The sequence below is a fragment of the Cryptomeria japonica genome, chromosome 2 (assembly GCF_030272615.1).
Source record: "Cryptomeria japonica chromosome 2, Sugi_1.0, whole genome shotgun sequence".
Lineage (NCBI taxonomy): Eukaryota > Viridiplantae > Streptophyta > Pinopsida > Cupressales > Cupressaceae > Cryptomeria > Cryptomeria japonica.
In genome coordinates, this window is record NC_081406.1 from 656053429 (window position 1) to 656341786 (window position 288358).

Consider the following 288358-nt stretch of genomic DNA (forward strand, 5'->3'; position numbering starts at 1 on the left):
TATTGCAGTCCCACAAAGAAGCATTTGCATGGGACTACATAGATATGAAAGGTTTACATCCTAAGTTATGCACACATCGACTCTACGTCAGAGAAGATTGTAAACCAGTAAGGCAACCTCAAAGAAGAATCAACCCTGCATTAAGGGAAATAGTTAAGCAAGAATTATAAAAGTTACTCAATGCAGGATTTATATATCCTATTTCTGACAGTGAATGGATATCACCTTTACTTATTGTTCCTAAGAAACATGGAAAGTGGAGAGTTTCTGTAGATTGTAGGGAGCTTAATGCTGCAAGCAATAAGGATCACTTCCCTCTTCCTTTTATTGACCAATTATTAGACTCTTTAGCAAGAAAGGAATATTATTCCTTTTTAGATGGTTTCAGTGGATACAACCAGATAAGAATAGCCCTTGAGGACCAAGACAAGACAACTTTCACATGCCCATGGGTAACCTATTGTTGGCATTATAGTAAGAAAGATTGTTTGCATTTCAATATCAGGAGATTGTTGATATTCAGTAAGGATATTGAGAAGGTTGTTGAAGATTATTGATATAACTGAAGAAGGATGATAACTATCTTTATAACATTATTTTGTCATTGATGTCAAGAGATTGATTATCTGATTCAGTATGATGTTGCCATATCTTGAGAAGATTGATTAGAAGAGAATTAAGACATCGGTAAATGACACAGAAAGAATGTGATGAATAAAGGGAGAAATAAGTTATTCAATGGGCAACTATTACCGAGTTAGACAATGATGAGATCATGATGTTTAGATATTCTACATATGTTGTTGATTGTAAGGTTTATACTATACTATGGCACCGAGCAAAGAACCTAGTCGATAAACCCTAAGGAACCTAGTTGGTAAACCCTAAGGTTATCGATATCGGTTAATGAAGGCGGAATGTCTACCGAGTAAAGTTTAGTATTTACCGGGTTGCAACCGAGTTATGACAGTGCGCATGGGATGGATAAAAGCATTATTTAATGAAGGACAATGATTAGCTAGAGATGTATAAATGATTGGTATGTCATGCATGAAGTTTGTTAAGGATCTATGGCAAAGCAAAATCGGCAGGAAGATCTACAGCATAGATTGAACCGCAATAACCTTGTGCAAGTTCCAAGAAAGGACTGCAAGTCCCGAGGCAAGGTAAAACGTTTTCGATTTCAGATCGAAAGGATACATTGAACCTAGTCATGTTTGAAGATCTGATGGCTAAACTTGATCATGGGAAATGTGATCAAAGAGATTTAGCGGTTAGCAATTGTTTATAAATAAGGAATTGTTGATAAACAACATATGCAGGCAAGTGTATGCACAAGGATGCTACATAGTGATTACTGAGCACAGAATCTTGAAGACCTATTTGAATAACAGAGTAGAGAGCCCAGCAGAGGGACAAGATAAGTCCTATGACTTGATTGTTTTGAGCAAATAAGAATCTGCTTCAGCATTTTAGATGTGAAGTTGCAAATAGATTTTTATTACTATTATTTTGTAAGTGATAGAAAATCTCTTAACCGAGTGGACTTAACAGTCTTATATGTAAACCCTCTAGCAAGGTAACATTCTAAAAATGAGTGTTTGAAATCCTTTGACAAGGTCACTTCTAACAAAGTGAAGATCCTAACAGATCTGAGGGAAATCCCTTAACCGGGTCACATCTAGCAATGTGTTTGTAATCTTTAACAGGATTTGCTTTTAACCAAGCATACTCTAGAAGAGTATATTTCTTAGTGGGTCCGAAATCTCACAGTGGTTTTTCCCTATTTGGGTTTCCACATTAAATCTGGTGTTATGAGTGTTATGATGATTATGTGTTTATGAGTTTGCATGTTTAGCAGTTTTGGTTATACTGTTGAAGTATACTTTACCAAGGTTGAATTTGTTGTTTTTATGGAAGATTAAGTTTGTATGATTCACTCCCCCCCCTCTCATCTTGTTAGCTATTGGCATCTATACTTACATTAAGTATCAGAACTATCAATTGGTATCAGAGCTTTGGACTCTAGAAGAAAAGTTTAAAGGTACTTGAGGCAAAGATCCGAAGATGTATAAAAGGGATGCACCGAAGTTGAACAAGTCAAGTTTCTCCACATGGCATAAAAGGATGAAGCTGCATTTATCAGGAATTGGAGAATATGTAACATATTATCTGGAGAATGATTACATTGCACCGAGCACCAACCCTATGACCTTGGAAGAGATAAAGGCAAAGCAAGAACATATTCAAGCTATGATTGAAATTACATAAGCACTGACCAACTCAAAGTTTAATGATCTAGAAGGCTGCAATGATGCAAAAGCAATGTGGACTAAGCTCATATCTGTGTATGGAGGTGATGAACATGTTCAAAGAGAAAAAGTAGATAGTCTAAGAGGATAACTTGAATCCATGAGGATGAATGAAGGTGAGAACATAACCCAATACAGTACAAGACTAAAGGAGATTGTCAATCAAATTAAAGGAGCAGGTGGAACTATTGAAGAAAAGAATATAACAAGTAAGTTGTTGAGAACCCTTCTACCAGCTTATGCTATTTGAGTCTCTGCAATCAATGAATTGAGGTTTGTACCTAACATGTCAGTTTCTTTAGATGCTACTATTAGCAAGCTACATGCATTTGAGTTAAGTAATTTTGATAACAGTGGGTCTTCGGTAAATAAAGTTGAATCTGCATTCAGTTCTTTTCATATTAGTGAATCTGATGATAGAATGAGTAAGTACTCTGAAGGAGATCACAGTGGAGCAAGTGAAAGATTTCGTAAGAACATGGAAGAAGTGCACAAACTGTATGAGGAAATCAAGAAGTGAGAAGAATTTGAAGCATTGTTAGCCAGAAGGTTACTGAGAGGAAAAGGTAAGTATAAAGGGAAGCTACCTTTAAAATGTTTCAATTGTGATAAGATAGGACATATGGCTTCTAACTACCCTGACAAAGAATCTAGTGAAAAGAGAGAATACCGAGATAACAGGCAGAAAGATAACCAATACAGAGGACACCGAGACTTCAGAAGGAGAGATAGAAAGACATGTCTAATAGCTGATGAGGAATCCAACGATGACAAATCTGATGAAACTGATACTGAGGAAGTTGTTTATGTGGCTATTAAAGATGGATCTGATGAAGAAAGGTATGAAGAAAAAGCCCTAATATCTCACATAAATAATAATGATTCTTGGATCATAGATAGTGGATGCTCACATCATATGATAGGTGATAAACACAAGTTTGTTAAATTAGAAGACTATGATGGAGGCTATGTAAGATTTGGTAATGATGCACCATGTCCGGTGAAAGGTAAAGGATCTATAACACTTCTTGACAATGCTAAATGTGATGATTTATACTGGGTTGAAGGATTGAAATACAATTTGTTGAGTGTAGCACAGTTAAACAATACAAGATATCGAATAGAATTTTAGAAAGGAATTGTCAAAGTTCATGACAAGCATGGAAAGTTAGCTCCTACCAGGACACAAACAAAAGGTAATACATTTCATCTTGACTCAACTAGGAACAAGTGTCTTTATGCAAAGATAGATGATACCTGGTTATGGCATAAAAGGTTTTGTCATGTAAATTTTGATAATCTGATCAAAATAAGTAAGAAGCACCGAGTAAGAGGTCTACCGAGTCTTGAAAAACCTGAGAATGCTATGTGCCAAGGATGCTAGATGGGTAAGATGACAAGATCAAGCTTTACAAGTAAGTCCTACACTTCAAAAGGAATTTTAGATCTAGTTCATACTGATCTTTGTGGTCCTATGAAAGTTCAAAGTTATTATGGTGATAAATATTTCATATTATTTGTCGATGATTACTCAAGGATGATGTCAGTCATGTTTTTAAAAGAAAAATCAGAAGCTTTTCAAATGTTTAAATGGTACAAGGAAAGAGTTGAAAATGAAACAGGAAGACAACTGAAATGTCTTAGATCTGATAGAGGAGGAGAATTCACTTTTGATGAATTTAACTTATACTGCAATGATCATGGTATAAAGAGGCAAGTATCTACACCGAGAACACCTCAGCAAAATGGGATAGCCGAGAGAAAAAATAGATCAATTGTGGATTGTGCCAGAACCCTGATGATAGAAAAGAGGGTACCTCAAACATTTGGGAGAGAAGCAATCAGCACTGCAGTTTACACCCTAAACCGAGTTCAATTGAAGAAAGGAATGATGAAGACACCTTATGAGATCTGGTATGACAAGAAACCTAATGTAAGTTACTTTAAAATCTTTGGAAGTAGATGCTATGTTCACAAAGATGACAGAAATGGAAAGTTTGATCAGAAAAGTGAAGAAGGAATATTTCTTAGTTATTCTTCTAGAAGTAAAGCATTTAAATGTCTGATCAAATCATCTAACAAAATAGTAGAAAGTGCAAATGTGAAAATTGATGAATTTGTAGAAAGAAATGATGAAGGAAATTCCAAAGAACCAGAAGATTATGAAGAATTTGTTTATGTTCAACCGAGAAGTCCTACCGAGAAAGTTGCTGAAGAAAATGAAGATAATGTCCAGTTACTGAGTGATGAAGAAGATCATACAGAACCTACCAAGCCTATATTAGCCAAGTATGTCAGAAGACATCATGCATCAAGTCAAATTATAGGAGATAAGGATGATCCAGTGATGACAAGGAACAAACTGAAATAGAACACATGTTTGATACCTGAATTTGAACTGAGAATAGTGAAAGAGGCATTTAACAGTGAAGATTGGGTAAATGCTATGACAGAAGAGATTGCTCAAATCAAGAAGAATGACACATGGACACTGATCCCAAGACCGAAGGACAAAAATGTAATCGGTACTAAGTGGATTTTCATAAACAAGCTAAATGAGAAAGGTGAAGTCATTCTCAACAAAGCAAGACTAGTTTGCAAAGGTTATGCTCAAGAAGAAGGAATAGATTATGGTGAGACTTGTGCACCTGTGGCTAGACTTGAGGGAGTAAGAACATTGTTGGCATATGCTGCTTTCAAAAATTTCAAGGTATATCAAATGGATGTTAAATCTGCATTTTTGAATGGTATACTAGAAGAAGAAGTTTACATTGAACAACCTGAAGGATTTGTTGAAGACAAGAGTAAAGATCAGGTATGCAAACTGAATAAAGCTTTATATGGTCTGAAACAAGCACCTAGAGCATGGTATGAAAGATTGCACTCTTACTTAATCAAGATTGGTTTTATAAGGACAAGTGAAAACAACAATATGTACATGAAGAAAGATGAGGACAATGGAATACTGATCTCAACCATATTTGTTGATGATATCATATTTTGTGGTAATGACTCCTTATGCAAGAATTTTGGAAATGAAATGTGCAAAGAATTTGAGATGTCACTAATCGGAGAGATAAAGTATTTGATAGGTTTACAGATACTGCAAATGAAAGATGATATTTTCATTACTCAATCCAAGTACATAAAGAAAATCTTGAAGAAATTTGGAATGGAGGATTCTAAACTAGTAAGTACTCCTATGACTACTAACTGTAAATTATCAAAGAATGATGAATCTGCATCTGTTGATGAGACACTTTACCGATCTATGATTGGAAAATTGCAATATGTTGTGCATAGTAGACTGGATATAGCACATGCAGTAGGTATTGTAGCAAGATTCTCTGCAAATCCCAAGGAGACACATATGACAGCAATCAAGAGAATTTTTAGATACCTGAGAGACATTGAAGATACTTAGTATATGAAAAGAGAAATGATTTTGATTTAAAAGTTTATACTGATGTTGATTGGGCAGGCAACATTGATGACAGGAAAAGCACAAGTGGTGGAGCTTTCTTTTTAGGAGAAAGACTAGTGAGTTGGCTTAGCAAGAAACAAGGATGTATCTCACAGTCAACAGCAGAAGCAGAATATGTTGCTGCAACATTGAACTATACCAATATAGCATGGATCAAACAACTGTTGGAAGGTATAAATGAGAAAGTTACTGAGCCAATAACTATATTTTGTGATAATACTAGTGCCATTAACATTTCAAAGAATTCAGTGATGCACTCTAAAACAAAGCATATATCTATAAAGTATCACTATCTCAGAGAAGAAGTTCAAGAGAAGAAAGTTGTGCTGGAATATATCAGTTCAAAGGAGCAATTAGTAGATATCTTCACAAAACCATTGCCAAGCGACACTTTTGAGTATCTCAAAAGCAAGTTAGGGTTCCTACCCCTATCTTCTACTCACTGACCAAGTTTGGTGAAAGCATCAATTCGATTAATCTACATAATATTATGTGTGGATTGATGCTGATTTACGCACTTTAGGAGGTCACTTAAAGTTGTGCACAAAAGAGTGAATAGAGAAAAGTTACTCTGACCGAGACTGAGATGATATACAAAAGGCAAATCACTTCACAGAGGAAGAAATCATGATTTAGTTCTTTTACTTTTTGGCATTGTTGTCCAAGGGGGAGAAGACTATAAATGGTATGGTTGAAAGGCTAAAATGGTTGACTGAATGGTAAGCCCTGAATGATGGAAATAATAGAAGACTAATGACAGGGGGAGAAGTTTGCAAATAGAGAAGACTAAATGCAAGTCAACAACTCAGAACCCTAATGAAAAGGAAGAAGACTTCAAAAGATTTTAACAGCTCAAGGATAACAGGAGAAGTCTAACAGCAATCTGAATCCGAATCAATTTGAATATTTTGTTGGTAGTACCATTTAATTGTTGGTTTTTCCATCAATGCCAAAGGGGGAGATTGTTGGCATTACAGTAAGAAATATTGTTTGCATTTCAATATCAGGAGATTATTGATATTCAGTAAGGATATTGAGAAGGTTGTTGAAGATTATTGATATAACTGAAGAAGGATGATAACTATCTTTATAACATTATTTTGTCATTGATGTTAAGAGATTGATTATCTGATTCAGTATGATGTTGCCATATCTTGAGAAGATTGATTAGAAGAGAATTAAGATGTCGGTAAATGACACAGAAAGAATGTGATGAATAAAGGGAGAAATAAGTTATTCAATGGGCAACTATTACCGAGTTAGACAATGATGAGATCATGATGTTTAGATATTCTACATATGTTGTTGATTGTAAGGTTTATACTATACTATGTCACCGAGCAAAGAACCTAGTCAGTAAACCCTAAGGTTATTGATATCGGTTAATGAAGGCGGAATGTCTATCGAGTAAAGTTTAGTATTTATCGGGTTGCAATCGAGTTATGACAGTGCACATGGGATGGATAAAAGCATTATTTAATGAAGGAAAATGATTAGCTGGAGATGTATAAATGATTGGTATGTCATGCATGAAGTTTGTTAAGGATCTATGGCAAAGCAAAATCGGCAGGAAGATCTACAATGCAGATTGAACCGCAATAACCTTGTGCAAGTTCCAAGAAAGGACTGCAAGTCTCGAGGCAATGTAAAACATTTTCAGATTGAAAGGATACATTGAACCTGGTCATGTTTGAAGATCTAATGGCTAATATTGATCATGGGAAATGTGATCAAGGAGATTTAGCTGTTAGCAATTGTTTATAAATAAGGAATTGTTGATAAACAATGTATGTGGGCAAGTGTATGCACAAGGATGCTCCATAGTGATTACCGAGCACAAAAGCTTGAAGACCTGTTTGAATAACAGAGTAGAGAGCCCAGCAGAGGGACAAGATAAGTCCTATGACTTGATTGTTTTGAGAAAATAAGAATCTGCTTCAACATTTTAGATGTGAAGTTGCAGATAAATTTTTATTATTGTTATTTTGTAACCAAGTGGACTTAACAGTCATATATGTAAACTGTCTAGCAAGGTAACATTCTAAATGAGCGTTTGAAATCCTTTGACAAGGTCACTTCTAACAAAGTGAAGATCCTAATAGATCTGAGGGAAATCCCTTAACCGGGTCACATCTAGCAATGTGTTTGTAATCTTTAACAGAACTTGCTTTTAACCAAGCATACTCTAGAAGAGTATATTTCTTAGTGGGTCCAAAACCCCATAGTGGTTTTTCCCTATTTGGGTTTCCACGTTAAATCTGGTGTTATGAGTGTTATGATGATTATGTGTTTATGAGTTTGCATGTTTAGCAGTTTTGGTTATATTGCTGAAGTATATGTTACCGAGGTTGAATCTGTTGTTTTTATGGAAGATTAAGTTTGTATGATTCACCCCCCCCCCCTCTCATCTTGTTAGCTATTGGCATCTGTACTTACATTAAGTATCAAAACTATCACCTATGCCTACTCAGTTCTTCCATTTGGTTTATGTAACGCCCCAACAACTTTCCAAAGGGCAGTTATCAACATGTTCTCATATATTTCTCAGAACTGCATGGAGATATACATGGATGACTTCACTACCTATGGTGGTACTTTTGAATAAGCATTGAGTAATTTAGAAAAGACTCTATAGAGGTGTGAGGATCATAATTTATCTTTAAATAGTGAGAAGTGTTTTATGATGATGTAGGAAGGTGTTGTTCTTGGCCACTATCTTTCTCATAAAGGAGTTCAAGTAGATCCAACAAAGATTGAAGTTATCTCTAATTTACCTGTACCAACAAAATAGAAGGATGTTAGGAGTTTCTTAGGCCATGCAGGTTATTACAGAAGGTTCATCAAAGATTTCAGTAAAATTGCAGCACCCTTGTATACACTCCTCACTAAAGATGCAACATTCCAGTGGACAAACTCATGCAGCAAAGTATTCTCTGAGTTGAAGGAAGCATTAACTCATGCATCGGTGCTTCAAAGTCCTAAATGGGAACTTTCATTCCATATACATACATTCCATATACATACTGATGCATTTGATTATGCAATTGGAGTTGTTCTAGGACAAAAAGAGACATCAGTAGAACATGTAATCTATTTTGTCAGCAAAAACTTGCAAGGTGTTGAACTTAACTACACTGTAACACAGAAATAAATGTTGGCAGTTATCTATGCCCTCCATGAATTCAAACATTATGTAACTGGATATAAGGTCTATGTCCACATTGACCATGCAACAATCATATATCTTATGAATAAACCATCAGTATTAGGAAGGTTGGCCACATGGATTCTTCTACTGCAAGAATTTGATATCACAATCATTGACAAACTAGGAAGGGCAAATGTAGCTACAAATTTTCTTTCACGCTTAACAACAAATCCAAAATCACCCATTTTGGATGATTCTTTTCCAGATGAGCATCTATTCTCTATTATTGTCCAAACACCATGGTATGCTGATATGGCCAACTATTTAGTTGCTCAAAAGGTTCCCTCTCATTTTTCTCCAAAAGAAAAGAAGTTACTAGTTGAGAAAAGTTTCAAATTCACCTGGATAGCAGGATGTTTATTTTATATAGGGCCAGATCAAGTGATTCAAAGATGTGTGCGAGAAGATGAGACTCATGATATACTACATGCATGCCATGATAAACCATGTGGAGGACATTTTACAGCCAAGAAAACAACTATCAAAATACTTAACACGGGATATTATTGGCCAACCCTTCATAAAGATGCTTCCTAGTATACAAGGAAATGTGATAGATGCCAGAGGATGGGATGACCAACTAGATCAGATGAAATGCCCTTACATCCTCAAGTGGTGGTCACACCAATTGACAAGTGAGGTCTTGATTTTGTGGGACCAATTGATCCACCTTCTAATGGTAAGTCTTATATTTTGGTTTGTACTGATTATGTCACCAAATGGGTAGAAGCTAAGGCAATGACACATGCCAAAGATAACAAGGTTGTTGAATTTATATATGAAGAAATCTTCATAAGATATGGAGTTCCTAGAGAAATTGTCACAGACCAAGGAGCACAGTTCACCTCTCAACTTGCTACGACATTAGTAAATGAATACAATGTCAAGCATAGGAAATCTACCCCATACCATCCTCACGCCAATGGACAAGCAGAAATAACAAACAGGGAAATTGAGAATATCTTAACCAAGACTGTTAATCTTCATAGGAAAGATTGGGCAACTAGGTTACCTGAAGTAGTTTGGGCCTATAGGACATCATGGAAAACAACAACAGGGTTTACTCCTTTTGAGATACTCTATGGTAAGAAAGCTATGATGCCAATAGAATTTGAGCTCAAAACTTTAAGAACAACAATTGAATTGGGTATGGACATTTCTGAATCACAACAGAACATTCAGAGAGAACAATACTGTGATGAGGAGAACATGGATGGGTTGAATAATTTAGCAGAAGCAGTGGAGAAGGTAATGGAACAAGAGGAAGGAACATAATTTACAACAGTTGTCTCCATGATAGCACAAAAGGAAGTTCCTACAGTGGGAGGACATAAAATTGAAGAACGGAGGAAAGGTAAAAGGATTCTTCCAATAATTAGACACAGACCCACTCCTTTTTCATGGATGTCAGTTGTGATGCTCTACAAAAAGGATTATAAAATATGTGGTATGGAACACACACAAGAACATAAGAAACAAATGTTAGTATTAACAACCAAAGATTAATCTAAATAGGCATATCAAGAGAGACACTAAAAGCAAAATAGAACATTTGACAAAGAAAACAAATGCAACAAGGCATCTCCAAATGTCTTCCACCATGCTTGTAGCTCCTCCTCCCTTGTTCCTCTCCTCTCCAAGTTTCCAAATGAGTGTAGCTCTTAGCAACTTTTTGCACTATGGATGTCTTATGGAGTTTCAAGATTGAAATGCTTTTAAACTTATGCTATGCAAGTGTAAAGATAAGCTAAATATGAGATGCTATGAAATGAACTAAGATTTATTTTAGTCCAAAATGACAATATATTAGTGATTTTATGCTAAAATGCTCTCTAAAATTGACTATAGATTAAATGCATACAAGTTTTTAGGATCTAGATTATGAAGAAATGGGCTCTATTTATAGGAAAAATGGAGCAATGGATGGTTGAGATTGAGTAATTTCAACAAGGGTCAGGATTGAACGATATTCAATCCATGTGAGGACTTTCAACCCAATCTCAGGATGACAAGTTTCAATATGAGATAGGTTGAGAGGAGAGGGAAGAAACATTAAATGCTTGACATGACCTGAGAGTTAACTTGGGAGTTAAGGTTAAGGTTGGGTTGAGTGAATAAATTCATTATCCAAAGAATCATGCTTTTATCCAATGGATAAACTCTTGTGCAAAGGTTAAAGGGATAACCATGGTCAAAGCAATAAATGCTTGAGGAGACACATGGGTTACATGAGGGTTGAGTTAGGGGTTAACCATAAATGGTCATGTAAGAGCCATTAGTGGTTTGGAAGAGTTTAGAGGTTAGCTTGTTGAACACATAAAGCATTAAATGCTTTTCAAAGACTTTGAAGTCTTTGAGAAGTGACTCCAAGTTGCTTAGGAATGTGACAATATTTAGGGGATGGATTAGGCTAATTAGGAAGGGGTTAGAAGAATCTAGAAGGGGGTTTAGGAGTGCAAGTGGATTTGGTGGGTGAGGGAAAATAGGATTTTAATTAAAATAAAATTAATTTATTTCAACTTGCATTTGTAGGAAAATGCAAGCGGGCGGGGGGGGGGAGTGAATGATTTAAATAAATGTTTTATTTAATTTAGGAAAGAGGATTAAATTAAATAAATAGGATTTATTCATTTAATTGATTGTGAATTTGGTTTAATAAATAAATTAAAATAAATTGAATAATTTATTTAATTAATAGGAGAATGTTTGAAGATGAATTAATTAAATATTAATTTAATTAATTGATGGCTAGTGGGTTTTTTAATCAAATAAATAACAAGTATTCATTTAATTAAACTGGACAGATTTATGTGACTACAAGTTGCATTCGATTTATACCTAGATATGATGGATAAACAGGCAAAGTCAAAAGATGAGAAGTGACAGCTGTAGAAGGAAATTGAAAAGAGAGATACAGAGATTGCTACTCTTAAGGGGAAAATAGACACCGTGGTGAATCTAATACCCAGTATTCTTGAGTGTAGACCACCGCGTAGGGTCTATTCTTTGTACCTAAAGGAACGTTTTCTCACTTTTAAAATTTCCAGTGTTCTTTCAAATAGGGATCATTCTTTGGAAACTGCTCAAGAGTTTTATCAGGTTTATCAGAATTCTCCTGTTGTAATTAAAAAATTTCTTTGTGAATTTTACTTACACAACTATGCAGTACCTGATGATATGGAATGGAATCCTTTATTATATATCAGTGACATACATTTGAGGGCATTAATGTCTTGGATTCAGAATGAGCATACCAGGGGTGAAGAGGCTAAAACTTATCAAGAAGAAGAACTTAAGATTCCCTTGCCCATAAGACTAGAAAGTAATAATCCAAGGCGATTGTATTATGATTGGCGGAAAATTTTGTATCATCTTGATTTTAAGCCCAAAATATTAGCCTTAAGGGGAGAAGCATATCAAGAGTTTGAATCAATTAGGGCCTTTGAGGCACAATCAACCTTAGGACATGTGGCAAGAAGATGGCTCAGTCTTACAGAAGAACTACAAATGGCAGAGCCACACTCTTTGCAAAACTATTATGCATCTTTCAAAAGAACTTCATGGTACCTCCAGTTGGGACGAACAAGAATGAATAATTGGCTTCCTTTACTTTTCCATCCACCTATCCTTTTGTGGCCAATACCAGATTATAATAGGTATGCCAATTCATTTGATGAGACAACAGAAAAGACTAGGTGGGACAGGCTTGAAAAGTACAAAGGATTTTATAGGAATATCGCTACAGGGGGCTCAGGACAGACTTAGGTTATTAATTACAGAGCTCAGGCAAAGGGAAGAAATGCAACAACTTCATCTTCTGGAGGACCAACAAGACTTTGAGTTGGGAGGAAATGATGAGCCAAAAATAATGGCTCTATTTTGTCTATGTGCATGTGTCTTTTTTGGGGATATTAGGAGTCTATTTATGTTTTTGAGTTTAGAACCCTTTGTTAAAGTGATATAATTTTATATGTTCTAGTAATATGTTCATATGGCATAAACTTATCTGATATATGTTCCTTTTTTATGCAATATGATAGATAAATGTGTTATGAGGAATATCCATGGCAATAACGGATGTAGATTTTAAATGTTATTCTAATAGGAATAATTAGGCCTATATTTGTGCGCATTAACAACTTCATGTGGGATTGAAGAAGGATGTTAAACCGGTCCAAGATGCTCAGCAATAAAGATGATGGAAACGTTGGCAAAGGAAGGGACAACAAGGATCATTGTTGAAGAAGTCAGCTGGCGGTTGGAAGTGGTTCATTATGACTTGCTAAAGACTGAGTGGTTCCCTCTGTTGAAGGAGTAGATTTAGGATTGAAATGATGCTAGATTCTCTCTGTTGTTCTAATGGGCTTTGACTGGTTCTTAGCATCTATCATCTCACCTTTTTCTTTCTCCTTGTTCAATAAATGCATCCTCCTTAAGATGTGGGAGTGGTATGCTAGTTAGTTAGATTTTATGCTTTAAATAAACCTCCCACCTTCTCTTGTGGGTGGAGAGGAAAAGATAGTTTCAGTTATAGTAATACAGTTCTGAATTAAGAAGAAATAGGCTCTTAGCAAATTGCTATGTTGTCAAGTATTTTGGAATCAATAAAGTTGGTGTTTTAAGCTTCAATCGTTTGGTTCAGATATTTGGATGCTTGCTAAGGGGGGCCCACTTAGTGAGTACTCTGTTTTCTTTTATCAGTTATTTTATGTTCTATATTTAGTATTATTCTGATCACAGACAACTCGTACAGCCACTGGAACATTTCCTGTGACTGTTCCTATAGCCACTATGAACCGGGTAGAATCCTGTTTGTTGATCATGGATAATTTTAGTTTTCCTTAGTTGATTCCTAGAAGGTAGTTAGTTTTCTTTACAAGTATTTTAGTTATTTATTTCCAGCATAATAATTCCAACAATAGGAAAAGTGGTTGTTTAGTCTTTCTCATGCATATACCTTGCAGACCCATTTCAAGTACACGCCTCGAGTTGACAATTAAGTGAACCTTCATGGTAGAAGATAATTACTTGGCTAGATGTTTAATCCCCAAGGTATGATTTCAAGATACATTTCAATATGTTCTAGTATGCTTATGCTTTATTAAACTTCTCTTAGTAGGTTTCAATCTATATTTTATTGGTAGGAATTCTATAATTTAGTTTGTGTGAATAATTAAATATTATATGTCAAAAAGGAACAAACATGAAATGAGACCATATTTTGATTAGAAGTTTAATTATAGAATTAACTTGATTATCAGTAAATGTGTAAGATATATGTGGCTATGGTACCATTTAAGTTTATTAAATAAAATGCATATTGTATAATCTATTTAATCAATTGTAAGTTATGTGTTACTATGAATTGATTATTTATTAAAGTTCATCGCATAATTGCACATAAAACCAATTTAGGCATAATATAGAAGGTGAAATAAGAACATAAAACAATACATATTTTGATTAGAATTAATTAAACTAATTCTATAACTTTAATTATAGAGTTAAATTTACTATCACGACATGTGTAAGATATATGTGGCCATTGTACCATTTAAGTTTATTAAATAAAATGAATATTGTATAACCTATTTAATCAACTGTAAGTTATATGTTTTTGGTTAGATAAGCAGGGTTTTGAAAGGACCCTGAATCCTTTTACAACAAACAATTAAGCATTCAACTCAAAGGAACACAACAATGACCCAAATCAGGATGAATATAAACATGGGTGACCACAAGGCCCACAAGATTGACAAGGGTTTTCAAAAGGATCCTAGAACCTTCTTGGGTTTTCAAAGGACCCAAAACCTTCACAATAACATCTGGAGGACAACAACAAGATGGCAACCGAACCATCCAACAAAAGATCTTTGGGTAGTTGGAACACCCAACTACAAAGAATCTCCTCACCAACATAACTCCCCTCCACCTCCATAGGAGAGGAAACCACCTCTAGAGGAGCATTGGAGAAGAAAATCCACAGAAGGGTGAACCTTAAAAACCTCTTCTCTGCTTCTAAAGAGGGCCCAGAAATGGAACCCTTAGACATCCAACAACATCTAAACCAGCAACAATGCATCCCCTTAGAAGCCTAACTTCTCTCCACTTCAATAGGAGAGGAGCCCACAATAGATAAGGAGAAGATACCAGAACAAGCATCCCTAACTGAGCTCCATCCTACAACCAAGCAACCACCATTGAGAGAATACCACCAAGAGTAGCCACCATCCTCCTTCCTCGAGATGATCTATTGGAGTTGAGAAAATAAATGTAATGTAATAATCCTCCTTCTTCTTGTAATAGGTTTTTTGGCTTGCAGAGATCATTTGGGCTCTTGTGGTGTTGTATTTTCTCAACTCCAACATGGTATCAAAGCTTCAGATCTGCAACTATCTGTTCTTGTTTTGAGAATTTTTGCATTGGAAGCAGATCTAGGGTTTCAGGAAGTTTTTTTGTACTTAGGGATAGGCCTCTTTTCTGAGCAATTTAGGCCTAAACGGACCCCACCATTGTCCTCAAAAGGCCCAAAAACCCCTATAGTCATATTAAATTTGTCCATTTTTTACTCCTGAGCATCTGGTTCAATTTTTTCTCCAAAACCAGGTCGTACGACTTTGGCACGCAAATCAAGAATTTTTAAAATATATATATATATATATATATATATATATATATATATATATATATATATATATTTCCTTTTTACAGCATGCAAGCCATTTTTTGAAAAAATCTTCAAAAAAAAAACAAAAAATCAAATAGGGAAAAAGGAAAAAAAAATTATTGGCAAAAAGTTTTTTTTGGGGGGGGGCAACCCCACAGTACGCAGGGTACCGTGGGGCCCCCTGCCAAGCTACAGGACCCACCGTACTGCCACCACCAGCGCCCTTTCGACCCCCACCGACCCTTCAGCTCCCGTTGGCCCGGCCCCCGCCGGCACCGGCCTTCGGCTTCTCCTGCCTGTCTCCCCGCGACTCCCCGTTGTCCGCCTGCGGCCCCTGTCGTCACTGCAACCCTTGGCCCCCACCGTCGCTGCAGCCCCTAGCCCTTGCTGCCGCTACAACCCCCGGCCCTCACCACCGTTGCAACCCCCGGCCCCCCGCCACCACCTGACCCAGACCCTGCCGTCGCCGGAACCCGCCGCTCGGCCCACTGGCCTCCCTGGCTCCGCCGCCCGCCCACCGGAGCACCACCCCACCCCCAGGGCGCCACCAGACTACCTCTTCCTCTTGTTTTGAAGGGGTTTTTGGTTTTTTGGTCATATCTTGGGCATACGGAGTCATTTTTTTGAAAACGAATAGGCGTAGGAAAGATGGTTCTGAGACGCACCTCATGATGTTGGTAATGTTTTCCAATTTTGTTGTTTGACTGTGTTTTTTTCCAGTCAAAGTGGGGTCTCTTTTTTGCACTCCAGGGGATGTAGAATGAGCATCCGAACTCCATTTTTCAAAAAAAAATAAAATTTGGAAAGCGTGTGATGTGTAATTTCCAGCCATATGAGTTTTATTTCCAGATTATTCTCCATGCATATTTTATTCAATTTTTTGCTTTTCAGCACCCTGGTGGATATCTTGGTTGTTTCAGGTCCTAGGATCTCTTCTCTGAGTATGATGTCTCTATTTTGGTTCTCCTTTCTATTTCTAGTCTTCTTATCATTGTAGCATTGTATTTATGCAAATGCACTGAGATAAAGTGCCATCATGCATTGTTTACTTGGGATCTTGCACATCTTGTGCCTTATTGTACATGCACTACTTATAAAGTGCCATGAGGGGGTTGATGTTTGCCTTGTTTGCCAACTACCTTTGTCCAGTGAGTGTTCCTTCCATGACATTCACCTCATGATGTGTGTCAAGTGAGTGTTCCTTCCACGACACCGTGTACTTTTCTCAGCACCTTTGATGTTCCTGGTTCTTCGTCATGCAGATCTTCTTGGCCGTTTTTTTCAGTGTTCCTGTTCCTCTCCCTCTTCAGCATTATGGGGAGCTTTGTCCTGTTGGTTCTAATGCTTTTGTGGTTTGATTGATCAGCTCTTCAGGTTTTGGTGTTTTCATGTCATCTGTATCTTCGATTTCAGTTGTTTGCCTTGTTTGCCTTCTGATTCAAGTAGTGTCATTTGAGGGCACTCATACAGATTACAGTCTTCTCTACCTAGTCATGTTCTATTTCAGTGGAGGTTCTTCATATTAGCAGTTATTCTTCGACAGAGTTTGCAGGTTCTTCATGCTTCAATGGTGTTCTTTTCCATCTCTTTTTGGAGTAGAGTTTTGTTCCCACATGGTTTTCTCTATTTCTCCAGTTCATAGAGATTTCATTGTATTTGGGTACCTGATTAGGCCTTATTGTCGGGACCCATCTTTCCTGCTTTTAGTAACTGTTCTAGGTTTTAGCTTCTCCCTAAGTCTAGCTTAAGGGGGGGTGTTAGAGTATTCAGGTATTTACTTGATTAATTAAACAATATTTGTTTAATTATTTAAGTTCCCTTTATCTCTTTTACACTTAAGCTAACTTTAGGTGCATAATAATTAATTCTTTTATTAATTATTATGTACAAACCTAGGTTTTCCCTTTTAGGGCTTCTTGACCTATTAAAGGCTAAGTTCATTCTTTTCTTTGAAACAAGAAGAAGGTTTTTTACATTACACATTTTGTGAATATCGAGCTCTCTCTCTTTTTGAGCATATTTTCTGTGTATTTCTTTCTTCTGTGATTTGCTTCCTTGCTTCTCCTTGTAATAGGTATTTCAGCTTGCAGGGATCATTTGGGCTCCTCTGGTGTTGTATTTTCTCAACTCCAACATGATCCTCTCCTCTATTAGAGATGCTCCCACCTCAATAAGGAACAAGAAAAAGAACAATGAGAGTCAAAGACGTAATTCCCTCAACAAAGAACACAACAAAAACCCCATCTCCATAGGGGTAGGCTTCACTTCCATAGAAGTCGAACATGACATAGCCCAACTAAGAGTAGAAAACCCATTGACAAGCATAACACTCTCCAAATCGTACCTTAACCAAGAACAAAACATGGCCATAAAGGAACACCATCAAAGAGAAACTTCTAGAAGCATCTCAGCCTTCAACATCAAAGAAAACAAAAGGATCGGAGCCTTCATTGGCCTCCCCTGAAACCACACAACCCCCAAAAGTTCACAGGAAAGTCTTCCCACAAAGTGCCTAGGAAATAGAGTCCTGAGAGCCCTCACCCAAAAGAGGTGGTCATAAAATCCCTCCATAACAACATCAGAAGCCTCAAAGTGAAAGTAGGTGTAGCAGAACATACGCCATACCTACTTGCACAAAAAACACAACTCACTGCACATGGCCCAAGCAACCAACAAACCCCCATCACAGGTGGAGGACACCCCTTGCAAAACGAACACAAGAAGGAAGCCCAGAAAGGACTCGCAAAGGGGGAGACAAGGGCCCAACAGGCTGCAAATAGAGTGGAGTCTCCAAATGGTCAAATCCAAGGCATCAACAATAGGAAGAGTGCCACAACAAACCACCCAAAAGCTACACATATCAATAGCTCCATCTGAACCAGTAATCCTCACAACATCGAAACCCCAGGCTACACACAACCAACTGTCAACAACTGTCGCGACAAGGACGGATAGTCTCTGAGCAGAGAGAAAACACCATGCCCCTCCACCATGGGAGAAGCAAACAGGGAGCCAAGGGAGATCCTTACCCCCAGGATCATCGCCATCCCCATCCTCTCCCTTGTCGTCCCCTGCAAACTCAAAACTTGTAGAAACCCTAGCGGTTCCTCACCTTCTCCTACTCCTGTCGCTCGCCATGAGATATTAACACCTTAATGTATTGTAAGTTATATGTTACTCTGAATTGATTATTTATTAAATTTCATTAATAATTGCACTTAAAACCAATTTAAGCATATTATAGAAGGTGAAATAAGAACATAAAATAATCCATATTTTGATTAGAATTAATTAGAGTAATTCTATAACTTTAGCTATTATTGTGAATTAGAAATATATGGAAAGTTATTTAGGTTTATTAAATAATTTTGAATATTGAATAATTTATTAAAAGTCATTAAATAATTTTACCTAAAACTATTTTGTTTTTTTGCTCGATAATAAGTATTTTTTATTTAGAAAGGAAAGAAGTACATCCATGGTTTATCCAACTATCAACCAAAAAAGAACATTACCCAAAACCTCTTGCATCCAAAAAATTTCATCTACTAACTAAACCTTGAAACAACCCATCATCCACATGTACATACAGATTCATTTCATAGTAATAGATTTAAAAATGGGAAATTACAAATCTCATAAACTACTGGGCCATTCAAGTGCATAGTATTGTTTTTAAACAATTACAAGCCAAACCATTAATAGTTCGCAGTGAAATTCAAAAAGAAAGAGAAGAAGAAAATCATGGACCCTAGAGCTTCCTTCCTCTGCAATTACCGGGATCTCGCACAACCTCTTCTCATGTGAACGAAGCACTCCGCCTTCTACGATTCCAACTTCCCTCTTGGCCTCTCTAATTACATCATACAACTCCTTAATTTGCACCACCATTTTTAGAGCTTCCCAACCTCACTTGGCTTCCTCCCTCCGACAAGTTCTACCGCAGTCTTCCAGCCAACGAATGAAAGATAAGGGTTTTTTAAGTCTTTCATGCAGAACTACTTCCATTCCCTCACTGATATCAAAACCTACACCTAGAATTGCCCATTCTGTAATGGAGTCCATGTCAACCAGGAAGTCACTGTGCACAATTGATTCCATCACCTTTTTTACCACCTCCACTGGTTCACCAAGGTCTAACCCCCACGTCATGATCATTGAATACACGTCCATGTTCATGCGGTACCTATGTCTGAGGTTGCCAAAAACCTTCCCAAAAATTAACTGAACACTCTTAATCAAATGCTCATTCTGAAAGAGAAACATTCCACGAAGCCTCCTCTTTGTGACACATCCAAAAAATGGGCAGAGTTGTTTCTTGGATTTCAATGTGAAATTCGCTTCCATGGTTGCTTCAATTCTGTCATCTCCCCTCACTCTGCCAGCTCGCAATTACTGCAAGAAAAAGATTGCCAAATCTTTGGGCAGTGTGTGCAAGCAATGCTCATTTGAACTGAAATTCCTTTGCAATAAATGCCTTGTCCCTCTCCTATCACCGCCCTTTTTTCCCACCTTCTCCGGACAGAGCATTAACAAAGGTTGTCAGTGTCATGTGGCTCAAATGGTCACCAACGGTCACCTGATCTCAACTTCAATTTGCATGGTGTCAGATGAAAATAATACTTTGTTTCTCACTATTTTCACAATAATTCAAATAACTAAGATGGTCACTGAACATTTGTATCATCTCCACCCCACCATCTCATGACAAACTTGTCCAATTCACAAGCCACATTGGACAAAAGGTCTGCCACCCCATTTCCTGCTCTCCGAATGTGAGATATCTTGTAATCTTGAAAAGATCGAAGCCTCAAATAGATAATCATGATGAATTTTTTAATTCTCCAGCTTGGTGACGCTCCTTTCACAATTGCTTCCACCGCGATTTTTTAATCTCCTTCCAAGTGTACCTTTGAAGCTTGCATGTTGTTTGCCAAATCTAATGCCAACAACTTAGCTTGCACCTCTGCCTCATTATTCATGCCTTCTTGCAATCTCTGAGTTCCTTTGAAGAGCACTTTACCATTCTCATCGCGAGCTATGCACCCTATGCCTAATATACCCGGATCTCCCCTTGAAACTCCATCAAAATTAATCTTTATCCATCCTTTCTCTAGCATCATCCACTCTTCATTTGCATCCTTTCCATCCTTAGAAGAAAGATTAACCCTTCTTAATCCTTGAACAGGTCACCTAAAACTAATTTAGACATAATATAGAAGGTGAACTTTTTTTAATTTTTATCTAATGTATAAAAAGTAATCCAAAATTTGATTAGAATTAACTAAACTAATTCTAGAATTTTAGTGATTACTATGAATTAGAATTATATGGAAATTCATTTAAGTTCATTAAATAATTTTGCATACTGAATAATATATTAAAGTTCTTCAAATAATTGCACCTAAAATCAATTTAGGCATAATATAGAAGGTGAAATAAGAATATAAAATAATACAACATATAAAATAATCTACTAATTGCCTCTCCAAACCACACAAAATAATCCAACATAGGGAGTATCCACTATACAAAATTTTGTTTTAGATTGTGTCATGTACTCTATCTCTCCAACACCCTAGTGAGAGTGATAATATTGAAACTTGTGATAATATTGGAACTTATTAACCATATCCACCTTGAAGCTATAGATATGAAATATATATCATTTGAGTAATTATCTATGGGGTATGACATGACTCCACCAAAATTTATATATCTCATCATGATTAAAAATAACCCCATTGAAAACTCTTGTACTTTTTAGGCCTTATCTATGTTATATTTTCCTATGAATAGGTCATCTCCAAAACCATCTCTAAGGATGACTTGGTGCATGCATTCATATTTATAAAATAAGATATTGGGCATTAAAAAAGAATGAAAGAATATTAGGCACAAAACATATTGAAGACAAAAAATAAGATAGTAAGTATTTAATATCAAAGGTGAAATAAAATTGAAATAATATTGGGCACAAAACATATATTGAAAACAGATAATGTGTTAAAAAGAACAATATAAACGGTGAAATATGAAAGGAAGCTGTGGGAAAAACGCTTCCTAACACTAATCTAGTGGGGTGGATAGCACATTTTTTTTTTACAAATCCTAAATTGTTATAAAATAAGAAACACATATTAAAGGAGATATACAAAATGCAAATAGATTAAGAATAAACACAAGATATATCATGAGGAAAAATCTTTTCAGGAGAAAAATCCCACACTTCAAAAGTCACCCAATATATTATTTAGAAATCAACTATAGAATATAATATACTTGCAGAGAAAGCTTCTCACAGGAGTATCACTAACCAAAGATTCAGAGGTAACTCAATAGCTTTAAGACTCTTACACTCAACCTCCATCTTACACACCTAATATATAGGAGATACAATTCAGGAAACTGTCAAACGGTATTACAAAACCATGAGCTAAAACCACCCAAAAAGTGGTGTCCAACTTATCTTTGATCCAAGATGCCCTGTGATGTGTCAACACACACACCAACATGCGTAACTCACTTTTACAGCTCATTTATGCGTCCAACGCATTTATATTTCCTATTTCAGGAGACCCAACTTCTGGAGGCCATAACTTTTGAACCAAGTGCTTGAGTGATAAACTATTTGAAGTGTTGAAAAGCTTGGGTCGTGCTTTGTCAACAAATAATCTCTACACTAGTTATAGATACTTTTAGGTCATTTTAAAATATCTAAGGTCCTCAAAATTGACTCCAAAACTTTCATTTGCAACTTTCAAAAACATAAAATTTAATATCTTCAAATCTAGACATGTTCTTGCAACAAAAATTTATCGGCATGCTTATCTAGCTAATCTAAAGCTTTGGGGAATTTTTTTGTACTAATTCATACTCAAATGTAAAGTTACTATAAATAGTAACCTTATGTAAATGCAAGGTTGAGACACCATTTTCCTAACAAATTAGGAATGAAAATATATATTGTAGGCATTAATAATATTGATGCAATAACTGTAACATGATGAAATATATGAGTACATACAATTAGCTAATGGGTCAAATTTTAGTTCAAGACTATAAAATTAATCTAACATTTGTACTATGAAAACTTGTACTGAAAATCATGCTAGATCTAATTGTAGGATACCGGCAAAAAACTGAGAAAAATATAATTAAAGTAACTAAATTAACTATATATATATGATTTGTAACTCTAAATCCTACAGGGAATTTATAATAAATAAAGTTAGAAAATTAGATCTTAAAAATTTCTTACATTCAAGTGATGCTTACCATGGGGAAAATAATCTACAATTTTTTCACGATTAGCTATAATTAGGAGATTAATTAAGGTGACATTAGAGGATGGTTTAAGGGGAGATGCATGAGCCTTTACTCTAAGTCATTTGAAAAAAATGCTATAATTAGGAGATTATTTAAGGGGAGCTAAGAGGGTGGATTAAGGGGAGCTAAGAGGATGGCTTAAGGGGGTGTAAGAGGATGGTTTAAGGAGAGATCGATGTAATATGATGGCTTAAGTGGATATACATGAGCCTTGACTGAAATTATGTATCATGTGAGAAAATTAGTTCTATATTAGGAGATGGTTTAAGGGTAGGTGATATTATGGCTTAAGGGGAGCTAAGAAGATGACTTGATGGGATGTACAAGGATGGATTAAGGGGGTCTAAGAGGATGACTTAAAGGGATGCAATAAGATAGCCTAAGGGTAGATACATGAGCCCTAACTCAAAGTGTATGTCATGTGAGAAAATTAGTTCTATAATTAGCAAATGGTTTAAGGGTAGGTAAGAGGATAGATTAAGTGGGATAAGAGTGTGACTTGAGGGAACAAGCAATCACTTGTAAAATTTTAAGGGAATGAAATTTTTTTTTTAACTATATCTTAACCATCAATTAAATATATACTATATGCATACATGAAAAATTATTCTACTGTACCATTTGTGTTCTCTCTATTTTATAATGCATCTATAATTATGTCATGTTATTCTATATAAAGTCTCCATAACTCTTTATTAGTAGGTCTCCCTTGATATTTGACTAGTTTTATATTTGTTTCCATAACCAAATATGAGTAGTGTATAATTTTATTGTCTTTCTAGTAGAATTGGTATATAATGCTCTATACCATGCAATATTGGTTGAAGATTATATTAACCCATGATCTAGGCACATCATGAAAGCATAAGACAAATCAGCTATGAAAGAATAATGTTAATCTATTCAAGGATGAAAACTATATTGATTGAATGAGTAGATGTTACAAAGAGAACCCCCTTGGTTATATAGGCTCAGATGGACATAGGATTGCATAATTTATGACATGTGTCCTAATCATATGTTTTTAGACAATTAACATGATAATATTAAATGATGTTATCCTCAAATAAGGATGTCTTGTTTTTTTGACCTCTAGGATTAGCGTTTTTCAAAATCTTAACGTCATCCCTTTTATTTAGTTTCTAAAATTCTTTTCTATTATTTTTAATATGTGTGGCCATTTTAAAAACATCTCTTGAAGATTGTGGGTTCTTATCTTTGAGCTCATATCACATTATTGCATTGTATACATTACGATAAAAGACCATAAACATTGATTCATTTGACCTCGTATATGGAGGAATTTTATTGAAAAATCTAATAATTTTAGCATTGAAATTAGTTACTGACTCATTTGACTCTTTTACAATACCAGTAAATTCATTTATGACAAATAAAAGGTTAGTCTTGTCGCCATATTGTTATTTGAATATTATTTTAAATTCATCCTAGTAATTTATGCTTGCACCAAGTAGATTCTTATATCAATCCCTAGCTTCATTAGTTAGAGATTGCATGAATAATTTCATAATTACATCTTCATCCTCTACATCAAAATCATCCATAAAATTTAAATATGCTTTCAAAAGAGCTTCACCAAACAATGCATTATTTCCTAAAATTTTATTTATGTATCCCTAATATCATTTGATATTGGATTTGGATATCCAAGGATTCTAGTGAAATCCAACTATCAATATCTTTCTAGTTGTAGTGCTCTTTTGCCTAAAACATTTCCCATTGCTTAGTTACCTTGATATTTCCTTGAACATTATTTTGATACTAAACATTGTGCTGTGGATTTCCCTAAAAATTATGATTATCAATAGGGTTGACACCTCCCTATGGATTAAATACATTCCCAACACCCAATCCTACTTGCGGGATATGTTTATATTGATGACCTAAACATCCATTATTTAAGTTGTGTTGTTTTGTCAATGGGTTATACGAGAAATTCAAATGCACAATTGTGGTTACTATGGATATAGGGATATTGTAAGAGGTGTTGTGTGAAGAAGAAGTAGAGGTACCTTGATTAGAGGACATGAAAAGCATTAAGTTTTATTCTCATGTCACCTCTTATCCCTGTTGCGTCCAATAGATCTAATTCAACTTTAATATCTTTTACTCTTGTAGCAATTCTTCTTTAGTTTACACCTATATCCTCGATGATGAGGCCTCGTAAGAACTTTGAATTTTTTGCATTAGCTGATGGATTGGTTGAAGTATTTACCCATTACACATAAACTAGTTGTGAAAATAGGTTTGCATGCAATTTATTTTTATGAAAATCAAATTGAGACTTGTGTTTTTTTTTCTTGATTTTTGTAAACTTCTTGAACCTTAGCCTCCACATAGGTGAGAGGTTGTGTCTTATATCTACCTTTTGAAGATGGAGTCGCTCTAATATTTTTTATCATTTGAGGAAATAGGGTCATCATTTCCAAGAGGAGACTCTCCTACTCCCTTAGCTTTTCATTGTTGATTATTATCAAGACCAAGAGTCACATGCTTGTTTAAAGACCTCCCATCCATGTTAGGGTAATACTAATGCTAGCATAGACAACTTATGAGGCACTCAAATTTACCACCCAATGATTTGGAAATCAATTTGTTTTTATTTCAATAGATAATGTTTTCTAGATCAAAGTTCTTTTTTCAATAACTTCGATTTAGATTTTATTCTTCCTTACCAAAGTCACCAATATATTGATCTCTTCAATTGATGGCCTAATTATCTCTAAAAAGTAGTTATCTTTAATGTTCAATACTTTGAGATCAGTGGTCAACCAATAGGAGACAAAATATTGTGCACCTTTGCACTTTAGGTTATGCTAGACCTAGGGGGTAACCCTTATTTCAATACCAACAAGTTATGGACCTTATGTGTAGAGATATTGAATAAAGAAAAAAAGTGTTCACAAATTTCACTAATACTTGTATGATTATTACAATATTAGATAGATCTTTAGTAAGTATTCATTGAAGTAACTTGAGAACATTGATAAACTCAAATAGCTTAAAAAAAAAATTGAAACGATTTTGTATTTTATGGTTTTGAGTTTTAACTTTGGACCAAAAATAATCATTTCATGCAAGTGCCTCTTTCTCACATCCAAACTTCAAATTTAGAGGATTTCAAGTTATCACTACCTTACAATGACACATCCAAGATAGATTATTATCTGCGACTCTTCTTAACGATCCCTCAACACAACACATAATCCTTCATAACTTATTTTAAGCATGTTTAATCTATTACTTGCATAGAAGAAAAAAAAAAAGGTACACCATATAGAAAATGTATATGGATAAACTTAGAAACACTTGATTTATTTATTTAAAAGGGAAGTGCAAGCATTCAAGGAGACAATTGTTGAGGACACAATACAGTTCTTTTTATATTATTTCAATTTGAATTGAAAACATGTCATGTAGAGATTTCTAATTACATTAAAAATTTATTCTATAACTTATAATAGTTACTTCTCAATTGAATATGTCTAGTACCAAATTTAGGATTGGAACAAATCCTTTTACAATATTACTAGTTCCATATATAGAAAAGTAAAACATGTCGGCCTAGAAACCTAATGACAACTTTTTATTACATTTTTTACTTTTCATTTAATTAAATTACCTTGGGGACTTGTGATCATTACAATATAAGTTTCAATTAAAAATAACAGTAATGGATCACATGTTGTTGATGGAGATAACCAATCCGGGCACTTGAGTTGCTTGCTGGAGTGAAAAATGCAACACCGCTTTAAAACTACCAAAATTAAGTGATTCACTGATATGGATTCAAGTATCATAGATTGATGATCTATTGAAATGAAAATATTCCTAATCAGTATAATTTTATTCCCAAGACTCGTGCATCTTTGCATAAAGCCATTGAAAATCTAGAATCTTTGACACTTTTTTATTATGTGTTACAAATTGTGTATTCCAAATCATATGAGTTCAATTTATATCAAGAATATTTGAATTTGTCATTGCAGCTTGTTGGTTAACATATTTGTCCCCAATGATGATATGTGTATTTGACTCTTTAACCCTTTTCAAGGATCAAATCAGTAACCAATCAGTTGGGTAAACTATAAATAGTTTCCATCTAAATTGAGGTACAACTCCCTTTATGTTATTCAAGGAATGATTTTAACAAAAAATAAACCTACTAGCTTGCTTTTTACCAAAAAGTACTAAAGACAAACTACCATTCATACATAGCCATGATATGAATGTGATTTTTCATGAAATTAATATCAATAAACAAAGCACACAGACTTTGTCTAATTTTTGATAAAATTAATTAAAATGAGCTTATAAACCAACCAACTCCACTAGGATATATGATGAATTTCCAAAGCAATGAACAACTATCACACTGAAAGATAAATCCACACAGAAATTTACTTCCATCAACTCAAACATAGATTTAATCCTGCAATAAACATTCATTCATTCTATTCACAGATAAAAAGTCTTTCTCAAAACATCACATATCAAATTATAACTAAGTCTATAAGCCCCAAAAATTATTGGTCCTTTTCAAAGTCATTTTAAAACATATATATAGCCAACATAGGCTAATTGTTTTTGAAATGCAGGGTTACTTAACCTTGCCCTAAAGTAAAAATTAGTTTTTGCATAACTAAAACTATTCAAAAACATATTCAAAGAAATTAAAACGGAGGCCCAAATCTGCTAGCACGGTCAAGGCTGGTGTTGTGATGTGGAACTTCCAGGTTGGTTCTATGTTGCGGTGGTGACACGTTTCCACTCCAGGTGAGTTGTGAAGAAGTTTTGAATGATCGCAAAGTTAGGAAGCCCAACATGAGCAATATGTTACTTCCATACTTCCTTATCTCGCCTAACTTGCACCACCTTGTTCGCATGATTGTCCAGGTAATTAATGCAGAGGGTTAACATAGACTCTATTTTTGCCACCCTGGAGAAATCTTTTGTTGTCAATGTTTTTGCCTCCTTTACATGATCAATCTTATCTTTGAAAGACTGAATTATGGTATCCGTAGCCTCTATGGTTTTACCATCATCCCTTAAACATTTTAAATTAATACATTTTAAATCATTCATCATTGATAGAGTGAGTTTTGTTAATTCTTTCATCAGCTTCACTGATTCCTCATGTCCCTGTTTCACAATGGAATTCCTCCATTCTATGCTTTTCTTGTAGGCATATAACACATTATCATCTAAGCCAGGCATAGCCTTCTCTGCCAGAAATTTAATTACACCATACTTTTGAATTTCATTCATTCGAGCGATCACTGCCATCCATTTGGCTTTCTTCTTTTTTCCATGTGACCATTTCTATTTCCAACTCCTTTATTACCACCACGATATCTTCATATACTTTGCTCAGATCTCTGATGTATCCTGTACCAGCTTGAACCACTCCCTCTAACCAATCAAGAAAGACCTTAGTTACTATTTTTTGTCTTTGGATCTAACCCATCGTCTTTTGATTGATTGGGGATTTGGGGTCAAAAGATGTGGGCAACTGAGTTATTGGTCAAGGATTGGGATTATGAATTGCTTCAATGTATTCCACCATTAACTTCAATGTCTGTTTCAACTCTTGTTTATCTTTTTCATCCTTCCAAGTCCTAATGATTATCTTTTTTGTAGAGGCTTCCAAGTGATGTACATCTGTAGCTCTTGAGGCAGTCCCAAGGTTGATTTTCTCTACAGTAAAATCTTTCGTTGTGGGGTTTTCTACCTCTTCATCTGTCACTAGACGGGCTACCTTCACAATCCAATTTCTTGTGTCTGGATCAAAATCCATCCTTGAAGTAGTTTTCAACTTATTGGACTTGGGGGTTTTCCCTAAACATTTGCTTACCATATCTTCAATTGGTAGACATATTGGTACCATATTCCTTTTCTTGTTACTGAAAGAGGTTTCCAGCCATCTAGGGATATTAGTTGCATCACCCTTATCTGGGGGAGCCTGGTTGGGTGTCACATCTATTACCACCATAGTGCTTATAGGATCTGACACTTCTTCAAGTGGTTTCTCTGCATCAATGTTCTCCAGAACAGGTGTTTCTTGGTTTTGATCAGTCATTGTTTCTTCCTCTTGAAGTGCTTCTAAATCAACAATCACCTTATTGTCTAAACTTCTCCTGCTCTTACTCTTACTCCTGGATCGATTTGCGCGGACGGGTAGTTGTCTTACAGAGGATTTCTTTTCTTTCTTGGTGGTTGTACTTTCAATCTTAACTTTAACAACACCTTTCATGCAAATTGAATCCATGCTAACCCCGAAGAACACAACTAATTACCTCAAGTGTTGAATTCCCTTCTTGCCAATTTTAGCTTCTTAATGACAGAGCAATTTATTTGAAATCTATAAAAAGCTTAAAATCCATTTTCATAATTGTCATGCTTCAAATATCAAATCCACTCGTGTTGGGTTAATGTCGAAGTGACATAATTCTGACACTTGCATTAATTACAAGTCACTCCGCTCAAGGCGCTTACCATGTAATGATCACACTTCCTTTTATGGAAACTTTAAAAAAAAATTAAGTTCTCTAAATTCCTAGAATATTCCTCCTTTCCTTAACCATTTCCCTCCATTTATTACCCGCCTTTATATTTGCTTGCATGCTTGCATCATGGGTTTTGAACCTGCGAACATTTGAACCGAGATGAAAGGTTCAACGATTTGAGTTCACTCACTGCTAAGATTCCTCCTGCACACTTAAAACTTACTTTAACAAGGATTCAATAAATACACACATGATGAACTTTGAACCAATGAACTATTGAACTTACACATAGGTTTAAGCGGAAGGTTCAAAGGAACACTACAACATATAAGGCCAAAACAAGAGGGATTTATAACAAAACAACATCGGGATGACATTAATGTATTCTATTTTTGCTTGAAAAGAAAATTATGGAAAACTTAACATGTGCAAAATGAGGGGTAACACAACTTTAACTATGATTGTGTTATTTGTTCATTATCCTCTTCTAAGGGAAGGGTTAAATTCTTTGATCAAATAATTGTGTTTAGAGTGCATAATCTAGGTTTTTAAGTATAACTTTGTGATGATATAAGCGGAATTTTTAATGTAATAAATTAACATAGTAAAATATATTGATTAGGTTTAATTTGTTGAGGGAATTCTTTTATGGTTTCTCATTTGACTCCATGGCTCAAGAATAGGCACAAATATGTTGCAAGGCTTAATGCAATTTCAGAAACAACTCAATTAACAAATCTCTTTTACTTTTGTTGTTCTCTTTTGTTTTCATGTTTAAGTTATTTAAGTTTCTTATATATTCATGGTGTTTGAAGAGTATAGAGGTTGATTTTGAGGAAGTTATATCTATCATTCCTCTATGTATTTGAGATGGAGATACCCAAGTTATTTGTTCTTAGGGATATTCAAAGCAAATGGGATTATGCTTGAATCTGATGGAATGTAAAACACCCATTACCCATATGTCTGAGAACCATCCATATTTCATAGGTTTGTAGCTTGATATTTGGCAAAAGTTTTATCATATTTTCAGGTCTACAATTAAGAACACCCTCTTGAGTCCCGTGGAGCTCAAAGTGTAGAAAGCTTTCACAACCTTGTTTATTGAATTTTCTTGTATTTAGCCTATTGATACTGCAAGTTCCTTGTCCTAAACCCAGTGATTTAGGCATTGTGTTTCTCCCTAGGATTGAATGTTGCAAGAAAAATATACCAACATGTTCCTCTCCTCTCATTATGCCCATTTTCTCCTCTTATCAATAACCCCCTCAAAAGTGAGGCAATTCCTTGTCAAATCTTTCTCAAACATTATTTTGTGAAAAAATGTTGTCCTTCAGATGCTTAATCTAATATTATGTATGGAAAACTCAGTATCAAAGATCCTTGTACACTTAGGGCTTATTCTACAAGATTTTAAAATTAGGTAGATTCATTGCAACCCATCTTTATTGGTTGTAAAAAAAAAAGAAAGAAAAACCCAAGAGAAGTTGGTAAGAATGACCCCTTCTTTTGTCCTCTGAAATGTGCATTATCGAACTCATTGAGTTATTAGATAAGCTCAAGGTATGCAATTCTCCTTTGAAAAAATCTAGGCAAAATGTGGGGAATGACATGACACCCATAGACTTTGAAAGCAGTGGTGTAAGTGTATAAGAACCAATCATCCCAATTATGTGAAATCCCTAAGTCGGGATTCCTTTTTGCAAACCTCAAAAAATCCCTTATTTCCTTTTGTATCCTAACTTGATCCTTCCTAAATAGATTCAATAATCTTTTGACAAATTTCTCTTCATTCACCACAAAATTCACACTCTCATAGTTTTGGTCCCAAATATATGTCAAGTCCATTGAATAGGGAGAAGAACATTGTTGTCATCCACTTCTCTAACTTGAAATTTTTATGCCATGAACCCCTTCCTACATACAAGAACATGTGGCATAGCAGAGAGTACCTCTTGAATTCAAACTTCTTATCATTGGTCATAATGGGCACCATTTTCTTATGCATATTTTTTGCAAGGGAAGAGGCATAGTCAAATTCACTATTCAACGTAATGAACATTTGATTTCATATATGTGAGATGACTTAACATCCTGAATTCTGCATCCTCACCCATCACTTCACATAAAATGTGATAAGTCTTGATGAAATAGTCTTAAAATGTCTCAAGACTAAAGGGTTTCATTTCATTGTATAAAATTATGATAGGCCTTTTGGATGACCCCTTCACCCTATGTCTTGGGATTGACACAGATCTACACACAATTTTGTGTGTTTGATACTTCTCTTTAAAGGTCCCAAAATTAATGACCTTACCAATTGCTAGATTTAGACCAAAGGCTTTGAAATGAACTCCTTTGAGAAAGAAACTATCTAAACACCATTCCCTACTAACACTTTTATTGATTCCATTTTATACCTTTTAGCAAAAACCTGACAAATATAGCATCCTCGAAAATATTTGGCACCATAAGTTTTCCCAAATCCAAAACCTATGCATTGTGAAGAGGAAAATGAATTCGCTTCTTCGTACACCAGTGTTAAAATAAAGACCAAACAATGACTCATGTGTGGGCATCTCTTCACCCTTTGAAATCTCCAATCAACTTGTATGTCAAGCCTCATAGACCACACACATTTACAAGTCTCTTTGATGTTTCAGGGAATTGAATTAAGAGGCCTTCATCAATCCCTCTCTTCAAAGTGTATGGTTAACTAGTTGATTGGATCATTCGGTGCAACTACAAAGACTTAGTGATTCTCCTACTAGTAGGGTTTTATAATTCTTGAAGCAATGAAAATTAATAATATAAATAGCATGAAAAACACCTAAACTAAGCACAAAACATTAAAACCATATACCTTCAAGCTCCATAGATTGAGTAGGAAATGGAGGCACCCATGCTCCATTTGATTTGCTCTTGATGGATTGTTGTTGTTAGGAGGAATGTGATTTCTCACACCAACAACATGATGTTAGGATGAAGAAAGATTAGATATAATAAATGACAACATAATGATAAGATAGATGTAGAATCGTACAACATACTAATAGCCCATGAAGAGATGATTAAAATGAGAGAAGAGGTCTCAATTTATAGATTTTTCATGAGTAAAATCAAGGGCCAAGATTCAATGGCAAATGGATGGTTAGAATTTAGTAGGAGTGTGGTCCCAAATTTGGAGGCTTAGCCTAATGACAAGTGTCACAATGAGAAGTGAGGTGCCTTGGGTAAGTGTGCTCACACATGTGTGAGCACATATGGGAAAACTCATGAAAGGGACATGTCTATGACATGTAAGAGATATGGTGGCTTGGAAAGTGACATGCCTATGACATATGTAAGAGGTAGGGTGGCTATGAGGTGACCTTGCATGCTCACACATGTGTGAACAAGAGGATGGTAGGGACACTTGTCACATGATGACAAGTTTAGATCTTGATCCATGTAGATGGATTTAAGGGCTAGGATTGAGTGGGAAAGGATTGAGGGTGATGTGGAATTAAATAATAGGGAAAATGATAATAAGGGTTAATTAGCCTGAATCAATTAATTAAATAAATTGATTTAGTAGGAGGATTTGGTTAGGCATAAATAAATGTAAATTTATTTAATTAATAGTGAACGATAAAGGTAAAGGCTAAAGTCAATTAATAAATTTATTTAATTAAATGCGAGGGATAAAGGTTTAAGATTAATTAAATAAATGATAAATATTTATTTAACTGGCTAGAATAAGATACGGTCAAGTGTGGTCAGGTATGCACAAATTTAGGTGTCTACAATTCTCTTCTGTTCTACTTATTTTTCTCACAAATTCAGGCTAAAATGAAACCTCGTAGATATTGAATTCACGAAATTTGAACATATTTAAGCACATAATGACCACTTACTTACTAATCACAACAGACTCTAGTTATGTCGAAAACTTCATAGAGAGCTGAAATCATTAAGAAATTTGAATGCAATTGAAAGTAGTAGTTATGGCAATTAAAATGAAATATTTATTCCTCCAATGGCCAAGTATTAAACTAGTAATGACCACTTACTTACTAATCACAACAAACTCTAGTTATGTCGAAAACTTCATAGAGAGTTGAAATCATTAAGAAATTTTGAATGCAATTGAAAGTAGTAGTTATGGCAATTAAAATGAAATATTTATTCCACTCCAATGGACAAGAATTAAACTAGTAACAATCATTTTACCATTACTTCTTGTGTGCTCGAACATAGCAATTGCAACTATTCATTGTAAAATTCAAATGTCGATCCTTGATTTTGGTTAATCATGACAAGATCAATGATCCAGATTGATCCAATCAAATTTGATAAATCTCTTTTAGGCTTTGAAATATTTTGACCAATCATAGCTTGCTATCAAGTATCACACTTTACATCATAGCACTTAATCAAATCCACATTTCAACATTTTGTGCTCCTGTACTAGAAATTGGGTACCACTGTTCTGACATTGCAGGGCTGCACTAAGCTCTTCCTTTTCTTGAACAAACACAATGGGACTAGGACATGCGACATAACACCATATGGAGAACTAAGTTCATGTAATCATGAATTTAAAACTAGGACTCTTAGTCTTCCATTGTTGGCTTCTAGTGTGGATGTAATATCTAATGTGGATTTTAAGTTGTGAAGCTTGGTATTCCATTGTTGTAGTATGGATTTCTAAATTAATATTTAATGTTAAAAAGGAGGTAAGTATTGGTCTCATTAGTGCTCATAAGGAGCTTAGTAGTGGTCTCATTAGTGCTCACATAGATTTAAGTAGGTGTACTCAAGAGCTCTCAATTTGATGTTTGAATGTGAGAGTTGAATATATACAAAATCAATTCACTCTTGTTAAAATACAATGACCTTGGTATGATTACAATCTCAAACTCTATACATACTTAGAATCTTCTATAGGGCAATATTTAGTGGCTTAGTGTTGATCCTAAGTACCATAGAATTGATCTTTGAAACAAAGATTTGATGTGATGGAGAATATACTTATGCAATCCAATTCATCATAAAATTTGATATTTGAATATGTGCAAGGCTATTTAAAAATACCTAATGGGAAGTTGCTAGATTGTAATGTTCATATTTTCCTTGGTCAACCATTTGAAAAACCAACCTTATGGCTTTGGGAGAATGTTGGAAGACATCATAGAAAAACATTCAAATGAACTAACTTTGCAAAAATATTGATTTTTGTTGGATTTTGCCAAGATCAAGAAGTCATTGAAATGTACATGAAAGAGACATAATATGGGACAAGAATAAACTGTATTCTCATTAATAGAAAATGATCAATGAATGTTGTTGTTACATACAATGTAGATGAGCCTGCTTATATAGGCAAGGCTAGGGATATGTATGAGCACACAAACATGACATGTGGCTCAATAAGAAACAAGGGTAGGTAGGAAATAGGTGTGGGTAGGTAGGAGAAATAATACAATATTCCACATGAGGTGGATCACCCACCGAAGGTGGAATTATCACTCCACAATAAGTGGATATGATAGTGTAATAACAAGATCAACACCATAAGAGGTGGAATTTCTCCTACACACACTATCCCAATGTGGCACAAACACCCAAGTGTCTCATATCCAAACTACTATGAAATGCATTATCCTAAGTAAACTTAAGTAAGTGTAATAATATCCATGATGAATAATTATTTACACCAACACCCCCCCTTAAGTGCAACTTAGGGGAATGCACTTAAGTCTACAATGCAACTAAGCAATGCAAGATGGGTCCCGGCTACGAGGCCATGTTAGGTACCCATGCACAAATGCAAATGCATGCAAACCAATGTAATGAAATCTCTCACAAAGTGGGGAAAGAGAGAAAAACCCAATGGGAAAAAACCCTCCCCCAAAAAGAGAGATGAAAGCTATACAAGAGAACTCTCAAAGAAGAATGTGAGGAACAAAACCCCATGTGAGGAAAAGGTCCCCCCCATACGAGAGAAGAAGAGAAGTCAAACTGTGATCATCCCTCAATGAAGAATCTGCACCAATGATAGAAGCTCGATGTATGAAGAAACTGCTCCACGAACGTCGAACAACATTCCTCCCCTTAGGAAGAAACAAAACCAAAGGTGTATCCATGAAGTCTCCCCAATCATGAAGGGAAGATGTATGAAGAAAACTCATGATGAAAGGAATCTCTGAAAACTGCTCAAGTGTCCCCATGTCGATGCTAAAAGATACCCCTTCCAAAGATGGTAAACTGTGCCATACTGCTGAAAAAGGAACTTCAACATCTAGTGAAGATGGATGTAGAACAATGTCCAAAGACTCATGTGTCTCCTCAAAGAATAAAGAGACCTCCTCCAACTGCTGTACATAAGTATCCACAATCATGTCAACCTCGAAAGAATGATCATGTAGAGAATGAACAAGAGGGTCAGAGTGTGCCCTCGCAACAATCGAAGAAGGATCATCTTCATCAAAGAGAAGATGTATGTCATCAATGATGTCTCCCAAATCTGCAATGTAGGATTCCACAAACAAACCTGCAATATCTGTCATGTAATCATCCCATGAATCTGAAGCTGGAAGACAATGTATATCCTGCTGCACTGAATCACATGAAGGCAAAACTGTCGCACTATCTGCATCATCAGGTGCAATAGGTGATGTGATATCAATATGAGGAGATGAAATACAAGACTCAAGAACGGGGTTACATGTGAGAATCCCCAAATTCAAGTGTCCAAAGTTCTCCTCAAAATCTGAATCATCACAATAAGTGTGATCAACATGTGTAGAATCATCAAATGTGAAATCATCATCATCAACAAAATCTGAAAAGGAGTATAACCGAGATGCATGATCAACCACCCCAGTTGCAATGATTGCTCTAGTCTCCATGTCTCTAATAAAAACTGAGTCAGGTGTGAACTCCACAACTTTCTTAGTTGCGCCATGTGTGATTTGATAGATAGAAAGGAGATTGTTTGTCAAGTGGGGTACACACAACACATCATTGAAGGAGTTATCCCCAATGTCAATAGATCCTTTCCCAATCACATCCATGTATGTATGATTGCCCATCAAAATCTGAGGCATGGTGCAAGGCTCAAATGTAGAGAACATAGATTGTGAAGATGCCATATGATGAGAAGCCCCTGAATCTAGAAGCCATCTCTCTGAAGTATGATTTGTTGTAGCACATAGAGCTTGTCCTTTTCTTGTTCCAAAAGAGTGAGTCTTTCCACTTGTAGAAGCCATGAATGCTTGCCCTTTTCCTTTTGAATGTGAGGAAGTGGAAGTTGATGAATCATCCTTCTTGTAGACTTTAGGCAAATCAATGTTATGCTTTTTGATGATATGTGTGAGCTCATCAATCTTCTTAGTATGGCAACGATGTTCCTCATGACCAATCTTTTTACAATAAGCACAAGTAGGTCTCTCTCTCTTTGGTGAATTATCTTTCTTGGAAGAAGATGAATCTCCTTGTTGTGGAGAAGATGATGCTTTATCCTTAGGCTTTGATTGCCATTTCTTCTTGTTTGAGTTGTCCTTTCCTTGATTTCCTTTGTTTCCTTGATTTGCCACTAATGCTTGAGACTTAGAAGAAGTCTTAAGAATGCCCATGCTTATCAACTTAGTTTGTTCCATCATCAATATTTCATTGAAAGCATCAAATGTAGGCATTTTGTAGCTTGAACCCATTGTCATCCTATGAGTTTGGAAACTAGAAACAAATGCTGCATATTCTTGTGGAAGCTTCCCTATCAAGTTGAATATCAATTGAGTATCCTTCTTATCAATGCCACAATCTTTGAGTTGTGCCCTCAACTCATTTGCCTTAGTGACATAATCTTGTATAGTATCAAAGTTCTTGGGATCTAACATGGTGAGATCACTATCAATTTGATATCCCCTAATCTCATCAACTTGACCATACAAGTCTTGAAACTTTTGCCAAGCATCCTTGATTAGAGTGCATTTCTCAATATGAAAAATGAGATCCTTTGATACATACTTTCTTAAGGTACCAATTGCCATGATATTTTTAGTGAGCCAATCTAAGTGACCAACTGGATCAGCCTTAGGATCAGCTGGAGCAACAATAGTTCCATCAATGTAATGAGTGAGTCCTTTTTCCATAAGTTTACTCCATGCATCAATTTTCCAAGTAGCATAGTTATGTGGAGTTAAGAGAGGAAACTTAGAAGAACCCATAGCAGCAAAAAGGAAAGAACACAAGAGCACAAAAGCACAAGAGACACCCCCCAAATTCAATCAATCAAAGTACCCCCCCAAAAGTGATGATTTTGGCACTTTATACTTAGTGCAATTACAATGAGCCACTTGCAAAACAAGGCAAAGTGGGCTTATGATGCAAATTTTACAACTTCTCAATTGAGATACAAGAGACTTCAATCAATAATGCAATGAATCTAACTGAGATTCAACCAAATATATAAGTACCAAGAGAGCCAAAAATGGCCAAGATCTGAAAGTACAATTTCTACTTACAATGACATCAATCTGATAGCATCATGTTAAAGTAGATGAAAAAATACGCACTTTCAAAAAAAACGGCACCTGAAAAGGAGGTCGGATGACCCCAAACGAAGCCTCTGAAGTTGCAAAAACAGGGATTACTCAGGGACAGTCACCAAAAACTGCATTTTCTGAAAAATCCGTGCATCAAAATTAAAAAATTCTTTCACCACTGTGGAGAGCACGAAATTCTAGCCCATTTCAAAAAAAATTGCACCCAAAAAGGAGCAAAAATGAGCAAGTTATGGCCATTTGAAGTTGAACTGCAAAATCAAAAATGCAAATGAGAGGGGGTCAAAAACTTTTCAAACCCTGCTGATGTGGCGCTGACGTCAGCAAAACACTGTCTTAAATTTGACGGCCGTATGACCGTCACCAAAACTTCGCTGCCTGGCTGACTGGGCGTCCGTACCGTACGGACATATTACGTGGCAAGCTGACTGGATATTCCGTACTGTACGGAATTGCTGACTGTTCAAGGCTGATGTGTCGTCCGTACGGTTGACGTGTCGTACGGAAGTTGCTGACAGGGCTGTACGGTTTATGCGTGGCTATGTGTTGCTGGCATACGGAAATCCACGTGCCTCGCTGACGTGGCAGTTCGCGTGCCGGAGTGGCGGATGAGTTGTGCTCGGGCGGTGTCTTCGGCGGAGCGCGGAGGACACAGCGGAGGCCGCTCGCGGGAGGCGGTGGTGGAGACGCGGTGCCGGGAGCAGAGCCCGAAGCAGAGGCCGAGGCGGAATGGAGAGCGGGGCGGAGGGCGCCTGGAAGCGGCGTCGCAGGTGCGGGATCCGGGACGCTCTGCGGTGGCGCGTTTGGCGAGGATATGGCATCCGACAGCGATGGAGTACGGTGTCAGCTGCGGGTACCTGCACGAAACTGCAGACAGGTACGAAGGGTACGGCGAGCGCAGGGGGGGGTCTGCGGACCCCCCAAAAAATGATTTTTTCTTTTTTTTTTTTCGATTTCCTTTTTCAATTTTTTTTTATCAATTTTTTTTATTTTTTCAATTTTTTTCAAAATTTTTCAGAATAAATTTTTTTTTTGAAAAAAAATATAGGAATATTCGAAAAATCCGTACGAATAGCAAAATTGGGGAAAAAATTTTTCCTCACCAAAATAGGCCAACTTTATAACCAAAATTCATGGAAAGGGCCTTCCGGACGCAATGGCGAGGTCGGATCTGGTCTAGGACGCCTCCAAATGACGATGCTCCTCAGATCTGCCTCTTGACGTCGCAATAATGCCTCTTCAAGACGAATCAATGAAGCTCCAATCGCTCTGATACCATGTTGGATTTTGCCAAGATCAAGAAGTCATTGAAATGTACATGAAAGAGACATAATATGGGACAAGAATAAACTGTATTCTCATTAATAGAAAATGATCAATGAATGTTGTTGTTACATACAATGTAGATGAGCCTGCTTATATAGGCAAGGCTAGGGATATGTATGAGCACACAAACATGACATGTGGCTCAATAAGAAACAAGGGTAGGTAGGAAATAGGTGTGGGTAGGTAGGAGAAATAATACAATATTCCACATGAGGTGGATCACCCACCGAAGGTGGAATTATCACTCCACAATAAGTGGATATGATAGTGTAATAACAAGATCAACACCATAAGAGGTGGAATTTCTCCTACACACACTATCCCAATGTGGCACAAACACCCAAGTGTCTCATATCCAAACTACTATGAAATGCATTATCCTAAGTAAACTTAAGTAAGTGTAATAATATCCATGATGAATAATTATTTACACCAACAATTTTGATGTAGATGTGTTCGTTTTAAGCTACAAATGAAAATGTTCTTAGAATAATTGCTCATCGATAATCAAATACTCCTTGTTATTCTAGAATGTGTTTAATTGCACAAATGAATGCTTTAGATATCAAGACACATTAATAAGTCATGCAAAGACAAACCAAGTTAGCTCTTAAAAACAAGTAGGAAAGCTGGTGGGTGAGTGGTTTAAATTTGAAAAATTAAATTTTGGGATCAATCTCAAGTGACTTGGTGTTGAACTTCAGCATTATAGGATTGATCTCAAATGAGGAATATATATGTTGAAATTAGAAATAGATGCATGAAAGTTTGGAATGACAATAACATGACTATGAAAATAAATGTAAATAAGACTAGATTAAAATCAAATATTTAAAATTATATACAAATAAAAATTGATCAAATTCTGAAATAAACCAAACTTAAATTTTTTTTATTGTGACTTATCAATATATGATTATATTAAATCACTCCATCAAAATAACCCAAATCTTCCATTTATTTATTGACATTAAAGGTTGTGTTACCTATTGAATAAATAGGGATTTTAAAAATTATTAATTAAAAAATACACTACCCCAATAAGAGAAGTTGCCCTCACGGCTTCAGCATTTTGAAATACAAAGTTTTGATTGTACAGAGACTAAGATTGGAGTGATCGAAGGAGACCATTCAGTCAGTTGGGTGCTCCTCCTTTCCTCGACAATGGAAGAAGATATTGAGGAGGAGCTTAAGAGGGTTGAAGCAGAGCTGGAACAAGTCCAAGGTCATTCCTCTTTCTTTGATTATTGCTATGTTTGAGGTAGTTGAGCTCTTCGTCTATACAATCTGCACATAGATTATTAACACCCATATTCTATTCCTTCTAATACTAGATTTTCACTTAACTAGCTCTTGAAATGCACGCTATTACAGTACTAGGAGGCGCTTAGCATGATTTGAGATGGGCACTACTGTAAATGATTATAATATGGCACTCATGCAGAAAATTATGATTACAATTTTGTTGCGAGAAATGGTTATTCAATACTGCAAACAGGATGCACTGGGCTGTTTCAGTATCGTGTAATTTTAAAGCAGAAATACAGTTATAGACTACATGGTAAATCAACCCAAAATACTCAAAACCAAATATTGGGACGCCTGATTTCTAAGTGTAGGTCTGAAGAAATTCTTCACCAGTCTGCACATATCACCAGATGCCAGGTGACACTGGTGCCTCGTGGATTGTACTTAATTGCAGGAGGAATCACTTAAGCCTTGTGGATGGCAAAATCCCAATTTTTTCCCTTTGCGGACCCGGTAAGATAATTTTCCGTACATGTTTGAGCATTGGCTCGAAGTTGGAGGGAACATTTTGTTTGCTTCAAATGAGATGTTTAAACATTAAATAAGAATGCAAAATTTGCAGAATTCGGAGAGCGATTTTAGCATAAATGGTGACGGCAAGTGCTCCAACACCTGTCACATGCAAAAAAACCTATATCCCCGCTGAGCAAGAGTTCAAAATGTGTCTGAGCATTATGCTTAATATATCTAAGCAGTATTGAGGAAGCAACCCAGATTTTACATATGTGTCAGATTTTACTTATACGTATGTAAGGTACGTGGATTATATGCGGTCCAACTATAAAAATAAAAGGAGACAATGAAGACGGGATGCAAATCCATGACATAATGTAAGGATAAGCAATTCGCAAGTGCATCCGGATTGAATTATTTGAGGGCCAGACAGTTCTTTTGCTCAAAAATTTGTTCATGAAACCTGAGTGTTAGAAATAATGAAAGAAGTAATTTTAATGTTCTTAATGACCAAAGTTGGTCAGAGGGACTCAATAATACATTTTGTGTGTTTTAGCAATTTTCAAGATGTGTTGGCCCTAGTTGGCAAGGAGCACGATGTGAAACTAGCAAGACTACGCTGAGGAGATATATAACGTTGTCATTAATTCAGGACCATGCATTAAACGTTCTGTTATCCATGAAATTGGCTGTTTTATTGCAGTATATTCTGCAGTTGGGAATTCTACTTGAATATTCTGCAACCTTGCTTCAGATTGGTCAATTACTGGTTCCCTTGCTATGGTCATTTGAGAGCCAGGAGGATGCGTTGAGTGGTTTTAACTTTATTTTTGTTAGTGTTTTCTAAGTCCTTCTAGCTTTTCTTCGAATATTCTGCAACCTTGCTTCAGATTGGTCAATAGCTGTTTCCCTTGTTATGGTCATTTGCGAGCCAGGACGATGCGTTGAGTAGTTTTAACTTTATTTTTGTTAGAGTTTTCTCAGTGCTACTAGCTTTTCTTCTTTTTACAACAAAACTAACTTGTCATGCCGTGACATATAACAACTTTTTGTAAAGACTTTCAGCATTTTTTGGAATACTAAAAAACACTTGGCATTGTGTCCGTATGTTCAACATATTCTCGACTTTATTTTATTTTATTCCTTACTAAAATACTGAGTATTAAGAAGTTTCAGATTTTGGGCTTTGTGCATATGTGCAAGAGAAGAGGGTAGCTCTTTAGGTACTTATTTAGACTAGACATGTGTGTGATCATCATTCTCATGGATGGCTTAGTTTTTCAAGATAATGTTATGATTTCCTACATTTACTGTTGTGTAAGGGTGCTTCTTGTTGGTGTGCACAATTTTCCTTTTTTAAGAAGTTGACACATGTTCTCTTATGCCACGTGAGAAGGTACAGGAAAATCACTCATTACTTGCTTAAGAAACACTTAGGATTATATCTTATGAAAGAAATCTGTATAAACACAAATCAAATGCTATAAGTTTGAATTTAAAAAACTGACATAAAGAGAATAACAGATTGGTCATTCTCCTTTCACCAGCTCCTAAAAGTAGGCCTCTCACATGGAATTAATCACATAAAATGCCTCCTCACATAATGATTTTTAAAGGGAGGAGTTTCTATTTTTAGAAGTCTAATCTAACCCTATTTTTTTTTCTATATTGCATCACTCTTGATTTTGATTGGCCAGGTTACATGGTTAACTCTTATTGGCTTGCTTGGACAACAATTTCTGCTTCTAATTTCTTAATAATTTAAAATAATAAAATAACTTTAAATCTAACCGAGAATAAAACTCACTACCTAAATAAGCTTAAGTAAAATGGTGTGTGCATGGCTACACCAATACCTATAAACTTCAACGATGAAGTTAGTTTGTATGGCAAATTGGTCCTTTTTCACATGAAAATTTGAATGGAGTGATGTGCCTGAGAATTTAGTTTGGGCAGTTTCCTTAGCGAACACATGTTTTTCTTTTTGTAAGGTATTTGAGGCATCTGAGGTTGTTTATAGTTTATACTACTATTCTGTCTTTGTCATTACTTAATATTTTAACACTAAATTTCAGTTTTCATTTTTCAGTACTGCCTTTGCTAACACTGTCTGTTCTCTTAATTATAAAGTTATAAACATATTATCCTTCCAAACTCATGAGAGTCTGAGCTTCAATAGAGTTGGAGTTGGCAACCCTTCAATTTCCTTTTAGTAAATAGGTCGATCAATCATTGTACATACTTGGGGTCTTATTATCCTTTTTGATGGAAATGGAAATTATCAGTGTTATGCAATAAACATTTTACTGGGAGAGCTACCGTTGTTCCTCAAAAGGATGGTCTGCTAAATGCCTAAAGATTATGCTAATTGGATCATATTGTTTTCTTTTTCAGTCCAGATAAGAGATATGCTTGAGCATCAGGAGAAATTATATCTGCAGAAATCAGATTTACAAAGCTTGTTAGAAGCGTGCAAAGGATCCACAGCAAGTGGAGGCAATGAGAATAGTGGAATAGCTTCAGCATGCGTAGAAAATTGGGCAAGATCATTTGAGTGGGACCGGCAGGCTGATGATATTCGAATGAATGTATTTGGCATTCCTACATATCGTATAAATCAGCAAGAGGTTAGCATACTGTATTAGTTTGATTTGTTTTTAGGGAATTTGTTCTATTGTTAGATATTTTGACTTATCTCAAGTACATTTGAATTTCATGCGATTCAACTAAAGGTAGCTAATCTGCCTTCTTTTCAGTATGGTGTTTATTCAAATGTTGATAGTTGTGACAGGCAACAGACACATTATTTTGAACTTTCAACCATTTAAAATCTTTTCTAAATGAACCTCTGTTTGGTATGATCATTAGATGAAGCTTAGTGCTTTTAGGCACAAGAAATTGTGACCTGCCAGAACTTGGCAGAACCAATACTTGGACTTGGTGACAGGACAATTAAAAAATACTCATTCTTTAAAACAACAGAAATTTCATGCAAATACAGTTACACAACATATCGGATTAGTATGGAGAAGGTTGGGAAGGTGTTTTCTATTAGATTTGAATAAAAAAGTGTATGATATTGCATCAACATGTGAATACAACAGCCATTAAATACAATATGTATTATGATGATTGAATATCGTCATAAAATTTTTCAACTCTATGCAAGTTACAACAATTTTAAATTTTATATTCTTGTATACATCCTAGTGATGGTTTGGGTCCTACTCCTTGTAGTTGGATGCAGCTCCATCCTCGAACAAGAAAGTTATGATTCCTCCTTAGGTTTTCAACATCATCATCAACCATGATGTCATCCAACCCCAATTCTCTTGCCTTTTACTCCACCCTCCTTTGCTTGCCTCTCAAAATCAGCAACCTCCTCTTCTATAAACATTGGGTCCTAATCCAGTACAGTCTGGTCGCTATACAGATCAATGCCATACAAGTCAATTGGCTGACGACTAGTTGTGTCCACTTTATTTGTGCAAAGCTAAAGGTTGTATTGCAAGAAGATGAGTTCATTGAGGTGTTTTTGTGTCAACTTTTTGCGCTTCTTCTTTTTGATGCCCTCAAACAGGGCTCAGTTGTGCTCCAATCTAGAAGCACTACATGGTTGGGACAAAACTTAGAGAGCTTGCCTTTGAAGATACAAGTTTGAAAGTAAGTATAACTGTACACATCAAAGATTTGAAATTTTGAAGTGAAGTGAAGATTAAGGTTTTTTGTTATTTGGTGCTCAGGTGATTCTTCCTTGGATAGCTAGTGGAAGTGAAGAGCCTCCCTTGAACATGCTTCTGTTTCTACAACTCCTTTGTATTAGGTTCTTGATCTCAACCTTGGGCCACATCTTTTTAATGCATGTTGAGAGGCCCTCCATAACTTCTACATTAGGATTCTTGAAGTCATTTAGAAGAAAACTTTGGGGTAGAAGTAGTATTCGGTTGCATGAATAGTTTGGTTGAGTTGATTGTACCACCTTCAATCAATGATGTTACAAATGTGTTCAAAGTTTGCTTTGTCTCCCATTTAATACTTTTAGATGGCCTCATTAGACCCAACCATGGACTCATGAATGTAACTCATAGGGTTTTGTGCCCCATCCACAAGTGCAAAACCCTAACTAAAGGCTTTGACAATATTTAAGTTGCATAATTAGAATTTAGAGAGAGTGAAAGTAAAGGATACAAATTAAAATCTAAATTAAAATTTACAACTCAAAATCTAAATTTAAGTATACAAATTAAAATCTAAATTTAAGTTTGAGAGAACTTTGATGATCTTTGTGGCACTCTTTGCAAAGACATCATCAAAAAATTGTCTTTATGACACACTCTCCATTTGCCTTCTTTGAATCGGAAGAATCCAACATTGCTGGTTTACAAACTTTTATTTCAATAATATTGACATGCTACAAATGCTTTGCAAAGAGGGGTTTAGTTACAAACCGTATTGCATTTGCTCGCACAAGTTTATTTTGTTTTGTGCGATTTCCCATCAAGCTAAGTACTCAAGGGTGATCATAGATGCATTTGGTGATGTTCTTGGTGGCTTCCACCACAGGTTTCACCCAATCGAGTTTCCTATGTTCTCTAACATAAGATCAAGGCAATTAGCAACAAGTGTCTAGAAATTTGTTGGGTGCCTCTCTTAAAGTAGTCTCCCTGTTGCAACATATGCTGTTGCATTATCTGTTATAACTTGTATTGTATTTTGTATCCCAAACTCTAACACAATTCCTCCAATATTAGGCTTAAATTTTTTGTGTTTTTACTTTGTTTGAGGTATCTATAGACTTCAAGAATACCATCGCACCATTTGAAGCTGCTAAAAATGCAATTCCTTCAATTTGTCCATTGATATGATACTATGGTTCATCCATACTTGTGCCACTACCTCCTTTTCTCTTGCACAATTGTCTTTGCATTTGCCACTGCTTTTTGGACTAACGATCCACTTATCTTATGTGGAGTGGGCACTTTGTACCCTTACCCTACAATTATCAAGGTTGTGACTAAAGTCTCTGAATATGGGCTTCTTGCCATGTTGAAAGGAAGTTTATTGTAGAACCAAAAATTTGTACAGGCTACTTTTACTTTCTCATGCTTGTCCTTGCTCTAAGCTGTACTTTCAAGCGAAGGTTGTGATCTTGGTGTGTTTTGTGGAACAAAAAACCTTGTGATTGGAGTTTCTTGGAGCTAAATGAATTGGATGTGCTGTGAATTTGTGGAGTATGAGTGAAGCCCACAATCTCTTTCATGTCTACTTCTTGTGCCATTTTGAGATTTGTCCTTGTTGCAATGGTTGCGGTTGTCTTCATTGTCTCCAATATTTTGGTTTGTCAATGTAAGGACTGTTTTCATTTCCCATTCAACCTCTGGTTCAATGTTACATTCACAAAATCGTATGTCACAACCAACCATGCTTGCAAGGTGGTGATTGAGGTGATAGGTGTTTCCACATCTTTAACTCACAATGTTTTCAAATGACAGTGTCTGTGGTCAGGCTTGGTGCGCCACACTTCCAAGTGGTGTCTTTTTTGCCATTGCTTCAACTTACACTTCTTGATGCCATTGGATGGAAAGTGCAAACGTTGGCATTGAAAATATTAGAGAAACATATTCAATTGCAGCATTCTATATACAAAAAAGAACATTTAAAATTTAAAAACAACACACTAATTTGAATGCATGTGAAACATGATTAAATAATGTTAATTTAAAAAAAAATGTTTTTAATACATAACCCTAGACTAATTAATTATTTTTTTGTTAAAGTAAAAAATGGTGTTTTAGATTCATAAACATCAATCTGAATGCATCACAAATACAAATAAATATGTAAATGATGAATTTAGAAATGTAAAAGAAATTTGGGAAAACTTGGAAAAAAACCTAGAACTTCAAAAATTGTAGTGTGGAACATTAAGACTTGCCCCACTTGTAGGACATTTTATAGAAATGAGTCCTGGGAGGCAAAAATCATTGAACACTTTCAAATGAAACTATAGGGCTTTCCACATGTCAATGGGACTTGAATGAAGGTACCTTCAAATGAAGGTCAAAGGGGGTCAGAATGAAGGTGTTTTTAATATGTTTTAGGTGAAGAAAGTGCATAAAGCTATGTTCGAGTGAAGGAACTTCGATCATTAAAAGTCCTGTTGTGACGTTTTCACAACATCACCCCATTCCAAATGCCCCCCCCTACTTTTTAGGTTCTCTTGGTCTTTTGGTTTTGGTTCTTTGGGTCTTTTCGCAGAAATCCCTTTGGTCTCCCCAGTTCGCTAGTGTTTTTGATGAAGTTTGATCAAGTCTGCAAGTCATTTGAGTGAATTTGGCTAAGTTTGGAACTTGTTTTGTCTATTTTAGGGTTTTGCCCTTCAGACTTAGGTTTGAGGTCTTTTCCTTAGGGTTTTGGAAAATCTAAACCTTGCAATGAAGTCAGGACCCTTCAAGGAAGCTACGAGTGAAATTTGAGCGAATTCTGCGCACTTACTATTTTTAGTAAGGTTCACTGCATCCCAAATTGGCCTTATTTTTGCCAAAAATCAAACTTACTATTTTTAGTCATTGTCACCTTGTCTCAGTTTGCCATAATTTTATGTTTTGAAGTACTTACTATTTTTAGTAAGTCTATTTTTGGCAGGTCCATCTCAGGTAGTGGTCAGGACACTGAAGATAGAGCATTCTTGAAAACCGAAGTCTAAATCCAGAAAGTTGAAAAAGTAGATAAGTGGTTAGAAAAAAGGCTAAGTACAAAGTTCCTTCTTGAAGTGGAAAAGCATGAAAAATCATTCTAAGGTAGAGAAATCCACTTCAGTCCAAAGATGGCAAAGAAATACAGGTGATGAGCAAAAAACGGCCAAGGCAAGGAAGATTTTCTAAACTTGTCAAAATTCCTCCATCTTGATCAAAATGCACTCCAAATGAGGAATGGGTGCCAAATCATAGTCAAAGAGGAAATTCCAAAACTTCCTAAATTCCTTTACCTCTTAAGTATTCTGCCCAAGTCAAGGATAGGGCGCCAAAATGGGGTTCTGGAGGAATTTCATCCCAAACATGAAATTCCTCTTCCATAGTGAAATAGCACCCAAAGTCAAGAAGGGGCGCTAAATGCATGTTGTGGAGGATTTTCTCTTCAAAGCCAAAATTCCTCCTTCATAGTCAAATGGCGCCCAAGCCAGGAGGGGAGTGCCAAAATGAGGTAGAGGAGGATTTTCCTCCTCCAAGACAAATTCTTGCACACCCTTCAAAATGCGCTCCAGGAAGTAGATGGGCGCTAAACAGAGGTTAAGGAGGAATTTCCAAGCAAGATAAACTTTCCTTCCCTTCATGAAAAACGTAAAATTTGTCTAAGGCATAGAGAAAATCTTTCCTTAGCAGGAAAATTTCATTCTTCTCTAGTTCAAAATGTGCCTAAGGTTGAAAACAAGATGTGAAAATCAAGATCAAGGAGGAATTTTTCAAAATTTCTTCCCAAGGAGAAAATTACACACCCAAGATGAAGAAATTCTAGAAAAGTGAAAAATTGTCTAAGTGTTGGAAATTCCTTCCTTCAGGACTTAATTCTTGGAAAAAGTGAAAAATGGACCAAGTGTTGGAAATTCCTTCCTTTAGGACAAAATTCTTGGAAAAAGTGAAAAATTGACTTAGTGTTGGAAATTCCTTTCTTCAGGACATAATTCTTGGAAAATGTGAAATTTGGCTAAGGCGTGAAGAAATCCCTTCCTTGGGGGTGTAAAGTAGAATCAAAGTCAAGATTGGGCACCAAAATGAGGTTAAGGAGGAATTTTTCCTCCACATCAAAAATTCCTTCACCATGGAGAAAATGTGCTCTAGGAAAGGAATGGGCGCCAAAATGACATCAAGGAAGAAAAGTCTAATTTTCTAGAATTCCTCCACTTCCTAGCAAATGCGCTCCAAGACAAGTAGAAAATGTAGAAACATGATCTGGGAGAAAAATTTCAAAATTTCAAAAAAAATTCCTTCCTCAGGGAAGAAATGTGCCCAAGGTGAAGAATTTCAAGGCACAAAGAAAATTGGCTAAGTGAGAGAATTTTCTCTCTCCGGGACTCAGGTTGATAAAATTCCTCAAGCATGGAAGAAGTGGTGAATTGATGGAACAACCTCCCTATAGGATGAAGTATGCACAAAATTTTTCCTTAAGGACAAAATTTCTCTAGAAAGATTTACTCTCTCCGCGAATTCTAGACGTACAAGAATCCTTCAAAGTGGAAAAGATTGTTAAAATTCTTCCCCGTCATGAAAATTTTCCAAAATGTCTTTTGTGAGCCCGAGATGGAAAGATTCTTGTAAAGGATGAGTTGGCAACATGCAAAGAGAATATTCCGTATTAATGAAGCACAACCCGAAAAATCATAAAAGTTCCTATGACAATGGGGTCCATTTGCATGGCGAGAATCTATTGAGTGCATGGTGACATGATGGCACATTTATTGCTAGTGAACATCTTGATTGAGTAGTGGCATACTTGATGCATGGCGGCTACCATATTCTAGGAAGTGATGGCTCATTTATTGCATGTTGGGCGATTTTTGAATGTAATGGGTAATTAATGCATAATGGGCGCCATTTTGAGCAAGGGGCAATTAATTGATAGTGGGCGTGATGCATCATTAATGTTTATTCCCACTATGTGGCGTCATGTATTTGGAATCTATTGGTCAAACCCTAATTAGGGTTTGCATGTTCGATCTTGGCCATTGATTGGTTTGTAATCTAGGCCGTCCATTTTCCTCTTGGAGGCCTATAAAAGGGGGTCACCCCTTCATTTGTAAAGGGGGGAGATTGTACAAAATTGTTGCGATAAGTTATTGAGATTTGAGATAACAATAGTGGTACATTGTTCTCTGATGGTGTTCACTTAAGTTAATTTTCAAAACTTGCATTGTTTCACCTTCCTCACTCAGAGTAGAATTTTATTTTCCAAGCAGTTAGATGAACAAAGTTGATTGCAATGTTTTAAGGTTGAGAACACTTGCTCATACCTTTTGTTAATAGATGATTTCTATTGATAGTGCAAGGTTGGATTGAGCTTTTGTATGTGTGTGCTTAATCTAAATTATTAGATGGACATTGTTCTCTGATGGTGTTCATTTGTGGTTTAAAAATCCTTCAAACACAACCTTTGAAGATTGCACCCGCTTCATGTAGTTCTCTTCTAGTGGTGAAGTGAAGTGTGGTTGATCTCATTTGAAACATTGCTATCTATTGAGTTCTTAGATTTAGCTTAGTCTTCCTAAACCCTTTCTCCTTTAATTTTAGTTCATTCTAGTTTAGTTTGTTTGAAGTAGAAGCATCACATAATTGCTATATCCGATGATGAAGTTCTAGCCACAACAAAGAAGTGAAAGAATGATCAAACGCAAGTCTCCTTGGATTACTAGTAAACATCAAAGCCAAACGAGTCTATATCCATAGTAAAGTCACTAGTATGTAGTTGGAACCTTGGAGTCAATGTATGATCTTCATGCAATCTTAGTATACATTTGATTTTGATCAAGAGAGGATAAGTTGACCGCTGGGAAACTTTATTCTGCGTTGGTGTGGTTACAAAACACACGTCAACAAGTCCCTTCAGTCAAACTTCCTTATGTGGCCCTTCCTCCTTTTGGTCACCCACATTTCGATAGAGAATGTTGACTCACGATAAGTTTTGGGCAATCAAATGAAGTCACCCTGACCTAAGATTTTGCATGATTGCAGCCTCCAAAGTCGCTTTTCAAAAAATATAATTTGTGTTGTTTTTGGTTTAATTACTATATTTATTTTCTATATTCTAGTGAGAAAAGGTTTTTAACAAACATAAAGGTCTCTGTTCTACAAACGTTGAGAATTAGAAAAAAGAGATTTTATTTTTTGAAAGATATGACCACCCTCCATAATGTGTATATATATATATATATCCCGCTGCACCAATTTGCACCTCCACAACCACCCACTCACTCTTGCATCGAATCTCTACTACTCTCGGCACACCTCTTTGAATCCTAGGCCTTTCTGACTCCATTGGTGCTGAATGAACTATCTATAGTTGCCGATTCAATTGCTGATATGAAACGAATCACTCTTTCCACTACAACTACAGTTGTCCCAGAGGGTGGCTCCAGTGGCTAATCCCGCTCTAGTATGGTTGGTACACACACACAATATGCAAAAACTGCGATTACTATCTATTTTTTTTTGCTGGGTGAGTTTTAACAAGTTTACCTCTTGCGTTTTTATAGATGCAAAAAAAACATGGGTAAAAATGTCAATGCAGGTAAAACATTGGTTAAAATGCGTTTTTCACATGTTGTTTTTGCTATGAAACTTTGCATTTTCTCTTTCGATATGTCATTTTTTAATTTAATACATTTTGTAATTGAATTTTAGAAAAAAAATATGTTTTTTTAAGAGATTTTAATTTTTAGTACTGTCCAAGTTGTTGAGTTCTTGCTGAGTTTTTGTCAAGAATTTGCTGAGTTGAAAATTTTGGGCTTGCCAAGTACTCTCTGAGTCCGAGGTTGCGAACTATGGATATACATATATATACATATACATACATACACACTTCTACAAGTATGTGTGTGTATAAAATTTATGTTGGATGGGAAAATATTACTCTAAATTAATTATAATTAAATTGAATTTAAAATTAATAATAAAAAATAACATATACAACAAAAAAGTACCCCAAAAAATGTGCATGCCCTAGATATTGGTGTTAATGACCTATATTTGAGAACGTATGAATTGCTCTTATTTCGAAAAAAGTTATGATGGATGGGACAATACCATTCATTAGAAATACTATAGCTGGATGTGATTGGTTCGCAGTGCCTCCTTCCAATGTGGTGTATGAATCTCCTGCAGTGTACTTTTATTGGCCCTGACAAATTCTTGATGGTTGGAGCATGGATGGACCTTTTCTTAGCCTGAGCTGGGGGGACTTACCTTCCCCTACTCCTTTATATCCTTCCCCCTTTTACTAGCTAGGTTGAGCTATATATGATTGGTGCAAAGGTCAAGCATTTAGGATGGGTGTGAAGGGCCACAAATGTGACTTGGTGCTTGCTTTGACACCACTCAGTCTCCATCTTGATCTGTGACTAAATGGCATAATTGTTCAAGACTGCCTGAAGCTCCTGATTTTGCTTCTCAAACAGGCAGGGATGTGTTGTGAGGTGGTGGTTCGGGCTCTGCTATTGTATCCAACATGGGCTCAAATACCATTCACCTACCAAAACTATAAGAAACAAATTATTAACAAACGTTTAGAAAATGAGAGATTACTTTTTAAAATAAAAAAAATTACACATGAAATCTCGAAAATCACTAGTACACACTGTTTTCAAATTCTTAACAGTTTGCTTGCTATAAATGAAAAAAGTGAACATTTGGCTGAAAGTGCTGATTTGAGCATCCCACTTGTTTCCTCTCTGCAGAAAAATTTCCTTCAATTGCTCAAAGGAGAGTTCATAAGTTTTGTGAGAAGAATGGATGTCTGATTTGGGTTTTAAAGGCAAAAAAACCAAGTTTTAATCATATTTATGCTGCATCTAGTTTGCATTCCTCATCTGTGCCATGTTGGGCTAGTTTGACAGACTAACATGGTGAGTACTCATGCATACTTGTAGTGAGTCAGTGTGCAGGATTTGCACCAACCCGGTGATGAGTCTGAGGGCAAATTCCTTAGGCACCATTCCAACTTGTGAGTTCTCAGCAATTTTTTGCACTATGCTTATAGGGTTTGACTCAATAGAATTGAGACGTTAATTCATTTTGGCATGCATTTCAATGCTTGCTAGGGATGCCTCAATTAAAATATTGGGGCAGTGATACACACAAGTCTAACATGTTTGATTGGCTGAACTTAAGTTACCTTCTTGACTTTTCCTCATTGATGGCATTTTGATTTGAAAATTTTATTGGGATCTTTGTAGTTATGGTAACCCCAGACAGGGAACTCGAGGTACCTGATGCTTTTTAAGGGCTTTGATTTTTGAATTTTAATAATTTACTCATTATTTGAGTGGTTTATATCTGGATGTACATATTCTCTGAAACGTGTTAAACAATGATATTGATATGTACATATTCTCTGAAACGTGTTAAACAATGATATTGATATGTACATATTGTCTGAAACGTGTTAAACAAGGTCAGGTCTGTTAGCAGTTGCAAGAAATAGGAAAAGGTTTATTCCCTTTCATCCTAGCCTCCAGCAGTCTAAGGCTCTGCCTGAATGGAATATTAAAACGATCCATGATTAAAGAGCAAAATTTTAATAAATAGACAAAAATAGATGCACACTTTATTATTAAAATTTTATGCATGTAAAACAGTAAACAATTAACGGACACATGCATGCACACTTACTCTTTCATGTGCATATGCACACTTACACATGTATCCGTGATACCTTATCCTAGATCACCAAAGGACTGCTGTATATGTGTCTCCATAATATAACCTTTCAACTTCACAGAATTACAAAAGGGATGTAAGTTGACACACCTTTATTTTATCAAGATTGCAGGGGGTTTTCTTAAGCTGAAAAATTGCTGGGAATAAGGACTTCATAGGGACCCAGGTCTATAAATCCTAGCTGCTGAGTTCCAGATAATAAAGGTCTATTTGCTTCCTTATAAAATCAAATATATGTAGTAAAAATGCTAGATCAAGATTAAAGCTCGCAATTGTGCTTCTGGATAAAACATATAATAAAGCATTCCTTCTATCTCCTGGGCGTCAAATGAAAATGAAGCAACTTATGCTATGCATTGTGCTTATACTTGTATAATCTTTTGGCAATAAAATAAATAATACAGCATGCTATTTATATATTGCTGATCATTGATAACAATATAAATAATTAAAGGTCATAGTTTTCTTAGAGTACCTCAATTGTAAGTATTTTCCTTACACGATCAAGTCATTTACACTGTGAAATGCCACTTCAGTTAAAGAGTTTTGCACTCTTTCTGAGAGTGGTTGAGTACAAGTTGTTAGAATTCATGACTGATGAATCCCACAAGCCCAATAATCACCTGCACGCAAATACCTGCCACGTACAAGAGAAAAACCTACAAACAAGAGAGTGCAAGAATAATTGGAGACAATTGCAAGAAGAAATCAGAATTGAATTAACTTGGCAGAATGAATTAATTACAATGAGATCAATCCTTTAATAAAGGAGATCAAAACCCTAAAGCAAACCCTAAGGGTTGAATGCATGAAATAAAATAATTATTAAATGCCTAAAAAAGCTTCTTAAATTTAGCTTAAGTAAAAAAAGAAAAGGTGACTTAATTAATTAATCAATATGATTAAATTAATTAAGTAAATAAAACCTTTACTCTAACACCCCCCTTAAGATGAATTTAGGGAGTAGCCAAAAAGCTAAGTGCATGAAAGCAACTATATGCAAAAAATGCAACTACATGCAACAATGCAAATTTGGGTCCCGACAACAAGGCCTGATGAGGTACCCAATCACAACATGCAAATCTCTGTAAAGTGGAGAAAAGGAGAAAACCCAGTGGGAAAAAAACTCCTCTCCAAAAAGAGATGGAAAAAAGAAAGTACAAGTTCATGTCTCAAGAGTCTCTTTCAAGAGCACGTGTACAACCAACCCCCCCATGAGAGAGGTTTGAGACTCCAAAGCCCCCCCAGAATGATAGAACCCCTGTGTCGATAGTCAAACCAATGTGTCTCCAATACGGAAGAAACAAGAGCTATGGACAAAGAAGAGGATACCCCTGAACAGGAGGTGAAACTGGAAGGCCTGGATGATGCTCAAAGGAGAATACATGATGATGCTGTAATGGAATCCCCAATGATGGTGGGACAACAAATGTGCTGAATATGTCATCGGAGAGGGAATGAACATTCTCTGAAATATCCTCAACAAGTGGAATAGGTGGCTCTATGCATGGAGCTACAATATCAGGCAATGCTGAAGAGGAATCCTGCTGAACAAAAGCAATCTCAACAGGAGGTGGAGGTGTAGAAGTCACAACACTGGTCTCAAGAACAACACACAAGTTCAAGTGACCTAACTTCACCTCAACATGCTCTCTTGAAGAAAGAGAGTGATTCTCCGACAGTGGAGATGGTGGACCAAAATGAGAGAAAGAGTACAAGCGGGAAGAATGATCAACTGTCCCTGTTGCAACAATATTGCCAGTCTCACTATCTCTGATGTGCACTGAATCTCGGGTGCACTCAACTCTCTTCCCTGTCCCACTGTGAGTAATCGATAGACGGAGAGAAGGTTAGAGGACAAAGATGGAACACATAATACTTCATGAAACATACCATCATCAATGCCGATAGATCCTTTCCCACATACAGTCATAACAGTGTTGTTACCCATCAAAATGTGTGGTGTAGGAGAAGCCTAAAAAGATGAGAAAATATTATGAGAAGATGCCATATGATGTGAAGCACCTGAATCAAGTAACCATCTAGAAGAAGGTGGACTAATTGTGGCACATAATGCATGACCCTTACTTCTGTCCTATCCATCTGTCTGGAATGAAGAAGAAGAAGACCTGTGAGAAGTAGAAGAAGAAGAAGGAATATCAATGTTGCTCTTTTGAAGAAGAGCTATCAAATCTGAAACTTGTTTTGCATATCCATCAATCTTCTTCTCATAGCATTGAGACTCATCATGATTTGGCTTGCTGCAATATGCACACTTAGGTCTATCTTTCTTTGATTTTCCCCCTTTAGGAGGAGGTGGGCCAGAGGACTGCTGTGAACTAGAATCTTTCCTAGGCTCTTTGGTCTTCGGCTTTTATTTCTGCTTCTGTGACTCCTGAGATGATTGTACAACCAAGGCATGGTTCTGTGATCTGGTGTGAGAGTCTAACTGGGATATCTGGGCCTGCTCACGAGTCAGAGGATCACAAAACACCTCAAAAGTGGGCATGGTATGATGTGCCCCCATAGCATCCATGGTGGAGAAAAAATAAGAAGAGAAAATCTGAAAAGGACCTCGAAGCTTAGTGAGAATCAGGTAGATGCACTCTGTATCTGTCTTCGTAGTACCAACACCCTTCAACTGAGATCGCAATGATTTGAACTTCATCAGGAAGTCATCAATGGTAGGAAAGGAATCAGGTGCCAAAGAAGTCAACTTTGCCTCAATCTGTAGATCTCGAAACTTGTTGATGGTGCCAAAGAGAGTTTGAAACTTGATCCACATGGTCCGAGGTGTAGTGCAACTCTCAAGGTGGAACAAAAGACTATCTAAAATATTCAGGGAAATCATCCCCATGGCCTCATCCATGCAGTTCCGGTGTTGCATGATCTCAAATGCACGAGTTAACTGAGGCTGAACCTCATCCAAACAGGACCATAACCCCTTCGCCATAAGAAGGCGAGTCATATGTGCTTTCTAGGTGTGATAATTGTGTGGAGTGAGCTGCTCAATAGAGGAAAGGTCTGCCATGTGAAATAGAGGAAAAATACCTCCCATACTACAAAAAACCAAACCCTAGCACAAATTTGAAAGCTAGAAAGTGAGAAAAAGCAAAAAACACAAATGACTAATCTCTGTGTCCCTGATGAATTTTTTGATAAAATAAGTTGCAGATCTGAATAGAGCGTTCCAACACCTTTCCAATGCCTATTTGTTTGCAAAAAATGGAGTCCGTTTGCAAAAGATATGCCCCTGGAAGCACCAAAAAGTAGTACTGACTTTGATTGGAAAAAACAGGTGCAAAATGGCAAAACCAGAAAATATTACTTCCAGATTTGGATCTGTTTCGGAAAGAGCTTTCTGACGATATATGGTTTGTCCAATTTCACCTCTGTTGGCTCAAGATATCGTGAAAAAACCACCTGGCTGTCAATAAGACTTGGTAAAAAAAATTCCACCCCCTTGGTGGTTCCTGGGCGGAGCTGAGGTGGCGACCAGGCGGAGCGGAATGGTGGTGGGCGGCGGAGTGGCGATGGTCAGCGGAGCCGTGGCGGGCGGAGGTTTGGCGGCCGCTGGTGGTGGTCCGCTAGCCGCTAGTGGTCACCGTTGGCGGTAACCGCAGCGACAGCCTCTACGGGAACCGTTGTGGCTGCCGGTTATCATCGAGGGTGGTTGGTAACCGTGACCGCCGGTGGGCTTTGACCCCAAAAAACCTTTTTCTAATTTTTTTTTTTTGACGGAATTAATTAATTTCGTACCTGTATGGTCGTACGACCCGCAGGTAAATTTTTTTTTGCCCCAAAAGTTGCTGTAGCCAAAGATGCCGAATTATATATCAAAATTCATCCAATCAACCTCCTAAATCCAACTGTGAGGTCCTTTTGGGACCAAATTGCTCCAAAAAATAGGTGCTCTGATACCATGTTAGAATTCCTGGAATCGACCTTCTGAAACTGATGGCGAGGTCCGTTTAGGCCCAAAATGCTCTAAATTTTCGAGTTCCTCCTGGAATAGAGAAAACCCTTGAACTTGAAACCCTTGTGGAATTGTCCTCGTATGTCCGATTTCAGCGAAACAAAAGGTGATCCTGACTATCTCGAACCTTCTAGATTTGATTTTGAGATTCAAATTGACCCAAGATGCACAAAAAAACTTGCTGTAAGGAAAATCTCAAATTTGACGAACAAGGTGCGTCAGGTCTGGCGCTTTTATACCATGTTAGAATTCACGATTGATGAATCCCACAAGCCCGATAATCACCTGCATGCAAATACCTACCACGTATAAGAGAAAAACCTACAAACAAGAGAGTGCAAGAATAATTGGAGACAATTGCAAGAAGAAATCACAATTGAATTAACTTGCCAGAATGAATTAATTACAACGAGATCAATCCTTTAATAAAGGAGATCAAAACCCTAAAGCAAACCCTAAGGGTTGAATGCATGAAATAAAATAATTATTAAATGCCTAAAAAAGCTTCCTAAATTTAGCTTAAGTGAAAAAAGAAAAGGTGACTTAATTAATTAATCAATATGATTAAATTAATTAAGTAAATAAAACCTTAACTCTAACACAAGTTGTTACTTAGGAAGCATGAAAACATCATGAAGTATGACATAGTAGTAATTGAGAGTAGGGCTTTTGAAGGATAAAAATCAGCAGCATAGCCACATATGGAATGTTACAAGGTGTGCGCCCTTGGTCTCCTTGTGTTGTGCAGCGTAGTGCTTGGGTTTGTGACATGGCTTAAACGCCTCTCGTGGATTCGTTAAATCTTGCGGTTGTATTGGGCATTAATAGGTCAATCTTTTGGTGCAATGGCAATCATGTTTCTAAAAAGTGTTATTAGAGCCTAGGTCATGGGTTTAAACCCCTCACTTGTGCTAGGGGGGATTGTTGCAAGGCGTGCACCATTGGTCTCCTTGTGTTGTGTAGCGCAGTGCTTGGGTTTGTGACATGGCTTAATCCCCTCCCATGGATTCATTAAATCTCGCGGTTGTATGGAGCATGGATTGGAAACCAAGAATGTGGAATATAAAAATATTTAGAATAATCATTTAAACAGGTCGATCTTTTGGTGCAACGACAACAATGTTTCTAACATGGAAGAGAGTGCTTGAATGATCAAGACAAACTGGCTATCATTTAAGGATATTTAGAGGCAATCATTATGATTGATGTGTAACCTTTTCATGTCAGTGCTTGAGTAATTCAATAACTCTAGATATAGGTTGGCTTATGCATATGTGATTGCAGGCGGTTTTTCCTTATGTCAATTAGTTTATACATTGTTAAGATGGCGCTCTCATATCTCTTCAGCTTTGATTTCAAGTACCATGTCATTTTTATATCTTTTTTTTTTTGCAAATGAGGGTGCATATGGTAATTCAAATACAGTAGAGGCATCTTGTTTTTTCAACATAACCTTGTTGAATGGCACTTAACAATCTTCCATAGCTTGAGGAAGATGTTTGTAAACATGACATTTTCCATAAGGAAAATATCTCAAATAACCTTTGGGTGTAGTGTAAAAATGTCAATGCTGCAGCAATAACTAAGTATGTGCATTTTAATTTAATCTTCTTTGGAAATTTATCATTTGGGTTAATATTTTTCTATGTTGAAACAAGTGTTTATTTAAACCCACTTATTCTTATAAGAAAACAAAGCAAGTATTGTGTTTGATCTTTGGAAGCATGACTGTCTTGTCGTCCTTGTAACTGAAAATTGAATTGAAAATATTTTTATGCGTTGCAAAAGAAAAAGAGTACAACTCTATTGAGTTTGCCCCTTCAAGTTAATACAAGGATGTTGATTTCTCAATCTATTGTCTGCCAGATCATAAATGCTGTCATGAGTGGAAAAGATGTTATTGTAATAATGGCTGCAGGCGGAGGAAAGAGTCTCTGCTACCAACTTCCTGCCCTCCTCCGTTCTGGGACTTCTCTTGTTGTCAGTCCCTTGCTTTCTCTTATACAGGATCAGGTAAGAAATTTATTAAGATCTGGAATGATGAATTATCAAGTTGTGTTAGGAATAGGTACCTATGTTAATCAACTTTTTTGAACACAGGTGATGGGACTTGTTGCTTTAGGAATTCCAGCAAGCATGTTAACATCTACAACCTCAAAAGAAGAGGAAAAGTCTATCTACAAGGTTCTTGAAAAGGGTGAAGGGGAGCTTAGGGTTTTGTATGTGACACCAGAGAAGATCTCAAAGAGTAAGCGGTTTATGTCAAAACTTGAAAAATGCAACCATGCAGGCCGCCTTTCATTGATTGCAATTGATGTAAGTAGTCAGAGGGAGCTGATCAATGCCACATTTAAATTTTGCAGTTCTTGCTTTTTCATAAATAATGATTTTGTTCTTGTGTGTAATGTTCATTTTCTTCAGGATTATATGCAAAATTTTATCATGCCATTGCATGCAACAAGCTGTTTATCTTGTTTTTGTTTTCCATGTGGATCCGTGTTAAAGCATTGACTCACTTTTGGTATCAAGAGAAGAAAAGAGAAACAGCTGTAGCCTTGTTGGAAATATCATACATCCAATAGAATGATGGTGAAAGATTGTTAACCATAGTGCATGATCTCAAGGGCATCAAGAAATAGTAAGGACTTAGCTATATGTTGGTTAAAATTGAACCGGAACCAGAGAAAGAACATGAAACAAATTTTCAAACTATATTTTACCGGTAATTGTTGGAATATCTATCATCCTCCCAAGTGTTCCCTTTCTTGCATCCTTGAAAATGTATAGTTGGTTTTCAAGCCATACAAGGATAATGATAACATCTGGGGAGATAACTCTGTTATCTGAGGACGGTCAAAGACAAACCATTTTGAGTTAAACTTTATCATCAAGAACCATTTGGATTAATTAAAAAATGCAATATAATCTTAAAAGACCAATAACCAAAGAGTTGACATTATACCATTCCGTTTGTAACTTAAAATTGCCTAAAGAATATATATTAAAGTCAATGATAAAATGCTTATGGACTTTAAAAACTTTCTGTGAAACAGAATTCCTATGTTAAAATCTTAAAATAAACTTTAGCTGCCTTGCACTACTTGCCTTTTGAAACAAAAATCACATGGAATATAGCTATGGATAAAGCTGTTAGGTTGTAAAGCGTAAGCTTGATGGAATTAAGCCGACTGAAAAGGAGTTTTGGCATAGAACAAAGTGATTTGACATGAGTAGACTTTGTGTTAAAAAAAAATCCCCTATTACAAAAGTTTTTGTTGGTACACATTCAAAGAGATATTAGTTGGTTATCTTCCCTGAGATTTTTCTCATGTTTCACAGTGTTCATATTCTTGGAGGAACAAATTTATGATCGTTTTGTTGATTTGAAGAGGTAGAGAAAATACTGATAGCAGTTTGTAATGACCTCTAGTGATGAAATCGAGGTTATTTGATGTCAAAAAACTGCTAACTAAATGAAGAGGATCATGAATTAAAAATTCATGGTTGTAAGTATGCTTTATTCAATATGTGTGGTATCCTCTTTTATCACCAAAAACAGAAGGCTTTTGTTTCTTAGAATTTCAGATCATTTTGATGAATCTATTTTTTTCATAAGCTTGAAGCCTTTGCTTATGCTTTTCATCAAATCTTATAAGCATAAATTCCCATTTCACAGGAGGCACATTGTTGCAGCCAATGGGGACATGACTTTCGTCCTGATTATAAAAACCTTGGTATTTTGAAAACTCAGTTTCCAAAGGTGCCTATGATTGCATTGACGGTAAGTTATAACTAATTTATCTTTTCTTTTTCCAGTATCTTTATTAATTGATATATAATTATACTTAGATGGATTTCTGATTAGACTTCTCTTTACTGCAAAGGCAACTGCAACTCAACGGGTACAGGAAGATTTGAAAGAGATGTTGCATATTTCTCGGTGTGTCAAATTTGTTAGCAGTGTGAACAGGCCCAACCTATTTTATGAGGTATATGGTTCTTCCGTTGCTATTTAAACATTATTTCCAAAATCTACCAAAACTTTTTGCCTGCAAAATATGCTTGCATCTGTAAAAGGATAACCAAAGAACTGTGATAAAAAAGAACTTTGTTAATCCTTATCCTTTGCAGGTCCGTGAAAAGTCCTCAAATGGCATGGCAGTCATTGATGATATAGCAGATTTTATACATGGATCTTACCAAAATAAGGAGTCTGGAATTGTTTACTGTTTTACACGCAAAGAATGTGAACAGGTTAATTGTTCCCATCCTACATCTTCTTCACAAAAGTTACTCATTGGTTATATCTTTTACTATAGAGTATTAGTACAAAGATTATCCCTTGTAATATAAACAAATGTTGAAAATGATGATCCTGATTCCTCATTGGTTGCATGTCTTTTTGTTGGCATTTCTGCTGATATGGCTTATTGCATTGAATAGTACTTGTAGGTAATTTTTTTATTCTTTAACTTTCTCTTGTGAATGAGAGAGAGAGACTTATTGCATTGAATAGTACTTGTAGGTAATTTTTTTATTCTTTAACTTTCTCTTGTGAATGAGAGAGAGAGAGAGAGAGAGAGAGAGAGAGAGAGAGAGAGAGAGAGAGGTAGGTACTTATCCATGGATGAAAGTAATTGTGCATAGACATTGCGAAGCTTGGCATCTTTGTTAGTGTAGGTTTTTTATTTTCCTTATGTTAGGGAATACTTATTTTTCCTACACACATTATTAAGCTTCCTTAGGCTATATTATAATGGTTAGGATGAGGAGATGTGGCATAATCCTTCAATTACATTTGTCATTCACACCCACCTTTGGATAGTTGAATGTCATACCCTCTTCTGGATTTATTTTCCACCTCCTATAACCAATAGTTTGTCCTTACCTAAGTTGGCATAACCATGTATTTGGCATTTACCATGAAGGTAGAACTCCCACCTATTTTGGGCTGATGGGAGTTATTATTCCTCTTGGTGTTATTTGCCTATATTTTGTTGTATACTATAAACAATCCTCATCTCTCCCTATGCTAAGTTCACTAGCTCACTTGATTATGAGTGCTAGGTCAGTGCTAAGGGAGTGCCAAGTTTTGTTCATCTTTGGATTCGGTCTTGCTTTCCTTTAGTCATATTGATCTTGGGTGGCTTCACAGCTAAATCTAACAATCTTTACGTTGATATTGGAAGTGAAAAGTAATTGCATAGAAGACCCTTCAAAGGTAGGTGAATGGGAGAGTGAGAGAGAGTTTAATGTCCTCTTCTTCTAAATGAATCATTTATCAGAGACAGTTAGTCTATTTTATTCCGTAGGCTAAGTCGGGTATTTTAAGGGAATAATTAATTAATTAAATTTTAAAATAGTCTTAAGCTTCCTGGGATTTAATTAATTAAAAGTTGAACCCTGGTTATTTTAATAAATTGACTTTATTTTATGTCAATGAGAAAGTTATAAAGTGGGTCACTTTTTGAGTGGGAAAATGAAATAAAATAAAATAAAATAAACTAATTCTCTCAAAGATGGATATAAAAGGGGTTGAGAGCCAAAAGCAATTCATTCTTGACTCGTTATCTTTCTTGGAGAGCTTTGAGAGCTTCTGCTTTCTATTTAGTGAACCTTAGTACAAAAACCCTTGGCTTCTTTCTTGGTTTATTGGACGAAAACCCATTTCTGCCAACCTCGGTGGATTCACAGTTGCATCTATTGGATTGGATTTTGAAACTTGATAATTTTCCGGACGATTCATAAGCAAAGATAAATTATTGATTCTCTAATTGTAGGCAAAAGGTTTATTCATTGGTTATTATCTTTCGTACCATACATAGGAGGAAATATTGGGACACCTGCTGAAAATAACATCTATTGGATTTATAGGTGCATCTATTGGATTGGATCTTTAAGTTTGATAATTTTCTAGAGGATTCATAGGCAAAGATAAATTATCTATGTTCCGATTGCAGGCAAAAGGTTTGTTCCTTGGTTATTATCTTTGGTGCCATCCATAGGAGGAAACATTGGGACGCCATATCTGAAGGTGCTGAAAATAACATCTTACGAGGTTGGGTGATAGGGTTATTCAGTGAGTTTGGGTGATTTGGAGACATTCATTGCTGATTGCTTAACCCATAATCAGCAAGGCATTGCTGTTTGTGGAGGGGACATGGACTTTGGTAGCTATGTTTGCTGGTTGCCAACCTTCCCTATGCATGGTGTGGGAGTTTTGAGGAGTTGCAGCAGAATTTGGGCTTGGGCATGGGGCTTTATAGGCGATGTAGAAACTAGGCGGTGTCATTTGTGGTTTTTCCATAGTTGCTGCCATTGTGGAGTATACAAGTCGATTGGAAGCATAATGTTGGACTTTGGAGAAGATTTCAGTCAAAATATATGGGGCAATTCATGCTGTAGCTGTTTCGGAATGATTAAATCTGCTATATTAAGAGGTTAGAGTGCAGCATTCATATTTTTAATTTTTTCCTATAGTTGATTATCTCAACAACAAACAGTAATAATTGACTTGAACATTTTCAATCAATTAATGAATGAGATCTTGTTTGTTTTTAAGAGTCTAATATATTGATGAATGATGAAGTGTTCTATGAAGCTAAATGTTTCCTGAACCCATGGTTATATGATTCCAAGTGTCTACAAATCAGAAAACTCTTCAAAAGTATGCACACAAACTGTTTGACAAAATGCCTGCCAAGCAAAAATTTTAAAACGTAAACTATATATTGAAAAAAAAGAAAGAAAAAAATTGGGAAAAATTGATTTAAATCAGCGTAAATCATTTAAATTTTAATCCACAAATTTAGACAAATTGAATCAATTCAATTTAATCATTGAACATGCTAAAAAAATTAGAAATCATTTATAAATTTAAATGCTTAGAAGAAAAAAATGAAACTAACCTGATGCAAATCTGAAATTCTTGAAAATTCTTCAAATCGCCACAAAAATCTTCCCAATACACTCTTAAATTCTTGTTTATAGCTGTGTATATTGAGGAGGGGCTAATGAGGTGTTTTTTAGACTCAAAATCATGTTTTTTTTCTTGTTTTTCCTTTGTTTGCGCTTTTGCTAAAGCCATGTTTTACACTTGTAGAGGCTGCATCATGATTTTTTACCTTAGACTTGCCAAGTTTTGGAGAGCACTTGCCAAAAAATTGGTGAGTATTCATCACAGAATTGTTTGGATGACTTGGCGAGTAAATATAGACAAAAAATTGCCCTTAAAAAAATCACGAGTACTTGTTAACTCGCCGTGTTCGTAAACTATTTCTTATACTACAGTTGGAGCACAACCATCTTCAAAGAGCATGGGGTGGAAGAAAATTGTTAATGAGTAGGACAAAAAGACTTGTGCTAGTTTTTGTTTCGATTCGAGCTTGTTCTTTATATTGGCAAGGAATTGTAGATGCAATTGTAGTTGCAGTCTTGGATTTAGAGCTCCCTCATGTTAGACTTTGAGGAATGAAAAGTTGAGAGATGTAGTGTAGGATGTGAATGATAGCTTTATTGAACATTTCAAGGAGTGGCTAAGATTGGGTGCAAAATAATGTAATGTGGGTAGATGAATAGGAGAAAATGTACTCTTATTGATTTTCTTGTCACATTAGAGATTGGTGTGTTTTTTTTGAAATGTGTGGATGCGTTAGATAGGTTCAAATCAACACAAACAGTTTTCCTTCTATTTGTTGAGCTGGTTGTTGACATGGGGCACAATATGTGGTCTAATTTATCATAGATAGTGCTGCTAATTATGTGGCTGCTGGAAATGTTTTTATGTAGAAGCATCCCACATTGTTTTTGGAGCACATTGATCAACACATGGTCTCTTTAACCTTGAAAGACATAGCTGAACTTCCATGGGTTAACTATATAGTAGATTGGCAAACCATTACCAAATTTATCTACAATCATACAATAAGGAGAGTTTATTGAAAAAATGGAGTGTTTTAAATTGCATGTCATATTTTAAGACAAACGTTTTTTGATCTCCTTTAATCACCTGGCATTTGATATCTAGGACAGTAACTTTTTCACTAGTAACTAAGAGATTAGAATCTACTTTTAAAAGATTGAAGGTGGATGTCATCTATTTTTTTCCTCTGTTTTGTTGCTTTTGAGTAATAATTGAATTTACTATTCCTACTGATTTCCAAATATTTGATAAATATGCTTTGTCTATTATTTCTAGTTATAAGACATCATTTTATGTTTTTTGAGCTTGAAAATGGAATGAAAATTAATAGTTTGTTGTCAGCCACATAATAACTATCTTATCATTTTGAAGACTTATTTTGTAAGTCCTAAAGTTCCACTTTGATGATTGCTTAGGAAATGAACAATATTTTCGCTCATTTACTAATATTTTTTTCTCCACATGCTTTTGTTTGATGGAGTCATTTTTTATCATGAGCATTTGCCAAGTCATCTCTAATTTTCGTTTTTTTTTTATAATTTTGATTTACATAGAACTGCAATTACAGGTTGGTAAGGAATTGAGACAGCGTGGTATATCAGCTGAGCATTATCATGCAGATATGGATGCAAAGACTCGCGAACGAGTTCATATTCGGTATGCAATCTACCAATAAGTGCTTTGATAGACATCTATACTATTCTCCTCAAGCGGTTTCTTATCACTTCTGCCAATTGCCTTTTTATGCATGTTTAAACATGAAATCAGTAGCAAACAAAAAGAACAATTTGCAGTTAGGCTGTAGTGTTTCAAAATTTATAATATCAAGTATATGCCTAGAGGTACAAATTGAGTAGATCAAGTATATGTTTTTTAGAATTTATGTGTATATAATAACTTTCACTACTGCTGTTGAAATGCAAAATTATCTCCTACTAATTATCGACAAAGGCGCATTTTCATCATGAAATGTCACTCTTATAAATGTAATCACTCCCTTTGAGCTCCACATGTAATGGGCATCTCTATTGTTTATCATGTGTCTACTACATTTTATGATTTGTCTAATCTTTTTAGATTGGACTTGCAAAATACTGGTTAGGCCCATTATCAAGATTTTTTCAATAAACGTGTTGATGTGTTTTTTAGGACACCTCAAACATAGAATAAAATACTTAAGTATTCTATCCTTTCGTGAACAAAGAAACCTTATATGCTGAATGATTTGATCAAATAAGTAAACTCCAAGGTTTACAATGCGAACAATCAACTTGATGCTTGGGATAGACTCAGTGAATATGATGTGATATTGCTGGAATCACAAGGGGACTTACGTTTATGAACACCACTGGAACATGGAAACTATACCAACTCACTTGGAAAATAAAGATAAAAGGAGATGAGGGCTAAGAAAGTCTAATCTAATCCTAAGATCAATGATGATAACGGATGATACTTTGATAGATAAATTCCTTCAAATCAAGCCTTGCTTCATCATGATAACAACTACACAAAACTGATGCAATCTTCTAAGGAAATGGAGGATTTTCACACTGCGAATACATCATCCAAATACCCAATGTTGGTGTAGTTTGAACATGTATCCATAATCAAACTTAGCACAATGATTAGGCTCAAGCTAACTTTACACTGTAGCTTACAATCATCAAACCACAAAAAGTATGAACCAAGGGATTCATCACATATCATTGCATTTCTCCATTAAGATCTATGAACTTAATCTAAACTTTGGGAAGTAACAAAAAACCATGCAAATCGTAGAAATAACACAAGGGTCCACCATAACTTCAATGAAATCAAGTATTAAATTCAACAAGTCTTGGCAACAATTTTTGGCTTCCTCCTACTCTACTTCTACATCTAACTACTAACTATTATCTATTAACTATTAACCTTTACAAATGAGAGAATTGAGCCTTATATAGAGGACTCTTTACATTTCAATGGCTCAGATTGATTTGAAATCAATGGTCGAGATTACATAATGAAACCCTAATTAGGGTTAGTTATAACTAATTCTTTCTTGACCAATGAGATCATTACAACAAATGGGACACATGTCCTTTGAATGTGCACCAATAGGGATTGAGGTTAGGTACATGGAACAATATTTGATAAAGTGCCATGTGTCACTTGCTCCATCCGTGGATGAATCAGGTTCAATGTATCTAGATGTGTTGCTTTGGAAGAACTTGATTGGGTTGATGATGACTAGGATGCCACCTCAACGTGCTTGTTGGTGGTCATCACGAAGAAGTGTTTGTGATTGCGGCATATCTCTTGATACTCAATATTATCCAAGCCCGATGCGATGGAGATGGGGCATATTCCCAAATTGCATCAACTTAGTGATCAATTATCTAACTTTGCTTAACTCTTCTGAAACTATCCGACTTGATCATACTTGCATTTTCATCTCCATACTTAGGAATTTCATTCTTGTGTTGTTCTTAACCTTGATGATGTTTGATATAGACTTTGCAATGTCTATGCTTGATCCTCCTTTGCTCAGATTGAACTTTAATGCCTTGCATTGATGTGTGGGGAGTATCCTCCTGTATGATGAAGATCTTTCCATGTTGTATATTTGAATATAGAGCCCTTCATTGTGAAGCAATCTCCATTGATCTCCCTTTGTACTGATAATGTAATTGCAAAGTATCCTCCGTGTTGAAGACCTTGAACTTGAACTTGTAGAGCAATGCTGCCTTAACCATCTTACATCTTTGCTTAAGTCCTCCATCTTGATGTGGTTCTCCTTGATGTTGAGGTGCACCTTGAGTAATTTTGATCTCTTGCTTTGTACGTGTAAGGGTGATCTCTCCCTCATGCCTTGAACTTGCTGATGAAGTCTTCTCCTTGTGGTAAAATCTTGATATCTCCGTGCAATGTGTTTGTGAAATCTTTTCTTCAAGTTGCACCCTTTGATGTTGTGATTATGCTGACTTGAGCATCTCCATGCTGTAATGCCCTCCATCGATCCTCTGGTTAAAACATGCTTGAACTTTTATTTATCCTCATTTCACTGCTTTCAACCTGCAGAACAAACAAACATTGCATCCGAATACTTATGAAATAAATGAATCACATAAACCCTTCACCAACCTTGTGTGTACACTAATGCTGATCAGAATTCAGGGAGGTCTCTTATACTTCTATTCCTTAGATTGCTCAAGTTCGCACCCTAAACCTGCTGTTCCGGTCCCCTTCCAATCAGATCTGCTCCTTATTCGCATAGCCCTTACGAGTTATGAATTTGGATTTGGTGTTTGAAATGTGCCTGTTCTCTTCTTTATAGGGCTTTCTACACTCAAAACTTGACCTCCTATCCAACCAAGCCGACAAGATGCATTAGTCATTTGCTTTTTTTTTTTTTCACCAAATAATTTTCTGATTCCTCCTTCAAGGGAGCCGACCTAGGTCTTCTCCACACCTAAGCATTTTTTAGGTGATTGAATGCACAAGGCCTGAGCACATAGGAGTGTAGGTCTGATCCTTCATCATTAGGTCTGAGTTTATCTGATTTAGGTCTGACTCTCATCCTTTAGGTTTAATCTTCTGTTTGTTTGCAGGCCTGACCTCTATCTTTTTAAGGTCTGATTGTTGAAGCCTAGGTCTATTCTCATCTTTCTGAGTTTAGGCCTGATTATGATGTTTTAGGGTCTAATTTTCATGTGTGCAGGTCTGATCCTTCATCATTGCTGGGTGCAAATGGAAGCTAGGGTTGCACAGTGGGTTTGAGTAGTTCCCTTGCACAAGCAAATGCTGATCGGCTTTGACGTCTAAGGCCACACATGAAGAGCGGGTTTTAAGGGTCGCCATGCATAGAGGGGAGCGCATTTGGGATGCTTAAGTGCGCAATTGTATCATGACTTCATGAGTGCATTCCTCAGGTAGGTTTGAACTAATTGCAGAGCGGGTTTATGACCTGATTTAGTCAGATTTAATCAAAGTTGGGTCTGATTTTATCCTTTAGGCTTGAATCTTGATTCCTGATTACTTCATAATTCTGATTGTAATGCTTTAGGTCAAATCTGGCCTGCACCTTTATTGCAAACTTATGTGTGAAAGCATAGCCCTGATCTCAATCATATAGGCTTGTTTATTTTGAACTCATATCCTCTCCACTTAGCTGACCTTGCTTTGTATTAGAAACATTATTGCATTAAGAAGAGGCTGCCCTCATTCATCTCTCATCCCCTTGGGTGCATAGGCAATGGAGGTTTGTGTAAGATGATATGATTGGGCGCATAAGGGGTAGGTAATTGCACCAAAAAGGGAGGCTGAGCGGCTATGAGGCCTTTCATTACACAAAGGTGGGTGGGTTTGACAAGTGCCCCTGCACAACTTAATAAAGGAGAGCGCAAATGAGACAAGCCCCTGCATTAATATGACTTGAGTGCATATGATACTTATGTTAGCACAAAGTTGAGAGCGCATTTAAGGTGCTAGCATGCTCAAAAACTCCTAGAGCGCATATGACATATTGACTTGCATAAATAAAGGTGCTAGGGCGCATTTAGATGGTGCTTTGCCACAAGTTGTTTAAGGCGGAGATTAAAGGGTTGGTTGCAAAAATAGTGAGAGAGTGCGCTTAAGGGTCATGTGTGCACAACTTGATGCAAGGCGAACCTTGATATGATGTAGAGCTTGGGTGCACTTTAGGGGACCTTATGCACAAAGGGGGGTATTTCTTTACTTATACAAATTTCTAGAATCCTTCTTCTTGGGTGCAAGTGAACCCCAACCCTGCATAGCAGGTTGATAAGTGTGCATGCTTAGATATGATGTGAGTGCCCTTGAAGGGGTCCCTTGCTTAACACCTAATCAACTACTCGAGTTCCCATCCCTTGAGTGTATGAGAGGTCTAGGCTTGCACAAAGTAAAATGCCGGGATTAGGGGGTTGCATTGCACAAATTCATACACACACAAGGGGGGTTGAATCTTAATCAAAGTTTATCCACTCAATTATCAACACTCAACAACCTCCTGCACTATGACAACATTAACAACTTGACAATCTCTGCAAATTTGCAACATGACCTCAACCTAGCAAGTTTATCATCATTGACAACATTTGTATGATTGACATTGCATACCCGCTCAACCCTATCATGACAAAACCTATCTCTTCCCACAGGCAAAGGATACGACTACGACCATTGCCAAGCTAAAATGACCAAGCTAAGAAAAAAGTGGGCGTTCCCATTTGCAATGGGACAATGTGTGAAAATGTCACAACAAAACCCTTATAAAACATGAGCTGAAAGGACATCATTGGATAGTGTAATAGTGCCATTTCCAAAAAGTAGAAACAGATGAATGCTGCAAAATTGTTTTCTTTATCATTTGAGATCACAAAATTGGAAAGTTTTAGAATACAAATTATAGCAGAATACCAGCAAACGTGTTTTAGAAAGGCTAAACTCACTTTTTCAAATTATGATGGTTCTTAGTCCATCATTTCATAGAGAGGTGAGATCCCAACGAGAAATACGTGAGTAAAAGTTTTTACTGCTTTGCAAAAATGACATTTTTGACTAAAATAATGTGTACTTGAATGTTAGTGCTGTTCCTCCTAAGTTATGTGTCATTTGGGAGCAATAGCCTTGATTTTGTACTTGAACAACAATTTTTGGGCCTTGCATGTCTTGGGACCTGACCATGCACTATGAAGATCTGTCATGAGGGAAGAAGTGAGGGCTGTACTTAAAAAAGTGTGCAAGGGACTAGTAGGTGGTGATATGGGGGCCCAATGCCACAACATAGAAGATACTTTTGGTGGGTCAATGTGTTTTAGCACTTGATAGTGATGCTAGAGAACTAGTAGTTGGATATGATACATGCCAAATGAGTAGTTAAGCCCTTGAAAAGAGATTTCATGCCACATTGGCCATACCAACCCTAGGAGTTATTAAGATGACGAGAGTGAACTTTATTGGTCCAAGAGAGGTAAAAGATACAAAGGTGTAAATACATAGCGGTGATTACAAAATACGCAATAAAGTGGGTGAAGGCATGATGAACCTTACTGGAAAACACCTTACATAGTACAACTTGGTTTATTTATAAACAAGTGGTCATAAGATTTGGGATCCCACTCCAAACAACTAGTAATAGAGGTGGGCACTTCATCAACCATCTGATTTGTTAATGACAAGTGAATTTAATATCTTTCAACTCTTTTGAGTTCGTTCTACTTGATAGGCAATGGCCAAGCAAAGGCCACAAATTTTTTTTCTTATAATAGTCATCAAAAAGTCATGTGAGGTTGATGGTATGGATTGGGAAGAATAACTAAGGGGCATACTAGAAGATATACAAGATGACTATTGGATATATGCCGTTTAAACCAATGTATGGTTTGAAAGCAAGGTACCAATAGAGTACATGGTGTCAAGCCTAAGGATAGTAGTGAAAATTGATTAGGAGATGTTGAGAGTTTGAAAGAAAGGCTCCTTCAATTGAATAAGTTGGACGAATGCAGGGTAATGACACAATGGATGATAAAAGTGATGCAACAACAGAGAAAATATTGGCACGACAAGAATATATAAAGACTGAATTCCAAAATACGGTGGCTAGCATGAGATTAAACTAGGTAAATTTCAAATATTTTAGTTAGAGCATTAGGACAATTTAAATTCGGGAGATAATGGAAAATGGGTTGTATGATAAGAAAATTTGGATGGAATGAGGTTGGAGGACACTATTGATTGACTCAAAATTAAAGGTTTATCATCAGAAAATCAAAATTATTAAAATGCTTGGCTTTGGCATTCTAGGTAAAGTACCATAGTCACTTGAAGCTCATGAATTGATAAAGGTGAAATTCAAAATAATGAAATAAAAAAGATTTTTGTACTTAAGCCTATAATTATATATAAGCCTAACATTTGTTATAAAAAAGTCTTGCTTCTTGTGTGAATCAAGTCATTTCAATAGGCAATACTTTATAATTTTTGGCATTGCTCCCAACTGTGTGCCCTTGTACAACCCCAAGCTATATTGTGGGTTCTAGAATATGTTGTACAGTCTTTTACTAATAATTTTGCCAATGTATACTCGTTTGATGAATTGCCATACATATAACTCTCCATTCTATGCCATACAAACTGGTTGAGCGGAACCCAAATTTTAAACAACAAAGAATTTGTTAAGTTATTGGGTTCTTTGCCTCAGCCTCCGGTCCTAGTCTTGGACCTTTATTAGTACTAGTCTGGTGAAAGATCCCTTCTCCAACTGAACTGAAAACTAAACTGAATTTTCTGATTTTTGGTTTGTTTTCTTGTCTGATTTTTCTTTGACCAGTGAAAGGGAGTGGTTTGGTTTGGTTTGTATTTTGAGTTTTTTTGATGCAAAATGGTAAGACAGTGCTTGAAAGAGATATAAACACAACAAAGACACCTTTTTGGACTTTTCCTACTATGAAATAATTGACTGATCAGGAAATCAGAATTCTGATTTTTATTACAGCAAACAAAAATTGGAATTTTGAAAGATTTATTTCAACAGGAGGGCAAATAGCATACCAGTAGGGTCCCACGCCAAGCCTGGAATGATGTGTTTTATTGATGAATTCAGATATACTGTAATATTTGGGCGTCCAAGGTAGACCAATGCTTCCAATGAGGTTTATTTGCATTAACTATAATTATCAAAAACAATTATTGAAAGAATTGACAAATCTGTAACCGATTCCTCCAAGCTCCCAGGCAAGGTCATTGAATTTGACCAAGTTTGCTCACTGAATTTGCTGATATCATCCACATTTGCTGTATTAAGCCTGAAGAAATGATTTATTTGCTGATTGCTACTGCTGACAATGAATTTCCTACAAGTTTCAAACCCTAACCGCTGCTGGTTGGTGAATTTGGCATCACAAGTGTCACCAAAATGGTACAGCCAGCAAGAGGAGGTACAGCTGGCTCCAGAAATGCTTTGGCTGCCTTATTTGCCTTCTAGAAACTGATAAATCTGCTGTCCTAAGTCTGAACCTGCTGCTGTAAGTCTGAAATTGATTCACAAACAAGAATTTTGGATGAATTCCTCAGTCTTGTGAGTTGGGGCTATTTCCAAACTCAACTATCCTTTGAGAAGTTTTCGTTTCTTAAAGTACATCTGCTGCTGTTCCAATTTGCAGAGCTCCAAATCCCAATTGAGTCGATGAAAAATGATCAAAAGAATGCCAAATGATTGTCGTGCAACTTCTTTTATGCCTCCCAAACTTCTAACACCCAACTTAGGGTTTTCCATGCCATATTCCAAAGGAATATTCCCTCCCTCAGGCGTCCAATATGAGGGTCTAATTTCATTAATAATGGGCCCACTTTAGTTAAAATACAACTTGCCTAGCTAGGCGTACAAAGGCGGTTCACTTTATGTTTTAACATTGAACTTAATTTTTCAACTTAATAAAGTCACTTTATAATTATTTCATTCTTAAGAAAAAAGTGACTTAGGAAATAAAATAACATAAAGTGCTTATAAAATAAGTTGTCCAAGGCCAAAATTGGCTAAGTATGAATCCCCTTTGCTAGCCAAACATCTCCTATCCACTGAATTCACCTGTGGAGATGGGTAACGGGTGAATCTTTGTCTCCTGAGTGACCACTAGGAAAGAGGGGACATAACATCTGGTTTTGGTACGCCCCTAGGTTTGCCTACGTTACTGCTTGGGCACCTGGGCAATAGCTTGGGCGAACCCAGGTTTTGAATTTGATTAAAATTTGATCAATCTTATTTTCATTGCCTTTGGTCTTTTGAAAAGATTGGACATGCCCACCTTGAAGTTCACTTTTCTTTTGTGACAACATTAATTAATTAACTAAAACTCAAACTCATACTCATGGTTCTAATGAGTTCATTGTTAATGCATCATGTTACTAGTTCCCTCTTGAAAACTTTCTTCTTTCACATGTTTATCCATGTAAAGGGATTTTCATCTCTAAAATAGTTAATAGTTTGAGGTCACTTCTAGTAGAATGTTTAAAAATTCAAGGTTGTCATTTTCCTTAAGTAGATGGAATAAAGTACAATTGTAAAATCCAATATTTTCCATTTTGTGAAAGATGCCGACTTGGAGATGAACCAATTCTGATTTGTTTTGTTCCAAATACAATCATTGACCAGCGTATTGTAACTTGGAGTTTGAGAGAGTTTTGAGTGTAATGCGTTTTTTTGGGTTTTTAGATGATAGAATGTATGATGCAATGTGGAAATGCAAGCAATAACAAATGACAACTACTGAAACTAAATTTTAGAATGTCTGATTTACTAACAGCAATTAACAAATGCAAAGAATAACTGAATTTCAACACTAACATGCCAAATTCGCCTACCAGAGGTCCAACGCCTTGCCTGAAGGGCTTATTTATTGACTTTATTGAAGGAAAATACTGCTACAAGAGCTTCCAAAGTGCACCAACAGCTCCAATGAGTTTTATTCTTTTAAATTATAATTATAAAAAACAATTGAATGGATGGTGTAATGTCCCCTTATGGGTTTAGGGATGCTTTAGCCATAATTAATCAATTTCAAGATACTTATGACTCAGACTGAATATATTAGGAGACAACTCCACCTTAACATGCATCAAATCAATGATATTTCGCAAATCAATCAATTAAATATTCATAAATAAATTATTCGTCCATCAAACATCCCTAGTTCTTAATGTAAGTATCAAACCAATTGTAATGTCCCCTATTAGGAACATCTCCTTCCCCACTTGTTAAATACTGATAGTAATAACATGTTTTAGACTATATGTATACTAATTTCTTATGTATCATGAATATATATATGAAATTAAGTATGACTGTCATACATATTGCAGTCCATATTAATATTACTATTTATTCTGCATAAGAACATTATCGGGCTTCATATATTAAGCATACTTATTAAACACATCCCCATGCATACCACCAAGAACAAGGATGTTACTGCCTGTAACTTAATAACAGTTCTGATCTGATTTGATCCATGGTGATCTTACTAGATGCTTTTGATTCCTTTCCTTTATATCTCTCAATGTGAGGGAGAGGTCACACCTCTTCATCATGTATACCCTTTGGCAAGAGATACACCCTTTCACCATTAGCACCCTTTGAAAGAGTGCAACTCTTCATTGTTTCTGCCCTTTGAAAGGGACACAACCTCTCATAATCAGATCTACACTTATCATTTAAATCAGATCTGCACTTCTCATTTCCAAATTATTCTCCCCTCTCAAATGAGGTTCTCTTCTCCCTTTTATATCTCATTGTTGAGGGAGTCACAACCTTTCCTTTCATTTCTTTTGACTTTTCATTAACTTAATTAATTTTTAATTAATCATATTTAATTATATTTAATTATTTTACATTATATTTTAATTTAATTTTAAATATTTTAATTTTATTATTATCATTTATTATTGAATTTTATTTCAAAGTGGGGACATTACAGATGGCTAGCAATTCTGAAGCTTATTCTGAAATCTTGCCAGGAGAGATCCCCAAATTGACCCTATTTTCCCCTCTAATTTGCTGATATCATTCAAATATGCCGTGAATTCACAGAAGAGATCATTGATCTGCCCTAGTCACCTCCCAACAATGATTTTCCAACCAATAGCTGCTGCTAAATTCCCTTTATTTATTTATTTGCATCCCACAGGCTGATTGGGATGGTACGACTGACCTAGGAGAGGTACGACTGGCATGAATAAACAATAGCTTGCTGAAAGTGTCAGCCAAAGTGCTCAGATATGATTATCAGACTGTAACCCTGCTGTAGCTGCTAACAAATACTGGTTTTTGGCCCTTATTGGCAAACCATGAACATACCATGCAAAATCGGTAGCTTAAATATGAGAGGGATTTCGTCCTCTCACCCAAATCTGAAAATTTCCGTCTCCAAATTCAGTTCAGACACCTGCAATAGATGTTGCAAACCTGCAAATACCAAATGGCTCTCAAAAATAATAATTTTCCAATCATAGATGTGCAAAATGAGCTCCCAAACACCCTTTATTTTCAGCCCAAATCCTAATTTCGAATTAGGGTTTTATTTGCCCTTTTTAATTAATAAAATAACTTTATTTTATTTGCAAAACAATCCCTTTAGAAGTTCGATTGGCTAGAGGGGTCAATTATTCATTGAATGGGGCCAAAATCACTTAAACCAACTCCTCCAAGTTGCCACGTCTAGGAAAGGTGTTATGGCTTTTATTTAATAATATAATAAGATAAGTGATTAATATAATCACCCTTTTATTATTTAATCATCTTAGGAAATATTTTAATATTTCCTATTTTATTCATCAAGTGCTCAAATAAACTCAGAACTGTAAATTGATTGAAACCACCCGCCTGTGGATAATGCCTGAGCAACATAAGCCAACTAGTAGTTTTCCCCTAAAATCTAGGGATGCTCCTAAAAAGTAGGAGACCGGACCTATCAACCTGAAATTGAATCCCAATGGTCCTCCTCTGTTGTGTGCACCTCTGGAAGGTCTGTCAGTGAACTGGGAGTTCCTCCTAAACAATAGGAGCGCCTCCTAGAAAATAGGAGATGCACTCAAAGTCTTCAAAACGTTCCCACAGGCTCCGGATGCCCCATAGACCACTCCTAGTCAATCCCTAAAAAATAGGGATCCTTCCTAAATTTTAGGAAACTGTCGTCAACTGCTTCAAACTGCCTCAAAGACTCATGTATGACTCTCTAAGAACCTGAGTTGGTTCCCTCCACGCTCTGTTGGCCTACGGGAACCAAATAATAGACCAACCCTACTAGAAATGTTGTTATTAAGGAAGGGCAAAAATTGGGGACATGACATTTTGGTTGTTTCTTTTCTAGTGATATTTAGAAAGTTGAAGTAGTTAAGGTAAGGTTTCCATCATTTTAAATCTAGACATACATACATACATACATTGTACTCGTACTTGAATCGGTAACTTAGAGAATTTGTTGAAATAGACATACATACAATGTACCTGTACTTGAATCGGTAACTTAGAGAATTTGTGTAAATAGACATACATACATACATACATACATACACAGGCGTATTCGTACCTGTACCCAAGGAATTTTTTTTTGCAGTTGTCACAAATCCATACCTGTAACCAAATCGGTAACTTAGAGAATTTGTTGAAACCTTGGACACATCATCTTCATTGCCACAATTGACAAATTGTGCTGGATAAAGCTTTTGAGAAGAATGGCACTGCCAGAGAGGGTTGAATAATTTTGGCATCATCAAGTTCCATATATCCAACTTCTTCAACCAAAATAATTGTAATGTCCCCTTCTCAATGATGTGCTTTCAGTGGTCCATTGGCCTATTCCAGAGACCCGTAGGCTATGTGGAATGGAGAATTAGGGTTTCAAATGTTGGTGAATCGAGAACTTACTATTTTTAGTAAGTTAGGGGTTGGCTGTTTGGTTGATGCCGTCTTACGGAGCTTTCCATGCTCTGTCACTGGGTGCAAAGATGATGCTTTTCGGAGGAGTAATTCATGACTTACTATTTTTAGTAAGTGGCAGTATGGAACATTTCTATTTTTGGTAGTGGATAGGGTCCTGATCCTGCAACAGTTCTATGGTCTTCTTTACTCCGTTTCATCCTGGTTTTGTTGATGATCAGTATGGGAGTCATAAGTGATTTTATTAAATATTATTTCCTTGTTCTAAGGTTAATATTTAAATATTTGTATTTACTGATTAAATATTTTGAGGATGACTTAGGGGAAAATAATTATCTGATATCAATGTGTTATTTTCCTAAGTAAATGGTGTAATATGTGGTGGCAATTTGGAAGGATAAAACATCTCATGTTTTATATTTTTTATTTCGCAAAAAACGCCACCAAAGGTAAAGTTCGAACTTTGCCTAGGAAGAAGGGAAGTGGGTGCCATGTTGGGTGGAAACTTGAAATGAAATGAAAGGACTTTGAGTTGAGTTTGGGTGCCATTTGCATTTGAATTTGGGGAGCATGAAGTTATAAATATGAGCATTGGGCTCTCATTTTGCTATCTTGAAAAATTGCATCGTTATGTTGCCGGATTGGCGTATGAACTTTGAAGCTTCAGAGTGTGGCTCCCTAGTGTTACCAGTTTTGTACTTGAGATATAGTACCTAGCTATGTGGTGTATTCTTTGACATTTTCAGTGCATATTTCAGTATTTTCGAAGTGTGGTGTGTTTTCTGGAGTTGCTGGTTTCCCTATGGCTGAAGCAAGTTTTCGATCATACCTCCCTACCTGAGCGACTGATGATTCTGGGTATTGGCTCAAACCTTCTTTTTACTATTGGCGATATATCTTGTAAGTTTGCAACACCATATTCTGAGTTTTAGATTTTATATTGCGAATCGAAATATTCTAGCTAGGTGTGGGTTTTGGTGAGTGCATTGGGATGCGTGTAGGGTGTTTTGGTAGCTCTTCTTTGGTTTGTTCTTAGTTGCTGCTTGTCTAGTGTTGGTTTGGTAGTGATTTGGAGTGAATTGAAGGAGATTTGAGTGAGATATGAGCAATTTAGTGAGTTTATGGGTTGTTGGTTATGCATTTCCAGCTTGCTGTTTTGGTGTTGAATTAGTTTGATGATCATTATCTTTTGTGTTCAGCAATATACTTCCACTCTCTCTTTCCTCTCTATTGTAAGGTTAAGTAGTAGTACTACTAACCATTCTAGATTGTAATTTTCATATCCCGTTGAAAAGTGGAAGAGGTTGGCTTGCCGCCTATATCTGATATTTTGTAATTCACTCCTCCCGCTGCATAAGCAGTTGAGTAATATTGGTTGTAATGATCCTCCCGCTGCATAAGCGGTCGAGTTGAGTTGTCTGTAATTCAGTCATCCCGCTGAAATATTGCGGTAGAGTGATTTGTGTTTGAAGTGTTGTTCTCTTAGCTGGTTTACCGCCAAGTTCCATGCTTTCCCATTGGATAAGCAGAAGGGGCTGGCTTGCCACCCGTTATTGTATTTCAGCAGTTCAACAGTTAATCTCTAACGATCCCTTGCTACCGTATGCTCTCACCCTCCCAGTCTGGGCTCTCTGGGATTAGAAAGTGTAGGGTTCCTTCCAGTTGTTTAGATTTCATTATTCTAACCCTAACGGGTGATTAGTGTGATTGTGATATTGCTCTGAAAAAACAAAACAAAGTTAGTGGGAATATTATAGTGGTATCAGAGTTGGTTTTCTTGCCAGCCTGTGAGTTTCAGAGGGGTCAGAGTTCTCCATGAGTGATAGAGACGTCCGTTACTACAACAGAGAATAGAAGAGACAACAGTTTCACATTCCTGTAGTGCCGGAAGAAGATACCTTTTCAGAGGTATTGAGAAACAGAGGGAAAGAATTGGATTCTGCAGTGGATTCAATGGCAGATAAGGCTACAAAACAGAATGAGACACCTGATAAGAAGGCTGAGAGACAATTCAATGCCATGATGGATATGATGTCTCAATTGCTGGCCAAATTTAACCAGAATGTTGTTGGGACCCCTAATCAACCCAACAATGGACTGGAAGCCAATACTTCTAATGCTCCTGTAGGAAATGGAAATGGGAGTAACAATGGGAGCAACAATGGAGGTTCAGCCCCAAGACCTCTGAAACCTATCTTCCTGCCAAGAGAAGCACAACAAGTTGAAATTGAGATACCTACAGTTGATGAAATAAAGAACAACTATACGGAGTATGCTTCTCTCCCTGGAAAGATCCGAGATATCCTCACCCTGGATAAGTTCATGAATCAGAAAATGAAGTGAAGAAGGAGGAATGACAACATATTTTCTGCCCCAAGAGATTATCAACAAGCTCTTGGAAGGGTGACTCTAGCACATTTTGATGGGAGCACAACTAGAGCATCGGTGCAGAAGTTGGACAATTACTTGTCCTTGAGGCCTATGCCTGAAGAAGACGCCATCAAGTTCGCTACTTTGCACTTGAATGGAGTGGCCCACGAATGGTGGTACCATAGGTTGGTTACCCTTGGTCATAACTTGATCACCATATACGCTGATTTCACCAACAAGCTCATTGAAAGGTTTGATACCAAGGACCCAGAGGTGAAATTTAGAGAACTTGCTCAACTCAAACAACATGGTTCTTTGGACACTTTCATAACTGAGTTTCAGAGTCTTTCAGTTATGGTTAGCAGCATCTCAGAGAAGAGGTTGTGTTGATGTGTCTTTTGTACATGACCAAACACAGAATAAAATACCTAAAGGTACCTTATCCTCTCTTGAACAAAGTTTCCCGATTGCTGAAGATCTCGTCGAAGGATCAGTTGGAGTAACTCCAAGGTTATGATATGTAGGTTCTCTACGTGTGGATAAGGTCTTTGCGGTACAATGTGATTTTGCTGGAATCACAAGGGGACTTACATTCAATGACTTGAACGTCTGATTTGCTGGAATCACAAGTCCTATTTACTAACTAGAAGATAAAGAAATGGCAAAAGATACATGGTTCAGGAAGTCTACTCTAAGACCTAGAATGCGAGATGGATGAATGACTAGGTGGAGTCCTACTGGGCTGGGTCTCACCATCAGGTTGAATAATTCAACACCAACTCAGTGCGATCTTCTAAGGGATGTTTCAAATATGTCCAAATCGTACACCATCAGATACTGATCACCATTCAAGATAATGCGTGAACAATAGAGATGTTATGACTCGAGATTAAGCTCGTTCTATGCCAGTTGACCATGCAAGGCGCTCTTACAGTCAGCAAAAGGCTAGTGGTTTGGACTAGGTGGATTCCATGCGAGTGCATTCAATAACTTCTTTCATTCAATTTAATTATCTATCATCTAAAATGAAGATTCAACAAGAGACCATGCATATTGTAAAGAAACAACACACTTCACCATAACTTCAATGAAAATGGAGTTTATTTACAATCAATGGCAACAATTTCTTGCCTTGTCCTCCTAATCTACTCTAATTGCTATTCTATCAGCTGACTATTCACTATTTCTCACTATTCACCGACTATTATCTTTTACAAATGAGGAGCCAAGGTTTTATATAGAGAACCCTTTACAAATAGACGACTTTGATTGACTTAGAACCAATGGCTAGGATTACAAGATAGAAACCCTAATTAGGGTTTGTTACAACAAACTTCCTTAGCCAATTAGAAAATTACATTTCGGAAGTGAGGACCAATAAGAAGCAGGGGTAGGCACATCAAAGTTTGTGCTGCCTCTGGTAAATTAGGTACATTGAATCTGGTCATGCTGAGGTGGACCAATCCGACTGGAAGAATGATGACTGGGATGCCACCTTGTCTAACGCTTGTGGCTTGGTTGATCCTCTTCTGTGTCTCAATTTGATGAATGGTGTACCTCTTTTACTCCCAAGTGCTTGATGAGGCTTTCTTATCGTCAAGTCTTCCTTCTTCGGTAGCATACCTTGCCTTGAAATGTTGGCGAAGCCTTTCTTTGTCATCTTGTGAAAGAATGAAGTCTTGAGGTTAACTCGAACTCCTTGAACACCCCTAGTCTTCCAACGCTTCAAAGCACCTTGAGTCCTCCCTTTTTGCATGTGGAACGTCCTTGATGATGATGGACTGGAAGAGGTCGTCCTTGCCCTGGCTTGGTCTTCTTCCATCTGCAAAACCAACCAAAAGGTGATTAAGGACACATAATGGATTCATTCTAACATAGCATATCCTACCTTAAATCATCAACAAGAAGACATTAAAATGAAGCTTGCTCAAAATCCTTCCCAGGGACAAGCCCTATAAGAATTTCGCTCTGGACCCTTTGGAAGGGTCAGGAGCGAAATTTGCATTCTTGGCCAATTTAGACCTCATTTCATCATTTCATAGTCTTAGGCCTAGCCTTCAAACCTCTTCTCATCATAATCTCACAACTAGCCCTTTGCCTAGCTCAAACAAGGTGACAAATAGGAGCTTCAAAGGATTTCGCCTTGGACCCTCTGGAAGGGTGAGGAGCGAAATTTGCATTTTAGAACAAAATCTTCACAAATTGTGACCACAACTTGCTCAAATGCATGTCTAAGGATCCCTTTAATCTCAACCAACATCAAGCTTGATGGAAAATTGGAGAAAAATGGAGTTTTTGAGGATTTCGCTCTGGACCCTTTGGAAGGGTCAGGAGCGAAATTTGCATTCCAGGACAATTATATCATTCCTTTACTCCAAAATTCCTCCCAAGGCAAGGATATGCATAGTTTTCTCTTCTCCAAAGCCTAGAGATCCATGTCCTGACCTTGGTTATGGGCAAGTTAGGTGAAATTGAGAATTTCGCTCTGGACCCTTTGGAAGGGTTAGGAGCGAAATTCAAGCTTTAGACTTATTTCTTGACTTCCTTCGCTTCAGTTCACCTAACAAGGCAATAATTACCTCACTCCACGTTCAACCATGCCATAGGAATCAATGTTTTGGCTTCACTCAAGGAGAAAATGGTTGATTTGGAGAATTTCGCTCTAGACCCTTTGGAAGGGTCAGGAGCGAATTTCTCTCTTTGCTTGTTTTCCCTCATTCAACTCCATTCCTCTCACTTTGTTCTTACTTGATTCTCACCTTTGGATCTATCTCTCAACTTGACAATACTTACTTGGCCTCAAAAATGGCTAATAAGGAGAATTTCGCTAAAAACCATGGCCAGGGACATGACCTATTTAGGATTTCGCCCTGGACCCTTTGGAAGGGTCAAGAGCGAAATCCTTGTCCTAGCTCAAAATCTTGGCCATTAGTGGCCACAATCCATTCCAAGGCATGCCTAGGGGTCCTTCCAAGCTCAATCTACCTTGATCCACACTTAGCTTGACACAAAAATGAAAGGAAAAGGTGGATTTTAGGAATTTCGCTTTGGACCCTTTGGAAGGGTCAGGAGCGAAACTCACCTTCTTGAGCTTATTTCATCATTTTTCCACTTCAATTCACCTCAAAAGGGCAAGGACATATCAATCTATTCCTATCCAGGCCATAAAAACCAAAAACTTGACTTGTTTTGAAAGGGAAATAGGTGCTCTTAAGAATTTCGCTCTGGACCCTTTGGAAGGGTCTGGAGCGAAATTCTCCTTCTAGGCCAAAATCCTTCACATTTGGTGACCACTAGCAACTCAAAGCCATGCTTAAGGACATCTCCAGTCCTAATTCACCCTAACGCACACTTGGCTTGGCACAAAATTGAGAAAAAAGGGAGGTTTTGGGAAATTTCGCTCTGGACCCTTTGGAAGGGTCAGGAGCGAAATTTGAACTCTAGGGTTGACTCTTCATCTTTTCAACTCCAATCTTCTTCGCAAGGTAAAAATACACCACTCTTCGCCCAAGGAACAAGGTTTGGGGCCTAAACATGGGAGGAAAAGAGGTTTATCAAGAATTTCGCTCTGGACCCTTTGGAAGGCTCAGGAGTGAAATTCTTGTTCTAGGCAAGAACACATCAAAGTCTTTCCAACCATGCCACAAAATTCAAGAATTTGACCATCTCCAAGAAGAAAATATGAGTTTCCAAGAATCTCGCTCTGGACCCTTTGGAAGGGTTAGGAGCGAAATTCTAGTTTTAGGACAAAATCTTTCACATTTTTAGATCCCATCACTTCAAAAGGCAGAGACATGCTAATCCACTTCCAAATATGTCCAAGGAACTAGAATGTTGGTCTAAGCAAGGAAGAAAATGAGGTTTATGGGGAATTTCGCTCTGGACCCTTTGGAAGGGTCAGGAGCGAAATTTCCATTCTTGGACAAAACATGTCAGGAGCGAAATTTCCATTCTTGGACAAAACACTCACTTTTGAATACTTCCAATCACTTCCTTAGGCAAGAACATATCAAAACCTTCACAACATGCCTTGGAAACTAAGACCTTGGTCTAATCCAGGAAGGAAAGGGTGTCTTCTAAGAATTTCGCTTTGTACCCTTTGGAAGGGTCGAGTGAAATTCATAAATTAGATTGATTTCACACTCCATTGCCTCAATTCACCTTCTTTCAAAGGCTAGAACACCTCAAGGTCGCTCCAACCATGCCTTAGGAGTCCAACACTTGGCCATATCAAGGAAGATAATGAAGGTTATGTGAATTTCGCTCTGGACCCTTTGGAAGGGTCAGGAGCGAAATTCCTACTTGGGCTCATTTCTCACCTTTTTCCTCCCTTTCTTGGCTTGAATATGACTTCTTAGGCCTCCTCCTACCATCATCAAGTAAAATTGCTCTCAAAGTGGCATTTATTTCAAGGTCTAAGTGAGAAAATAAGGTCATTCAAGAATTTCGCTCCAGACCCTTTGGAAGGGGGTCAGGAGCGAAATTCATATTTAGCCTCAAATCTTGACTTCATTTCTCACATTTCTTCATCCAAACAAGTGTTTTGCCCTCAATAATGCTTGGGAATGAGTTAGTTCTAAGTTTGGGTCAAAGTAGAATGTCTTATGGAGAATTTCGCTCTGGACCCTTTGGGAGGGTCAGGAGTGAAATTTGACATTTTGATCTCTCTGTAAGGATTCATATATGGAATATAACATTTAAGTATAAGTGACATTTCTTTATATCTCTCTTCTTTCTTATACTTAAAGTTATATTCCATATATACTGTCAGGATGTTTGAGAGTGGTTTCGGACTTCCAAGAGTTATAATGCGAAATCTAGTTTTTGGAGGATTCTTCAATTTTCCAGACTCAGTAAAATTTCAGGATCAGGAAGACATTCCAGACTTAGCCAAATTTCAGGGCATTTAAAGATCAGGATGACATTCCAGACTTCATCACTCACCAACTTGACCTAACTCAGACCTTCAAAGAGGATATTCACTCACCAAGCAAGACACAATTAGCAACAAGAGCAAAACCAGGCCTTAAGGAAGACTTTCAAAGAAACCCTAACCTGAAGCATCCACTGACTCACCTTAGCTCAAACAAAGCCTGCCATCCTAGTGATCCCCTGGCGACACTCAAAATGCAAAGGCTAACAGACAAAACCCTAAAAGACCTAAAAAAAACAAACCCCAGAAAGCAAAAAGTAGGGGTCCCCATTTGCAATGGGGCGATGTGTGAATACGTCACAACAGGTTGGTGGCCCTATTTACTGAGGGACTAGAAAAACCATTGAAAGGTTGGGTAAAAGCCTTTGACCCGCCTACCTTGGCTGATGCAATCAAGAAGGCTTGAAGCATGGAGTTGGCTGTCCCAAAGAACAAATTTCAGTCCAAGCCTTTCCCTTTCCGAAAGGATAAGAAGAAGTTTTACAAATCAGACCAAGAAATTTCCTTCGCGGATGGATGATGAGCTCTGTCAAGAGCTTCGGAGGAAGAATCTATTCTTGCAGAGAACCTTGGGCCCTAGGGCATAAGTGTCATGGGAAGGGCAATCTGCATCAAATGGAGTGCTATTCTGCGGATGAATCAGATTCTGAAATGTCAGAACAACAAACTGAAATTGAGGACAGCGAGTATGAAGAGGCTCTTGAAGGGCCTGAAACTGAGTCAGAAGACAAAGGAGTGGTTGGTCAATTCTCGAGCATTCACAAGAATGAGTCCTTTAGAGTTCGGGGTGTGATAGGAGAATACCGTGTCATTGCTCTCATTAACATAGGAGTGACTCATAATTTCATTGATGAGAGAATTGTTGCAAAGAGGGGGCTAGTGGCAGAGGAAGTAGAAGGCTTCAAAGTCATGGTAGCGGATGGCTCCACTATATCTTGCAACCGGATGATTTCCAACATGTCTCTGAAGTTGGGAAATCATGAAATTAGAGATGACTTTTTTGTGGTTAGCATTGGTGGGACTGATGATGCGGTAAATTTGCAAACCATGGAGTTGAAATTCATGTCTAATGGGAAGAAGGTGGTATTGAGAGGAATGTCAAATGATGGTCTTAGAGTTGTTTCATTGAAGAGGATGGAGAGGTTGATCCACCATAACCAAGTGGAGTGGGCAGCAGAGTGTTTGATAATGTCGTCAAATCCATTGGTAGACAAGGGCAGCTATTCTGCAGACATTCAAGCATTGATCATAAACAGAAGTAAGGTCATGGTTATGCCCTCCAAACCACTAGAAGAGAATCGGAGCTATCTCGAAGACATTCAGGCCTTGATAACCAAGAGGAGTAAGGTGTTTGAGAATCCACCTCCTGGTAGACCTCCTGAAAGAGGTGTAGAACACATCATTGAGCTTGAAGAAGGAGCTAAGCCGGTTATGACTACTCCTTATCGGTATCCCAAGAAGCAGAAGGATGAGATTGAGAAAGCAATCCAGGAGTTGCTTGACATGGGTTACATATGGCCAAGCAAAAGCCCATTTGCTTCGGCTGTTGTCTTGGTGAAAAAGAAGGATGGGACCATGCGCATGTGCGTGGATTACCAGGCCCTGAATCAGAAAACTATAAAGAATTGGTATACTATTCTGAGAATTGATGAGCTCATTGATGAGCTACATGGTACAATGTTCTTCTGTAAGATTGATCTTAGGTCAGGGTATCATCAGATTAGGATGAGAGCTTCAGATGTGGAGAAGATTGCTTTCAGATGCCACTTTGGGTATTTTGAGTTTCTAGTCATGCCCTTTGGCTTGACTAATGCCCCTGCCACATTCCAGTCATGCACGAACAAAATCTTCCAGAAATAGTTGAGGAAGTTCGTGCTCATATTCTTTGATGACATACTCATATTCAACAAATCTTGGAAGGAGCACTTACAACACTTGGATGAAGTGTTGAGCATACTGGAATCCGAGTCCCTGTTTGCAAAGGAGTCCAAATGCGAATTTGGAATGGAAGAATTGCTCTACCTTGGTCACATTATCAGTGCAGGTGGTGTGAAGGTAGACCTTGAAAAGATTAGAGCTATCATTGATTGGCCTCCTCTTGAGGACATAACACACTTAAAGGGATTCTTGGGTCTTTGTGGTTTTTATCGGAGGTTTGTGAAGGGATACTCTCAGTTGGCTGCCCCCCTCACAGATCTTACAAGGAAATGAGCTTTTGAATGGTCAGAAAAGGCACAAACAATATTTGATCAGTTTAAGGGGATCATGAGTTCCTGCCCTGTTTTGGCTCTACCTAATTTCACCAAACTTTTTGAACTGCAGTGTGATGCATCTGAAGAAGGTGTTGGTGTAGTCCTCATGCAAGATAAGCATCTGATAGTCTTCGAGAGTAGGAAGTTGAGAGGGCCTGAAAGGCTATATTCGATATATGACAAGGAGATGTTTGCCATAATGCATGCCCTTTGAAAGTTCAGGCAGTACCTTGTGGGGAGTAAGTTCGTTGTTAAGACTGATCATAATAGCCTTAAACACTTCATGCATCATAAAGACTTGAACGAAAGGCAGCAGAAGTGGGTGAGTAAGCTACAGGCTTATGACTTTGATATTGAGTATGTCAAAGGGAAGAATAACATTGTGGCTGATGCCTTGTCCAAAAGGCCCCATTTGAGCTCACTGTGCGAGTTTATTGCTGATTGGAGGGAGTTGTTGCTTGTTGATTGGAGGGAGTTGTTGTTTGCTGATTATGCCAAAAATCAGTTTGCAACCAGCATTATAGAGGGTACTTTTCATGATGAAAAGTACAAATTGGTTGAGGGGTTGATTCTATACAAAGGAAGAATCTTCATTGTGGCTGAATCTAAGCTAAAGGAGAAGATTTTGAAGACTTTCCATAACATTCCCCTTGCTGGTCACCAAGGTTATTTAAAGACATACATGCAGATCTAAGAGAGGTTTTCTTGGAAGGGACTTAAAAATGATGTCTTGAGGTACATCAAGGAGTTTGCCTAAGTTGACACAAGTGAGCAAGATGTCTGCCAGGATTTAAGTGATGGATATTTGTGCCTTGATGAATGAAAATGGCATGAAGAAAAGTGTACTTTTAAAGTTTCTAAGACTAAGTTTTTTGAGCTGGCACATAGGGAAAGATGGCAATGGCAATTGTAGATTCTGGTTGGGTATTTATTGCTGGCATAAGTGATGTAGCTCTCCCTAATTTGTTTTGACTTTGGAATCTCTGATCATTTGTTCAAAAGATGGCAAATATGATGGAGGCTTGTGCTTAGCTTTGTTTAGCCACTAAACATTCGGTCTGCCCAAGTATGCAAAACTCATTTGAGACACTTCCAAAGTCCTATGTTTAGGCAGTAGGAGAGGCTCTCAAGAAGTTGTTGCCATGATTAACTTAGTGCTTAGCTCTGTTTAGCCACTAAACATTTGTTATGTCCAAGTATGCAAAACTCAGCTAAGACACTTTCAAACTCCACCTATGTTTAGGCAACAAGCGAAACTCTCAGGAAGGTGGTGCCATGATTAACCAGTGTTCCACGGGCGTTGGGGACGGGGGGACGGGGGGGACACGTTTCCGGGACGGGGGGACCAAGGGCCTAAGTTTGGGGACGGCGGGGGGACGGCGGCGGGTGGGTGGCGGGGTGGTGGTGCTGATATAGTTATACATATACATATAGTACTTGAAAAACTAGTTTTGAAAAGATGTATGAAATACTAAATCTAAATACCAAGATTTCTAAGTTGTGTTGTTATATGGAGCCTAATCAGACTCGGAGGTTAGATTTTCCCTACTTCTATCGGTGCGGTTTCCCCCTATATTTTTCAACGGGGGTTTGGGGGCAACGCCCCCAAGTTGGGGTCAAGGGGCATCGCCCCTTGCGCTTCCCTGTCGCGACATAGGGCGGGGTCGAGGGGCAGCGCCCCGCGAGGCCAAAAATACTTTTATTATTATCTAAAGGCGTCGGGTGTTTAATTTCTATCGGCCCACGTCCAATTAGAGTTACCCCTTAACCCTCAAAAAACTTAAAAAGTCACTTTTTTTTTAAATTTTAATTTTAAACATTGCATATACGAGGGGCAATAGGAGACGTCTGGGCGTCTCCCCGTCCTTGGAGAGACGTCTGCACGTCTCTCGAAGGACAGGGAGACACCCAAACGTCTCCCAAGGAGACATGGAGGCGTCTCCATGTCTCTCTGGGAGACGCCCAGACGTCTCCCAAGGAGGCGTCTCCACATCTCCACGTCTCCCTGGGAGACGCGGGGACATGGGACGTCTCCGCGTCCCGGCGGCGCTTGGGTGGCGGTGGCGGGACAGCGGGGGACGTCACGTCCCCGTCCCCCCGTCCCCGAGACGTTTCTGACGGGGGGACACACCCAAAAAGGGGGGGGATGCGTCCCCGTGGAACACTGTGATTAACCTAGTCAGTCTAGAAAACAAAAAATCTGTTCTATAGCATGCAAAATTTCAGAAGGTTTGCCTATATCTCTAAGTTCTTCATTATTATAGTCAAACATATTCATCTTCAGTGTTTCTAATTAGAGATATTGGTCCTGTTGTGACCTAATCACTCATCACCCCATTCCAAATGAGGACCCCCTGCATTTTTTTGGCCCTCTTGGTCTTTTGGTTGTGGTTCTTTGGGTCTTTTCGCAGCAATCCCTTCGGTCTCTCTAGGTCTGCAAGTGTTTTGGTAAATTCTGATCAAGTCTACAAGTGTTTTGAGCAAATTTGACTAAGTCTGGAGCTTGTTTTGTCTATTTTAGAATTTTTGCCCTTCAGACTTAGATTTGAGGTCATTTTCGTAGGGTTTTGGAAAATCAAAATGTTGCAATGAAGTCAGAATTCTTGAAGGAAGCTACCAGTGAGATTTGAGTTAATTTTGAGCACTTACTATTTTTATAATGTTTCACTACGTCTCGGATTGGCTTAATTTTGTGTTTAAACAAACTATTTTTATCAGTCTACTTTTAGTAAGTCTATTTTTAGGAAGTGTCACCATTTCCTAGTTTGCCCTAATTTGATGTTTGGAAGTACTTGCTATTTTTAGTAAATCTATTTTTGGTAGGTCTATCTTAGGTAGTTGACAAGACATTGATGGCAGAGCATTCTGTAAAATCCAAGTCCAAATCCAGAAAGTTGAAAAAACAGGCAGATGATCAAAAAAATGGCTAAGTCTGGAATTCCTTCCTGAAGTGGAAAAAGCATGGAAAATTATTCTAAGGCATGAGAAAACTTCCTCAATACTAAAGATGGTAGTGAAAACTGGAAAGATGAAAAGTCTATCCCAAGTCAACAAAGAATGTCTAAATTTCAATGAATTCCTTCACCATGGTCAAAAATACACTCAAGACAGGAGGAGGGCACTAAATCAAGGTCATGTAGGAAATGTTGAAAACTCCAAAATTCCTCCTCCACATGAGAAATGCGCTCCAAGCTAGACTTGGGCACCAAAATGCAGTTAAGGAGGAAAATTAACATTTTTCAAAACTCCACCTTGGCTAAAGTGCGCTCAAGACTAGGAATGGGCACTAGAAAGGGGTACAGGAGGAATTTCCTCCCAAACAAGGGAATCCTTCTCCATGGTGAAATGGTGCCCAAGTAAGGAGATGAGCGCTAAAATGAGGTAGAGGAGGATTTTCCTCCCAACACTGAAATTTCTCCTCCATGTGTAAATTGCACCCAAGGTTGCGCAAGAGTACCAAAACCAAGCAAAGGAGGAAAATCTCCTCCAAGTTAGAATTCCTCCTTATGGAAAACGCGCTCAAGACAAAAGGAATGGGCGCCAAAATGCCATCAAGGAAGAAAAGTCTAATTTTCCAGAATTCCTCCATTTCCTAGCAAATGCGCTCTAGGACAAGTAGAAAATGCAGAAACATGGTCTAGGAGGAAAATGTCAATTCCAAAGAAATCCTTCACCACCTTCAAAGTGTGCCCAAGGACAAAACAGATTGTTGAATTCAAGGCTAAGGAGGAAAATGCAAAACTCAAGAAATTACTTCCTCTACACCAAAATGTGCTCCAAGAAGAAGCAGGGTGCCAAATGCCAGTCAAGGAGGATTTTTTTTTTTACATAGTCCAAAATCCTTCACTTGCTTCAGAATATGCTTCCAGACAGGTGATGAGCACCAAACAGAAACTAAGGAGGAATTTCTTAAAATTCCAAAAATCCTCCTGCATGAAGGAAATGCGCTCAAGGATGAGGGGGAGCGCTAAATACATGTAAAGGAGGAATTCTTCACCTCCAACTCAAAAATCCTCTTCCATAGGCAAAATACGCCCAAGGCCAGGACATGGTGCCAAAATGGGGTCAAGGAGGATTTCTCTTCCAAGTCAAAATTCCTTCATCACAAGAGAAATGTGCTCCAAGTTAGAGGTAGGGCGCTAAAACTTGATCAAGGAGGAAATTTCCTCCATGCCCAAAATTTCTTCCTTAGGGTAGAAATGCACCCAAGGTGAAGAATTTCAAGGCACAAAGAAAATTAGCTAAGTATGAAGATTTTCTCTCTAGAACTCAGGACAAGACAAAATTTCTCAGACATGGAAAAAATGGTCAGTTGACAGAAAATATTTCTCCAAGACGAGGTATGCATGAGAACATAAGAAAATTCCTTTTGGACAAAAATCTCTCTAGAAAGATTTTCTCTCCTAGAATTCTAAACGTACAAGATTCCTTTTGAAGTAGAAAATATTGTTAAAATTCTTCCAAGGGGGGAAAATCTCTAAGTGTGAAGAGGACATTGCATTGCTGGAATTTAAACTAGAGATTGTGCCAAGTGTCTCCATAGGAAAGTTGGAGGCCATCATAACTAGGTTCGTCACATTCACCATAAATGAACGGGATAATGGTCGTTTGATTTTGGACGAGAATCTATTAATTGCATGAGGACATGATGGTGCATTTATTGTTGGAGGACATTTTGACCAAGTGGTGGCTTATTCAATGCATGGTAGCCGTCATATTTGAGGAGGTAGTGGCCCATTAATGCATGATGGGCGATTTTGAATTTAGTGGTGCATTTAATGCATTATGAACGCCATTTTTGGGAACAAAGGGTAATTAATAGATAGTGGCGTGATTCCTCATTAATGTTTATTCCCACTACTTGGTGTCATACTTGGAATTTTTGGTCAAACCCTAATTAGGGTTTTGCATGTTCAATCTTAGCCATTGATTGGTTTGTAATCTCAACCGTCCATTTTCCTCTTGGACCTATAAAAAGGGGTCACCCCTTCATTTGTAAGGTAGAGAGATTGTATGAAATTGTTGCGATAAGTTTCTGAAATAATAATAGTGAAGCATTGGCTTTTGGTGTTCATTTATGTTGTTTCAAAACTTGCATAGTTTCACCTCCCTCACTTAGTTTAGATTTGTTTCAAGCATTTAGACGAACGAAGTTGATTGTAGTGTTTTGTGGTGAGATCGCTTGCTCATACCTTTTGTTGATAGATGATTTCTATTAACAGTGCAAGGTTGGACTGAGCTCTTATATGTGTGTGCTTAATTTAAATTGTTGGATGAACATTGTTCTCTAATGGTGTTCATCAATAGTTTAAAATCTTACAAACACAACCTCTGCAGATTGCAGCGTCTTTTTGTAGTTGTCTGCTAGTGGTGAAGTAAAGTGTGGTTCATCTTGTCTGAATCGTTATTATCTATTGAGTTCCTAGATTATAATAGCTTTCCTAAACCCTTTCTCATTTTATTTTCTGCATTATTTCATTAAAAAATCCTAAAAAGAGAGCTGTATATTGCCAAATCATTCATGAGAATCTCCTTGAAGTCACAAAATTGTCCAAGTCTTATTCACGTGTACGTAAGTCTCCTTGGATTACCAGCAACCAGCAACATCAACCAAACGAGTCTATATCCATCGCAAAGTTGTTAGTATGCAGTTGGAACCTTGGAGTCAATGTATGATCTTCCTGCAATCTTAGCATACATCTGATTTTGATCAAGAGAGGATAAAGTGATCGTTGGAAAACTTTATTCTGTGTTGGTGTGGTCACAAAACACTCGTCAACAGGTCTTTTTTCCATCTTTTGGAGGTTCATGAACAGTATTCATTGCCACAGCAAGGACATCTCAATGTTTCAATGAGTTCATTCTTTATGCAGAGATTTGGCCGTAGAGCAGTTGCATTTGTTGACTTCTAAGGATCAAAATTCTGTTCTACTATGTATACCTAGTAGATATGCTGCAGTTATATTTGTTTCTTAGATGGTTGTTAAGTTCATTATTTTGTTTTTATCTGCTTGCAGAATGAATGGATCATGTGGCTTGTTTTGAATATTTTTTTGTAATTTAGAAATGAGCATTCAACTGCAGTAGATTATCAGATTCCCTTGACCATTTCGAGGTTTATGAAATTTCAAACTAAAAGGATGCAACCATGTATTGGATTTATTTTCATGTTGGGGAGGACTGAATTTCCAAAATAACTAAGCTAGATTTGGATTATGTTGATTACAGTTGGAGTAGTAACAAGATACAAGTTATAGTAGGCACGGTATGTTATTCGAAATTTCTATGCCATCAATACTATATTGAGCACTATGTTTTCTTTAAATTTTATGTTAATAATCATAGATTTAATGTTTCTGACATGTCATAGGTGGCATTTGGCATGGGAATAAACAAGCCAGATGGTAAGTGACACATCTGATATGCAACACATTGTTGTCTTGTTGTTTTCACAATCATATCTTTCCTTATTCATGTTGGAAATAATAAACTTTTAGGGCCTATCGACAAGGATGAATAGAGAAAACGATAAAATGGTGGTTTACTATGAACTTTGGGGATACCCAAAACTTTGATGTTAAATGGAAAATCTGAATTGTACACTACAAATAAAGCTGGACACCCAATAACGAATTCACCTGCCAAATGAATTCTAAAGAAATGGAACTAGCTGAGATATTAGTTGTATTCTTCAGTAATTATTTTTATTGTAATGCACTCTTTTAACTAACTTATAGGGAACATTATGCTTATACAAACGAACAACAAATTCCTGACATTTGGTCTTTGCTGATGCTCTTACAAATAGAGTAATAGTGCATGGTAATAATGAACATGAGCATTCATGTCATCTGAGTCTTATATCGTAACAGAGCTTTACCAGTCCCAGCTGAGCATTACAATGGCATATGTCACTGTAATAAATTCACAACATGTTTCTCATAACAGATATTCTTTCTGTTATTGCTCAGTATAATAGCTGTATTTTGAAAATTCCGAAACTTGCTACTTGTAATAAAAGGTAAAGAAAGCCCAACGAAAATACATTACACACCAACATTTTACTTATATACATTTACAAGACACACCAATACTGGACTGAGGGAGAGTGGTATGTTGGACCATCCATTGTGCATGGAAAGTATAATCATATTGCTTATGGGGATCTAAATTTCTTGTTGGAATGTAAGTCTTGTGGGCATTGCTGTAATGTCTCCTTTTCAAGCTTAATTGGTTTATGAACAATTAGTTTGTTCTCTGACTTTTCCCCATAGGCTAATTGGTGAGCAAGGGATAACTCCAAAGTTCTTGGAGAGCACATTATTATTCAAGTAGTGGTGTTGTACACGGCAGTGAGTTCAAATGATCTTGTTGAACCTCATGGTGCTTTCAGAATGCAATTTCGGCCCTTTTGGGAGCTCTCCAAACTTTGTGGAGAAGCATGCTATTTTTAGACAGTCGCCAAGTTGCTTTGGTTCATTATCTAAAGTCCTCAGTGACATATTGGTATGATCAAAATTTCATATATTTGTCTCATTTTGATGCTTTCCTTAACTTGGGTGATTTATTTAATTAATTAAATGATTATAACTTAAGTATAATTATTATTTTAAAAGTGTTTCAAGTTGTGCTTATAGGGGGACACCTAGGAACAAGGGAGTTTTTTGCAATAATGAATTATTTAATTTGAAAAAAGATTCTGTAGAAGGGAAAGGGAGATTATTATTTTCCCTCCCAAACGTTATAAAAGGAGGTTGAGAGCTCATTGTTGTTGTTTGCCATGTTATGATATTTATTTCTACTTCAGAGAGAACTTGTGTCAATCTCCAATTTTCTTGAGGGAAAGAAAACCTCTTGAAAATATTGTTATTGGAGATGACAACACCCTAGCTGGTTTGGGTGGCTTCATATAGAGGTCACAGCTGTGCTTGCGAATGTAGTTTTATTTCCAATTATTGTTTAAGATGAAGGTACTTCATGTTTTTTACGAGTTTGGTTCGCAAAGTGTTAGTGATGTTGATTGTGTGAGTTATTCATCCTTTGGGAAGTGTTTGAAGGAGTTGTGGGGGGACCATACTATATTTGCTTGCTGGTTGTACCTCCCCTACAGGCTGTACTACTTGAAGTTCTTGTTTGGTGTGGATTTAATACAGTAAAATCTGCTATTGATTGCTGTTTGTAAAAATATTGAGGGAGATCATTGAGGGGCTGTACCTCATTTATACCAGTCGTACTTGCTTGGAAGGGGTGTATGACATAGTTGAAGTGAAGCACTGCCATTTTCATCAGTATTTTGTGTTCTTTGTTCCCAACTTTGGAAAATGTAAACTATAATGAGGCTGGGTTTTTTGGTCTTTTGAATGAGCTAAGGAGCCCTATAATGAAAATTCCAAACCCATAATGCTTGCCGAAGGTTTTGAAAATGGGCTGGTAAGCTAAGATGGCTTTATTGTGGGGAAAATTTGTTGGTTAAGCATGCTTGCCAGATTAGTATTGGTATGGGACACCATGTAGGAAGGCCTAGTTATTAAGTGCAGTTTTGAAATTGACAATTGACACTATTCAATGGTTCATTTTGCTATTTGCAATCTCACTGCACCTCAATGACTATTACCTAATTTAATGGTTGTCAAGTGGATCACTTAAGCTCATGAAAGATTGGTTGGAGAAGTAGTGACTATGCATGCAAAATGGGTCATTGAAGGATAGGCTCAAACACTGAGCACTGTGTGCAGTTAATCCTGAAAATGATATCAAAGAATGTTTTGCTATGACAAATCCAATTGGTTGAAAACATCCGTCTTTTTTGTTGCTCAATATGCCAATTATGATTTTCTTTACCAGGGAATGAAGTTTACCAGTAGAGTTGGTGTCTTTCTCATGGTGGCATTTTTTACTTTTAAGGTTTTCCCAAGCATCAATTTGTTCTTATAGCTGGTGATTCTATAGCTTACATTGAAAGCTTCTGTTGGAGAAATTGATTAAGTGCTGCAAAATATCATCTGGAGAGGCAATTTTATATTTCTATGCTGATAACCATACCCCACACTAGCTGGCTGTATTGATATTGAGATCAAATCCTAAGATATATGAGGATTCCTTTTTATGACTTGTGTTGGAAATTGGATTGATTAACTATTTGAAAGCTTCAAGCCTTCAAATATTCACTGGGAAAAAATGTCTGACATTTCATCTGTTACCTGCAGTCCGATTTGTCATCCACCATAGTCTTAGCAAATCTCTGGAGACATATTATCAGGTAGTAGCACTCTAATTATATTTCACCTTTTGTTTCTCATCCATATATCTTCTGGATTTTTCATTCTTTTCTCTCTGTTCTTAGTACATTATGGCAGATAAGGTGAAATTTCACATTGTTTCAATATACATTTGCAGGAAAGTGGCCGAGCAGGCCGTGATGGCCTTCCATCACATTGTTTGCTATACTTTAGGCCTGCTGATCTTCCTCGACAGGTACTATTATTATCTTTTATAGATACTGGAGTTTGAGCTTCTTTTGTTGTCTTGTTGGTTTTACTTGATTTGTATCTGCATATTGCATATTGCTGGCTTTCACCAATGAAATTTATCTGCTAAATCTTTGCCAATTGTTGTACCAGAGTTCAATGGTCTTCTATGAGCATGCTGGTCTGCAAAATCTTTATGCAATTGCACGGTTTTGTCAGGTGTGCTGCTCTATTATTCTGTAAATGACTAATCTTTTGGTTATTTCTCATAAAATCCAATTGATTGACTATCAAAAGCGATAAGGGAGGGGTCCATTTGTTTTTGTCTTTGTCTATTTTATTATAGCATTCTTTGATATAACTCTTAACAAATAATTAGTATTAATCATTGTCTCTCATTTATGGTTTGGTCATAGCATTCTTTGATATAACTTTTAACAAATAATTAGTATTAATCATTGTCTGTCATTTATGATTTGGTCAGTACTAATCATCTTTCCTTAATAGTTCGGTGTCTTTTCCCCCAAAACAATTGCTGATTGCATGTAATTGCACCCAATAAGGGAGTTGCATTCAGTGTCTATAATCATGGCGACACTAATATTTGACTCATACTAATGTTACACAATTCTTTAATAATTGCAAATCTTTACTTAAGCTTTCGTTCCTTGTAATGTTTATTTCCATTGGTGGCAATCTCCTGTAGCTTAGTCACCACGATAGACAATGATAATCGCTGTATAGCTTGTTGATCAGAATGTTTGTCCTGAGCTATTACTGGCAACGATATGTTATTGCTGTTGTGATCGCTGACTTGGTGGAATTGATCTAATCATAATCATGGTTGTTGCTTTCATACAACTCTCCTATATCATTGCTGCCATTAGATATTCTCTTGGGCGGTGATTTATGGACTTATGGAGTTGTCCCTATCGATATATGGATCTGCATCTAAGAGTATATATTGTTGTCATTAGAATACAGATTACACTTCTTTATTGCTGTGTATTTGTCTTTAGTTTGCTGCCTTATTCGAATACAGTCGCTGCTCCCTTGTAGTCACTTCTTAATTGCTATGTGTTTGTCTTTAGTTTGCTGCCTTATTCGAATACAGTCACTGCTCCCTTGTAGTCTGTAATGTCCCCTTCTCATTGATGTACTTTCAGTAGTCCAGTGGCCTATTCCTGAGACCCGTAGGCTATGTGGAATGCAGACATAGGGTTTCAATCTTTGATGAGGTGAGAACTTACTATTTTTAGTAAGTCAGAGGTTGGCTATTTTGGTGAGACTGTCCTACTGAGCTCTCCATGCTCTGTCACTGGGTGCGAAGATCTCGTTTTTCCGAGCAGTAGTTCATGGCTTACTATTTTTAGTAAGTGGTAGAATGGCATATTTCTATTTTTGGCAGTGGACATGGTCTTGATCCAGCAGCAGTTCAGTGGTCCTCCTTGCTTAGCTTCATCCTGGTTTTGACAATAATCAGTATTGGAGTCATAAGTGATATAATTAAATATTATTTCCTTATCCTAAGGTTTAATATTTAATTAATTTGATTATTTTTACTACTGATTTATTGGCTTTGGAAATGGCGCATAATATCCCCTAAGTGCTAGGCGAATTTTATGTCTAGAAAGGGACGCCAAATTAATAAGGGAGATATTATTTTATTTCACCACACATGTTTGCTAAGTCAAGTCGTTGTCCTTGACTTATTTGGCGTGATTCCTTGTGTAAGTATGGCGCCATCCTTGGGTAAAGGAAATGCAAATGGAAAAGTGAATTTGGGCGAATTTGGGAGCATTTGCATTTGGTTTTGGGGAGTTAGAAGTTATAAATAAGAGCCTTGGGCTCCATTTTGTGGCATCAAATGAATTTGCATCGTTATGCTACCGAATTGGTGATTGAAAATCTGAGCTTTGAAGTGTGGTTTCCTAGCTAAGTCTCAGTTTCGTACTTGCAAGATAGTACCTAGCTATGTCCATGTATTCCCAGTGCTGTTGGTGAGTGAGTTGCAGATTGTGGAGTGTTTTGTTTGAGATTGGAGTGTTTTTTGGTTGCTGGTCGCAGGATTGCTGAAAGTGTGATTTTCTCATACCTCTTGGCTAGGCAATTCCATCATTCTGGGTACCGGCTCATCCATCCTTCCTACCACTGGCGATGCATCTTGTAATTTTTTAGCATCTTATTTTGAGTGTGGATTTTTATATTGTAAATCGAACTTCCCACGTTAGGCGTTGGGTTTAGTGAATGCATGGGGAAGTGTGCAAAATAAATATGGGGGTTTCGATGGCTTTCTTTGGGTTTGTTTACATCGTAGCTAGTATAGAAATTGTTTAGAACAGATTTTGGGTGAATTGGGTGAGTAATGAGAGAGTTATGAGCGTTTTAGTGAATCCATAGGCTGCTGGTTTTTTAATTCCAGCCTGCAGATTTTTGATGTTAGCAGAAATTTCATATTTCTTATTTGGATGTTCAGCATTACTCTCTTCTCACATTATCTTGATTATTGTAAGGTTAAGTAGTAGTACTACTAACCAATTCTGGCTTGTAACTCTCACCCTGCTGAAAAGTGGAAGAGGCTGGCTTGTACTACGATGTTTGTCTAGCAAGGTTATTCCCGGTTTCCAAATTGGCTTTATGAGTGTACCATCATGTTGCCGCTGAACCACTCTGATTTCAATAGTCTGATTCTCTTGCCCAAACTATAATTGCCTCTTTGGAAATCTTAGGGAGTGTTTACTGCCTATCTTCCAATCAAAATAGATGTCATGGTTAGTCTTATCTTTGACTAATGAAAAGACTTGGTTCAACCATAGGAACAAAATCTTAATACAAATCCTAACGAATTCAAAAAGATAACCCCAATTGTTCCAACTTATCACAATCATGAATGATCTAGAACGTTGGTAGGAAACATTGTTCATTGTGATGGAGGATTTGAATCGTACTTGGAGAATCTCTCATTATTAGCCGCCCCCACACTATCAATGGAGTGGAATACTTAAGATGGGGCTTTGAAATTCTCACGCCTCACGTCAAAAGAATATTCAATGGGGTCAATCAAAATGGGTTTCCGACAAATTGGACAACTAGTGTTGTCATCCCTTTGCTCCAAAGTGGAGACATCAACAACCCCTCAAATTACCGCACTATAATGGTCAATCCTCTTTTTGGTAAAATTTTTGGGGGCATGATAGAAAGACGAATCAGTACTTGGGCTGAAAAGGAGGGAAAGAGGGCAAAAGGGCAAGCGGGCTTTAGGCCAAAGCATTCTACCATCGACCATTTCATCACACTCAAACATTTGATTGAGAAGGTTTGGGACAAATAGGGAGGTGAGGTCTTTTGTTGCTTTGTTGATTTCAAGAAAGCTTTTGACATGGTACCTAGAAGCAAATTGTCGGGTAGAATGGAAGAATTGAAAATTCAAGAACACTAAAGGGCTGCTGTTCACAGATTGTATAATCAAGTCTGGGCCAAAATCCGAACCAAACTAGGATTATTAGAATGCTTTGGAAGTGACATTGGGGTCAAGCAGGGCTGCCCATTGCCTCCTACTTTATTTGGGATATACATTGACAAATTAGAGAAATTGATAGACAAGTTTGGTGGTGGAGGAGTTCACATGACCAATTATGTAATAAAGCTGCTTTTATATGTTGATGATCTTATTTTAATGGCAAAAACAGCGAAAGACTTGAAGAAACACTTGAAGGCTCTAGAACTTTTTTTCCATGAGGTGGGGATGCAAGTGAACACTAGCAAAACTAAGGTCATGATCTTTACCTTGAAAAGAAAGAAAGTTCATAGAGAATTTTCTTTTGAAGGAAGCCCCTTACAAACGGTCAATGAATATAAATACCTTGGCCTTAACTTTCACAATAAACTTAGTTGGGAAACATGTAGAGCAAAAATATTTAAGGGGGATGGAAAATTCTATACTCATTACAAAATAGATGTAGAAGAGTTGAATTATGGGACTGAAAAACTAAGAAAACTCTTTTTGGGCTTCTTGTGGTTCTAGTGGCACTTTATGAATGTGAAGTATGGGGCAGCAACACTTAGCAAGAAAATGGAGACAGATAGAGAGGTTACAAAAACATTTAATCACAAATAGCCTCAAGATTAAATCATCTATTCTATATGAGATTGTCCTAGCAGAGGCGGGGGCTTTTCCTATTGAGGCGTTGGCTATGTTTTGGTTGCTAAGTTATCTAAGAAGATTAGAAAACATGGAGATACATCGTTGGGTAAAAATAGCAGCGAAAGAGAAACTAGTCAGAAGGAAGAGCACATGGATGAAGCAAAACATTAAATGGATGAATAAGTGGGATATTAGTATAAGAGACTGCCCAAATAACATTAGAGAAATAAAAAAGTACGTACAAGAAAAATTCAAAGAAAGCATGTGGATAGGACAACTTGAGAGAAAAAAGGAATACTATATCAAACATTTCAATCCCACACATGACCATACACAAAAGAACTACACAGGTATGGAAATAAAATGGAAAGAAAAATGTTAATTGCTCAGATATGAACCAACTCACATCAACTTAGATGTGAAACCGGAAGATGGATGATACCTAAAGAGGAGTGAGCTGATCGAAGATGTAGATATTGCACTCAAGGAGTGGTAGAGACATTACATCATGGAATGCGCAGCTTACAAGGATATTTGGATCAACTATATTGAGATGCTAAAGGTAAACACCTAAGTAATCTCTTCGAAGAAGAAAGGATAACAAGAGTTGCAGATTTCTTGATCAAGATACACAGTAGAAGATCCAAGATGCAGAAGGAAAAGGAGGTTTAGTAGGCATAATTTTTTGGAATTTGCATGCTTTGCTTTGCTGGCTACCCATGGGTCCCACAGGCTGTTTGGCCTTGTGGACGTTATTAAAAACATTCATTCATTCATTCAATGGTTTAAAATCCATTTGACGACCTATTGGTAACCTCATAGGAAGTATGTGCATAGTTGTAGTGACACCCTTTAGACGTTTGATATTTGATTGTTGAGTGAAAGAGTGAATTCCACTCATATATTGGTTGTTAATTGTATTCTCATACAATTTGTTGGGATGGTGACCAATGATGACACCATCAAAATTCTCTTGCCACTTCAAACACAACTCAAATTTCCATTGTTGGAAAATGCACTGGGATCCCAAGTTCAATCTCATCACATGGTTTTTGAGTACACGTGTTATCTAGTTTGAAAATAGGGTTATCATATGTCCTATGAGCTTCAACCTCAAACAAAGGATTATCCATAAGTTGCACTGTATCCTTAGTTCCAAACTTAGACTTAACTATTTCCAAACCTTCCTTATTTGATTCTTTGGGATAATGGTCATAAGTACTATGAGTGTAGCTTAGTCTCTTGTTTTCTTCAATATGAGTTTTAGCTTTCTCCAAGGTTTCATGATTTGCAGCAATTAAGCTCTTCATATTCTCTTCCTTAACCATCAAGGACTTCAATATTGTTTGTTGATTGGATGATTGTGTGTGTGAAACTCATAATGCCATATCATACTTACTTTGACAGCTCATTTCTTGTTCATCCAAGTGCCTATGTCTTCGCTTGATTTTTCGCAAATTCTCTTTTGTTTGTGAAGTGACCATCTTGGCATGCTTAGCCTTCTCATTCCACCATTCATGCAATCAAAGAGTTCTTTCCACATCCTCGACACTATCAATTAAATTCTTGCCATAGCTTCATAAAAGAGTTTCCTCATCTGCTCGTCCTTTACCTTTAATGTCATATTCCCATTATCTTCCTCAAGGTAATTAGATTCAAAATGTGAAGTAGCCTCTGATTCATTGTCATTGGAAATGTTACCCTTCTCATCTACAACCATTGACTTGTTAGTGGATGCCATGCACTTTCCAAGAGATGAAGGAGAATCATGATTGCCATTTGATTTCTAGAATCATTAGACAAGTTACCCTCAATATATGATCCTTGAGATGGAGTGAGTGCTATATCATCCTCATGAGTTATTTCATTGGTATATAAGACAGTTTTATTTTTGGAGATGTTGGAGACTGCTTTCTTGTCTTGTCTTTCTTGAGATGTTGGCATGAAATCACGGGTCGTTGTTAACTCCTTAGTAGCATCATCCCTATTGGTAATGTTTGGATAAGTGATTGATTCTTCCTTTGGTTTCTCCTCTCTGAAGAGCCCTTTTGTAACTTTGAGTTTTTCCTCTGTGCTTTCTACTTCCTTTAGGCGAGTACTTCATCCTTAGATCTACGTAGTCGCTTAGAAGCATATCATTTTGTAATCCCCCATTTATCCAAACTTGATGAAATTGCTCATGTAGATCCACCAACGTTGGTTCATTGCTTTGATGCCCAACAATTGAGTCAGTTTCTCTCTGGTGTTGCTATTTTGTGCCCTGGATGGATTCATTTCTGTATTGAGTTTGTACAATCTTTCAATGATCCTTATCTTCTGCCCATCTGAAATGTTTTCCCCACAAGTTGGCAGGTTCATTAGCTCTGACACCTCTGTAATGTCCCCTTATGTTATCCTTTATGGATTAGGGAACAATTAACTCAATCTATCAATTTCAGGAGACTTCTTTCCTCAAAGTGTCTAATAATGTTTAAGATAACAGCAACAGAAGTTGATACCACTTTGCAAATCATGCTTATTATGAAATATAATTGATATTACTTATATTCTGATATTAGAAAATAGATGAAAACCAATATTTCTGCTATCTCTGGTATTGCTCTAAAACATATGCAAGATGATTTGGTCTACTTAATATAATAATGATAAGATTATCTTGCTATCTCAGATATGAAAGATTGATAAATATGCAAAGAAGATCTTTATCATCTCAGTGAATTTACTATTGCTGATAGTGATGTAATGCTCTTTCCTGATATACCTCTATGAACTTGCAATGTTCTTGTTGATACTCTTGCTGTGTTTGATCTTGGTCCTTAAACTTATGCATTTACTTTCCAAATATCGCTTAGAACGATATGATGGCCTGCTGTTCCTTATATGTCTTTATGAATATGTAGAGATATATGATGATATCTCTTACTGTGATATGTTGCTGTCCCTGATCTGAAATTATATGCTTGCAACAATAATTCGTGGTGCTGTTTCTGATATAAACTCTAATGTATGCAACCGGTATGCCAGAGGCAAAAATGCTCAAATAGCCGATACAAATAGGATACAAATAAAGAAGACAAATTCCAATTTGATAATGTTTGGAATGATATTCCAATCTCTTTAATATATCATGGTGGGGTGCGGTCTTGGCTTGCAACTCTTTTTAATGCAACTTATCCTTTTACCAAATGCACCTCTTTGTAAATGATTTCTATTGTTTCAAGTGACATTGCAGCCTTTGATATAACTCTTGACAAATGATTAGTATTAATCATTGTCTCTCATTTACGGTTTGGTCAGTAATAAACAACTAATCGCCTTTCTTTAATAGTTCGATGCCTTTTCCCCGAAACAATTGCTGATTGCATGCAATCACTCCCAATAAGGGAGCTGCGTTCAGCATCTATAATCACGTTGACACCAATATTTGACTCATACTAATGTTAACACCTCTTTAATAATTGCAAATCTTTACTTAAGCTTTCATTGCTTGTAATATTTGGCGTAAATGTTTTATTTCCATCAGCAGCAATCTCTAGTAGCTTAGTCACCACGATAAGGTTGTTGATCAGAATGTTTGTCCTTCATTATTACTGCCTACAATATGTTATTGCTATCGTGATTGCTGACTTGGTGGAATTGATCATAATCATGGCCACTGCTTTCATACATCTTTCCTTTATCATCGATGTGGTTAGATATGAAATTTTCCTATTGGATGGTGATTTATGGAGTTGTCCCTATCGATATATGGATCTGCATCTAAGAGTATATATTGTTGTCATTAGAATAGAGATTACACTTCTTAATTGCTGTGTATTTGTCTTTAGTTTGCTGCCTTATTCGAATACAGTCACTGCTCCCTTGTAGTCAATTTTGAATAGGTTTGGGGACATCACATAAGCTTTTATGTCGCTTACCCATTTCTGTTGACATTCATTCAAGTCATGTTGCTCAAGGAAGTATTTCGGGCTATTATGATCCGTTTGTTGGACATATTGTCATTGATGTCAAAGGTGAGATATTAATGTCACAATGATTTAATTGGTGGCATATGAAAGTGTTGCTTAAGATATGATGATGCAAATCCTAAAGCAAGATAAAATTAATGTTATAAAGATGCCACAAAACATATTATACAAATGGTGACCAACTTGTGAGAGACATTAGTTATATCTTAATTACTATGTGGATCTGTTATGAATATCTGAAAATACATATCATAATGGTGGCCAACTTCTAGGAGAGAATTGCCCTCTTTGGAGAAATAAACATAAATTAAATTTAAATACAAAGCTGGCCGACCCCTTCCTTACTTTGGCGCCCAATATGACAAATTTAAATCAATATTCACTTATTGTGGGCTAACCGCCATTTGGATTTTGACAAGGAAACTCATATATAAATGAAAACTACACTGCCCAAGCTTAGAGACTAAGGATTAAAGTATAAAAGAAGCGATTCCTTTATAAGGCAGAAAATATATTTACGAAAAACAGCGATCAAAGGCATTTGTAATGATTATTTGAAGGTAGTGATAATTAAGAAGGCAGTGATCCAAGTAAGGCAGTGAAAACAATAATCAAAGTGGAGCGATTCATTATGAAAAGGCAGGAATATAGTTTAAAGATTAATTGAAGATAATAAACAACATTTTAGAAGGCATCGACTAAGATAAAGAATGGATAATGAAAAGGTGGTGACTTTTGTAAGGGTTATCCGTCTTACAAGAGACACATGCTTTCACTAGGTTATGAAGATATAAAAGATGACTGCAAATTAAGGAGAAGAATGGTGTGTGGAAAAACAATAGAATATCATATGAATTAAGAGTAGTTTTATAAACAGAGATATATGGCAGAATTGTAACAAGAGTATATGCAGAAATGAAGCATATTGGAGAGAATAATTGAGCTGATTTATGAGCAGACTTTTGAAGGACTCATGAGCAGGCTTATGAAGTTTGTATGAGCAGATTTGTGAAGCATTGGAGCAGACTTAAAGAGGATATTGGAACAGATCTAAGAAACATTCTGAATAGACTTTATGAGCAGTTTGTTGAAAGGTTATAGCAGACTTCATGGGCAAAGTTGTGATAACTTCATGAGCAGATTTGTGAAGTCTTTATGAGCAGTTTTGAGCAGATTAGTTAAAGAAAGTTTTGAAGGAAAATTATTAAGAAGGCAATGACTTAGTTGTAGGAGTTGGTGCTCCAATAGGTTGGTGCCTAGAATTGAGGGGATTGGTGTCTCCTGTGGGTTGATGCTTACAAAGTTTGTAAGAAAAGTTTATGTAAGCAATATTTTGTCGTGGTTTTCTTTTGTAAGGGTTTCCATGCAAATTCATGCGTTCTTGTTGTGTATGATATTGTGCAAATTGATATGCTTATGGTATTAAGTTGTTTCAAGAAGAAGTTCCAAACATTTATCGGGAGGTTTGTGCACCATATTCAAGGAGATTGGTGTCTCTTGCTGAGTTGGTGCTCAGTTGTGGGGATTGGTTTCTCCATTGGGTAGGTGCCTATGAATCATCTTAAGGGGATTTATGTGTCCTATGGGTTGGTGCCTATAAAGATTGTCAGAAGTTTTTAATACAAAACTAATATTTTGCCAATGTTTTCTCCTTTAAGGGTTTCCACGTAAATCATGTGTTCATCTTGTGTCTCTAATTGCTAGATCTTGCATATGTGTTAGTATTGTGGATGATTAAGTTTTGAAGTATTTCTATGTGGTTAATTAAGTTTTGAAAAAGTAAAAGTTTGTTGTTATACTGATTGACCCCCCTCTCAGTATAACTGAGTGCTCTTCAAATTCTGGACCACCTTTTATGCCTACAGTCCCCTTTTCTCTGATCTTTCTAGGTAACCTTTATCATTGATTTTGTGCCATAACCAGTTTCAGTATGGTGTACATTGTATATGGATAAGGAAAAAGACCTAGGATATTTGGTTCTCACATTAGCTAGCTGGTTTTGAGTAATGCAGGAGGTGTTGATTGAACCTGGGCTATGAAGAAGATGATTTTAAAAGTCCTTTTTGATGATGTGCTGAACATTGAATGTGTTCTACATAGAAAGTGCTGCCTTATAATTGAAGTAAAACTATTCATTAGATGAAACTAGACCAATTTTAAGGAAAAGTCTGAAGGAGGAGTCATGCAGATCTCAATTATTAGGGCTAATAGTCAGTCCATGACTAACTATTACTAACCAGTAAACAGAATTTTATCAAAATTGAGCAACTCATTATATCCATATGAACAAAACACAAGTTGAAAGGAGTTGGGGGCCATTGCAGAGAATATATCATGTGATTATCTAGTGCAATGGTGTTTAAATCAGGTGAATAAACTTTGAATAAAAACATATACAGAAAGATTTAAGAGGTGTTTTATATCAAACAATAATTATATCACCATATTGTCAACTTACATATTTATAGCGTTATATTATTTCAAGAAGACCAAGTTGTTACTTGTAATACAAGTTGGATGTGAAATTCAGTTTAGTATATTCATTAAAATATAGAGTTCTGTGGATGGTGGCAGAACTGCCAGTTGAAGCAGATGGCAGTTGCATTGTTGTCAGTTCAAGTAGGTGGCAATGGCATGCCATCAGTTTAATGCATGCAGCAGTTGCATATCACAGTTATCTTGAAAGGGGGTTTCGAAACTGCCACCCCAACAGATGTGTTCTTGTTATGTCCATAATGTAGTGGTTTCATTTATGTGAATTATGTAATGTGGTGCTTTCGTTCAGGTGATTTGTGTAATGTGGTGCTTTTGTTTATGTGAATTGTTTAATGTTGTTTCGTTTATGCCAATTGCATAATGTGGTAGTTCTTTTTATGCCAATTGTGTGATGTAGTGGTTTAATCATGTAATAAACAAAGTTGCATGGACACGGATACGGATACGGTATTGGATACAGATACGGCCATTTTTTAAGACCCCCAATATGGATAAGGCCGGATACGCCTTTCATAAAAATCACATATACATATGTTTAACACAATTTTCTAAGTTATTAGAGGAGATTTTCATTACTTCCTAAGCAATATGGACACATAATTGCCACATAAATAATTATAAGTTGATTTAACAATTTACAATATGCAAAAATAGTAGAGTTGCACTGGAAGATAATCCACAAAAATGGGTTGCTGAAATAGAAAAACATTTCATTTGTCTCATTTACTGTAGGTTTTGTTTATACCATTTTTTTTTTAAAATTGCATGAATGAAGTTTTTTTAAATTAAATTTAAGAAGATTTATGTCAAATTTTGAAAAAATCAAATCACATAGTATTTGGCACAATTGAAAATCAAGGTATTTTGGGAATGCATGGGTACAGTATCCGATGTGTATCCGGGCTGTATTGAATACGCATCCATTTTGGATACGGGGATACGTGCGCCCAAGGCAGTGATAGTTTTGATACTTAATATAAGTACAGATCCAATAGCCAACAAGATGAAGGGGGGGGGGGGGGTGGGGTGAATCATAAAAACTTAATCATCCATAAAAACATCAGATTCAACCTCGGTAACATATATATCAGTATTATAACCAAAACTGTCAAACATGCAAACTCAAAAGCATATAAACATCATAAACCTCATAACACCAGATTTAACGTGGAAACCCAAATAGGGAAAAACCACTGTGGGATTTCGGACCCACTAAGAAATATACTCTTCTAGAGTATGCTCGGTTAAAAGAAAATCCTGTTAAAGATTACAAACACATTGCTAGATGTGAACCGGTTAAGGGATTTCCCTCAGATCTGTTAGGATCTTCACCTTGTTAGAAGTGGCCTTGTTAAAGAATTTCAAACACTCAATCAGAATGTCACCTTGCTAGAGGGGTTTACAAATAAGACTGTTAAGTCCACTCAGTTAAGAGATTTTCTGTCACTTTCACAAAATAACAGTAATAAAAATCTATCTGCAACTTCACATCTAAAATGCTAAAGCAGATTCCTATTTGTTCAATACAATCTAGACATAGAACTAATCTTGTCTATCTACTGGGCTTCTATCCTCTGTTATTCAAACAGGCCTTCAAGCTTCTGTGCTCGGTAATCGCTATGTAGCATCCCTGTGCATACACTTGCCTGCATACATTGTTTATCAACAGTTTCCTATTTATAAACAATTAGGTAACTGCTTAATCTCCTTGATCACATTTCCCATGATCAATCATAGCCATCAAATCTTCAATCTTGTCCAAGTTCAATGCATCTTTCGATCTAAAAACGTTTTACCCCGCCTTGGAACTTTCATATTAGTCTTGGAACTTGTGCCAAGGTATTGCGGTTCAATCTGCGCTGTAGATCTTCATGCCGACTTTCCATTGCCTTAGATTCATTAACAAACTTCATCCACGACTCACCAATCATTTAATCAGTTCCAGCTCATCAACTTCCTTCATTAAATAACGCATGCAAACATTTAATGCATTCTGTTATAGCTCGGTTACAACTCGGTAGCAACTCAGTTATAACTCGGTGAATACTAAACTTCACTCGGTAGACATTCCGCTTTCATTAACCGATAGCGATAACCTTAGGGTTTACCGACTAGGTTCCTTAGGGTTTACCGACTAGGTTCTTTGCTTGGTAACATAGTATAGTATTAACCTTTACAATTTACAACATATGTATGATGTTAAAACAATCTAAAACATCATGATCTCATCATTGTCTGACTCAGTAGTAGTTGCCCATTGAATACCTTATTCATCCCCTTATTCATCATATTCTTTCCTGTGTCTTTTACCGACATCTTTATATTCTTTAAATCATACTTCTCAAGATATGGCAACATCATACTGAATTAGAAAATCAATTTCTTGACATCAATGACAAAATAATAATATCAAGACAGTAAACATCTTTAATCAGTTATATCCATAATCATCAACAACCTTCTCAATATCCTTATGAAATGCCAACAATCTTTCATTGTCTGTTATAATGCAATATTGCCAACAATCTCCCCCTTTGGCATTGATGGCAAAACCAATTGATTTGACCTTTAAAAGATTCGGATAGCTGTGATTCTGAAATGCTGAAATGCTCTCCCCCATACAGTAGACTTCTGCTCTTTCTTTAGTCTTATTTCCAATCTTTTGTCAGTCTTCTGTCAGTCTTCTCCCCTGATATTAGTCTTCTCCCCCTTTGACAACAATGCCAAAAAGTAAAGAACTAAAACATAATTTCTTTCTGTACGAAGTGATTTTCAGCTGTTGTGTATCAACTGAGTCTCGGTCAGAGCATTTTGTCTTTAATTACTGTTCCCTGTATAATGTCCTGTAATAATTCCTATACACCTTTAGAAAACATCCTAAAGTGTGTAATGCAGCATCAACTCCTAAAAGATATTCAATAGAGTCATCGGATTGATGCTTTCACCAAACTCGGTCAGTGAGTAGAAGATAGGCATAGGACCCCTTACTTACTTTTGAGATATTCAAAAGTGTCCCTTGGTAGTGGCTTGGTGAAGATATCTTTTATTTGTTCCTTTGTGCTAACATACTCCAACACCACTTTCTTCTCTTGAGCTTCTTCTCTAAGATAATGATATTTGATAGAGATGTGCTTTGTCTTAGAGTGCATAACAGGGTTTTCTGAAATATTAATGGCATTAGTATTGTCACAGAATATAGTTACTGGTTCGGTAACTTTCTCATTTATACCTTCCAACAGTTGTTTGATCCATGCAATGTTGGTACAATTCAGTGTTGCAACAACGTATTGAGCTTCTGCTGTTGACTGTGAAACACATCCTTGTTTCTTGCTAAGCCAACTCACTAGTCTTTCTCCTAAAAAGAAAGCTCCTCCACTTGTGCTTTTTCTGTCATCAATGTTGCCTACCCAATCAACATTAGTATAAACATTTAAATCAAAATCATTTCCTTTCTGATATACTAAGCCATAATCCTCAGTGCCTTTCAAGTATCTAAAATTTTTTTTGATTGCTGTCATGTGTGTTTCCTTAGGATCTGCAGAGAATCTTGCAACTATACCTACTGCATGTGCTATGTCTGGTTTGCTGTGAACAACATATTGTAGCTTTCCAATCATGGATCGGTAAAGTGTCTCATCAACAGATGCAGATTCATCATTCTTTGATAATTTACAGTTAGTAGTCATAGGAGTACTTACTGGTTTTGAATCCTCCATTCCAAATTTCTTCAAGATTTCCTTTATGTACTTGGATTGAGTAATGAAAATCTCATTTTTCATTTGCAGTATCTGTAAACCTATAAAATACTTTATCTCACTGATTAATGACATCTCAAATTCTTTGCTCATTTCATTTCCAAAGTTCTTGCATAAAGAGTCATTTCCACAAAATATAATATCATCAACAAATATGGCTGAGATCCGTATTCCATTTTCATCATTCTTCATGTACATGTTGCTGTTCTCACTCGTCCTTATAAAACCAATCTTAATTTAATAAGAGTGCAATCTTTCACCATGCTCTAGGTGCTTGTTTCAAACCATATAAAGCTTTGTTCAATTTACATACCTGATCTTTATTATTGTCTTCAACAAATCCTTCAGGTTGTTCAATAAAAACTTCTTTTTCTAGTATTCCATTCAGAAATGCAGATTTGACATCTATTTGGTATACCTTGAAATTTTTGAAAGCAGCATAGGCCAACAATGTTCTTACTCCTTCAAGTTTAGCAACAGGTGCAAAAGTTTCACCATAATCAATTCCTTCTTCTTGAGCATAACCTTTGCAAACTAGTCTTGCTTTGTTTCGAATGACTTCTCCTTTTTCATTTAGCTTGTTTCTGAAAATCCACTTTGTACCAATTACATTTTTGTCCTTTGGTCTTGGGATTAGTGTCCATGTGTCATTCTTCTTGATTTGATCAATCTCTTCTGTCATAGCATTTATCCAATCTTCACTGTTAAATGCCTCTTTTACTATTCTCGGTTCAAATTCAGATATCAAACATGTGTTCTGTCTCATTTTGTTCCTTGTCATCACTAGATCATCCTTATCTCCTATAATCTGACTTGGTGCATGGTGTCTTCTGACATACTTGGCTAATACAGGCTCGGTAGGCTCTGTATGATCTTCTTCATCACTCGGTAACTGGATATTCTCTTCATTTTCTTCAACAGTCTTCTCGGTAAGACTTCTCGGTTGAACATAGACAAATTCATCATAGTCTTCTGGTTCCTTGGAATTTCCTTCATCATTTCTTTCTGCAAATTCATCAATTTTCATATTTGCACTTTCTACTATTTTGTTAGATGATTTGATCAGACATTTAAATGCTTTGCTTCTAGAAGAATAACCTAGAAATGTTCCTTCTTCACTTTTCTGGTCAAACTTGCCATTTCTATCATCTTTGTGAACATAGCATCTACTTCTAAAGATTTTAAAATAACTTACATTAGGTTTCTTATCATATCAGATTTCATATGGTGTCTTCAAAGTACCTTTCTTCAATTGAACTCGGTTCAAGGTGTAAACTGCTGTGCTTATTGCTTCTCTCCAAAATGTTTGTGGCACCTTTTTTTCAATCATCAGCGTTCTAGCACAATCCACAATAGATCTGTTTCTTCTCTCAGCTATTCCATTCTGCTGTGGAGTGCTCGGTGCAGATACTTGTCTTTTAATACCATGATCATTGCAAAATAAGTTGAACTCATCAAATGTGAACTCTCCGCCTCTATCAGATTTAAGACATTTCAGTTGTCTTCCTGTTTCATTTTTAACTCTTGCCTTGTACCATTTAAACATTTGAAAAGCTTTTGATTTTTCTTTTAAAAACATTACTGACATCATCCTTGAATAGTCATCCACAAATAATATGAAATATTTATCACCATAATAACTTTGAACTTTCATAGGACCACAAAGATTAGTATGCACTAGATCTAAAATTCCCTTAGAAGTGTAAGACTTACTTGTAAAGCTTGATTTTGTCATCTTACCCATCTGGCATCCTTGGCACATAGCATTCTTAGGTTTTTCAAGACTCGGTAGACCTCTTACTTGGTGCTTCTTGCTTATTTTGATCAGATTATCAAAATTGACATGACAAAACCTTTTATGCCATAACCAGGTATCATCTATCTTTGCATACAAACACTTGTTACGAGTTGAGTCAAGGTGAAATGTGTTACCTTTTGTTTGTGTCCCGGGTAGCAGCTAACTTTCCATTCTTGTCATGAACTTTGACAATTCCTTTCTAAAATTCTATTTGGTAACCTGTGTTGTTTAGCTGTGCGACACTCAACAAATTGTATTTCAAACCTTCAACCCAATAAACATCATTGCATCTTGCATTGTCAAGAAGTGTTATAGATCCTTTACCTTTTATCGGACATGGTGGATCATTACCAAATCTAACATAGCCTCCATCATAATCTTATAATATAACAAACTTGTGTTTATCTCCTGTCATATGATGTGAGCATCCACTATCTATAATCCAAGAATCATTAGTGTTTATGTGAGATATTAGGGCTTTTTCTTCATACCTTTTTTCATCTGATCCATCTTTGATAGCCACATAAACTACTTCCTCTGTATCTGTATCATCTGATTTATCATCATTGGATTCCTCATCAGCTATTAAGCATGTCTTTCTATCTCTTCTTCTGAAGTCTCGGTGTCCTCTGTAATGATTATCTTTCTTTCTGTCATCTCGGTAATCTCTCTTTTCAGTAAAATCTTTGTCAGGACAGTTAGAAGCCATATGTCCTATCTTATCACAATTGAAACATTTCAAAGGTAGTTTTCCTTTATACTTACTTTTGCCTCTCGGTAACCTTTTGGCTAGTAGTGCTTCAAACTCTTCTTGCTTTCTGATTTCCTCATATAGTTTGTGTACTTCCTCCATGTTCTTACGAAATCTTTGACTTGCTCCGCTGTGATCTACTTCAGAGTACTTATACTTTCTTTCATTGTAATCATTAGATTCATCAAGATGAAAAGATCTAAATGCAGATTCAACTTTATTTACCGAAGATCCACTGTTATCAAAATTACTTAACTCAAATGCATGTAGCTTACCAATGGTAGCATCTAATGAGACTGGCATATTAGGTATAGACCTCAATTCATTGATTGCAGAGATTCGGATTGCATAAGCTGGTAGAAGGGTTCTCAACAACTTACTTGTTATATCATTTTCTTCAATAGTTCCACTTGCTCCTTTGATTTGATTGACAATCTCCTTTAGTCTTGTACTATACTGAGTTATGTTCTCACTTTCATTCATCCTCATAGTTTCAAGTTGTCCTCTTAGACTATCTACTTTTGCTCTTTGAACATGTTCATCTCCTCCATATACTGATATGAGCTTATCCCACATAGCCTTTGCATCATTGCAGCCTTCTAGGTCATTAAACTCTGAATCGGTCAATGCAGATGTTATTTCAATCATTGCTTGAATATGTTCTTGCTTTGCCTTTATCTCTTCCATAGTCAATGGATAGGTGCTCGGTGTAACAAAATCATTCTCCAGATAGTATACAACATATTCTCCAACTCCTGATAGATGTAGCTTCATCCTTTTCTGCCATGTAGAGAAACTTGACTTGTTCAACTTTGGTGCATCCCTCTTATACATCTTTGGATCTTTAACTCAAGTGCTTTTAAACTTTTCCTTCCGGAGTCCAAAGCTCTAATACCAATTGATAGTTCTGATACTTAATATAAGTACAGATCTGATAGCCAACAAGATGAGAGGGGGGGGGGGGGGGGGGTGAATCATACAAACTTAACCATCCATAAAAACATCAGATTCAACCTCGGTAACATATATATCAATAATATAACCAAAACTGTCAAACATGCAAACTCAAAAGCATATAAACATCATAAACCTCATAACACCAGATTTAACGTGGAAACCCAAATAGGGAAAAACCACTATGGGATTTCGGACCCACTAAGAAATATACTCTTCTAGAGTATGCTCGGTTAAAAGCAAATCTTGTTAAAGATTAAAACACATTGCTAGATGTGACCCGGTTAAGGGATTTCCCTCAGATCTGTTAGGATCTTCACCTTGTTAGAAGTGACTTTGTTAAAGGATTTCAAACACTCAATCAGAATGTCACCTTGCTAGAGGGTTTTACAAATAAGACTGTTAAGTCCACTCGGTTAAGAGATTTTCTGTCACTTTCACAAAATAACAGTAATAAAAATCTATCTGCAACTTTACATCTAAAATGCTAAAGCAGATTCCTATTTGTTCAATATAATCTAGACATAGAACTAATCTTGTCTATCTATTGGGCTTCTATACTCTGTTATTCAAACAGGTCTTCAAGCTTCTGTGCTCGGTAATCACTATGTAGCATCCCTATGCATACACTTGCACGCATACATTGTTTATCAACAGTTTCCTATTTATAAACAATTAGGTAATCACTTAATCTCCTTGATCACATTTCCCATGATCAATCATAGCCATCAGGTCTTCAATCTTGTCCAGGTTCAATGCATCTTTTGATCTGAAAACGTTTTACCTCGCCTTGGAACTTGCATATTTGTCTTGGAACTTGTGCCAGGGTATTGCGGTTCAATTTGCGCTGTAGATCTTCATGCTAACTTTCCATTGCCTTAGATTCATTAACAAACTTCATCCACGACTCACCAATCATTTAATCAGTTGCAGTTCATTAGCTTCCTTCATTAAATAACGCATGCAAACTTTGAATGCATTCTGTTATAGCTCGGTTACAACTTGGTAGCAACTCGGTTATAACTCGGTGAATACTAAACTTCATTCGGTAGATATTTCGCCTTCATTAACCGATAGCGATAACCTTAGGGTTTACCAACTAGGTTCCTTAGGGTTTACTGACTAGGTTCTTTGCTTGGTAACATAGTATAGTATTAACCTTTACAATTTACAACATATGTATGATGTTAAAACAATCTAAAACATCATGATCTCATCATTGTCTAACTCGGTAGTAGTTGCCCATTGAATACCTTATTCATCCCCTTATTTATCATATTCTTTCCTGTGTCTTTTACCGACATCTTTATATTCTTTAAATCATACTTCTTAAGATATGGCAACATCATACTGAATTAGAAAATCAATTTCTTGACATCAATGACAAAATAATAATATCAAGACAGTAAACATCTTTAATCAGTTATATCCATAATCATCAACAACCTTCTCAATATCCTTATGAAATGCCAACAATCTTTCATTGTCTGTTATAATGCAATATTGCCAACAGGCAGGACATAGGAGTTTCTGGCTACTCTGGTAATAAAGACAGTTAGAGTAATGGCTGAAGATGGTGTTCTCTTCCCTTTCCGAGTCTCGCCAATTTTTTCCCCTTGAAGGGCTTTTCGGATTTGTTTTTAAGTAGATCAATTTATTTTTATTAAACAAATATGTTTATAGTATATTACAAAAAATATTTAATCATAATACAAGGCTGGCTTGTAAAACATTGTATGTTCTAAAACCTTTGTTGATTAGCAAAGAACATAGAGGGTTAAATATGCGTGTTTTGTAGGTCCCCTGGCCTTGTGATTAATACTGAAGAGAAAATTCATAAAGTAACAATACACATATGATCACTACTTTAAGATATTAAATTAGGGATTGCTGTCATAATAATGCTTTTATTTTAGTCATTAGCACTACATTGTTTCACAAACACATAAATAAGATTATGTCTTATTTTAGTTACTTTTTTATTGAACGTAGTTGGTATTATTTAGCATGGTAGTACAAGTTTAAATAAAATGCATAGCTTTGTCCATTTAAAGGCATGATTATCAAACATGTCAAAATCACAATTTACATACAAATGAGACAATTGGCATAGTTTTACATGCTTTTGATAGTCAAATTGACTTTTCCAAGTTCCTAACCCACTAGGAACTTCCGATAGTTCTTGAATCCTGCAGAATCCTCCACAATTACATGCACAATTTTAAGGCAGTCTTAATTGATTTTAGCAATCTATATCGATATTCCTGCTTTAGAAGATGGTCAATAATAACCATGCCTAACACCAGTTTGATCGGACTATTTCTACCCAAAAAATTGTGTACTTTTCAAAAAACAAAATTGTCCTGCCAGCATTTGGCAAGAACTATCTAGCAATGCGGGCTTGTTTATTTATTGTCAATAAATTGTAATTTTTTTTACTATTTTTTATAATTTACTTTTCAAATGTATATCTTATTTGTGCTTCCAACCCCCTTGTTATCTCTAAATTTGGGGGAAAAAATTGCTGTCCCCATCCTTGTGGCCCCTTGTCCTGAAGCTCTATGGAATACTCACACCGTCATTAAATCTAGTTCAGCATACCATTATTTACAAGCATTATCTATACTTTTAGTCTCAATTTTAACAAATAATAAAATATTAAAAACAGGTGGTAGGTAACCACAATGATAAAGGAATACTGTGAATTTGATATCATTTAACAATCCTTTGTCAATATTATTCTCTTTTGCAGTCAAAGAGAACTTGTCGTCGTGCAGCATTTTTCCGTCATTTTGGGGAGTCACTACAAGAATGTAATGGTGAGAAGAGCTTTACAAATTTGAATTCCAAACAAAAAGATTCAACTGTATGGAACTCAACCACAACAGTACAGGTGTCAATCCGAAAGTAGTCTGATTTTTGTACTTTATGTTTTTACAGGAATGTGTGATAACTGTGCTTTCTCAAAGGAGATCAAGGATGTTGATGTTACTCGTAAGTTTTCAATTTATTAAATTTTTGGCTCTTTATTGTTTATTAATAATTTTAAGTTTTATTTTATTTTATTTGAAACATATCAAGAATTGCAATATTGATGATTTATCTTTTTTGGTATATAATATTTCTCTTTTTTCTTATCATGTATCTTGCCTGCTATATGTACTGATGGTTATCTTTTTCTAATTTGTAGTCATTCTTGAATAATATAATCTGAAGACAAGACATGTAAATTAATCTTAGTATGAAATAATCTGAACAATGTATTATAGTTGCATTATCATAAGATGCTTTCAGATTGGCTGATTATTTACAACCTATAGCATTTTCATTTGCCCTTCTCAAGTCAACACGAAATGGAACAGCATGGAAGGTAAAAACTATTCTTTGGATTAGGAGAAGTTCCCTAAAAATGAACATTAACTAAAACCTAAGTTGCTGGGTTTGTGGGTTTTAGGCCCCTAACATGGACCGGGTCCGCGTGGGTCTGGGTTCGTGCTCGATCCGTGCTTGGTCCGGCCAAGGTTCACCCCAGGGAACCTAGGGCCCTTTGGGTGAACCGAAGCACGATCCCGGGTGAACCGAGGCGACCAGCTGGGTTAAGTCACATCAAAGTGACTTTTAACATTTAAAAAATATTTTTTTTGCATTTGGCATTGATCAATGATGAAGTAGCATATAATGTGTGTGTGTGTGTGGACGAACCCAAAAGGCAAATTTTGTTTTGTTCGAACCCACGAACTGGGTTCATGTCGTCGAACTTGCTCTTGAACCCGAACTGGTAACTTAGACTAAAACCCTAGAAGATTCAACCTGTGGACAAAAAGTACAATTTTCATAACAGACACAAAGTATGTCTTTGGGGGTTTTAACATGCAATGGAAAATAAATTACTTTGCCCACATCTATTTTTGCTTCTTGGGTATGTGCACGAGACTTTACAGTTCATGCACACACAAACAAGAGAATTTTTTTTTTTTCCGATTCTATGAATGAGGTAACCTAGCTTAACAAAAGCACACTCTTTCAAGCTAAATTGTAGAAACTATTAAGTGTATCTACACAAGAGCTGAACTGAAGATCTAACACACATTAGATAATATTTCACAAACCAAAATATCCTAGTATTAAAATGCAAACAAATCATTTCCTTAATAAATTAACAAACAAATCGTTTCTTTTATACATACTAGAATTTTGAGATTCAAAGAGCTGGAAAGTAGAATAGATATATGGGAAAAATGACTCATACATGTGAAAAGGCAAGAGTGATAGATCTAGAGAAAAATGTGTGGAATAAGGCTAAAAATTCATGAAAACCCTGCTTTGTATGTGTCCCACAGTTGCATGTGCTCTTGTAGAATTTTGAATTCGCACAAAAAGCTACCTTTTGGTACACACTGATGTGATCTTGTCGTTGAATGATGGAATATGTTTGTCTTAGAGATCAAGGAGTTGCAATCTTGGAAGAGGGAAAATGGTGCATCAAAATGTTTCTTGAAGCCCTTATTACAATTTTGGTGTAATAGAGTGGGTCTTTGTATGTTTCACTATAAGCTTTTTTTGTTTTTAAAATATAAAGTGAGCCAGGGCATACTAGCAGTTTGTACCGAAGTGTACCCACAACTTGTTTGCACCACTTCCTTTATTTCTTCCTTTTTTTTGGTTTTGTCACGTAAGCAACACCAGCATTCTAACATGTGTTAGTGTCACTTGCAAAAACGGAAACCCTTCTTACAGTTTTGGTGTACTAGAGTGGGTCTTTGTATGCTTCACTATATGCTTTTCTTTTGTTTTGAATATAAAAAGTGGGCTAGGGCACACTTTCAGTTTGTACTAAAGTGTACCCACAACATGTTTTCACCATTTCCTTGATTTCTTCCCTTTTTTTGTTTCATCACATAAGTGACTAGCATACCAACATGTGTGTCACTTTGGCACTTCTTGCCAAAGTGTACATGTGGCACACTTTTGCACCCCAAATGGCTTCACTTTTTATATCTCCTCTGTTTTGCTTTCCACTTGACTTGACAGTAGTGAAAGTTTTGGTACTATTTGAATTTGGGTAGCTTTTTCCAAAATTCATTTACACCATTGATTTCTGATCAAAAACACCATCTTGCCTACAATTTTTTGTTGAAAATTGAAATTGAAGAAAGTTGAACTTTTTGCTCATTGGCGTGTTAGGGGAGTTTTGTGGCAAATTGTACAAAATGTACAAATTCCCACCTAGGCATTGGTGCACTCTGGGCGAGTTTGTGCACTTTCAAATTTCAAGCTCAAATTTAATCAATTTCTTATATTTAATTTTGCTTTTGATCTATACCTGCATTTAATGAGAGCGAGAATGTTTCATAGTTTTAGACAATTCTAGAAATGGCTAGGACACAAAGTCGACACAAATGTCACTCCACATGACTGAATGAGGTGAGATGGTGCTAGGAGAATGGTGTACAAGGACGTTTCTTAGGGGCATAACAAAACCTCAAGGAGTGATCTGTGTTATAGACAAGAGTTAAATGCTTTGGACAAACAAGAATCTAAATAAAGAGAAAGATAGCCTCAAATTTGAATGAAATGATTTTACATTGCTACCTCACACATAAGGTTTTGTGTAATATCCCCTACTCTAATTGCCTCAAATTAAACCCTACAAATGCAAATTCAGGAGATTAGGGTTAAGGGAATTACTTGTAATAATTATCTTTCCAACAATTTCTTGACTTTTAAGCCCTGCAATCATCACATATAAAACACAAGTGCATATATATATACAAATTAAGCTGTTAATGCTGTCAATTAGAATATGTAAATCAATATTCTGCTTAACTATAATCATATTAAACCTATTCTAGGTTTGGTATAGGAAATGATAAGAGTGACCCAGCCAAACCTTACTAAGCCCAAGAGCAAAACATTGACCCTCTTGGCCTTGGTGGCCGATCTTAGGCCCCATCCAAGGTGGCCTACTTAGCAGGATGCTGGTCTTACTTCCTATCCATGCCTTATCTTTTGTGTTGCTACGAACTTATCAAGGTAGGTCCGGTAGGGGGGAATGTAGTGGAATTTTCAGTTTAACTGAACTACACCCAAGGGCGGAACATTGACCGTCTTGGCCTTGATGGCAGAACTTAGGCATCCAACAAGGTTGCCTACTTAGTTGGCAGCCTTAACCCTCTTCCTACATCCATCATCCTTCCCTCCATGATGAGTTTGAATATGTAATATCCAGGCACTAATATTAAATCAGAATGGGCACTAGATTCTATTCATATGAAATTGATATGCATAATACATGGTAAGTAAGAAAATACATGAAAGGCCAATATAATATTTTCATTATAGTTCTGTCAATGACTAATGCTGATCATATACTGGTACACTGTTAGAATGCTGAAATTATAACAGATTGAACATTTCTCTGTAACCTTATTATTTGTATTTATTCCTTCTTTATGGTACAAGACTATGGTTGTACTTGTGATTGGTTATAAGTATTAAATTGTTTGAATGAGAGATTCGATATATTTCAGAGTCATAAAATATTGAGAGCATATCTTACCAGTCCCTGAATACCTTCATTGCCTTTTCTTGATTTCTGAGTGCTGTGTTAATCTGCAGCCCATTCCTTTCTTTTTCTTAATCCACATGGATACCACGAAGAACAAGGATGTTACTGCTTGTAACTTAATAACAGTTCTGATCTGATCTGATTGATGGTGTCTTCATTAGATGCTTTTGATTCCTTTCCTTTATATCTTTTAATGTGAGGGAGAGGTTGTTGGGATCTAAGAACACTGAGAGGGAGGGTGAATTAGTGTTCTGCCGGTAAGATGAGATTTTATCCTTTTATACCATACACATAAACCGGTAAACAAATAAACATATAACTTGAAGCAAATAAACCATCCACATAAATGAACACCATAACACACAGAATTTATACGTGGAAAACATCAAAGAGGAAAAACCACGGTGGGATTTGTGACCCACAATATCAGTTCACTGGCCATATGAAATGATATTACATATAATGGGGGCCTGCACATGCAGGAAGGCACACTGCCTAGAGCACATTGCTCATCACTAAAGAGTCTCACCGACTACAAGCTTCCGCTGAAGTAAAACAATGAAAATGAACTCACAAAATGCCTCTGCTATGCCAAATAGAGTTCCGGTTCTAGCTCTGCTCTATACCGGTTCGTAAACCCTGAACACTACTACCGGTATCTCTTCTCCTCCAAGAATGCTTTCCAAACTATCTACAGATCATTGCATGATATAACATTCGCATACAAATGATCTTCATACATATACTTCGCATTATACAGTTCTACTATATTCTCGTATGTCACATATTTCGTCTCCTTCAAAGTGACCTAGCAGACTGACCTATATACCCTTACAAACAATATGCCTTATGTCGGCTTACAATACATTACAAAAGGTATTCAATGTCGGCCTCGACAATAATTACAAAATGATTTTCTAAATAAATCTTCCTTGATGTCGGCTTCCTTGAAGTACTTGATTCCGGTGCCGGTGTCTGCCGGTGAATGCCTCCTAATGCCAGTATATGACTTCCATCTGATCTTGTTGCCATCAATGACAACAAAATGAATCCGATGAGTGTCAATTGCCAACAGAGGTCACACCTCTTCATCATTTATGCCCTTTGGCAAGAGACACACCCTTTCACCATTAGCACCCTTTGAAAGAGTGCTACTCTTCATTATTTTTGCCCTTTGAAAGGGACACAACCTTTCATAATTAGATCTGCACTTCTCATTTCCTAATTATCCCCCTCTCAAATGAGGTTCTCTTCTCCCTTTTATGTCTCAATGTTGAGGGAGTTACAACTTTTCCTTTCATGTCTTTTGACTATTCATTAACTTAATTAATTTTTAATTAATCATATTTAATTATATTATTTTATATTTTAATTTTATTATTATCATCACTTATTATTAAATTCTATTTCAAAGTGGGGACATTACATTTTGTCAGCTTTGTGCCTTGTCTGGAAAGACTTGACAGTTCCCATTTTTAAGCATAGCCTTAACTGTGACACAAAATCAACACAAATGACATTCTGAATGATTGAAACAGTACTATGGACAATGGTGAATAGAGTTGTTTCAATAGGTATACAATGAAACCTTAAGGGATGATTTACATTACACATAAGAGTTGGGTAAATACTTTAGGTGAACGAAGAATCTAAATAAAGAGAAAGACAGCTGCAAATTGATATGCCAATTTACATCTGTTACCTCACACTTGACGTTTTGTGAAAATTGTGCCTTGTCTGGAAGACTTAACAGTTTCATAGCCAAGCATAACCTTACTTAAAACTGTTTTATCACTTTCTTGGGAGATGAGAGCAACTTTGGGTTTGAGGGTCTTACTTCTGTTTCAACTAGAATCAGAACCCATTTGGGACTTACCGAGGTACTGACAACTTGCATTCAAGTGCATTAGCATGCAAGCTACTGCCCATAACCCAATTGACTAATTGCAGGGTATTGGATGGTTGAGGCTGAGCAATCATATTTGAATCTTAGGCAGTAAATCAAGCAAGTTTGGAAATAAAATAACGTAGAATACTAAATCAAGGAGACAAGCATATTGCTTCTTATACTGACTACATCCTATATGACTGGTGAATCTAATCATTTTGCCAATATTTTTCCAAGTTTCCTACTACAAGTATCTTGCCCTGTGCAGGTTCCTTTAAGCACTGGAAACTCTTTTATAACTTTCTTGCTATATACTTATACACAGAAAAGACTCTCCCAGGGATCGGTATATGACTATCTAGGGTGGATATATGTGCATTTAATTCTCAAATCCAGGTATCACCAAGACCAATCTGAGAACTTCATCTGTGCAGCCATGGGTAGTGGCCATTTCAGCATGGAGCACTGTAATAAATGTGGTGAAATTTATCTGGGCATCTAAGCTCTCTTTTCACAGATCTTAATAGATACTAAATTGACCACTTGATATGATGGCTTCCCAACAAATTTGTCATGTCCCCTCCATGATCGTTATATATATATCCTAAATAAGCCAATGATTCTTAATTTATATAATAATTACCAACAAATGAATATTTGAAATAGAATTTAATAATAAATGCTAATAATATCCCCACTTTGAAATAGAATTTAATAATAAATGATAATAATAAAATTAAAATATAAAATGATATAATTAAGTATGATTAAAAAAAAATCAATTAAGTTAATGAAAAGTCAAAAGACATGAAAGGAAAAGTTGCGACTCCCTCAACAATGATATATAAAAGGGAGAAGAAAAACTCATTTGAGAGGGGGGGATAATTGGGAAATGAGAAGTGCAGATCTGATTTAAATAATAAGTGCATATCTGATTATGAAAGGTTGGGTCCCTTTCAAATGGTAGAAATAATGAAGAGTTGCACTCTTTCAAAGGGTGCTAATGGTAAAAGGGTATGTCTCTTGCCAAAGGGCATACATGATGAAGAGGTGTGACCTCTCCCTCAAATTGAGAGATATAAACGAAAGGAATCAAAGCATCCACTAAGAACACCATCGATCAGTCCAGATCAGAACTGTTGTTAGATCACAGTCCATATATATTTTTATATAATACTTATAGAAGGGGGTTGATTGTATTCTTATCGGTGGCATTATAATAACTAATTGACCGATCAAGTATTGCGAATTATATTGGATACTAACTAAATGATTAATGAATGTTAAGCGATCATTGAAAGGGGTGCGATTGTTATTATTATTTTTCCGAAAGGTCATGATGCAGGTTAAGGGAGGGCAGCCACCTTTCCAAGGGGTTGCTGCCACCAATAGACGTGGCTGGAAGTGCACAACTCTCCATCCACGATGGATGGGATAAATACCCCAGCAATTGTGGGAAAAGGGGGGTAAGAAAGTAACATGGGAAGCCTACATTCTGTCACCAATACGATCTGCCAGAGATTCAAACTGTACGAACTCTGCTATTTCTTTCAGGAAGATAAGAAGATCCCCTTCCTAAAACCTTCTTGACAGTTAAGGAAGTATAACCTAGGACAGAATAAGAGCCATTTAGGAAGAGATAGTTTTGTCTCTTAATCGATTTAGTTAAGTTATAAATATATTGGAAATCGATTAATTACGGTTAAAACTGTCTTGAACCAAGTAGGGGACATTACAGAGGAATCCAGAGAGAGATTCATAGGGAATCTCTTAGAGACAATATATATATATGTATATATTGTAGAGGTTAACCATATGCATATGTTAGAGATAGAGAAGCTTGAGCAGGGGTGGGATCTTTGCCAAGCTTTGAGAACATTAATGATTTCACTCATTAATAGAGATCCCAAATAGAAACCTTAGGAGGACGACATCCTGGGTTGCTCCTAACTGAGAAATATTTCTCAATAGAGGGTTGGGTCATGTAATGGACACCCCAGAATGCCCAAAAAACCATACCAATTGCTGCTAGGAATTTTATCAAACAGTTTGCATCCAACTCCTTATTTCTCCGTTTAATGTTTTAAATTCCCTTATGGCTCCGGAAATGAAATGTTGGTTTGTTTTACATGGAATTGAAATCACAAAATATGGACAAGAATGAAACTACAATAATATGCAAACTGAAAATTGAACTACTGTTGATAAGATGTTATTTTCAGATTTTAATAAAATCAAATACATTGCAGATTATCAAATCACTAATTATTCCAGCATTATTGACATAATACTCCAGCAATCATTTTCAATCTTGTTGCTACAGTGACATGAATAGTACCTACGTGAATAGTAACCACGTGAATAGTAACCGCGTGAATAGTGTTGCAGCAATATTAATTTGTCTTCAACAGGTCCAATATCTTCATAAAATCATCTCCTCAAAATGGCATAAGCATCGGACAAGTAGTGAAGAAGATATGAACAAACATTAAATCTGCCTGTAGCTGGAAATGCACCCAATCTGCCTGATAATGAAGCTGATAGCAATGGATTCCAAAGGCCAAACCCCAGGGGAATGACGTCTAGAATGTCACAAGAGAGGATAGACGTCCTCTAATGCCAAGAACGGATCTGCAACTCACACATACCAATTCTTCTCATATTCAACATATCTAATGAAGCCACAAACGCTTTCTTTTATTCTTTTTCCAAGGGTCCAATCAACTCTCATTGGCAATGTGGGATAAAAGATGAGCAATATAAAGCATATATTAAAATATTCACTTATGTCTCCCTTGGGTACAGATCGCCATAAAATAAATATTAGAGTAACACTTTAATATTTTACAATTAAATTAAATGTTACTTTAATAAAACTTCAGGCATTAAAATGTATTAGCAATCGGACTCCGAATAATGCGAGTGATAGCTCGTCGGAAAGCTCTCACCGAGGAGTATCAAATCCAAACACCAAAAGTGGGCTCCACTATGTCCTGCTGACTTACTAAAAATAGTAAGTATGCCTGAATCTGAGTAAATCAACTTCGTTTTGGCCCAAACTGGAAATGACTAGGCCAAAACACTCCAGGATCCCCTTAAACCCTTCGTTAGCCCTTGGGACCATGTAGAACAAGGCTAACGCACACACACTTGGTCAACTGCTAAAGTGGGGACATTACAGGTCAATCCAGGTAAGGTCCAACTGAGTATTGTATCCTTTTTTTATAGATAACAATAAATTAGTTAACATTATTTGTTAAATATATAGAATAACATATAGCATTCTTTCTTGTATAATCGCACAAATAAATATATATGTTTAATTGTCTTTCATATTGTTTGTATACTAACGTGTTTGCAGGACTTGAACGCCAAATAATCCAATCCCCAACAGGGAACATTACAAAATTTCCAGGAGGCTGCGATTCTTGTCTGTAGATTTTCCAGTTTATTAGTTTTCTATGACCCATTGAGTTGAATTTCTGTTTATTTGTCTCCAATGCTTCTATTTTTGTATACAGACAGTATTGACTTGCCTCATGATTCCTAATAGAAGCAAATGAAGTCATGATTTATTGATGTAATGTCCCCTTCCTAGTCAGTTCAGTATGGTGGACTGTAAGCCTGTTCAATTTGGTTCCCATAGGCTAATGAGTTAGGGTTAGGGAACTTTGGAGGCAGTTGATCCAGCGGGATGGCAATATTATATATTTATTTGGGCTCCGGTAGTTATGATGAGCGTAATGCCCTTCTTTGGAGTGATTTTAGATGAGTTTTCCCATACTATTTTTAGTAAGTTAGTTTTGGGCATTGACTAAGCCAATTGTCAGCATTTCTATTTTTAGACATGTTGGAGGGAGTGGTGGATGTCATTGGGTCAATAATTGGTGTAGTCTAGCAATTTTATTCTAAATAATGATAATTTAATATTTTATAAAGTTAAACTAAATATTTAAATTTATCATTATTTATTAAATTTTAAAATAAAAACTATTTGGGCTCCAAGATGAAAGTGCAATGGAAATATTTAATAAAGGGGGCCTTTTGGAGACTTAAACATACTTTATGAAGTCTTTGATTTTATTTTAATAAGTTTAAAAGGCTATTTAGGAGAGGCCGACCCCTTTTGGGAAAATATAAAAGAGAAAGATGGAGGCCGTTTCTTATGCTGAGTTTGATATTGCTACTTGTTCTTTGAGGAAATTGTTCTTCTCAAGGTTTGTGGGAACGAAATCCCATCTAGACGACATTCTCCATGTTGAAAGACACAATCTAGAGGATTCTTGGTGTTTTCATTCAAGAAACACTAAGTTGCCGGTACAGGTACGGGTACATGGGTATTGTATGCCGGTACAATAATTTTTTTGTTTTGGTGGGGCGGGGGGGGGTTGCGTATGTCCATACAAAAAACATATAATAATCATAAATATATACATATATGCCGCCTAAAAAGAAGAAACAAAAATTAAATTTAGAATACCACATATCATCCATATGCTAATCAAAACTTGGAACTACCATAAATATTACAAATTTACTATAAGTCTAATTTGATATCAATTTCTCGAAACTGGAACATTATGGTAGATATATCGAATTCATTGTTCATTGGTTCAATAGTAAAATAATACAATAAAAAGCAGCATCGTATGGGTCACTAGGAAGATCAAGATCAACATCATCGTTGACATTAGATGATGTAGCTGGATTTGTGGAACCACATGCAGCCTCACTGCTACTTGCACTTGCAGCAAAATGGCTATCTAACTCCATAGAAAGTAAAGACTGTGTGGGAACTGAAAAATCGAAATCCGTTCACTTTGGATCTACATTCCACAACTTTGCGCCCCCTTCCTTGTACTCATTTTGTCTATGAGTAAGAAGGCGCAAGTTGGAATGCACATAAACTAGCTCTTCTGCCTTACTTGCTGCCAATCAGTTGTGTTTCATTGAGTTGATAAAGGAGTAGTACTCCAATTTTGCTCAGATGAAGATGAACTAGCAACCTATTGAAAAGTTGACACAAAGTTAGAGGGCTGGAATTATAAAATTAACTTTAAATTTGAAAGTAATAATTTTGTTATTTTAGTATAGTAAACAATATAAATTTAGAGAGCAATAAAAATTATGAAACTTGTGATAAAAGTTTGATTGCAAGAGTTTGAAGGTGTGGTGATGTATGGCCATTGAGGTAACACCAAGCATGAGCATCTTTCTTATACTTGTCATAGAGAGTGGAAACACTTTGGCCATTGGAGGCTACAAAATCAGCAAACTCACTTGTAATTAAATCCTCCATTTCATGATCGGGGAAGAGTTTAGTAAGTTGTTTCCTACACCCATCACTAACTTCTGTATCTCTATATGGTTCTACCCTTGATGGCATAGCAAGAATTTCATCACTATAAAATTTGGTAGTTGATGCAAATGCAAGAAGATGTAGTGGGCTGGTCTTTTTGTTGCATTGCTCAACACAAATTGACTGAGACTCTTTGAAGAAAGTTTCTTCAAGATCTTGCTCTTTTGCATCGATGATGACTTTTATTTTCTCAATCATCAAGTCAATGCCATCGTATACCTCTCCCAAACATGGGTGATCCATGTCAATAAAATGGATCATACTCATGATGGGCGTAGTGAAACTAAGAAGATATTCCATTGGTTCCTACCAAGTGTCCTCTAGGATCATGTGCTTTACATTTGTTGCCCTTTCAGTATTGGATTGCCTCCATATGGACAAACTTTGACTAATTACCATGCTAGCAAGTGGCTCTCGCACCTTCACAATTCGCCTCAAGATGATTGTGTTGGATGCAAATCGAGTTTCAACAACCTATTTGAATTTTAAAAATCAAAATTAAAATACAAAGAAGACATGATCAAATTTAAAAAATAAAATAGTAATTACTAAAGTGAAATGTAGATTTTTAAAAATTGAAGTGTTACAATTAAATCCAACAACTCCAATTGTGAAAATGATGTAAAAATGGCCTGTGACATGTTATGGTTTGTGATGAACATTTGGATCTCTTCAGCCTCGGCATAGATTTGTATGATCCAATGTATTTTCCTACCCAGTATTTGTAGCATGAGGTTGAGAGAGTGGACAACACAAAGTGTCCAATATATGTGTTCAAACCGTGTCTCGAACAACATACCTGCAGCTCTATAATTCTTTGCATTGTCCATTATTACTTGGACAACATTTTGAGGTCCCACATCCTAAATGGATTGTATAAGGATGTTAGCAATAAATTGTGCTTCCTTCACTTGTCCCTCGCAATCTACAACTTTCACAAACATTGCCCATTTAGGGCACATTGCAATTACATTAATTAATGGCCGATTTTTGGTATCTTTCCGTCCATCAGAATTGATGGACACCCCTGTTCGTTTGCATGAATTTCTAATGGGAGCTGTAATGTCCCCTACCTGATCTATTTAAATATACTAAAATTGATAGATTTTCTACAATAAGTTATTAACAAGTGCTTGTCTATTTTCCTCATTCGCTGATTAATTTCATTATTCATAGTTCTTAATATATATATCAAACCTTGCTACTACTTCGGTTTTAAGGGAGAAGGGTTTACATATGTTACCAAAGTGCTTAGAGACCAACTACAATAGGTTCCCTCAAAGTTTACAGATCCAAGCCCTTACCTATCTTGGGTCTATACCCTCAAGGCTTATGGGTCGTTGATCCCCACCCTATCTTGGGACTTAACCTATTGCTTGGATTTAGACTGCCCCTCTTTGGAACATCTCAATCCCATCTTCTTAAATACAGAAAGTAATAACATGATTTAGACTATAAGTATATACATTTCTTATGTATCATGAATATATATATGAAATTAAGTATGACTGTCATACATATTGCAGTCCATATTAGCATTACTATTAATTCTGCGTAATAACATTATTGGGCTTCATATATTAAGCATACTTATTAAGCACATCCCCATGCATACCACCAAGAACACAAATGTTACTGCCTGTAACTTGATAACAATTCTGATCTAATCTGATCAATGGTGATCTTACTAGATGCTTTTGATTCCTTTCCTTTATATCTCTCAATGTGAGGGAGAGGTCACACCTCTTCATCATGTATACCCTTTGGCAAGAGACACACCCTTTCACCATTAGCACCCTTTGAAAGAGTGCAACTCTTCATTATTTCTGCCCTTTGAAAGGGACACAACCTCTCATAATCAGATCCGCACTTATCATTTAAATCAGATCTGCACTTCTCATTTCCAAATTATTCCCCCTCTCAAATGAGGTTCTCTTCTCCCTTTTATATCTCATTGTTGAGGGAGTCACAACCTTTCCTTTCATTTCTTTTTGACTTTTCATTAACTTAATTAATTTTTAATCAATCATATTTAATTATATTTAATTATTTTATTTTATATTTTAATTTAATTTTAAATATTTTAATTTTATTATTATCATTTATTATTGAATTTTATTTCAAAGTGGGGACATTACAAGAGCCAATGCATTGTCTATGCTTTTTACCTCTTTTGCTAGTAAGGTGCTACACACCTTCTCATAGCCTAGCCCTATGTACCCTTGTGGTGCCTCATTTACTTTTCTCAACATATCTTGCCAATATGGTGATTGCACCACATTAAATGACAAATTGTTTGCATATAGACATCTTGTAGCGTATTGATCTGCAATCTTTGTAGCATCATTCTTAAATGCTCTCTCTTATGGTCCCTTTCTTCTCTTCACAATAACAGGTTCTTCGTCATCAATTCTACCCAAGAATGGGTGGCTCTCTACTATGATATCAATTCTGCCCAAGAATGTGTGGCTCTCTACTATGATATTAAGAAAAGTACTATGAGATGGAGAAGTAGGGGGCCTCTTTGATCTACTTCCTCTACCTCTCTATAAGGATGGTTTGAGGCACGACAAACTCTTGCATCTACTTTCTCTTGCTCTCTAATAAATCCTATTTTTTTTTGAGGAGGTAACCCATTATCATCCTTTGCTGGACATGGTTTGATTCCTTTTTGGGTAATTACACAAAAATGGGCTTTGACATGGCTATAGGAGCTACTATGTTTCACATTACAAAAATTGCATATCCAAACAAATGTTCCACCTCCTTTTACTTGTTCTATTATTTTTACATATTTCCATAAAGGTGAATTTGGGTCAGTTTTGAAGGTCGGTCGAGCAATAGAGCTAGCATTCGCTGCCATTATGCTATCTACAACAGGTTAAAAAATAATTACTATAATCTAATATTAAACAATAAATTATAAATGTTAAATATTTAAATTTAATTTAAAGTGAAAATGAAATTATTAATAATTATGAAAGTAAACATATAAACGATATATTTACAAACTTCTAAATTACAAAATAATTAAATATTCATATTTAAAATATTAATAATACAAATTAAAAGGGGTGACCCATGTAATACAGTGGTTAAAACACTTGTTTGGTGAAACTGTCACCAAGGTTGAAATCCCCATTGGGCTGCTATGCTCGCAGGCTTTGTGCTTTCCCTAGGTGAGTGGGCTTACGGATTTGAACAACAATAGTGTTTTGCACCTTAAAAAGTGCCCATTACCAAGCAGAAAAAAATAAAAATAAATTTAAAAATAAAATACAAATTAAAATTAAAATTATCATATGTTTGAACTTTGATATAATACTATTCATTATATTGTATATTTAATATAGTACATGAAAAATATAATATGATAATTTAACTTGAATGATTTATACGTTAAAGTTTAAACACATTAAAAAATAAAAAATCATATTTTTTTTAAACTTTAGAAAAATAAACGCTAAAAGTCTTTAACTATAGTTCAATTATTTGAAAGAAAAACAAATGAAAACCCTACCTCATTGGTTCGTGGTCAAAGTCGTGCTCTCCTTGCCCTCAACCTGCTGGAACTGTGCTCCATTTTCTCGCTTCTGTTTCGTGGCCACGTTCGTGCCTTGATTCTGGTTCGTGCCCTTTTATTTTCTCTGTGTCATGGTCCTTTTTCGCTTGCTGTCTGCAGCCCAGAGAAATGAATAATAATTTATTTGTTTCTACAGTTTTACATAGATTTAGGTTTGCATTATAGGTTTTAACTTTTTGGAATGTTTTTATTCCGAAAAGCAAAAAAAAACGCTCAAAGCTCGTTCTAGGATGTTGAGTCATAAAGAAAATGTGATGGAATCGCCAAGTCGTTTTGGATGCGTTGGGATTCGTTATTGAAAACACATAGATGTTTCAGGAGTTAATTGCATGAACCCTGTCTGATTCCATAGGGATTTCAAGATGAATCCGATTCCGAAACGTCTCGTACCTGGAAAGGGGAGGAAACTTGGATGAATCAATAACTTAGAAGAAACATAGCTGAGCTGATTGGTGATGCACATATTTAGTCTTGTTGGAGTTTACATTGCGTATTTGTTTTTGGTGGGCTGATTGTTAGAGTTTTTGATGAGTTTGCTGTGGTTTATGCTTCCATTGGCTGGACGTACAATTTCCATTGCTGGCCGTACTTCTTGCAGCAGGCCATGCACTTCTTCTTGGGACATGAGCCTTCTTGGAGAGGCGTTCGAGGTTTTTGTTGTGTCTATTTGCATATTTGCTGTAATCTTGGGCTGCCGTACTTAAAGCTTCATCTTTCTTAACCAACAAAGAGGGTTCTTTGGAAATGGAAGCCAAAATGCATATTTTGTGAACAGCTCAAGCCATTTCACTGCTGCATTTTCTGGGTATGTTCAAAATAGATATGCAATGCTATTTAATGATCTCGGTTGTGTTGACGTGGCTAAAGTTGTATTACTAACTCTGTCATAACCCCTCTTTTGACATTGGATTATTGTGATTAGCTAAATACGATAATTAAAACATTTATTAATTAACATTGAATAAGATTGGAAAATCGTCTCATTTATGAGACTTCACGATTTTCCTCTAAAGTGAGAGGGTTGTCATAAACCCACATCCTGGTGATGTAATTAATAATAGATTTTGTGATTCTTCATCATAATAATAAATTATCATTTATTATATAATTAATAATTGATGTTAATAATATTAATAGTAATATTAATCATTCATTGATATAAAAATAATATTAATATTACCATTTATTAATTTGTTATTTACGATTATCTATTACTTACATAAAACATAATTTATTAATAATCTTAAATTAACATATTTATTAATAATCTTAAATTAACATAATATTATTATAAATTGATTATAAACAATCAGCCTACAGTATATTATAGACTCAGATATTCCCGAGTATAGAATACATACACATCTTGATGAAGGTATATTTTACAGCTTAAGAGGAGGCCATTTTGAATATCGAGTAATGCTAAGGAATCATATTGGCATAGAATAGAGCTACGCTAGGAGTAAATGATATCCATCGATCAGGACAGAACAGAACTGTTATTAAGATTCAGGCAAAACCAATAATGATATCTAATATTGAAACTAATTGATTCCTGTTACTAATTATATTCTGATTATATATACCCTTAAGTAATAGTGATTATTATTAATTGATTCTTATTATTATAATATCCCGATTAATGTATTTGCATTCACAACTTGTTATGAATGGTTGCCATGGTTTAAGAAATGCGATGAAGGGAAAGGCAGCGACCTTTCAAAAGAGTCACTGCCACTAAAAGGCTTGACCGTTGGTAGTGGTCTCGGCACCCACGATGGGAAGGATAGATACCTTCAAATAGACTAGCCATTAAAGGAGGCTGTGGGGGGCATTCACTGATTACGAAGTTCGTTGGCTGTGTATTACCAGCAAACATCAACGTATTGCTTGGGGCGTGTTTCTTCTGTGTGCAACGATACCACCCTGTGATGATTGCAGTGAAGACTATGGAGTTTGTGGCTTCCAATACATTCCAACACGCATTCACCGACGTGAGTCTGGATTTTCGTCCAGTCCCGTGAAGCAGAGGCCGCTAGGGTTTCATCCCAAGACATAGTGAAACAGTTTGCACTGCCTCTATGAAGTCGTGAAAAATAAAATTACCATGAACATGAATACCTTTTTTCGACCGCCGACTTCATATATATATTTTACCTTTTTCATTCATCGAATCACATAATGTGATAATAATAATATTTCATGTGGAGTTAAGTTTTGCCATTAATGTAATTCGACTTTACAAACAATTCTCCACCTTGCCATGCCACCTTACACAAAGTCGGTCTTCAAAATATTGAATCGATCACATTAATAATATTTGACTTAGGCTTATACTAAGCCTTTGAAATAGTTAAATCGCCCAAGGGGGTCTAGGCATCTCCAAAATAATATTCAGTGGCTCTCCCTTTAATTAAATATGAAAAGGTTACAATCTACGCCTTAGGTCTTATTTCATATTTGAAATATAATTCACTTTTAATTAAATTAATGAAAATAAAGTCATCCTTTTAATATTTAACTTATTTGAACAACTTTAAAAATAATTAATTTAATTAATTTTTATCTCACCAAAATAAGGGGACATTACAAACTCTCTCTAGTCAACATAGAATAGAATGCTGAGTATCCTATCCACTCTTGCATAAGGAATCCCTACCGCTGTTTTAGATGATCAAAGGGGACAACCTAAAGGTTCCAAATGTTAGGTCCTGACTGCAAGATAGCTCAATGGTTTGATGTGTTTTACTGGTAACGCAAGGGGGCTTACGTTTACAACAAGGTGGTCTGCATCCAATGATGCTGCGATTCATGAGTTGAGAAATAAAATCAAAAGGGAAGAGTTTAGGAGACCTAGGGACAATGATGATGTTAGGGGTCAATAACACATGTTAGTTTATAGTGGGGTCCGGTGTTTATGTTTGGTTATGTTTGAGTTGCCGAAAGGTTCCCGTGGGGTAGTTGGTAGTTAGTGACGGTTGGCAACTTGGCCAACTGTCGAGTCTATATATGGTATGGATGGAACCTGGGCAAAGGTGGTATTGTACTGACATATTTGAGAATTCAATAAAGATATCATTATTTTGTCATAGTTGTTCTGTTATTGTTACTTATGCTTTGATATATATTAATGTTCTGTTACATGAATTGTTGGTACGTGGAGGATATCTCTGTTTATCCATGAGTTTACCAACCTCACCATAAGGACTAAATATTTTGGCACCGTTGTTTGAATGAACCTAGAGATAACTATGGCTGCAGGGGGAAGGAATTAATGGGCCGACCATTCAACCAACAATTAACTGTCGTAGACAGTGACACACACGAAGAAAGTACCGCGGAAGAGGCACGAGAGGATTAGTTGACGACAGACTTGGTAGAGTTGTGGGACGTGTCGGTCAGGCAGTATGTGCAGAGGGAGGCTCAGGAGAGAGCCATCTATGAAGGCACGGTACGTGGTGAACTCACCGTCAGCACTCCCGTCTTTGATCTGCTTAGAAGTATTCCAAGTTTGCTCGCCAGAAATTTGATTGCACTCCAAGACCGAAGGGAGGAAACTGCACAGAAACTCCATCGGCAACAAGTACTCCAAAGGTACAAAGAGCGGAACCGTAGGGAGGAAGACGAAAGGGAGACAAGCCGACGTCGTACCCTTGGCACTTAACGCCCCTACGGCCAAACAAAGACAAATGTACCACTACCACCGAAGGAGTAGACGAGGGAACTGTACAGAGATCTCTCCGCATAAAAGAACAGGCCGAGTGGAGACGACGGCTAAGGGAAGTTGCTGACTCAAAGAGCCTTGAGGAACATAGCAAAAGTTGGAGTGTGAGTCGTAGTCGTAGTCAGGAGAGACAAAGGTGGTGTACGTGGAAGGAGTTGGAGGAGGTCGCCAGGAACCTGCCACTTCCAAACGTAGTGGAGGAAGATCTCGCTGACCAGGCCCCACACTCGACGTCAAGTGAAGAAGACTCCAGAGTTGAGTCGCAGAGCAACCTGTCTAAGTATTCTGAACAAGGAGAGGAGGCGGTACGGGATCTGCATGAAGAGATCGCCAATATTTTTGAAACGACATTATCCGACATGAAGAGTTTGTCCTTGTCAGAGGGAACCAAAATAGGAGGGTCAGATCCAGAAACCCCGGGAAGGAGGGACTATAGAAGCGAGGGTGACCAAATCTCTGTGGACAGGGGTCCAACCAGGTCAAAAGCGTACGGTACCTTCCAGACACAATACCTTCCGGGCATATAATAACTTCCAAGCGCTACATAAAACCCTCCGGACAAAAACAATGGCACACACTCCAAAGAAACATAAGCTTCCAAAATTCATGGGCGACGAGTCGGAGGATTCCGTACGACATTGTAAGACATGCGTGACCATTTGGGAGGCAAATGGCCAGGACAACCAGGATTACTGGTTGAAGGCATTTCCAGCCACCCTGCGAGGAATAGCAATCGATTGGTATACGGACTTGGATGCCTAGTATAAAACATCATGGAACAATCTGAAGAAGGCTTTCCAAGAGGAGTTCAAACTCCCACGGGATGACAATGAAATAGTGGTAGAAATTTACAATACTAAGCAGGGAAAAACTGAAAGTGTGCGGGCCTATAACAGAAGGTTGAGGGAATTGCTCAACAAAATGGACAACCAATCGACTGATGGCCTGGAGAAGAGATGGTTTTGTTGAAGGATTGGTGTCGTCTCTCAGATGGAAGATGAAGGTGGTCCCTCCGCCCTCGTATGACGAAGCATACAACGACGCGATGGATATCGAGAGTGAAAATAAGACATCTTGAGGGAAGCGCCGGGTGGGCGATGGTGATAGTACGGATGAAGACAGCGACGGAGAATCCAAGACCCTACAAGCACTTCGAAGGGATATGATGAGGATGATGAAAAAACTAAAGGCTGACAAAGAAAATGGCAATGAACTATGGTGCACCGACTATAAGACAAAAGGGCACACTAAGGGGAGTTGCCCTCGAAAAGCCTTCTGTGACATCTGCCAAGTAATGGGACATTCCATTAAGGAATGCCCGTACAACTTGAAATCACGGAGCACACAAGTGGTCTACGCCCAACCCGACCAAGTCACACCGCCAGCGACACCTCCGAAGCCGACAGCAAACTCAGACGCCTCTCCTGGAGGGTACTGAAACAACCACAACAGGTCCAACAGTAACACGCCGAGGAGTAGAATTCAGTATGACGCAAAAGGACGACCCATGTTCCAATGCCGGAAATGCAACGAATGGGGTCACTTTGCGCGGGAGTGTCAACATGGAGATGATGCAGGGAGTTTGCTGTGCAAATGGTGCGGTTCGGGGAATCACGAGGACACAGAGTGTCCAAAGCAAAAAGGGGTGAATATGTTGGAGGTAGAAGAACCAGAGGAAGGTGTACTGGCAATCACAAGATTGCAAAACAAGAAAACCATGTATCCTGACCCTCGCACGGAGAAGGAAAGAAAACAGGAAGCCAAGGTAGACATTCAACGTGCGATGGCAGAAGAACGAAGGGCCTCGCAATCGGCTGCCAATACCCCACTCCGGTCGGAACCGGAAAAAACGATCATTAAGCAGATGTTACAGATCACTATACCCGTACGAGTATCCGACCTTCTACAGACCATGCCGCAGTTGAGGATGGCCCTGACAAATGCAGCCGGTAACATCACTGTCGACCAGGGACACCGAACGACGACAAAACCACCTAGTATGGCTCCGGTGAATGAACCTAGTATGGATGCCATAGACCCTATGCTGCTCACCGTAAGCATTGGACGAAAACTTGCCGTGGTGGAGATGGAGATAATGGGACAAAAGCTCACAAACACCATTGTGGATGGCGAGTCTGGAGTCAACATGCTACCGAAAGAAACTTGGAGAGGTCTTGGCAAGCCTACCCTCTGGCCACCAACATTCCACCTCGTCGGTGTGGATCAACACGACATCAAACCCCTCGGGACTCTCATGGCACAAAAGGTGGTGATCGGGACACAACAATTCCTTTTGGACTTCATAGTCATTCCATTGGAGAGAAAAGCGTACAACGCCCTCCTGGGAAGGGGATGGCTAATCATGGCTTTAGCCAATCATAACTGGAAGAAGAATACACTCTCAATCGAGAGTGAAGGTCATAAGTATGTGATTGACCTGAGGAATCAGTCTGTCGGTGAAGAGCTTGCATCGTCTGACTCCGACTTAGAGGGCTCAAATAGATGGGAGTGGGGTTCCGAAGGAGACAGAGGAGGGAGGGAAACCAACGAGGAAGGAGTGTTGGAACTGGACGGATGCTCTAAAGATGGAACGAGTTCATTGGCTGGACTCTTCCATTGGTAGATGGAGGACTACGAGGTCTTCTACCCGGAGTGCCACATGCTGCAAATATGCGAGATTGGGGAATCAAGTGGCAGTACGAAAGAGCAGTCATTTCCCCCGTAGTACGGTAGGTACCAGGAAGGGATGGCAGGGGTGGATGACACACCAGCCCACCGGTTTGAACGAGACAAACCCATCAAGTACAAGGAAAGGGATGTGAAAAAAGTCAATCTAGGCAAGGAAGAGGACCCACAGGTGATACTCATAGGGGATGACTGGAACCCCGTACTGAAGGCGGCGACCTTTAGGATATTCGTGGAATACAAGGACATCTTTGCCTGGACCTACAAGGACTTGAAGGGGGTACCTCCAGAATTGTGAGTACATCGCATATCCCTCGTACCAGGAGCCCAACCCGTACGAAGGAGACTGTACAGAATGAACAAGAACTGCGCGGCCAAGGTGAATGAGGAAATCAACAAAATGGTGGAGGCTGGGATCATATTTAAAGTGGAAACAAGTGATTGGGTTTCCCCGATAGTCATTTCCCTGAAGGAGGCTAATCGGATAAGGATATGCATAGACTTTAGGTGCCTACGCAGTAACAATCAAAGATCCATTTCCAATCCCATTCACTGACAACATTCTGGAAGAAGTATCCGGGCATGAGATATACACATTTCTGGATGGGTTCTCGGGATACAATCAGATAAGTATTGCGGAAGAAGATAAGCTAAAGACCACATTCGTGGTGGAAGAGGGGGTGTACGCCTACAATCGCATGCCCTTCAGGCTATGTAATGCATCAACAACCTTCTAGAGAATAATTTTACACATCTTTGACAAAATGTCCGTAGGAAACTTCAGGGCATTCTTGGATGACTGGCCGATTTTTTAGTGATCAGGAATCCCATCTAAAGGCACTCAGAGAATGTATGGAGAGGTGCCGGAAAGCTAGGCTAGCTCTTAACCGAAAGAAGTGCAGGTTTATGGTACCGCAAGGAAAGCTCCTTGGCCACATTGTTTGTAAAGAAGGTCTGAAGACAGACCCGGATAAGATAGGAGTGATCGTCAACATGGAGAATCCGACGAATGTAACAAGGGTGAAGTCATTCTTAGGCCACGTTGGCTACTACCGAAGATTTATCAAAGGCTTTGCACAAGTCTCCTGGCCCCTAGACAAGTTGACATGGAAGGGAGAGCTGTTCGTATGGGGTACGGAGCAGGAATGAGCCTTCAAGGAATTGAAAGATCGCCTGGTGAGTGCACCAATACTGGTGTACCCAGACTGGAATAAAGAGTTTCACGTACACGTCAATGCCTCCAACTTCGCGATTGGTGCTACCCTTGCCCAAGTAGGAACGCAAGGACTGGATCACTCCATTTTTTCGCCAGCCAACTTTTGTCAAGGGCTGAACGAAACTACAACACAACGGAGAGGGAGGCACTCGGGATGGTGTACGCGGTACAAAAGTTTCGCCACTACTTGTTGGCTACTCTGTTCACGTTTTATGTGGACCATCAAGCACTAATGTACTTTGTAACTAAACCAATTATCCAAGGCTTTGTAAGTAGATGGCTACTACTCTTGCAAGAATTCACCTTCACCATTATTGTGCGGCTAGGTAAGTCCCATGTGATAGCCGACCAACTATCAAGGATCAGGTCAGGAGAACCGGTCGAAGGGGTGAACGCAGACTTCCCAGATGCACACTTGTTCCAAATTGCAGTACTACCATCGTGGTATGAGAAGATCGACCCGTACCTCTCTACTTCCACATTCCCAAAGGAGATGTCCCCAGGGGAACGACGGAAGCTGGCACTGAAGAGTAAGACTTTCCAACTGATCAATGGCCTGTTGTATAAAATGGGCCCTGATCAAATCCTAAGAAGATGTGTTATGGAGGAGGAAATCCCCAGTGTCTTGAAGGAAGCACACGACGGGTTAGCAGGCGGACACATGGGACCAAATGCAATTGCGAGGAAAGTACTTTTGGCTGGTCTGTGGTGGCCAACTCTACACACTAACGCCCAGGAGTGGTTGGTCGGGTGTGACACTTGCCAATGAGTAGGAAATCCACTCGAGCGGGACTTCATGCCCCTCTTTCCCTCGCAGCCATAGGAGCTATTTGAACGGTGGGGTCTGGACTTTGTAGGACCCTTGAAGCCGAGTAGCATGCACAGGTGCAAATATATTGTAGTGGCCACAGAATAGCTCACTAAGTGGGCAGAAGCCGGAGCCTTGCCAGATAACATGACTCTAAGTACGACACGGTTCTTGTATGAACAGATCGTCACTAGGTACGGGATACCCCTTCAACTCACCAGTGACCGGGGAGTGCACTTTGTCAACCAAGTAATCCGTACCATGACCGTATAATTGAAAATCTTTCACAATCTCTCTAGTCCTTACTACCCCCGAGCTAACGGACAAGCCGAAGCAACCAACAAGGTATTGGTGTCAATAATTTATAAGTCGTGTGGGGTAGAGCAAGAGGATTGGAGGAAAGGCTACCAACCGTATTGTGGACTTACCGCACAACCTACAAGGTCACTACTGGGCATACCCCGTTCCAACTCATGTACGGACATGAGGCAGTGGTACCTACCGAGTACACCGTACGAAGCCTACGGGTAGCGGTGGATAATAGACTCGGTGATGAAGAAAGCTTGAGTGCAAGGCTTGGTAGTCTGGTGAAACTGGACGAACGGAGGGTGATGGCACAATGGGCAATGGAGGTAGTGCAGCGACGATGGAAGTGCTGGCATGACAAGCACCTACGACTGGTCAACTTCCGGCCGGGGCATTGGTTTTGAAGTATAACGGCCGGAACGAATTCCGACCGAGGAAGTTTAAAGTTTGTTGGCTCGGACCCTATAAGATCAGAGAGGTCGGCAAGAATGGGGCGGTGAAGCTATCCACTCTGGATAACAATCCAATCAAGGACCCAATGAATGGTTCGAAACTGAAAGTCTACAAAGAATGAAACAAACCTGTGATCGGGATCAACCTGCTGGGATACGCTACAAAAGGGAACTGGACCATTGGCCAGGACAAGGAAGCCAACGAAGACCTGCTGGTAAAAGCAGAGCCCTACCGGAGAGATGAAGATTGGGCAAAGCCTCTTGCAGCCATGAAAGAACGACTTGTGCTGAAGCGGGTGGAAGGTGTTGCGGTTCCCAGGACCCACAAACACCTGACAAACGCGTATTTTGGGGATCCAGCTGTATGGGTACGGATTTCGGGACATTGGACGAAGCGGGACCCATATGAGGGTCTTCGAGAAGGGTACGTAGCATACGATATCGATGAAGAGGCCGAAGCCAGAAGGAAAGCCGAGAATGCAAATAAAGAGGAGGAACTTGTAGACCTAGAGAAAGAACTTGACTTAGAGGAGTACGGGGCAACTCTAGGTCCTTGCTTAAAGATGGTGCTGAAAATGGAAGACCTATTCATCATGGCCTCCCAGCTAGGCAAATTGGAAGCCGGACCAAATTCGTTATACCGGGTTATCCCTAACCCCGCAGGACCTCCGGAGGTTGACGAAGAAAAAGTAAAATGGTATCAACAGTACGGAGGCCGCTACATTAACGAGTGGTATAAGGGGGTGGGACCAGCTTCGTTAGTTGACAAGATATGGGACCTGGAGTACGTGGGGACGTGTTGTGCACAAGAATGCTACAGGAGGATGCCGCACGTATGTATGTGGTTGCACGATTTAGGAGATAAGGGTAAGGCCCCAAGGTGATTCCTTAGGTGTGAAGAGGGGCATAGAAAGCGAGGACGCTGACAAAGGGCCAAATAAAAGGTGGATAGAAATTAGAACGCATGGTAAGGGAACAACAAAGAAAAATCAGGTATCCGTACAACAAAGAGGAAACTAAGAGGGCGAAAAAATTTGGAGGCATCTGAAAAAGGCAACAAGCTATCCTGAAGAGCAGAAAGGGCTGAATGCACTACGGAAACGGACCCCGGGATACCTTAGTATATTGAAGGTATGGAAGGTTGAATTTAAGAAATACTATTGCTTGAAGATTTTAAAACAATTGTTAAAGAAGGGGGTATTGGAAGTCAGAAATGAAAAGTGCGTGGAAGAAATAAAAAGGCCAGGGTTGATAAGCATAAAAAAATTAAAGTGTAAGGCAAAAGTGATGGAAATAAGTAAGGAAAAAATACAATTAATAAGGAGGCAATTATTTTATAAAAAGTTAATGAAATATTTAAGCCTAACCCTAACCCTGAAAAGATCAAATGACTATAAAAAACCCCCAAGAACCCAATTGTACACGACACACTGGCGAAATCATGCTTGTGAAAGCAGAATAGGCAAAGGGGAAAAGGAGAGTGCAGGAAGGGCCGTACGGCCAACACGCACAACAAGCAAGTGGAGTCCGTACGGCATACGAATTGCGTGCACGGATGAGCAGAGGACACAATGCACACATCTTGTAAGTACGGAAGTGAAAGTACAGAGCAAAAACACCGTACGATGACCACAGAGCGAAACACCGATCGATGTACGACGACCACTGAGCAAAACACCGAGCAACAAACCGTATGACGACCATAGAGAAAAACATCGTACGGTGTACGACGACCACACCAAGCCCGTATGGTGTGTGTCGGCCTCCATGACCCAGTCCGTATGACGTATGATATTCACATCACGATGTACAACAAGCACAAGGTAACCCGTATGATATACATTGCAACCCGTATAGGGAGTTTGGAAGTTTGTACAACAACGTATGGTTGTCAACGCAGGGGGAAAGAATACCGCACGAGAAGAAGAAAGGGGACCGTACGGTTTGCCGATGCCGAGAGGAATTGCATGAAAAGTTCGAAGGCATTAGTACAGAAATTTGGGTTGTCCGTACAACCCTGAGTGCAGAGTTTGCACAGGTTGAAGAGGCTGTACAGTCAGGGAAGGGAGGTGTATGGACTAATCCGTACGGTGTCGAGGCAACAGTTGGTCCAATGGTCCGTACAAATTGGCGGGTCACACTTGCAGACCGTTATAATAACGGTCAAGGACTGGACAAAAACAGGAAAACAGCCACAGGGCAAAGCAATTACAGTGCAACCATGACTGCTACAGACCCCACCAACAGCAGTAAGAAGGCCAAAATCAGGCCAAAAGTGCAGAAGGATCCAGAGGGAATCACTGCCGAGAATGTAGCCTTTGAGAGCATGACTGGCAGCGAATGTCGTACATGGTGGGAGGAAACCCCTCCCGACCATGTGATAAAGGACTCTCTCAGGAAAGCACAAGTGGACCATGCCATTCAGATGCCGACATTCAACATCAAGGAGTTTGAGCCGGTGTTGTGGACCATGGTGTCTAGATACAACCGCCAAGAAAGGGCTTCCATTATTCAGTTCCAGGGCTGCACGGTACGGGTTTCCTTCAAGGCTGAAGACTTCAGAAGGGTATTTGGTATACCCGAGAAGGGAGCATCTGTAGCGAAACCGGCCAAGAAGCTCACCAAAGAGAAAAAGAAGTGGTTGCTGGACTTGGTATGCAGAGATGACCTGACAAAAGAGCAATGGAAGAGTGCTTGGTCTGATAGTAGGGGATTGAAGCGTGCTTTTATCGCACCAAGAGAATGGAGATGCTGATGGACTTGGTAAAAAGTCGGCTCACAAGGGCCAGCCGTGCATCCGATATAGCCATCTGGATGATAGGGTTGATGAATGGCATTAAGTGTGGCAAAGTTTACAACTGGGGGCAGCTTTTTGCTAAGAGGATTCATGATTTCCTCAAGCTGGAACACAAGACATTTTACATGTGCCACCACACCATTAGTCTATTCCTGAATGTCGTACGTCTGCAAGTACCGCGAAAAATGTGAGGTACTTTCGAACTGCGTGGAAGGGTGGCACCCAATAAGCTGTCCATGTACTATTATGCCCATCTGGACACTCTTGATGACACCACACAACCGACAAAGAGGAGGAAGCTGGATGTGTCCGTTTAAGTTGAAGATGGCAGCAGTACCGAGGATTTCGAGGAGGAGGTCGAAGAAACTGAGGAGCAGGAGAGTGGAGATGAAGAATTCCGTATGGCACCACACACGACAGGAGAGGATGAAGGGGAAGTAGAATCACAACAGCGGGAAGGGGAGGAGGAGGAAGAGCAGCATGGAAAGCTGCGAGCACAGTGGGAAAGCACACGGGTGAAATTTACACCCCCCAAATTGTCCTCTTCAACACACTTGGTACCACAGGAAGCACTTACAGTGGCCAACCCCGTGGGGGACGTAAGACCTGTTTAGGAGAATTGATGAAGGAGAACCATCGGCACAACAAAAGGTGTCACTGCCGCAGATCAGTCTGGCTGTACTCGAGTGACAAGTTGTACCAGTAGAAGAGCGTACCAGTAAGCTTGATCGTACGGGTAGTGACCTAGGCGGCAGGAGAATGGCTGACTGTACGGTGGTGGAGGAGGCCGTACAACATAGCCTAGATGGAGTAGTTTAGGGGACAACCGTACTAGAGGAAGCTGTGAAGACAGCAGTACAAGAAGTAGTCGTATAGGAGATAGGTAATGGTACGTCGAGTACTAGTACGCCGGATACTGGTATGACAGATACTAGTACGACATGTACTAGTACAGTACCAGCAGGGGGAGATGAGTTTGGGGATGTACCAATGACAGGAGGAGTTGGTCTGGAGGAGTTGGCGGTACTAGACACCCTAACAGACGAGGATATAGATGCATCTTTGGATGGGTGGCTGGGGCAGTTTGCACTCACACCTCACCCTCCCACCTCGCCTTCACCACACGCCATGGCAGTTGGACGGAGCTAGACATAACGTAGGACCACCCCTATCACAAATCAGGATGAGAGGATGTCTGTAGAGGAGAAGAACAAAGTAACTGGAAGTGGTGGACATGGCTCGAAGATCATCGATGTTGAGGAGAACGGGTTCAAAGGACTACTCGCAGGTCTTCACCTCACTCCGCCAGACCCTAGCGATCCAGCAGGCTCGCTCTAGCGGTTCTTTGGGGAGCTACAGGGGATTTCATATATAGCACGTGGTATGGCACAGTTGACTGGACAGATGGATGCCGACAACTCAGCTGACACTGAGAAGCTGTGCCACTTCATGACTTCCGGATGTGCGGACGAGTTTGCACGCCACTTTGAGCAGCAGGGGTGGCCAGACAGTAGTACGCAGAAATGGTACAAGAGTGGACGCACATGCGATTGGTGGAGGGAGTGGGCACCTTTGGCGCCACCTTGAGTAGTATGGAAGGATCTTCTGGAATGTCTACCTGCAGATGCGATAGAGTCAGATAGAGCAGCAGACCCAACGACTGTACGCAACAAAACTGGAGAAGGAAGGGGAGAAGCGTGCAAAGTTAGCCGCAGTGGATAAGAACCTGAGGATTGAGCTAGAAACGAAGGTGACTACTTATGAGGCCCGTTGCAGCATGCAGAAGGAGGAGGTACAGGTACTGGCAACACAGGTGGCTGAGCTTACTCTACAGATGGAGCAGAAGGACAAAAAACTATTGGAGGTCGCACACATGATCAAGAAGGCACGGGAGCAGTAGTTGATAGCAGAGAAGAATCTCAGACTCCACATAGGGCAACAACCTTCTTCTTCGACCACCACAAGGACGCCTCCTCCCCCTTCTCAGTCTTAGTCTTTTGTTTGTTATTCCAGCTCCTGTTGTCTCGGTCGTCTGGAAGACGACTACTTTTTTGGTAGGGCTGATGTTAGGGGTCAATAACACATGTTAGTTTATAGTGGGGTCGGTTGTTTATGTTTGGTTATGTTTGAGTCGCCGAAAGGTTCCCATGGAATAGTTGGTAGTTAGTGATGGTTGGCAACTTGGCCAACCGTCGAGTCTATATATGGTATGGATGGAACCTGGGCAAATGTGGTATTGTACTGGCATATTTGAGAATTCAATAAAGATATCATTATTCTGTCATAGCTGTTTTGTTATTGTTACTTATGCTTTGATATATATTAATGTTCTGTTACATGAATTGTTGGTATGTGTGGGAAAGCTCTGTCAATCCGTGAGTTTACCAACCTCACCATAAGGACTAAACAGATGATAACAATTAATGTGGTGGGTATACAGATTTCCATAAACTAATTCTTGCTTTGCCAGAGACACCCTCACAACTTGACAAGAACAATGCAATCTCCAAGTGGATGAAGGATTTTCAGACCGGAAATACTCATCTAGACACCCAATTCTAGCGCACCCTAAAACGAATACCTATAGTTGAACTAAGCACAATTTTGGGTTCAGACTAACCATACATGGTGACCTACAATCAACAAGTCCCCAATGGTATGAACTTGAAATGCATCGAATACCCCCAACATTTCGCCATTAAAATCATTGAACTCTACTTCTAACTAGCTGGAAGGAAACCATGCAAATAGAATAAAACCAAAGATAACAAACACTAGATATAATGTTCATATATTGATTTCAACTGCTATTACAACAATTTCTTGCAGCAGTTCTATTCTACTTCTAATCTGAAAACTGCATCTAACTTCTAACTCCTAAAAATCTAACTAACTCTAACTACTAATCCTCTAACTTTCTACCTTCTAACTATCTAACCCTTTACAAGAGAGAGGCTGTAATGTCCCCCCCCTAATAAATAAAACGTGAAAAGAAGTCTCATGATATTAATTATTTTTATATTAATACTTTGAGTTGGGATTAATATAAATAATTAATATTATTAATTTCTTTTGTTAACACAATATTAATATTTTTGATATTGTTAATACAATAAAGGTAGTTGATACAACCACTTCGCAGAAGCATAAAAAGGCATGGCAGAAGCATTGAAGTATGTCTTGAGGAAGAGAAATTCAGTCTGGTGTGACAGAAGACGTGGAATTCATCCTCCTCTCATCAATAAGAAATTGACCTATTGGTGGAATTGGGATAATACGCACAGTGGGTGGCACGTGAATTAGAAGGGACATCGTCATCGTCTGGAGTATAATCGCAGAAGTCTGGTAATGCCTTGAGTATCAAGCACGATCAATATTAATGTTGCCATGTGGGGAAGTGTTTCCGGGAACTAGAGAAGCGGAAACCAAGTTCGCGTGAATCGCAGAAGTCTCTAAACAAGTGCGGAGTAATCTTAACCCCCTTCGCATCAGTGGAAAACGAGAGACCGTTGCCGTATATGATCTGCAAACATGAAGGGCTTCATAAAGAATAGAGATTGGCATCTACAGTTTGGCTTGTATATCAGACGTGAGACTACGTACCACGATACACAAGGAACCCGATATCGGGTCTACTGTTGCTCATGCGTTCACGAAAGGGACACTGTTGTGTGTGGAGCATGTTTTATGCTGGCCGAACATGGAATGAGGTGTAATATCCAGAATGAAGATGTGTGTTGAACCAAAATAGCAGACGTAACATTCCGTGGTGAAAGTGACAAAGCATCTACAGAAGAATCTGCAACACAGAGATTGGCATCTGCAGTTGGCTTGTATATCAGGTGCATCAATATATAACTTGTATATTCTTAGAATAATGAATGTTGTTCTAACAATAAATGAATATATCCAGTAAGAAGGAAGATTGAAAATGTATGAATAAGGAATATCATTGTTTGAACTATATTCATCTCTCCAGTTAATAACTCATTACCTATGTCTTAAGAACAAAACGCTGATGAATTAGACATGACCCAAATAGATAACTAAGGGATTTTACAGAGGCACCTGCATTTTACAGAGTTTACAATTTGAATCAAAGGCTAGGATTGACTGCATCCAAAGGCTGCAATCTGCCTTCTTGAAGCTTGGCAGCTTTAACCCATACCTAGTTATCTTCAGTTGTCCTCCCAACCACTTTTCCAACTAACGACCACTATTTGACATCAATTTGGTCAATTAGGTAGCTGAAGCATTACTGACCTGCATCCCTTTGTTTTAAATACATTAGATGGGGCCCATAGGCAGTTATTTACATTAAAACCATTCAGTTTTACAACGGATTTTCTGGAATCAATTCCAGCTGTGTATTTCGGAGAATGCATACACTTGTAGTAGTTTGAGTGTTCTTTTGTCTTCAATCTTGCTAGGGCTTCAACTTGTCCTCTGGTGGTGGCGCGTTTCTCTGTGTTTCATTTTACGCTCTGTGGTGCGTCCTTCATTGGCAGCGCTCTGGGATCATCGTTTTGATATACTGCCTGTTGCATCTTTGCTTCCCCGCCTCAATCGGGATCCTGTCTTCAATTTTTGCCTTAGGTTGCCACCCTAGCCCCTTTTTCAACGCTGTCGATCTGAAAACAATTGATTTCAACCTGAATCAATTACTCTGAAAAATTAAATAAATTTAACAAATATTAAATTTCTGGGGCAATGTTGGGCTTTTTTTCGGCGACAATGAAAGATGTTTGCCTTTAAAACAATTTAAATCCCCCTTTGCAAAATTAGGGTTATAGTATTAAAATGTGCGAGCTCTCACTTGGTTGACTCCTTGGCAAAACTCAGCTCTTTTGGGTAAAATGCGAACTTTTAATTTTCTAGCAAAATTTATAAAATCGCAAATCATCATCTGTCTCGGGCCTTTGGTTATGAGGAACTTGGTCTTTTTAGTTGCCTTGTGCAATTTTGGTTTACATTTAAAGCACTCCTTTTCACTCAAACAGGTTGCTCTTACATTTTAGAAAAATTGACCTTTGAGATCAGAAATAAGACCTGGAATTTTCAGTCGTGTATTTCTGAGTTTTGTCAAATTTTTGAGTTATTAGTGTGCTGCCAATGTTTGTATTATTCTGCATTTCATTTATCATTCAAAACCCTTTGTGAACACAAAACAAAACACGAAAAAAACTGAAGCAAACAGGGCAGCATATTACAATTGATGAAAGAAAACTTAGTTATTCCATGTGCATAACTGAAGGCATATAGCTATGAGTTTTCAATGATTGAAGTTGATATTATAACATCTACTGTTCTGCACTGTCATCCAGTTAAAACTTTGCAAGGTTTTACGTATGGCTTATGATCTATGCACCTTTCTTGTTGGGTCAAGTAATTTTGTCTGCCTCGTATTTTTATGAATGCAATTTGTAATGATGTTTTGTTTATTTGTTCTTCCATACATCTAGCTCCTTTTAAGCAGTTGTATGAGAGTCTATAAAATTTAATATTTACTGATAAGTTGAATACTGGAAACAGCTCATGCAAGATCCTTGCTATCATTAGTGAAAGAAATGCAAAGTAATGATCAACGGGCTACTTTGCTGCAATTGGTTGATAATTGGAAGACAAAGCATCGGAAAGAAGGTTAGTCAATGTGACTTTTATAAATCAAAATCTACTTTCTGTCTGTAAAGATGCATTCTTGTGCCCTGAAACATTCTTTGTCAATCTTTACTAACATTAAATGAGAGAACAAAATTATATTAACATCCACAAATATCTAGAATACATCAATGGAAGTGAAATTTGAAGTCAAGTTATAACAAAAGCAGTGTGAGAAGATCTCCTGCCAAATTTGCTTAAAAACTTATAGTCTATGCAATCAAAACTGTCCTGTCTTTTTGTAAATGTTAATAATCATTCGATAGAGTATTGTTTCTCTGAGTTTCTGAGATGTGGTGATGGGAGGATGTGGGTACTCAGTTTTAGTGATGACAATTTTTCCCTGAATTTTAGGGACAGCAGGAGTTGGCTGTTAAAAATAATTTAAAGAAACTAAAGAAGTTGAAAATTTTATAAGTACATTTGATGTGCTGAATTTTCAATGCCAATCTTCCCTTCTTTTTAGATTCTTAAGGGTTTTTAGCATTTTTTCCCTTAAGAAGTTACCTTAATTATGCACTGAATGGAGCAGGTTGTCTATTCCTGAGATAAGGGGATGTCTCCTCCAGGTCCCCAATCCCCAATGAAATTATAAAGTAAATTGCATTTTATACAATGAAAGTTGCAGAGGGACATAACATCCAAAGAACTAGACAAGAGAGAGAACGTGGTGCATAATACACTGTTAATCAAATAACCACGATTATTAAAATCAGTCCTATAAAAGTTTAGTAACAACTGGATACTGGCAAAATCCTATGTTGAAAAAAGCATTAATGTAGGGTTGCCATTATATGTAAGGTTTGCTTTAAGAATTAAAACATTACTCTGTGGTGGCTTTTTTTTTGTCACATGCAAACAGTTGTGATTCACAGTCAGCTATGGTACATTTTTTGCCACATGCAAACATATGCAATTTACAATATCTATGACACTTTTGTTTTCAGTATTTGGTTGACTGCGTGCATCCATCCTGCATCTGAAATCTGCATGTTGAACTTGCGGAGCATTCGAATATACTCAGCATGTATACTCATCTGAACTCAGGATCAGGGATCCTTGACTTGTCTATCAAATCTATAATGTATATGTAACACAATATGTATGTAATGTCTGGATGGATGTATAATCCAGACTATAGATCCCTTTGTATCATATAGCAGGCTGAAAGGTGAACAGAAAATGGGGAACACAACAATTATACTAGACACTAGGCTTAAGTCTGCTAAACCACTCATCCACAAGGGGTGAAGAGGATGGAGGCAACAACCTCTCTTCTCGTCCTCTTGGCATGCAACCTCTCTAGGTCCCACTGTCAACTTTTTATCCTCCCCCCCAATTAAATCTCTCCCTTCACTATGGTGGTTTCCCTTCTTTATTTTGGAACTATCCTTGATGTTTCCTCTTTTGTTTCTCCCTATCCTTGCCCCCATCTGTCATGCCCCTAAATCAGATGGCAGCCTCTATTAATATTAAATTGAGGCGATAACAGTTAAAAGGAGGGCGACTCAATCAATGAAACTTTTAATATTAAACTGAGGCAATAATAGTTACATGGAGGCTGACCCCATAAATAAACCTAAGCCTAGCAATTGAGTGGAGGGGCAGACCAAGGTTCAAATAGCCATTCAATGTAAGGAGCTGACCTAGGTTAAAATAGAAATTCAGTAGAAGGGCTGACTAAGATTGAGTGAGGCTGACTAATATTAATTAAGAAATATTATTGGCAGTGCTCAGCTTTGAAAGGGTGCAACTCTTACATAGGCAGGGGGTGTTTATGAAGAGATGTGACCCCCTCCACTAGAAGATATAAATAGGAGTACAATTCATTTGGTGAAGGCATCAAATGATCAAAACAGAAAATAGAAACAAATTGAGGAATGAGAATTCAGAAATATATATTTAATAGCAGCAAATATATTAAAAGATAAATTCTATGAATAGAGTAAAATTATAGGCATTTATATATGTATTCATGCCATAGTGATACTTGCAGAAATTATTGATCTTTGTACTTCACTTTGTTATAAATATGAACTAGTATATCCAGATAATAATCCATTTTGAATTTAGAGAAACGGAGTGCAAATAGGAAGGATGGCCAGACTACTTGTTGTAAGGATGAAAGCTTAGTTGAATCTTTATCAAGGGCTACTTTCTCTTGGAGTGTATTGAAGTCACTTCCTTGTTCTTGAAATGGTAAAGCATCAAGTGAATCATGATGATCCTCCAAGTCAGTCCTGCTCTCTGCTACGTCTTCCTTTTCAATCTCCTGGTGATCTTCAGAAGTATCCATGTTTTGTAGAATTTCATGCCTTAGTGTCTCCACACATTGATCTTCACTTACTATCATCTTGGTGGCTCGAACATCTTCCACTATTTCCTCCACTTCCTTGGATACAAGGTATGCGAAGTTATCACTCACTGTAACACATTGATCATTAAGTTGAATCATGCTATCAGCTGGCCACTCTTCCAATAATACTTTGGGAGGTCGAAGTTGATGATGAATCATGCCACTCACAGCAACTTGTTTCTCTTGGAACAACGTCGGCAGTAACTCCTCTTGTATTTCCTCCATGAGATCGTTCAGCGCCCCCTTGAATAACATGATGATGACGGTATCTTTTAGTGGCCCTTTGAAGTTGTATCGCGTCAAAATGGTTAGTCAAGATTAGTAATCAACATAAATTGAAACCATCTTAAAAACGATATCAAGAAAGATTAAACATAGAAGCATATGAGAGATAAAAATGAATAAACATTAAGACTTCCCTCAAGACGCTCCTGATGCCATTAGCTCTTCCTTGTCCTCCTCGTCTCCACAAACCGCATTGCTTTGAGGTTGTCAAATGAAGATTGGGAGATTGAGTGGAGTTAAGTGTGGATTGCTCACACTTGCATAACAAAGTAAGGATATATGGGTAATGATTTGAGCATGATGAGGGTACCATGGAGATGCTTATGATGTCAAGAGGACAACACAAGTTTGCAATGATTTATGGATAAAAGGGGAAAGTAATGATGTGATGAAAATGGATAAAAGGCCAGCATGAGGATGCATAAAAAGTGGATCAAAGGTCAGCATGAGGATGTATCAAAAAGTGGATCCTTGATTGATGGATAGAGGCTTCAATTTATAGAGTTGGGAGCCTAGAAATGGACGGTCAAGATTAAAAGGGGAATCAAGGGCTTAGATTGAAAGGGAATGTGGTCCTAGGTTTGAAGGCTTAGCCTTGTGACAAGTGTCACAAGGAGAAGTGGGGTGAAAGTCAATGTGGTCCCACCTTGGGAGGAACAAAGGTCCTAGGGGGAAGGGGGATGTGTGCTCACACATGTGTGAGCAACCTTGGAAGAAACAAAGAGATGACAAGTGAAAACACTTGTGGAAAGGTGTAAGGGCTAGTGGAAGAGAGTTTATGACACACTTGCCAAAAGGGGAAAGAGTAGGGTGGCTCTATGGGGAAGAGCATCCTCACACGTGTGAGAACCCCTTGGTCAAAGGTGATGTGGACATGTGAAGTGACTTATGAGTCACATGTGGGTTTGGGTAGATGTGTAGTATTTTTAATTTGAATAAATACTAACATTGGTTAGGCTTTGGATTAATTAGGATAATGAGGGGATTAGATGATAGGTTTGTAGCTGAGTTACCGGGTTTGGCCCCCTAGACCCCTGGTACTGGTTCGGTATGGTCTTGGTTCGGGGTTCGGGTCCGGTTCGGATAGGGTTCGTGGTTCACAGGCTTGGTTCGAACTAGGGCGAACCCAAGAGGACCCAAGTCGAACCCAAGGGTCTGACAACCCAAAAATGGATTTTTTTTTTGCAAAATTTAATTTTTTTTGAATTCCACCACATAAAAAATTAAAATGACCCTAAAAGTGAGTTTTAAAACATTAACTTGGCTCATTTCACACAAGCAATGTGACTACAAGCAAGGGGAAACGAAGATGTGAGATATGGAGCCAAAACATACTGATTTGGATAAATTTACTTCTCAGCTTGTTGCATTTGTTCACTCAGATAGCGAGCAAACTTAAAGTGCAAGTGCAAGTGTCATTGGCATTGGCATTGATTCATCTAATGTCAATGCCAATGATGAGGAGGAGGAGAATGAGGATGACAAATTAGAGAATCCATTTGATGATCAAACTTTAAATTGTTGAAAGTTGAAACAATGATACTTGAATATTTTATCATTTTGATATTAAACTTGATGTATATGATGCTGTTATGGTATGATCATGATGCTATGATTACAAGTTTATGTTGGTTTTGTTGTTTATATGATGCTATGTGACATGCTAATCTTAATTCATGCTTATAGGCTGCATATATATATAATTTACATGTTTTTGTACTAACGAACCCAAACCCCTTTTCAAAATTTTTCCGTACCGGCATACCGGTTCTTCGAACCCGAACTGGCAACCTAGGTTTGTAGGAATCACTAAATTAGCCTAATTAATCATGGATTAATTTAGCTAGTTAGGATTAGGGACAAGAATGGAATATTCCATAAAGATGAGTTTGATTTATTGAAATAAATCAATATTTGGAAGAAGTGGAAAGGGGATATTAATTAAATATAATTTAATTAATTTAAAGGTAATGGTAGGCTAATATGATTAATTAAATTAATCATGCGATAAAGATATAATTAATTAAATATTAATTTAGTCAATTTAATGTGTCTACAAAAGTGTTCTTCATACTTGGGCTCACTTGTGATCAACTTGTAGTTCTTCATTCAAGATCTCCATTTGATCGTTTTGTCCTTCAAGCCTGCTACTTGAAACTTTTTGGAATTCATTCTCAAGGATCTCCTTTTGTAGGATGAATGAGTATTCATTAAGGGATTCCTCCTCTTGTAATGGATGTGAATCACTCTCTTCCTTGATTGCCAAATTAACACCTTGATAATCACTTGTCACCACTTCAACTTGAACATCCTCAATTGTTTTCTCAACTTGCACTCTAATGTACTCCTCTTTAGGTGCAAAGTATGGAAAGCTATCCGCTGTAATACATTGATCATTAGGTGGACTTGTGTCATCGACTTGCACCTGGCTTCCTTCACCGTCGGATGATGTAGCAATGCTTTGTTCATGTACTCTTCTATATTCGTCAACTACAAGGTAGGCACTCCAAGATCTATTCATGATACACTAGTCCTTGGATAGGATTGGCAATCCAAATTGATATTTGACTTGGTTGATAGCCATTTCACACAATGAGCAAGTAAACTTGGAGTGGGGTACATTATGAATCCTACACCACAGTGGTAGCAATATGCTTTCTAAGCGTAGTTCACCCTGAAGGCCTAGCTGATTTTTGATCATCCCTATGAATCTTGAAAGAGGATCATTTCTCTCTGGGACACTAAAATTGCATGATTCCGCTTCTGCCTTGGGGACATCTCGAAAGAAGATCTTTCCTTGTACTGCTGATTCCATCTTGGACAAGAATGTCAAGCAATGTACTTCATCATGTTCATTCGTCTCATGGATTCTACACTAGCCCGACGATGCAAACTTAGACAAACTGCATGGATGAAGTTGTGCATTCAAAGACCACCAAAGTTGAGAGATATCAACTTGTTGATCACTTTGGCATTGTTGTTGCCCTTCCATTGTGAAATCTTTCTTTTTGAATTTTTTGATTTTTTGATTGGTTTTGATTTTCTAGTTTTTCACTTTTTTTTTTTGATTTTTGAATAAGAGAGATCTAGCAAATCTCAAATTTAACTTAAAAGCTCAATTGTTTCTAGCTGTGGGCAATGCTTCTTTCCCTTGCAAGTCCGGTTGATAGTCTAGTGATCACCTTCCTCCTTGTGATAACTTTGTTGAGTGTTGAGGATGACTCTCCATTGATCTTCCACTGAATTCACCTGTTCAAGAGTTCGCATTCATGCCCTCCTAGTGCCAGTTATGTTGATGTGTTTTTTATGCACTATGCAACACAAAATAAAATGCTAAGTATTCTATACTCACTTGAACAAAATCCTCCCATCCTAGAATCTGAAAGCTTCATGGTGATGATCAAATGAAATGATCATCCTAAATCATTCATCAACAAGGCATTGAGAGCTAAATTGATCTCAATTCCACATAAAGAGAGAGACATGACTTGATCACTTCTTGACAACCTAAGGCACTGCACCACCTCATGTAAAAGGTTAATAGCTAAAGACACTACTAGACGACTAAATTAAGACAACTAACCTTGAAAGCGAAAAAGTGGGGGTCCCCATTTGCAATGGGCGATGTGTGAAATGGTCACAACAACGTCTCAATATGGGGTCACTTATCTTCCATATTAAATTGCTGTAGACCATCACAAAATGATTCCCACTATGAAATGGTTTTGCAAACACCCATGGAATAAACATGCGGGAAACACATCAGCTATGAATTAAACACGGAGCATACACATGCAAACATGAAGCATACAAATGGATTTACGCAAACACAGAGTATAGACATAAAAACATGAAGCATACACATGAATATATGCAAACTGGTGCAGGAGCATCCTCAAGACCCAATATGCCTACAAGAGGAAAAGTTTATATTTTTGCTTTGTTTTGTGTTGTTTAATGTTTGTAAGGCCATTTGTGACCATTCATGATCATTTTGGACCATTATGTCAAGTTTTGAGTCATTTGGATAAAAATTGTAAAAGTTGCTCCAAAGTTGTCAAAATTGTCATGACAACTTTTGCAACTTGATGACAACTTTTTAAAAGTTTGTTAAAAGTTGTCTATGGGTAGTTGAATATGATGAAAATTATATAAATTTTGTTCACAAACTTGAATTTGGAGGTTGGAGAGGGTTGGAGAAGGATGGAATAAAGAAGGAACTTATTTTTGTAGCATCCTTACATTGTTTTCTACAGTTTTCAGAATTTGCAGTCTGAAACATGCCATTGTACGACATTTTGATGGCCTCATTTTGGGGACTGTAATATATGGATGGAAAGATATTTGTTTTGAGTTTCTAAATCTTTTTTTCCCTTAAATTTTATTGAGTTTTGTGTAAGATATGCCATTTTTGGTGCAGGCTGTCCTGAATGACTCATTTTTCTGTAACAGTCTGAAAGAAACGTATGGTATGGATTGGTAAGATACAATAACAGTTTGAAACCAATCGGAAAAGGTGGAGAAATGAGTCTAGTTTCATTTCCTTTTGATTTGATCTAATTTCATATAGTTTTGAATGAGTTATGGCATTTTTGGTGAGAGCAGGGCTGTGATAAAACTAGGGTTTCCAGCATTAAGAAAACTATCTCTTTGTATTGCATCATCCCAAAAGGCTTAAACTTGGTGACAGTCTTCTTTACATTTTTGCACAAGGCTCCTACAAAGTAATTTTGGTTATTTTATCATTTGGGAAAGATATGGATGTTTTTGTGTGTCTTTTCATAGTAAATGTTATCATGAGGGTTTAATAAAACAATAAATTGTTGAGTTGTTTGATGTAATGATGACTTGTGTGCCGTCAAAATCCATAGTGAGAGGCCATGATCAAGCCAATATTATATTTCCTTGCTGAAGTTTAGATGACGTGTGAAATAGACCAAAGAAGCAATGTATCCAAGTGGTGTAATTGGAATGCACCTTGAATTCATTTAAGTATAACTTGTATGTTGATTGATGTTACTCCCACCTCTGCATCACAAACACGGATCATAAACATGAATACACGTATCGTTAGATTCCTTCTCATTGACTAGGATTGGATTATTCATTGATTTATATTTACCTTGTAGGATGGCAGGATCAAAGCTTTGATACCAATTGTAATGTCCCCTACTACGAGGCTGGCAATTTCCCAATAATCAACACCCATTACTTAATATTACCATGCCTTAAATTAATTTATCAAACTAGATAACCATATTTATTCATAGTAGTATAGTACAATTGATATTTGCTATATTGAAGCCCCAATTCTTACTTCCTTTCTAATCCTCAACCCTAGATGGGTTTTTACTTGTCTGGGGCATGATGAGACCACCTCCATAATTGGGCTTAGGTTTCAGGAACATCCGTCTAGACCACCCTTGGGGCTCACCTAATTTGGGATTTATTTAGTCTGCCTCTCCCAAACAAGACCACACCTCTCCTTATGGAGGAGGGGGGCGGAGGGGTGCGGGCGGCGCCAATAGAAATGATTTAAGTAATTGGGTTATGAGTACACTAACTTCTAATGTATTATGGATGTATATGAAATTGTATGACTGTCATACATATTGCAGTCTTTTTTAATATTACTTTTAAATTCTGCATAAGAACATTATTAGGCTTCGTATATTAAGCACATCCCCTTGCATACAACCAAGAACAAGGATGTTACTGCCAGTAACTTAATAACAGTTCTAATCTGATATGATCAATGGTGATGTCACTGGATGCTTTTGATTCCTTTCCTTTATATCTCTCAATGTGAGGGAGAGGTCACACCTCTTCATCATGTATGCCCTTTGGGAAGAGACACACCCTTTGATTGAGTGCAACTCTTCATTGTTTCTGCCCTTTGAAAGGGACACAACCTTTCACAATCAGATCTGCACTTCTTATTTAAATCAGATCTGTACTTCTGATTCCCAAATTATCACCTCTTCGAATGAGTTCTCTTCTTCCTTTTATACTTCATATTTGGGGGAGTCACAACTTATCTTTTCATGCCTCTTGATCATTCATAAACTTTAATCAAATTTTAATAATATTTAATTATATTGTTTTATATTTTAATTTATTTTTTATTTTTATTCTTTTGTCTTTTAATTTTTTATTATTATTATTTATTATTAAATGATATTTCAAAGTGGGAACATTGCACTATGCAATTGATAAGATTTGTATATAAATACTGATATTATTATTCAAAGAATAATGCATATATATTGAATATAGATCAGTGCTATATCTGATATAAACTGATAATTATGCAAAGATGATCTTGATGTTAGCCTTCTCTGATTTGACAATGTGAAGTATGCTAATTTGTCCTCCTATCGCCTATAGTGATGAATTGCTATTTCTGATTTCATTATTTAAGTATATTTGCAACAAATTCTAATGGCGATGTTTCTTGTATGACAGTAGAAGCCTGCAACAATGATGGTGCTCTTTCTGAATTGCTATCCTTAAATGTAGGCAACCTGCTTGATGCTTAGGCCAAAAGATGCTCTAAATAGCAGATCCATGTAGGGATTCAAGAATAAAATAAAAATCAACTTCAATGAGTGATGGGGTGAAATGGATTCTCATAATATAACCTTCAAAGCTGAATGGTAACATCTTTTGGATGTCAAAAGACATGTCTTATACTTAAAACAGATTGGTTTATTAACTCAAATTGTACCTCCTGTAATTGAGCAGCCATGCAACAACATTCTTTTGACTTCTTTTAATAAATCTTAGTCGCTGGTTTAGGGAATCATGTATCTTCCTTAATATGGAGCTGATTATCGATGGTGGAATCGAACCTTTTTAATGCATAAACAAATCATTTTGTTTTTCCCATGATATCGACTGGTTACTTTATGAATTGCCGCCTTCCATGCTTAATATCAATGTTTATCATTAATTAATACTTGCTGTCATTATTGATGCATATTAATCTTAATCACTATCACCAATCACTCCATTGTATATGTTATCCCTGTCTTAAGTATTATGTGTTTCCTTTCTTTATTCGCTTGTTCCTCAATCGCTGTCTTCCTTTATGGACATAGTCACAGCTTTTTATACTTTATTTCTTCAAACGGTAATCTCTGATTTTTGCTTACAAGTTAATTGTATAGAAAATGTATCAACTATTAGGTGTGATACATTCCTAATGGACATATCATCGTATTCGATTAGAGAAATTCATTCCTCAATGGTACAGTAGTCTTTGCTCCTCAATTGATCCTTTGAATGCAACAGTAATATATTTTTCTTTGTTTGATTCTTCCCTTTGCTGATTACCCATTGATAACATTACTTGGGTAAGTATGATTGATAGGCAGTGATGATCGACTTCATGCTCTCTTCATCGGATGTATGATGGTGTATCATTATAATGATTACTTAGATCTTCTCATACAAGATTGATCATTACTTGTTTATTGATAACTTGATCCAATTCTGTTTTTATGAAGACGCTCTTCTTGTTTGGTATAATAGAAGTATCAAAGAGGATTTGACCTTTTGATGCTATGAGTAGGTTGCTCATTATCCTCATGATGGTTGTTTCCCTTGCCAGTGCTGACTCATCCTTATATCTCTGAAGGAAAATCGTCTTATTTATAAGACTTCACGATTTTTCTGATACTTTATTACTCTAACTATCTATGTACATTCACTTATACTATCTTCTAACTGGCTATAGGTGCTCATGGTCTGCCACTCCTTGACCACATAAATGTTTTATTGCTTTTATGTTCTAGGTCAAAAATGGGGACATTACATGGATAATATTAAATAATTAATTTAAATTATGGCTTCATTGCCGACTTTCACCTCTGGGAATAAGATAGGCTAAATGGTTTCTTGGGCTACTCCATGGAAGGGGACATTACACTTCAGGGGGTTGAAAGCAGCTTCAATGGCTTACCATCCACTACCCACCCACAATAGGAGAAGTTGTCTTCATCTGCATTTCTTCCTTCGCTGTCAGAATCTCCTGCACTAGCCTTGCCACCATCGTCAACAGTCGGTGAAACCCTAACAGTTCCTCACAGTGTCATTGCAAGGACCTTGAGAGATCACATTTTTGTTGCTTCTTGCATTGTTAATAAACAGATTTGTTCCTTAATTTTCTTGAATTTTTTTGAATAACCCATAAATGAATAATCTAGCATCTTAATTGTTTTTAGAGTATATGCTTTTTGAGAAATGTTATAGTTTTGACACAATAGAGGCCTAGGTTCACCTTTGATACCAAAGAAAACATATAGATCAATATGATTCCAAATTGAGGCCCTGGCTATTGGTTGACAACACATATCCTCCAACAAACTTTCTTGTAAAATAATAAAATATTATTAAATGAGCATCATGATTCTGTAGCCTTAATGCATGTTCATTAGATAAGATTTGATTTTTTTTTAACAGTTACAGTTTTGTAAATAAATATTTCACTTTTCTGTTATGCTTTCAGTCTATTTTAATAACAATGTTGTAGTTATGAGTTTATGCTTACTGTCCATGTTATAGGGACAAATGTGGCTGCATCTGAGCTCTCAAAAGATCTGAAGAAAGAGGATGTGGAACAAATGATTATTCAACTTTTATTAGATGGAGCACTGGTATAAACATGTTTTAAATTTCCAAGCATTTATTTATGGCCACCAAAAATTTATAATTTCATTTCCTAGTCTTGATGTCATGAGAAAATATGCCAGAGTATTGCAAGCTGCTAAGTATGTGTCAATATTAGACAAGACATAATTCAATTTCTTAAAGAAATAACTTTCAAAAAAGAAACAAGAAAGACGATTATATTGATGTATGTATGATCAAAATATTACAGTGGAAGCACAACCGGCTAAGGTGGCACAAATAATCTAAGAGACAATACAAGAGGAGTAATTCTAATCCCAAGAGTATCACAGGGAGAAAATATAGAATATAAAAAACACTTGTGGGTGGGCATATACTATTAGTTATGAATAAAGTTGCATGGATGCAGAGATATGGATATGGATACGACTGAATATGGTATTCATAAAGAACACAAATATATATCGGAAGGTTAGAGTTTATAACATAATTTTGAAAATATGAATATAAATTATAAGAGGAAAATTTCATTACCATTGGACTAATATATGACTATTGCTCCCATATTCCAAATGATTATATATATAATTTCATTTTCAAAACAACATATTGATAGATTTAGGATAATTACAAATTAAATTATCTACATCTCAAATAATCAAATATAATAAAATCAAATATAAAAATTAGCCTTGGTTCCCAAAACCATGTTTCATCGACCAAAAAATAAATAAATCTAAATTCCATAAACTTTAGAATATAAACTAAATACAAATTTATAAATTAAAGTAATAAAATCTTACATATTATAAATACAATAAGATTATAAAATCCACATAATAAATAGTGAATAATATTTAACACTTTTTTTATATTATTTTAAAAATAATTCTGACTAAAATCTAGAAATATCCTCCTTAGTTTGGAATTTTAAACATTTCAAATGTTAAAATAAATTGTAATCTAAATTGACATTTGAACACCATGAATTTATTAGTGTAAGTTTTCTTAATTGTTTTGATTGCTAAGAGATTTCGGAATAAATGTGCATGTTTTGTTTACATCCTCACCATTCTCCTTTGATTTCTATATATCTCTTGATATCTCTTTGTGTGTAATAGGCTGCCCCTCTGCTACAATTTCTTCAAACAGTCTGTGGAATTTTATTGAATGGTTGGCATGCAAATCCTGTGTTCTGATTTTTTCTTTTCAATGTGGTAGACTGCAGTTTGGTTGGTACCTGGTGCATTTAGGTGTTTGTGGTTTTCTTACAAGCATACATTTCATTCCACAATATTCAAAGCAACAAGTTGATACGATTTAAGTTCTAATGATTGCAACCAAAACTATCTTGAAATTATTAATGCTACAAACTTAAGATTTCATACATACTTAAGGTTACTTTCCAGATTATACAAATTACACAGCATTCAGGTAATATTCTTTTCTTAAGCACAAGTGATAACTCAGAACCTGTTACATCTTCGTTGCTGCTGGGCCTTGACTTAAACGCTGGCTATGGTACATGCATGTGTAATGTCCCCCACTCAAGACCTGAAGCCAACAAGAGAAATAGGTGATTAAATAAGTTTTAATTAAAGATTTAAACTTATTCTTTAAGCCATCAATAATCATCGATGATCTCAATTAAATATGAAGATCAAACATAGATATAAATGATTATCATCACAAACAAAGATAGAAAGATATATGATCATACGCTGACAAGAAAGGAATATCAACTATAACTATGTATAAAAACAGAAGCCCAACAACTTATATTAAACAATATCGATTAAGGTTAGAATGCAATCAAATAACTAATCGGTATCTAAAGAAGCACGATATTAAGACAACGATTTATATTATGAAGAGTATTAATGACAGCAATCCATTATCCTGAAGACAGTGATAAGTAAGGAGACTAGTCAGAGGTTAAGAAATGACTAATTACATATGGAAGGGTGAGATTAGTTAAGGAAAGAAGGCGGTTATGAATAGACATAAGTCATGACCTTTACAACGTAACTTATGCTTCCATTTGGAAGATATATGAAGGCTTTCACTAACACTACAACAATCATCGATTTGTGAATTACTATTTTATTTATTTCTAATAAAGTGCTCAGGCAGGCAAAGTGGGTGATTCCACCAATCAATAAGATCTTCCGTGCATGTTAGAAAAAAACAACAGGCAGAGACAATATCCACCATTTTCCTAAGCCACTGGCGGATGAAACTAACGAGTGAAAATCAGAAACAACGTCCATCGTTCTCACAGGACATAAGGATCAAAATCAGACACAGTGAATAGGCCGAGGCATTCCTATTCATCCACCCATCACATGATAAAGAGAGACCACTCAGACATAGCAATCTGATCATTAAAAAATCAAAGGCACGTTTTGTATCAACCTCAAAGGGAGTAAACAAGATAAAGTTATATGTCAAGCCATCAATAAGGGACATTACAAGATGAGGAGAAGATCATTTGCAAAGTTATGAGGAGAACTTAAGAAGTTGTACAGCAGACTTGTAAGGAGATTGTAATCAGTTTTGGGGGAGATTTATGATCAGCATAAGTCCGTTGTCAAAACAAACAAAACTATCAAGATAAGTTCTATCTTTTCAATTGTTCATAGAATTTTAAGTTAAATATGGTAATGAAATGCCTTTGCATTTGATAAAATTATATGTTACAATTCTCACCTTAAGTTGGGTTTGTTATCCCAGGTCTAAATTAATGGTAACCCCATGTGGGGACATTACTGTGGTATCAGAGCATGATTCTGCCATCCTGCAGGGTAAAACGATAAATCAGAGGAAGACTTTCAGATTTATAAACTACACTTGATTAGACAACAATTTACATGATATATAAAGACAACGACTTTATCAAGAATTGTAGATTCACTCAAAAACGCGATAAAATAAAGTTAAGAATGCACGATCATCCCTAACACAACTCAGAAGAAATACTCATGTAACATAGGACAAATGCTGGACGATATTGGCAAACAGCGATGCAGTAACTCATTATTAATGTACAATGATTTAAGGAAGCAACTTTATTAAATGGCACTACTAACAAACAACACTTAATATAATAAATGTGGACGTTTAAGTTTGGTTTATAGTATCAAAAGGTATCGAGTTTGCTCTTACAAGGCAAGTGACAAAATTGAGGCAGCTATTATAAATTATTTAAGAACAAGAAACGTTTACTGCGATTGGTCTTCGTAAAGAAGAGTTTGCTTATGGAGCACTTGTTATCAAGAGCTACATTTCTTAAAAGATGCAATTATGAATAGTCATTTTTGTTGTTAAGAAATTACTTTAATCAAGGGGTGCGATTATTAGAGAGAAGCAATTGTGTTGAAGAAGACTTCATTCGTGAAGAGGCATGTCCTTCTGATGAAAATACAAATATAAATTGTGATTGATAGGATGGAAGGTGGGAAATAGAGAATATTTGTTTTCAGATATTTAATTCAGATTTGAAGTGCTCAAGGAGTCATTAAGCAGTCAAGTATGGTGGTATTGACCCACCCATCTACAAGGCTATGAACGCATGATTATAAGGATTGTTGATCAGGAACAGTGTCAAATCGATTGCATGATTATTAGCTCATATGCAGGGAAGGCAATCAGACTATTACCAGAAACTCAGTCACATATTTAGTGAGAAATCCTTATATACAAACTTATATTGTCTCAGATATAAGCAGACCCATTGCTATATAAAACACAGGGATATAAAGATACAACTCAGAAAGAGCAATTGGAGCTTGTTGCAGACTGAAAGATCATCATCAGCATATTTATGATAGACTACATCAGAAACAACTATGTTTAAGAATGTATTAGCTCTTTAATTAAACTACCTAAAGAGTTTATAATGGAGATGAAATAAGATTAAAAGTTAGAATGAACAGGATGAATGACTCAGAAAGAGGTCCATCCAAGAACATTCAGAACCTTAAAGAACCTTACTTTAAAGAGGTAAGCAATGTGGATACAACAACCAAGAAAGAGGAAAGTAAGAATGTGGATAACAAACATGAGCTGCCAAGTGAAGTAAGAGGGTTGTAGAAAACAACCACTCTTAAGCTTGGTGTAGAAATGGCTCCAAATAGGCTAATTATCTTTTTCCAAAGAAGGGAATGAGAATGGCATAAAGGCTGACCTGAGCCGCCAAGCAGAGCAAGTAAGTCTCTTAGGCTTGGTGTAGAAATGGCTTAGGGGAAGTCCCCATTCCTTCCAAGTATAAGAAATGTAGAGGAACTATGGCACAAAGAAGGCAGTTCCTCTCAAGATGGTAGCTCCTTTCAAGATTGGGTAAACTGGCTCAACGAAGTCAGCACCCTAAGTAAGAATAAGAGCTCAAGGAAGCCAAAGATGGGCAGCTTGACTCAAGGAAGTCAGCACCCTAAGTAAGAATAAGGGAGAATAAGGGCTCAAGGAAGCCAAAGATGGGTGGCTTGACTCAAGGAAGTCAGCACCCTAAGTAAGAATAAGGGCTCAAGGAAGCCAAACGTGGGCAACTTGGCTCAAGGAAGTCAACACCCTTAGTAAGAAGGATGACTAAAAGGAAGTCACTCCATTTCAGTTAGATAGAGATGGCTCAAGGAAGTTAGTCTCTCAAGATCGGATAGAGATTGCTCAAGGAAGCCAATCTCCCGCATGTGGACAAGATGGCTCAAGGAAGCCAGTCCCTCTCAAGTGGGGCAATGGCTCAAGGAAGCTAAACCCTCTAAGTTGTAATATATGCAATAGAAACTAAGTAGTAATTTTTCTAACATTTATCATTACTTTAATTTATATGATTATGTATTGGTAGTTGGTACTACTAACCTATGTACAGGTTCATCCAAGAAAAGAAGACAAGGAAGAATTGTTTGAGGACAAGCAAACTCAAGAGGGGGAGACTGTAATGTCCTGTTGTGACCTTTTCACACATCGCCCCATTGCTAACGGGGACCCCCTCTTTTCTGGCTTGTTGTGTTGTTAGGTTAGGGTTTTGGCTGCTTAGTGGGCAATTTTGTGTTTCCCGTGCTCGAGTCTTGGAGTTTTGATCATGCCTAGTGCCGTCTAGGGTTTTTTGAGGTTATAGGATCAAGTTGCAAACGTTGATTATTTTAATGATCCTAAAATTTTGTCTAAGTGTTGACCTTTTGAGCGTTAACGTGTTTTTAAACATGTGCATCAGTGATTTCAAAATGCCAAGGTATTCCCAAACTTTTTGGAGTTGTTTTCTCGCTCCAAAGGTATTATTTAAATTGATTTCGCACTTTATCCCGATAATTTCCTAGCGTTTTGCTCATCTTTTTGGAAAATTTGCCTAAGTCCAATCTAATTTGAAGTTTCTAAGCGATTTTGAGTGGTTAAAATGCCAAATTCCTAAGGGAAATCCATATTCCAAGGGTTAGAAGGTCAAATTCCATGCTAGAGGTGCTTTTCCCCTCATATTCCAGATTACCCACCCTTTTCCCCCACTCAAAGTCCACACTACACATGGGTTTCCCCTAAAATCCATACTGGCTATGATTTTCCACCACTGTTTATCCATGCCTAGATCGATTTTACCCTGGAAGTGCTAAAATTTGGTTAAGTGTCAGGATTTTCCCAGACTGCCATCGATTTTCCACCAGGAGTGCGAACTGGAGTACAAAGTATAGTGCGGACAACGTTAAGGATGATTCCATGCCTGGGTCGATTTTCCACCAGGATGTTTTATGACAAGTTAGTGCGGATTTTTGTGCAGACTCTCAGTCCATACCCTAGTCGATTTTCCACTGAGAGCATTTTGATGAGTGTTAAGTCCGGATTTTCATCCAGACTGAGGATGATTTTCCACCAGGGCATGTTTTTTGCTAGTGAAGTGAATTTGGAGTGTGGATTTTGTGTCCAGACTGCCATTGATTTTCCCTGGAGTGTTTTGTATGCATTTTGATGAAATTTGAGCATGGATTTTTATCCAAGCTACGATTGATTTTCCCTTATGGGCAAATTTTTGACGTTTTAATGATTTTTAAAGGGATTTTTTAATCCCAACTTAAGTCGATTTTCCCCTGGAGGCTCAATTTGGACTTAAATCGAAATATTTAATAATTGAAACCATTTAATTGCTTTTAAATGATGATTAACGATTATTTAAAATTTTAAGAGCAAACATTTAATAACTTGCAAAAAGCATTTAATATTTTAACCTTCTAGAAGCAAGTTGGTTTTTTACCAAAACAAGTGTTTTATCTCACATTGCTTGTGTGGTGAAAGTGAGAGATAAAAGCAAGTATAAGAGAGGAGTTTCCAACATTATTTTATTATTAAATCTGCTAGGTGTCTCCATGAAAGACAATTTTTCTCCCTTATTGGCGAATTTTGGCAAAGTGCTCAAGTGAAGTGTTGGGTTGAGGATTCTTTCCTCCTCCATTTTGTCCAGCTTGGCTATTCATTCCCTTGCTGCAAGTAAAGACCATCTCCAAATTTAGCGATTTTTCCAAGTTTGGCGATTTTTGTTGAAGGTGGCGATTTTTGCTGTTTGGGAGTTAGGCGACTTTCTCCTCCATTTTTTTGCTTGTTGTTCCAACCTCCATTGTTGCAGATCCGAGCTGCCATTGAAGAGATTTTCAAAATTTTAAGAATGGCGCCATAGCTGGGAAAATTTCGATTTTTTTTTGGAGAGCTTTGTGCCATTGTTTGGGGTGATTTTCTTCATGCTTGGTGGCTGCCATCATTCCCAGCTCGTTGATTTGTTTCAGATTTGAGGTTTGCTTCAGATTTGACCTCCATTGTTGGCTGCACATTAATTTTCAGACTTCAATTTTCATTGCCTAGCCAATTCCAACCTAGGCGATTTGCATTTGGGGGTGTTTTGTGGAGTTTTTAGTGCATTTTCAGACCATTTTATCGCTGTTGCAGGTCTGAAAACTCCATTATAGGCAACTGTTCTCAGAAATCTTCATTTCCAGCCACCTAACCACTTTGGCGATTCTGCTTGGAGCTGATTCCTTAGTTATTTTCTATCATTTTTCAGGGATTTTTAACTACTTTGCAAGGTGCTGGTAAGTCTGAGGTAATTAATTTTTAGACTTATCCTCATAAATTTATTTTTTACCAGCCACACTTACATTCTTGAATATGATTGTTTTCATCATTCAAACTGATTTTTATCGAGTTATGCATATTTTTTAAAGATTACGACATGTATTAAAGGTCTGATTTTCAGGTTGTCTTCAGATTTGTTGACCTCCATTGTCGACTGCGGAAGGTGTCTTCAGACATACCTTGTGTGAACACACAACCTTTCACACCTTTCCTTAGTCATCATTGATCCGGTATACTCCTTTGCATTTTAGCTTGCATATTTTCTAAGCATAAGGAGGTATTAATGAATTTTATAGAGGGTTTCCATGCCCTAGCGTTGTCACACTTTGAATTTAATTGTCGAAATCGACAAAGAGTATGGATTATTTTCCTGACTTTATGCTCTAATTAGCTAAAATCTTTAGAAAGTCAGGAATTTTATCAAGGGCATTATTTATTTTCCTAAGTCTAACTTCAAGCTTCGTATAGGTGCGATGTCGAAATCTAGATATAAGGAAAGGAAATAACTACTCAAGATGCTGGAGATTGGATTCTATCCAGAGCTTAAGATTTCATCCAGATGGAAGGAGATCACAGATACAAACATGCATTTCCTAGACTTCGACCAGATGCAACAGCGGATGTTCGGAGTTGGAGATCAAGTTCCTTCCCCAGCATATGCGAACATTATGAAGAATGGTATTTTCCATGCCGCTGGATTTCCACAGTCCATACAGTGCAGTGAGCTTATGTTGGAATGTGCATGGTGTTATGATCCGCTAACACGAATGATCAAGACTCCTAAGGGCGTTGTCGTTGCCTACCTTGCTGAGGTGTTCGGAATTCCACGCGGAACAGACATGAAGGATGTGACCAAGGATGAATATGAAGAAAGATACACGAAGAAGATGGGTTTATGCAAGAATTTGATAAACAAAGAGTGGATGATTGAGCCTAGGTCTTATCATTCCAAGGTTCCCAAGACACTCATGTGCGTAGACTTCAAGGAGGAGTATAGCGATTTAATATTCCTACTCAACAGAGCGACGGGGATGCTGCAAAGAGCAATATTCAATGGATGGATGTTCTACTTCATCCAGGATTGTCTTAGAGGAACGTTAGTAAATTGGTCTAAGATTATAAGTGACAATCTGGACTTTCAGCTGAGGAATGTAGAGCGGTCCAAGTGATTCGCCATGACTTCTTACCTGGTATACCTGCTTGCACGGTTTCATACAGAGGATTGATGTGCAAAGGTGAAGTCGGGAATGGGCAAGGACAATTCAAGAGTCATGAATGCTACCCCCAGCTGAGCATGTATAGAATTGAAGACTATGAGAGAGTGAATGATGCATTCACTATGTACATCACACGGATGCTGCAAGGCGGAATCCACAGAAGATTGTCCAAGGAGGCAACAGAGTTAATATTAAAATATGGATCGTGGTATATTTAGTTTCCCACTTTCACGTACCTTAGGATTCATGGGTTTCAATCCGAGCCCTACAAACTTCCTAGGTATTCGACCGATAGAATGAGTTTGTTGGAAGTGGTGAGACAACTTCTAGAGTTCGATGTCATTTAGAGAGAGAAGTACAGGACAGGCATGACATTCCCTATTTCAATTGGGAAGATGTCGGAGGTTTGCTAGTCTACCATAGCCGCCAACACTGCGAGTGAGGAGCTTGCATTCTATCGATTTGCTACATACAAGAAAAGAGAAAGATTTGATCCAAACAAGAAAGTTGGAAGGATCAGGGGAGAGAAGTTCATCCACAAAGTAGACATAGAGGATTATTGGGCTAACCTGATGGATGATCAAGCAATGAAGATTCTTAGCATCTGAGGTGATTTTTTTCAAGAGAGGGTAAATTACCTTGGTATTTTATTCTGAAATGTTATGTGCATAAAAAACACATCAACATTCTTTTGGCGCTAGAAGGAGGGCTTAGCATTATCATGCTGTGAGCAGCTGAACTGCAGATCCTATCAATTCATATTTGCAAGGAGTTTTCGCGCTCAACATTCTTTGCAATCATTCGAAGATTATGTTTCGGAATGGTGTTGCCTGAGGAAGAACTTATCCAAGGTGAACAAAGAGATATCATTTCACTCTTCAACACTCTTGCTTGGAGAAACCAAAATAGTCACGCTGAATTCAAACAAGTGAGAAAAGTGATAGACAAAGAAGAGCGGTCGGGAAACTTGCCTCCGATTATCATTGTTCTTGGAGCATTTGATCGTGAGAACCAATCTACCAATCAGCCTAGAAGAAATTGAACCAGTTGAAGATTTCATGTTAGTATGAAACACAATGGTGCTGCCTGATCCTGATAGAACAAACGAGTTTGAATTGGACGAACTTGAGTTCAAGCAACCAAACTTGGGAGACAAAAGAAAGATTATATCTAGTTTGAACAACTTTGCTTGGGAAGTGAAAACAAGTGCACCACAATACATCGGAGTTTCTTTTGTCTTGGACGAAGAAGAAGAGATAGCTGAACGAATTGACGAACAAATTGAGGAGGAGATTGAAAGAGATTTACTTGCTCAAAGATTACCACAAGTCCGGATTGATCCTAGATAGATCACGTTGGATTGCATCAATTCCTTCTCACCCGAGAGACTTCAGAGAATTCTAAGATCCACTTCTGGAGAACGAAGACATTGCGAGTTGAGGACTCCTCACAGATCCAGACTTGGAAGGTGGGAGGCTTCAACGAGTTCAGATATAGCAGATAGAGATAGATTATTCAATCAAAGGGACATGCGGAGAGAAGACAAAACTTTTCTAGATCCTCCAGATCCAAATCACGAGGAAGTTCAACAGTTTCAACAAGAAGACCAAGAGATGGCCGAGAATCAAGGATCACCTCCAAACGGTGCTACCTGGTTGGTTACCAACCCGTCACCACTCGCTTTCGATGACACTCATGAGATGCCGAAGAATTCGGAGAATTTCTGTTCGAAGTACAATGCTAGTGACTCAAGCCGGATGGCGGAAGATCACATCAAGATGTTTGAAGACCATTTGAGAAATAGACCAATTGAGTATGGAGATGTGGCTTGCAGACTCATTTCCTATTCCTTGGGAGAAGAATCATATCATTGGTTCATCTACTTACCTGTAGGATCCATCACCTCATGGGAAGAATTAAAAGAGACATTCATTGGAAAGTTTGGAATCCAAATTTCCCCATCGAAGTTGCATAGACAGTTCGTTGAGTGTAAAAGACAAGAGAATGAACCTATCATGTCATTCAACAATCGATTCAATAAAGATTATACAAGGTTGCAGACTCCTTATCACATTCCAGATGCTCGAGAGATATATTATCATGCTTTAGCCACTTACAACTATTTTAGTTGATCTCATTCTTAGCATCTGAGGTGATTTTGTTCAAGAGAGGGTAAATTACCTTGGTATTTTATTCTAAAATGTTATGTGCATAAAAAACACATCAACATGTCCCCACTCAAGACCTGAAGCCAACAAGAGAAATAGGCGATTAAATAAGTTTTAATTAAAGATTTAAACTTATTCTTGTAAGCCATCAACAATCATCGATGATCTCAATTATATATGTAGACCAAACAGAGATATAAATGATTATCATCACAAAGAAAGATAGAAAGATATATGATCATACGCTGACAAGAAAGGAATATCAACTATGCATAAAAATAGAAGCCCAACAACTTATATTAAACAATATCGATTAAGGGAAGAATGCAATCAAACAACTAATCGATATCTAAAGAAGCACGATATTAAGACAACGATTTATATTATGAAGAGTATTAATGACAGCAATCCATTATCCTGAAGACAGCGATAAGTAAAGAGACTAATCAGAGGTTAAGAAATGACTAATTACATATGGAAGGGTGAGATTAGTTAAGGAAAGAAGGCGGTTATGAATAGACATAAGTCATGAAGATATATGAAGGCTTTCACTAACACTTCAACAATCATCAATTTGTGAATTACTATTTTATTTATTTCTAATAAAGTGCTCAGGCAGGCAAAGTGGGTGATTCCACCAATCAATAAGATCTTCCGTGCATGTTAGAAAAAAACAACAGGCAGAGACAATATCCACCATTTTCCTAAGCCACTGGCGGATGAAACTAACGAGTGAAAATCAGAAACAACGTCCATCGTTCTCACAGGACATAAGGATCAAAATCAGACACAGTGAATAGGCCGAGGCATTCCTATTCATCCACCCATCACATGATAAAGAGAGACCACTCAGACATAGCAATCTGATCATTAAAAAATCAAAGGCACATTTTGTATCAACCTCAAAGGGAGTAAACAAGATAAAGTTATATGTCAAGCCATCAATAAGGGACATTACAAGATGAGGAGAAGATCATTTGCAAAGTTATGAGGAGAACTTAAGAAGTTGTACAGCAGACTTGTAAGGAGATTGTAATCAGTTTTGGGGGAGATTTATGATCAGCATAAGTCCATTGTCAAAACAAACAAAACTATCAAGATAAGTTCTATCTTTTCAATTGTTCATAGAATTTTAAGTTAAATATGGTAATGAAATGCCTTTGCATTTGATAAAATTATATGTTACAACTTACAATTCTCACCTTAAGTTGGGTTTGTTATCCCAGGTCTAAATTAATGGTAACCCCATGTGGGGACATTACAGCATGAGGTTTGTGGACAGCGGCCTTTCCCAGCGCTACACGTCCCAGTCTCAAAAATAGTCGGCCTGCACTGAGAGCTGGGCAACACCTTACCACACCCGTGTCTCACCCCTCAACGCCTCTCTGCAACTTCAGTGAGAACGACTAAGAGTCGTGCAGCTGTGGCAGGTTGAAATGGCTTGGCTGCTAGCAGTAAAGTCTTGCGGAAATGAGTTTCTGTGTATCCCGCAGCAAGTAATGAATGGCTTCGAACTCAATGTCTCCTCCTAGCTCGTGCTAGCTGATATGCCATGATTCAGCAGTGGTTTCGCTGTGATTGGCCAGTCAATAATTCCTGCGACTAATCGCAATTGAGCTTTCACAGTCAAAACTGAGAATGTAGTTGCCAAACTAATCATTCATTGCAATTTTGATTTATCTCCTGGATTTGATCTTCCACAAACGTGGGAAATGTTGCCAATGAGGGTGTACGTCCCCAAAAGCCAAGAAGATTTCCAGATTTCTCCAGAAACTCAGATTTCAAGATACACAAATTCCTAGATGTTGTCTTCAGCATTAAAAGCTCTTATTTATAACTCTTTTTGGGCACAAATCCCCAATGCACCATAAATGTGAGATTAAAGAATGTTATAATAAAATAACATTATCTCCTTATGTCTCCCATTTAAAGGGAACTTTTAATATTTCCTTTCCCCGCATCAGTCCCAGCATTGAATAAACACTAAAGTTAAATATTTAAATTTAACTTTAGGAACTTTTAATTTTTTGCCCAATTAATTAATTGCTCATTAAATTAGCAATCCCGATGAAGAATTAAATGCACCAAAATATTGACATCCAAAAATTGCTTCAAATATTACCAGACACTGAGCCACAACTGACTTACTATAAATAGTAAGTATCGGAAAACCCTGTCGAAACACCTCCGATTGGCTTGAAACTGAAATCGCCTATGCCAAATCCTTCACTGATCCCTGTAAAGTCCTGGTTAGCCCTCGAGACCATGGCAAAACAGGCTATCGACATATCATTTGATGTCAGGCTAAAATGGGGATATTACATTGTGCCATATTTGCAACTACTTATATAGTCCTACCATATTTTGCCATCATTTTGATGATCGATTACACTTTGTGAACCGAAATGTTGATGTAAATAAAACGTAAATGATTTGTTCCAAAAGTTCTTGCTATCTACATGAATTTAATTTATAATTTAAAAACAACATTAAATATAAAATTTTCTCCTTAAAATACAGAGTTCAATGAACTGATATTAAACTTTATTTAATATTGATTAAAGTATAGTCTAAATTAAGCTAAAGGTCAAATTATCAATATTTAAATTATTAAATGTTTTAATCTAGATAAAAATAATAAAACTTTAATATTATGAATATAATTCACAATTTAAATTTTGTCATGTCTCGTTCGCGTACATAGGCTAACAAAAGCCCTGTAGCCTCTATCTTGAATATTTTTATAGGCTATTGGAATGTTGCAAAGGGAAAAAATATTTATTGATTTAATTTGAATTTTCCAAAAATGTTTATTTGAAAAGGGATGACCCATAATCAAATAAATAAAATATATAATGTCTAAAGTATTTAAAAAGACACTTCAATTATTTTGGGAAGGGCCTTTGAATATATTCTCTTTCAATTGCTATATTTAAATTTTCAATATCATATTTCTTTTTTTTGTTCCAATTTTTTCTTATTTTCTAATTTTCTTTTTCTTTTTCTGTAATGTTTTTTTGAAGTTGATTTGACTTGACAAGTATTTGTGTGCTGCAAATTAAATATTTTTCTCTTAGTACTCCAAATAATTTTGCATTCTTCTACAAAGTTGACTACGTCTGCTACAACTATTGTCTTTTGCAAACCATGGACTAGAACATAAACATTCCAACTTTCAAAATTCATTTTTCATTGGTGCTCTTCATTGAGAGCCGTAGCTTCAAGAAAATTAGAAGTCGGTGGAATATCTCGCAGTCCTCCATTTTCTAGTGAAATAGATGGCTGAGGGAATTTGTTTCATTCTTCAAGCATGATTGTAATTCCAAAATTCCTTCGTTATTCAGCTTTATTGGATCCAGATGATGCTTTTTTGTCCATTCTTCTTCGCAGTCTGAATTTGATTAATCAAATGAAGCTGGTTCCTCACGACTTGGTTCTTTTAATCAATTACATACTTCTAACCCTTGTTTTCAATGGAGATAGTATTCTTTCTGCAATTGTGATCGGCTTTGGCTACTGCCAGCCAACCCCAACCCAACAATGCATCATATTCTTTCTTTCCTAATGAAATGACCACAAAGTTCAACAAAAATGCTTGGGTTCCAATAATTATCTTTGGTCCCATTAAAACTCCAAGTACCTTAATACCTTGTTGATCTGCATCCACCAATTAAAAAGTTGGGGGCCAAATGGTTAGCTTGCCGAGGCTTCTCCAATAGTTGTTTGGAAGTACGTTCACATCAGACCTGTCATCAACAATTGTTTTAATGAGATTTCTTCCAAGGATCTCCATATTCACCATTGCTGGTTTCTTTGTTGCATTAATTGTTTGCAACACTAAACCAATTACTTGGTGCTCAACAAAAAAGGTTTGGTTATTGGATCTTCACTCTCACCAAATTCTAGTTGGGTCGTAGAATGCACCATCTCTTTCTCCCCTGATACAGTAACATTTCAAAGTTCAAGAATACTTTGTAATAAATCTACTACTTTAATTGGCACAATAGTTTGAAGTACTCGCCTTGTAACATTTGCACTAAATGGTAATTGATGAGTTACTGTACTTGTCATTGTTCATTAGCCATACTATTCTCCACTTAAGCCCTTGCTTCACAAAACCTTTATTTTTTTTGTACGTGGGTTCGGGTACATAGCTTTCCTTGCTTGGGCACAAGTAATGTCCAATACTTCATTTTTCTTGTCAACATCAATCATGTTGATAGTAGCCTTTTCCTTTGGACAGCTAGTGTCTTCATGGTCTCCAGGTCCACACCATTTCCACAATAATTGAAATGTTTCTTGCTTGTTTTGGGAATCTTGTGCAAAGTGCCCCCGTTCACTACATTGTTGGCATTGTATGATAAAGCATCATTTGGGGTCATATTGTATTTGGCTTCAGTGTCCCCTTTAGTTTTGATAACCACTTGGAGATGCATTATGTGGCTTCAATGGAGTAGATTGCTCTCCCTGCATAAAGGGTACTTATGTACTCTTGGTCTTCAAATTGTATGGGAATTTCTTTATTGAATGACCCATAATCTATCAAATCTCACCAAACATCTTTCTAGGATGGTTACCTTTTTGTGTGCCCCTCAATTTAGCACTCAATACACCATAGTTCATTAGTTTCTTTTTTGGTTTCTTTCTCTGCCTTCCATTGTTTCATTATATAAAGCATGTCCCTCTAAATGTCTTGTATCATTCTTGATTCATTATCATTATTATCATCTGAATTTTCATCTTCCTCTATTTTTCTTTTACTGTGTGAGGACATTTTATCATCACTTTCTATGTCCATTGCACGATTGTAAGGTTTTGCATAGGAAGAGGGTGGTACTACGTTAATCTTTTTTCTTAATGAAGGAAGTAGACTTTTGAAGAATCATCTTCTCTTGAGATAGTTGGTCAGTTCTTTTTTTAACTTTACAAGAAATTTCTGTAGTCTACAATTATAAACTTGTATGTCTTTGTGCTTGCCTTGTTTTGTATTGTAAATTTCCGCTACTATTTCATTACCATCACAAAGCAATTTAAAATCTTCTTAGAAAGCCTTCTTTAATATCTACCTTGTATTTAGGGAGGCTTGGTCAATATCTGTATACCATTCAATTGCTACACCTCGCAAGGTGGCTGGAAAATATTGTAGATAGATTGCTTTATCATCTTGCCCATTTGTTGTCCAGATTGTCTAACAAGCCTTACAATGTTGTATAGTGTCCTTTGATCCACTCCTTTTAAATTTTGGGAGTTTTTGCCTCTTCGCATTCAGTCTTGTCGAGGGAGCGACCATCTTTTTTCTGTGATGCAACCTTCGTGCCTAAAACCTAGTAGGAGAGTTTTGATTCAAATGTTTTGGTGCTTCTCTTGCACTCTTGGCTGTTGTAGTAAATATTAATTATTCGTTCTTTAGTCCAACTCAGGAATTTATCATTTTGTTATTAGTTATCATTATTTAATATTTCCTATGTGCATTGGTACTTGCATCCCAGTGGTTGTACCTACCCTCTCATCCTATTGAGACACATGTCCTTATCTCGTGTTCTCTCATCTCTTGCTCTTGCCTATTTAAGCAAGGCTATTGTACACTTGTAAATCATCTCACCATAATATATCATTTCCTGGTGAATTATTTATTTCTCTTTCTGTGGAAGTTTGTTGCAGTCATGATCTTGGCTTGGGAGGTTGCAAACTCCAACATGGTATCAAAGCTTTTCAATTTGCATCTCTTTCCAGTTGAAACCCTTCACCAGCTCTGTTGAGATCCCGTTTATCTTCCAGCTATGTAATTATTTAAAGCAAAGTAATTCTCTGTTATTTGATTAGAGTTTTTTACCTATTTAGGGTTTTTTCTTTGCAAAAAAATATATTTTGGCTCTATACAAGCCTTATTTCTGTAGATTGTGGTGGTTTTATTTAGGGTTCTTGATCGATGCATTGCTTATCCATACTACCACTGGCTGCGTATTTGAAGATCTTAATGTAGCCAATATCATATTTTGGAGACTAATTTCTTTTGCGGTAGACTTCATATTGGCTTCTGTAGATTTTTATGCCAAATACTTCATTTTCCTAAGGTGGCCGCTTAGGGTTTCCACAACTCTTGCAGAGTCCAAATCATCTTTGAGTTCTTGTGTACTCATATTTTTGTAGGGACGGATCCTTCATGTTTGTCGTATTATTACCTGTAGCGTCTTTGGTCCTTTAGCATATGGTTTCAGTGGATCAAACCATTCTTTATTACCGGTGGGCTTTGTTGCATTGGTCGGACTTTACTTTTATTGGCTTGTGATCCTTAAAGGTTTTGATATTTTTTAGCACTTTGAACATTTGTCGGGCTCATCGATGGTGTTGATCACCTTTTGTGAAGACTTGTGATTTGAGCTATGAGAGGATGACCTTTTTTTAATTGCAGCAGTGTTTTTTGCCTTTGGAGGTGGATCTAATACTTTGCAGGAGCTTTGTTTTTGGCACGACACTTACCCAAATTGGACTGCATACTTGGATCAAGTTCAAAGACAATCGCATTCATTCTTGTTTAGCCCAAATTCGGAAAAGCGTTATCACTGGTTTTTCTGATCACAGTGATCGGTTGTTTTGTTTGGCATTTTTGCTAGGCCCGCTTTGAGTATGTGATAGGTGATTTTTGTTTTTTACTAAGTTCAGATTAGCTTTGCCCTTGTTGACTATAGCAATTTGCACTTGCTTGTTGGCTCACATTTGGATAGGTGCATTTTTTGGCTGCACTCTTTGATTAGGTGGTTTACCATTTTCTATGAGTGCCTTAAAATTTTGCTTGGCATTATATGTTTGTATTTTGGTGGTGTAATCTTTGGTTGACACTTTAAGAATTCATCGAGCTGTTTTGATATTGTTTAGCGCTTTAGACATTGGTTATTTTATGCCATTTTCATCAAGGTGTTTGGATATTGTTTAGTGCTTTATGCCATTTCTCATTAATGTGAGCAAATTAGTGAGGAAACTTGGCTAAATTCAGTGATCTTGCTTGGGAGTCTGAAGGAATCGGTAGAAGACTTGTCCAGACTTGCAATAATTGTTTTTGATAATAATAGTTGATGCAAATAAACCTCATTGGAGGTATTGTCACCATCAGGGTACTCCTGTATTGCCAATTTCATCAGTTCGATCAATAAAAAGCACATTTCCAAGCTAGCATGGGGACTCCTGGTATGCTATTTACTATTCTGGTTGCAATAAACTATTCAAATTGGTATTAGTGTTGCTGTTATGAAGATCAAAATTTTGAAATAATTTATCAGTCTATTATTTCAATATATTTTGCATTCAAAATCATTTGTTCATTGGCAAAGAAGTAAAAAACCCCGAAATACCTTCTGAGAATCAAACTCATCAAAAACTGTCAAAATGCTAATAAAATCCTTCAATCAGCAAGTTGGTAAATTCAGAAAAATCAGAGCAGCGTAGGTTGGGGATCTTTTAGATTACAAGTAAAGTTCATTTACTTAAAATGTTCCTACTTGCAATGACCGACTCAAAACCTGAAATGCACAAAAAGGAAGGAAAAAGATAACAAAAACCAACCAAAACTTGGACAAAGACAACAAACTCACCTACAAACGACCAGACACAAACAAATACAAGTTTTGAGCCTCGTAAAACGTGCCTTAGAGAAAAGAACTTCGAATTTAAAATAAAAATTTGTAGGGGTTGTCAATTTTTGAAAATTCAAAAATTAAGACAACAAAACTAATAAATGTACATAGTACCAATAGTAGGTTGTATATTTATATCAACTGTAGAAGGGAGAGAATCACCTTATTCCAATGAATTAATAGGGTAAAGACAAATAAGGAATTGATATATTAGCCATCCATCAAGGCATAAAGATTTGCAATCATCCAAGGTGTATGCAACTGATCTTCCATCAAAGAGGTTTTCAAGAATATGCAATAATAGGATTTGTTGTGCATTCTGCACCCCATCCCTGTCATGGATAGGGGACCCCCGTCTCTGAGGTCTTCGCGTGAGAGATAGTCCAAGTCGAATGCCAATAAGCCAAATTCGGCCTCTAAGGCCATTTTGCAAGTGAAGAACCTCCTAAATGCATTCAAAATCGCGCCAAAAGACCAAATGACCCTTATTTGCCCGAAAAAAAAAGAGAGCCTAAGTTTTCAAAGTTACCCCTTAGGTCGAAATACAGGGAAAAGGAAGAATATCGACCTCCTAGGCCGAATTGGGATAGAAAGTTCGCAAAAAGGCCCCCTGGGCCGAAAACGAACAGACTCGCGAAAAGGCCTTTAAGGCCGAAAGGACTTCAAAGGCTTCAAAATATCCCCCCCCCCCCCCCCCCAGGCCGAAATTCAAGCAAAGAAAGACAAACCGGCTCATAAGCTGAAAATAATGAGGGAAGATAAAAATCGCACAAAACACTCTCATCGGCCGAAAATCACAGAAGGAAGACAATCGTGCGAAATACCTTAGTGGGCTGAAAAAGAATGTTCAAAATTTGCAAAGCAGCTCATAACGCCGAAAATGGAAGACCAAATCTGCATTTTTAACCAATAGCCCGACAATGAAAGAAAAGGCTAAAGTTCGAGTAAATCACGTAAGATGACCAAATTGCCCGACAATCATAGCATAACAAAATCGCACATTTTGAGCTTGTTGGCCGAGAATGATAGGAAACGTCAAAATCAAGAATTCCTGTTCATTTAGCCGAAAAGCGTTAGAAGACGACTCAAAACATGAAGCTCTCAAAATCATCTTTCAACCCAAAGAAGGCAAACAAGGAAATAACAAGTCTAAATCGTGCATTTCTCCCATGTAGGCCGAAAATGGCTCATCAAGCTTGCCAAAAGGCTTAATTCGCCCGAAAATGACTCCATGTCAAATTCGCACAAAGTGCCGAAGTTTGGGAAAACATACAAACTCACAAATTCGGACCATATGTCGAAATGATAAGTTCCCAAGTTCGCGTTTTAGGCTAAATAGCCCAAAATTGCCATGAAATGGGAGATTTTAACTTAAAATAATGCAATTTTAACCATTGAGCCGAAAATCTTCAGTTAGCTGAAATTGAACAAGACCGTGTAAAAGATCGCACAAATGATCAAAAATGCCGAAAAGAGGAACAAGGGTGAAATCGTGCATTTGAGCTCAGATAGCCGAATTCTTTCAGTAAAATGCGAAGTCTCGCATTTTATCTTAGAGGCCCGAGAGAAGTTTAAAACCAAAAGGCCGAGTTTTGGCCTATAAGAAGGTGAAAACATTTAAACTTAACATCTCACTGCTCACCTCTCAGGCTTAAATTTCGTCTAAGTTGGAGAGCGAATCAAGACGAAGAATCGGAGTTCACGTTTGAAGAGAAACATTTAAAAGATACACCTCACACAGAGCTTTTCAAGCTCAAACTTCACCGAGATGAAGCCAGACGTTAAAAATTTAATGTTTGTTAAATTAATTTAATTAGTTTTTCAAATTGATTGATTAAGGGTGAATTGATTGTTCACAGGTCGAAGGCATCGTCCGGAAGAACCAGGAGAAATCCTGAAACATCAAGGAGCCTTGATCGCGATTAAAGCTGGAGAAGAAGATGCAGAGCGCGAGATCGAAACCAAGCATTGGGAGGCATGCCACTGAACCACTTGGACAACGAGTTGAAGTCCACCACCGAGACCAAAGACCAAAGAACATGCAGGAGCACTCAAAATGCACGTCCTCGGGAGAATGTACTGCTGGATTTAATTCTAGAAATTCAGTTTTAAAAACTGAAATTATTTTAATGTAAAACTGCCTGTGGGTCCCGCTCAAGATATTTTAAAACAAAGGGACACAGGTCAGTTATGTTCAACTACCGGATCTACCCAAATTGAAGCGAAACAGTTGTAGGCAGTTGGAATTGTGGTTGAAGGGATAACGAAGAATTAAGTGGGCATGGGTTAAAGCTGCCAGCTTCTAGAAGGCAGGTTGCAGCCCTTGGATGCAGTCAATCCTGGCCAACCGTTCGACATGTAAAATCTATAAAAGGCTGGATGCCTCTCATTGTAAAGGGTTAGAATTTTGTAGTGGGATTTTAGAGTTATAATAGGTTAGATTTTAGGAATAGCATAGAGATGCTGCAAAAATTGTTGTAATGGCAGCTGAAGCAAATATATGAACATGGAATATGGTGTTTATTGTCTTTGTTTTCATTTTGTTTGCATGGTTTCTTTCAGCTAGTTAATTTTAGAGTGCAGGGATTTTAATGGTGAAGCGTGGAGGGGTATTTGATGCATTTCTGGTTCATACCATTGGGGGTCTGTTGATTGTAGGTCACCGTGCATGGTTAGTCTGAACCCAAACTGTGCTTAGTTCAACTGCAGGTGTTCGTCTTAGGTGGCGCCAGAATTGGGTGCTTAAATGAATGTTTGTGGTCTGAAAACCCTTCAACCCTTGAAGATTGCACAGTTCTTGTCTAGTTGTTAGTGTATCTCTGGCAAAAACAAGAATCTGTTTATCGAAATCTATCTACCCACTACATCAACTGTTATCATCACTGTCCTTAGGTTTCCTAATCCCTTTTGATTTTATTTCGCAATCCGAGAGTCAGATACAAACCATCTTGTTGCAAATCGTAAGACCCCTTGTGCTCCCAACAAATCACATCAATCACTGAGTTATCCTACAGTCAAGAACTGACATTTGGAACCTTGAGGTTGTCCCCTTTGATTGATTAAAAACAGCATTAGGGCTTCCCTACACAAGAGAGGATAGGATACTTGGTGAGATCATTCTATTCTGCGTTGGCCGGATGGAGTCGTAGTTCCACGACTTTAGCCAGGTCAACAGGATCCAAATCAGATATTTATAAGATGTTTCATCAAGATAACTTGGGGGATGGTGTGATGATACACAAATAATCGTACAAGTCCTCGTAAAGAGAACTCTTTGTCAACCTCACCCATATCATATCCATTTCCATCACTGTTAAAGAAGATCGACCAAATAGATATTGTTGTATAAGGGAGAAAGGAGTCATATGCACCCAATTGTATTATATCACAATGAAGAACAGATTACATCGTGAAAACACAATGAATGTTGACACCTTGAAAACATTGGTGCCAAGTTTACCAAGATCCATACATGTTGACAAAGGTGACCTAAACAATAGCCAACCACCTCATAATGTCGTAATCTGAATTGTAATGATATTGGATAAGGCAAGAATAAATATCAATTAATGATTATGATTAAGCTACACAATGTCAACTAATGATCAGCGGTTATAAGTTAGAGACTAATCTCAATGAAGAGACACAATGACAACCCAATTACCATCGATCACTAGTTTGCGGATTAATAATAATGAAAAGATGCGATTATAGGGAAGTAGTATGATTAGTAAGTGTTATGAAGGAAGGCAGTCACAAAGAGACATGGGGCATGTCTTATCCATGTGACTTCTCATCCTAAGCGCATGGTATAAGAAGGCATTCACAATCTCTCATTTCATCATCGATTAAGTTTATATTTCTTTTCTACATCCAGTTCGGATTTTCTCTTTGAGAGAAGTTTGCCATTAAGGCACCCCACCGGTTACATAAGGAGCAAGTGTACAAATTAGGAAAGGCACCAAGACATTGCATGCATCAATTGACATATCTGGAACAGCAGTCATTTATTTCGTTGCAAGCATATCTCTTCACATAAAGAGCAGTCAACTTCAGCTCTGCATACATTATTGTTTACATCAGACAAAGCAGCAAATTCATTGCAGAAACATATCGACATATCAGGCAGAGCATTTGCATCTAGTTGCAAATTGGAATATCACAGCTGTATAATTCAAATGATCAGATCAGAGACAGCATTGTACTCAGTTTGTATCCCTCATCAATATTGGTGAACAGGAAGTTTATTGGCCTATCATTCACCATTCACTTAGCATATACATCATTGCATCTATTAGAGAGAGCAAGTGACATTATTTATATATTTGTTTTTATACTATCAATTATATAAATTCATAATCAAAATAAGATATTGTAATCTGTAGTAAGTACAAGAAATTGAAGTAATTGTCCCATAATACTAAGTTATTCTAAAACGGGACATTACAAATAGGGAGGTGCATGAGCGAACAAACATTTCATGTGTCTTTTTTTGGTACTTTAACAACACCCCATTCAATGTGGCAGACAATCCTTATTGGTTTGATTTGGTTACCACATTGACAGTTTCGGGAAAAGGATACAAGGTACCTTCTCGCAAAGACTTGGTAGGGAGTTTAGTCCACTTGTTTTAATTTTTAAATGTTTTACTTTTAGTTTTGATAACTTATGTTGAGTTTTAAAATTTAGACTAAATTTTTGTTGTTGAATTTAAGTTATTTGTTTTTATCAAAATTGTGTATTAAGAGTCCGCGACGGGTAGGAGAGTTAGCTTGGGCAGTGGGTTTGCTCCCCATTGGTCTCGAGTTTAACTCTCCAAACCTGGTGTTTATATGGTGTGTGTAATGCACAAACCCTTTGTTGTGCGTTATGCACACCCCACCCCTGATTCAGGGGACCCCCATTGTTTTTTGAAGTCTACTCGATAAAATGAGAGAGGGCCCTAAGGAAATTTAAAATGCCTTTCTAATCGCCTTGCCAAGGCCGAGAATACCTTGAGTTTTTAGAGCTAAGCACAAAATCTTCTAGAAACCTGAATTCGCCCATAGGTCTGAAGTTTGCAACTTACAAAGTCGGCATTTTGTCCAGAAGCCCCGAAGTTGCAGAGCAAACCAAACCCTAGGCTTTGTGCAAATCATCCAAGGAGCCCGAAATTAGAAATGAAGGGCGTTCAAACCAAAATTGCGCGTCTTTAAGCAAAAAACCAAAGTTTCATTCAAGGCAAACTCGCGGGAGATAATAGGTCCAAAGTGCGATACTGGCGGATGTCGGGGGGGTTTGCTCTTCCCCATAATGCATCTCGAGTTTTTATCCTTTGTCAGATCCGAAAATGATAAGAAGCAAACCAAGTTGCGCAATTGGGGTTTTCTAAAATGCCGAAAATCATTCAAGTTTGCAAAATCCCCCAATGAGCCGAAAATAACTAAAGTCACGCATTTTCAACCCAATGTCTAAATTGCAATGGAGACAAATCGCACAAAAGGCTCATTTAGGCCGAAAATAAGGAGACAAATCGCACAAAAGAGCTCATTTAGCCGAAAAATCAAGAGTCTAAATCGAGAAAAAGAGTCTTTCTAGCCGAAAATGTTCCAAGTTAAAGTTAAAATCGTGATTTTCGTCCTGCGGGTTTGGCGAAAACAAGTCTCTCAAAAACACTAAAAATGCCCGAAGTTTGTGAAAGAGGTGTTTTAAAGCAAAATCTCTCAAAACCTCTAGTAAGCCCGAAATTCGCCCAAACATCAAGAACAAATGGCCGAAGTTTTCACAAAAGTTTGTATACTTAAGTGAAAGGGATGCGATAAAGGAGGCAAATCACACAAATTCATAAAGGCCCGAATTTCACACGAATCGCCCAAAACACCATAGGATGCCAAATTTGTTTCAAGGTTTGAAATCGCACCTTTTAGGCCTGATATTTGCCCCTCCAATTTCGCCCATGGAAATGTAACTAAGGGGGGCGATCTAAAGTTTAAAGTTGGCTAACATAAAATCTCACCAAATAGACTAAAGGCCCGAAATCCATAAAAGAAAATAACTCACAAATGCCCCTCATAGGCCAAAAAACTCTTCTAAGCTCTAAATTCGTGCAATATAGCCGAAAACTTCCCAAACTCGCAAAGTCGGCTTTCAACCCGAAATTGGTAGGGATGACTTAAGCTTGCATAATCGGGTTGTGTTGTGCGTTGCACACACTCGCTATCGCGGACAGGGTCCCCCTCTTTTTGTTTTTTTAGCCTTCGTCCTGCTGAGTTTCGAATTTTGATTTTTGTCCGCCGTCCCTCTTGTTGGGATCTGGGAAGTGGTGAAGCAGTAACCTTTGCAGTCGTTGAAGAAAGGGCGTGTTTGGATTTTTGAGTCGCATCGCCTGGGAGTTCTGTGCGGAGAGTCTCACTTTTTTTTATGCCCAAAATCAGTCCAAGGTAGATCTGGTCATAGCGTAAGCCTGGGAATCTGCAAGGTGAGTTTAATGCCTAAGTTTCAAAGTTTTGAAAAGCTCGCAAAAGGCCTTATGGCCCAAAAAGACAAGTTAAATAAAGAGTTGGCAAAATCCCTCAGGAGGCCGATTTTTGCTTTGAAGTAAAACGTTCAAGTTGAAACCTTCGCAAAAGTTATCCCTGGGCCGAAAATCGCCTAAACTTTGGAAAGCACAAACTTCAAAAGTTTTAAAATTCCCTTTAGACCGATTTTCGCCACTAAGGTGAAGCGTCTAAGTTCAAAACCTTTTCAAAGCTCCATATTTTCCGAAGTTCGGCGATAAAAGGTAAAGTGTCAAAATGAAAATGTTTGCAAAAAGGTGTTTTGATCCGAAGTTCGGCGATATAAGGTAAAGTGTCAAAAATGAAAACCTTTGTAAAATTGCCTCAAGGCCCAAAGTTCGGCGATAAAGGGAAAGCGTTAAAAATGAAAACCTTTGCAAAATCGCCTTAAAGCCCGAAGTTCGGCGATAAAGGGAAAACCTTAAAATATCAAAAGTTTGCAAAATACCCATATAGCCTGAAGTTCAGCGATAAAGGGAAAACCTTAAAATATCAAAAGTTTGCAAAATACCCATATAGCCCGAAGTTCGGCGATAAAGGGAAAACTTTAAAATGTCAAAGGTTTGCAAAAAGGGCCAAAAGGGCCGATGTTTGGCGATAAAGGGAAAATGAAAAAACTAAAGTTGGCAAAAGAGCATTTTAGGCCGCAATTCGGCGATAAGTAAAAGAGCTCACGAAAGGGCCGAATATCATCGCACAGAGGTAAAACGTGAAACTTAAAGGAGAAGTTTGTAAAAGCTCCATATAGCCCGAATTTCGGCGAACAGGTAAAACATTAGAAAAACTGAAAGCTTGCGAAAGGGCCAAAAGGGCCGAAATTCATTGCCCAAGGTAAAACGCGAAGATGGAAGAAAGTTTGCAAAAGAAGAGAGCAGGCCGAAGTTCACAAGGTCAAGTGAAGCATTGAAGCGTAAAACCTTTCGATTTCGCCCCCGAATTGGTTTTCGCCAGAATGTTGAAACGTTAGACTTTAGCGTTTGCAAGAAAACCTTTCCTTTCCTTGAAAATCGCCAGTGATCAGGAAATCGCAAGAGAAGTTAGGAGTTTTCATGACTTAAAATTTGCAAAACTCTCCAAGCACCGTAATCGCGAGGTAGAGCCTAGGCGGTGTCTTAGGGTTTACTTGTGTTTCCTCTAGCCCGAAAATTGGGCAATTTGAGAATCACGTGAGTTGAAGAAAAGGGCATTTTCGAAGTTTTTAGAACAACCCTGTAGGCCGAGTTTGCACAATGCCCTTTTAATCCGAAGTTTGTGGAGACCGCGGGATTGACACCTTGTGTAATGTTCCCTGATCGTACGGTGAACTGGCCAAGACTGTTGAACTGGCAGAGGAAGGTCGTACGGTGGATAGACCATACGGTGGTAAGAAGAGGGGGGCCGTACAGTGTGAAGACCGTACGGTGGAGTGAGGGGTCGTATGGTGTAAGGGTTGTACGATGGGCGAAATAGGTCGTACGGTGGTATGTTGCCTTGACCGTACGGTGAGTGTTTGGGGTGTACGGTGGTATGTTTGCTTTAACCGTACGGTTGATGTTCGGTCGTACGGTGAGTGAATGTGGTCGTGCAGGCTAGGTGTACGGTAGTGGTCGTACGGTGAGTGAATATCCACCAAGTTCCGCCTCAAGCCCTCCAAACGCTCAGTTCGTACAAAGAAATGAAATTATTATTCTAGACACGAGACTTAGATGAAGATTCGCACATGCAAAGAGAAATTATATTAATAATGATCGCACAACAGATTACAGAGACCTGAAACAGAAGCAGACTAGGGTGAGGAGAACTCCCACCGAAACTGCGGATGCCAAGTAGGGAGGATCTCTCATCTTCGAAATGACAGACAAGCTGAACTCCAACTGGAATTCGCACAAAGAAAAGGAAAATACCAAATTCCCCTACCTACAATAATGACTAACTCAACCATATATATGGGCTCCAAGAAACTTCCCGAAGGGTTACAAACAGGCCGACACGACCAACCAAAACTTGCCTAATCTAATTAAATAAAAGGGCCCGAAAGATTTGTTATTAAATTTGGGGCCTTACAATAAAGTAATTAGATTTATTATTTAATTATATCGGGGACATCACAGTCCTCCCGGGCCAAAAATTGCTTGCCCTCAAGCAATTACAGACTTGGATGCCCCAGAATTTGCTCGCCTTCCTAGGTGGCATCCTCGATGGGTAGATTCTTCCAGCGTACAAGGACCTCCTTGGCTGTGCGTGTTCTCAACCTCTTTTCTCTGACATCGATGATCTCCGCCGGCTCCAGAATTAGTTTCCCTTCTTCGTCGATGGGTGGCAGATCCTTGGACACTGTGACGCGTTGGCTGACGACCTTCTTCAGACATGACACGTGGAAAACATTGTGAATCTGACTCCCCTCGGGAAGCTCCAACTTGTAGGCAACTTCACCCATTCTCTGAACCACCCTGTAGCGTCCATAGAAACGCGGCTTCAACTTCTCCTTACCATTTTTCTTCAAGGAGGATTGTCTGTGTAGTTGAAGTTGGAGGTAAACCAGATCACCAACCTCAAAATTCCGCTCAATCCGGTGTCGGTCAGCATACATCTTTTGCTGGTTTTGAGCCCTCTGCAAGTTGTCTTTGAGAGATGTCAGGATGTCTAAACTCCCCTGAAGCCAATCTTTGGCCATCGGTGCACGACTGTCTCCCAATGCCAGGTCAACAAATGAAGAAGGTTCATAACCGTACAGTGCTTTGAAAGGTGGCATGCCTATCGACATGTGATAAGTGGTGTTGTAACAGTGTTCACCCAAATGTAACCAGTGAACCCAAGCCTTCTGTTGAGCTGAGACGTAGTTCTTGAGATAACCCTCTAGCCATTTGTTCACAATCTCGGTCTATCCGTTTGTCTACGGATGGTAGCTTGTGCTGGGTGACAACTCGGTACCTGCCAACCGAAATAACTCCATCAAGAAGGTACTTAGAAAATGGCTATCCTTGTCAGTGACTATGTTTCGCCCACCGTGCAACCCTTACACCGTACAACCCCTCACTCCATCGTACGGTCTTCACACTGTACGATCCCCCCTCTTCTTACCACCGTACGATCTATCCATCGTACGACCTTCCTCTGCTAGTTCAACAGTCTTGGCCAGTTCACCGTACGGTCAGGGAACATTACAGATTGCACAAACCCGGAACAGAAGCAGACTAGGGTGAGGAGAACTCCCACCGAAACTGCGGATGCCAAGTAGGGAGGATCTCTCACCTCCGAAATGACAGACAAGCTGAACTCCAACTGGAATTCGCACAAACAAGGAAAATACCAAATTCGCCTACCTACAATAATGACTAACTCGGCCATATATATGGGCTCTGAGAAACTTCCCGAAGTTTTACACACGGGCCGACACGACCAACCAAAACTTGCCTAATCTAATTAAATAAAAGGGCCCGAAAGATTTGTTATTAAATTTGGGGCCTTACAATAAAGTAATTAGATTTATTATTTAATTATATCGGGGACATCACACCTTGTTTGCCAGGTTAGCTCGCTTTGTCTCCTTTGAAATCATTTAAAATAAATGCAAGATTGGTCAAATGTGTTTAAGCAGATAATAGAAAAATTAATTAAATGGTGAAATCTTGTAGACCGCATATTTTTCCTTTTGAAAGGCATCAAACAAAGCATTTAAAGCAGTCTATCAAGAAAATTAACTCGGGAATGCAAATTTCAGACTTAGGAAATTTTGAACCTCGTTCATTTTTGAAAATTGAACTTAAGACTTTGAGTGCAAATTTAGCAATCATTGAACACCCAAGCCCTGAACCGCAGCCAAGTAGCGAATTTTAAACGAAGAGCTTAATAACATTTCATGTCCAAATTAGTCAGACTCTTTTGCTGAAGCATCGTACTTTCTTCAAATTTTAGTTTTCCATTGATCCTTATGTGCTAATGTCATCCTCTTGTTGACTAACCTTTTTGTTTCCTTCATCTTGTCTCGTAATCCGCGTCCTGTTGTGCAGGATAAATGCCTAAATCTGTGGTAGAATCCTCAAAGACGCCTGGTGTAGCCGGAACATCTCGGGTTTTTAAATCAGACATTCCCTGCAAAAGCGAGAAGATGAAATAACAGTACCAGAGAGGACGACTGAGGGAGTCAAAAGTCCAGAGCATATGGGAAAACATAGGCGATACTGACTTGGGCCACATAGAGATTCAGGGCTTCAGAGATCGGGTATATTCTCCTAACGCCTACGACAGGCCTAGGCGGATGATGGAAAGTGGTATCGCCCAGGCAGTAGGATTTCCCCCATTAGTGCAAAATTATGAGCTAGTAGTTGAGGCTGCCCGACACTATCAGCCAGAGACCAGATTAGTGGTTCTGGAAAATATGGTCCTAGTTGACTTCACACCTGAGGCCATTAGCGAAGCATTCGACATCCCGTTCCCGGATAACCCCATTGCGACAACCAGAGATGAAGCACAAGTTGCATATGACATGAACCCTGCTAAATAGAGGACATTGATAAACGAAGAATGGTATAAGGAGAGAAGGCCTCCGAGTATTAGAATCGGGAAAAAGACCCCTAGAAGTGACTTTCACAATGAGCATGGTGATATGGTCACCTTGCTCAGCCGGGTTATGGGACTCCCTCAATCTAACTTTTTTGAAGAGTGGATGTTCTACTTTACGAAGCAACTCTTTGCCAGGAAATCCAAGTTCGACTGGGCTCAGATCATCAGTGATAATATTCATACCCAGTTGGTCGAAATTGAAGAGAAGAAGCACTTCACCATGACCTCTTACCTAGTTTACATATTCGCCCGACACCAGCCACTGACAGGGTTAATCAAGAAGGGTGAAATCGGGAACGGGCCCAATCAGGTAAAGGTGTACGACTGCTATCCTCAACTACATTACTATGACATAGCTCAGAGGGAAAAGAACAACCCTGCTTATGCAATTGGTGAATATGAGCGCGTCAATGACGCCTTCACAATGCGCCTAGTCAGGTTGATGCAAGGGGGATTGCACTTAAGGCTCTTAGAGCAGACTACCATTTTGGAACAAAAATACGACGCTTGGTTTATTCAATTCCCTAGGTTCTCCTATATTCGGATAGTCGACTTTGAGGGAGCTCCGTTCCGACTTCCATGCTATCCAACAGACAAAGTAATTCTTATGGAAGTTGCAAGGCAAGCACATCCAGCGGGCAGCCTATTGAGAGATAAGAAGCAGTCCGGATTCACCTTCCCTATGATTTTGGGTAACCTTGATGTGCATTTCAAAAATTCAGTGCAAGCCAATGAGTCACTTGCCGAGTTAGCATCTTATGGCCTACAGGAACATTTCCCAAGAAAATGTTTTGATCATGACAATTTGGCAAAAAGAGCTTATGGCAGGCGCTATAGAGCAAAGGAATCAATTGAGGACTATTGGAAGAATTGTTCTGATGACTATGAGGTCCGACGACGTGAATATTCAAGGTCGAGTGTGCAACAGATGCGACTTTATGAATACCGTTGGGTCCCGGATCAAGTGACAGACTCTGGCAATTGCTTGCAGGTTCAGGAGTTTGAGGTGGTAAGGTACCTCTTGCCGGGCATTGATTGGTCTCAGGATCCGATTACTGATTTTGAGGCAGTTATGGCAGCTCCAAGAAGGTAAACCGATCATTGGTTACACCAGCAGATTGAGAGACTAACCCATGAGGGAATTGAATTCACATACCATATGATGGGTAGTCTCAATTCTCAGTCCTCGGAAGATGAGGGAACCTCAAGTGCACGAAAGGAAGAGGTTGAGAAACCCGAAAAAAGGAAGAAAGCCAGAGCTAATATAGGGACTCGGACGTCAAAAAGGACTAGAAGGGAGAAGATCCCTATTAGACGGCCAGAAGTCACTTCATCATCCAAGGACCCCAGTTTCGAGGATGATATAGTTGAACTTGACTATATACCTGCTCCGCCCTCCCAAAGAGATGTTGATGCATTCGAGGCTAATAATCCTCCAACACAAAATGAGCTAAATGCAAAGGTGAGGATCATTGATTCTAGTGAACCTGGAAATCAAGTTGAGGAAGGAGAGATTCCGTCCAATCGAGAGGCTGATATGCATGAACTCACCTAGGGGAGTCGACATGAATTACAACTGCATAGTACCGACAAAGATGACACCACCATCGAAGGAGAACGAAAGGGGGATGAGACCCACGAGCCCGACAGAACTGAGGAGCAACCATCACATGGGAATACCCGACAGTTGTTTAGTGAGGTAGGGGAGAACTCAGTTATAAGTAAAGGGCTGGATACTGCATTTGCTCCTTCTATGACAAATCAATTGCAGATATGCAGTGAACCAGCTGAAACCTCTAAGGAGCAGAGTGGAAATTTGGCCATAACATCCGGGCAAATCATACCTCAAGACTGGTTAGTTGCTCGTGCACAACGAAAGGCAGCCACCAAGCCACCTATCGACTTGGAAGATATTTTCTCTCGCATAGGGGAAACAAAGTCCAAAGGGAAGAAAAAGCCTAAGACCTACTCCTGGATGACCGAGGATGAGTAGAGGAACCGCACCATCCATATCGCTACCCCGCCTGTGGATAAGCCAGCAGATCAAATTGCGTTGGCCGATTATAGCATTACAACCGTCCCGATAGGGCGAGCCACCAAAGAACAAGAAAAGGAGGAGTTCAAGGACTCCGTGCAAAATATGCTCAGGCAACTCGACGAGATAACTGCTGAGAGAAACATGTACCGAGTTCATGATGAGCAGGCCGAGGGGTAGATTGATCACGTGCTGAGACCGTTGCATCATGCCCCTGAATCCCATGTTCCCCCATTAGCATTAGCAGAAAGGACCACAGCTGAATTCGACGGAGTGCGTGATGCCGCCAAGGCTGTCAGAGAATGGATTCAAAGCATTAAGGAAAGAAGAGAGCAAATCTTCAAAGATCTGCTCGAAATGGCCCTCCATAGGGAATCCACTATTATCAAAATGTGTAAGCTAAGGAAGGAATGCTATAACACTAGTGACGCGATTGCCAAGGCATTGCCCCTCATTAGGGCTCTGTTTTGGACCTGCTCTCAAATCCCCACTATTGATATTATCCTAAATCCTTATAATGTCAATACCTTCAAGGAATGGTATTGGACTCTCAGCATGAAGAACGACATGATGGATAATATCAATAAAATGCAAGATAAGTGCGATGACGCTCTATCAAATGTGAAGGATCTTGGTGAAAGGATCCTCAAATCAATGGTTCCCGGTTGGAAAAATAGTATGGAAGATAATGAGGTGCAACCACAGTGGGAGGACAGGCTTAAACCCAGGGTCACCTACTCCATGGAGGACCTAGATTTTGCTGGTGGGCTCCAAGCAGACATATCATGCTTTGAAAATCATAAATCATACTGGAGGGAAGAACTGGAGAATATAGATAGCCTCCTACAACGTGTTCATTACAAAATGTTTAATCCTCCTATGCCGCCAACAACCGAACTATTCAAGTTATGTCTAAGATTTCAGGACTACATTTGGGTAGAGCGTGTAGCCGATCGGGATATCTGGGGAGAGTACCTATGCGACGAGGTCGAATTCATCACAAAGGAGTCTACTGCAGGAAAGGAAAAAGTGCTTTCATAAAATGCAGAATTCTTTTAAAATCTTAAAAGGCACTTTTTGGCCATAAAGTTCATTTCTAACTGCCAAGTCAGTTGTAAATTTTGAGCTCCGTGCATGTGCACTTTTTAAGTTGCTTTTTGATAGTTATTAATTGCCTTTTTAGGTAATTATTATTTCTCCTTTGGTGGTGGTTGATATTTTGCCTCCTATTTATGGGCATGGGTACTATGTTGTATTGATGAATCTGGGCCACTTGTTTTGTTTTGATCTTGGCCATTCATCTGAGTTTTGAAACTCTATTTAAAGGGGTTGGTTTTCCCTTATTTTGGTAAGAAGTCTAAGATTGTTGCTGAAACTCTGGCGAAATTCATGCAAAATTAATGGAAATTAAAGCTGTCTCACTTCTTTGTGAGTGCATGGTCTTCTTCTTCACCATTTAATATTCTTGTTATGCATTTTGTTTTCAGATAGTATTTTTTACGATAATATTTGATAGAAACCTTGGTGTTCATACCATTACTCTGAACCCATTTGTGTACTTAGTTTAGTTGTTAAACATCAAATGAATGGATGTCAAGTTTTGCATTTATGTTTAGTAGCATGAAAATTTAGCTCCCTTTAAAGATTGCACTAGATTTTACAACATTGTGCTTTATTAGCTGATAATGTCAAATCTGGTTTTTTGAGGTTTCTGACTATCTTCTGAATATGTTATCTTAGATAAATTAACTAGATATTGTCTATCTCTTTTCCCTTCCTTTTTCCCCCTTCTTTATCAAAAAGAAACCATACAGTCAAGCTGAGATAGTATCAATCCAAGCAAAATCAGATGATATAGGACTGTTGAACTTTAGGGAACTCGCTCAAAGCCGTCCGTCTAACTTTAAGTACCCTTTGTGTTTCTAGCAAAACACATTAAACCGCTAAGCTATCCTGCAGTCAAGACCTGACAACCGAAACATCGAGGTAATCCCCATTGATCAATTAAAAACAACACTAGGGATTTCCTTATCTCAAGAGAGGATAGGATTCTTAGCATTTCTATTTTGCGTTGGCCGGATGGAGTCGTAGCAATGCAATTTCAGACACGTCAACAGGTTGTAAGCCGGAAATGATTAACTATTTGCATTTGCACGATTAGGTCAAACAAGCCGAAAATCTTGAAAAAGACTTAAATCACGTAATCCGGCCAAGTTAGCCGAAATTAGAAGCCAGAATCGTGCAATTTTAATCATTTGGCCAAAATCATTTAAAGGCAAAAGTCGCACAGGGGGAGGGCATTTTAACTTAAGGGTTTAAATCTCGCCTTTTAACCTTAGAACCCTAATTTTGCAAAGGGGAGTTTATATTATTTTAAAGAGCAAACGTTTTCCATTTTCGCTAAACAAAACCCGACATTACCAAGATTTAATTTTTGTTAAATTAATTTAATTTTTCAAAATGATTAATCCAAAGTGGAATTCATTGTTTGTAGATTGACGGCAACCCGAAACGCAAATTGGAGACGTGATCACGAGCAACGTCGAAAGAGGAAATGAGGAATGTGTTGCAGAGCGCAAGATGATGCACGGGGAAGCGCGCCATCACCAGACCACCAGAAAATGAGATTGAAGACAAAGAACACAGAGTGCTACAAAATGTGCATTCTCAGAAGAATACACTGCTGGAAGAAATTCCAAAAAATCAGCTTAAAAACTGAAATTGTTTATTGTAAAAAGAGAGCTGCTTGTGGGCCCCGTCTAATGGATTCAAAGTGAGGGGACACAAGTTAGTTATCTCGAACTACCAAATTGACCGAATTAATGCCAAATAGTGGTAGGTAGTTGAGAATATGGTTGGGGGGATAATTGAGAATTGAGTAGGCATGGGTTAAAGCCGCCAACTTCTAGAAGGCAGATCAGGGCCCTTGGATGCAGTCAATCCTGGCCATCGATTCAAATTGTAAATTCTATAAAAGGCAGGATGACTCTCATTGTAAAGGGTTAGAGTTTTTGTAGATAGCTAGAATAGGTTAGATTGTTAGAAGGTTAGAATTTAGTAGTTAGGAACATAGTAGAAATGCTGCAAAAATTGTTATAATAGCAACTAGAATCAATATAATGGACATTGATTTGGTGTTTATCATCTTGGGTTTAGTTTGTTTGCATGGTTTCCTTCAACAGTTTAGATAGATCTTTTGGTTTGTAGGTATTTGATGGATTCGGGTTCATACCATTGGGGATATACTGATTGTGCATCCCTGTGTATGGTTAGCTTGAGCCTTTAAAATTGTGTTAAGTTCAATTGCAGGTGTCCGTCTAAGCTGCGCCAGAATTGGGTGCTTAGTCATGCACTTGCAGTCTGAAAAATCTTCTAAGTCCCCTTGAAGATTACACCGTTCTTGCAAGGTTGTGAGTTATTCTGGCCAAGCAGGGATTGGTTATGTTGAATCCGTCTACCCGCATACCAGTCTTATTAATTTTAGGTCTCCTAAACTCTTCTCCTTTGCTTTTATTTCCCAGTTTGAAAATTAGATACAGACCAGCCTGTTGCAAAATGTAAGGCCCCTTGTGCTCCCAGCAAAATACATCGATCGTTGAGCTATCTCGCAGTCAAGAACTGACATTTGGAACCTTGAGGTTGTCCCCTTTGATCAACTAAAACAGCATTAGGGATTTCCTTATTTCAAGAGAGGATAGGATACTCATCGAGAACATTCTATTCTGCGTTGGCCGGATAGAGTCGTAGCAATGCGATTTTAGCCAACACCCTTACCCACACCCCAAGGGATTACTGTCACCTCACCTCGCCTCAAAAATGGGCGTCAGGCTAACATGGGGATACCCTTTGACACCCAAAAAAAATAAAAATGTGTGCTAAGATTTAATTTCACTTCTTACTTGTAGGTTGCTCACGAGTGCAATTGCTAGGGCAAGACAAATGGTTGAAGACCAAAGAAAGTAATGGAAAAAATATGGCTGCACTATTCTTTCCGATGTGTGGACGAATGGCAAAAACTGCACCATCGTTAATTTTTTGGTTGCTTGCAAGAATAATGTGGTTTTCTTGAAATTGGTGGATGCCTCTAACGAGGTGAAAAATGCTGAAACTTTGGAGAAAATTGTCATGGAGGTGGGAGTTGAAAATGTGGTGCAAATGATAACCAATAATGCAGCAGCATATGTGGTGGTTGATAGCATAGTTGAACTACTCGCGACTTGGCTCGACTCGCCAAGCCCCTGGGAAAAAAACTCGGCGAAAACTCGAGAAAACCCGACAACTTAAAAACACTCTTAAACTTAGTAAAAAATGCATTTTTTTTGCAAAATTTAATGAGAAGATGCATCCAATGAGTCAATAAATGATAACACAAAAGAAACAATTTGATTCTAGATATATTTAAATGCAAAGTGTCTACAAAATCGCATCCTCATGAGGAATGCTGATGGGTGGAAGCCTAGAAGCAAAATAGTAAATTACTAAATAGTTTCTGTAAAAACAAAAGTAAATACATCATTACAAATTACAATTACAACTTTCTCTTCCCAGCTCTAGCAAAAACTTGGGGAGAGGTAGAACTAGAGGGTCTAGACTGTCTAGTCGTATAAGTCTACTCTGGGATTGGGTGTGACTGTGCCTCGTCGCTCGGTATGGTTGATTGAGACTCATCCTCCATCCTGGATGAAGCTATGTCTCCACCTGCTTCTGGCAGTGGCAATGAATCCTCATCCTCATCCTCCTCAATGTCATCCAGCCTAAAACCAAATCCACCCCCCTCCTCCATAGCTTGCCTCTCCAAATCAGTGATGTCAGTGTCGGAAAACAATGGAGGTTGCTCCTGTGATGTCCAATCACTGTAAGGATCTATATCATTGAAGTCAATTGGACCACCTTCTAGTTCCTCTACCTTACGTGCAATCGAAGATTATATTGCACGTAGACAAGGTCATTGAGCCGTTCCTGCACTAACTTGCTCCTCTTCTTCATGTGGATTGCTTCAAACAAGCTCCAATTGCGCTCACAATTGGATGAACTGCAAGGCTGACATAAGACTCCGAGGGCAAATTTTTTGAGATGTGGGGTGTTTCCACCCCAATTTTGCCACCAAGCATCTGCAAAATAAATAAAATGGAAAAGTTAGAATGCAAAGAGAAAAGAGAAAACTTAATTTATCAATCATTTTAGTCTTTAGATCCCAAAATCCAAATGGCAAATGTTATACCTGGGGTTTGAGTGGTTCTTCCTCTCCTGGCCAGCTCTGAAGAGAATAGCTTACCCCTTCTTGCCTCATAATTTTGGAGCTCACTCACAATGAGGTCTCTCTCCTCAACATCAGGTACCATCCTCTCAATACATGTACTGAGGCCCTCCATGACTTCTCCATTCAAATTTGAGTAAGAACCCCCGAACCTAAAACGAGGGTTGAGGAAGTACCCTGCTGCATGAATGGGTTGGTGGAGCTGATTGTTCCACCTCCTATCAACAATTTCCCAAATGGGATCAAATTTGAGCCTATCCCCCTTGTAGTAATTTTTGATAGACTCCTTGGCCCTATCCATGGCCTCATAAAGATATCCCATTGGGCTTTTATCCCTATCCACCAAGCGAAGAACTCGAACCAAGGGCTCTGACACCTACAATTGAAAAATACAAATTACAAAAATATCAAAATATAAATAATGAAGTTACAAATTAGTAATGAGAAACTTGAAGCAAGAATAACTAAAATTTAAAAATTAAAGTTTTGAAGTAAGTTAGTAACAACCTTCACAATCTCTGCAGCCCTTTGTGCAAATTGGCTGTCGAAGACTATGCATGTGACGGCCTCTCCTTCAAGCTTCTTTGAATAAGGTGAGTTAAGCCATTCTCCACTCACAAACATTTGTTTCAAAGAAGTCAATGCAGCAAGAATGCTTTGCAACGTCAAGAAAATCGTTGCAAACCTTGTGACACCAGCTCTCACCAACTCTTTCCCTTGGGTGTGCTGTCTCATCAAATTTAGGACCTGTTGTGACGTTTTCACACATCGCCCCATTGCAAATGGGGACCCATGTTTTTTTTGCTTTTTAGGGTTTGTTCTTTTGGTTTTTTAGGGTTTTGTTAGTTGGCCTTTGCATTTTGAGTGCTGTCGGGGAGATCCATAGGATAGCAAGTCCTGCTTGAGTGAGGTCCTGATCCTGAAATTTGGCTAAGTCTGGAATGTCCTGATCCTGAAATTTGACTAAGTCTGGAAACTGAAAAACCTCCAAAAACTAGATTTTGCAATATAACTCCTGGAGGTCTGAAACCACTCTCAAACATCCTGAAAGTATATATGGAATATAACTTAAAGTATAACCTTCTATGTTTCTTCTTTCTTATACTTAAATGTTATATTCCATAAAAATTATCCTGATAGAGAGTGCGAAAAGTCAAATTTCGCTCGTGTCCTTCTCCAAGGGTCCAGAGTGAAAAGCGCTCCTGTCCCTCTCCAAGGGACCAAAGCGAATCGCTCGTGTCCCTCACCAAGGGACCAGAGCGAAAATGCTTAGTTGAGCCATTCCTGACCTTGTTTGGACGAATCGAGACATCAAAGGCATGGTGAAGGACGAAATGAGCATGATAGAGCATCCAGACTTGATCAAAAACAATGAAATGATGAAGTTTTTGCCTAGAGGGTCAAATTCGCTCCTGTCCCTCACTGAAGGACCAGAGCGAAATTCTTCATAAGGTACGATTTGGGCAAAGATCAAGTCAAGTTTATGTTTGAAGGCAAGGAAGGAGGTGAAATGAACTCATTGAAGATAAATTGAAGATTACCAAATGCCATCAAAGGACCAAAATGCCTAGGTTCGCTCCTGTCCCTCAGGGAGGGACCAGAGCGATTTTTGTCTAAGATGATTTTCTTGCCCAGTTTGAGTGGATCCCAAGGCATGGATGAATGAAAGAGGACATTACGAGACCGTTGAAGATAAATTTGGAAGCTGACGAAGTGTGATGGAGACTACAAGTACAAATTCGCTCCTGTCCCTCTCCAAGGGACCAGGGCGATATAATGATTATATTGCCTTTTCCTCCAAGTTCAATCACTCCAGGTCAAGGTGAAGGGTGGCGTGGACGTTTTAAGGCATCTCATTGAAGAGCAAAGCATCAAAAATTGCCAAAGATGAAGGATTTGCACCAAGACATCTAATTCGCTCCTGTCCCTCAGGCAGGGACCAGAGCGAAATTTGCATAAAGGCATAAAATTTGAAAGTTTATCAAGCATCAAGTGATCACGAAGGATCAAGGAACTTTATTTTGCACGATGATAGCGATGACAAGTTGAACGAGGCAATGACAAGCTCAAAATCATGAAGTTCGCTCCTGTCCTTCAGGAAGGGACCAGAGCGATGTTGAATATATTTGCTAATTCATGCAAAAATCACGTTGAGTCAATGTTTTGCAAGGTCATACAAGGTATAAGGTGTCATTTGAAGATGATTTACAAAGGTTCCAAACGTCAAAATGCTATCAATTAAGCTAAGGAACTCATATCGCTCCTGTCCTTTGGACAAGGACCAAGGCGATTTTTACTAAAACACTCATGTTCCGACAAAATCAAGACAATGCAAGGATAGCTAAGGTCAAGGACGTCCTTTAAGAGGCAATGAATGAGGAACCAAGGATGAAAGATGACACGTTTTGGCTAGAGCTTCAGGATCGCTCCTGTCCCTCTCCAAGGGACAAGGGCGATATTCCTCCTAACATCAAATACGCCTCGTTGAATTCAAGTGAAACGAAAGTGGAATGAAGGAATAACATTGTTTGTCCCTCACAAGGAAATCGAAGATGCAAAATCAAGGAGAAAGCATGAAGTTCGCTCCTGTCCCTCTCCAAGGGACCAGGGCGATATCACCACAAAGGACATTCAATCGCAAGGATAAATCAATCAAGTTCGAAGATCCCAAGGAAAATGGCAAATTCAACATAGAAATGAAGACCTTGGACGTAAAAAATGCAAGGATCATGACCAAGGTAATGGATCGCTCCTGTCCCTCAGTTAGGGACCAGGGCGATGAGGTACGTATCTTTCCATCTTCAAAATATTTTGGCGCTCAAACACATTTTTGAATTTATTTAAATGCTAGAAAATTCGATAAGATTGAAAATTTAATTAAAAATAGCATTTAAATATTGCATTTAAATATTAATTAATTTTTGCCTTGTAAAAAAAAAAAAATCGAAGTTTATTAATTAAAAACGATGGCAAATTAATTAATTATTATAGAGCGCTTGGTATTTTATTGTTTTATGAAGGTCGGCCTTTCTTATTTATTAAAAAATCGTTTATAATTGCTTTATTCTTACAAAAGTCGGCCTAGAGGTAATTGTGAGAGGTGAGCGCTTATAAAAGGAGGTGTTTATTTCATTTTCACATCATCATTTATCATCTCTCATATGCGACTTGGAGAAGGCAAAAGAGGAGCGAATTTCATACAAAGGAGGGGCTAAATTATCATTCAAGAGAAGGTGCGAATTGTGTTCAAGGTGCGAGTCTTATCAATAGGAAGGCACAAGCATTATCAAAGGAGTTTGAGTTTCAAGTTAGGCGAACTTGCCAAGGGCTTGGAGATCACATCAAAGATATCCTCGAGGGTGATGAATTGATAAAGGGATCGTTCATTTAAAGGAGATCACGTTGAAGCCATCTAATTTTGATTTTGCCTAGGCAAATTCCTTGTTTTGCATTCTAGAGTTAGCTCTTAAGTGAGGTATGGCAAGATCTCTTGTTTTAATTTCGAATTTTGATCATCATTGCCTTAATTTTGAATTTTGAATCCTTAGCTCAATCTTTTTTAGGAAATGATTAATAAAGGACTTATCATTAAGTTTCCTAAAATTTGCTCTCTATTTTATGTTATGTATTGCTAAATCATGGTACTAATTTTGAAATGTTGTGTAGGCATCAAATGGAGATCTCATCAAGGAAAATCAAGCCAGGACGGTCTTCGCCAAGACGATCAAGTAAGGACATGGGCAACCTCTTTCAATCCAGCGTTCCAAGGCGAGGTACATCATCATCTTGCACATCAAGGACAAAAGGAGTTAGAACAAGGGCTCGTTGAAGAAGCAAATAATTCCAGATGAATTAATTAAAGATAGCCTCTCAACGACATCAAATTGAATATCTAGCAAGCTACAAGTGTCAGATGAGGTGGCATCCCAGTCATCACTCCTCCAGTCAGTGTGGTCCACCTCAGCATGCCCAGATTCAATGTACTTAACTCATGGAAGGTGGCACAAACTCCGATGTACCTACCCCGGCTATCCATTGGTCGATTTTTCTAGAAGGGACATGTGTCCAAGCAATACAATTTTGTCATTGGTCAAGCATTAAATATTATGTAATGGTTGTAACAAACCCTAATTAGGGTTTTCATTGTTGAATCTTGGCCATTAATCTCGAATTGATCTAAGCCATCAAATTGTATTGTGGGCACTATATAAGCCCAGGCATTTCATTTGTAAAGGCTAATGAGTAATTAGCAATTGTTAGAGATAGTTTGTAAATAGTTAGAATAGTTAGAGAATAGTTGGAAGCAATTAGAGTAGAATAGGAGGACAAGGCAAGAAATTGTTGCCATTGATTGTAAACAAATTCCATTTTCATTGAAGTAATGGTGAAATATGTCGTTTTCTTGCAATTTGCATGGTTTCTTGTGGAGTCTTCAATCTTAGATGGTAGATGATTAGATGAATGGAGGAAATGTGATTGATTGATGGTGGAATTCGTACATCCATACTACTAGCAGTTTGTTGATTGCAGACTTGCCTTGCGTAGTCAACTGGATCATTCAGCCTAAGCTCAATTTCAATTTGTTGCCTCTTCATTGATATGCATCAACTTGGATGGTATCTATGCCTGCGGTGATGATTTGAACATCATAAAGATTCCCTTAGAAGATCGCACTAGTCTTGTGTAGATGTTCCATTGATGTCAAAACAAGGTCTAGTTAGAGTTTCATCAAAAATCAAGTCATTGCTCCTACATTCTTAGTATTAGGATTAGATCCTCTCTTCGCCCTTGTCCTTTTTTCATTTTTTCCAAATCTAAGTTAGTAAGAGCCTGTGTCCAGCAAAGTAGATCGGAAATTCAATCACCAAATGTAAGTCCCCTTGTGATTCCAGCAAATCACATCATACCACGGCGAGCTTATCCACATGTAGAGACCCTACCAAAAGGAACCTTGAAGTCATCCTAACTGATCCTTCATGCGAATCTTCAGCAGTTAGAGACTTTATTCAAGAGAGGATAAGATACCCTTAGGTATTTTATTCTGTGTTAGGCAGTGTACAAAATACACGTCAACAGGACCCAAGGGTGATTGTAAATATATTTGGTGATCCTCCTTGCATCTTCCACAACTGGAGTCACCCACTCAAGTTTTCCTATGTCCTCCAAAAGAAGGTCAAGGACATGTGTTGCACAAGGTGTCCAAAAAAGAGTGGGGTGCCTCTCTTGGAGGATTCTTCCTGCAAAAGAAGAATTTATTCTTAAGAAATATGCAACCAAGTAAAACAAAGCCCACAACAAATGAAAATATTGCTAATGCTTAAAGGTGATAATTCAAAAGGATTCTACCTGCTGACACATATGCTGTTGCATTATCTGTGATGATTTGCACCACATTCTCTACCCCACCTCCATGATGACATGCTCCAACATTCCAACCAATGTTTCTGCATTTTTCACCTTGTTGGAGGCATCAGCAGATTTCAAGAACACTACATTGTCCTTGCAAGCGACCAAAAAATTGATGATGGTGCGGTTCTTGCCATCTATCCACCCATTAGAAAGAATGGTGCAGCCATAATTTTCCCATTCAATTTTTTGATCCTCCATCACTTCTCTTGCCCTAGCAACTGCATTTGTGAGCAACCTGTAAGTGCAAAGTGAAATTAGGTCTTAGTACACAATTTTGATTTAATAAACAAGAAATCTAAAAAATAATTAAAAATGAAATCAAGCGGACTATGTAGTAATTTACTAACCTCCCACTCAAATCCCTGCGATAAGGGGCCTTGTACCCCTTTCCTGAAATTGTCATAGGAGTCACCAAATTCAGCCAATAAGCATTCTCCGCCACATTGAATGCAATGTTGTTGAAGTACCAAAAATCAGCAACTGCAATCTTAGTTTTCTCATGTACCTCCTTATTCCATCTAGTGGCCTCTAATGATGGTTGTGCTCCAGGTGTGTTCTTGGGCACAAAATAATCACCTATCGATCCTGATCGTTGTGATGGAAGTGGAACAGTGCCAGGTACTCTACTAGAGGAAGCAAAAGCAATGGGCGAGGTGATGGTGGGTTTGCGGATTCATGGGCCATGCCGAGAGCCCACTATGCCCTCAAGTGCTTCTTCCTCTTCAAGGTCAATAGAAGCACCTTGAGATTCAGCTATGGCTGTCCTCATGGCTAGCTTTGCCCTCTCCCTTTGCAATTTCTTCTCTTCCCCAGCTGCAAGTAGGGCATTCATTTGTCTTTTTATTTCTTCACTGGTCCCAGGGCATGCTCTAGCATCATGCCTATCTATTCCTGCAAGGTGGTATTTGAGGCAGTTGATGCCTCCATGAAGTATTCTCTCACACTTTATGCATATAATTGACCCAAGATCAGGTCCCTCATAGGAATACCTCCATGCCCCATCTCTAGCACTTCTAGGACGGGTTTCTATATATCGAAATGGGCATGGATCTAGTGGCCATTGCTCCCTTGCCATGATTAATTCTTACTTAACCTACACATACAAAGTGAAAAGAAAAATTAACATTTTAGTTAAATAATTTAGCACTAAGCAAACTATCTACATTAGTTTAAATAAATTTAGACATCATTCGAAGTTTTTTTTAAATAAAAGTAGGGTTTGAATTTTTTTTTGAAAACTAGATTCTTCAAAAAAATTTGTGAAAATTCAACAAAACTTGTGTTAAATCTTGTGTAAATAACTTAGAAATGATTTAAACTACCTAGGAATCATTTGTAATCAATCTAAATGCAACAAAAAATAAATAAATTGTTTTAAAAAAGCATAGAAAAAAATTAAAAAAACTTACCTGGGAATCTGATTTTCCCTTCAAATCCCCTTCAAATCCACTTGGAATCACTCAATAATCACTCCAAATCACCTTGCAAGCCCTTCCAAGTGAGTTTCCCCCTTCTCAGCCCAAAACCATATCGAAAAACAAAAAATGAATGTATTTTTTGCCGTTTTCGGCTGTTATGCAAATGCGGGTGAGTTTTTGTTTAAAACTCGCCGAGTTTTCCTAGCGAGTAGAAGTCATTACTACTCGCCAGGTCCAAAAACTCGGCGAGTTTTCGGCGAGTGTGTCATCTATGGTTGATAGTATCCTCCAAGAGAAACACCCCACAGTTTTCTAGACACATTGTGCAACACGTCCTTGACCTTCTTTTGGAGGACATAGGCAAACTTGATTGGGTGACACTAGTTGTAGAGGATGCAAGGAGGATCACAAAATACATCTGCAATTACCCTCGAGTTCTTCACTTGGTGAGATAATACACCCAAGGGAAAGAGTTGGTAAGAGTGGGTGTCACAAGGTTTGCAATAGTTTTCTTAACATTGCAAAGCACTCTTGGTTTATTGATGGCTTTGAAATAAATGTTTATGTGTCAAGCATGGCTAGACTCAACTTATTCAAAGAAGCCTAAAGGAGAGGGTGTTGCATGCATAGTCTTTGACAACCTTTTTGCAGAAAGAGTTGTAGAGATTATGAAGGTAACTTCAATATTTGAATATTTAATTTCTTTTGATTTAAGTCTCTCATTATTAGTTTGTAACTTTAATGATTAATCTTTTTGTATTTTTCAATTGTAGGTGTTAAGAGTCGTTGGTTAGAGTTCTCTGCTTGGTAGATGGGGATCAAACCCCAATCAGGTATGTTTATGAGGCCATGGATAGGGCCAAGGAGTCTATCAAAAAATACTACAAGGGGGACAACCTCAAATTTGATCCCATATGGAAAATTATTGATAGGAGGTGGAACAATCAGCTCAACCAACCCGTTCATGCAACAGGATACTTCCTCAACCCTCGTTTTAAGATCAAGGATTCCTATTCAGATCCCAATGGAGAGGTCATGGAGGGGCTCATTACATGCATTCAGGGGATGATACTCAAGCTTGAGGTGAGAGACCTCGTTATGGCCGAATTCCACATTTACGAGGAAGCAAGCAGTAAGCTATTCTCTGTGATGTCCCCGATATAATTAAATAATAAATTTAAATACTTTATTGTAAGGCCCCAAATGTAATAACAAATCTTTCGGGCCCTTTATTTAATTAGATTAGTCAAGTCTTAGTTTGGTCGTGTCGGCCCGTTTGTAACCCTTCGGGAAAGTTCTCGGAGCCCATATTTATGGCCGAGTTTGTCATTTGTGTTAGTATGTGAATTTGGTATTTTCTCTTGTTTGTGCGAATTCCAGTTGGAGTTCTGTTATCCGCCATTTCGGAGGTGAAAGACCCTCCCTATTTGGTTCTCGCAGTTTTGGTGGGAGTAACTCCTCACCCTAATTTGCCTTGCTCTCAGTCTCGGATTGCTGTAATTTGAAGTGCATTAATCTGACTATTCTCTGGTTCGTGCAATAACATATAAATCTTCTTGTTCATCGTTTATTTGGCATCATACCTTATTGCAAGCTTCATCGATTCCACATACCACAATTGGTTGAATACACCACATGTTGAACGGCCTGGTTCGGGTGACAAATCTTCACTATTGTACAGTTTTCACACTGTACGGTCTCACACCGTACTGCCACCATACAACCTTTGCACCGTACGTGGCCCCCTCACTCCATCGTACGACATTCACACCGTACTGCACCCCTCCTCACACCACCGTACAGTCTTTGCACTGTACGGCCCCCCTCACTCCATCGTACGCCATTTGCACCATACAACCCCCTACTCATACCACTATACGGCCACTCCTCTCACCATCGTACGACCTATTCACCGTACGACCTTTCCCTTGCCAGTTCAAACCGTCGATACGCCCTTGCCAATTACACCGTACAGTCAGGGAACATTACATTCTCTTCAGAGCTGACCAAGAGAGGAAGAACCACTCAAAGCTTAGGTTAATATTTGGAGTCTTTCACATTTATCTTACAAGCTACAAATTTCAAATTTACAACTTTACAAGTTACAACTATTGATAATTGATAAAATATGTTTTCACTTTGCTTTCTAACTCTTCAATATTTTATTTTATAGATGCTTGGTACTGAAGTTGGGGTGGAAATTACCCATATCTCCAAAAAATTTCCCTTAGGATCTTATGGCAGCCTTGTAGTTCGTCTAGTTGTGAGCGCAATTGGAGCTTGTTCAAGACCATCCACACAAAGAAGAGGAATAAGTTAGCTTAGAAATGCCTCAATAACCTTTTCTGTGTGCAATATAATCTTCGGTTGCGCACAAGGAAGGTAGAGGAAATACTAGCTGGTCAAATTGATTTGGATGTTATAGATCTTTACAGTGATTGGACATCGTTGGAGCAACCTCCATTGTTTATCGAGGATGACATCTATGATTTGGAGAGGCAGCTATGGAGGACGGGGGTGGATTTGGATTCACAGTGGATGACTTTGAGGATGAGGAGTCATTGCAAGTGCCAACAACAACTTTAACCAGGATGGAAGTCAAGCCACAACCAGTTGTGTCGAGTGAGGAGGCGTAGCCACAATGCATTCCTAAGACTAAACCCCCTAGTTCTACCTCTCTTCTAGTTTTTACTAGAGTTGGGAAGAGGAAGATGTAAATAGTTTTGATGTTGTATTTACTTTTAGTTTTACAAAAACAATTTGCTATTTTAACTTTGCCTCAGACTGTCAAGCTACTAGCCATCAACATTCCACATGAGGATGCCATTTTGTACCCAATTTTTATTTAAATCAATTAAATATGTCTAGACTCAACTTGTTTCTTTTGTGTACTCATTTATTGACTCATTGGATGCATCTCGTGATTAAATTTTGCAAAAAAATGAATTTCTAATTAAATTTAAGCAAATTTTTAAGTTGCTGAGTTTTTTACTGAGATTTTGTTGAGTTTTTGCCAAGTTCTCACTGATTTGTTTTTTAGGCATTGCCGAGTATTTTCTTTTCACCTAGATTAGGGTCTAAGGGCATGAATCTCTTATATTGGATCTGATTTCCTGTAAGGAAACAACATCAAATGTTTACTACTCTATCGGATGAAATGAATACATGAATTGACAATAGAGATGAAAATGCATACTAGATACAAGAGTAAAACATATCTTTTTTGGCAAATGAATTTATTACAGAAGACTAGAGATGGTCAACCAAGGATTGGAGTGATTTGACTAGGTCTGATTGCTTTTCTTGATGATACACAATATATTTAAAGGACCTGACAGTTGCCAAGAGGAACACAACTGTTGACCAACAAACAACTGTTGCTTATAAGTTATAACTACCCGAAGTGAACAAACAACATTGTTCCACAACCGTTGGGGACGGGGGGATGCGGGGATGGGCTTTGAGGACGAGGGGACAATGGGAAAAAGTTTTGGGGATGGGGGGACTTGGGCCTAGGAGGGGGAAACGCGTTTCCGTGGAACACTGACAAACAATCAATACATAGTTAGATAACCATGTTATCGGAACATAATAACAGTCATTTTATACTAACTACAAGATGATTTCTTGGCAAGCATTTCAGAATTGTTTGTGTTGTCTCACATTTCAGATGTGGAGGACATGTTTGAGGGGTTAATCTCTACAGCCCCATCATCGTTGTGTACCCATCATCTTTGTCTTTTGATCTTATTCATCATAGTTACCACTTGATCTTGGTTTGTCACCTTCTTTATTGATTGGGCTTGTACTTGATTTGATTCATAGTTTGTAAAAGTGCTTATTAAGGAAGAAGTATGAAGACGTTGAGAGGCATACAAACATTGTGTTTATGCTTCCACTTTTACTGTTTCTGATATTTTGATATTTCTGCCTCAATTGATGTTCTAATTTCTGTTATTTGTGAGCACGCTTGCATTGATGCATCTACTTCTATCTATTCTGATTTTATTGATGTTTCTACTCTCTACCTCTACCAACAATTCTCTGATTTTTATTATTGGTGAGCATACTTTGGCTGACACAAATCATGTCATTCATCACTTTGCTAATCTTGCTAGCTATGATTATATTGGTTGTGATCATGCTTCCAATCCTATTGTTGATGGACGTGTTGATAATGGGTCCATTTCTGTCAACATCAAATCATTTGGGGAACACATAAAAGGAATTGGCCCAAATTTGTTTCAGAAAATGTATTATACTGAGGTTGGACTTGGAAACAATGGCCAAGGTAATGTTCTTCCTCTATCATGACAAAATTGCAGTGCATTCCTTTATAAAATGGGAAACAAATTCTTCAAAGTCTTTTCATGACAAGAGGAAGGAGAAGAAGACATGCTACTACTGTTGCAAAGCAGGGCATTTTGTGTGGAAGTGCTTCAAAAGGCAAAGAGACGAAAAGAAGAGACAATATAGGTTTTTTGGTTTATTGATAGAGAGGCATCACTGTGGGACCTAATCAGTATCTCTAGGATCTAGGATGATTAGATAGCCTAATTATGTTTTAAAAGCTGCCCCGACAATTAAAAGAAGTTGCATTTTGCTGACTCCATAATGTCATTGTATTCTAGTAGTCCATTTTGACAAAGAGAGTATGAGGAATGTGAATTCTCACAACATAGAGTTTCATGTTTGAGTTGGCTGAATAAAATAAACCTATAATCCTTCATTAAAAATCTTGATAGGTGAGAATCTGGTTGTTAGATCTATGCCAGAGCATTGCAAAAGCATCCTGTTCTTCCTTCGAACTTGAGGGCTGTGCAATCAGCAGCGTTCCATTTCAACTGATAATAATATTTTCTACACTTATTTTTTATATATTCTTGGATGAAGCATTTAGGCTTTTAGACTTCAAATATTCCAGGACACAATTTCGCGAGTGCTGTCTAGTTGTGGATACAAATGAGTCCAGAATAATGTCCAGGTGTATGTTTTCTCCCATGTTCTTAAAGGCTTGTTGGATTGGCTGGGATTTTCTGTGAACCTCCTTTCTTTTTGTTTGATGCCTGTTGAACTTGTAAACTTGGTTCATCAGGTGTTTTAGGTGTATGCCATGGTTCTTCTAGACACTTTCTCAATACAGTTATCAATGTCCATGTGTTGCATTTGAAACATTCAAATCTTGATGGGATTTGGTTATCCACAATATCTGTGGACTGAAGTTGCTTTGATTCTTTTTGATGCATTCTTGTGGGTCATGCTGTTGAGGATATTGTGGTGCTGTGCTCTTTGCAGAGACAATACTCGAAAGTTGAATGCATTGGCTCAATAATATGTAATTTCCTAGTTAAGCATCTCATCTTTTTACCATCTTTTACACAAGAGTCCATGGCTTAAAATCTTGGACTTGGATTTGGACTTCGCAATAAATTTAACAAATAAAATAAATTATATGAATTTATAATATAATCTTAATTAATCTAAGAGAGGTGTAAATAATAAATTTCAGAGAACACAGTTTATTTTGATCATAGTAGCATGCCATTTTTTATAAATTTATCTCTTTTAAACAACTCTCAACAAATCCTTCCTATCAGCCAACAATCAATTTAAGCTGCTGAAGTCCAACTTGCTGAAGACAAAAATGACATAACATAAAGTCTTTGTAGAGTTTTTGGCTGTTCCTGCAGCAACTGAGCTCTCTTGTCGGATTTGTTGAGTAACTTCTGCAATATTCATGAATTTCTGCAGCAGTCTCGTCTCTCAAATTACTTGTTTGCTGCAGAAACTCGCGAGTCTGGTGAGTACTCAATAAAATCCTTTTTTATTATAGGTTCATGTAGAAAAAATGCTGTTTCTGGTATTTCAAACTAAATAAAGGAGGGGAAATGCTACTTTTCCATGTGGTGCAGCTGAAAACAAATTCTTTGTCTTTTCCCTTTTAAAAACAGAGGGTCTGGGGGCAGGAGGGACCTTCATGGTGTATGCCATTTTTTATAAATTTATATCTTTTAAAGAACTCTCAATAAATCCTTCCTATCACCCAACAATCAATTCAAGCTGCTGAAGTCCAACTTGCTCAAGACAAAAATGATGGAACATAAAGTTTTTATGTAGTGTTTTTGGCTGTATCTGCAGCAACTGAGTTCTCTTGCGAGATTTGTTGAGTAACTTATACTCACGTGTTTCTGCAGCATTCTCATCTCTTAAGTTACTTGTTTGCTGAAGAAACTCGTGATTCCGATGTGTACTCACTAATTTTAGAACAGTGGACGAGATGATCAGTTTGGAATCAATGTATATAAGTCCTTGTCCAACATTTCCCATGTGAACTTGAAATATTCAGCTGTCAGCATTTGCTTGTCTTGAGTGTTTTTTTCTTGATTTCAACATATTGTTCATATTTCCCCTTTCTTTGTTGTAGAAAGAAGAGTTCCAGCATACAGCATATGCTACAAATGCATATCTCGCTCTTGGATCAATGTCAAAGCAATTGCTACAAGGCAAGTTACATTTACTTTTATTGTTTTTGACAGTAGTTGGTGTCTCTCATTTTATCATCTTTCATGTTTTATGGAATTAGACAAGTAAATACATAATATTTATTTTTTAATCTCCTTATATGTTTGACATTGGATTTATTGTCCTTTTTGCCTGAATTCTTTCGTAGATGACTTCAATATTCTAGATATTTGAGACTTCTTACAGTGGTTAGTCTTTAGAGTGGGAATGATTCAGTGGCCTGTATCATTTTTATGATACTTTTCTATCTAGATACTCTGAAATATCAAAGAAATTTAACGAAGGTGCTGATCTTGTTATGTGATTCAGTATTTGAAAATTAAACAATCAAATACTGAATTTTAGTCCCTCTGTTGGAGTATGTCTGACGCCAATGTTGTGCAGGACAAAAGGTGGTTAGATTAGAGATGGTTCAGGGATCAAAGGCTAACAGTCAAAACATCAAGAAGGGAGCACTTTTTGATAACAATAATACACATTCTGGCTTAGCACTTGTTCTCGATGAACTTCGCAAGGAACTCTCTCAGAGGCATGGAAGCATTTTCCCTCATGCTGTCTTGTCTTCACAACATATTACAATGTTATGTAGTCAGCAACCAACCACAAGGGATGAGGTATGTCATACTAGTCTCTTATCCATATGATTGGAACTTGGCTGTCAATGAAAGAGCTATCAGTGTCTGTATTTGATTGCACTACAATTCTTTAGTTATTTTATGAAAAAGGAAATTATACTAAATTTAAATAGTAATGGACAAGTACAAATATATAGGCTGAAAAATTGCCTGGTAATATACTGTATCGCCTAGAAATGAAGTGCCTTTATTTACGTGCAGATAGAGAAACTACTTGGGAAAAGAAAAGCTGAACAGTATGGAAAGGAAGTCCTACAATGTATTAAAACACATGCATTTCAGAATCCTGAAAGTACATCAGGGCAATGGGTTTCACCAAAAAAGAAAAAGGTGTTGCAAGATGACAACTGTAATAAAACTACAGAGAAGAAAGTATTGAAAGCAAAGAGAACGTTTGTATGTGTATCTAGCAGTGATGATGAGTCAAAAGGACATGATAAAGCCAGTGATGATGCTGACTTCCATATCACACCAACGAAAACATTGAAAAACACATAAGCAGTCTCTCATTTTTTAGCAGAATCCATCATTAGTTTGGCACAAATGCAAGTGTCATATTGCTCTTCATTCTGCACTGCTTTACATGGTTGTACTCGTGATGCCAATTATATGAATGAAATGCCTACACTCTTGTTTCAGAAATCTCTAAGAATTCAAAATACTTTTTGCTGCACAAGTCAATGAAATTATATTGAATCATATTGATGTTCATAGCAATTGCAAGTACATCAAGCAAATAGCAACATACCACCTGATAAGAAAAGAAAAAAACATACTGAAACAAATAAATGTAATAGACATCAAAACATAATAATATTGTGAATAAATATCATTAGGGAAAGTTACAACTCATTTAGACAGTGGGACAAACCATGGTTAAAAAAGCTGTGATAACTTGCAGAACTTGTGAGGGTAATGGTCACTGAGTAACTTGCAGCAAAACTCAGCCTTTATTAAAAAGCTTGTCGAAATACATTGTGACTTGCAACTAGGGTGTAACTCAACTGCCTAAAACTAAAAGTAAACAAATTAAAATGCAATTTCATTTGATTAATTTAGACACTGTGTGGGTAAGGGTCTGTGACCAGCAAAACATTCAATCTAAGGGTGAATCATCAGTTTGCTACTAGGTTATTTGATTTTAGATTTTTAATACAGTATGAAATTTCTTTATTTTCCCACAATTCTATAATGGCTCCTCCACTTTGCTTGATTTTTTTTTTTTCCTGAAATTCAATAAAGAACAACTTATAATGGACTTCATCATTAGCTTGATATCTGTTAGCAAGTGCTGATATATTTAACTCCAATGTTTTGTTCACAGTAAATTGTGTTGCCATGAGTACATGAAAGCCCTTGACTATACAAGTAGTAAGCACAAAAAATTATGTTTTGCGCAAACTTCAAGGGCAACCATAGTATATTTGTAGAATTTTTTTAATGATTGTTAGATAATAAATTATTAGTAAAATATTGAAGATTTTCTTTAAAAAAGTTTAGGTTGCTAGCTAGGGTTTTGTTGTGATGTTTTCACACATCATCCCATTGCAAATGGGGACCCCTCTTTTGCTTGGTTGGTCAATGCCATGTTTGCATTAAGTTTTAGTTTAACAACTTTTTGTAGTCTTTAGCTTTAGAATGAGAAGGTTTTTGTCTTACCATATCCAAGAGTGAGCCCTTGAAAGTTCCACTTTTGTGTGTGAGCCTTTAAAAGTCCCACTTTTATACATGATCATAGAGTGGATCCAACCTTTGTCTTGCAATGCATGGGCATTGTCTAAACCCGACTTTGTTTGGTGAATTAATGCATGAGGTATTTAGAAATCCACTCAAATTTAGTCTCTCGATGCATGGACATGGTGAATTTCTGCCCTTCAATCTATACATGAGCACTATCAATTTCCGCTCTTGTATGCATGCATACATGAGAATTCTGCCTTGCATTTCTTGTTTATGCACAACAAGGGTGAATTTTCCCCTTGTATGGGGTTGTTTATACATAGACACTTATAAAATCTACCCTTGAATCCTTGTCAATTCATGACCTAAACTAAAACCTGCCCTTGAACCTTCAATCAATGCATGGAACCTTACAAATTCTGACCTTCAATTCGTACATGAGCACTATGAGAATCCGATCATAATGGTCAATGCGAGAACATGTGCAAAGTCTGACTTTGATAACTAATGCAAGAGCACTTCATAAATCCAACTTTTCTCTATACATAAGCATGGTGAATCTCCATCCTTGCTCCCTTATCAATGCACAAACATGATGAAAGATTAACTTTGCAGTCTATACATGAACATGTGCAAATCCCGCCCTTGGCAATCTATACGCAAACACTTCATAAACCCGAACTTAGTTTTTTAATGCACATACATGGGGAAATTCCAACTTTCAACTCTATACATAAGCAATGCTAATTCCCTCCATGCAATGCATAACTACCTGCAAGTTCCACCTTGTAATACATGATGGAGTCAAAATTCCAGTCTGAAATACATGTACACATCATATTCCCACCTTGCATAATACATGGACCACCCAAATCTCCTTAGTATTAGATTAGCATAGTTTCTCTAAACCCTTTTCCTTTTTGCTTTTATTTGAGTCCAAGTTAGTAAAGGAAGAAAGCATCACTGAATTGTTACATCAGATGATCATGTTCCAGCTGCAATTCATAAACATAAGTCCCTTTGTGATACCAGCATATCACATCATATTCATTGATACTATCCATTTTCAAAGTCAAGACCTAACTAAAGAAACCTTGGAGTCACGTCATTTGATCATAGTCTAGCATTTGAGGAGTCTTTGTTCAAAAGAGGATAGAATACTTAGTATTCTATTTTGTATTTGAAGTGCATAAAAACACATCAACAAGTTTTTTATTTTCTTTTTGCTAAGATTCACTTTATTTTTCTTTTAAAAGAATGACTTTTGCAAGTTAGAGAATTTAAGCCAAGTCTAAGGACTCTCACTAGAAACATGAGATAGAAAGTCCAATGCAAAGATTTGTAACTACTACACTAAGGATAGAGGAGATATATATTGTTTCAAACTAGCATCATATATTGGCCCATTGTCGAGATGTTACACTTTGTATAAAAGCTAGTCCAAAAGTTGAAAAGGAGATAAAAGCTCTCCTTATAAACATTTCAATATAGGTAAATAGAGAAAAATAGGAGAACAAAAGCAATGGCAGTCTCCTCTCCAATTTTTACTTTTATAGGCTTAGAGAGAGATAGGGGCTTTTCTTCTTTTGTTCGGCCACAAATACAAGGACTAGTTAGTGTGGACAGTCCTAGTTCTGACTTTTTGGTTTCTTGTAACTCTCCAAGTGTGCAATATTCATTGGAACATATTGCATGAAATATAGAATCCAATACAAGTCAAGGTTGGTATTTACGTGTTTTTTATGACTACGTCGAACACAGAATAAAGTTGCCTAACAGTCACTTCACTCTCTCTTGATCAAAGTGCGATTGCATGCTAAGATTGCAAGAAGTTCAAACAATCGACTCCAAGGTTCCTTTATGCTACGGACGCGACTCAGTTGGTTGATGTGATTGCTGGTAATCCAGGTGCCTTACATTTGCATCGTTCTTTCACTTCTTTGCTATGGCTGAAACTCCATCATCGGATATAGCGAATCTGTGATGCTTCTGCTTCGAACGAACTAAAATGAACTGAAAGTAAAGGGGAAAGGGTTCAGAAGGATCTAAATCTACTCCTAAGGGCAGTGATAACAATGAATAGTGCTCTAGTGGATAAATTCCAAATAAACCAAGCTCTGCTTCGCCAAGATCAACTACAACTCCGCAAGAACTAGTGCAATCTTTTGGGGATGATGAAGGATTTTCATATTCAGAAAGTGCATTTGAATACCCAACACGACGCAATCCAAATGATTGTCCACAACCGAACTTAGCACAAGTTTAGTGGCCCAGGCTGACTTTACACTACAACTTACAATCAACAAGATGCAAAAAGTATGAACCATGGAAATTCATCAGACACCATTACATTCTCCATTGAAATCAAAGCAGTTTACTATTTCTAATCTAAGTGAGGAAGGTGAAACCATGCAAGCTTTGAAAAAATAATTTAAGTGGACACCATCAGAGAACAATGTTTCATTGTTATTATCTCAAAACTTATCACAACAATTTCATACAAGTCTCCCTCCCCCTCTTACAAATGAGGTGGTCACCCCTTTATATAGGCCTCAAGCCATGATTACATGCAAAACCTTAATTAGGGTTTTCTCTAAACATTCTCCACTCAAGATGCAACAAGGTGAGAATCTCCAATTAATAACCCATCATGCCCACATACCATTAATTCCATCCCATTACAATTAATTACATTCCATAAGTGCCCACTATGTAATGAATGTACCCCTCATGCAAAAATCGCCCGTGATGCCATAAATGCACCATCATCTTCTGAATGTGATGGTTGCATGCAGAAGGAATATGTCATAATGCCACAAATGTGACGACTGCATGCAGAGAGGTGCTTCATTAATTCAATGTCCGTTGACTTGGTTGCCACTTGGCGAGAAAACCTTGGAGAGAGAAAACTTCAGGAGAGAAGAATTTGATCCATGAAGAATTTTTCTTGAAGTTTCACGAACTCTCCTTGCTCTGTAGGAGATTTTCAACAATTCTCCACCATCTCCTATTTTTTTGGAATTTCCACAATTTTAGGGTTTTGGTTCAGGAGAGAGAATTCTCTCACGTATCCATATCTTCAAAAATTTCTAAATTTGGAGGTCATTTGAGCTCTGAAAATGGATTTTTCAAATTTTTCCCATGGGGGAAAATTTCTTGTTTAGTTCATCCCTGATTCCTTCCTTGCCTTACAAATTTTATCTTCAATTCATCATTGGGTGTGATTTCTTTTTGTGGAGGAATTCTCCTTTGGAAAGGAATTTGTTCCTTACCCTGAGGAAGAAAATTCTTCATGCCTTAGACAATTTTCATGATTTCCAAGAACTATGTCCTGAAGGAAGAAATTTCAAACACTTGGTCAAATTTTTAGCTTCCCTGGAATTTTGTCCTAAAGGAAGAAATTTCCGACACTTAGCCAAATTTTCACCTTTCCTGGAATTTCATCTTCTTGAATGCAATTCTTCCCTCAGGAAGGAATTTTTGTGCTCTCTGAATTCATCATGTTTGCAGGGAGCTTTTCGATCAATTTTCACATCTCCTATTTTTTAGGAAATTTCTTAAAATTTAGGACTCGGGTCCAGGAGAGAGAGAATTCTCCCACGAGTCCAAATCTTAGAAGATTTTTTGAATTTTCAATCCTAGGCGTGGATTTTCACTGGAGAGGGAATTTCATCAATTTTGTGAATCCTCCATGACTTCTTGATTTTGGCGCCCAGTAGGGGAGAGGGGCAGAATTTCGCATTCATGAAGGATTCAATGAAATTTGTGAATCCTCCATGCCTCCTTGATTTTGGCGCCTAGCTGGAGAGTAGCGCGGAATTTTGACTTGGTGGAGGATTCAATGAAATTTGTGAATCCTCCATGCCTCCTTCATTTTGGCACCTGTCCTTCATCTTGGGCGGAATTTTGACTTGGTGGAGGATTCAATGAAATTTGTGAATCCTCCATTCCTCCTTGATTTTGGTGCTTGTCCTTCATCTTGGGCGGAATTTTGACTTGGTGGAGGATTTAATGAAATTTGTGAATCCTCCATGCCTCCTTCATTTTGGCGCCCAGCTAGAGAGTAGGGCGGAATTTTGACTTGGTGGAGGATTCAATGAAATTTGTGAATCCTCCATGCCTCCTTCATTTTGGCGCTTATCCTTCATCTTGGGTGGAATTTTGACCTGGTGGAGGATTCAATGAAATTTGTGAATCCTCCATGCCTCCTTCATTTTGGCACCTAGCTGGAGAGTAGGGCGGAATTTTGAATTGGTGGAGGATTCAATGAAATTTGTGAATCCTCCATGCCTCCTTGATTTTTGTGCATGTCCTTCATCTTGGGTGGAATTTTGCATTGGTGGAGGATTCAATGAAATTTGTGAATCCTCTATGCCTCCTTCATTTTGGCGCCCAACTGGAGAGTAGGGCGAATTTTGACTTGGTGGAGGATTCAATGAAATTTGTGAATCCTCCATGCGTCCTTCATTTTGGCGCCATGTAAGAGTTTGTGATGATTTTTCCAGAGTTAGAGAATTTTCCCGAGATTTCCATTTCAGGAATGGGCTTCCAGCACTCAACCATTCCCTGGCTCTCTCTGTTTGCTTTTTGACTTTCCGGAATTAGAAGTAGTTGCAAATGCCTGATCTTTGTCACCTTGCCCGAATGGTCCTGTCAGAACAAACTTTTCAAAAATAGAAACCTTCATAGTGTCAGCATTATACCCCTGGACAAGATACATGAATGACTTACTACAAGTAGAAACTTACTAAAAATAGAAATTACTAAAAATAGTAAATTTGATTTTTGGCAAAATGACGACATTTCGGGACTCAGCAAAATCCCTAAAAAATAGGAACTTTCTAAAAGTAGAAAGTTGCTCCGTTTTGGCTCAAATTTTACTGGGAGGTTCCTTGAAGGGTCCTGATTCCAGCCGTATGTTCAGTTTTTTCAAAACCCTAACATAAACCCCTAAAATTTAGGACAAAAGGCATAAACCCTAAAAAAGGACAAAATAGGCCCTAGACTTCACCAAACTCGCTCAAACAAAAAGCAGACTAAATCCAAATGACCCTTGAACACTTGCAAAGCAGAGAAACTGACGAGACTACTACGAAAAGACCCCAAAAACACAAGCCAAAAGACCAGGAGGGCTTAAAAAGTAGGGGGTCCCCATTTGCAATGGGGCGATGTGTGTAAACATCACAACAGTTGGCATGTGTAAAATTTTGGTACTACAACAATATTTTGTTTTATGTTCTTTCAAGTCTTACTTTGAAGCATTTGGTCAATGCTTTGATTGTGATAAGTAGAGGTTAAAGGCTGCGGGCTGCCATTAATTGAGTGACATACTCTTGGATGAGCTCCAAAACATCTATCAATTAATAGAGGAACAAAAACAAATTTAGAAAAGAAAATGCTACACCATTTTATATGATGGGTAGATGGATAATAAAAATACAATGCTTAGTAAATTAATGGTGGCTTTAGGGGGGATAGTTAGTCATTTTTAAATTAGTTGATGTGTCCACTGAAACAGAAAAAAATGTAGAGATCTTCTGCAACTTGTTGGATGAGGTGTTTATGGAGGTGGAAGTGAAAAATACTATTTAAATAGTGACTGATAATGCAATTACATAAGTGGTAGTCAGCAGACTTCTAGAGAAGAGACACTTGACATCGTTTTGTAGCCGTTTTGTAGCCCTTTTGTCACCTACTATCTTGACCTAATCTTTGAAGATTTTATAATCCCAAGCCAAACTCTATGCAAATTTTCACGTTTTCCCATGCTTGTTGAATAGAGATTTCATTTAACAGTTCATGGACAGTCTTACAAAAGATTTCTGATTGCAATTTTGTAGAGTTCGCTTGTAGAAATATGAAATACAATGTTCTCATACCATACATTAAAATGGAATTTTCATAGCCAACTGAAACAATTGTTTTTACTGTCCAGAATTGCTGATAATATTCATATTACAAGCTGTTACAATGGTGGGAAAATTCAAGATAAATATACACGAGTTTCTAACCTCAAGACCTACAACAAATCAACTTCCTTAAACTGATATAGGCAACAAATACCTTCAAAAATACTCTAACATGACCAGCATATCTACTCACTTGGACATCCACACGAAGATCAACAAAATGACAAGTCTTTCACTTAGGAACCAGTCCAACAACACTAAAGATAGCCATCCCCAGCTTGGACAATCCTTCCTCATGTCAGCACTATAAAGTTAGTCAATCAGCAAGAAACACCTCCAAATGCCTAAAAAATTGCCCAACCCCTCATGCCTAGCCAAATGTCTTAGTCGCCCAACCAAATAAGGCAGCCACACCTAATAAACAAAGTAAATCGTTCTTGGAAAACATAGATAAAGCTTCCAATGACAACCTCAAAGTATGGCATCCATTATGTGCAAACTAATCCACATGTGTGGCATATGAGATCACCCAAACCATTTCATAACCCAACAACCAACTCAATGAAAGGTTGGTGGCTAGGAAGAAGCTCCTATCAACTTACAAAATGTGATATTTAATGTTAAACTAGCTATCTTTGTCTTTCCTATATTTCTATAGTTTATTTCTTGCCTAAATAAAATTGATTATTGATCAACTGGGAACATGGAGAGATAAATTGAGTTTCCCCCAAAACCCTAATCACAAAACTTCAACTCCAAGGCATTGTTTGTATGAAATTGCACCAATCTTTGCACATCGTCGATCCTTGGCTAGATCACACTATCTTCCAAGTTTTCATCTGTTAAGGAAATTGTTGGGGTTTTGATCCCTTTGAAGAGAAATCTAGCCATAGGCATAGATCTCCAAAGAGAAAAAAAGAAAACTATGAATGAATGCCTTCTGTCACCTCAACCTCCTATTATAACTTTGCATGGAACATTTTGAAAAATAATTATAAAATCACATTTTTACTATTAATTTCTTTTGCTCAAAAAGTGACTTATAATATTTTATTTTACTTTTGGCACTAGACAATTAAAATAAAACATTCAACGTATAAATGCAATTAATAAAATACAAGTTCAGAAACATTAATCTAGAGAAAAAATAATATTATAATTTGTTGCAATGGCTGCTCCCTTCGTTCCCGCTTCAACTGCTCCCGCTTCATTTCAAAATGCAACTATTCCAATGGCAATTTCAGACTAGGTTGGAGCTACAGTTGCTATGTTTGCTTTGCCCGGTGATGTTGTTGTTGCCTCTGCCCTCCATCGAGGTTCACTAGGGTTTGGGTCTATGCCTCCCCCACCCTTCCCTCCACACACCCCCTAAGTTGTTGCTAGGTCTGGCGTTGCCTCTAATGATGGTGGTCTTGTTAGTGTTAATGCAGGTGCTAGGGTCCCTCTTGGACATGCTGTTGGGCAGAGCTTTACCCATGTTGCTAGATTTGCAGCCGCTCATCCTCCCAAGGGGAAACCACACCCTCTTCCTTGTGCCAAGACCTCACCTATTGTGGTTTGTGGTCAAGATGTGATGGAGAATGTTGCCTTCTACCAACATTGTGGGTTGGTGTGAAAATTTGCTAGGCATTGCTACATTGTTGGGTGAGTGATTCTTGGAAACCTTTGGTTGCTGGTAGCATTGAACTTTTCCCTTGTGCTAGGGTTTTTTTTATTGCTTCCTTTTCTTCTTTCGATGCTCGTGACTTGGTGTTGAGCAAGCTGTGGGTTTGGGGAGTTAACTCCCTCTCTGTCAAACCTTGGACAACTTATTTTAACCATCTTACAGGAACCACTAAATGTGCATCCGATGTGGGTTCACCTTCCCAATCTTCCTCTTCATTTTTGGGAGCATTCTTGTTACGAGACCATTAGCAACTCTATCGGTTGCTTCTTGAAGGTGGATGATTCCATTTCCTTCATGGGTCATTCATTAGCAACTCTATTGGCTGCTTCTTGAAGGTGGATGATTCCATTTCCTTCATGGATTATTCTACTTTTGCTTGCATTTTAATCGACATTGACATGTTTATGCCTCTCCTTGGGGATGTGGTTCTTGTGGTTGCGGATAGGCCATGGATTCAATCGTTGAATTATGAGGACCTCCCCTTTCATTTTCATAGATGCTTCTCAACTAGTCACTTAGCTTTGGATTGTTCTCTCTCACGTTGTAAAGGCGTTGCAACTTGGTGGAAAGATGCTAGTGTTGATCAATTGACTGTCAAGGTTCCTGATTTCGACAACTCTTCAGATGTTGATGATGACTCCTCCCGAGATGAGGTTGTGCCTCTTACTCTTATTGTGGCTCCCGCTGGCCCCTTGGATATTACTGGTGTGGCCTCCTTTGTCCTTGAGGTTTTTACTCTTATTGCTTCTGTTCTGCAACAACCACCTGCTCCAAGTGCAGACAATCACTCTTAGGGGGTTTCCTCGCTTGATCCTACTTGCAATGATGTTCCTAATAATAGTATCGTTTGGATTGTTGTTTGTCTTAGGCAAAAAGGTAAGTCTTCCCCCTCCCAAACTCTTTTGTGTCGGGTTGGGAGTGATTCTCCCCACTCTTGAGTTGGGTTCATAGTTTTCTACTATTGCGTTGTTGTTAATGGCCTGTTCAACGTGTGTTTGTACAGGGTCAACACCCTTGTTTTGTTGCTTTTAATAATCAAAAGCATTAATTTAGAGAAATTAATTTAATTGATTAAATTACTTTTTTGTTTGAATGCTTGGGCCAAATTGGGGTCATTACAATTCTCCCTTCCCAAAGATTGCTTGGCCCCAAGCAATCTATACCTGCATGCCAAGAACAGTATTGGGGTCCCAAACTAGTCTTATAATTGCTCCACCATGAACTTGTTGTGCCACCTTGATATAACTAAAACTCGTACATCTATCATTCTACCTAACCTTGTGAAGCAATTCAATAATAATAAGAATTTCCAAATATCAAACCTTTGCATCTTTATATATCCTAAAAGTGTGAGGATAACTCATCAAGTTACCCTCATGATTTTCCAAAATCGATATTGTTGACAACTATCTAGATTGTTTCTCTTGCACTATCTCCCAAATGTGATCAATGTTGGCAACCATAATCATCTTGTGATGCTTTTTGAGTTCAAATATTTCACCTATCAAATTACATTTATCTTGTCATTCCATTTGTATGTATGCTATTTAATTTGAGATATAGCTAATTTGCATGATGACATCAGCAATAAAACTAAAATTATGATCCATAATCCTCCAAGGTACACCACTACTTTCCAATATGCTTGGTTGGTAATGCATTAGCTAGATTCAAAATATTGCATACATTACATATTTCACCTGGATCTCGTGGTCTTATGGGTTGATGACTTTGATTTGAAAACGTATGCTCATTGTGTACCCCACGGATGGTTGTTTACCTAAACAAATCACTTTCTAAATAAATTAGCCTAAAGCTATCAAAATCACATTTCCTCATATGTTCTATTTGGGAGTCCAATCAATACACATTAGGCATCGGGGACCTTCCTTCAACATCTAACCTAGCGTTACTGAAGTGAGGTAAGAATTCATTACTATAATATAATTTGAAAGCTGCAATACACTCCACTTCATCATGTACTTTTGTTGAAAATGCATTAACGATCCCAACAACTTCATTCTTTGCATACCTTTTGTTTGGATTATTCTGGAACCCCACCGCATAATCCTCTTGAAGTTTTGAACCTTCTTGTTGCCTAACAAGTTTATTTTCATGGTCTAGGCGAGCGACCTTTTCCTTAATTTTTTGTGGGTGTTGTTTTTCTGGAGAATCTATCATTTAGCTTCCTTGGTCCTCCTTAACCATTCATCAAACATTTCTTGGTCCCTCACTATGCCTTTTGTGCTTGCTTGTAACGTGATTAATTTCTTTACTACCTTAGGGTCCTTGTTCACTATTTTGTAATGAAGGTGGTTCATTAATTCCCATAGATGCAAGATTAGAATACTAATGACTTCTCAATGTTTTGTTCTAACTTCTCCATTAGCGGCGAATCTTCAACTTTCTTATCAACTGATAAATGTGTTGGCAAGAGACAATGTACTAGTAGAGATCAGTGCATGAGGAATGTTTCGAGGTTGTCACTGATAGCAACTCAGATTAGTAATAACATTCGGTATATGCTGAATTGTTCTCCAAGAAATTTGACATCCATTTTGCTTAAGTCTGGAAGGTGGAATACAGAGTATGAGTGCATTGAGTTGAACTCAATTTTGGTTGCACAGTTTTGGTTGCGGTAGAAGAGGTAGTTGATTAGATGTTAGAAACAACTAATTTCACAATCTTAGCCTCCAACACTGATTCTCATGCAAGATTGAAGATTCAATATCCGGTATTTCAAGAATAATGGGGTTATTTTGGTATAGCGTGTTGTGCGGAATCTTTGGGATGACATCTGTGATTGGTTTTGAGTTTGAGGTGGTCGAGCTGACATGTGTGAAGCATATTATCAATTTTTTTAGGTCCACATATGGATTTGTAATTGGATTGAGCCGACTCATTGTTACACGTTATTCGGTGTGGAGCCTGATTAGTCTGAAAACCGACATTGTAATAAAACCCAAAAAAAGGCCGACTTTGTTTGTTGCCCTAAAAACGCATGTTATAAGCGGCTGGGATGCTCAAGGCATTGTAAGGTTGATGTACTGTTTTTGCTGGATAATAAGAAAGATTGGACGGCTGTGTATGGTGGACGTAACCCATTCTGGGTGAGCCACGTTAAATCTCTGTGTTATCTGTGTCCTGTTTTACTTCTTTATCTTTTGTATCTAAATCTGCATATAATTGTTAGTTCATATTTGCTTCGGATCTGCTTGAAACCCTAACAATTGGTATCAGAGCGAGGTTTTCTGTAAATTGGCAGGACTTTCAGATTTGAGTGGGAGCAATGGAGGATTCCAAATTCAAGGTCGAAAAGTTTAACGACCAGAATTATTAGTTATGGAAAATGCAGATGGAGGATTACTTGTATCAAAAGGATTTGTGGCGGCCATTGGAAGGAAAGGCAAAGAAACCGACCACAATATCAGATGAAGAGTGGGACATTTTAGATAGAAAGGCACTGGGATCCATTCGATTGTGCCTTGCGTCGTCTGTAGCATTCAATATAACAGAAGCAAAAACGACTGTAGATTTGATGGCAACATTGGCTAAGCTGTATGAAAAACCCTCGGCTTCGAATAAGGTATTTCTTATGAAGCGTTTGTTTAATTTGAAAATGAGGGAGGGAGGATCTGTAGCGGAGCACTTAAATGAATTTAATACAATTACCAGTCAATTGTCTTCGGTAAAAATTACCTTTGCAGAAGAGGTTAGGGCTCTCTTGATTTTATGTTCTTTGCCAGAAAGTTGGAATAGCTTGGTTATGGCTGTAAGTATGGTAAAAATACTTTGGTATTTGATGATATTGTTGGTGTTATCCTAAGCGAGGAAATGCGAAGGAAAAGCATAGGTGAGACTCCAACATCATCGGGTAGTGTTTTGAATGTGGAGAACAGAGGAAGATCAAAGGAAAGAGGAAAAGGCCTTGGGAATGAGAAGTCACGAGGGAAGTCAAAGAAAGGACGCTCTCAATCTAGAGGAAAGAAAGATTGCTGGTACTGCGGAAAGCCTGGTCATCTAAAGAAAGATTGTTGGTCTCGGAAAAACAAAGAAGGAGACAAAAATGAAAATGACAGTAAGGAAGCTAATATTGCAAGTAATACTTTACAAGATGCTTTAATCTTATGTTTGGATAATGTTAATGATTCTTGGGTAATAGATTCTGGGGCTTCATTTCATGCTACACCCCATAGAAAATATTTTCTAGATTATGTTCAAGGTGATTTTGGACAGGTATATTTGGATGATGATGAACCGTGTCAAATTGTTGAAAAAGGAAAGATAAAGATCAAGTTGCAGAATGGTAATGACTGGTTTCTGCAAGAGGTAAGACATGTTCCTAATTTAAGAAGAAATTTAATTTCTGCAGGGCAACTAGGTAGTGAAGGTTGCATAGTTACCTTCTCAGACAGTATGTGGAAGGTCACTAAAGGATCATTAGTAGTAGCTAAAGGTGCGAAGGTAGGCACATTATATCTGTGTACTGGTAACACTTACTCTACCTTAGCTGCTACAGATAAAGTTACTGCAGGGACAACAACAATAAATGTTGCAAGAACAGATTCGATAATGTGGCACCATAGGCTTGGGCACATGAGTGAGAAAGGGATGAAAATCCTTCACTCCAAAAATCTATTGCCAGGACTAAAGAAGATTGATTTAGAGTTCTGTGAAAACTGTGTTTATGGTAAACAGAAAAGAGTTAGATTTCTCAAGGTTGGGAAAGAGAAGAAGAGTGAGAAGTTAGAGCTTGTACATTCAGATGTATGGGGACCGGCTCAGGTATCATCTCTTGGTGGCTTTTGTTATTATGTTATTTTTATTGATGACTCAACCAGAAAAACATGGGTATATTTCTTAAAACAAAAATCAGATGTTTTTGAAACTTTTAAGAAATAGAAAGCTTTGGTTGAGAATAAGACAGGAAAAAAGTTGAAGTGTCTCAGATCGGATAATGGAGGTGAGTATTGCAGCAAAGCATTTGAAGATTACTGTTCCTTAAATGGGATTCGAAAGCAGAAGACAGTTCCAGGAACTCCACAGGAAAATGGTGTGTCAGAGAGAATGAATAGGACCATCATGGAACGTGCGAGGAGCATGAGATTGCATGCTGAATTGCCCTTACATTTTTGGGCAGATGCTGTACATACTGCTGTCTATTTGATAAATAGAGGACCTTCAACCCCTTTGGATGGTGGTATTCCAGAGGAGGCATGGACTGGTAAAAAGGTAAATTATTCTTTTCTAAAAACTTTTGGTTGCGAAGCCTTTGTCCATGCTGATAAAGAAAACAGAACCAAGCTTGATGCTAAATCTCAGAAATGTACCTTCATTGGATATGGGATAGATGAATATGGCTATCGGTTATGGGATTTTGAAAATAAGAAAATAATTAGAAGTAGAGATGTTATATTCAATGAGAAGGTTATGTATAAAGAACAGATGCAGGAAAAGAAGCATGAACAGGACAAACAAGAATATGTGGTGTTGGATGAGATTCTTGAAAATGAAATGCCACAGGTACCTGATGCTCAGCAACAACAGATTGTCCCACAAACTCCTGCAAGTGTTAGACGTTCTACGAGGACAAGTAGACCCCCTGAAAGATTTTCTCCTTCTTTGTATTCTATTTTATTAACGGATTCTGGTGAACCAAAAGAATATGAAGAAGCAATGCAGGTGGATGCCAAACAACAGTGGCAGCTAGGCATGAAAGAGGAGATGGACTCCTTGATGAAAAATAAGACTTGGGACTTAGTCCCTTTACCTGCAGAAAAAAGAGCCTTGCCTAACAAATGGGTTTATCGGCTGAAGGAGGAGGAAGGAGGTCAGAAAAGATATAAGGCCAGACTTGTGGTAAAAGGTTTTGCACAGACAAAGGGTATAGATTATGATGAAATATTTTCTCCAGTTGTAAAAATGACTTCAATTAGAACTGTACTTAGTCTTGTGGCTGCAGATGATTTACATCTTGAACAATTAGATGTCAAAACGGTTTTTCTCCATGGAGATTTGGAGGAGGAAATTTACATGTTGCAACCACAGGGATATGAGGTCAAAGGTAAGGAGAACTTGGTGTGCAGGTTGAAGAAAAGTCTGTATGGCCTAAAGCAAGCACCCCGACAATGGTATTTAAAATTTGATAGTTTCATGGCTGAACACGGTTATCATAGATGTCATTCTGATCATTGTGTATATTTTAAGAGATTTGATAATGGCAGTTGATGCTCTGCAAAAAGGATTAGAAAATCTGTTTGATGGCAACACACACAAGAGCACAAGAAACAAACGTTAGTGTTAGCAACAAAAGATTATCCTAAACAGGCATATCAAGAGAGATATTAAGCATGAAATAGAAAGCATATAAACATAGAATAAAATAGCTAATCAAGATGCTCATAGTTGCTCCTCCCTTGTTCCTCTCCTCTTCAAGTCCCAAATGAGTGTAGCTTTCAGCTTTTAGCACTAGCCATGGATGCCATATGGAGATTCAAGATAGTTGAATATGATAAGCAAATGCTATGCAAGTGTAGATAGTGATGCTATGAGAAAGCTCTATGCTAATGCCAGTATAACAACAATACTCTAATGCTTCCTTCTTTGCTTGAGGAGAAGGGTTCTATTTATAGAAGAAATGGGGAAATGAAGGGTTAAGATTGAGCAATCTTAACAAGGGTTAGGATTGAAAGATATTCAATCCATGTGAGACTTTCAACCCAATCCCATGTTGACAAGTGTCACCATGAGGAGGCTTGAGAGGAGTGATAAGGAACATTAAATGCTTGAGGGGACATGATGGTTACCCTAGTCAAAGAAATAAATGCTTTGAAGAGACACATGGGTTACATGAGGGTTAAGTTAGGGGTCAAAGTCCTTAACCATGGGTGCAAGTGGAATTAACCATTAATGGTCATGTAAGAGCCATAAGTGGTTTGGAAGACTTTAGAGGTTAATTTGTTGAACACACAAAGCATTAATTATTTTTTAAAGACTTTGGAGTCTTTGAGAAGTGACTTCAATTTGCTTAGGAATGTGACAATATTTAGGGGATGGATTAGGTTAATTAGGAAAGGTTTAGAAGAATCTAGAAGGGGTTTAGGCATGCAAGTGGATTTTGCAGGAAAATGCAAGTGGGAGGAATTTTGGTATTTTCAATTAAAATAAAATCATTTATTTCAATTAAATGGTGTAATTTGCATTTGGATAAATATTCAAATAAATATTAATTTATTTAAATGAGAAAAAGAAAGATAAAGCATTAAAATGCTTGAAGACTTTGAGGGAAACCATTAAAGGCTTGAAGACTTTAAGGGAAGCAATTAAAGTCTTAAGAAGACTTTAAGGGAAGCCATTAAGTTTGAAGACTTTAAGGGAAACCATTAAAGGCTTAAGAAGATTATAGAAGGAAGCCATCAAGTTTGAAGACTTTAAAGCCATTAAGTTTTGAAGACTTTAAGGGAAACCATTAAAGGTTTGAGAAGACTCTAGAAGGAAGCCATTAAGTTTGAAGACTTTAAGGGAAACCATTAAAGGTTTCAAGTGGGTGAGGATAAATAGGATTTTAAATAAATAATTTATTTAAAATAGTTGTGCAACTTGCATTTGTAGGAAAATGCAAGTGGTTGGAGGATAAAGGTGATTTAAATAAATGATTTATTTAAAATAGTTGTGCAACTTGCATTTGAAGGAAAATGCAAGTGGGTAGAGGATAAAGGTGATTTAAATAAATGTTAATTTATTTAAATGTGAGAGGTGGGATTTTGGGGGATTTAAATAAATATTAATTTATTTAAATGTGAGAGAATATTTAATTAAATAAATATGATTTATTTATTTAATTAATGGTCTGAATTTGGTTAAGTGATTTAAATCAAATAAATTGAATAATTTATTTAATTAATAGGAGAATAGGGTTAAGATGAATTAAATAAATATTAATTTAATTAATTATTAATTGATGGTTAAATAATCAAATAAATACTAAGTATTCATTTAATTAAGTGGACAGATTTATGTGACTACAACAGTTATATTATCCTGTTGCTTTATGTTGATGACATGCTTGTTGCTGGGTCTAACATGCAACATATAAATGATCTTAAACAGAAATTAGCTAGGTCATTTGCTATGAAGGATTTGGGTGCAGCTAAGCAAATTCTCGGTATGAGGATTACACGGGACAGGAAAAATAAAACCTTGAATTTGTTCCAAACTGAGTATATAAAGAAGGTGTTGAAAAGATTTAACATGCATGATGCAAAAGCAGTTAGTACACCTTTGGCTAGTCATTTCAAATTGACTAAGGAGATGTGCCCAAAGGCACAGGAAGAGGTTAATAAAATGTCTAACATCTCGTATTCATCAGTTGTTGGCAGTCTGATGTATGCAATGGTATGCACAAGGCCAGATATTGCACATGCAGTGGGAGTTGTGAGCAGGTTTATGAGTAATCCGGGTATGGAACATTGGAATGCTGTGAAATGGATTCTTCGGTATTTGAAAGGAACTACTACAAAGGCATTATGTTTCAAAGGATCTAATGCTTCTCTAAGTGGATTTGTTGACTCTGATCTGGCGGGTGATATTGATTCACGGAGGAGTACTACAGGGTATGTTTTTACTATAGGGGGAACTGCAGTCAGTTGGATTTCTAGGTTGCAAAAGGTTGTTGCACTTTCAACCACTGAAGCTGAGTATGTTGCTGCTATAGAAGCCAGCAAAGAGATGATTTGGTTGCAATGTTTTCTGAAGGAATTGGGTCAGACACAAGAGGATAGCCCATTGTATACTGATAGCCAGAGTGCCATTCATCTTGCGAAGAACTCTTCTTTTCATTCAAGGACAAAGCACATTCAGCTCAGGTACCACTTCATCCGGACTATTTTGGAGGAGGGTCAGTTACGGCTTGAGAAGATTCACACAAGTGAGAATCCTGCCGATATGTTCACAAAGGCAGTTCCACAGGAGAAGCTGATTTCTTCATCAGTTTCTGTTGGTCTTCTTGATTGATAATTGTGGAATTTATACCAGTCAAGTCCTAGTGTTTTATCCAGCGGATGTTGCATGTACAGTGGTGTCGTGTAGTGTCAGTCTCCAAGTGGGAGATTGTTCGGTGTGGAGCCTGATTAGTCTCCAAGTGGGAGATTGTTGAAATGTGGCGACTGATCGGCAAAGTACTGTACACTCAGCACGTATCCTCGCTGGGGTTCGGGGCCGGGCTGGGCCCCGGGCAGGGGTTCGGGGGTGGCAGCCCCTGAGAAATTTTTTTTTGCCGTTTTTGTTGATGAAAACCGACATTGTAATAAAACCCAAAAAAAGGCCGACTTTGTTTGTTGCCCTAAAAACGCATGTTATAAGCGGCTGGGATGCTCAAGGCATTGTAAGGTTGATGTACTGTTTTTGTTGGATAATAAGAAAGATTGGACGGCTGTGTATGGTGGACGTAACCCATTCTGGGTGAACCACGTTAAATCTCTGTGTTATCTGTGTCCTGTTTTATTTCTTTATCTTTTGTATCTAAATCTGCATATAATTGTTAGTTCATATTTGCTTTGGATCTGCTTGAAACCCTAACACACGTTTCATGTTGTGTGTTATGTGGTTTTTGGGCTGACGTGGAATTGATTTAATTTGATGGTGTGGATATATAAGACTGATTTGTATGAACATTTTGTAGATAGATGTGAGTGTGCGAAGAGTGTATGAGCGTTGGTGCGCAGTTTCATGTGCACTATCTTTGATTTTGTGCTCCGGTATATGACATAGCAACATAACAGAGCAGGTTGTCAGAACAGTGAAATTAGTCACTTTGCGCTTAACCGGAATTGCATTTTGGCATTTGTAGATGCTAGTCATCAGTTCAGACATTCTTGTTATCATTTGTAATCATTTGTAGGACAATGAGTCCTCCGGGGTTGTAGCCCTCTTTTGTAATTGAGCAGTGAGCTCTAGGCAGTGTGCTTGAATGCATGTGCATTCCTCCCTTGTAATATTATTATACTCCTGATCATAGTATTATAATATTGTGGGTCTCAATCTCACCATGGTTTTTCCCTTTCCGGGTTTCCACGTAAAAATTCTGGTGTTATGGTTTTGTGCTTGTTTGCATTTAGTTTCTACACTTTGCTTTTATTCATTTGCATCCAGTGGTTTAAGAATCAGTTTAAGAAAATTGTTAACTACAGAACACTGATTAGATTCTTTTGATATTCAAGGAAGGCTTGTAACTTTTATGTCATGAGTTCTTGATTAGATTTCATCTTTTTGCTGATTACTATTCTGAACACCACAGGTTGGCAGGGTCTAGGATTTGATACCACTATAAAATCCCAAGGCAAACTCTAATGCAAATTTTCACCTTTCCCATGCTTATTGAATAGACATTTCGTTGAATAGTTCATAGTCAGTCTTATAAAATATTTCTGATTGCAATGTTTTTAGAGTTTGCTTGAAGAAATGTGAAATATAATGTTCTCATACCATACATTAAAGTGGAATGATCATAGCCAGCTAAAACAATTGTTTTTCCTATCCAAAATTGTTGATAACATTCATATTCCAAATTGTTACAATGTTGGACATATTCAAGATAAATGTGCATAATTTTCTAACCTTAGGACCTTTAGTAAATCACCTTCCTTGAACTGATATTATAAGCAATATCTTCAAAAACACTACAACATGACCAGTGCCTATGTTAGGTTATTTACCAATTTGGATGTCCACACCAAGATCAGCAAATTGACAAGTATTTTAGTAAAAATACTAGTCCAGCAACACTAAGGATAGCCACACCCATCTCAGGTAATCCTTCCTCCTCATGTCGGCACTATTAATGTAGTTGACCAACAAGAAACACCTATAAATGTCTAAAACTTGCCCAAGTCCTCATGTCCAGCTAGATATCTTAGTTGTCCAACCAAATAAGGTAGCCACACCTAGCAAACAAGGTGAATCACATTTGCAAAAGAGAGGTTAAGCTTCCAGCAACAACCTCAATGTATGGCATCCGTTATGCACAAACTAACCCACACATTTGGCATGTGAAATCACCCAAACTAGAATGTCCAATCAACCCACTAATTTGATATTCCATGTTCAACTAGCTATCTCTATCTTGTGTTTTTGCAAAAAAAAAAATTTGCTTGAAAGGTTTTTAATATTTGATTACTAATCAATTGGCAACATGGAGAGAATCCGATTTTCTCCCAAAATTCTAATCACAAACATTCAGCTCCAAGCTAATTTTTGTATGAAATTGCACCAATAGTCTGATGGTTTTCACCACCAAATCCTCAATCTCTACACATATCCCTGGTTGGAACAACGTTGCCTTCTGGATTTTCGTTTGTTGGGAAAATCATTTGATTTTTTGTCCCTCCATTGAGAAAATTAGCTATAGGCACAAACCTCCAAATGAAAATAAGTGAATTTCGAATGAATGCCTTTTGTCTCCTCAGCCTACTTTTATAACTTTTCACATGTGACATTTCCAAATATATATATATATATATATATATATATATATTCAACTTATAATATAATTAATCAAATACAAGTTGTTTGAAAACATTAATTTAGACATAAGGAAATTGTTGATGTGATTTTTAGGACACTTCGAACACATAATAAAATACTAAGTATTCTATCCTCGCTTGATCAAAGAAACCTCATATGCTATATGATGTGATCAAATGAGACAACTCCAAGGTTTACAATGCAAACAATCGACTTTAATGCTTAGGAGAGACTCAGTGATGTATGATGTGCTATTGTTGAAATCACAAGGGGACTTACGTTTATGAATCATAGCTAGAACTAGAAACTGATTGACTTTGGAAAAATAAAAGACAAATCACAAAAAGTATGAACCAAGGGATTCATCACATGTCATTGCATTTCTCCATTAAGATCAGTGAACTTCAATTGAACTTGAGAAGTAACAAGAAACCATGCAAATTGTAGAGATGAGACAAAGATCCACAATAACTTCAATGAAATCAAGTATTTATTTGAAAGTCTTGGCAACAATCGCTAGCTCCCTCCTACTCTATTGCTACTTTTTATTTGCTCACTATTACTATTAACCTTTAAAAATGAGAGGTTTGATCATTATATGGACGTCTCTTTACATTTTGAAGGCTCAGACTAATTCAAGATCAAGATTACAAGATAAAACCCTAATTTGGGTTAGTTATAACTAACTCCATTCTGGCCAATGAGATAATTACATTATTTGGGACACGTGTCCATCTTTATATTTGCACCAATAGGAAAAAGGTTAGGTACAATGAACAAACTTCGATGCAGTGTCATGTCACTTGTTTCTCATGAGATGAATCAGGTTCAATGCGCTTGGACATGCTGACTTGAAAGAACTTGATTGGTTGAAGATGATTGAATTTCACCTCAGCTTGCCTTGTAGATCATTATGAAGAAGTGATTCTGATTTAGCAATATCTCTTGATACTCAACATTATCTGGTTTCTCATTGCAATGAAGATGGGGCACATTCCCAATTGTATCATTTAAGTGATCGAGTTTCTGATTTTGATTAACTCTTCTGAAATTATCTACTTCCTTGATCATGTTTGCACAATTTGATCTTTATACTTGAGATTTTTTACCTTGGGTTGTACTTCATCTTGATGATGCTTGTAGTATATCGCCTTAGACTTGAGTTCCTTCACTTGATGTTACAATTGTTTCCTTCACATAGCCTATCTTGATGTAGAGTTCTTCATTGTGAAGCAATCCCTATTGATCTTTCCTTGTTGTACTTATTGTAATCATGGATTTCTTAAGGAAATTAAAGGTAATTGCAAAGTATCCTCCATGTTGAAGGCCTTGAACTTGTAAATAAATCCCTGTGTAGTGGTTGCACCCTTGAGGTTGTAGTTGACTCGCCTCCCCCACTAGTGATGTTATGACGACCTTGAATGGGTAGACTTTGTATAGCTTGTGAAGTTCTTTCACATTGCACTTTCTTTATTCCTCTTAATTCTATGAGCTTCCCTCTGTTATGATTTCTTCTTACAAAACCAACAAGTATGAATGAGAAAATTTGCAAAATGAATAAACAACATTAAATCACCTTTCAAATTTCCTTCTACAGTTGTTAAATATTGTTTATAAGAGCATTTCATATGTAGGTTCATTCCCATTGCAACATGAAAGGGTGGACTTACAAGCAACTTCAACAATTTCAACACATACATTGGTGGATTTTAGAGCAACTTTAACAATTTTCTATGGAGGACTTTAACCAAGTTTAGCATTTTTGAAATTTTGCCCTTATGAATGGCGGATTTTGATCAAGTTTGACATTTTTTCCTCTTTATGAATGGAGGACTTCGTAATATTTCCACACTTTCCACTCCAAAAAGTGATGGATTTTTTTTCAAGTTTAGCATTTTCTTTTCACTTGGTGCAAAGTTTGAAGGGAAAACGTTGGTGAACTTTGTAACATTTCCACACTTTCCACTCCAAAAGTGGCAGACTTTGTTCAAGTTTAACAATTACCTATGGTGGAATTTAGGCAAGCTATGTAATTTTGAAATCTCAATGTCAGACTTTGAAAAAGTTTTGCAATTTTGAAACCTCAATGTTGGACTTTTAAAAAGTTTTGCAATTTTGAAACCTCAATGTCAGACTTTGAAAAAGTTTTGCATTTTTGAAACCTCAATGTTAGACTTTGAAAAAGTTTTGCAATTTTGAAACCTGCATGCAAAAATTTCCCTCAAAACATCTTTGTCGGGCTTTGAAGGGGATGCAACAATTTGTCAAGCTGAATGGTGGAGTTTAAGGGGTGCATAACAATTTTGTTGAGTGGAAATTTGACCTTGTTCTACATTTTCAATTGCAAATTTCAACTATTTCAACAAAATGCAATACTTCAACAATTTGTAACAAAAACCCAACATTTTTATGATAAAATTGCAACAATTTGTTGATTTTCTTAATTTTGCATCACTTTAACAACATTTTGCATTTCGACAATTTCATTGTTGCACTTGACAATTTCCACACTTTCTTATTTTATACTATTTGTCTTTCAACATTGTAAAGCAAGACTCATATGTAATACTTGCAATTCTTGACAGAATCACAAGTAATTTTCCACGTAAATGTAACATTTCAACTTGCATTTTGACAACTTTGTAACTTTGACGACATTGACAAGTTGTCAAGTTCTACAAAATTGAGCAACTTTCCACAATATTGACAACTTTCAACCACACTTTGCATTCTTGCCAATCACACCCTCAATTTACAATCCTGAACTCACAATACAAAGGTTAAGGACTACGAAATTATTGCCAGTCTTGAAGGAGACCTAACTTAAAACACCTAAGCTAAGAAAAAGTGGGTGTCCCCATTTACAATAGAGCGATGTGTGAAAATGTCACAATAGAGACCAAGGTGGATGAAAAATGGGTTATATATATAATAAATATCACAAAATAAATCTACAACCATAAATAGGCTTTGAATCTTATGAAAGAGCACACTAATGACAAGTTGCTCGTGATCATAGGTCACACAATTTACCACCCATTTATTCACCTTCCAGTATATAGCAGTTGCATTGCCCAACCTTAAATGTATGTTTATGTTTGTGAGTAATACATGGTTGTAAAGTTCTTATGGCAAGAAAACTTAAGTAGAGAAATTTGTGAAGACTATTCTTATGATAGACTTTTCACATGGTGAAAGAAGAGATTAGTTTTCAATCTCCAATTTCTATTTATTTTTTATTTTATAATGCTATGATTTTGTAAAATTGTAACATTTTAATTTGTCAATTTAGCATTATTCTTCACCCATTTTCATTAGCTCTAGAATTATAATGTTGTCTACATTTTTTTTAGCTCCCATATTTTGAAATGCCATATTGGTTGATTCAAAACCCCACATGCAAGGTACATGAATGCAAAAGTCATTAGTCTCAGGATTGTAAATTCTATTGAAATTATTTACCAAGGAGAGTAAAAAGGTCAGAATCCAGGCTCCCAAAATAGGTGGTTTTCATAGTGGGAATGCGTAGGCTATGGTGGCTTGTATTGTTATATATCTTGAAAAAGGCTTCACACCATGTAAAATTGATAAATGTCATGTTCAATTCATGTTATGCAGTGATTAGGTTTGGTCTAGCAAGTGCTTTTGTGTCCAATCTGTTTATATTCCAACTTTTTGGGATTATGCTCCTCTACCTTATTAAACCACTGGTGTTACTACTCTTTTGGAGCTTATATTATGATTGCCCTCGAATAGAAGTAGTCCACACAAGGAAGATTATGAATCTTCTTATATTGGTGGGCAAAATAACTCCCATGTATTGGATTTGCATATTGGGGTTGTGAGTGGAGATATTTTTAAGACAAGGAAGGGTTACTCATTTCATTTGATGGGCACAATGTGGTATCTGATGACAAGTCATTTCAGTCTCAGAAGATTCATCCACAAATGTTTAAAAAGAAGTTGGACCACAAATTGATAAAAATGAGTGTGGTGGTTTTGTCTTTGCACAGGCCTTACAAATTATATGGGGGTTTTGTGACATGTATCATACTTTGTCACAAGAAGGATAAATGGAAAAATGGGTCGAGTGCTCTGTTCTAGAACAAGACCTGTGGAATCTACACAGGGAAGGAAAATGTATGGAAATTGGAAGCACTAACAATGATAGGTTCCAAACATATTGTATGAGGGGGTGTTTGGGTATATGACTTCGTTTATATATACATATTGGGTCAGAGTTCAGTTTATAGGTGTTTTGGCAATGATTTATTTCATTGGTAAACAATCTATGAGAGCTCGTGTGAAGGATTTCGATAGGAATGTTGCTTTCTTCATAGTTTCCATGAATCTCACATTTTGAAAATTTAAGGTATGCTTACTAGACCTTCTCAAGGATGAGGAACATTGTCAACTGATTTTTAAGATATGCGAGCCATTGCCATCATTTGAAAGATAGTGGGAAGCATTGGAAATCATAAACATGGCTAGAAGTTGGGCCACAACCACTTTTGTAATAGAAAGATGAACTTTGTTCATTGATTATACAAGTTAAATACAATGCAACAAACCTAAAAGATGGGTATGGTTTTGCATGCTACATTTTTTTAACAAGATCTATATAGATTTGGTGAATGGAATTGCTACTAGGAAGTGGGTTTTTCGCAATAGGAGAGTCATATTGAGAAATATGGAAAGTTTGTGCTTGCAATATGAGAAAAGTATCTAGATTGTGCACCAACAGTGATATGTGGGCATCAATTTTCTATGATTAGTCTGTTGGCTGTGGGGCAGCGTCCCTCGCGGGCATTGACAGGTCGATCTTATGGTGCAACGACAACCCTAGCTTGTAACATAGTCAAACACAAGGTTCTCCTCAAGAGTATTTGGAAGCATACAAGACACAACATGATAAGCATTGATCGATCTATTTGTTAGAACATCCTTTATCAATTTGGAATCAATAGATTAGCTTAACAGTGCACAAATGACCTTGTCTTTGTGTAACACAACCATTAGTTGCATGGAAAGAGGGTATAAGGGAAAGAGGCATATCTTGTGCTTGAGATTAATGATATTAATCCATATTTGCATTGGATTCTTGAAGATGCTAATGTCAGTCCATTGTTTGATAATAATACCCTTGGAGAAGCATGCAACTAAATGGCAAGTGAATATGGTAGCATACGAGAAGACATAAGGCTAGGTTGGTGTAGATTAACCACACGCACAAATTGAATCTATGCATGAGGCTCCTATTGAAGATAATATACCTATAACATCCACTTTCATGACAGTCACGCCCACCAAAAATAGACTTTTTAAAGCTTTAGTCATAAAACAAATTTATAATCTGTAATTTTCATTGATATGGAATTATGAAGTTCAAATGTATTAAATTTAAAATTAGTTTTGATTTTTTTAACTATGGGACTAAATTTTGTGATATTCATGATTTGTTTGCATAGATCTACAATTATTAATAATTGAAAGGCCATAGATCTTACAAAGATATATTGTGTGTAGTTTCCATGAACTTTAAGACATTGAATCCTTGCAAAAATGCATTACCATTTGCATGTGATCTTTGGGTCAAGTGGATAATGAAAATTTAAAAGACATAAAGCATCTTTTGACACTATTCTCTTAGGGAAGATGCTCATTTAAATCCATTGGTTCAAAGTGTTAATTTTAATAAGGTCATTTCCTATATGATTCCTAAAATGTGCACCTATTCGCATGTTAACTTAGGTCCTAGATGTTATTTCTAGTAGTTATAATGGGGTCATGTATCTAATTTAATTCTTTTGTTGTAGGTCATTTAGTATTTGTTCTAAGTTGTTGTCTTATAACATAGGATTAAGACACATGTCAACATCTTGTTTATTCCTATCACTCGCCTATAAGCAAGGCTCATGTACACTTTGTAACATATCCCACAAATAATTATTTGATCATATCTCATAGATCTTAGCACCAATAAAGTTCATTTATTGCATACTCTTGATGCAAGAGGGACCCCCTCTTGCTACAACTCATAAATTCACACATAACAGAAATTCTTTGTGCAGATTTTAAACCTTAACACGATACTAAGATTGCAACAAACAACTTCTATTTTATTTAACCCAATAACAAAACAAATTTGCAATAGAATTTACAACCCAGGCCTTCACATGGCATCTCAATTTTTCAAGAAAATTCCTCTTAAATCTGCAACATTCCTCTTGCTCAAGTTGATCTGAAGACTTGTAAAGAGAGGATTTTGGAGTTGACTAAACCGAGTGAAGGGTGGTATAAAGTTAACGTCGACGTGGCATCGAAGGGGAATCCAGGACCATCGGGTGTTGGATATGTGGCAAGAGATTGGGAGAGTAATATATTAGCAATTGGAGCTTCAAATTTATTGGAGGGAACAAACAATGAAACAGAGGCACAAGCGACAATACAAGCATTAAAAATGGCCAAAAAATTAGGCCTATCAAAGATACAGTTAGAAGGTGATTCTTTAATAATAATAAATGCAATTTAAAAAGGCCTATGGGGGAAGAGTTTGGGCATCTACCAGAGAAAAATGGAGGCCACCTTCACTTTGTTCATGACAAAGAAGCAGCCCGCCTTTCTGGGCAAAATCACAAAGAATATAATTAAAACTATTTTCAAGTTTGATAAGAATATCTTTGTACAGATCATGGAAATTCTGTTCGAAGAGGATTTCTTGTTGACAAAATGTAGATATATAATCAATATTGACATTGTGTCGATGGTGGTGGTGTGGGGTTTGAAAGTAGGCTGAAAAGAAGAGATAGAATGGGTCTTGAGGGGTTGTGTTGACAAAGAGTGGTTGTACAATTTACAAACGGTGTTGGAACACACAATTTTAGGAGCAAGATTTTTGACCAAAGAGGTTGCAAAGGATGCAGAAGAGGAGGATCCCCAACAGTTGATGTCATTCATGTGATGGGCAATTGAGGTAGGTGAATATGAGCGACGTGCAGAGGCATACATAGGATGAGACTCTTCAAAGCTTTTTCAATGGGGAAAGGAATGGAAATGAAAGAGGAGAAGATAGACGAACCAGACAAAGGGTTCGAGTTGAAAGATCACTGAGTGAACTAACCAATAAAAGTAGTGAGGAAATAATGAATTGGTGGCATAAATTTTGTTAAAAGTTTATATTTTGTGTAGAATCGTAAGTGGAATGGTAGATGGTTTAGAATTGAAATACTATGTTAATGGTTATGAAGGACATAATACAATGGACAAGAGTAGGGTAATGGTATACAAACAATACAGTAATGTCTCCATCAACGGAGCAATTTTGTTTTGCAGTTGAGTAGATGGATGAAACGATGGTGAATGTAATTAAATTCAGATTATTAATAAAATATATGTTTTTGATTAAAAAAGCAGCGTTAACTAGGGCGCTGACCCTTAACAAAAATCAACATCAAGAGAGAAAATGTTGGAAGAGAACCACATCCCAAAGGCGGAAAGGAACAAACACAAGAACCTAACCAACCAGGGAACAAACCCCACTCAAGGGGGGGACGAGCCACCCAAACCCCCACGAGGGGGGGTATGGGGCAGGGGAGAAGATCTCCCCTTACGCCTACAAGCAACCACAAACCAAGCAATGCTAATATCTGCCGGAAGGGCCCCCGCAGGGTCAACAACACTGGTGACAACAGAAGGATGGAAGAGGGCCATAGGGGGCTGCGGAATATCAACAACAACAGGTTGTGACAAAACAACAGTAGCATGAGCAGATCCAGTAGCAAGGGAGGGCTACAAGACAAGAGAAGTGGAAGTGGGGGCCTCCGGAGACGAGGCCACAAAAACATTAGAAGGAGCAATAGGGTCGTGGGGGGCACGACATCATCCCCATGGGAGGAGCCAGTAGACGCAGAACCCGTAGCATTTACTGTTAAGTGGTCAGCAATAGTATTCTTCCACCAGGTAGAAACTCCTTTATGTTGTGGAGAAGAGCAACCCGAAGCAAGATGGCCAATAGAGAAGCATCTTATGCAGCGAAAGGGGAGGCCTTCAAAATCCAATAATTGAGACCAAGGCCTATCCCCCACCATAAGAACCACATCACCTGGTAGAGGAGCAGAGATGTCGATATCAACATGAATGCGGGCAAAGGTAGTGTGTTCCATTGAGGATGTAGCATCATCGACCTTCAGGAAATGACTAATAGAGTTACTGATCACCTCATAGCAAGAGTGCTCCCAGAAATGAAGAGGGAGATTGATGAGCTGAACCCAAACTGAACGCACATTAAGTGGTTCACTGAGAGGGTTGAAAGAGGTTGTCCAAGGCTTGATGGAGAGGGAGTGCACTCCCCAAACCCAAAGCTTGCTCAAAATCAAATCCCTATCAGCTGAAGAAGTGAAGGAAGCAACAAAAAATCCTTTAGAAAAGGGAAAAAGCTCGATATTGAGAGCAACCAAAGGTCACCAGGAGTCACTTACCCAATGGTGAAGGTTTGGTAGGGAAGGCTAGAGTTGAGAGAATATGCACACCATAGCATAGTGCTGGTAAAACCCAATGTTGTCCACAACATCCTGTCCACAAACCACCACAGGGAAGGATTTTGCACAAGGGAGAGGATGGACCCCCTTATAGGGTTGGGCGGAAGATCTGGCCACATGAGCAAAGCTACGCTTACCAGTAGGTTTGGGCAAAGGACCAACAACATCAACGACAGGCGGCAAGGGTAGTGTGTTCCAAGCCTCCTTTTAATTTTGTTTTTGAATGCTTTTTAAATTTAGCCTCAAAGAGGCATCTAACTCTTCATTTCCTTCCTCAATATTTTATCTTCACTTCAAGAGGCTTGGCTTTTCAGTTTTCTCCAACATAGGCATCCAATTCTTGAAAAGAATTAATTTGCAACTCTTCTCATGCTTGAGAATTAAATTTTTAATCACATAAAATTGTTGCTTAATAATTAAATTTGGGGAGCCTTCAAATCCATATCATTTTAAACATAAAAATCAATAGTTTTCCCAAGTCCGCCAATTTTATATTAAATGAGCTGGAGAGTGCATAGAAAATTGTTGGCAAACCACTTTTCGGTGTTAATTTTGAATGTGCCAACATCTTCCCATTCTAAAAACTTGACATCAAGAGTTCCTACCTCCATATTTAGGAATACATATGAGTTATAATTTTTCTACAAGAAATGATATACTAAAACTTAAGCCAAAATCCAAGAAAAGTTATTTCTAAGCACTTGATACTTCAACACCCCTTTCCAACAATTCTTTTTCAAATTTTGCAATTTTGCATCTATGAGTGACTTCTTGATGATGTGAGATGCCTGAAACCACCACAAAATACAAAAATAAAAGATAATATTTTTTGGTTGATACAAAATTGCCTCTAGACGCAAATGTTGCCGCATCAGGTAAGAAGTTTGTGAGCATGACTCGCAAAATGGAGTTGAGTGGTCGAACCACTCTTCCAAATTGAATGTAGTCTACAATGAACTCTTGTCACTGATTGGTACCACAACTTCATTTTTTCTTCCTCTTCTTCAATACTCTTCTCCAACAATTATGCTCTACACTCCTTCCTCTCAATGTGAAATTAGTTCCACTGTGTACCAACCTCCTCCTCCAAAGAATCCTTCCTTTCCTCTCCTAGTTTGTGGGATACAACCCACCATTATCCAACTTTCTCCACTAAACAATCTTTCCACTCTTTTTCTCTTTCGTGGGTTTTGAACCACCACAAACCGTCCACCTCCATCAAGTTTCACTTCTAGCTTCCTCTACAACTCCTACATGCAAATATGTACTATCAACACACCAATCTAAAACTACATCCTCTACTTCTATTTTTGCAATTAAAAGTAAACTAAACTCAAAAATTTCTACAATTACCTCATTCTCTTTTATTGCTCCAACATCTTTTTCTTCATTCTTCAATGCAACATTCATCTTCTCACCTTCAAGGGCAAGTTTTGCAAGCCCTTCTTCAGGTTTGTCTATCGATTCTCCTTCTAATAATTTATTTATTATTTCCATATCCTCTTTCAATAAGAGATCATCCTCATCTTTGCCAATATTCTTGTCAAATTTAGGACTCTCAAAATCCGTCATCTCTATTGTACCTGTTGAAAATATTGTCATTGATGTCAATGGTCAAAAGACAAAATTATCATTGATGTCAAAAGAAGATGATGTCATGATGATGGCTGACATGTAAGAGATAGGAGCTGCTATTTACTACATTGGATGGGGTAAGGCCTTTCATGATAACCTACTGTTAATGATATCCAAGCTTCAAAATTAATATGGTGCAAATACCTAAAATTGTTGGACAATGCATATTTCATGGAAGACAGCATTCACAAGATTGTTATCATGAATTGATAAAAGTATGTCTGAAGAATTCTAACGTAGATATAATTATACAAATGTTGTATACAAAGGTGGCTGACAACTCCCATGTTTTAGTGCCAAAGATAAAGTTAGAGAATATGAAATGCAGATCAAGTTAATTAGAATGTGCAGCGACAAAGATGATACGTTAAAAGAAGAATATTCAGCAAAGACAACGATAACAAACATTGTTTAAAGAGAGCAACGCATATGTCTAAGAAGTATTGCCCATTCTGAAGAAATTAATTATGTTTCAAATGTCAATGGACAACTGATTATACTTGAAGACACATTAACATTGAAATGTTAAGGGATCATCATAAGATAATGACTCTATTAAAGAGAGATGTATGGCAAATGAAGCTCTAAGGTAAATAAAGACAACTTAAGTAAATAAAGACAACTTAAGGAAAATCCAAAGTGGAAATCTGAAATAGGAAATAATATAATAAAGAGCAGCAACTCCTGGGAGCAACGAGGTTAGAAGGCAGAGAAGATAAGGATTATGAGAAGAAAATTAAATAAAAGATTATGTCCAAGACAAATAAAAGCATATATGTATTTGCCAAGTTGATAGGGAGTGTCAGTTTTTAAATATGGGATGATCGTGATTTAATAAATAAACAACGATTTGCAATTGTTAGAAGGAAGCGATTAAAGTCAACAAGATAACAGTGATTAAATAGAAAAGACAAAGTTTGAATAAAGTCACAAAACAAACAAAACAAGCACTGACTCATTGTGAAACAATGTGTTAGAAGTAGGATAGGGCTGTTGTCATTATTGGGGATGATGATGAGGCGGCTAGGTTGGAGAAGGACCCTGCAAAAGAATCCGTGGGAATATGAAGAAAAAGACGGTTATTTAGAATGTGGATTATAAAGCAATGAATATTGTTGCTGATACAATGAATGTCCTTGAGGTTGAGGTCACTGAGACCCTCAAAAACTTTATGTAACTGGGTTTGTGTTGTTTTTAGGTTGTTGATTCTGTCTGTGTCTGGGTTCGGTAGCATTGCTGGTCTTTTTGTGCTTGGCTGGGCTTTTGATGTCTCTTTGGCTGTTGTTTCTAATGCTTTTCCATGCAGCCCGTTCTGTTTTGGATGTTAATCTCTGATTCTATTCCTCTTAGAATCATTTTGTAAAGAGTTTCGGGGTCCCTTCAAAACCTATTTTTGCCTTAATCCAAAACAATGTGTTAGAAGCAGCAAGAGTTAGTTCTAAGACACTGATTCATTAAGGGATATGCTTGTGCTAAAGGAAAAGTGCATTTTAATTAGTGAAAAGAGATTTTAACAAAATGTGTGATTTGTTTTGTTGCTAAAGACATCTTTTATCTAAAATTTATCTAAAAGAGATGTTTGATGTCTAGTTTCATAAGGGATATGTCCCTTCAATGAAACATGAAAATACATATGGAGACATTGATAAAGTGGAGTTGAGTGAGTAGTATAAAAGAAAAATAAATACAAAATATATATGAAGAGATTGTGAAGAGTTTTATGACAGATCATATGAGAAGATTTTGAAGAATTTGATGACAGACTTATGAGGAGATTGTAATCTGATTTGTGGTAGATTTAAAGGTAATATAAGAGCAACATTATAGCATAATTTGAGAAAGTTGTTATAGCATAATTAAGAAGTAACTATTGCAGATTTAGAAGAGAGTTTTTGTGGCTGACTTATAGACATTTCTTAACAGATATGAGGAGAAGAAGATAACTATAATACAAGTTGTGAAGCATAGGATCATCCATCATATGTTAAAAGGTGAAGATTTGAATGAGGGGTTGGTGCCTCTAGTGGGTTAAGCACTCACGAATTAGAATGAGGGGTTGGTGCCTCTAGTGGGAAAGTGTTTCACAAATAGAATGAGGGATTGGTGCCTCTAGTGGGTTGATACCTATGAATTTGTAAAAGAAGTTTTCTATATATAAGGAAGCTATTTTACTGTGGTTTTCTCCCTTAAGGGTTTCCACATATATATCTTGTGTTCAACTTGTGATGCATAATAGTTAGAATCATGCTAACATTAATATGCAATGAATATGTTAATGAGATCAAGTTAGATGCTTATAATATAAAGTTGAAAAAATCAAATTTTGTCATTATATTGATTCACCGCCCCTCTCTCAATATAACCATGTTCTCAACAATACCTTCATTGTTGTTCAATTCTACATATACTTCTTATTTTTCACTCTTCTCCTTCATGCCTTTACCAGCATATGCTTTCGTTGCAACCTCATGCTTAATAACCTCTCCATCTCTTACTTCTTGTACATCTTCAATGTCAACCACTGCTACTACTATCTCCTCTTCTTTAATCTTTTTTGTCATGCGTTACAACATGCATGTCTCTATTGTAAACTCATTATCTTCTACTTCATTTTGATTTCCAGTAATCACAATGTTATTAGGAAAATAATACTTCTCCAAGGCTTTCATTCTAGCTTCAATTTTTAGTAACTCCTTGGTAAAAAATTTCTTAATTCTTCTTTCTTGTTGTTCGTTCCAATGTTGTTCCCAAAAAAAAATTCTCAAGGGTCTTCTAATGACCCATCTTGTCCTCTTCGAAGACATCTCACTTGTTGTAATCTTCACAAACACTTCTCACATACTCTGCAATTTACAAGGACTATTTCCTTTATAGCTTCCTCACACTCGCTTATTCTCTACCTAACAAGGATTCTAGAAAATGCGCCTCCTCAAGACCTCTTCTACCCACTTCCTCTCGATGGGAGAAGTCTATAAACCTTCTACCCAGCTTTATCTCTATTGGAGGATAACAACAAAAAACTCTCACACCACACCCACAAATCCTAGTGTACCCTCTACACTCTTAAGACCAACCTGCTCTGACACCAAATGATGTAAGAGGGATCCCCTCCTATTGCAACTTATAAATTCACAAACGATAGAGATTCTTTTCTCACAATTTAAACCTTAATACAATACTAATATTGCAATAAACAACTTCTATTTTATTCAACTCAATAACAAAACAAATTTGCAATAGAATTTACAACTCAAGCCTTCACGTGGTCTCTCAACTTTGTAGGAAAATTCCTCTTAAATATGCAACACTCTCCTCTTCAATGTCTCATTTTAATTATATTTTGAATTCTTTTAAATTTAGCCACAAAGATGCGTCCAACTCTTCATTTCCTTCCTCAATATTTTATCTTCTAAGAGGCTTGGCTTTTTAGTCCAACATAGGCATCCAATTCTTGAAAAGAATTCATTTGTAATTCTCCTTATGCTTGAGATTTGATTTTTTAATCATATAATTTTTTTGTTTAATATTCAAATTTGAAAAGCCTTCACATTCATATCATATTAAACATAAGAACCAATACTTTTCCCAATAGTTTTCCCAAGTCTACCAATTTAATATTAAATGTTTTGGAGAGTACATGGAGTATTGTTGATAGACCACTTTTAAGTGTTAATTTTGGAATGTCAACATCTTCCAATTTCTCTAAAAAGTTGAACATTAGGAGTTCCCACCTTCATTTAGGAATTCATATGAATGGAAAATTTTCTACAAGAAACAACATACTAAAAATTATTATCTCAAAAAAATCATTTTTGAACACTTATACTTCAACATCCTTTTCCAACAATTATTTTTCAAATTTTACAATTTTGCATCAATGAGTGACTTCCTAATGATGCGAGGTGCTTGAAAAGATAAAATACTTTGGGTGGTACAAGATTGCCTATGGACCCTCTTGTGGAAGATTTCTTGTGTTTTTGCATGTATTCTTGGGCATTGAGCTAATATTCAACTCCTACATGGTATCAAAGCAATGGCCGTGTAAAACCCTTCTTGGATCTACGTGTAGAGATATTACCAAATGAGAGATCTTGATTGGTTTTAGTAAATTTGAGTATGCTCTTCTTTTGCATCATACATGGTGACCCAAAGAATAAAAAAAAAATTAAACACTAGATTTAGGACCTCCCTTTGTAAGTTTTCATTGCAAGTTTGTATTGGAGCATTTTGGAGTAAATTTGAGCCCACCATTGATTTCAAGGAGTCAAATAAAGTCAATTTTGTCTTTTTGTATTACCCAAATCGAGCTTGTGGGGTCAAATCCACAAGGGTTGGAAATTGGGAAGAGGTTATTAGATTTGAAAGGTAGCTAAATGTTTAGAGGACAATATAACAATGCCATTGCATTGGGAAAGTCCAAAAACCTTAAGATTGATAGTCAAATCGCCAAAATCAAAGACTTTTGTCATGGGCCTATAGAGGCCTTTTAGCCTCCTATCACCAAATCCACATGGTATGTACCATTGCTTATGTCAACATAGGTGCCAGGTTTTTAAATCAGCTCGACATAGTCTGTGTACAATTTTTCGGTAGTCATCTAGGGGAAGAGCACCAATAGATAACATAGTTCCAATAACCGTCACCTTAGTGTCATGTTGACCCCCCAATAGTCATCATAGTGAAAACACCATTAATAAATTTGTTTTGTACCAATAGCCGATCATTTTTTGTAATTTTTTTTCATAATTGGCCCATTTGTGCACCACTATTGGGACATTTGTCAACAAGTACTAGTGATTTTGAGTTGACGGTTACTGGAACATCTTTAGTTAGGTATCAAGCGACACTTTGAAATGTGTACTTTTTTACCTTTGTGCGCATAACTGATTCCACAGCGTGCATCATTACTACCCAGAATCCAAATCAATAGCTAGAAGCAGTTAAGTCGCATACGAAGACAACTAAAAAAAAAAATCAAAATCCGATGTACCGTTTAGGATCTGTGGGCATGCGAAGTTAGCTATGACGACTACTGGTGCTCTTCCCCTATGCATGCCAAGTACGGAGGTGACATCGATGTTGAGTTTTATTTTTTAGAATTTTTATAAAAAAATTGAAGCCAAAGTCCCTTGGCCACCACTCACAATTTTATCACTAGTCCTATGAGTTAAACACTAGGTGGTGTGGGCACCCACTGCCTGCATCGGCACTACCATTGCTAGTTCTTTTGTTTCTCTTTTGATGGTACTTCCCTTTCTTTCAAACTTTGTGTGCTATGATTACATGGTGGGCCACTTTTAGATCCCTTGAGTTGCTTTTTTGTCCCCAAAGTGCCTAAAATAGGCCTTTTATTCAAACTTGCATAACTTTTTGCCAAGGTACCATTTCTTCACAAATGATATCTTGTTGCAAGTTTATTACATATTGAAGTAATTTTTCCTTTTTCACACCTTCAAGCTCATAATATTTTGCCAATTAATTTATTTTTGTGATTTGTATGATGTTGGAAAAGTATTGAGGAGCTCTATCATTGTGCACATGCACTTTTTCCATATTCATCTCTAGGTTTATTTTAATTAGTTTTTTGCACATGTGACATTGTGAATAATTACTTGGACATCCTAACTCTGAGAGATGTTTTATGTTTTTGGGAAGACTTCATTAGTAGTATTGATCATATTTGGGGGTTTCTATATGTTGTTGAGGGTTTCTTTGTAATTTTGGAGAATTGTCATTGTATATAATGGGGTTTTCATTTCATCCTTCTTTAATCATTTTGCAAAGGGGGAACTATAAACAATATAAAGATGACATCATAAAACACTTTGTTGGCTTCATTTGTTACAATATTTGTATGATCTATTCCCCCTCCAAGTACACCTAGTTAAAAAATTGTTTGGAATTGCAAAATGGATTGTGTCTTAGGAATTATTGGTATACATGTTGATGATGGCGTATTGAAGTCTATTATTGGATAGATTTTTGGAGATATATGGAAATCTTGATGTTCATCCATTTATAGATGATCATGTTTCGTACTATCTTGTGCCTCTTCACTTTTGAGATAGGATACCTTATGACTGTGATACTATTTACAAGTTCAATTTTTTCTAGTACTTTGAATCTTCATAAGATGAGGACAAGGTTTCTTTAGAGGTTCTTGATTCTCCTTCAAAGATAGTTGTTGTACAGGCTCACCTTGAGCGATTCCTTGTGTAGAGTCATAAACTGAGACTTTCTTCATTCCCATACATCAAGAACATCTGTCATTCGGATTTGGAGAACACATCTAAGGGTTTATCTCACCTCTTTGATGGCAGTCATTGCACAACTATTGTCAAACCATTTTTGTCTTTGGAACTTGTTCAACATCTTTTTTTGCAAAGTCTTGGTTTGTCACCTTCTTCATTGATTGGGCATGTTCTTGATTAGATTGTGGACAAGGTGACACCTAAGCATTTTTTAGAGACATCTTTATAATTCTTCATATCAATTCCTATATGGAATGAGAATCATTCTTGCATTTGTATTTGGTTTGTTTCTTCCTAAGAAGATACAAGTTGTTTGTAGATATTGGATCATGTTTTTTCTTGACACTTACCATTTTTGCAAGAGATTATTCATTATGGGAGAGCTATAGCCTCTCTTTTCCTCTTATGGGGGCTATCAATTTTATCTTAGGGATGGATTTATTTATTGGGGGGAATTGATGAGTCCTCCATACATCACTCATTTCATTAGTTGTACATGATTTATTTCTGCATTCTCTTTTGTAGAGGGGTTTTTCCCATGTGATTTTTCTCATTTACTTTGTTTGTGAGAGATTTTTTATACATAAGTACCTAAAATGACCTCATTGCCAAGACCCATCTTGCATCCTTACATCATTTGTATTGGTTTTGTTCCTCCCTAAGTTTCACTTAATGGGGGTTTTTAGTGTGGATAAGGTCATGTATTAACTAATACCTTAGTGTGGATCTATTCACATATTAAGTTAACTTAGGTGCTAGATGTTATTTCTAGAAGTTAGTTATAATGGGATCATGTATCTCATTCACTTCTTGTGTCCTAGATCATTAATATATATTCTACATTGTCTCATAACATAAGAGTAAGACACATATCAACATCTTGTTTAATTCTATCATTCAAATTGCCTATATAAGCAAGGCTCATGCACACTTTGCAACATATCTCATAGATTTTAATACCAATAATTCTTATTTCGTGCATACTCTCTAGTGGAATATTTCTTGTGTTTTTGCATGTGGACTTGGATGTTGAGCTAACATTTAGCTCCTACACAAAGCAATTGATCATTAACTTTTTTTTTATATAATTCTTGTTTAATCATTGTCATTCTTGTGGTCTTTTTTGAAATATGGCCCTACATATAGAGAAGATACCTATGGAAAAATATATTGGCAATAAAGAGAAAACTAAATAGATTAAATTTTGATCTTTATTAGAGTGACTTGCTTGTCTTTATATTATAAAGTAAAAAATTTAATCCTACCATGTAAAAATTGACACATCTTATTAGGCCATTGATTGAGGTTTTATTGACATAACAAAGACTCAAATAATTTATTCTAATTTAACACTTATTAGTTGGCATGATTAGTCTAGACTACCAATGTTACGAGCTAATTATTCCAGACTACTACTTTAGTTAACATCTATTGGTTGCTAGTACACCATAATTCTATTATTTTCAATGTACAATTCATATTTAACCTTTGGGAGATCTTTGGTGAACATGCCAATATACACACTTTTGATGCCACAAAACTTCAACTAAAATTTACTGCTTTTGGTTTTATAGTAAACAAAGTGTTGCAAGATTTTTATATGTTGTTTCACATGAAACTTGGGATTTTTAGTTAGAGCTATGCAATTTTGTTTATCATTGTAGATGATAATAGGTGAAATGGGTCAATATCAAAGAGAATAGTGTTGACATTGAGCATGATTGATTCCTTAAGTCTGCCATTGTTGTGCACTTCTCATCTATCAAACACTGCATATGTCTAGAAAAAACACAAGTTTTTTCCAAAGAAGATAAATTCTTCGAGGGAAAACTCAAAGAAGCCATAGAAATATACAATCATCCTTCCAACCTTAACCAAGATGAAGGATTGATCCTTAGTCTTTCTTGGGATCCTTTGCTTTCCAACCTCAATAGTCATTATCCCCCATCTCTTTGACCAATTATCCCTCAACCACCCCCATCCTTGATTGATCTTTTTCTTTTCTTCCTATTCCTTTAGCAATGTTAGCCTTCTTTAACCTAGTTCCTTGTTTTGTCCTTGCCCTCTTCTCTTCTTAGCTTGTGTGTTGGTCTTTCTCTCTTGACCCTCCCCATCACTTATGCTCGTTTGATCTATTGATCTATTTTTAGTTCAACTTAATTTTGTTTTTAATTATCTTAGATTTTTTTTGAATTTTTCTTTATTTATAAAGAGGCTTTCTCTTGACCTTGTTTAATAATATTTGTCTTTCTATTTATTGTGCATTCATATTCATTTATTAATTCATTTTTTAAGTATATATATATAATCTTTGTTCTTATATTTAATTTCTTCTAATTTTATAGTTAATTCTATTTTTTTATATGTAGTTTTATAAGTGCTATTAGATAAGATTAAATACATGATTATATAAGCATATATATATATATATATATAATTCTCTTCCTAATTTATAGATAGTATTTTTTTAAATTGTTTTGTTTATTAGCCTTTATTACTTAATATATTAGCTTTTAGATATGGTTAAACATACAATGTTTAAAATAAATATTTCATAATTTTCTTAATTTAGAAATAAGATATATTCTTATATATCTAAAATTTCTAAAAGAATGAGCTTTAAGTCTTTGGAAAAATGTGAGCACAGTAAAATAATTAAAAAATTTGTGGTTTGTGGGGCTTCTTGCCTATAGTGCTTACATCCTTGGTTGAAACCTTTAAAGAAGTGGGGCTTCTTGCCTGTAGTGCTTACATCCTTGGTTCAAACCTTTACATTTTTTAATTAACAATGTTTGAGTCGATGGAGTGGAGAAGGAGGAGGCTAGGACTTCGCCCGAGGGAGTTTCAAAATTTTCAAAACTTTCAGGGTTTCGAGAGGTTTCGAGCTCAGGAGGATGGCTTTCAAGAGCGAAGATTTGCAGACCGGGGACCTCTACAGAACTTCACACAGGCATGACCTGGAAAACGGCCTTGGCAAAACCCAAAAAAGGCTTGGGAGGATCAGGACAGGTTTTTCCACTCTCATGCGAAATGGGGGGATGAAGGTGCAGATAGAAATCCTAAATATCTGAGAAATGGGGGACCCAGAAGTCAAGGACATTACATATCAGAGTATGGACTGAAAACAATGTGGCAGCACTGTCAAGAGAAAGAATGGTGGCCGAAAAGGAATGCCCAGAAACAACGAAAGTCCCCAGACAATAAAGAAACTAGGAAAACGGAGAAAATATCCTTGATGATAGATAACAAAAGCTGGAATGACTCGGTCTCCTTTTTCCAAGCGAGGGGTTTTTTTGTTAAATGCTTTGGGGATTGGCCGACGGTGGGAAAGATGAAGAATTGGTGCACTAAAACCTGGAAATGTAATATCGAGCTCAAAACCCTTCCAAATGGTTTTTTCTTGGTAATAACGGAGGAGAGTAAGGATAAGCATGAAATATTAAATAATGGGCCCTTTTTCATGGGTGGAAGGGGTCTCTACATTAGGGATTGGGAGCCAAATTTCAACCCAGTGCTAGCCCCGATCGAAATAGTCCCTATCTGGCTCAGATTATATAATCTACCTAGAGAATACTGGAATGAGGATTTTTTTCAAGCTTTAGGGAATAAACTGGGGTTCTACATCCGAGCAGATGAAGCCATTGAGGCCAAAGACTTTAGCATGTACACACGAATATGTATTGGCTGGAAACCCCACTACCCACTTCCTGAACAAGTGGATATCATTACAAATGCAGGACAATGGCTCCAAAAAATAGAAGTGGAGGAGTCAAACGAAACCTGTCAGATCTGTAAAAAAGCAGGACACTCGGAGGAGACATGCCTTATAGGTCCTAAAGGGAAAGCGGTGGAGACAACGATAGAAGATGAGGTGATCTTTTTCGCAAGCAAGGCCAACACTTGTGAGGGAATGGGTCATCTTGAGGATGAGATCCAAACCTCTCAGAACCCTGTATTACAGGGGGAGGCATTGAAGACTCCCATCTTCACCGCCCCAAAAGCGAAGGAGAATGATTCAGAAGGTGATATTCTCAACAAGCACAGGGAAGCAGTAGAATGGGTGGAAGAGGCCATTGCAAGAGTTGAGAAAGCGGTGAATATCCTGGACGAGGTTAATGCCAGGGCATCTCCTCCTGCGGACGTAGGTATTAGTGTGGAGCCGAATCAGCCTTTGGAGAAGGAAATGAGTTCGAGGTTGGAGTTTGAGGAAGGCAAAGATTGTAGAGAGGTGGAGAGAGCCGAGGAGGATGACGAATGGAGATGGATGGATGAGGAAGATATTGTGGACCTAAGAGCCATAGAGAAATCGAAACTAACATGTACTAAGATACGATTAGGAGAAAAGAGATCGAGAGGCAGAAAGTCAAACCAATTCAAAATTGCAATGGCTGGTAGCACGAAAGGCCAAAGTAAATTGATAGTAGGGAAGGGAGTCACCCTTCCTGAAGGACAATGAAAATCATATCCTGGAATGTCAGGGGCTGCAATGCCCTTGAAAAACGCTGATTGATCAAGCGAGGTTTAGATCAATTATGGCCAGATGTTGTTTTCCTTCAAGAAACAAAGTTGGACAATGGTGAAGAGAAGTCTCTATTGGGGTCTTGGAAGCAGTGGTCCAGGGCCTTTGTGGATTCGGAAGGTGCTTCGGGAGGTCTGGGTATCCTTTGGAATGCAAATATCCATAAGGTGGAGGAAGGTTTGGCCTCCAATATGTGGCAGGTATGTAAGTTTCACTCTTACCCTCTCAATGTTGAATTTACAGTAATCAATGTCTATGGACCATGTAAATCTGGGCTGCAAAAAGGTTTTTGGAGATCCTAATCCTCCCTCATCCGGGAGTTAGATGGGGGTCTCTTAATCATTGGGGGGGATTTCAATGCTATTTTGGAGTTGAGTGATAAACTGGGGGGCAAGGGTGACATTCCTGCGAACCTTGCACTTTTTCAGAATTTTGTGACAGAAAATGGACTAAGGGAAATCAAGTCCAAGGAAGGTCAGTTTACATGGTCTAATCATAGGATCTATGGTCAACATGTTGCAGAGAAGCTGGATAGGTTTTTCTTAGGAGGGCCCTAGGCGGAAACTAATCTTTTGTTTGCCTCAATCATTCATCTAGTGGCTGCTTAGGACCACTTACCAGTTGAGCTATCTATAACCTTTGATGGCCCCCCTGTCAGATGCCCCTTTAAATTTGAGAAAATGTGGTTGAGGGATCAAAGTTTGAGGGAGTTAATTAATGGTTGGTGGTCAGGGGCTCCGGAGGTGAGTGGAACTAAGGCGTTTGTTTTTGTTAAGAAGCTGCAGTTCATCAAGTCTAAACTTAAAGAGTGGAACCGAGTGAAGTTTGGTAATATCTTTGCTAACAAAAGGGATCTGGAGGACAGATTAGCAAGCTTGCAAGAAGACATCATCCAAATGGGGATGACATCAGAAAAATTTCTACAGGAACGAGAACTCAAAGGACAATATAGTGAATTGTTAGCTCGAGAGGAGGTTTTTTGGAGGCAAAAATCGAGAGGGTGCTGGCTTAAGGAAGGAGATCGAAACACTAAATTCTTTCACAACTTGGTAAAGGCGAAAAGATCTAGGAACAAAATCATGACCATCCTTAATAGAGAGAACTTAGTATTAGATAAAGTGGATGATATCAATAAAGAGGTAGTAGATTTCTTTCTTTCTTTATTATCTAAGGATAAGGATCCTGAGTTGGAATAGCAACAAGAAGGGTTGAATGTTATCCCGGAGTTGATAACAGATGCACAAAATCAGACTCTGATGAAACCAATTCTATTTGAGGAGGTGAGAAATGTGGTTTTCAGTATGGAAGGGGATAAAGCTCCAGGACAGGACGGTTTCCCGGCCTTTTTCTTTCAAACTTTCTAGGAGATTGTAGGTGTTGAGGTTTAAGAAGTAGTGGAGGATTCTCGGTGTAGGGTGAGTGTGGCAAAGGAGTTTAACTGCACACTTATTGCCCTAATTCCCAAGGTGGAGCATCCTACTAGGTTCAGTGAATTTCAACCAATTTCCTTGTGCAACACCATCTACAAAGTCATTTCCAAAGTGATGTCTAATAGATTAAAACCATTACTAAGCCTGATTATCTCAGATGAACAGAGTGGCTTTGTTCCAAGTAGATCGATTGTGGAAGGGATAATCATAGTGCATGAGGCAATTCACACAGTCCGCCAAGCGAAGGTGGATCAAATGATGATTAAATTAGACATTACAAAAGCTTATGATATGGTGGATAGGGATTTTCTTATCCAGGTTTTGCAGAGATTCAGATTCTCTAAAGAATGGATTATTTGGATAAGGGCTTGCATAGAAGGAGTGTGGACCTCTATTTTGGTTAATGGTAGCCCTCAAGGCTTCTTTCAAACATCACAAGGTCTTAGACAAGGGGACCCATTATCACCCTTCCTCTTCATTATACTAGCAGAAATACTAGGCAAACTAATTTGTTCTCAGCAACGGCGAGGGAAATGGAAAGGCATCAAAATTACGGAAGGGATGGACCCAGTGACCCACCAGCAATTTGCGGATGATACTCTACTCTATGGACAGTCCTCTCTTCAAGAGGCCCGAGTAATGAGGAAAACTTTAGATGTCTTCTATAAAGCAAGTGGCCAGCAAGTAAACTGGTCCAAATCGGAAGCTATATTCTTTAATACAAAGAAAGGCAGACAACAAGTTATTTCAAACATTTTAGGGGTTAGACTAGGGACCCTTCCGGGAAAAATTTTGGGTACCCCCCTGTTTGGTGGTAGGAACAATCCGAGCCTGTGGAATAATCTCATTGACGCTTGTGGAAACTGATTAGAAGGTTGGAAGAGCAAATGGCTTTCGCTATCTGGGAGGATCATGTTGCTTAAAGCAGTTCTTTCCGCTCTTCCCATTTTCTCCATGATAGCCCTCAAGATCCCGAATAAAGTGTTAAATTTTATTAATAGGGGAATGAGAAAATTTTTGTGGAATGGCAAAGAGGCAAATGACAAAATCCCTTTAGTAGCTTGGGACAAAGTTTGTCAAGACAAACAGGCTGGGGGAGTAGGACTGAGAAATTGGAAACTGTTAAATGAAGCTATGGGGGCAAAAGTGTTTTGGCAGATCTATGATAAGCCAAACCAGAAATGGGTTCAAATTCTAAAACATAAATACCTAGATCAGATGAGCAGAGAAAGAATTTTTACAATTTCAGCATTGCTAAAAGGATCAACCATCTGGAATTTTATTTCCTCATGCAGACATGTTATCACTGAACACCTCACCTAGGAAATTGGTAATGGAAAAATGGCCAATTTCTGGACAGATTCATGGGAAGGGAGACCAGCTCTTTCAGAGAGACAAGATATTGAGAATATTAGGCAGGTGACCAATTCCCAATGGGGAGAGAAGGTAGGAGATTTTCTCTTAAAGAAGAGATCACAAGGGGTTGATGTGTGTGAATGGAAAGAGGTAGAAAATTTACCTTTACCAGCAAATCAGAAGGAGATCCTAAAGAAAATCATGTAGGAGTACACTCCCATGCTATCCGCAAAGGAGGACACTATGAGATGGTGTGGCTCAAAATCGGGATAGTACTCGATAAAAATTGGATACAATATCCTCGTCAAAATGGAGGAAAAAAAGGAGTGGCCTCTTAAGCTGTTGTGGAGTTCTCCAATTCTTCCAAAGGCAGGAGTCTTTACCTGGCTTGCTCTGAAAAAATGAATCCTAACGGGTGAAAGATTGAGCAGATTAGGGTTCTTGGGCCCTTTCAGATGTGTAATGTGTAAGAAGGCAGTGGAATCATTGGATCACTTGCTCCTACAATGTGAGGAAGCACAAATGGTATGGAAATTCCTTTTAAGGAAGTTAGGCTGGCAAACTCCCCTTCCTAATACAGTCTTTGAACTTCTCTCTAGCTGGAATTTATCGATTAGCAGATCAGTCTTCTCCAGTGTCTGGTTAGTGGCGTCGTCTCTAGTATTATGGGAGATTTGGAAGGAAAGGAACAAAAGGATTTTCCATGAGAGAGAGGAATCATCAGCAAGTTTGTTATCAAGGGTGGAAAGAGCAATCTCAGAATTAGTGTCAGCGGCAGCTAGAAATCATAATTTAACAAAATATCCTTATTCTAGTGAAGATAAATTTATCCATGAAAATTGGCCGCTTGTGAGCTGCCAACCCGTTAATGGGTCCTAGAGGGTTAGTCCCCTGTTTGAACCAACAAAAAATGAGCCTAAATGGGAACCGCCATCTAAGGAGTGGATTAAAATCAACTTTGACGGGGCGTCTAAGGGAAACCCGGGTATCTCCGGAGTGGGAGTAGTGGCAAGAGATGATAAGGGGATTATCCTATTCAAAGGGGCTCGATGGCTTCAGAATGGGTCAAACAACGAAGCCGAAGCACAGGCGGCACTAATGGCTACGAAATTGGCTATTAACATGAAAGTGTCCAAACTACATTTGAAAGGGGATTCCCAAGTAGTGATCAATGCAATAGCGAAAGGTACCACCCCTTCCTGGAAATTAGCTCATTGGGTAGAGATAATACGCGAAAAACTCACCTCATTTGAAGCTTTTCAGGTTTCCCACGTCCGGAGAGGTGCAAACGTAGTGGCGGATCTCCTCTCAAATGTCGGATGTGATTTGTCAGATCAAGTGGCCAGATGGTGGAAGGGCAATGGGAGTGTTTGGAAGCGGTATTAATGCAGTTTGTGAAATGCTAAACAAGCAAGCATGCTTGACGGCTCGCAAGGATGAGTAATCAATCCCACTGGCTTGGTAATAAATGTGACAGTTCAAAAGCACAGATATTGGTCTGAGACAATGGCGGAGGGCAGGAAATCTGATGTGAAATATTTTTCCATTTATTTCACAGATCATGCATTTATATCACGTCGCAAACGATGACGGATTTATTACAAATTCGATTATTGTGCATTGTATTTGCCAAAATCCAATTTAATAAAGCTTGTTGGTGTCTTTGCAGTCTATTTTTCTAGTTTTTTACAGGTTTCGAGCAGCTTTTAATGGAAGCAAATTTCACGCTCCGCACAGAGAAGAAATTGGTCTCGTTCCTGGGAAAGGTCTCGGACAAACGTTTGCAGGGTCTCTTCAAATACAAGGATGATAAGTTGTGGAGTGCGGCTAGATTGATGCTGGGGGAGGAATTGGTGTATATCCATTTCTGGTACAAAACAAACATGGAAGTCTACTCCCTGATAATGGCATGGGTGTGCGAATTCGAACCTGAAGTGGAGAAAGTCAAACTAACAATGACAAACCTCGTTGATGGGGATTACCTAATCAATATGAACTCCATTCTGAAATGGGTGATCCCCCAAATCGGAATCCGTATCCGGGAAGGAGAAGCAGACGAGGAGATTCTACCATTTGTCAGAGGACCTGAGAGTCAGCTAAAGGAGCAATGCAGGGAACGAGCTCGTATTGGTTGGGAAGCCATGAAGCTTTGTGTGAAGTTGATTCGAACAGACGAGGTGTTAAAGGCGTTGAAGGTGGTGGCACGAATGGAGGTGGGAAGAGAGCTTCGGGACCGTTACGAGGAGGGGAGAGCGGTTCAGTTCCTAGCCAGTCTGGAAGGTGACCCAGACTTTGGGAACCTAGACTGCATTTTGAAGATGAAAATGGAAGCGGCCAAAGGGAAAGCGTTGGCGGATATCAATGACATGGAGTTGAAGAAGTTGAACCAGAGTGACTCGGACTAAGCGGCCATGGTGCAAAATATGGAGTTTTTCTTGCTTTATGCTTCTTTTGATTTTTCTATTAAACAACTTTTATGGATCACTATAATATTTCGTGCATTAATGCACAGTACTGTTATACTTTTATTTTCTGTTTAGCTGAAACTACATAGTAGGTTCAAATTGTTTTTTCGGCTGATGTTGATATCTTTTTGGCCCTAGCAGATTGTTGAAACTTTCTAAAAATTAATATATCCAAAATTACCGACCAAAAAAAAATAAAAATTCTAAAAGAATGTTTGAAAATATGTATTCTTATTAGACACATTTAAGCAAATCTATTCAATCTTTTATATTTTCCAATTAATCTATGTTTTTTAGATTTTCTTAAATATCACTTAATTATATATTAATTAGCTAATCTTTAATCTTTTATTTAATTTCTAATTATATTTATGGTAGTCAGCTTTTAAGTGTTTGGCTAATTTATTAGTTCATATGATTTTAATTAATAGATTTTCAATGAGATTGTTTGCTACTCTTATTGAATATATACAAATACACAAAATTTCTCTAATTTCTTTTATGATCTTCATAATTTGCTTAATCTTATATTTAAAATTGTTCTATTTAAATGCTAATTTATCTATCTATCTATCCTTTAACATTTTTGCACATATATATGTTTAAATAAAATAGAAGAAAAAAAATTGTAGATGTATAAAAATGACCATGTTCCTAAATGAATATTTTATGTTCATTTCTCTATTTAATTAAATCCAATTTAATTAAATTATCCACATTCCTCTATTTAATTATGTAAATTACTCAATTTATTTAAATTAAATTCACTATATCCATTTAATGAATAAATCATTTTATTCAATTAAATCCCCCCTGTCCACTTTTAATTAAATTCAAATTTAATTAAATAGTTACCCTAAATTGAATAAATCTAATTTATTTAATTGCAATCAAATTGAATGAAATTCTTTATTTCAATTAAATCCTATTATCCCTCCATCCACTTGCAAAATCCTACATCTCCCACTTGCCTTCCTAAACCCCTTTCTAATCCCTTCTAGAATCTTCTAATCGCTTCTAATTAACCTAACCCCTCCTCTAAACTTTGTCACATCCCTAAGCAAAGGGAAGTCACTTCTCAAACCCTCAAAGTCTTTGATAACCATTAAAGGCTTTCAACCTTCAACCACTTAATTCCTCAAAGTCTTTGATAACCATTAAAGGCTTCCAACTTTCAACCACTTAATCCCCCAAAGTCTCCAATAATCATTAATGGTTAACTCAAACCCTCCTACATGGTTAAAACATTTGTTTTGACTCAACCTTCATCCAACCCAAGGGTCTCATCAGGCCTTTAATGCTTTGACCATGATTATCTCTTAATCATTTGCACAAAGGTTTATCCTTGGATTAACTCTTAATCCATTGGGTAAACCTAACTTAGACTTGACCCTTACCTTCTAGATAACCATGAGGTCTCCTCAAGCATTGAATGCCTCCAACCGCTTCTCTCAACCCAACCCTATGTTGACACTTGTCACCATTTCATTGGTGCAAATTGCAAACATGGATCCCCAACTTTCAAACTCAACCCTTGATTAAATCTTTCAATCCTGACCATCCATCGCCCTATTCTTGCTATAAATAGAGATCTCATTCCTCCATTTTAAATCATCCTCCAAATTTGTAGTATCACACTTATGCTCAAATACATTCAAGCTTTCTTATATCATATATGCTCATCATTTTAGCCTCTTTTAAATCAGGAATTAGTCTAAATATGCATGTTTAGAATACTTTCTTTATCATTTAGCTCAATCATAGGCTAAATATATCATGTTAGAATAGTACTCATACTAATCTTGTCATCTTATTATTTAGTTTATTGCATTTTAAAATCATGCATAGCTTAGAATGCATCTCATACTAAAATCTATCAAAGCATCCCTCGTTCTTGCATTTGCCATCCCTAAACCATTTTGCTCAGTGATCTGAGAGCAAAAACATTGGTTTGAGGGACATTGTGAGATAGAGAACCATGGGACCCACCTTGGGAAGCTGAGTAATACTTTGTTACTCCATAGCTTGCACCAAGAAGTCTTGTGTGTGTGTGGACTAGTATTTAACAATATTTTCACATATTGAGTTTTATCAGCACCACTTTTCCCGCATACAAAAATCATAATTTGTTAATCTATATATATGATATATTCTTATATATCTAAAAAAAATTATATGTTTAAACATATCTATAAACAAACATTTCATTATTTGATTAATCTAGTATTCTTAAGTACTTTTATGATATATTAACTTATAAAATTTTAGTACTTATAGATTTAATCATAGTTTTAAACTAATATATTAGTCTACTTATTTGTTATATGTGATTTTGCTTATATTTACATTGGAGAGTGTACAAATTATACTTCCTAACCTATACTAGCCTTCCCTTGTTTAAACTATTAAATCTATTGTTTTAAACTATTCTATAATCATATAATAAGTTATTTGATGAGTCATTAGATATTCATTCAAACAAATCCATTTATAAATATACCTTTCTGTCTTCTTTTAAGTATATTTACAATAATATTTTCTTAAATAATTAAATATACTCTTTTTTTTTCAAATAAATTTACTTGCATTTCTTACCTATCTTTATGGTTTCTTTCATTCCTATTTTCCTTTTATTCCTTTATATTTTTTCTCATAAAGCTTTCTTAAGTTTCTTTTTTTAACCTCGTCTTATTACATATATTTATATTCCTCCTTTGAATTCATTGTATATATTCATAAATATTTTTTAGATTGGCTATTATAGATCATAAATTTACTCTATAGGTCCCTTATTGTCTTATAAATATTTTCTTATTCATTTATATAGTTCTATAAATAATAATGTGTGCATTTATAAATATAAAACATTTCTTTTCTTATTCGGTTTTTATGTAATTTGTAAATAAGTATATTCTCAAATACTTATATATTATTATAAATAATTTTTAACATACAATACTTTTTAGCACTTATAAATAAATTTATAACTAGATAATTACTTACAAATTTATTGGTTTATAAATATTCTTATAAACTTTTCACAAATCTTTATGCTCATTATATGTTGAATTTTTTATTTTTTGTTCTCTTGATGTTTTTTAGATACTATTATTTCTTCCTCTCTTTTTCTTCTCGTACTAAGGGTTTTGCGTGCAACCTCTCTTCTCTCTCCCTTATCTCCTCTCTTTTTCAGTCATCTATTCAACTAACCATTTTTCCTCAAATGTGATCTATTCCCTCCTCTCTTTTTCAATCATCTATTCAACTAACCATTTTTCTTCTCCTTGTGCGCTCTTTCATCACAATGATGGATCATAGAATGCGACCTGAAACATGGATGCAAAAACTACCACACAATTGAATCCAAAAACAATAACAATCAACAGTATGAATTGTGTAAAGAAATTGACTTTACACAAAACTAGATTATTTATCAAAATCAATCTCCTCAAAATAGACATAAAATTAGATAAATAATGACACGAATATATCAATTTCACCATTACAAAAGATACAACAACAAATTATTTAAAAACTTAATTAAAAAACTATTTAATTTCATTTTTTTAATAAACAATTTTATATATTTTAAAACTATTATAAACCAACCATCTTCACAATTGTGTCCTCATATATCTCTTTCAATTTAAAAATAAACAACAATTTTATATATTTTAAAACTATTATAAACCAATCATCTTCACAATTGTGTCCTCAGAGAGTTCTTTCAATTTAAAAATAAATAAATAAAAGTGCATCATCATTCTAGAAAATGACAACTTTAATTAAATGCAAATTGCTTAAGAATGATTTGCAAGTGAATTAAATAAAAGTGTAATGAAATTCGTTGAGTCGGACAATAGGGAGAAGAATATTATGATTGGGGGAACCAAATAATATTCAGGAATAATACCTTTGTATGTATTATTAATACCTTTTTATTTATTATTTAAAAAATATATTCCTTTGGAGGCGTGTGGTTGAAGTCCTATTAGGGGCAGGCATTTCCTATGTTCCACCTTGGTGTGAGAGAGACTGGCAAAAAAATATCTCATTTTAATATTCTAGTATTTAATGTATATTAATTTTAAATTTTTAAAGTATTTTACTTTGATAATGACTAATTTCATAATCATATTTTTTAATAAAAATTCTTTCTATTTCATAGAAGTTGGTAAGAAAAATTAATAAAGTATTTTACTTTGATAATGACTAATTTCATAATCATATTTTTTAATAAAAATTCTTTCTATTTCATAGAAGTTGGTAAGATGGAGGCAAGCATGAAGGAAGATGCCTGACATATTAATCTAAAATGGTTTTTAAATAATAATATTTCTATTGCTTACATTATAAGCTTTTATTGTCTTATATTTATTATTAGTATCATAAATTATAATTTAATTTTGATGGTGAAATCTGTATTCATGTTAATTCTTATTTAGTTTTTTGTTTTTGTTTTGAGATAAACATTCTTATTTTTATGTGAAGTTAGACTTTTTCTTTTTTAAAACTTAGTCATCTTGTTACACACATTCCTACATACTTATTTTGCATCTTATCTATATTACACATTCTGATATATTTATCCATTATATGCATTTATTATTCATATAGATACAATTATCTTCATACATGCATTATTTAGCTTGATTTTGTTGGTGTGAATAGGGAGTTTTACCCAACCGGTTCATCTATTAGGGCATATTCACACATGTTCACGTTAAGTTTACTTAAGGCTTTAGGAATCTTTCTAACAGTCTCTAGTACATGTGTCATCTTATCTTTAGTCGTCTCATAACATAGGATTAAGACACTTGCCATATTACCTCATTTTATGCTTAATGGTAATCATTTTTTGTATCTTGTATTGAACCTTTGGACACTTATGTGTAGATACATGTCTTAGCTTCACCTAAATGTGATGATAATATACCCTAACCCATGCCTAGTGATACGCTTGTTGATTTTGCATTACTTATCTATGATTCTTATCCTAGTGAGAGGGGCTTTTGATGACTATGTACTCCAATCAGTAGTGATATGTATATACAAGATACTTCTTGGTTGGATTCACAAGTTTTCAATTATCCATTATGTAGCTCATAATAACCCCACTTTTATATCCTATGGATCATGGCAAATTAATGTTATGTTTAGTGATGTGCATACTAATACTTTTTAATATTCCTATGATGTAGATTACAACTCTTTGTTACATGGTGATGTGGTTATGATGGGCATTGTCTTAATATTGCTATGATAGATTCACTCATGGAACTAAAGATGCAAAATTGTTGGAATATATTGCATCAATAATTAGTTTCTAGTTTAGATTAGATAATGATTGATAAATAAATAAAGCTAGTTGTTAGTTTTGAGAAGTTATTGTCGTAGGATTTTATTCATGAGAAATGTAAAGTTATTAAAGAAAATGCACAACAATATAAAATTCAATCTAAAACTCACAATAATATTTCATATTTTGTAGCATTGGCATTGAGAGACAATGTTTTGAAATGATTTTCATTATGTTTTATTACTATTTTCGCATGGTATCAAAACAATTTTAATACAATTCATGGAAAAGATATAGAGTAAAAGTGTCAATGGATTGAAGAAGATTTTTATGTGTCATAGTGTAAAAGTGTCTGCAAAAGAGGGACAAATGAATGTGTTGGATGCCTTGTGCATTGAGGACCTCTCCACTCCAAAATGAATCCAAAACAAGCTCTATTTTTTGTAGAAGAACAAACCCTAAATAAGGATCATTGAAGATTATCTACCACTATTTTAGAGGGAATAGTGGAAGACATAAACGACTAGCATAAGGTATAAAGACACCATCCAAAAGGAGAAATTTGTCAATGGAAAGAAAAAACAATCACTGGAGACTAGAATGAAGACACAAGCCATAAGATGAAAGTTGGTCATAAATAATGTAGATCATTGTGAAGAAAAAGTGTGGCATGGAAATAAAGCTATTATGAGGATTAATTGCAGAATGTGGTACCCAATGCATTAATATGTTTTCATAAGACCATCAATTCAAATGAATAAAGGTGAGTTTTTCAAATAAGAAAATAGCATGCAAGCTTATTTGCTTGAAGATATATTTTGGGAAAATAAAAGTTACAATTATAAATCATTCGGTAAGAAAGGAGAGTAGGAAGCATTTTAATATATCGATATAAATGAATTGAATGGATAGAGGATATTTTCGCACTCACGTTGCTAGGAGGTGTTGATATATGCTAGTCATAATTCTAAAACTATAAAAATTTCTATTGGAATGATAAAAGATTATGTAGAAATCATATATTATTACTTAATTTGGAGGGTGTGATTTTCATACATTGTAAGTTAAGGTGCAACTAGTTTTAACAAAAAAAGTTTTGTGGGATATTGTTAATGGAGCTATTTAAAAACCACATAAAGAGGTGAAATAGATATAAAAAGATCTTGAAGCTGCAATATTGATTGGTCTCAAGTTGTCTAATACATATTTACATAATATTGAATATTCAACAAAAAAAACAAATGTGGGATAGTCTTCATTCTTTATTTGGATCACAAGCATTTAGTACCAAGATGTCAATAAAACAAAATCTTTTTAGCCTAAATATGAAGAGGGTGTCAAGTATTATCCAACATATTAGTACTTTTTCATTTTCTTCTAATCAACTTGTTGAGATAAATTCTACAGTTGATGATGATACAAAAGCCATTTTATTGAGTAGTATGCCTCAAAGATTTGACAATATTATTTTTACTTTGATTAAAATCAATCAAAGCCTAGAAACAATTATTTCTCCCTTGATTGTTGAAGAGAAAAGAGTCACTGAAACTCACTTTATTAAAGAAATTTCTTTTTTTGACAAGAAGTTCAGAAATTTAATAGGAAAAATTTTCAAATTCTAAAATTGTAAACAAAGAGGGTACATTCTCTTGAATTGTATTTAATGTGTAAAAGATCTTATTAATGGAAATTTAAAACAAATTATTTTTTTACTTCTACTGAAACTAAGGAGAAAGATTTGCTTTTTTAATACATGATCGTGAATTTCCTCACAACATTTGATATTAAGGAGGAAAATATTTTTTAAATAATTCAAATTAAAGGTTTGGGGCATCAGAGATAAGAGGTATCATATGATATCAAGTTAGATTATCACTTAGATATGATACACTAGATGAGAAACACCATTTTCATCTTTCATCTTAAGTCCTTTCATTGATCAAGGGGTGGCATGAAATCTTTGTTTGGCTTTCAAACAATTGAGTATGTCACAATATACGAATTGGTGAGTGGGACCTACGGATAATTTCTTCTGACTCGATCCATAAATTTGTAAGTGTTACTATAGACAATTGAGTTAGTCTTGATTCATAGTTTGGTTGGTGGTATTGTTATTGTGGATAATCAAGAGTGAGTCTCAAATTCATAGTCATTTAGTGAATTTTCATGTGGATGAGATTTTTTCTCAATTCATAAGAGGAGTGGTGTATTTGTAGATAATGGGGTATATCTTGATTCATAAACCTATTTTGCAAGTTAGATAATCAATAGATTCACTATTGTGTTTAGTTTGGTGTTTCCTAGGCAAACGAGGGGAATTAGTGGAGATGCATCATCAAAGTATTTTAGAAGGGATGTTGTGTTTAGTCCTTGCAGTATTCCACCCTTTATTTGAATTTATGTCATGAGGGGTCAATGTTGGAATATATTACATCAATAATTAGTTTTTAATTTAGAATAAATAATAAATAAATAAAGTTAGTTGTTAGATTTGAGAAGTTATTCCCATAGGAGGTTTTTCATGAGAAATATAAGGATGTTAAAACCAGTGCACAACAATACAAAATTTAATCTAAGAATTGTAATAATATTTTATAATTTTTAGTGTTGTCATTGAGCAACAATGGTTTGATCTATTTTTCATTATGTTTACTTGCTATTTTCATAAAAAGAAGATGTTATATCATTCTTCTCTTCACATTATGCTTCTATAAATTATTATTGTATTTAGATACATGTATCTATAAATTATTATTGTATTTAGATACATGTATTTGGTGATACCAATGGTTCACTTCATGTCATGATTTGTTATGTGCTTTTATAGATCACTTTATTGCCATCCCTAGACTTTGTTTTCCTCATAAATAATATTCTTTTAGTGGCTTCTTCTTACTAGATCCTATATACTTTTTGTGCATCATGATGATGTAAAACATTTTGATAGATACCCTTATTTGAATCTATTTATTTGATTACATATGGATTGATTCATCCTACATCCTATTGTGCACATGATTTAGACACACCCAATGATGAAAAAAATGGGGATATTTTACAACTTTTACTTGGTATATGTGAGCATAATATGTCATTGATTGATCATACATATTTTGCATCCTTCAACACTATTATATATGATATGCATATGTATATAAATAGTAGACATAATGAGCATAATATATCACCTCATGTGAATGACCTCACCACAAAGATTGTTATTCTAGAATGTTATGTTAATACTTATGCAGAAAGATTTCAAACCCAAGATGACCCTACCAAAATATTCTACAATCAATTAGCATTATGATGATATATTTTGGGATGAGGATGATGATGATCTTCCTAGATTTATTTTCTAGTCCATTTGTTGCCTTATTGAATATATGCCTTCATACTCATATTTCTTATTTGCACTTTTGCCTCTTTCTTATGCCTTCTATATTGTGCCTTCACATATTTCTTCTATAATATTCATTCACTCACTTGTAGGGTATATTGTCCTCCCTCTTACTTGACATGTTTCCTCTTATTCCTGTTTACATCTCCCTTATTGATATTCCTTACATGCCTTACTTGTACTTATATTACTCATGCCTACCAGTTTGTTTTTTTATTTTTCTTTCTTGTTTTCCACATTTGTGATTAGTATGCATCCTTATGATTATTCTTACATTTATCCTTGTTTACTTTCACTATTATTCATTATACATTTATGCTCTTATCTTCCATACCCTATGGTTATCATCACATGCTTAGAATACTCTCTTTTTCTCAAATGTTTATTCTATATTTCTTATGCTCCCTTTTATTCTCTTACCTTACAACTAGTTAGGCCATAATCTCATTTATTATATATTATGTTTCTATATTGTTCATCCATTGCAATATCTTGGTCCTAGAGATATTCGGCCTTCCCCATTCTCTATGGTGTTGTAATTGCTTGTCTTTTTACTCTAGGGGACATTATTCTTTTTCCTATATAATTTTTTCCATTTTTGTTTTGTACCAATATTTTTGTTACAACTACTCACTAGGGACCTATTGCCATACCTTGACCATAGTGTGTTCATGCAATCGCTTTGGACAAATATGCCTTGCCTCAACCATAGTGTGCTCATGAAACCACATTGGGTGCATCTACCTTTTATAGTGTCCTATGTTCTTACATGGGTGTTTCTAACCATTGAGGACTACATCACCTTTTTTCTTTCCCATTTTGGGATAAACCTTATTCCTTAATGATATATTTATCCCATGTTCTCATCACATTCATCATTTGAAATCTTTCACATGATGCACTTCCTATAGTTATTTATTTACATGCTTAACTCACATTTATATTATTATACCATGTCTTCATTTTCTCTAAGTCCTTGCATCTAATGGATGTCACTAATTGAAGGGAGACATATCCTATCACTAATAGTGCCATGTTAAAATAATAAATGGTTATATATTCCTACAAAGAGACTCATCATATTGATTAGATGGATCATTATTTCTTTACATGTCAACACCTACTATGACTTCTCATGACCACCAAATGAAGCATATGGGTGGGATTTTTCTAACCCTACTCTCTTCAATCATCCTGTCATGATAATAAACTGTAATATATAACTTGTAGTTGTTTCATTTGTACTTGTGAAATAAAAGATAATAATAACTCATTTTATTTATATTTTGTACGTTCATATAGAGCATGCATGCTAAAGGATAGACTTACATGAAAAACTCAATAGGTCCCATTACTTATATGTAGTCGTGGTATACTTTTATGTATGAATGTGTCCTTTGCATGTATATCTGTGAGTGATACATACTTTTACATACATGATCATTGTAGGATTCAAATGCATATCAAAGTGGGCTAAAATGTAATAGTGAAATTTTCTCCATGCTAATTATCACTTTTTAGTGCTCATTGCTAGGGAATATTTAATATCTTTACATACCGACAAATGGTGCACTCTTGTGAGAATTTGGGATCCATTCTCATAGAAATGATCAACCAATTATATGCATTTCTACACACCAATCACCCATGTTATTCGTGTACACTCATACTTTGATATATCCACCCATAATGAATTTAAATTTATGTCTTTAAATGTACCCATCCCTATAAATTTTATTATTCACAATGATTAAAATATGCCTGTTGCTTAATAATTTTTTGTGGGCATGGGATTGATCCCACACCCAAGGATATAACCCTTAAAATTTCAAATTTTAAATTTAAATTTTAGCTAACTCATACCTATTTGTTTCCTACCTAGAGTTGACTACACAAATGTTTTCATGATTTATTGCTATGTACCTGTATTCAATAAAATTGAATTGCATTCATATGCAAGTGTAGGTGTAAAGCCAATTTTCATGACCTTTGGCAATCTTTAGCCATGATAAACATGCATGTAGATTGTAATAGGTCAGACACGTGACGAGAGGAGACTAATTTTTTGGTTCAATATTAAATATATATATATAGATTTTATTTATTTATTTTTAAGTAATTTTAATGTTCTCTCTTTTCTAAATTAAATAAGTATATTAATATTATTACAATAATAATTTTAATTTCTTTACTATAATCATAGAAATATTAAAATGCAAGGTTTTATATTAATTTTATTTACTTGTTTTAATAATATTAATTTGCAATCTTGTGCCAATTCTCATTTAATTTGGGCTCACTTTGAGGGAAAGATAGAATCCAATATGTATCATTTGGTTTATGACCCAATAATGACACAAACTTGCTAAGTTTCATTCTTAGACAGCTATATATAGGTAAAGAGCTCATACATTAGGAAAATTATCTATATGAATCTAAGTCAATGTGTGTATATGATTCCATCATGGAAAATTACCACCATCGTCTAAAAATTTCTCCTCAATGATACTCTCTCTTTGACCTGAGAAACTATCACAAGTTCACTTGATGGGTGTTTTGACACACTCACCAACAATCAGGTAGAATATGAAACGTATACCACCTCTCCTGAAAAGCAATCAATATTGAAAGACTAATTACTCAAAGGTCCCTATAGTCGGGTCACGATGGTGTTAGGTCACTTAGTGGCTGATGCAATTGTACCTTTCAAGGGGCTTGCTAGTTGAAACAAAACAAACAAAATCATTTTTTTTGTATTTTCTAATTTTTACTTGATAAAGAAACTTCAAAAGATCGGTCAAGGTAACAAGAGATAATAACTAAACCAATACTAAATTAATTAATGAACTACAAAGTCAATGGATCATAGCAAAGTATTATCAATAACATCTAATCAGCATTCAAAAGGGACGTTCCAACAAACATGCGAAGTCATACAATCCACACATGAACGGAAATAGCAATCACAAGATCAGATAATCACTCTACTATTTTATCCTCATACACCATTAACATGCGCAATATGATTCATAAAACAATAAAGCATGGAATAACAAGTTGTTGATTCAAATGAAAGAATATACCAAACTACGAAGAATATAAACCCATAGAACACATATTGTAGATCAGGCAATCCACAAGTTTCTTTTGTATTAATATTTGTAAAATGAATAACTGTACTTAAAGAGTTTATGAGAAAGAAATTGCATAAAACTAAATTCTCTAGCTAAATGACCTTTAATCATCAATCCACGGACCCTCAAAATGGCCCAAATTCTATAATTTATAAAGTTTCACCCTACATTCTAGGAAGGCATCATGCCTGTAAACTAGGACTACAAAAAGGAGGGAGTCATAGTCGACATGCAAGTCATTGCTTGTGAACTCCAGTTAAGTACTACTAAACTAGTACTCAAGGTTCACTTTTAAAATGGTGCTCTAGCAACAAGAAGTTCAAATCATGCAAAAAGAATGCTAAAAAAGCAAGTATTGAATATAACTTTGGTGCAGTTAACAACTCAGTAGTGGTGGTGGTGGTGATTGTGATTTAGCATACAATTTCTTTTCACAACTATCTGTTTTTCTTTTTATTCTTCTTGTAGTTTTGGTAGTTGGTGAGGAGGCATTCCATTGAAGCAATAGGAGGGTTAGCGATGTATTGGATTCTAAATTTAGATACCCTAAGTATCTCTTTTAAGTTTTCTAACCTACTGACCATATCATTCATCATTACTTCTACACCATGGCACTAAAACACCACATACATATATCTATCCATTGTTTCTACAGTGAATTCCGTAGTAGCTACGTAATAGTCATCGGTAAAAGAATCCCATCGACTAAGTATGGTCTCTTGATGTAGTACTCCTCCTTTCTTAAGGTTATAACCATACCTTCCCAACAATTTAACCAGTAGTTGCTCATATTATTCAAGTGTTTTAAGAAATGGAGGATGTTCCTTAAGAACCTTGGTGTGACACTGCTCCATGATCTCCATTTTTAAATTTGTAATATCTATACATAACTGCAAGTTACCAACACTCTCTCCTCCTAGAAAGTCTTCTTTTAGAATGGTTTCTTCTCCCAATCTTTGAATCTTCTTAAGCATTTTATGCAATTGTGAGAGATGAAGGATATGTTGTTCCCACTTCTTGGAATAGGTAACAAGAGTTTTCTCATTATCATGAGCTTCTGAAAACACCTTCAATGTGTCCTGTAAGAACATATTAACCTTATCCATTTGATATTAATCCCAGGTCCTAACCATTTTTGCTACTTTCTTCATCTCGTACAATGATTTTATATCACCTTGAGGGAGTGACGAAGTGGATGGTAAGGTATCATCAGTTCTGGAATCAAGAGGTTTAGCTACTTCCATAATCAACTGCTTATACTGCCTCAATTGTTCCTTAACCTCTGCCTTAGTTTTATACTCCTTCTCCATTCTTGACTGAACAGTAGATGTAGCAGGAACTAGAGTATCAATCTCCCCCCACTTAGCTTGTTTACCCATGTTAACCTTAGACACTTGGTATCTAGGGGTGGCTTGGGATGATCCTTCAGCATCCTGGATTGGTGCTACTATATAAGCAATTATATCCCCCAAATCTATCCTTGAGAGATGGTGAATTGTCTTTGTCTTTTTTGCTCTCCTTGGAGATTTTGTAATTGCATCCTGCAAGGTTACATTCGGGAGGATGACCTTTTCCTTCTTCTTGAAAGTGAAACTTAACCACTGAGGCACAATTTCATCTTGTTCTCCTCCCTAGATCGTTACATCCGTGGTGATCCTATGAGCTTCTATATCCCATTCCTTCTCTTCTTCCTAGTGCTCTTCATCATGTTGTCCTTCTTGTTTCTTTAGAGGAGTTGGTGGCCTTTTCTGGAGTTGGGAAACTTGTTGAGAAAGATTAGCCTGAAGGGCCTGATCTGGATCAGATTGTTCTTGTCTTGCTATCTCTTCTAACTTCTCAAAAACTTCTTCTTCAAATGGTCTTTCTATTTTAGTTTCATGCCCTTTCTCATTTCCTCCTAGTTGTTGAAGCAATATTTCTTGGTCTTGAGGATTAAGGACCATTCTTTCATCTTATTCATCATTTTCATCATCATGTGCCTCTTCTCCCATAGCCTATACATGAATTTCCATTAGTTGCACCTGTACTGTTGGCTCTCCCATAACTTCTGATTGTTTTTCTGATTGAGCTATAGCAGGCTCCTCATGTGGTTCTTTTTCATTTCTTTTCAATTTTCCTCTTATTTTCTACAACCACAATTGGTTCATCATCTTCATCGGAATTTGTCTCAACATTATGAATGATAACCCATTCTTGGGTTGGCATGGGAGAAGGTGTATCCTGTTGTGTTGAAGAAGCGGGAGGAGGTTGTGTTTCAATAGCTTCCTCTTGAGAGGCACCCTCTCCTAGAACAATACCTATGGTAGGAACAATGGGGGTGATAGAAGCTTGTGGGATTGTTTGTAACCTTGTAGTTATCCCATGTTTTGTGACAGTTTTCAAGAATTGGGACTCTTTCATTTTGGCATCCAACTACCTCTTGATCTCTCAGTTGTCAATTGGTATCGTTGCCTCCTTCGGATTAGTAGAAGTATTCTTCCTTGAATCAGACCTTGTTCTTATTACATATTCTTTGTGGACTTTGGTTTGAGGGTTGTCAGTAGCTTTGCCCTTTTTCTTCTCTTTGATAGCACTTGGTTGGATCATCAAGGTTAGCCATTGTCTCATCCTCTCCAAAACCTTTGCAGTAACAATTTCCATATCCAACTCTTCTTGGTTGGACCACTTAATAGGACTAAGGGGTTTTTAATCAATTCCTTTTTCCTTGAATGTAGGATCAAGAAGCTCACCATAGGGATATTTTTTTCAATTTCAAAATTTCTGACCTATGGCACTGACAACCTATAATATCCCTTTTCCCTTACCTCAAAGTTGTCCTGCAAATTAGCCCAAAAATCCTCTAAAGCTGGCTTCTAACCCTTGTAGGAAATAGGCATCATTTGTTTTAGCTTACCATATGGGCCATATGGGTCATATAGGTCCCTTGAGTAATTAAATTATTTTAAGCTCAAATCTTGGAGCTCTTGTTTTGTTTCCTTGACTTCCTGTATATTAGGACATGTATAATGTTCCAGATACATGGGTAAAGTAATCCCCAACTTATGTTTCAAAGTTAACAATGCCTGTAGGCCCACCAATTGCCTAGCATATTCCAAAATAATTATTTTGTTGTTGCAAAATCTTGCTAAAAGAAAAGGATTCCATGTAAAACTACTAACCTGAAGGTAGGTAGATCATTGATTTTGTACGAACCAACACCCCCATTCCTTAATCATTTGCATTGCTTCTAGGGCTAGTCTGTATCCTACATCTCCTATCAGTTTTATTATTACAACATAAATAAATGCATCATTTAATCTTTTGAAATGTAACTTTTCTTGAGAGATAGGTAATTGAGTGTAATATTCCCATACTCTTTTTTGTCCAAGTTCTCCTAATTTTCCTTCAGTTTTTAGTCCTGGTAATTTACCAGCATGAGCGACCACCCATATAACATTAAAAGTCATGAAGAACTTATTTGTTTTAAGGATTGTGATCATCTGACTATGGATGTTATCTAAAATAATCTATGGCCAATCAAAATATTCTTTGCCTATCAAAATTGTGGTCATATAATGGAACATCCATGTATGAAAATGTCTACAGTCTAACTTTCCAAAGGCTTTGCCCAGCATGATGATGAGGTCTCTTTTAGGCTCTTGGAAATTAGCTCTCAAAATATCTGTAACCTTTAGCCCTATCTTCCTTGGTTCCTTGATCCATGCTTCATTAATCTGTCTTTTGTAATTAGAAGCATTCTTCGCAAATATAGAGGTGGACTGCTCTTCAATTGTCACTAGAACCTCTTCCCTCATTGGTATCCCAAAAGTCATTCCTATCATGTCGGGGGACAAGTCTACAATTACATTCTCGTCTGCATCAACACATTACCTTGTGTTGGGCTGGTAGTATTTGGCAATAGTCATTATAAGATCAGGTGGCTGCATAGCTTATGGAAAGATAGTTGCCTCTACCAAGCACGGTCTCTTAATCCTCCTATATGGTGCTTCAGGGGTATGAGGTGTCAGTGTCAGTTGGGTTTTGATGTCTTCAATCTCTATATACCTGATCTTAGTATCGGTCACCCACTGAACTTCATCTTCCAGCTTTGAGGTGAGAGTCCGTCCTTGCTACCAATACTTCACTGTTATAGGCTTTTTATCGAGCTTTGCTTCCTCCTTTGTCCTCTTCTTGCTTGAGGATGGGCCCATCAATCTGATTTATCCTGCAAGAAAAGACCTATAATTAGCCATTACTTCATATTATCAAATCATTACATACTTCGGAACTCCGAGGTTCCAGGGTTTCGAGGCATGAAATTCTTAAAAACAGCTAATTTCGGGGTTCTGGGATCTTGAGTTGATGAAAGGGAAATATTAAAAAAAATGGAACTCCGGGGTTCCAAGGTAGATAAAACACTCCAAGATTCATTTTGGAACTTCGAATTTTATAAGTTTCGAGTTTGAATATCGAAATAGATAAACCTCTCTAGTAACAGACTTCAAAATTCTGAGGTTTCAAGGTTCAGAGATGGGTAAAACAAACTTACAAGGCACAACAGTTTTGGGATTCTGAAGTTCTAGAATCCTGAGGTGGGTAAAACTCTATCAAAAGAGAACTTTGAGGTTCTGGGGTGTTGGATGGGGTAGAACTTAGGTGTTTTGGGATTCCGGGGTTTCGGGACCCCAAAATGCAAAAAGTTAGGGTTTCGCAAAAAAAGAAGATCAAACTGGCAAATTTTATTGAAAGCATGGAAAATTCAATCTAACCTAGCTAAAAGACACAAAAAGACAAGAAAATGAAACGAACAAGCCAACCTAGAAAGGTGGCAACGCGAAAAATATGAACGAGCAAGGAAGTAGAACGGGCAGAGGGAGAGCACTAATTTCACAATGCAAGAGTGCACAAATGAATGAAAATCACCCATCCGGTCCTATTTATATCCCCCCCATTCGGTGACCGTACTACCTCACTAAACACGAGCTCAGGATTTCGAGGTCTCAGAATCCCAAAACAAAACAAAGGGAAGCTCGGAATTCTAGAGTAATAGGATTTTGAGGCCCACACAAAAAGATGCCTCGAGACTCTGGGGTTCCAGAATTCCAAGGTGAAACACAAGGCAAGTCTGGGAGTTCGGGGTTCGGAAATCCTCAAACTCAAACAAAAACACAACAAAATACGAAGAACTCAGGATTTCGGAATTCCATAATTCTGAGGCTTCCACACAACAACAAAACAACGCAAACAAGACTTTGGGACATCGGGGTTCGGAGTTCCGAGGTCTTGGCAGAAAAACAAAGGCACAAAGAACGCTTCAAAACTCCGAGGTTCTGAAGTAGAGACAATAACAAACAAAAAGGGCACCTCGAAACTTTGGAGTTCTGGGGTTTCGAGGTGTCCAAAGAAAAAACATGAGAGAAGACAAAAAGAAAGAAAATAAAAGACAGACAAAGGGGAAACCACATTTTCAAAAAAAAAGATGGGGGCAGATATGCAAGTCATAACAAATGGCGACTTTCTAGGAAAATGACTCTAGGCATTTTAGAACATTAGAATCTCTGGTTTCATAGACTTCCAAGACTACTTTCATTCAAGGTAATACATAAAAAGACAAGTATTAATGAACCAATGACTAGCCAATCGAATTAGGACAAGACAAGATCAGCCTTAAGTGTGTGCTTTTGATTAATTACCCCATCTTTCTAATCATAAAGATCAACAATAGAACATGGGTCCAAGCTATGTGAGTGAAATCAACCATGTGTTTTGTGCAATGTTATCCTGGGCATAGCTTTGCTCTTCAGTTGTCACTAGAACCTCTTCCGTCACTGGTATCCCAAAAGTCATTCCTATCATGTCGAGGGATAAGTATACAATTACATTCTCATCCGCATCAACACATTGCCTTGTGTTGGGTTGGTAGTCTTTAGCAATAGTCATTATGAGTTCAGGTGACTGCATAGCTTGTGGAAAGATAGTTGCCTCTACCAAGCATGATCTCTTAATCCTCCTATATGGTGCTTCAAGGGTATGAGGTGCAGGTGTCAGTTGGGTTTTGATGTCTTCAATCTCTATATTCCTGATCTCAGTATCGGTCATCCACTAAACTTCATTTTCTATCTTTGAGGTGAGAGTATGCCCTTGATACTGATACTTCATTGTTATAGGCTTTTTGTCGAGATTTGCTTCCTCCTTTGTCCTCTTCTTGCTTGAGGATGGGTCCATCAATCTGCTTTATCCTGCAAGAAAAGACCTATAATTAGTCATTACTTCATATTATCAAATCATTACATACTTTGTAACTACGGGATTCTGGGTTTTTGAGGCATGAAACTCTTAAAAACAGATAATTTCGGGGTTCCGAGGTTCCAGGATCTCGAGTTGAGGAAAGGGAAAAACAAAAAAAATCAGATCTCCGAGGTTCCAGGGTAGGTAAAACACTCCAAAGATTCATTTCATAACTTCGTAGTTTTAAAAATTTTGAGATTGGGTAAGACAGTCTCAAACAGACTCTGGGATTCTGGGGTTCTGAGATCCCAAAATAGATAAACCTCTCTAGGAAGAGACTTCGGAACTCCAAGGTTCTAGGGTTCCGAGATGGGTAAAACAAACTTACAAGGCGCAATGGTTTCAGGATTACAGATTTCTAGAATCCCGAGGTGGGTAAAACTCTGTCGAAATAACACTTCGGAACTCTAGGGTTCTAGGGTAGAACTTAGGTGTTTCGGGATTCCAAGGTTCTGGGACCTCGAAATGTCGAAATTTAGGGTTTCACAAAAAAAAAAGATCGAACCAGCCAATTTTATTGAAAGCGTGGAAAATTTAATCTAACCTAGCTAAAGGACACGAATAGACAAGAAAAAGAAATGAACCAACCAACCTGGAAAGGTGATAACGTGAAAAACACGAACGAGCGAGGAAGAGAAACACGTGGAGGGAGAGCTCGAATTTCACAGTGGAGGAGTGCACAAATGAATGAAAATCACCCATCTAGCCCTATTTATACCCTCCCATTCGATGACCATACAACCTCACTAAGCATGACCTCGGGATTCTAGGGTCCCAGAATCCCGAAACAAAACAAAGGGAAGCTTAGAATTCCGGGAATCTGGTATTATGAGGCCCACATAAAAAGATGCCTTGGGACTCTGGGGTTTCGGAGTTCCAAGGTGAAACAAAAGGCGAGTCTAGGAGTTTGGGGTTCTGAAATCCTGAAACTCAAACAAAAACACAACAAAACATGAAGAATTCGGGATTCCGAAATTCCAAGGCTTCCACACAACAAAACAACACAAACAAGACTTCGAGACTTCAGGGTCCAAAGTTCCGAGGTCTTGACAGAAAAAAGCAAAAAAAAAGGCACAAAGAATGCTTCAGATTTCTAGGGTTCCAAAGCAGAGACAAAAACAAACAAAAAGGGCACCTCAGAACTTTGAAGTTCCAGGGTTCCAAGGTGTCCAAAGCAAAAAAACAAGAGAAGGCAAAAATAAAGAAAACAAAAGATAGGCAAAGGGGGCCCTGCATTTTTAAAAAAAATGATGGGGGTAGATATGCAAGGCATAACAAGTTCCTATTAGATTAACCTAATACTTAGTAACTGTCATAAGCATTCTTAATTGCAATTTATGAAGTAATTAACATAATCAAAGTGTCTTTCCTAATGGCTAGTTATTAAACTATTTTAATATAGTACTTCAAATATTAAGCTAGACTAATTAAATGAGATGTGACACCAAGTGTCACAACTATCCAAATCCATTATCTCCTCCTAGATGCCCTACATCCAAGATTAAATTTTCTCTAAAGAGCTCAAGCTTACATGATAGATTTAGGTTAATCTTCAATACTTAACAAAGCAAATACACAACAAAACTCTAGTGGGATATACCTGTCAACTAGATTTTGTTATCTTATAGACATTCTCAAGATAGGATAAATGGGATTGACATGTTCTTCTTCTTTATGCTTCTTGCACATAATTTGAAATCTATAAACCCTCTTATTCTTCTCCATCCTCAAATCCATCTAGTTTTTCTTCCACATTTGCATCTTCCTATTTTTCTATATTTGCCTCAAAATTCACTTTTAAATTCTTATCTTTATACGTTGTCTTTTTTTACTTGATTAAGCTCTAAATTCCTTAAAAATACATATCTCTAGAAAAAGATCATTTTTTAGCTTAGAGGGTTCAAAAGCTTATAACCTTTTTCATTATTGTCATAGCCAACAATGTTGCATTTCTAATATTTTGGATGTAGTTTAGATGACTTTTCTTGAGGCACATGAAGAAAAGCCTCACAACCAAAGACCCTAAAATGTGAAATAGAAGGAGTTATACCTATCGACACCTCATAAGAATTTTGTGAAAAAGAAATTAACGAGGATATCTATTAATAAAATAACAAGAAGTGTATATGGTGAAAATGGATAGTGAAAACAACAATATTGAAAGACTAACAAAGATCCAACCACAAAACCCTAGCCTAACAATTCAAATGATCAACCATACACAAATGAAGATACCTAAGACCATACAAATAAACAAAATAGAACAAGATATACCATTCACATGTTTAGTAGGGTTTCAATCTCCATTTATTTCTATCTCCATTGATCTTGTTTGATATGTTTGCTCTCAGATTTTTTGTGTACACAAAAACTCAACAAAGAAGAAAATTGTGGTTGATAGCTTGATCGCGAGAAGGCTTGATTCTATCATTAAGGTTAATAATGAAGGAGAGTAACCTCTTATATAGAAGACACTTTAGGAAATGGAGGGATAATATTAAGAGATGTACAAATAAATGGTTGGATAGGATTAAAGGGTAGGGAGGGGAAATAATTAAATGATAAAGGGGGTAGGTAAGAGAAGAATTAAGAGATGAATTACATGTGTCATGGGTAGAAAAGACTAATAAATTAATTAAATAAATAAAGATTTGTTTAATTAATAGAGGAAGTGGGATCAATTAAATAAATATTTATTTAATTTAGGAAAAGGACAATTAGAGGCTAAATGAATTAATTAAATAAATAAAGATTTATTTAATTAATAGAGGAAGTGGGATTGTACAACTTGAGTTGACCTAGTGGTTGAGAACTTGTGCTCTTGAAATAGAGGTCACAAGTTCAAATCACACAAAGGGGGTAGGGTATGTACATCTTATTGGCTTCGGCCTATTACCTATCAAAAAAAAAAATAGAGGAAGTGGGATCAATTAAGTAAATAAAATATTTATTTAATTTAGGAAAAGGACAATTAGAGGCTAAATGAATTAATTAAATAAATAAAGATTAATTAATAGAAAAATTAAGATAAAATAATTAAATAAATAAAATATTTATTTAATTAGACAGAACAATTTTAGGTGTCTACATTTTGCCCCTCTTTGAGACAATGCAGCTTGTCGCGTTGGCTCAAAGAAGAAAAAATGATACATGCCCCAAGACGGGAATGATTCGCCCCCTCAAGATATTGGATGAAAATGTTTGAAAAGATCGCAAACAATCTCTCAATAAGAAAGAAAGACTAGGAAGGACTGACAAGATAGTGTGACAAGATCACGTAGGAAGAAGAGACTGACATGGGAGCCTAGGGTTAAGTAGCCTATATGATAGGGCCACAAGGAAAACATCCTCATTTGCATCCACACACCCAAGAGATCAAAGTGTAGAGAGAGAGCTTGGAGCAGTTAGAGCAGTTAGCGATGATGGATAGAGTTCACAGGTTCGATCAAGTCTAGCGATTTTAGAGACTAGGCGACATGGGTGAGTCAGTAAGTACCTCAAAGCCTCTTTGTACGTTTATGCATTTATTATTGTCATTAATTCACTTTAGGGTAGATAAGAAAAAATGTGAAATCGGTGTTTTGCACTACGAACGCGTCTAATTCAGTGCCAGACACGTCTAGGTAGGATAGGTGCGTCTAGGTTAGGTTTGGTCGCGTCTGCGTGCAAAAGGCACTAATGTGTCATAAAGGTGTGTATGTGAAAGACAAGTGTGTCTATGTAGGATAGCAGATCTACAAAACAACAGCAAAATAAGAAACATGGAAATATTCGTCTTAGATGCAGGGAGAAATCACAGATGCAATTTTATCTAACGTAGACACAGACAAACGCAAAATCGTCGTAATGTCGAACCTGCAACTTTTAAAAACACAAGATTTACAAACAAGATGTCAAAATAAAAAGGGACAAGGGTCCCACCGGGCATGCCAAAATGTATATGGTGAAAATGGATAGTAAAAACAACAATATTGAAAGACTAACAAAGATCCAACCACAAAACCCTAGCCTAACAATTCAAATGATCCACCATACACAAATGAAGATACCTAAGACCATACAAATAAACAAAATAAAACAAGATATACTTTTCACATGTCTAGTAGGGTTTCAATCTCCATTTCTTCCTATCTTCATTGATCTTGTTTGATATGTTTGCTCTCAGATTTTTTGTGTGCACAAGAGTTCAGCAAAGAACAGAATTGTGGATGATAGCTTGATCGCAAGAAGGCTTGATTTTGCCATTAGGGTTAATAATGAAGGAGAGTATCCTCTTATATAGAAGACACTTTAGGAAATGGAGGGATAAGATTAAGAGATGTAAAGATAAATGGTCGGTTAGGATTAAAGGGTAGGTAGAGGAAATAATTAAATGATAAAGGGGATAGGTAAGAGAAGAATTAAGAGATGAATGACACGTGTCATGGGTAGAAAAGGCTAATGAAATAATTAAATAAATACAGATTTATTTAATTAATAGAGGAAGTGGGATCAATTAAATAAATAAAATATTTATTTAATTTAGGAAAAGGACAATTTAATAAATAAAAGTATTTATTTAAATGAGGAAAAAAGACTAGAAGAGGCTAAATGAATTAATTAAATAAATAAATATTTATTTAATAAATAAAAATTTAGGATAAAATAATTAAATAAATAAAATATTATTTAATTAGACAGGACAATTTTAGGTGTCTACAAGAAGTATTTACAACTTCTACCCAATAGCATATGTCAAGCTTAGTACCACTCAGCATAATCCTAGCTCTTTCAATCAAGGTTTGGTTTATTCCTTTTGTTGCCCCATTTTGTTGGGGATTATAAGGAGAACTCTTCTCTTGTCTTATAATCTATTTTAAATCCTCAACTAAGGGTTTTAATTACTTAAACTTAGTGAAAAACATTTGATTTTGCACGCATAAAATGTATCCAAGTGTATCTTGAGTCATCATCAATGAATATAGCATAGTAATTATATTTTCCAAAAGAGTCAACATACATTCGTCCAAACACATCTAAATGAATGATATCTAATAGTCATTTAGCCTTATAAGTTGCATTATAAAATGATGATCTATTTTTATTACCAAACACACAATGCTCACACAAATCATTTTTCCCAACAAAATGATTAGAAATATTGTCAACCAAATTTTTATTAACAATGGTCTAAATAAATTTTTCACTTATGTGTCCCAATTTATGGTGCCATAACATAGATGCAATTCCAATGCCAATTACATTGGCAAAGTTACATAAAGTAGAGGCATGAAGCCTAAAAAAATTCCCTATACAAGATCCTTTAGTAACCACCAAACTCCCTCTTACCAACTTGCAACTAGACTTGTCAAATATCATGCATGTATCCCATAATCATTCAACTTGGTTACAGAAAGTAAATTTCTCATATGTCCTGAAATATGTAAAAAATAATTAAGGGTTTTAACCCTTCCATCATTGAAACACAACTTTACCTTTCCCTTACTAGCAATATTCTTTGTTCTATTATTGCCAAAGAAATAATCTCTCCCATCATAAGATAAATATGTATCAAACCACTCCTTGTGAGGATTTATATGATAGGATCAACATGAACCAATAAGCCAAGCATCATTAGTAATAGAGTTGAAATAAATAAAGCATCAAAATCACCATTATCTAAGGACCTTTTCATGAGGATATGCACTCTTTTTCTTATTCTACATTCTTTCTTCACATGCCCTCTTTTGGCACAATTTGAACTCTTCACTCTTCTCTTTTTGAGAGTCTTACAATGTCTTTTTGACTTATCCTTCTTTTTATCCCTTTTAGGCCCTTTCTCTTTGGACCTAACCCATACATGAAAGGCATCTTGGGAGTCAAAATTCATAGTATTTCTTCTAATTTCCTCTAAGATAAGCATAGAAATGGGACTATCCATCTTTGGCTCTACACTACCGCTAGTTATGGAAATGATTAGATATTCCCAAGATTTAAACAAAGAACAAAGAAAAACAATACACTTATCCTCATCTTCTATCATAACATCTACTAATGCAAGCTAGCTTTTAATAAAATTTAAAGCGTTTAAATGATTTGCAATAGAATCATCATCCTTCATCTTCAAATAATACAGACATCTTTTGAGATATAACTTGTTAGACAAACTTTTAGTTTGAAATTTTTACCTATCATTTTCCACTACTTCAATATCATATCTTCAGTCTAGATATTCAACAAGGCAAAATCCACAAGACATAATTGAATGGTTCCATGTGCCTTATTCTCCAACTTCTTCCAATCTTAATTTTTCATAGTAGATAGCTTTGTATCTTGTGAAATTGGAAACCATTGATCTCTCTCTTCCAAGATATCCTCCATCTTCAAAATCCACATCTTGTAGCCAATGTCATTAAACTTCTCAATATCTTGACAAGAGGTAGTGAACATGGTATACAATATCCTCCATAAATCTACAAAATCCATTATTCAAAAGCTTCCATTGCAACCTATAATGGTATAAATATGGAATTAGGGTTTCAAAAATAAAAAAACGCTAACTAAACAAATTAACCATACATTGAAATAAGGAGGTAAATCCAATAGATCTAGCCATAATTTGATTAGAAAAGGGGCTAAGAATACTGATCAGATTTACCATTTTCTATGGGATGTGAGTCTCCTTTCAAAGTTGAATTTGTAATGTAATTGTAAAACTAGGGTAAAATAAAGGATTATTGCTACAGATGTCCCACAAAGTCACCAACTACGATTTGGGTAAAATAAGATGTTTAGAACCCGCCCTCAGAAGTTTGGCCTGATTTTTCGGGACCACGGGGGATTCACTTAGTTAACCTGGGTTATAGCACGTGCATTCATGGCATAATAAAGAATTCCACTATTTTCAAAAAATATTGCCCTAAACTCTTTTTTTGTCACCCCCTCCCAATACACAGGCTGAATTAAAAGCCCCCCTATTTTCACCAAATATTGTATTTTTTCATAACCCGAATTAAAAAAAACCCTATTTTTGCTGATAGGCAATATTGTACCCTCATTTTTGGGATATTAAATGCCCCAAAATGAATGCATGGGATATAACATTGCCTAGATAGTGAAGCCCTCACGTTTGGGACCAGGTAGCAAAGATCTGCCATGGTCCTCTAAATTTGTTATTGTTGAAAGTTGAACTTGTTTTTCACTATCGATACTATCGGATTTCCCAAGTATAGCTCTTGCACCTGTTCCTACACACAGAAAGAAAGGGAAATGCGTTGGGGATAGGGGTTTGCCTAACGCAAACCCCTATTTTAGAATTAACAATGAATGAAATAATACACATACTGAAATAAATGTTAGGGAGATATACCTTAGATCTGCAACTATTGATGATGATTCAATGCTCACTGAATGTAATCACAAATGTTGACTGTAATGGCATGACAAATACATGGACATGAAAAACCCTAATCACACACACATGCTTGCATGAAGATTGATGTAACTTTGCTCCACAATACTTGAATGATGAATATTCATCCTTGAATCTCTAAAGATGCTTAATGATGGATGCTTAACGAATGCATGAATAATAGGCTATATGATTGATGTCAAAATGAAGTAATAAGATATCTTTATATTGTTGGCATTTGCATGAAGATTGAATTAATGATATGTTATGTTGTCAATGATGTCAATTAAACCGGTAATGATATTGTTGTACTATTGTTACTGTAACCGGTAGGAAAAATTTGTGAGGAGAACCGATAACCGGTGTAATGGTGTAAACCTTATCTATTGATGTAACCAGTAAACCCTACCTGTTGTTTTTGATAAACCCCAACCGATCAAGTTTATTGGTTATATTGGTTTATGATCTGATGATGAGCAGTAATGATGATGACATACATGATTATTGTATGAAGACAATTCCAAGAGATATTAGCGAGTTGTTGTAACAGTTTTTTTCTAGGAAATGAGAAAATGTATTGCATCTAATGCAAAGCATGTGATGAGTTGCAAATTTTGATGAAGCAGTGATCAAGGAGCGATCAAGGTTTTCTTGATTGATGTGCAGAGATTGCTATGTAATCCAACGGTCATACTTGAACCAAATTTGTTTGTAATCTCGATGAGAATTAGGTTTTTGTTGTGTTACCGACCTAATTGATTTGTATTTAAGGTCGATGAAGTTGTTTAGTTGATAGAGTTGGCAAAGAGATAGACACAGTTCAGTTGAGTGTGTGGTTGCCTAACCAAAAAATGTATCTATAGTTTGAGTAAAGGCAGATAGGAGCATGAAATGGATCTGATCAAGCAAGTGTAGTGCTATTCAGACAGATCAGCAAACTCCTGTTGTTTTCTAACAATTACAGTAGAATTGAAATTCCCTAACCGGGTAAGCTCTAACAAGCTTGGTGCTATTCAAATCCTCTAACAAGGTGGTCCATTAGATTGGATTTTCAAATCCTCTACCGAGGTTACTCCTTACAGGGTATTGCTTCTAACAAGACATTTGTAATCAATCCCTTAACCGGGTGATTCCTAACAGGATCAGTTCTTAACATGACTCTTTGTAAAGCTTTAACAAGCTAGGCTCCTAACAGGGCGAACTTCAGAAGAGTTCAGATATTATCTTGTGAGTCTCATCTCACTGTGGTTTTTACCTATTTTGGTTTCCACGTCAAAAATATTTGTGGCAAGTGGTGAATATTTTTGTGGTTATGTTTTCATGGTTGATTTACTTAACTACTTAACTATTTTGATAAGTTATGATAACTGGAAGCATTGAGAAATGAAGAAGTTGTTTACTGTTAAATTGTTGTAACAGACAACTGGTTTATCTTATGAGCTTTTATCTTGACAGAGATTATTTCATTGTTAGTTCTAAGTTTACTTTGAGAGATTGATTGGTGAAGTTTGTAAGGGTTTTTCTATCTACTAATTCACCCCCCCCCCTCTTAGTAGTTGAATGGATACTTATTCTTTCATCATACCAGAATGATGAATATTCAGCCTTGAATCTCTAAAGATGCTTAATGATGGATGCTTAACAGATGCATGAATAATAGGCTATATGATTGATGTCAAAATTAATTGATAAGATGTCTTTATATAGGGTTCTCTAGGTAGATTACCAATTAGGCCGACCTCCAATGGTTATGTGTGGCCCCAAGAATCAAAATGCTATTGGGGAGATATAGCACCTGTCCTATTTCAAATTGGGACCCATTTAAGAGGGACCAGGGAATTTTGGGGCACCCTACTCCTACAAATAGGACCTAAATAAGCATCCAAAGGGGAGGGTATCCCATGATATGACCCACCAAAGGATGTTCATGACATCAAAGTTGAAGAATAGGGTCAAATTGGACCTAGAGAGGGGATGGGGATAAGACACACTAAAGTGGGAGCACAAACATGAGTTGTAAATTGGAGCGGTTACAATTTACGATGCTACACGACCAAAAAACATTAAGAACTTAATAGAAAGGCATTCCTCTCTCAAAAATAGCAATTAGATTAGATACCAAATTTATTAAGAATCAAGTTAGAAATGTTGCAATAATAACTTATACAAAGTGGTGTAAATCTAAAAAATATATTATCCAATATGATTAAGAGTGATTGCACATTCAATAATAATGTAAAAATATAATACCATAAGAGAGAAAGGATTTACATAGAGAAAACCTTTTAGGAAAAAAGTCCACATGAGAAAGAGGGTAATTATATTAATAGCATTCAAAGATATGTTTACAATAATACACTTCACTATGATTCATCAAGCAACCTGACAACATCTGGAATCTGGATATCTACAATTGAACACAAAGCTATCATCTCAAGGCTTCAATTCGTAGAAATTTGTGAGAGAAAAAAACTTGGGATATCTCAAAATAAGAGGCAAAAAACATCCTTGAAAACATACACCTAACATAATAAGCAACCAATAAACATGGTATAACAATAATTAACATCACATGGCTCTAACATGGGTGCCTAGCCCGTAGCTAATCAAACCTATAACTCACCAATGTACCATAACTTTTTGATGGCTCTAACAGCTCGACAAATACCACATCCAAATATGGTGCCCAAATTTGGGGAAAATACAAATAACAAATGTCAACATGCAACCACATGCAAGTCAAGTTGACCCCACTCCCAAAATAGATTCCAAAATGGAATATTTCTCCATCATGCCTTGTAACCATCATAAAAAATGTTTCACCTCTATGACTGCAATTACAATATGTCATAGAATAATACATATTAAACATTTTAGCCTCTCATGTCCCCTAGGCATCCAACCCATTCCAAGGAATATGGAGACACATGAAAAATGTCTTAAGATTGCAAGGTTAGTGGCATATTATCCTAGCATTTTGTATGCAAAGCATGGGCCTTTGCACATGTGACATGGCCTTTATATCATGTCACATGGATCAAGGAATTTTTCATCCCCTAGGGTACATATAACCCTTTCATCCTCACCATCCACTCCTACCAAGGGAATCCTCCACCATGAATTCTCATTCAATCTTGGACCCCTTTCCATCCACCAACCATGTGATAAATCTCCTTACCTTTTGCTTTTCATCACATGTATATGGGGGGATATTGTCTCAAAATCAATGGCAATGTAAAGTTAGATTCTCCTGAAGAACATCACTTTGGATGAGCGTTTGGTCACACTCTTTTGACAGACTCAACCAAACAACTAGGTCTCCTCTGTCCATTACTTTAAATTTTAGAAATTGGCCTCAACCTAGGATATTATCAATATTTTGTCCTCGTATGAAACCTTATGCTAGTAGTGAACACACTCACATACTACCAAATTCAATATCCTTGAGAAAAACAACCCTAGTTGGTGCAACATGGGTTGGTGTTTTTACTTTATTTTCATCAATTATTTACTAACCCCTATGCTCAATCTTGAGTTTTGTATGCATTTTGGGTATGATAGTTTATCTTCCTTAACTTGTTCTTTTATGCTCAATTTTATGTACATAATATATAGATATAAAGTAAAAATAACATTTGCTTGCTTATATGTACAATATAATTTAGTCATTACGTTTAGAGAGATCAAACTTATTTCAAGAGCCAAAGATAGAAGATAAAAAATATGATTTTGAAAGAAATTATGAATAAGTTAATACACACAATCATTACATACTATAGTTACAGACATCAAACATAGATTGGAAACTAGTAATTGGAGCTCTAAGATACATCAATATATAAGATACAAACCTAGGACTACCCAACAAAACCATGGTGTTATGGTGAAATTTAATTACACTAAGATTCCATTTAATGTTACATATTTTAATACAATTCTAATTATAGTAGTATAAAGAGGTTTCACATGTCAATTACCCATACAACATTTGTGGTCATCTCATGTGAAATCCCAAACAAAATTCAAGTCTCGTTGGCCTTTAATTATAATTGACATGAAAGGATTAAAATAGGAAAATAAATTTTGAAAAGGAAAGCTTAGAAAGAAAGACTTAAGGTGATGGAACTACAATTGTGTAATATAATTCATGTATATTAAGTTAATGTGTAATATAATTCATGTATATTAAGTTCATATAATAATTTTGTCAAATACTCATAACTCCTTTAGTATGATGTACGTTATTCTTTTAAATATGAAATATTTCATAAGTTGTGATTTAATGTTATATATATTAC

General features: G+C 37.0%; 1 protein-coding gene across 2 annotated transcripts; it reads left to right on the forward strand.

Moving 5' to 3' along the window:
* Nucleotides 1–40454: 40454 nt before the first annotated feature.
* On the forward strand, nt 40455–212299 carry LOC131034077 (ATP-dependent DNA helicase Q-like 2). Of its 2 annotated transcripts, none has more exons than XM_057965428.2 (20): nt 40455–40624; nt 43555–43787; nt 59431–59577; nt 59665–59880; nt 61241–61345; nt 61449–61553; nt 61696–61818; nt 66054–66142; nt 93705–93741; nt 93847–93880; nt 96683–96735; nt 96873–96950; nt 97097–97162; nt 117562–117628; nt 117750–117803; nt 149728–149835; nt 161060–161151; nt 210870–210948; nt 211352–211581; nt 211804–212299. In XM_057965428.2, the coding sequence occupies exons 1-20, from the start codon at nt 40564–40566 to the stop codon at nt 212098–212100; spliced, it is 2274 nt and encodes a 757-aa protein (XP_057821411.1). In that variant the 5' UTR covers nt 40455–40563; the 3' UTR covers nt 212101–212299. The 2 variants fall into 2 exon arrangements, with proteins under 2 accessions (XP_057821411.1, XP_057821412.1); XM_057965429.2 differs by having other exon boundaries at nt 40481–40624; nt 43560–43787.
* The last annotated feature ends 76059 nt before the right edge of the window (nt 212300–288358 follow it).

What these genes read in the sequence shown, in the direction of transcription:
- LOC131034077 (XM_057965428.2), top strand. Translation starts at nt 40,564, where the DNA reads ATGGAAGAAGATATTGAGGAGGAGCTTAAGAGGGTTGAAGCAGAGCTG. An exon ending in AGAGCTGGAACAAGTCCAAG is followed by an intron (nt 40,625 to 43,554) that starts GTCATTCCTCTT and finishes TTTCTTTTTCAG; the next exon opens with TCCAGATAAGAGATATGCTT. An exon ending in TGCCTATGATTGCATTGACG is followed by an intron (nt 61,346 to 61,448) that starts GTAAGTTATAAC and finishes TTTACTGCAAAG; the next exon opens with GCAACTGCAACTCAACGGGT.